Below are 255,086 nucleotides of genomic sequence, written 5' to 3' on the forward strand. Positions count from 1 at the left end.
GTAGATTAGGTAAGACATTAATACAAATCTAAAATGCATGTACACATTAATGTGAAATATAAAGCAAAAGGGTCCACTGGGAAAGTGGAATGAAAAATAATAGCTCAGGCTTGTGTTGTGGAGAAACACTATTAATTGTGTTTTACAACAAAACCACATAGGGGGTATCCTATTATCAGCCAAAGTATGTATGGCAACATCATCTTCATTACACATTCCAAGGGATTTCAGGGGCACATGCTTGATACAGGTTAAAAACTAAGAATTTCAGCCCCAGATGTGCCTATGGGGCCTCAGCTTTAGATGTTACTGCACTAAGTAATGCAAAGAGTAAAACTTTGATACATACATGAGTAGCCCTAAAATAAGCACCATATCCCTGTAATTAAGACATTTATTTTTAATGTAAGGGAGTTATGTATATCTGTCTCTCCTCTGTGTTGTTCTGTGCAAGGAGAGGGAGGAGTCCCAACCTCTGTGAGCTAACAGGAAGGAAGTGGGAGAGAGGAAGTGCTGGGAGAGAGCAGTCTATCCTGACCCTGGATGGAGGCACGCCAAATCATAATGTACATGCTCTCCCCTTTAGCAGAGACACAGGACCTGTAGAGCCACAAAGAAGAAAAACACCAGTATTTATCTATATAATATCTCTATATATTATGTTGTGTACAATAGAATAGGGTTAACAAACGCCTCCTTTAAGCAAAAAAGAGGAACCTTATAACAGAAGATGCCAATTATTTGACTGAATTTATAAAGTATATAAATGAAGGACTAGCACAAAACAACACAGTGCTATTTACGTTTGTCTTTAAAATGTAATAAAAATAAATGTATTTTTGCTCTTGTGCTATCGATCAGATTACTAGTTGGTAGGCAAAATCACAACATACTGGGTGTTGGTATCTGAATTAGGCAAATACATAGTGATCAATATGGGTTAGGGAGGTGTTGACAACCTGCTGTGTTGCTGGGTACAATGCTGATCCAGTGCCGCTCATGCCTTCCACCTGTTTAGATGCTAAAAAAACCCAGAAACAGGTGTGTGGTTGTATGCTAAGTGAAAAACTGCCTCTGTGAACCTAGATAGTTTAAGACAGTATAAGACCTTTTACACTGACACTACAGATAATAATATTCCACTGCAATTTAAGATACAATAAAAAGATGTCCCTAAGTCACTGAAGAAGAGCCTGTGGGCCCAAACCAACAAGTGGGGACAGCCTGAAGATAAAGTGGAATGAAATTTGCGTGTTATGTGTGATATTTTAGGTTATATGGAAGGGTGAGCTATGAGGATGATATTTAAAATAATTGACCTTTATAGTATAAGCATAGGGGGTCTGATTCATTGTTCAGTACTGCACAAAGGGGGCCTGAAGTCAAAGCTCTGCACTATAGCAAATCAGGACTTTACAAGTACAGGTATAGGACCATTAACCTAAATGCTTGGGACCTGGGGCTTCTGGATGAGGGATATTTCTGTAATTTGAAACAAAATGTAAACATTAAATAAACCCAATAGGATTATTTTGCTTCCAGTAAGGCTAGGGACTTGACTTGGGATCAAGTACAATGCAATTTATTATTACAGAGAAAAAAGGAAATATGTTTTAAAATGTTGATATATTTGTTTAAAATGGAGTCTGTAGGAGACAACCGTCCCATAATTCAGATTCAGAGATTTCTGCATAATGGGTTTACCGATAACGGATTCCATATACTTATATACCTTATGTCTGTGCTTAATGCTTTGTGGCACACTCATTATATTAAAGTCTATCTATTGTGCAAGAACTTAGACATTTTAAAGGCAAACCTGAAGACATTGCTTTGTCATATAATTTTTTTAGATTATGATCTACATATTATTCATTTTTTGTTCTATTGCTTGGGCATGATGTCTTGGTTACAAACATTTTCATTTGATCATAATATATTTTAAATATGGTATTGCAAGACTCGTTTGTTATATTTAAATATGTGCTAACATGATAACACAAATAAGCTGTATATTGGACATTCGTCTATATGCTAACATAGTTATTGGCTGCAACAAAACTCTACATTTTCAAACAGACTATAAAATATTATAAAAAAGATTATAAAAAGTGCTCTTCAGTGTAAGTAACTTTTATAAATGGTTGTCAAAATAACAAGACAGCCCTTCTTGTGTGGTCATTTCTAAACAACTGGCATATGTGGTCTTAATCATTTTTGTATCTAGTCTATTTATGCTGCTCAGTATTCATCAACAAATAATGCTTGAGACTTCCCGTGAGATGATAAGAATAGCTCCTACAAATATTTGTAGGAAAATATAGCAGATCAAAAGCAAAATATGTGTTTATGCTGCTCTGAAAAAGTTAAATTATTTCCATAGGTCTTCAACTGGAATGCAAACATATAAATAGCATAAGACACAACACGAATTGAAAGTAAACTTTCTCCAAAGCAGGAACTGTTCACATGGTGCCCCTGTTATCTGAATATGTCATCTCCTCATGTGCAAAGAGCATATATGTTTCCCATATTTATAGTCCGATCATGCTTAAAGGGGATCCCCAACCCCAATACTATTCCATAATGAAAGAAAACTTGCCGAGAGCATTCTTGGCATTTTTACATTGTGGATATTTAGTTGTATGAACTTTAAAAAAACATGAATGTAAAATAGTAAATAGGTCCATTAGTGTTAAACACAAAAAGCTACAGTGTTGAGGAGCTTAGAGGAAGATACAGTCAAACAGACCAGATCATCCCCAGTACTAGAAGATTGGTGTAAAATCATCAGGCTCAATTGTAACCCAAGAGCAGCCAATGGCCAGGACAGGAGGAAAACAGCCAAGACAGACTTGTAAAAAAAATTGGAGGAGATCAAATATAGGACTGGCAAAAAGTCACAGTACATCAGTCAGGATCAGGAACAGAAACAAGATTTAAGTCAAGAAAAAAAACAGGTAATGGTTAGCAGAAAAAACAGCCATTTTAAAAAGTACCCAAGTATTATATTGGCTTATTCAGCTGTTGTTTCAATTTAATATATTTAGAATTATACATTACATAATGAAAACAATAAAAATGTTATGGAATATCCCTAACAAGGATGAAAGAAACATGTATAATACAATAATACAATAAAATGAGTATTTTCATCAATGATAAATAAATGTATTGGACCTACACTAGACTAGATAATACATAAAAATATATGATGGGATCTGCAGACGTGTGTTTGCGTAAATTATGAAGGTTTAAGGTTTTGAGGTTAATGTTTTGCTACTGTTTACAAGTTCCGTATTTGACGTTTAATTCACGTTTAGTTTTGTGTTGATATATGATTCTATGTCTCATTGAAAAAATAATCTGTTGATATATGATTCTATTTCTCAGTGAAAAAAAAAATAGTTTTTTGATGTTTAACATTTAGGGCATCTTGGGAAGTGGTTTTATTGAGCTTTTTGATAGGAGCCGCTATGAACAAGTCAAGCTGCACTTGAATTCCTAGTGAATGCTTTAATAAAATGAAGAATATTCCAATAAAAATATAAAGGTTAGCATTTATAACATCATAGTTGATATGGAAGTGTATATGCCAGAAACCATCAAGAAATCTCCCCAAATGCGTCCCTACCACCCCTGACCAAATTCACAGACACGTTTTAAAGAAACAAAAGAGAGGTGTCAAAATGTGCCAAACAGGGGCGTAACTACAGAGGAAACCGATTCTCAGCTGCAGGGGGGCCCTGGAGTGTAGAGGGCCCAGTAAGGCCCTAATTAATGAGCAATTTCCATATATCTGGGTAGAATAAATTGAATTTGCAGTGGGGCCCAGTATCATATAGTTACTCCACTGGTGCCAAATGAAACTGGTGCTGCTATGAACATTTTGCCTCAGTGTTGATATGATTCATTTGATCAGATTCAGTTGATCAGATTTTCAGATTCTGATCCTGTGATGTGATGTTTATCTAGAATATCTAGAGCAAATCTAGAATTCATGAATCATGAATCCAGAAATAAGCTTGCAAGTACCAGCAAACACATTCCTTGATGCCACCATATAAAGTGATAATGACTTTTTCAGAAACGGCACAGTTTTACATAAATATAATCATACATTTTTGGATTTGTACAACTGTATTTGTACAGTTGTGTTATAATGGAATCGTATTAGTATACATAACGGACACTTACATTTTACACAAGGATGTTTAATCCTCCCTTGCGCTAGTGGGCCAGCAGTATAATTTGGCTTGTGACCCCGACACCAGCTGCCAGCACTTAACTTTGTTTTTTCACCAGATAACACCAGTTGCCCAATCGAACCACTGGGGTCTATGAAGTCTGTCTTGATGTAGAATTGGGTAAAGAACAGTGACATAATCAGGATAACATCTCGGTTTATTGATGATCTGCTTGGCTTAGTCATAATTTACTCGTGATTCACACAAATGTTAAAAAACTCAGCGTTTGCTTGTCCCTGATGGTTGGAAGACTGCAGATCAACTCCCTGGTCCAGGTGCAGTGATAAAATGCTTGCACTTTATTAAAAATGTAGTGGGAAATTCTGCTTTAATTCTCTTTTTGGGAGAATCTGAATACACTCACCACCTGAAAGCAATTACATTGCACATTTATCAGGACAATTTTACAATGTTAGCTTTATTGTCATATAAAGTGGTTGGGACATTCTGAACTACGGCCAAAATACAGAGTAATAATTGCTCTTGGTCATAAGCTTGAAGACGTACGATGATTACATTCTCTTGCAAAGTGACTTGGGAAGATACAATACATTCCAAAACGCTGAAGTTCTAGAAGCAGTAGTTATTAACAAACAACTGCACCACGAAAATTTATTTGGCTCTTTTTTTTTGGTGGTTAACGTTTCATATATGGTAACTAAAGCTGTTTGTTATATAATAAGAGGATGAGGTATGTGCTATTTTGTGTTGTACCCATCACATGTTCCAGACTTTCAAAGGTTTGTATCACCATGGCAGAAAGGTCATATACAGTGATGGTAATAATGGTTCAGTGTCTCTGTTGTTGGTGCAAATCTCCTGTTTTCCAAAGATATAATGAACTAAGCACTGATCCCTTAGGGTTACAGCAGTCTGCAGCTCTGTTGGCTAACTTCATAGTGTTGGACCTAATATATAGAAATTTGGGCTACCAACAATAATACTGGGTAATCTTAAATTAACCTTCATTAAAGCACTAAAAAGAAGTTTCCAGATGACCAGATCAGTATAAAGAACTTATATTATAGTATAGTATTACTGGTATAGGATCAGTGGTCCAGAAACCCATAATCCGGAAAGCTCTGAATTATTGTAAGGCCATCTCCCATAGACTCCATTATTATTTTAAAACGATTCCCCTTTTCTCTGTACTAATTAAACAGTACAGTAGTTGATCCCAATTAAGATATAATTAATCCTTATTGGAGGCAAAACAATCCTCTTGGATGTAATTCATATTTAAATGATTTTTTAGTAGACTTAAGATATGGTGATCCAAATTATGGAAAGATCCCTAACCCAGAAAACCCCAGGTTCCAAGCATTTTGGACAACAGGTCCCCATACCTGTTTATGGCAATTTCAGACACCAGCTACATGTAGCCAAAGTTCTCCCTTCAACTTCAACTGCCTCAATTGTCTGCAATACTTGGGGTAAGGTCTTTAGTTACAGCATTTTGATGTCCTCAGCAAATAGCTCAGAAGGTACTCTTGTAGAAGTATGGGTGCAATTGCTTGTCAGGCAATTGTCCATTAGAAATATGGCAGTCTGCTTTTTCATGCATCAATTGACTATCAAGCAAGTTGTTAATCACCAAAGGCAACAAAACACTGAAAATCTTTCCACAGGGTTGCCATCAGGATTTGTGAGGCCCCATATGACAAAATTTTCTGAGCACGCCACTAGTAAAAAAACAAAAAAACATTGGTGGCCAACTCCCCCAAAAAGTTAAAAACAAAGTTGGTGGCCAGGGCCCCTCTACAAGTGAAAGAAACTTTTTTTTAAAAAAACTTTGGTGGCCAGGGTCCCCCATAAAGTAAAAAAAAAACATTAGTGGCCAGGGGTTTATAAAAAAAACACCATTGGTGTTCAGTGGAACCTACTTTTCAAGTTTTCTCGGCTCCTTTTATCGGCTTTGGCTCCTACTTAGGCGCAGCTTCAGCACCTTCTTCGGAGACTCAAGGGGGGCTCGGGTAATCCATGAAGCACAGCATGGCCAGGCCCCACTTAATGTGACCAGGCCCAGGATGATGGTCCCCCCAGTGCCCCCCCCCCCGATGGCAGCCCTGTCTTTTCATGTTCCATTTGTGATGCACATGCAGAGATTTAGCACCTCCTTGATTCAGAGGCACATTAACACTAGGCAAGATGGTACCAAAATTGTCCTGAAAATAGAACAAATTAATGTCCAAATGAATGAAAAAATGTAAGTCCATATTCATTTCACGAAGATCAAATCAAGATTTGTCTGTATCATTTTTTATGTGTACTGATCAATCCTTGAGTCTGTTCTCAGTGCAAAAGTACAGAAAGTTCAACTCTTCCAATTAATGAGAATTATTGTTGTTTTTATGCACATTTGCAAGCATTTGCCTGCTGAACTCCTTTTGAATGTGGCCACTGGAGAGAACAGTTAGAAAGATTAAAGTGAATACCTGAGATAAAATATAAAGTCTGGGGTAAATACAATTGAAGCCAGTAGTTAGCCAGATTTTTCAGTCTGAACAGAGCTAAGTATACCTAGTCTAAATTTTTCAATCAGTGTAAAAGATTCATGTGTCTTATACTAGAGACAACTATCTGGTCAACCCAAGCCAGTAACTGTGGCATTAAATGGTGATGCAATGACCTTTATTTATGAAAGTCTGGGTGCAAAATAGCAGCCCCTGGAACTTGATACAGTTCAAGTTCTTGCACCTAGCCCGTCTCAAACGGTATCTGCACTGGTTCAGATTAAAAATCCAATGCACTCTGCCCCATTTCTGTAAAAAGGCATGTGCAGTAACTTTTAAAGCAGGTCATCACGTGGCCAAGGCGAGTAGTGCTTGGCACTAAGGAACATAAATCCCACTGTGCAACACACTTCCAAGAACTGAACAATGTACCAGCAGCTTGGCATGTTGTATTGGACGCTTAATATAACTGGCGTCTGTGTGGTATAACTGACCTTTACACTGGGCAGCATAATAGAGCTACAGATACAAATACAGTGGATAGATACTGGGCTACATGAGCAATGTCCTCCTGGTGGTTACCAAGTAAAGTAACTGCCATGTGTCTATAGTTCTTACTAGTACTTATTTGCTTTTCAGCCTGTCATGCCATTCAGTCTTCCAGCAGGCTTCAAACATTTCACCATGGCGTTTTTCATGTATTTGGATGTTGTTATGAACTGGGTGCCAACTATTACAAAGGCAGGTGTCCCTACAGTTCCGAGAAAGTCAAAGCTGCAAAACCTACATGATATTTAAACAGTTTTATAACAGCGCTAATGTGAGTCACCAAACACTCCGAAACCAGGCAGCTATTATGCAGAATATCGTAATCAAACTTATTTTGCTTAACATATTCTCAGAGTGAATAACTTGGAAAGGGAGCAAGACAAACTTGTGCTCAGATTTCTGTGATTTTCTTTTCATGCAAACTCAGAACTGGATGTGAAATACATTTTTGAATTTCTGCGAGAGCATTGCTATTAAAATGGTGCAGGTTTCGCTATCACTGGTTGTAACCTTTTCATACAGACACAGATACATATCCTATCTCTGTGATTCACCAATGTGATGAGTGCAGCTAAGCCAGGTGAGAAATATCTCCAGTTTTGTGACTTCCATGGAAAGGATGGGATTTGACCATAAGATTGTGAAACTGTTTTGTATTCAGGAATCTTACAGAGAATGCAACAGACTGGTGGTATACAATAATTGGTCCAATGGCCAAATGCTCGGCCATTTAAATGATCAAACTGGACAAAGGTGAGTTTGCTGGGTAACATGACCAAATAGACAGCTTGTTACATTTAAATCTGGCTGAAGATGTCTCTTACAAAGGTAGACAATTTCAATTTGTAGACTTTAATTCAATTTGTAGACAAATTGTGTGTAATCTTAGTAAGAATTCACAGGGTCCCATATTACTAAGATAGCAGAGCCCTCCCCCCAGATAAAAACCTATTGGTCAACTGTCAAGAAGTAGAATGGGGCTAGTGATGTGTGGGTCGGGTTTTACCTGCACCCAAATCGAACCTGCACCCAAATCGAACCTGCCCTCCTCCACCCTCACCTGCCCTCGCCCGATTTCCGGGGCCTTTTATAGACCTGTGCCGCCCCGCCAATGACATCCCAAAAGTGGCGTGGGGAGCAAGCTATAAAAGTGGAAGTCGGCAGTGTAAGGTGGCAAATGGGATGCGAGGTCAGCCCCAAAACGCCCGACACGTGGGTATTGGGCCGGCCCGCACATCATTCAATGGGCCCCCTGATAAATAATAATCGTCCTGGGCATGCACGACCATGGCCCTTTTTCTCCCAGTCAAACACCATCATGCTGAAACTCCACCCACAATTGTACTTTTATGATCCTCTGCTATGGAACCCCTGACCTCAGTGCCCTCTGCACCAGGCCGGGAATGGCAATCTGTGTGTTCTGGCAAATGTCAGAAGGGATGCTGTAAAATGTCATAGAAAGTCACTATTTAGTGGACTGGTGGGAGCTGATTGGGCCTCTGTTTACTTGAAATTTCAGGGCCTATTTTGGCTCCCAGTCCAGACCTGCTCTGCACCCCCTTGAAGGCAGCCCTGCTTATGGATTCCAACATAGGCATGACTTGAATCAAGCTTGTGTTGCATGATGGGTATACCACAAAGGTATTTACCATACAGATCAGTTGTCAGTGGAACAAACCACAAGTATATACATTTTTGGATGGAGAGACTGAAGGCCATTTTCCATTTCTCCTTGTGACTCTACAGCATCCTAGACTTTATTCAAGCCATGATGCACACCGAAATATCCATTTTGCATCTAAACTGACTTGTAATTGCAATCTCCCCATTTGTCCAATGGGATCAAAATGTCACCAAAGGTAGACTGGCAACACTCCAGCTTGTGTAATCAGCTTAAAGGGGTAGTTCACCTTTAAATTAACTTTTAATATGATGTAGAGACTGATATTCTGAGACAATTTGCAATAGGTTTACATTTTTTAGCATTTTTGTTTTTTTATTCAGCTTTTGTTTAAGCAGCTCTCCAGTTTGTTATTTCAGCAATATTGTTGCTAGGGTCCCCATTACCCTAGCAACCATGCATTGATTTGAATAAGAGACTGGAATATGAATAGGAGAGGGCCTGAATAAAAGGATGAGCAATAAAAATTTAAGATAACAATACATTTCTAGCCTCACAGAGCATTTGTTTTTTTAGATAGGGTCAGTTACTTCCATTTGAAAGCTGGCAAGAGCCAGAAGAAGGCAAATAATTCCAAAAATATATTTAAAAAAATGAAGGCCAGTTGAAAAGTTGCTTATAATTAGCCATTCTATGACATACATAAAATGTAACTTAAAGGTGAACCTCTTTTAAAGTGTACCTAAAGTCATATGTAAATTAACGTTCTCTTCTGAGCACCATTTTAGTTGTTTTATTCACCTAATAGCAAGCTTTTAGCTTAGCAGCTCTCTCTCAACATTGGTGTGCCAAGGACCCAAAAGGGAATATAGTCTCAGTCTGCAGGTCATTATAGTTGAAATATAAATTAGCATAATTTATCTTGATGAAACTTTGATTTAGTGGCACTTCCTAGTCAATAAAGTTGTGGTTAGTGATTCATGCTTGTTGCCATGGCAACAACAATGGCATTTAGCATTATGATGTCATAATCAATCTAGCATTATGTCACAATGATCACAGCTGATTTGATCTAGTTTCATCCACATCAGTGCCAGTTGCTGTTTAGTCACTGATTAGTTCACATCGTTGACTATTTGGTGCTAATCAGCAATTTCATCAATAGAACAATTTCATCAATCACAACCAACTATATTTGTAAGGATATTACATATTTTAATATTTAATGCCATTAAATTTAAAATGTTAATTAGTATAATTTATCTTGATAAAACTAAGATCAACCATTGAAAGAATTTAACAGAACCATAATTACAGTATAAATGTTTTTGTTTCCATTTAGGAATAGCAACAATGTTTAAAAGACTCAGAAAACGATTTAGAAACACCTTAACATGCAATGGAAAGGTAAGGCTGAAACGTTTCTCTTTAATAGTCACTGAAAAGTACTGGATGAGCTGCTAAGGTTCTATTCTATGTCATAGAAAGGGATAGTTATGTGTTTAATTAAATAGGAGGTAAATACGTTTTTTTCTTTTCTGTAAGATAGCAACATTTGTACACTGCCAATATCTTGGTAGAGTAGCTCTCCAACCATAGTCAACAATTGAGAAATTCATCATTATGTTGGCTTTGAAAAAGCCAACATCTTGATCTACTATTTCAGCTCGTTCTTCTTCTTCTTATTATTAGCGCCCCCCGGTATTCTAAACGCTACTCCTCCTACAGTTTTAGGGGTACAAGCGCCAAACTTTCCACACCTATTCGCCTTATAGCAAAGTACGTTGCTTGTGCTTTAGTAAGCGATCCCACCCACTGCGCCCGTGCGGCGGACCACCGAAGACGCCTTTTTTCGTATTGACTTTGACAGGGAAAATTTTCAAATCGCTGCCGCTCGTACAGTTTTGAAGCGACACTCCCCAAACTCGGACCGCATATTGTTGGTGCCACCCCGAATAAAAATATGTATTTTTGGGGGGCACCCCAAAGTGGGCGGAGCTACCAACAGCCAATGAAATTTTAGCAATTTTCTAAACGCTACTCCTCCCAGAGTTTTAGGAGTACAATTATGAAACTTTGCTCACTTGTTGGGCTCATACCCGAATAGCTTGCTTGTGGTCTGTTAAGCAATCCCACCCTCCGTGACCCTGTGGCGGCCCCCCAAAGACCCCATTTTTTCCCGTAGACTTTCATTGGGAAATTTGAAACTTTTGCCACTCTTACAGCATTAAAGTTACACTCACCAAACTTGGGTCACTTAGTCATGGGGTCAACCTGAAAAGTTCTGTCACATTTTGGGGACTCCAAAAAGTGGGCGGAGCAACAAACAGCCAATCAGATTTCCCCTATTGACTTCAATGAGAAAATGTCAAACACTGTCATTCCCACAGCGTTAAAGCCAGAGACCCCAAACTTGGCACCATGGGTCACTGGGGTTAGAATTTGGAAAAGTGGGCGGAGTCTACCACAGCCAATCAAATATTAGCCATTTGTTTCAATGGGAAAAGTTAAAACTGTCGCCGCTCTTAGATTGTTCATGGGAGGGTCCTCAAACTTGGCACAGTTGGTCCCTGGAGGACCGGGATCAAAATCTGGAAAAGTGGGTGGAGCCAAAAACAACCAATCAGATTTATTTGATGATTTCAATGGGAAAAATTAAAATTGCTGCCATTTGCACATTATTGCTGTCATGGACCTCGAATATCACAAATGTGCTCACTGGGTGTTTGCACTTCAAAGTTAGGAAAAGTGGGTGGAGCTACCAACAACCAATCAAATGTCATTCATTGATTTTCAAGAGAAAAACATAAAACTGCTGCCATTTTTACAGGTTTAATGTCATGATTCCGAAACCTTAAAGTGTTAGTCACTTGGTGACTCTGGTTCAGAATTAGGAAAAAAAAGGGGGCGGGGCAACAACAGCCAATCGGACTTCAGCCATTGACCTTAATGAAAAACGCCAAATTGCTGCTATTATTATGGCGTCCATGCCAAGTGTCCCAAACTCAGCACAATTACTCACTGGGTGACTGTGGTCGAAATTTAGGAAAAGTGGGCGGAGCCAATAACAGCCAATCAGATTTTACCTATTGACTTCAATGTAAAAGTTTCAAATACTGCCATTCTCACAATTTTAAAGCCAGAGGCCCCAAACTTGGTACAGACCATGACTGGGTGACTGGGGTTAAAATTCGGAAAACTGGGTGGAGCTTAAAACAGCCAATCAAATGTTACCTATTGCTAATCAATGTCAATATATAAGTTGCTGCCATTCTTTCACAGTTAATGGCAGGGACATCAAACTTGGCACAGTCGGTCACAGGGGGACTGGGATTCAAATTTTAAAAGTGGGTGGAGCCAAAAACAGCCAATCAGGTTTTTTGGATTGATTTTAATGGTACAATTTGATCTGCTTCAATTTTCACCGTTTTAAACCAGATTCTACCAACTTTGTGTACTCTCTATGCACCAGGGGCGACTGGCCCCAACACCTCTTGCGTTTCAAAGCCAACATCTTGTGGTTTCTTCAGAAACGACACCATCTAGTTATTATTATTATTAGCGCCCCCCGGTTTTCTAAACGCTACTTCTCCTACAGTTTTAGTGGTACAAGCGCCAAACTTTCCACACCTATTCGCCTTATAGCAAAGTACGTTGCTTGTGCTTTAATAAGCGATCCCACCCACTGCGCCCGTGCGGCGGACCACCGAAGACGCCGTTTTTCGTATTGACTTTGACAGGGAAAATTTTCAAATCGCTGCCGCTCGTACAGTTTTGAAGCGACACTCCCCAAACTCGGACCGCATATTGTTGGTGCCACCCCGAATAAAAATATGTATTTTGGGGGGGCACCCCAAAGTGGGCGGAGCTACCAACAGCCAATGAAATTTTAGCAATTTTCTAAACGCTACTCCTCCCAGAGTTTTAGGAGTACAATTATGAAACTTTGCTCACTTGTTGGGCTCATACCCGAATAGGTTGCTTGTGCTCTGTTAAGCAATCCCACCCTCCGTGACCCTGTGGCAGCCCCCCAAAGACCCCATTTTTTCCCATAGACTTTCATTGGGAAATTTGAAACTTTTGCCACTCGTACAGCATTAAAGTTACACTCACCAAACTTGGGTCACTTAGTCATGGGGTCAACCTGAAAAGTTCTGTCACATTTTGGGGACTCCAAAAAGTGGGCGGAGAAACAAACAGCCAATCAGATTTTCCCTATTGACTTCAATGAGAAAATGTCAAACACTGTCATTCCTACAGTGTTAAAGCCAGAGACCCAAAACTTGGCACCATGGGTCACTGGGGTTAAAATTTTGAAAAGTGGCCGGAGTCTACCACAGCCAATCAAATATTAGCCATTTGTTTCAATGGGAAAAGTTAAAACTGTCGCCGCTCTTAGATTGTTCATGGGAGGGTCCTCAAACTTGGCACAGTTGGTCCCTGGAGGACTGGGATCAAAATCTGGAAAAGTGGGTGGAGCCAAAAACAACCAATCAGATTTCTTTGATGATTTCAATGGGAAAAATTAAAATTGCTGCCATTTGCACTTTATTGATGTCATGGACCTCGAATATCACAAATGTGCTCACTGGTTGTTTGCACTTCAAAGTTAGGAAAAGTGGGTGGAGCCACCAACAACCAATCAAATGTCATCCATTGATTTTCAATAGAAAAACATAAAATTGCTGCCATTTTTACATGTTAAATGTCATGATTCCGAAACCTTAAAGTGTTAGTCACTTGGTGACTCTGGTTCAGAATTAGGAAAAAAAGGGGGCGGGGCAACAACAGCCAATCGGATTTCAGCTATTGACCTTAATGAAAAACGCCAAATTGCTGCTATTATTATGGCGTCCATGCCAAGTGTCCCAAACTCAGCACAATTACTCACTGGGTGACTGTGGTCGAAATTTAGGAAAAGTGGGCGGAGCCAATAACAGCCAATCAGATTTTACCTATTGACTTCAATGTAAAAGTTTCAAATACTACCATTCTCACAGTTTTAAAGCCAGAGGCCCCAAACTTGGTACAGACCATGACTGGGTGACTGGGGTTAAAATTCGGAAAACTGGGTGGAGCTTAAAACAGCCAATCAAATGTTACCTATTGCTAATCAATGTCAATATATAAGTTGCTGCCATTCTTTCACAGTTAATGGCAGGGACATCAAACTTGGCACAGTCGGTCACAGGGGGACTGGGATTCAAATTTTAAAAGTGGGTGGAGCCAAAAACAGCCAATCAGGTTTTTGGATTGATTTTAATGGTACAATTTGGTCTGCTTCAATTTTCACCATTTTAAACCAGATTCTACCAACTTTGTGTACTCTCTATGCACCAGGGGCGACTGGCCCCAACACCTCTTGCGTTTCAAAGCCAACAATCTTGTGGTTTCTTCAGAAACGACACCATCTAGTTAAAAATGCAGTTCTAAGAGCATAGTACATTGATTATTTTTTGAAGATTTGAAGATTTTAATACTTGGATGCTTAATAAATATATTTTATATTTATATAGAAATCTAGATGCGGCACAATTGAAAGTGAACCCATCGATAGATCCATTGATTCTACAGATCTTACAAGTAAACTGCATAAAGAACACATACAGAATGCAGAAAATAAACCGAGACAGAGAGAAGTAAGTATAATAAGGGAAGCTCTAGTGAATGACGCCAGAAATGAAGCCAAAATATTTGGAACACAGCAGAAACTGAGAATGCAAGAGAAAGAAAAATGGAAAATTCCAGAAAAGGAAATCCAAAACGAAGGCAAGAAAGAGAGAATGCAACGGTGCTTGAGAAATATGCTAATTAAGGAACAGGTACAAAGTTTTGAGAAGCAAGCCCAAGAGAAAGCTACTGAACAGATAGAGAAGCACAAAATGAACAATGTGCTACTTACGGAGAGAATTAAAATTCTAGAGAAAGAAACCCAAGAGGAAGCCTTGAGACAGATGCTGAAGCATAAAACAGACAATGTGCTTCTTTTGGAAAAAATTCAAATTCTAAAGAAAGATTCCAATAAGAAAGTCAATGAATGTATAAAGAAACGCAATATGCCATTTAATGAAAGAATGAATATACTAAAGGAAGAAGCCCAGAAAAAGAAGGTTAGTTTTATGCTTTGAAGCTTCATGCCAAATTATAAGTCATGTTCATATTAATACAGTTTGTATTAAAATCTTCCCATTAAATACTTTTTTTACAGTTTGAAACCATAACCAAACAAGAAAATGAATTATTTGGTATGAAAAAAGAGATAGAACTTAGTGAAGTGAAAGAGATTGAAAAAAGAAAATCTCTAGAGGAAGAAGGCCAGAAAAAGAAGGTACGTTTTATGCTTTGGAAGCCTTATCACAAATTATAAGTCCTATTCATAGAATTAAAGTAGCAGATATGTTGTCTTTATGTGTATTATGTCAATTTAACTCTTAGAGTTCCTCCAGTTTTCATTATACTGCGGTTTGTATTAACATTTTCCCATTGAATACTTTATTCACAGGGTGAAATCACAACCAACCAAGAAAATGAATTCTTCAGACAGGAAAAAGAGAAGGAACGAAGTGAAGTAAAAGAGATTGGAGAAGGAACATCTCTAGAGGAAGAAGCCCCAATGTTTTCATGTACAGTGTTTTTATTATTTCTTTTTAAGTTTTCCTATTATTCAGTTTACTCTACAGTAGTAGCAATGCAACCTATTTAGTACAGTCACATTCTGTGACATTGCTGAAATAAAAATCTGAATACTTTCTAGTGCAAAATAAAAGTTTTGTATTTAAACCTCAATTTCTTATTTTGTTTTCAGGTCGTTCCAATCTGTCATCTGAGTATTTTTCTGCTAAGGAGTACCTGGTGAGTTTTGTGTCTGGGGAGTCAACTTTAAGCTGTTTTTACGCAGGAGGATTTATTTATTTATATGGGGGATTAGGGAAATCTTACAGATAATTTTAAAGTAAATACACATCTACATGTAATTCAATATACCATATACACATATATATTAAGTGTGCTGGGATTATTCTAATTTCAATCTAAAATATATATTTAATTTAATTTTATTTTCTCTAAGAATGTTTATATTGTTTGCTTTTAACATTTATTTTCTATAGGACTCTTGGAGCAGGTCGGCTTCTCCCATATGTTCTGCAGAGGCAGGTGGAAAGGGAATAGTCAGCAAAAAGACTGAGGCAGACAAACAGGATATAAGTAAAAGCCTCAAAAAAGAGATTGAAAAGGCAGAAGGCATAGGTAGGGAGAGAGTAGCTTTGATCTCTTAAGGGACAGTTTTTGAAAATACTTGGGGCAGATTTATCAAACTGTGAGATTAGCGCCACTCACCACAAAAAAACACACACTTTCTATTTATTCCTATGGAATTTTAAGAATGGGTGAAAGTTTGCGTTCACCATTTGATAAATACACTTCTGTCCCTATAGTGTGTACAGCTTTATAAACAAGCATGATCACAATTCCCAGTTAGATAATTGCAATAAAGATATATGTTAAATCTATCCATTGTATATATAAACATCCTAGACATAACAATTAATTACTATCATTGTATGGCGAGTGAGGGTATAGAATTTTCCTTTTCCTGATGGTCTCACCAGCCAGGTGGTCACCTAGAGTACCCATATCAACTAACTATGGCTTAACAAATATTCTGTAATGGTTCTGAATAAGAGGCCATTGTTATAATGTCACCCAAATCAGCAAGTTTAGGTCTTTATTTATACACACGTAAAGCCGCAATCACTCGGATCTGAACTAACATTTGTATTCTTTTTAATCAGGAACATCAAAGAAAAAGAATTATTTCCATGATATTATAGAAAGAATTGATAGTGCCCTGAACCAGACAGAGGTTAACGCAAGGTAATTACACAAAATATGTTTGTTGCTCTGTTTGTTGTGCCTTAGGGGCGATTTGGGGAGATTTAGTTGCTTGGCGACTAATCGCCTAGTCTTTGCAGCGACCAATCTCCCCAAATGCCTTGCCTCGCACCGGCGCTAAAATTATAAATTATCTGCGGCATGGCACACGCGTCGATTCATATTCCGAAGTCGCCCGAAGTTGCCGCGCGAAAACGAAGCGATGCATGTACCATGCCGCAGGCGATTTTTCATTTTAGCTACCGCAAGAAAGAGGTAAGGCATTTGGGGAGATTGGTCGCCGCAAAGACGAGGCGATTAGTCGCCAGGCAACTAAATCTCCCCAAATCGCCCAGTGTGACCTTACCCTTAAGAATGGCAAATTGCATGAGATCTTACTCCTATATGTTTTATTACAAACCCCTACTTAGGTTTGGATATCCTGTAATGTATATTGTTGTCCATGATAACACTGACACACACATGTGCCACAGGTTTAACTAAATATATTTATTTAACTTCAGGCTTGTGCAAGGAACCCCACCATCTATTGACGATTTCCAGCTTCAATCGGTTCTTGGCGAGGGTTCATTTGGAAAAGTGAGTAATCCTGTCTCTATATAAAATTATTATTTTTATGACATAGGCATTTAATACTTAAACCATATGGCTAGGATCATAGGGGAGTTGGACACCATGACAAAGTGTTGGGTTCCTCTATTGCTGCAGGTTGTTAAGGCCAAAGAGGTCTCTGCTCACTCTGCAGTCTGGCCTAAGCATCTGTAATATGTATTTTCACACTACTGATACATGGATATAGCTGTAGCACCAAACATGTTTTGTATTTTACTCAATGTTACTTTCTTATTTCAGGTCTTTCGGGCACAACACAGAAGAACAGGAAAGCTTGTCGCGCTTAAAGCAATAGAAAAGCATGATTTCAACAGCTTTGATACATTTAGTAGGTATGTAGATTATTTAACACCCACTAAATCAATTCTATGTGTATAACATGTTAATTTGTGTGTAATTGTCAATGTTTTTATTCCCCCAGTCTTGTCCTGGAGCAGCGTATACTCCTGCAAGCGAGGAAGGAAAGTTGCCATTTCCTCATTGGACTCGTTGCCTCCTTCCAGACAGAGCATCATATGTGCTTTGCTATGGACTGTGCAGAAGGAGGGGATTTGGACTCCCTGTTGGGTAAAGAAAGATTATCACTGGAGACAACAACGTAAGTACTACTGAGCTTTTAGGGAGGTGCCCATGGGTGACGCCCCCACCAATGACCATAAAATATAGCATTACTATGGGGGTAATTAATAGATTCAATGTTGGCTTCTTTATCAATATGGGAGAAGTCCCAATGATTTTTTGATGTGCACTGGGTTTAGGGCCATACCCGAAGTTTTTTGAGTTTTTAAGATGAAAAAAAATCATATGGAAAAAGTCAGAAAAATGAGTGAAAATTAGATTTTTTTTTTTTCCTCGCAAAGCAAATTTTCAGGAAAATGTAATTATAAATAAGCATAAAAAAACAGAGCGGATTTGATCGGAGTTTGTAGCAGAAAATATTGAGATAAATTCGGACTTTGATAAATAACCCCCATAGATTGATGCAAAATGAATATAACTATTATTTTTTTTATCTTTGCAGATTTTATTCGGCCTGCATTGTGCTTGGCCTGAAGTTCTTACACGAACACAACATTGCCCATTTGTAAGTATCAATGAATATTACAGAGAGACATAGAGCCTTAGTCCAAGAAATTGCTACATTATTTAGATAATAAACATATATATATTTGTTTTAATGAGTTAAACAGTATATTATAATGTTTTTTCTGTTTTAATGCAGGGATTTAAAGCCAGAAAATATCCTGTTAGATCGTGACGGATATGCAAAAATTGCAGACTATGGGCTTAGCAAAGAAGGTAATATAACAAGTGCAGTGCACAGCAGCAACACTACTCAGTCAATTAATACAATCTTTTTATAGATAAATGATTTAACCTATTGTTCTCATTGTACTTTAGGAATGACCTTTGATACTGTAGCCTACGGCGACTGTGGTACTCTCTATTACTCGGCCCCAGAAATACTTAGAGAAGAAAGCTACAAAAGATCAGCAGACTGGTGGTCACTGGGCATTATCATTTATAAAATGCTTCATGGAAGGGTAAGTATCCATTCAAAATAAGAAATTAGGTAATCGCCTAAGACAAAGCGTCATTATATCTGTTTCTACAACATACTTGTACTTTCATTTGTATTATTGGGTAGACCTCCGATTTCTAACCAAAACTTTTTGTTTTGACAGTTGCCATTTGCAGCAAAGTGTATATATGACATTATACGACTGATTACCAGCTCAGAGCCGACCTATTCTGAAGAACTAACTGTGGAATCCCATAGTATTTTAGTAAATGTAAGTTTCATCACCATATACTGTAACATGGCATATGCATTTGTACTTTGAAATTTGGTTTATTCATTGCATTACTCTTCTTTTCCCCTGTATAACATTCACATGCTACAGTATTAGCACTGACCACAACAACCACCATTTTTTATGACTGACTTTATGCATTTTTTTAAGGTGATTTCTTAAAAATATATACCATTTTAGCATTCAGGTCACTTCTGGATGAGGGGCAATGACCTTACTTACCAGTAAATAGAGTAACAAGTTTGATAAGAAAAACATAAAACCGCAATTGAGCTCCTTAGCCCAAATTAAAATAAACGTTAGCGGAGACATTATTGTAGCATGTCATAATCAATAGTCTACTAATACTTATTTTAGATGAATCTCCTAGATAACCCTGTTTCATACTTAAATACCATTGATATTGGTATATTGTGCTGTACTATAAGCTTCTGTTTGTGTAACAACAATTTGTTTTGCAGCTCTTGAAGAAAAATCCAAATGATCGCCTTGGAGCTGGTGAATATGGTACTGAGGATGTAATGAACAGTACTTTCTTCAAGGTATGTCATTTAGGCATCTTTTATGGCAGCCATTTTTGTAATGATTATGATGGGTGCATCTGTTTAATCGTTAGCTCATACCTGGTAGAGGTATAGGATATTTTATTCTGAATGCTCAGAATATATATAAGGGATCTGACGCAGGCGATTTTTTCATTTTTAGCAGGCAGAAGGCAGTTCGGGGGGATTGACGCCCTGAAGAAGAGGCGATTGGTTGCCAGGCGACTAAATCTCCCCGAATCTGCCCGTGTGCTAAAGCCCTTAGTCTACTTAACTTCTTTAAACATAATATAAACTCAATAGGATTGTTTTGCCGCCAATAAACAAGGCATTGTTTTATCAATACAGAGAAATTGTAACTGTTTTTAAAAATGTATTTAATGGACTCTATAGGGGATGCCTTCCCTTAATTCCTAGCTTTTTGGATAACACATTTCTGTATACCGGCCCAGTTACCTGTATATGCATATCTACATACTCTAATTAGACTAATAAAATATAATTGTATTTCTCCTGTTTTACAGGAAATTGACTGGAAGGCGCTTATGAGAAAACAAATCCAGGCCCCACATATTCCTGAAGAGAAGATGACTGAATTTGCAGACCAATCTGAATCCCTTAAATTGAAAGTGAATATAATACCAGAACCACTGTGGGAAGACGCTAAAATGGCCTTAAATGAGCTTGAATATGCTGCAAGTTCATAAGATGCTGAAATGGAAGAGTATGAAGCTTAGACAAGATGAATCGCCTTGATATAAAGGATTTGTTTTAAAAATTTTAAATATTAAATACAAATAAACATTTATAATAATATAACTATTGTGCATTGCCGTCTATATACATTCAAGGATATGTCTATAACTTTCTTTAAATAAAAACAATATTTATAAATATCTCTACAATAGCAATATTAGAGCTCAGCAATATATTATGGGATAACAGGATCCATGGGGCAGATTCACTAAAGGACGAAGTGGCTAACCCTAGCGACAATTTGCTAGCATTACCATCTGCAGGGACATCGCCTATTCACTAACAGGCGCAGGCCTCAATTCGCTAACGAAAGAGACCGTCGCTAGCGTTCGTTCCCCATAAAAACCTATTGGTAAACTGTCAAGAAGTAGAATGGGGCTAGTGATGTGCGGGTCGGGTTTTACCAGCACCCAAGCTGAACCTGCCCTCCCTGCACCCTCGCCCGATTTCCGGGTTCCTTTCATAGACCTGTGCCGCCCGCCAATAACATCCCAAAAGGGCCGTGGTGAGCAAGCTATAAAAGTAGAAGTCAGCAGTGTAAGGTGGCAAATGGGATGCGAGGTCAGCCCCAACCCACCCGACCCATGGGTATTGGGCCGGCCCGCACATCATTAAATGGGCCCCAATAAATAATAAACGTCCTGGGCATGCATGACCATGGCCCTTTTTCCCCCAATCAAACACCATCATGCTGAAACTCCACCCACAATTGTACTTTTATGATCCTCTGCTATGGAACCCCTGACCTCAGTGCCCTCTGCACCAGGCCGGGAATGGCAATCTGTGTGTTCTGGCAAATGTCAGAAGGGATGCTGTAAATTGCCATAGAAAATCACTATTTAGTGGGCTGGTGGGAGCTGATTGGGACTTGAAATTCCAGGGCGTATTTTGGCTCCCAGTCCAGACCTGCTCTGCACCCCCTTGAAGGCAGCCCTGCTTATGGATTCCAACATAGGCATGACTTGAATCAAGCTTGTGTTGCATGATGGGTATACCACAAAGGTATTTACCATACAGATCAGCTGTCAGTGGAACAAACCACAAGTATATACATTTTTGGATGGAGAGTCTGAAGGCCATTTTCCATTTCTCCTTGTGACTCTACAGCATCCTAGACTTCATTCAAGCCATGATGCACACCGAAATTTCCGTTTTGCATCTAAACTGACTTGTAATTGCAATCTCCCCATTTGTCCAATGTGATCAAAATGTCACCAAAGGTAGACTGGCAACACTCCAGCTTGTTTAATCAGCTTAAAGGGGTAGTTCACCTTTAAATTAACTTTTAATATGATGTAGAGACTGATATTCTGAGACAATTTGCAATAGGTTTACATTTCTTAGCATTTTTTGTTTTTTATTCAGCTTTTTTTTAAGCAGCTCTCCGGTTGGTTGTTTCAGCAATATTGTTGCTAGGGTCCCCATTACCCTAGCAACCATGCATTGATTTGAATAAGAGACTGGAATATGAATAGGAGAGGGCCTGAATAAAAAGATGAGTAATAAACATTTGCAATAACAATACATTTCTAGCCTCACAGAGCATTTGTTTTTTTAGATAGGGTCAGTGACTTCCATTTGCAAGCTGGAAAGAGCCAGAAGAAGGCAAATAATTCAAAAAATATATTTAAAAAAATGAAGGCCAGTTGAAAAGTTGCTTATAATTAGCCATCCATGACATACATAAAATGTAACTTAAAGGTGAACCTCTTTTAAAGTGTACCTAAAGTCATATGTAAATTAATTTTCTCTTCTGAGCACCATTTTAGTTGTTTTATTCACCTAATAGCAAGCTTTTAGCTTAGCAGCTCTCTCTCAACATTGGTGTGCCAAGGACCCAAAAGGGAATATAGTCTCAGTCTGCAGGTCATTATACTTGAAATGTAAATTAGTATAATTGATCTTGATGAAACTTTGATTTAGTGGCACTTCCTAGTCAATAAAGTTGTGGTTAGTGATTCATGCTTGTTGCCATGGCAACAACAATGGCATTGCGATGTCATAATCAATTTAGCATTATGATGTCATAATCAATTTAGCATTGTGATGTCATAATCAATTTAGCATTATGATGTCATAATCAATTTAGCATTGTGATGTCATAATCAATTTAGCATTATGTCACAATGATCACAGCTGATTTGATCTAGTTTCATCCACATCAGTGTCAGTTGCTGTTTAGTCACTGATTAGTTCACATCGTCGACTATTTGGTGCTAATCAGCAATTTCATCAATAGAACAATTTCATCAATCACAACCAACTATATTTGTAAGGATATTACATATTTTAATATTTAATGCCATTAAATTTAAATTGTTAATTAGAATAATTTATCTTGATAAAACTGTGATTCACTAGTCAATAGACAAGCTGTTTAGCTATAGGCCAGTTCACTTTGAGACTCTTTGGTAATATCCATTAATTTTATATTTATAACATCTGTTACACTTTTATTATTTAAAATGTATGTTCAGTTTGAAAACATGGAAGAAATGTCATAAACAACTATCAAAGAATTGAAAAGAATTTAACAGAACCATAATTACAGTATAAATATTTTTGTTTCAATTTAGGAATAGCAACAATGTTTAAAAGACTCAGAAAACGATTTAGAAACACCTTAACATGCAATGGAAAGGTAAGGCTGAAACTTTCTCTTTAATAGTCATTGAAAAGTACTGGATGAGCTGCTAAGGTTCTATTCTATGTCATAGAAAGGGATAGTTATGTGTTTAATTAAATAGGAGGTAAATACGTTTTTTTCTTTTCTGTAAGATAGCAACATTTGTACACTGCCAATATCTTGGTAGAGTAGCTCTCCAACCATAGTCAACAATTGAGAAATTCATCATTAAAAATGCAGTTCTAAGAGCATAGTACATTGATTATTTTTTGAAGATTTGAAGATTTTAATACTTGGATGCTTAATAAATATATTTTATATTTATATAGAAATCTAGATGCGGCACAATTGAAAGTGAACCCATCGATAGATCCATTGATTCTACAGATCTTACAAGTAAACTGCATAAAGAACACATACAGAATGCAGAAAATAAACCGAGACAGAGAGAAGTAAGTATAATAAGGGAAGCTCTAGTGAATGACGCCAGAAATGAAGCCAAAATATTTGGAACACAGCAGAAACTGAGAATGCTAGAGAAAGAAAAATGGAAAATTCCAGAAAAGGAAATCCAAAACGAAGGCAAGAAAGAGAGAATGCAACGGTGCTTGAGAAATATGCTAATTAAGGAACAGGTACAAAGTTTTGAGAAGCAAGCCCAAGAGAAAGCTACTGAACAGATAGAGAAGAACAAAATGAACAATGTGCTACTTACGGAGAGAATTAAAATTCTAGAGAAAGAAACCCAAGAGGAAGCCTTGAGACAGATGCTGAAGCATAAAACAGACAATGTGCTTCTTTTGGAAAAAATTCAAATTCTAAAGAAAGAATCCAATAAGAAAGTCAATGAATGTATAAAGAAACGCAATATGCCATTTAATGAAAGAATGAATATACTAAAGGAAGAAGCCCAGAAAAAGAAGGTTAGTTTTATGCTTTGAAGCTTCATGCCAAATTATAAGTCATGTTCATATTAATACAGTTTGTATTAAAATCTTCCCATTAAATACTTTTTTTACAGTTTGAAACCATAACCAAACAAGAAAATGAATTATTTGGTATGAAAAAAGAGATAGAACTTAGTGAAGTGAAAGAGATTGAAAAAAGAAAATCTCTAGAGGAAGAAGGCCAGAAAAAGAAGGTATGTTTTATGCTTTGGAAGCCTTATCACAAATTATAAGTCCTATTCATAGAATTAAAGTAGCAGATATGTTGGCTTTATGTGTATTATGTCAATTTTACTCTTAGTATAACAACAGTTCCTCCAGTTTTCATTATACTGCGGTTTGTATTAACATTTTCCCATTGAATACTTTATTCACAGGGTGAAATCACAACCAACCAAGAAAATGAATTCTTCAGACAGGAAAAAGAGAAGGAACGAAGTGAAGTAAAAGAGATTGGAGAAGGAACATTTCTAGAGGAAGAAGCCCCAATGTTTTCATGTACAGTGTTTTTATTATTTCTTTTTAAGTTTTCCTATTATTCAGTTTACTCTACAGTAGTAGCAATGCAACCTATTTAGTACAGTCCCATTCTGTGACATTGCTGAAATAAAAATCTGAATACTTTCTAGTGCAAAATAAATGTATTGTATTTAAACCTCAATTTCTTATTTTGTTTTCAGGTCGTTCCAAGCTGTCGTCTGAGTATTTTTCTGCTACGGAGTACCTGGTGAGTTTTGTGTCTGGGGAGTCAACTTTAAGCTGTTTTCACCCAGGAGGATTTATTTATTTATATGGGGGATTAGGGAAATCTTACAGATAATTTTAAAGTAAATACACATCTGCATGTAATTCAATATACCATATACTCATATATATTTAGTGTGCTGGGGCTGGGATTATTCCAATTTCAATCTATGTTTGTATGTTACACAGTAAAAATATATTTAATTTAATTTTATTTTCTATAAGAATGTTAATATTGTTTGCTTTTAACATTTATTTTCTATAGGACTCTTGGAGCAGGTCGGCTTCTCCCATATGTTCTGCAGAGGCAGGTGGAAAGGGAATAGTCAGCAAAAAGACTGAGGCAGACAAACAGGATATAAGTAAAAGCCTCAAAAAAGAGATTGAAAAGGCAGAATGCATAGGTAGGGAGAGAGTAGCTTTGATCTGTTAAGGGACAGTTTTTGAAAATATTTGGGGCAGATTTATCAAACTGTGAGATTAGCGCCACTCACCACAAAAAAACACACACTTTCTATTTATTCCTATGGAATTTTAAGAATGGGTGAAAGTTTGCGTTCACCATTTGATAAATACACTTCTGTCCCTATAGTGTGTACAGCTTTATAAACAAGCATGATCACAATTCCCAGTTAGAAAATTGCACTAAAGATATATGTTAAATCTATCCATTGTATATATAAACATCCTAGACATAACAATTAATTACTATCATTGTATGGCGAGTGAGGGTATAGAATTTTCCTTTTCCTGATGGTCTCACCAGCCAGGTGGTCACCTAGAGTACCCATATCAACTATTATGGCTTAACAAATATTCTGTAATGGTTCTGAATAAGAGGCCATTGTTTTAATGTCACCCAAATCAGCAAGTTTAGGTCTTTATTTATACACACGTAAAGCCGCAATCACTCGGATCTGAACTAACATTTGTATTCTTTTTAATCAGGAACATCAAAGAGAAAGAATTATTTCCATGATATTATAGAAAGAATTGATAGTGCCCTGAACCAGACAGAGGTTAACGCAAGGTAATTACACAAAAGATGTTTGTTGCTCTGTTTGTTGTGCCTTAGGGGCGATTTGGGGAGATTTAGTTGCCTGGCAACTAATCGCCTAGTCTTTGCGGCGACCAATCTCCCCAAATGCCTTGCCTCGCACTGGCAAAATAAAAAATTGTCTGCGGCATGGCACACGCGCCGATTTGTATTCCGAAGTTGCCGTGCGAATACGAAGCGATTCATGTACCATGCCTCAGGCGATTTTTCATTTTAGCCGGCGCAAGAAAGAGGTAAGGCATTTGGGGAGATTGGTCGCCGCAAAGACGAGGCGATTAGTCGCCAGGCAACTAAATCTCCCCAAATCGCCCAGTGTGACCTTACCCTTAAGAATGGTAAGTTGCATGAGATCTTGCTCATATATGTTTTATTACAAACCCCTACTTAGGTTTGTATATCCTGTAATGTATATTGTTGTCCATGATAACACTGACACACACATGAGCCACAGGTTTAACTAAATATATTTATTTAACTTCAGGTTTGTGCAAGGAACCCCACCATCTATTGACGATTTCCAGCTTCAATCGGTTCTTGGCGAGGGTTCATTTGGAAAAGTGAGTAATCCTGTCTCTATATAAAATTATTATTTTTATGACATAGGCATTTAATACTTAAACCATATGACTAGGATCATAGGGGAGTTGGACACCATGACAAAGTATTGGGTTCCTCTATTGCTGCAGGTTGTTAAGGCCAAAGAGGTCTCTGGTCACTCTGCAGTCTGGCCTAAGCATCTGTAATATGTATTTTCACACTACTGATACATGGATATAGCTGTAGCACAGGCCCGGACTGGCAATCTGTGGGTTCTGGCAAATGCCAGAGGGGCTGCTATAAGGTGCCATAGAAAGTCAGTATTTAGTGGGCTGGTGGGGCCTTTTTGGGCCTCTTTGTGGGCTGATTGGGCCTCTGTGTACCTGAAATGCCAGGGCCTATTTTAATTCTCAGTCCGGACCTGCTGTAGCACCAAACATGTTTTGTATTTTACTCAATGTTACTTTCTTATTTCAGGTCTTTCGGGCACAACACAGAACAACAGGAAAGCTTGTCGCGCTTAAAGCAATAGAAAAGCATGATTTCAACAGCTTTGATACATTTAGTAGGTATGTAGATTATTTAACACCCACTAAATCAATTCTATGTGTATAACATGTTAATTTGTGTGTAATTGTCAATGTTTTTTTTCCCCCAGTCTTGTCCTGGAGCAGCGTATACTCCTGCAAGCGAGGAAGGAAAGTTGCCATTTCCTCATTGGACTCGTTGCCTCCTTCCAGACAGAGCATCATATGTGCTTTGCTATGGACTGTGCAGAAGGAGGGGATTTGGACTCCCTGTTGGCTAAAGAAAGATTATCACTGGAGACAACAACGTAAGTACTACTGAGCTTTTAGGGAGGTGCCCATGGGTGACACCCCCACCAATGACCATAAAATATAGCATTACTATGGGGGTAATTAATAGATTCAATGTTGGCTTATTTATCAATATGGGAGAAGTCCCAATGATTTTTTGATGTGCACTGGGTTTAGGGCCATACCCGAAGTTTTTTGAGTTTTTAAGATGAAAAAAATCATATGGAAAAAGTCAGAAAAATTAGTGAAAATTAGATTTTTTTTTTTTTCCTCGCAAAGCAAATTTTCAGGAAAATGTAATTATAAATAAGCATAAAAAAACAGAGCGGATTTGATCGGAGTTTGTAGCAGAAAATATTGAGATAAATTCGGACTTTGATAAATAACCCCCATAGATTGATACAAAATGAATATAACTATTATTTTTTTTATCTTTGCAGATTTTATTCGGCCTGCATTGTGCTTGGCCTGAAGTTCTTACATGAACACAACATTGCCCATTTGTAAGTATCAATGGATATTACAGAGAGACATAGAGCCTTAGTCCAAGAAATTGCTACATTATTTAGATAATAAACATATATATATTTGTTTTAATGAGTTAAACGGTATACTATAATGTTTTTTCTGTTTTAATGCAGGGATTTAAAGCCAGAAAATATCCTGTTAGATCGTGACGGATATGCAAAAATTGCAGACTATGGGCTCAGCAAAGAAGGTAATATAACAAGTGCAGTGCACAGCAGCAACACTACTCAGTCAATTAATACAATCTTTTTATAGATAAATGATTTAACCTATTGTTCTCATTGTACTTTAGGAATGACCTTTGATACTGTAGCCTACGGAGACTGTGGTACTCTCTATTACTCGGCCCCAGAAATACTTAGAGAAGAAAGCTACAAAAGATCAGCAGACTGGTGGTCACTGGGCATTATCATTTATAAAATGCTTCATGGAAGGGTAAGTATCCATTCAAAACAAGAAATTAGGTAATCACCTAAGACAAAGCGTCATTATATCTGTTTCTACAACATACTTGTACTTTCATTTGTATTATTGGGTAGACCTCCGATTTCTAACCAAAACTTTTTGTTTTGACAGTTGCCATTTGCAGCAAAGTGTATATATGACATTATACGACTGATTACCAGCTCAGAGCCGACCTATTCTGAAGAACTAACTGTGGAATCCCATAGTATTTTAGTAAATGTAAGTTTCATCACCATATACTGTAACATGGCATATGCATTTGTACTTTGAAATTTGGTTTATTCATTGCATTACTCTTCTTTTCCCCTGTATAACATTCACATGCTACAGTATTAGCACTGACCACAACAACCACCATTTTTTATGACTGACTTTATGCATTTTTTTAAGGTGATTTCTTAAAAATATATACTATTTTAGCATTCAGGTCACTTCTGGATGAGGGGCAATGACCTTACTTACCAGTAAATAGAGTAACAAATTTGATAAGAAAAACCGCAATTGAGCTCATTAACCCCAATTAAAATAAACGTTAGCGGAGACATTATTGTAGCATGTCATAATCAATAGTCTACTAATACTTATTTTAGATGAATCTCCTAGATAACCCTGTTTCATACTTAAATACCATTGATATTGGTATATTGTGCTGTACTATAAGCTTCTGTTTGTGTAACAACAATTTGTTTTGCAGCTCTTGAAGAAAAATCCAAATGATCGCCTTGGAGCTGGTGAATATGGTACTGAGGATGTAATGAACAGTACTTTCTTCAAGGTATGTCATTTAGGCATCTTTTATGGCAGCCATTTTTGTAATGATTATGGTGGGTGCATCTGTTTAATTATTAGCTCATACCTGGTAGAGGTGTAGGATATTTTATCCTGAATGAAAAATCGCCTGCAGCAATGCACTAGCGGCGCTTCGATTTCCAAGGTCGCCCAAAGTTGTCTCACAAGGAAACTTCGGGCGACTGTGGAAATCGAGTGCATTGCTGTAGCGATTTTTCATTTTAGCAAGTGGAAGGCAGTTCGGGGAGATTGATGCCCCGAAGAAGAGGTGATTATTTGCCAGCCGAATAAATCTCCCCGAATCTGCCCAGGTGCTAAAGCCCTTAGTCTACTAAACGTCTTTAAACATAATATAAACTCAATAGGATTGTTTTGCCACCAATAAACAAATCTGAATCTGAATGCCTTCACTTAATTCCGAGTTTTTTTGGATAATACATATCTGTATACAGGCCCAGTTACCTGTATATGCATATCTACATAGTTAATTAGACTAATAAAATATAATTGTATTTCTCCTGTTTTATAGGAAATGGACTGGGAGGCTCTTATGAGAAAACAAATCCAGGCCCCACATATTCCTGAAGAGAAGATGACTGAATTTACAGACCAATCTGAATCCCTTAAATTGAAAGTGAATATAATACCAGAACCACTGTGGGAAGACGCTAAAATGGCCTTAAATGAGCTTGAATATGCTGCAAGTTCATAAGATGCTGAAATGGAAGAGTATAAAGCTTAGACAAGATGAATCGCCTTAATATAAAGGATTTGTTTTAAAAAATTGTATAATAATATTAAATACAAATAAACATTTATAATAATACAACTAGTGTGCATTGCCTTTTATATACATTCAAGGATATCTCTACAACGTTCTTTAAAAAGAACAATATATATAAATATGCAATGAAAACATGCATCTCTGCAATAGCAATATTAGAGCTCAGCAATATATTATGGGATAACAGGATCCATGGGGCAGATTCACTAAAGGACGAAGTGGCTAAACCTAGTGACAATTCGCTAGCGTTACCATCTGCAGGGACATCGCCTATTCACTAACAGGCGCAGGCGTAAATTTGCTCACGAAATAGACCGTTGCTAGAGTTCGTTCCCCATAATAACCTATTGGTCAACTGTCAAGAAGAAGAATGGGGCTAGTGATGTGCGGTTTGGATTTTACCCACACCCAAGCCGAACCTGCCCTTGCCCGATTTCTGGGTTCCTTTTATAGACCTGTGCCGCCCCGCCAATGACATCCCAAAAGGGCCGTGGTGAGCAAGCTATAAAAGTGGAAGTCGGCAGTGTAAGGTGGCAAATAGGATGCGAGGTCAGCCCCAACCCACCCGACCCGCACGGCGTGGGTATTGGGCCGGCCCGCACATCATTAAATGGGGCCCCGATAAATAATAATCGTCCTGGGCATGCATGACCATGGCCCTTTTTCTCCCAGTCAAACACTATCATGCTGAAACTCCACCCACAATTGTACTTTTATGATCCTCTGCTATGGAACCCCTGACCTCAGTACCCTCTGCACCAGGCCGGGAATGGCAATCTGTGTGTTCTGGCAAATGTCAGAAGGGATGCTGTAAAATGTCATAGAAAATCACTATTTAGTGGACTGGTGGGAGCTGATTGGGCCTCTGTTTACTTGAAATTCCAGGGCCTATTTTGGCTCCCAGTCCAGACCTGCTCTGCACCCCCTTGAAGGCAGCCCTGCTTATGGATTCCAACATAGGCATGACTTGAATCAAGCTTGTGTTGCATGATGGGTATACCACAAAGGTATTTACCATACAGATCAGTTGTCAGTGGAACAAACCACAAGTATATACATTTTTGGATGGAGAGACTGAAGGCCATTTTCCATTTCTCCTTGTGACTCTACAGTATACTAGACTTTATTCAAGCCATAATGCACACCGAAATATCCGTTTTGCATCTGAACTGACTTGTAATTGCAATCTCCCCATTTGTCCAATGAGATCAAAATGTCACCAAAGGTAGACTGGCAACACTCCAGCTTGTGTAATCAGCTTAAAGGGGTAGTTCACCTTTAAATTAACTTTTAATATGATGTAGAGACTGATATTCTGAGACAATTTGCAATAGGTTTACATTTTTTAGCATTTTTGTTTTTTTATTCAGCTTTTGTTTAAGCAGCTCTCCAGTTTGTTATTTCAGCAATATTGTTGCTAGGGTCCCCATTACCCTAGCAACCATGCATTGATTTGAATAAGAGACTGGAATATGAATAGGAGAGGGCCTGAATAAAAGGATGAGCAATAAAAATTTACAATAACAATACATTTCTAGCCTCACAGAGCGTTTGTTTTTTTAGATAGGGTCAGTTACTTCCATTTGAAAGCTGGCAAGAGCCAGAAGAAGGCAAATAATTCAAAAAATATATTTAAAAAAATGAAGGCCAGTTGAAAAGTTGCTTATAATTAGCCATTCTATGACATACATAAAATGTAACTTAAAGGTGAACCTCTTTTAAAGTGTACCTAAAGTCATATGTAAATTAACGTTCTCTTCTGAGCACCATTTTAGTTGTTTTATTCACCTAATAGCAAGCTTTTAGCTTAGCAGCTCTCTCTCAACATTGGTGTGCCAAGGACCCAAAAGGGAATATAGTCTCAGTCTGCAGGTCATTATACTTGAAATATAAATTAGCATAATTTATCTTGATGAAACTTTGATTTAGTGGCACTTCCTAGTCAATAAAGTTGTGGTTAGTGATTCATGCTTGTTGCCATGGCAACAACAATGGCATTTAGCATTATGATGTCATAATCAATGTAGCATTATGATGTCATAATCAATTTAGCATTGTGATGTCATAATCAATTTAGCATTATGATGTCATAATCTATTTAGCATTGTGATGTCATGATCAATCTAGCATTATGTCACAATGATCACAGCTGATTTGATCTAGTTTAATCCACATCAGTGCCAGTTGCTGTTTAGTCACTGATTAGTTCACATCGTTGACTATTTGGTGCTAATCAACAATTTCATCAATAGAACAATTTCATCAATCACAACCAACTATATTTGTAAGGATATTACATATTTTAATATTTAATGCCATTAAATTTAAAATGTTAATTAGTATAATTTATCTTGATAAAACTAAGATCAACCATTGAAAGAATTTAACAGAACCATAATTACAGTATAAATATTTTTGTTTCCATTTAGGAATAGCAACAATGTTTAAAAGACTCAGAAAACGATTTAGAAACACCTTAACATGCAATGGAAAGGTAAGGCTGAAACTTTTCTCTTTAATAGTCATTGAAAAGTACTGGATGAGCTGCTAAGGTTCTATTCTATGTCATAGAAAGGGATAGTTATGTGTTTAATTAAATAGGAGGTAAATAAGTTTTTTTCTTTTCTGTAAGATAGCAACATTTGTACACTGCCAATATCTTGGTAGAGTAGCTCTCCAACCATAGTCAACAATTGAGAAATTCATCATTAAAAATGCAGTTCTAAGAGCATAGTACATTGATTATTTTTTGAAGATTTGAAGATTTTAATACTTGGATGCTTAATAAATATATTTTATATTTATATAGAAATCTAGATGCGGCACAATTGAAAGTGAACCCATCGATAGATCCATTGATTCTACAGATCTTACAAGTAAACTGCATAAAGAACACATACAGAATGCAGAAAATAAACCGAGACAGAGAGAAGTAAGTATAATAAGGGAAGCTCTAGTGAATGACGCCATAAATGAAGCCAAAATATTTGGAACACAGCAGAAACTGAGAATGCTAGAGAAAGAAAAATGGAAAATTCCAGAAAAGGAAATCCAAAACGAAGGCGAGAAAGAGAGAATGCAACGGTGCTTGAGAAATATGCTAATTAAGGAACAGGTACAAAGTTTTGAGAAGCAAGCCCAAGAGAAAGCTACTGAACAGATAGAGAAGCACAAAATGAACAATGTGCTACTTACGGAGAGAATTAAAATTCTAGAGAAAGAAACCCAAGAGGAAGCCTTGAGACAGATGCTGAAGCATAAAACAGACAATGTGCTTCTTTTGGAAAAAATTCAAATTCTGAAGAAAGAATCCAATAAGAAAGTCAATGAATATATAAAGAAACGCAATATGCCATTTAATGAAAGAATGAATATACTAAAGGAAGAAGCCCAGAAAAAGAAGGTTAGTTTTATGCTTTGAAGATTCATACCAAATTATAAGTCATGTTCATATTAATACAATTTGTATTAAAATCTTCCCATTAAATACTTTTTTTACAGTTTGAAACCATAACCAAACAAGAAAATGAATTATTTGGTCTGAAAAAAGAGAAAGAACTTAGTGAAGTGAAAGAGATTGAAAAAAGAAAATCTCTAGAGGAAGAAGGCCAGAAAAAGAAGGTACGTTTTATGCTTTGGAAGCCTTATCACAAATTATAAGTCCTATTCATAGAATTTAAAGTAGCAGATATGTTGGCTTTATGTGTATTATGTCAATTTTACTCTTAGTATAACAACAGTTCCTCCAGTTTTCATTATACTGCTGTTTGTATTAACATTTTCCCATTGAATACTTTATTCACAGGGTGAAATCATAACCAACCAAGAAAATGAATTCTTCAGACAGGAAAAAGAGAAGGAACGAAGTGAAGTAAAAGAGATTGGAGAAGGAACATCTCTAGAGGAAGAAGCCCCAATGTTTTCATGTACAGTGTTTTTATTATTTCTTTTTGAGTTTTCTTCCTATTATTCAGTTTACTCTACAGTAGTAGCAATGCAACCTATTTAGTACAGTCACATTCTGTGACATTGCTGAAATAAAAATCTGAATACTTTCTAGTGCAAAATAAAAGTTTTGTATTTAAACCTCAATTTCTTATTTTGTTTTCAGGTCGTTCCAAGCTGTCGTCTGAGTATTTTTCTGCTACGGAGTACCTGGTGAGTTTTGTGTCTGGGGAGTCAACTTTAAGCTGTTTTCACCCAGGAGGATTTATTTATTTATATGGGGGATTAGGGAAATCTTACAGATAATTTTAAAGTAAATACACATCTGCATGTAATTCAATATACCATATACTCATATATATTTAGTGTGCTGGGATTATTCCAATTTCAATCTATGTTTCTATGTTACACAGTAAAAATATATTTAATTTAATTTTATTTTCTATAAGAATGTTAATATTGTTTGCTTTTAACATTTATTTTCTATAGGACTCTTGGAGCAGGTCGGCTTCTCCCATATGTTCTGCAGAGGCAGGTGGAAAGGGAATAGTCAGCAAAAAGACTGAGGCAGACAAACAGGATATAAGTAAAAGCCTCAGAAAAGAGATTGAAAAGGCAGAATGCATAGGTAGGGAGAGAGTAGCTTTGATCTCTTAAGGGACAGTTTTTGAAAATACTTGGGGCAGATTTATCAAACTGTGAGATTAGCGCCACTCACCACAAAAAAACACACACTTTCTATTTATTCCTATGGAATTTTAAGAATGGGTGAAAGTTTGCGTTCACCATTTGATAAATACACTTCTGTCCAGGGTCGGACTGGGGGGCCCGGGGCCCCCTACAGGCCCCCCGTCCCCCTGCTGTAGCGCACAGTGCGGCGCTGTGCGCCATCCCCTTGGCGCGCATGCGCACATGGTGCCCGGCGCATATGCGCACAAGACGCGTTGGGAAGATCGCTTTTAAAAAAGAAAACAAAACAAAAAACGAGCAACAGGAGATGGGGGTCTGGCCCGGCGGGGGCCCATGTGGGTCGGGGCCCACCGGGTTTTTTCCCGGTGTCCCGCCGGGCCAGTCCAACACTGCTTCTGTCCCTATAGTGTGTACAGCTTTATAAACAAGCATGATCACAATTCCCAGTTAGATAATTGCAATAAAGATATATATGTTAAATCTATCCATTGTATATATAAACATCCTAGACATAACAATTAATTACTATCATTGTATGGCGAGTGAGGGTATAGAATTTTCCTTTTCCTGATGGTCTCACCAGCCAGGTGGTCACCTAGAGTACCCATATCAACTATTATGGCTTAACAAATATTCTGTAATGGTTCTGAATAAGAGGCCATTGTTATAATGTCACCCAAATCAGCAAGTTTAGGTCTTTATTTATACACACGTAAAGCCGCAATCACTCGGATCTGAACTAACATTTGTATTCTTTTTAATCAGGAACATCAAAGAAAAAGAATTATTTCCATGATATTATAGAAAGAATTGATAATGCCCTGAACCAGACAGAGGTTAACGCAAGGTAATTACACAAAATATGTTTGTTGCTCTGTTTGTTGTGCCTTAGGGGCGATTTGGGGAGATTTAGTTAGTTGGCAACTAATCGCCTAGTCTTTGCAGCGACCAATCTCCCCAAATGCCTTGCCTCGCACCGGCGCTAAAATAAAAAATTATCTGCGGCATGGCACACGCGTCGATTCATATTCCGAAGTCGCCCGAAGTTGCCGCGCGAAAACGAAGCGATGCATGTACCATGCCGCAGGCGATTTTTCATTTTAGCTACCGCAAGAAAGAGGTAAGGCATTTGGGGAGATTGGTCGCCGCAAAGACGAGGCGATTAGTCGCCAGGCAACTAAATCTCCCCAAATCGCCCAGTGTGACCTTACCCTTAAGAATGGCAAGTTGCATGAGATCTTGCTCATATATGTTTTATTACAAACCCCTACTTAGGTTTGTATATCCTGTAATGTATATTGTTGTCCATGATAACACTGACACACACATGTGCCACAGGTTTAACTAAATATATTTATTTAACTTCAGGTTTGTGCAAGGAACCCAACCATCTATTGACGATTTCCAGCTTCAATCGGTTCTTGGCGAGGGTTCATTTGGAAAAGTGAGTAATCCTGTCTCTATATAAAATTATTATTTTTATGACATAGGCATTTAATACTTAAACCATATGACTAGGATCATAGGGGAGTTGGACACTATGACAAAGTGTTGGGTTCCTCTATTGCTGCAGGTTGTTAAGGCCAAAGAAGTCTCTGGTCACTCTGCAGTCTGGCCTAAGCATCTGTAATATGTATTATCACACTACTGATACATGGATATCGTTGTAGCTCCAAACATGTTTTGTATTTTACTCAATGTTACTTTCTTATTTCAGGTCTTTCAGGCACAACACAGAAGAACAGGAAAGCTTGTCGCGCTTAAAGCAATAGAAAAGCATGATTTCAACAGCTTTGATACATTTAGTAGGTATGTAGATTATTTAACACCCACTAAATCAATTCTATATGTATAACATGTTAATTTGTGTGTAATCGTCAATGTTTTTATTCCCCCAGTCTTGTCCTGGAGCAGCGTATACTCCTGCAAGCGAGGAAGGAAAGTTGCCATTTCCTCATTGGACTCGTTGCCTCCTTCCAGACAGAGCATCATATGTGCTTTGCTATGGACTGTGCAGAAGGAGGGGATTTGGACTCCCTGTTGGGTAAAGAAAGATTATCACTGGAGACAACAACGTAAGTACTACTGAGCTTTTAGGGAGGTGCCCATGGGTGACGCCCCCACCAATGACCATAAAATATAGCATTACTATGGGGGTAATTAATAGATTCAATGTTGGCTTCTTTATCAATATGGGAGAAGTCCCAATGATTTTTTGATGTGCACTGGGTTTAGGGCCATACCCGAAATTTTTTGAGTTTTTAAGATTAAAAAAATCATATGGAAAAAGTCAGAAAAATCGGTGAAAATTAGATTTTTTTTTTTTTCCTCGCAAAGCAAATTTTCAGGAAAATGTAATTATAAATAAGCATAAAAAAACAGAGCGGATTTGATCGGAGTTTGTAGCAGAAAATATTGAGATAAATTCGGACTTTGATAAATAACCCCCATAGATTGATGCAAAATGAATATAACTATTATTTTTTTTATCTTTGCAGATTTTATTCGGCCTGCATTGTGCTTGGCCTGAAGTTCTTACACGAACACAACATTGCCCATTTGTAAGTATCAATGAATATTACAGAGAGACATAGAGCCTTAGTCCAAGAAATTGCTACATTATTTAGATAATAAACATATATATATTTGTTTTAATGAGTTAAACAGTATACTATAATGTATTTTCTGTTTTAATGCAGGGATTTAAAGCCAGAAAATATCCTGTTAGATCGTGACGGATATGCAAAAATTGCAGACTATGGGCTCAGCAAAGAAGGTAATATAACAAGTGCAGTGCACAGCAGCAACACTACTCAGTCAATTAATACAATCTTTTAATAGATAAATGATTTAACCTATTGTTCTCATTGTACTTTAGGAATGACCTTTGATACTGTAGCCTACGGCGACTGTGGTACTCTCTATTACTCGGCCCCAGAAATACTTAGAGAAGAAAGCTACAAAAGATCAGCAGACTGGTGGTCACTGGGCATTATCATTTATAAAATGCTTCATGGAAGGGTAAGTATCCATTCAAAATAAGAAATTAGGTAATCACCTAAGACAAAGCTTCATTATATCTGTTTTTTATTATTGGGTAGACCTCCGATTTCTAACCAAAACTTTTTGTTTTGACAGTTGCCATTTGCAGCAAAGTGTATATATGACATTATACGACTGATTACCAGCTCAGAGCCGACCTATTCTGAAGAACTAACTGTGGAATCCCATAGTATTTTAGTAAATGTGAGTTTCATCACCATATACTGTAACATGGCATATGCATTTGTACTTTGAAATTTGGTTTATTCATTGCATTACTCTTCTTTTCCCCTGTATAACATTCACATGCTACAGTATTAGCACTGACCACAACAACCACCATTTTTTATGGCTGACTTTATGCATTTTTTTTAAGGTGATTTCTTAAAAATATATACTATTTTACCATTCAGGTAACTTCTGGATGAGGGGCAATGACCTTACTTACCAGTAAATAGAGTAACAAGTTTTATAAGAAAAACATAAAACCGCAATTGAGCTCATTAGCCCCAATTAAAATAAACGTTAGCGGAGACATTATTGTAGCATGTCATAATCAATAGTCTACTAATACTTATTTTAGATGAATCTCCTAGATAACCCTGTTTCATACTTAAATACCATTGATATTGGTATATTGTGCTGTACTATAAGCTTCTGTTTGTGTAACAACAATTTGTTTTGCAGCTCTTGAAGAAAAATCCAAATGATCGCCTTGGAGCTGGTGAATATGGTACTGAGGATGTAATGAACAGTACTTTCTTCAAGGTATGTCATTTAGGCATCTTTTATGGCAGCCATTTTTGTAATGATTATGGTGGGTGCATCTGTTTAATCATTAGCTCATACCTGGTAGAGGTATAGGATATTTTATTCTGAATGCTCAGACTATATATAAGGGATCTGACGCAGGAGATTTTTTCATTTTAGCAGGCAGAAGGCAGTTCGGGGAGATTGTCAACCCGAAGAAGAGGCGATTAGTTGCCAGGCGACTAAATCTCCCCGAATCTGCCCTTGTGCTAAAGCTTAAATTCTTTAAACATAATATAAACTCAATAGGATTGTTATGCCACCAATAAACAAGTCATTGTTTTACCACTATAGAGAAATTGTAACTGTTTTTAAAAATTTATTTAATGGACTCTATAGGGGATGCCTTCCCTTAATTCCGAGCTTTTTGGATAACACATTTCTGTATACTGGCCCAGTTACCTGTATATGCATATCTACATACTCTAATTAGACTAATAAAATATTATTGTATTTCTCCTGTTTTATAGGAAATGGACTGGGAGGCGCTTATGAGAAAACAAATCCAGGCCCCACATATTCCTGAAGAGAAGATGACTGAATTTGCAGACCAATCTGAATCCCTTAAATTGAAAGTGAATATAATACCAGAACCACTGTGGGAAGACGCTAAAATGGCCTTAAATGAGCTTGAATATGCTGCAAGTTCATAAGATGCTGAAATGGAAGAGTATAAAGCTTAGACAAGATGAATCGCCTTCATATAAAGGATTTGTTTTAAAAAACTGTATAATAATATTAAATACAAATAAACATTTATAATAATACAACTAGTGTGCATTGCCTTTTATATACATTCAAGGATACCTCTATAACTTTCTTTAAAAAGAACAATATATATAAATATCTCTACAATAGCAATATTAGAGCTCAGCAATATATTGTGGGATAACAGGAGCCATTGGGCAGATTCACTAAAGGACGAAGTGGCTAAACCTAGCGACAAAGCAGATAGCGTTACCATCTGCAGGGACATCGCCTATTCACTAACAGGCGCAGGCGTCAATTCGCTAACGAAAGAGACTCTATCAGCAGGTAGCTTTTCGCTCTGGCGAAAGGTTGTTACTCCACAAATTCAGTAAAGTGCGGATTTTACTGAACGTTACCTCTTTTGCCAGATTTGACTTCACCACCTCAGACCAAGTGTAGTGCTTAAAAGAAGCTAGATCAAAAAATGCTGGCGACTTTTCCTTTTTTTGGGTAACTGGTTTTCTCCAGATATTTCATAAGATGGAGCATTCATTTTACAGTGGGCTCATGTGTAGGGCATTATATTAATTCTCTTGTCTTAATGAAGGTTCCCTGGATATTTTTAATAAAAAGTGGTAACTTCAAGCATTTGCACTAACATTTATAATAAAGACCTCCATACAACTTTAAATTACCCGCCCTATGCAAATTGACCTAAGAGCAAGATCACTAGTGAATTTTCTCAAGGCACAAACGAACACAAGTGCACCTTCGATTTGAAATGCTCGCACTGCTGAAGTAACACTAGGGAAAAGTCGCCAGCGTTCGGTGCACAGGATGAAACTTCGCAAATTAGTGAATTGGTGTAGTCTTAGCACATTTGAGCCTGTCGAAGTGGTGTGAGGTGTGCAAACCTGAGGCTGGTGAAAATTTTCCCGTTAGTGAATCTACCCCATAGTCTGGTTTTAACATTAAGAAAGAGGTTGTATAAAAGCTAAGGCAACCAGTAAAAATTAACAAATAATGAAATAATTTTATAGGCACATGCTGTATATTTTACTCATAATAGTATGAGACATTAAACAGGACTAGACAGCAGGGCAGTCTAATATTAAGGGGTATATTTATCAAGGGACGAATTTCAAATTTGAAAAACATAGAAATTCGAATTCAAAAAGACCAACCGAAATTATTAGCCGAATAAGTCAGTTTTCAATCGAATAGTTCGTATTTGGCCAAATTCGAATTGTCCGAATCAAAGTAATAACGCATTTGATCAAATTCAAATCGAAACTTCGATTATCAAAGTCCACCAGTTGTCTTCAGATAGGTTCTAGGAGGTCCCCATAGGCTAAAACAGCAATTCGGCCGGTTTTAGATGGCGAATGGTTGAAGTCTAATTTTTAAAGAGACAGTTCAGTTTTTTCAAATTCGAATCGAATTTGGACTATTCCCTTGTCAAAGTTATCACCATAAACTTCTAATTAAAACCCAGAATATACACAGTATATATTACCCATTAAAACATGGGGCCAGGGTATGTGCAATGGTTAATACTCTCTTTGTTGTGTATTTGACCAAATCTGTGACTAGTCGAGGCCAATTAATCAATGGTTGTATTTTAATGGTTTTAGAGGTTTTTGAAACTAAACTCACTTTCTCTAAAACCATGAATGTCATAACATTTATTAAAAGATCTGAATTAAAAAAATAATGAAAGTAAAAACAATGAATGGTCTGAAAAAAGAAATACAAATACCTCTAAAGCCTCTCAAAATGTAAATTTTTTGGACAATTTCTAGTGGAAAAAAAAAATCCAAAAACCTCTAAAAGTCCAAATTGATGTAAAACAATACAATAGGATCAGCGCAGCACCCATGGACTTTTATAGGACCTCGAAAACGTTTGTTTCGTTCATAAAAATAAATTAAATTGTAAGTAAATAAGCCCCTAATGAGGTTGAACAAAACTCACAGGAACTCACTAAATCCAATGATTTGTGGACATCTCACAAAACACAGGGGGCTGAAAAACCCATTAAGGGTCTGGCCACACGAGTAGATTCAGGGAGTCACCCCAGCGACAAATCTCCTCTTCTTCGGGGGCGACAATCTCCCTGAACTGCCTTCCTCCTGCCCACAGCTAAAATAAAAATCGCCTGCGGCAATACACATGCGGCACTTCGTTTTCCAAAGTTGTCTCACGAGGAAACTTCGGGCGACTTCGGAAAACAAAGTGCCGACTGTGCGTGTTTCCTTTTAGCCAGTGGAGGGCAGGGGGAAGGCAGTTCGGGGAGATTGTCGCCCCAAAGAATCTGCTCTTGTGGCCAGACCCTAAATAGCAGAGATTTTGATTTATTACACAGATACATAATTTAAATCTGAACAGCTTGAATTTTTTTCCAAGGTTCTTCTTTCTGTTAGTAAGTTATTAGTAATGGCAGATATTTGTTTAAGTATTGCTAAACCTGTAGCCGGTCAACTGTTGTGGTACAACTATTAGCAGCTAACAATGGTCAAAAGTTGCTGGGGTTGCCAAGAACGGACACAAAAGACGGTCCTGCTCTATATAAATGACGTAGCCCCACAGTCTGTTTCATTCCAGGTCTCGTCAATACTAAAGCCAGTCATTTTACAAATGGCTGTGCCCCTACTGATGAGGGATGCTTCTGGATTAGACCCAATCCTAGCCTGTATTTGGTCATAGAACTGATAAGTGGAGCATTCAGTATATGGCTAAATCCAAAAAGGATGGGTTCAGTTGCACCCTAACATACACCCCCCCTCCAGCTTCAAGGCCCTGATGCCCCCTGCCATATCCGATTATGCTGAAACCCTGCCCATGATATACCCAAACCCCATCCACAGTTCTGCAACCTTTATGGTCCAGGAATTGCACTTTCATGTCTCTTGGGGGCCTCTCTGCCATGGGGCCCCAACCAGCCTGTCTAGTTGTACCTTTTCTGTGCCCCCTCATTCTTTGTTTCAAGATGATTCTCTCTATCTTCAAAATCTTTTCCCCTATATATCCACTTGACGATTAACTCTTCTTCTTAAGAGCAAATGTTCCTCATATGCTTTCACTGTCTCCTTTGCTCTTTCTGCCTGCACTCTTCCTTACCTGATATCACTAGTATTGTCAGCAGCTTGTTACCGTGTTACATATAAAATAAGAAAATGCCATGATGCCTACGGAGAGTCCGTCTCTATTTATAATGTAGGGATGCAGGATTCAGCCTTTTTCAGCAGGATCCTGGATTGCCCGGCTGAACCGAATCCGAAACCCAATTTGCATATGCAAATTATGTGCGGGGAGGGAAATCGTATTGCAATCACAAGGAAGTAAAAAATGTTTCCCCCTTCCCACCCCTACATTACATATGCAAATTAGGATTCGGTCGAATCTTTCATGAAGGATTCGGGGGTTTAGTGAATTCGGTGCATCCCTATAATGTAGTATTAACTTCTTTTCAAAATAAAAAAAAGGCAAAATTGTCTTTACTGCAGAGCTGAGTTCAAATATTTGAACACCGTTATATCAAATGCTGTTAATGAAAAAAAAACTCAGTTTAATATATACGATTTTAGCATATACAGATGTCTTTCTGTGCATTCCAGTATAATGATTAATGGGCAACTGTTTTACTGTGCTCCACTCAACTTTTACACTGTAATTGGGTTCACATCTGAAGCCTATACTGGTAAATAAGACTCAGTTAAACGTACTGAAGTTCACAGTGGACATTTTTATTGCCTTTCCTGTAGCGGTGACACAGTCCTGTATTGGTTTCTCTGCTGTGGCATCTGGGAAAGCTATTCTACAGAAATGATGCCACGAATCCGCAGTGAATTGTATGAAGTGTGGTTAATGGGTCTTTTTCTAGGAACTTCTTGTATTTCTTATATTAATGCAGATAGATCTCATTTAGAGGCTTTCTACAGTACTTGGGTACTAAATGGAATTACATTTATCTGTCTATCTTTGGGAGGTTTTGTCATGAAGCCAGATATTGAGTAATGTCTCACAAAGACAGGACAGGATACCAGTGGCTGCTGCAGGAATTAAAGGATTTCCTTTTGTCATAGTGAGGTCATGGGCAGAGGGCAAAACGTGGACACAGACAGCACATTTTCAGTGGATAGGGCTCCCGTTTGCTAACAAGAAGTAGATCCTGTGCACTTGCTCTTCGCAATAAAATAAAGCAAATTAAGATATTTTAACTTCCAGTTGGCTGCCTTATTGGACACCATTGTATGCAAGAAAGGTATGTGGGAATGTGACAACATTGAGTTGGCCAGTACTCCTGTATAAACTAAAAGCAAAAAGTGATAGAAAGCAAAAAGCTGGTTTGTTGATAAAATCAAGGGTTTTAATTGGTTGTCATGAGTTCCAAAACCTGGGGCAAAGTATATGCATATAATAACATTGCCCTTAACATTACCAATAATCGCAGGAAAGATTGTAATTGTGATGTCTATGGTCATCTATAGATTGTATAGGGTCAGAGGGCTCACCAGATTAGAACTTGGTTTCAGTTTAAGTATATAGATTTCTAAAATCTGACCTGTGCTTTTTCTAATAAATGATACAGGGTTTCTTGAAAAACTTAAGATGATTTACCTGCTTAAACGGTTAATTTCACTGTGTTTTCTCATTGTATGCAGAGGTGATATTTATTATACCCTGTACTATAACCCAACATTTTTTTTTCTTTACCCTAAGCCACATTCAATTGCAAAAAAGAGTTGGGGTGCAACACAAGCACGAAAAAGTTCCTGGGGTTGCCAAATAAGGGCTGTGATTGGCTATTTGGTAGCCTCTATTTGCTAGGGATGCACCGAATCCACTATTTAGGATTCGGCCGAACCCCCGAATCCTTTGTGAAAGATTTGGCAGAACCGAATCCAAATTTGCATATGCAAATTAGGGGTGGGAAGGTGTAAACATTTTTTACTTCCTTGTTTTGTGACAAAAAGTCACGTGATTTTCCTCCCGCTCCTAATTTGCATATGCAAATTAGGATTCAGGAATCCTGGCTGAATCCCGAACCGAATCCTAGATCCCTACTATTTGCACTGGCAGTCTAAGGGAGGCTCTGTTTGGTAGTACATCTGGTTTCATGCAACCAAAATTTCACACCAAGCCAAGAATTCAAAAATTAGAACCTGCTTTGAGGTCACTCGGAGAAACAGCCAAGCGATTGTTGAGCAACATGTTGCTTGTGAGCCATTGATTGGGGATCACTGCTCTATACAGTAATAGGGATCTTGGGTAAATAGTCTGCAGACAGCAGCGTAACTAGAGGGAGGCGGGCCCTCATGCGGGACGCGCAGCCGGGCCCCGTCCCCTCCGTACACCCGGAAACGGCTGCGTTTACAGCTGCATTTACCTAAAAACACAGTGGTGCGCAAGCTGCCGGGGGGGCCCTGAGGGGGTGCGGGCCCTGGCCCAATCGCACCCCCTGCTCCCCCGGTAGTTACGCCACTGTCTGCAGACCTGATTCTGGTCTCCAAAGGTTGCTATTTATTCCTTTGATTTGTGAATCAGAGTATAATAACTGGATATACACAGCATGATGTCATTTTACCAGTCCATGATCAGACATCCCAGGACTCCCAGCAACCAGAGTAAACTAGTTTGACAAGCCTTACAATATTCCAAAACAAGAGTATGAAATGGTTTATAATACATTTCCACATTGTATGCACTGCTGTTTCATACAATAATAAAAAAACACGTAATTTTTGCTGTATTTCCAGCAAATGAACAAAATAATGTAATCAGACATGCCTCTCATATTCTTTCTATTTCAGTCAAAGTAAAGTGCCCTAAAGGCAAAGAGTCGTAAGATAGGCTGCTTCACTGACCTGTTTTTTTATAATGCGGAGAGCTGTGCCTCAACTAGTGTGTAGCATTACAATAAACATATCTTTTAATACTAGAAACAACAGAAATATAAAAGTATGTGGCGTGGCTGACTTCCAAATATAGTGATAAATGGCAAAAGTGCAGTTACCAATATCAACCAACGAGTTAATGGTCTTGAAGAGACCTGGGATTTTTATCTGCAAGGCTTAGGACCTGGGTTTCCATATAAGGGCAGGGCAGATTCGGGGAGATTTAGTCGCCTGCCGACTAATCGCCTCTTCTTCGGGGCGACAATCTCCCTGAACTGCCTGCCCCCAGCCTTCCACCTGCTATAATGAGAAAACGCCAGCGCAATGGCACTCGCGGCTCTTTGATTTCCTAAGTCGCCCAAAGTTGCATAATGGCTTTATACAATGAATATACAAATTACATTCAGAAAAAACAACTGATAACCGATGCAAGAGGTACTGCCCAAAAGAGCTTCCAATATCCTACTGGTGACTTAAAGGGCCATTTACAAGTGCACTATTGGGTGCAATTTGCTGTGTTTTTTTTTTTTCACCATAATTGCAGTCTCACGTAAATTTGTGTCTCCCACAGTTCTGCCTGATGTGTCAAATCGAATACACTTGACGTTGCACATTTTTATAAATAAGACACCAGTTGTGGCCACAATTGTGTAATTTTCAGTTGTTTTGAGTGTGGTTTTTTTGGCACAATTCATTTGCACCTATTGATGCAGCCCCCAATTGGAACCTGGGAATTAGCACTACATTTAAGGTAGCTGTAGCTCTAGGGTCCCCTTGCATCAACAGCTTCTCAGTACAACAAAAAAGCTGCAACTATACAGAAGTATGTGGCACGAGTACCATCAAATGTGCAACAGTTGCATCCATTATTTTTTACTTGTGGCTGCCTTCGTCCATTACCTCTTATGCTGGTTTAAGGCAGTCCTAAAGAAAAACGCTGAACAAATTCTAATAGCACAATAATATTATGTATAATGCAACTTTGTTTCAGATCCAATCCATCATCGAATGTCAGTGGATGTGATTTCTCCTTACAGATGCCTACCTTCTGACCCAATTCTATGCAAGCTGTTGCTATCCTTGCACTTGCATGCATAAAACAGATGTTCGTGAGGTCTTAGGTTGAGTTTCAATAGAGAAACATCGTTCCCTCAGTAGCACCCTACTCTCCCCAAACATAGCAGAGACACAGGACTACTGTAAAATGCCATTGTAATCAAACAAACCACAGCGATTTTTTAGTTGACAGAAGATGTAATGTGAAATGTGATGCACTTTCTCCCTTTTCCCCATAATAATATCACAATTCAACAAAATATTTAGTTTATTAAAATCTTACAAATGCTTGGCATATGTGTAAATGAGGGGCTTATTCTGATGACAAGAAGAATCAGATTAGAGGCAACTGACTATAATTGCTATGAACCTGTCCCTGATACCTCCTGCAGGGTTACTGTAACAAAAATATACACATTTTGAACGTGCAGCCCTTTCTCACTACAAATAGAATACATGGTTCACGATGTAAGCGAACTGGGCTGGATTTCGAGACGTGGTGCCCCAAGGTCGCATGGTCCCAACGCCGGCCGCCACTTTCAGTGCACGCTCCCCTCCTCCCAAGGATGCATGGTCCTAGTGCCAGCTCCATATCGCATGCACCCTCCCCGTGCCCGCGAGCGTGCTATCAAGCACAGAAGCACTGGGGAGCTTTGAGTCCCCAATACTCCTTACTGATGTGGCTAGGCGGCATGCCGCCCCTAAAATGTTGCCATAAGAGAAGCTTTCTCCTTCCTACTTCATTCTTCTTTACGGCATGACCACTAAATTACCTGACTTCTTTCAGCGATGCTTTTTATGTTTGAGGGCTACCTGCCCAGACAAACTCATCTCCATCTGCTAAACAAATTGTCTGTTTTATGCTCTTGCCAAATGCTAAGGCTACATCATATCATATATATTTATAATCATTATTCATTATTCTTTAGTATTTTAGTGTCAAGCTCATTCGGCATGAACCCTGACTAAATACAATAAGGGGCAGCTATGTCTGCATCTAGGGTACAATATGATCCTAAAACCTGCACTAAACCATTTTTTCAGTGATTTGTTGGGTAAAAGCCCTTCACTGAGATGTGGTGATTAATTTGTGCTTAGCTCCAATACTCTTGTACCTGCAATTAATGTCTGGCCTCATGCTGCTGGCCTAGAACCAATAGACTTGTGTTTTGAGGTCCCTAGCCTTAGCTCTGTGCTACAGGTGTAAGCTACATGCTCTTGCCTTTCTTATACAGAAGAGCTACCACTAAAACCCTTATTCCAGGCTTTCCAAATTGGGCTTGGCTGCTCTGCCTTTTCAAACAGGTGCAGAATATTGTAAGAGACCTCCCCGTGCCTTGCTTTTAAAAATCCCTTCCCTGCACCATTGACAGGTCTCATTTATGAAATTCCTAGATGTTACATCGTTCCTGTTCAGTTGTTTTGCATGAAAGTCTTTGCTCCTGTTTCCCATTTTTGATTTTCTTGTGCTCTTCTCCATCTGACCCATAGTTACCTCTGTGATTTTAACATTTGTCTGGCTTTTGGCTATTCCATTGCCTCATCCATGATGCTGCTATGTAAACAGCAACCAAATAACCATGGTTTAGTGTTGGTGACAGAGGGTTGTTAGAGGTTGGATAGCACACCATGCTGGGATTTTTGAGTGCCCCCTAAATTATGGATTTACCCATGGGAAGCTGTAACGATAAAACAATTTTGTTTAATGATTCAGTAACTTGGTTGCTGGCTAAAACAACAAAATGCTTCATGACATCACTTATAACAAGGTTGCAGCATCACTGTACAGGTGGGAACTTTTATCCAGAATTTTAGGGATCTTGGGGTTTCAAAAACAAGGTACAGAGATTATTACAGAGAAAAAAAGAGTTATTTATATATGGGAGATGGCCTTCCCATAATTAAAATCTTTCTGGATAACAGGTTTCCAGATAACAAATCCCATAGCTGTACAGGGGCTGTTGTGGGACAGAATCTCCATGTTATTGCTGTTCAGCTTCTGTGGTACCTAGGGCCGGAATTTTTCTGGCCTACATGGTGGAGGGCCGAAAATGGAAGCCAGTGTTAGCCACTTCCTGTTTTTAAACCTATTTTAAACCTGTTTTAAACCACACCCATGTTACCACAAGATTATGTCCACGTTAATTGTGGTAGCACACCACAAAAACAAATAGTTGGTACTCACTGCCTATGTGGCCTCGCCACAAATCTGGGCCTGTTGGTATTGTTATGTAACCATGCAATGAATTTCACATTTTTTCAAAATATTCTTATATCTATGTCCTGTTATATTTTTCAACAAACTGGACCCCATCACCAATCCTTGGCCAATCCCTTAAGGGATACTGTCATGGGAAAAAAAATTTTTTTCAAAATGAATCAGTTAATAGTGCTACTCCAGCAGATTTCTGCACTGAAATCCATTTCTCAAAAGAGCAAACAGATTTGTTTATATTCAATTTTGAAATCTGACATGGGGCTAGACATTTTGTCAATTTCCCAGCTGCCCCTGGTCATGTGACTTGTGCCTGCACTTCAGGAGAGAAATGCTTTCTGGCAGGCTGCTGTTTTTCCTTCTCAATGTAACTGAATGTGTCTCAGTGAGACATGGGTTTTCACTATTGAGTGTTGTTCTTAGATCTACCAGGCAGTTATTATCTTGTGTTAGGGAGCTGTTATCTGGTTACTTTCCCATTGTTCTTTTGTTTGGCTGCTGGGGGGAAAAGGGAGGGGGGTGATATCACTCCAACTTGCAGTACAGCAGTAAAGAGTGATTGAAGTTTATCAGAGCACAAGTCACATGACCAGGGGCAGCTGGGAAATTGACAAAATGTCTAGCCCCATGTCAGATTTCAAAATTGAATATAAAAAAATCTGTTTGCTCTTTTGAGAAATGGATTTCAGTGCAGAATTCTGCTGGAGCAGCACTGTTAACTGATTAATTTTGAAAAAATTTTTTTTTCCCATGACAGTATCCCTTTATGTTTTTTTATGTATGGGAGGTTAAAAGAGTTATGTGCCTAGGTCGGGTGGGTGTTACGACACTGAGCACAGCTGTGGTCACACATCAATGGCCACTGTAGAAGAGGAGGATGTGAGGAGACAACATTGCTTATTTCCAATGCAAATGCAGTGTGCAAAGTTTAGAACAAGTCAACAAGTGGGCATTTTTATATAATCTGACAACTGTGTGGGCCGTTGTGCCTTTACTGTAGGTGCAGACCTCTGCGCTCAGTTTGAGGGGATAAAAAATATTGGTAACTGACATTAGTCCTTAGCACCAAGGTTTTCTTGAAATTACAAAAACTAAGCTCAAAGTGTCTGGATTTGCTGTAGAAGATCTTTTCATAAACACAGAAATAGAACACAGGTGCTTGAAATGTTTAAATTCAAGAATTGCAATCTTCTTATCTATCTGAAAAATTATTGTCCAGCAAGAGTTTTAATTAAAGTTTAGTTTCTATAGATACTGCTGTGACAGCTGTTGCTGCAGGGAAAGTGGCCAAGATCAGCGCCAAAGACTGGAATCGTCATCTGTGGAGGGTCCATCTCAGATTGTATGAGTGTCCGCAAGCTTGTCTGACACACTCCAGCCTACAATCATGCAGCAGCTCAGTCAACATCTCCACCAAAGGCGCTGGATGGCCCTTATCAATGGCCATTTAGTTGATCTGAGGCGGTTGTTTGGAAAAAATTAATAAAACTAATAAATCTCGATGCGTTTCGCGAATTCACAATTTTTTCGATATAAACCCCAGAAAACTTCGAACTTTTCAACAAAAAAAACACTCTGAAAACTCAAACAATTTGTGAAAAAACGCAGAAATTATCATAGGATGTCGAGAACACTCCAATAAATCTCTAAATTAGCGATATTGACAAAATAACAATTTTTTTCTGACGAACCCCCTTAAAGTTTATATCAGAAGTCCTAATACTAATAGGAATTTTTTCCAACAGTAATCAAAAAGTGCATATAACACTTTCACAGTATTAACAGAAATGTGTACAGATGTTTCAAATCACTGAAATCCCAGTGCTGATAATCATTATTTGCTATAACCCTGTGAGGCCTGTGCGGGTTCCAGTGCTCGGATTGGCTACAACATTTTCATTTGCGGATGCCGAGATATAAACGTGATTAAAACTGGTGCACAAATATACCACATATGCAAATATACCACATATGAGACATGGAATATTATATGGAATCTTCAACATCAAAAACCTTATTTTAATATTTCACTTGAAGCTGTAACAAAAACACATGCTGCAATATTGGTTTTCAGCTTATGTAAAAAAAAAGTTCCCCCAGTTTTAGTGGACTGTTTTATGAATGAATCAGCCAGGCAGAAGGTTTTAAAAGCACCAAGCAAAACTATAACACATTAACAGCACTGTCCTGTCCTGATCCAGCCGTCTTAAACAGTTAATGAGATTAGACTGGCACCACCTGCCCTTCCCTAACAATGCTGTAAAGCTGGCGATAAACACGCAGATATAGCCTTATATTGGATGAACAATCGTGCAGTGAAATCTATCATCTAACCTGTATGGTCGACTAAACGACCGATCGCCATGGCACGAAAAATGTCGGGACGATCCACATGGTCTGAAAATCGAAGTTGTAATCGAAGTTGTAAGATTCGTACAACTTTATCTTTGCATCTATTATAGCAAACTTATGTGCGGAGGCAAGTAAATACTTGGATTTTATACCCTGATCCGGTCTCCTGTTCTTCTTGAAAGCTCTTTCATGGACACACAAAGTACCGTATATACTCGCGTATAAGCCGAGTTTTTCAGCACCCAAAATGTGCTGAAAAACTCGACCTCGGCTTATACGCGGGTCATACGCCAATCCCTCACCGGATCCCTCACCTCCCTCTCCCATATATACTCCGTATATACGCCAATCCCTCACCGGATCCCTCACCTCCCTCTCCCATAGCGCATCAGGACTCTGTGACGATCGCCGCCCGGAGCAGGTCCAGGAGCTCCGGGCGGCGCGTCCTTCCCTGCCGGCGTCCTTCCAAAATGGCGGCGCCCATGGCCGCCACGTGGGTAGAGGCGCCGGCGCCGCTACCCACGTGGCGGCCATGGGCGCCGCCATTTTGGGAGCGACGCCGGCAGGGAAGGACGTGCCGCCCGGAGCTCCTGGACCTGCTCCGGGCGGCGATCGTGACAGTCAGTCACAGAGTCCTGATGCGCTATGGGAGAGGGAGGTGAGGGATCCGGTGAGGGATTGGCGTATATACGGAGTATATACGGTATTTGAAAGAAAATAACCCCTACTTTCAGCACCTGGGTGTGTCATTAGTAACTCCTCACTTCATTGATATTCATAGGCTCACAAAATGGGGTGTGGGGACCAGGGCCCTTTTGTATAAAGTGTTGTGTTATTTCCCAGCACCCACTGCTAGCCCTGTATTCTATATGGATTATCTTCTCCCTACAGGAACCAGCATGGCAGCACCAACTGCTAAACAGGGGCTTATTTATAATAATGGGATTATTGGACCCCCTTCCCCCATCCAGGCCATATTCTCCTAGAAGAGTTTGTGACCAAAATAAGCAGAGGAATTTCAAAGCTCTTGCTGCGGACTGTAAACATTTACATGTGTCCTGCACACTGTTGGGGCCGCAGAAGGAGCCTCGTATGTAGTTGCTGCATCTTTCCATCTCTCTGCCCCTGGTTGAGTTATAAGTTATTTTACTGTGACTGGTGTGCTTACAATTTTTTTTTTTTAAACTGTGGGCAGGCCTACCTTTCATTGTTATTCAGTGGGTGCAGGTACAGATTGATTTTCAATCAGCCCCTAGGCTTATACACGAGTCAATAAATTTTTCCAGTTTTCTTAGGTAAATTAGGTACCTCGGCTTATACACGGGTCGGCTTATACACGAGTATATACGGTAAGATTTCATTTAACATAAAGGATCTTTTGTGCACTTAAAGATAGAAAAGAGTTTGTTTAGTTATTTGGGCAACATTAAAACTAGGGGCAAAGACTCAATACTTCATTGTCGGAATATTTATTAGCATGCTTAGATTTATATATTTCCATTTATCTGCATACAGTAACTTTTATTCAGAGTAGGATCCCTAGCAAATGTTACTGTAAAACAGAGTCATTTTGGGTATTCACAGATCGCATGCAGCGACAGACTGGGTAATTGGGGCCAACCAGGGCTGAATCAACAAAAGACCTCCTCACAGCCAACAGGGCCCTGTTCCCGATGTTCAACCCCCCCCTCCCTGTAGGGGGATCGGCCCAGTCTTACCCTGATCACATGGATCAGTGGTTGGCAATTCAGTGAAAAGACTAGCAAACTGACCAACCTCGACTAAAGATTTTAAAAAAGCATGACTGTCCCCTTATTTACTAAAAAACCTAAATATTAAAAGCACGAACAAATAAAAGCACACGACAATGAAAACCCCAAAATCCTCGTTTTCGTAAGAATTTTCGTGCGATTACAAGTGAAAAAACCCTGAAAAACTTCTAATTAAATAAAAACTTTACAATTTGATAAGGACACTTTCCATTGAATTCTAGAATGGAAACAAAAAAAACAAAAAACAGGAATGTTAATAAATCGACCCCTAAGTGTTAGCTAACATTTATTCTCCAATAAACAATCATGTATTGGTGAGCCTTCTTCTTATACTGATTCCTTGTAAATAAACAATATAAATGAACACACTACTTAGGCAACAATCTTTCAGTTTAAACTTAAGACATCTGCATCTAAGACTAGCTACTAGTGAGCCCAGGTGGCCATATTTCTTGTCCTTCCTCTTTGAACACTGAGTTTTAACACAACTATCACACATAACATACAATGTACACAAACTTTATATTTTGCATGGGAAAAATAAACCAGACACCTGCCTATCCAACATCTCATTCCTAACCAAGGGCTCTATTTATCATATTGTGTAAAAAGTGAAGTGAAACATTACCAATAATGTTACTAATAGCAACCAATCAGATCTTAGCTTTTGTTTTCTAACTGTTGAAATCTAATTGCTGATTGGTTGCTCTGGACAACATCACTGGCAATGTTTCACTCTGCTTTTTACACAGCATGATAAATAGACCCCCAAGTATATTAATACCAAGTTGGTGCACCATTTCCTGCTACCTCTACTATTCCAGGAAGGCTTTCTCATAGATGTTGGAACACCGTTGATGGGATTTGCTTTGATTAAGCTACAAGAGGTTGGGCATTGATGTTGGGGATCAGGCCTAGATCACTGTCGGCTTCCCAATTCATCCCACGGTTGTTCAGTTGAGTTGTGATCAAGGCTCTATACATGCCGGCCATGTTCTTTCAGTTCCCTTTCAGCAAACCCATTCTGTACAGACCTGGCTTTATGCATGGGCATTATTGTGCTGAAACTGGAGTGTTACTCAAAATGTTGCTGCAAAGTAGAAAGCTCAGATTTGTCAAGCATGTATGATATAGTGTGTGTGGGGGGGTCTATACCTCGAACCTGAAAATAGCTTGAATCCGAAAAAACTCTAGCTAAAACCTGTATAGGTCCAGTAGAAGTCAATGGCAGAGGTCTCTTCAACCATTTGAAGATGTTTGAAGCCTTTATGATGTTCAGGTTTTTTTCAGTGCATTTTACTTGAAAATTTGATTAATTTGAGCAATACACGTTTTTCTTCGCTGAAAACTCGAATGATTAGGGTTTTCGGGTTCTTCACCCACGAATTCACTGATTCAGGTGTTTTGCATTCAAGTTTTTTCTTAAATCATAATAAAACATTTGAGTACATTCAAGGTAAAAAAAAAAACCTCACAAACCTCTAAAACTCAACCTTTGATAAATAACCCTCTAATAATCAAAATCAATAAATAGAAGGAAGATCCACATAATTGTGGCAATATGTTGTACTTCCATAGTTAAATTTGTTTAATGAACAGCTGGTAGTTCATTGTGCATCTCCTCTGTGTTCAATAGGAAAGTGGCAGTAACCAGTTACGTGTAAGTCGATGTTGCTAGCTCACCAGTGTCTCAGAAGGCAGTGTGCTTGGCATATTGTAAATACTGTACTGATGCTGCAAAATTTATGGGCAAGGGCTCTGTTATATACTTTGGAGATGTTGTAGCAGTACTATCCAGATGTGTTCATATAATAGGCACCATTCTACATGCTCATGGGCCAGATTGTAAGATAATCATGATGTCACTCAATGAGGTCATCTGAACTGTTGAGCAGTCTGGGTTGCCATAAAAGTCTCTCTGAGGGAAATACCTGGCCCATGGGAATCCCATTGTTCAGCCCTGTTATAGCACAGTAAAGTCATATACTTTCTTTGACATTGAGGGGGTTATTTATAAAGGTTCTTGTTGTGTTTTCCACGAAAATTCGATTTTTTTGGTCAAAAAATAATTTTATGGTTAAAAAAAACCCCTCAAATTTAGAAGTTTTTTTTTTTAAAAAAAACTAAAATCTTTAGAGATTTATTATACCCTAATGCTGGAAATAGTTTTAACCTGAAAACACACCATCTAAAACGAGGTCCGTTGACCATTTGAAGATGGTAGATCTAAGTGCCATGAGTGGGCCATGACTTTTAATTATCACCCCAAAATACACTTATGGGGCTACGGACTACTTACTGCACTTCCTATGTAAGGAATAGAGATGCAAACTGCAGCAATTCCCACTTTTCTTTGAAAATAGCACAGCCATACAAATGCTTAAAACGCTTTACTTCTGAAAAGTCTGAGGATACTGTATGGCAGTTCAAAGCAGCAAATTATTTATGTACAAGCTGTTAAAGGGATACTGTCATGGGAAAAACATTTTTTTCACTAGTTAATAGTGCTGATCAAGCAGAATTCTGCACTGAAATCCATTTCTCAAAAGAGCAAACAGATTTTTTTAAGATTTAATTTTGAAATCTGATATGGGGCTAGACATATTGTCAGTTTCCCAGCTGCCCCAGTCATGTGACTTTGCTTTGATAAACTTCAGTCACTCTTGTTGAAGTTGAAGTGATATCATCCCCTCCCCCTCCCCAGCAGCCTAACAATAGAACAATGGGAAGGTAACCAGATAGCAGCTCCCTAACACAAGATAACAGCTGCCTGGTAGATCCAAAAACAGCACTCAATAGTAAAATCCAGGTCCCACTGCAACACATTTAGTTACATTGAGTAGGAGAAACAACAGCCTGCCAAAAAGCAGTTCCATCCTAAAGTGCTGGCTCTTTCTGAAAGCACATGACCAGGCAAAATGACTGCATAACAAAGTCACTACAAAGGCGAGAATTTTCTCCTTTTTTGTACATTAGTACTGTAGAAAATGTTGCTACTTTCTAAACTATAATGACAGTCATTTACTTTCCGCTGCAACGGTCAAACCGTAATTGTTTAAAATGAAAGGATCCAAAAAAACCACCACGTATAAATATTATGTTTTGTCTCCTGTGTCTAGACAATCTCATTACATTGTTTAGTTAGATTTTCATTGCACATCTGGAAATGTTTGCAAACAGTTTAAAAGGTTATACTTCCCTTTCCCTTACTATACACAGCACAGGAAAATATTTGTCTTTGCCAATGTCGGTCTAAAAGGATACCACTATCCCTAAATCTTGAAACTTTTGTTTTCATTCTCATGCACTTCTGAACACTTTTCTCTTAATAAATGTATCTAGATTTCATAAATTCAGACATGGCATAGGCATATTGCTTGCCATGTTTATCCCTATCACTAATAAACAATACATTGTAAGCTGCATATATCCATATTGGTGGAAAAGTAATCCTATTAGACTTAATTAAAGGACAAGGAAAGCCCTATGCACTGAGGGGTGTTAAAATGTTAGGCAGCTTTCCCCCAGTGAACAGAATCCAACATTTTTCAGGGGAAAGATATCAATGCGTGACCAACATGTAAGGTATATGTTCCATGATGTACCCCCTATGGTAAAATACAAGGGTATTGTCAGGGTTGGACTGGCCAGTCAGGACACCGGGAAAAAACCCGGTGGGTCCCGGTCCTCATGGGACCCCGCCGGGCCAGACCCCCTCTCCCGATCTTCTGGCCCTACAAAAAAATAAAGATTTAGCGCATGTGCACGATGTGGCTCCTTTTGGGGGCCCTGGACAGGAGTCCCGGTGGCCACGGGCCCCCCTCCCCTTTAAGTTGGGTTGAAAAAAGACCAAGTCCATCAAGTTCAATCCCTCCAAATGAAAACAAGAGTACACACATACACTCACATAAACTATATATACCAATATCTATACTAATAGATTTTAGTATCACAATAGCCTATGATATTATATCTGTCCAAGAAATCATCCAAGCCCCTCTTAAAAGCATTAACAGAATCAGCCATCACAACATCAGACAGGGTATTCCACAACCTCACTGTGAAGAACCACCTATTCTGCTTCAAATGAAAGTTCTTTTTCTTTAGTCCAGTTCTTGCCAAACTGGCGGCCTGCATCTGACCCTTTACCTCCCCCCTTGTGTTCCCCCCACATGGCTGCTGTGACTGCTTACCTTGTGTTAGCTTTAAAAGGGATCAGTTCTGAGCATTGTACAATCAAATGCGGGCGATGCTCAACTATAACTCACTATAACTCGTGTTGTAGCATTGCGTGCAAAGGGCCAACACCCTTTCTCAAGCCTTGAGAAAGGGCGTTGGCCCGAAACGTTGCCTAGTTTGTTGGCACAATAAACCACTTTCACAGGATTCGGAGTGGTGCAGCATGTGTTTCTTGGAGCATTGTGTCACTGTAGTGGTCCTGATAGGCTTCCCTATCTCCTGCCTGCCCTATGTTCCCTGTGTGTGTCCTACTCTGCACACCCTATACTCCTTATGTCATACCCTTCCTGCCCTATGCTCCCTGTGTGTGCCATACTCTGTCTGCCCTATGTTCCCTGTGTGTGTCCTACTCTGCACGTCCTATGCTCCTTACGTCATACCCTGCCTGCCCTATACTCCCTGTGTGTGCCATACTCTGATTGCCCTTCGCTACCCGTGGGACGTGAGCCTGGTAGGGGTTTGATCTAGGGGTTTGTTTGCGTTAGGAAATTGTTAATAGGGGCCCTAATGTGTTTAATTATGTGCTGGGGGTGCTGTTGCCCACAGGGGAGTTGGAGGCACCATATTTTTCAAATATGAGCGATATCCCTGCAGTAAGCACCACCCATTTAGTTTTTTGGTGTGCTACCACCATTAATGTGGACACGATCTTGTGGAAAAGTTCTTGTGGTAACATGGGTGTGGTTTAAAAACAGGGAGTGGTCAACAATGGATTCCATTATCGGCTCATCACCACATAGGCCAGAAAAATTCCAGCCCTCAGTACCACAGAAGTTGGACAGCACTGCTCTAGTCTAAAGAGGTGGCCTCTGGTGCGGTTATCCTCTTTATGGAAAAAAAAGTCCTCCTGCTATTTGTCTATAATGTCCTCTAATGTACTTATAAAGTGTAATCATGTTCTCTCATAAGGTTGCCACCTTTTTTGCCGGTGGAGACCAGGTAGGGGGCAGGGCAGTGATGTGGCAGAGGGCGAGCCATGACATCAGGGGGCATGGCTATGATGTGGGCGATCGCTGCGTCAATCCTAATTTGGAACAACCCAAAAACAACCCAAACTTGACAGTCTTCCATCTGTGTAATCAGTTTAGTTGCACGTCTCTGAAACCTCTCCAGCTCAATTATATCTTAGAGCCCAAAATTACCAAAAGTAAAGTTTAGTGCAGGAAAGTGACAAGGTAGAAGCAAATAAATACTAAGGGGCAGATTTATCAAAGGTCGAGGTGAATTTTGAATTGAAAAAATTAGAATTTCAAGCTATTTTTGTACTTCAACTAGGAAATAGTCCAAAAAATTTGAAAATTCAAATATCGAAATTTATCAACCATTCGCCATCTAAAACCTGATAAATCACTGTTTTAGCCTATGGGGGACCTCCTAGAACCCATTTGGAGTCAAGTGGTGGACTTTGAAAAATCAAAGTTTTTTTAGGGAAAAACTTTGAGTCGAATTCGATCGAATGCGCTTGTCCTTCGATTTGAATGATTCGAATTCAACCGAATATGGACCTATTCGATTGAAAACCTATTCGACCCCACAAAAACTTTGACTTAATTTCGGTTGGTCTTTTTGAATTCGAATTTTGCAGTTTTTTCAGTTGAAATTCGACCCTTGATAAATATGCCCCTAAATGTAATCACTGAGCAGAGGCAGGGTAATGGCTAATAAAGTAATCAAGACAGGGATTGTTGGGGCTTGGTAAGTATCTGCAGTAACTGGGGAGGACAGCAAATTTTAAATTTCCAGTCTGTGACCCTCCTGCAGTTTTTTTAGCATATACTGGAAGCAAATGGTAGGTTTTAGTATTAGTAAATATATTTCTATTAAAGGAAAACTATACCCCCAAAATAAACACTTAAGCAACAGATAGTTTATATCATATTTAGTGACATTTTAAAGAATCTTACCAAACTGAAATATATATTTATGTAAATATTGTCCTTTTACATCTCTTGCCTTGAACCATCATTTAGTGATGGTCTGTGTGATGCCTCAGAGATCACCTGACCAGAAATACTGCAGCTGTAACTGTAACAGGAAGAAGTGTGGAAGCAAAAGACGGAACCTCTGTTAATTGGCTCATGTGACCTAACAAGTATGGTTTGTTTGTGTGCACCGTGAATTGTATGATCCCAGGGGGCGGCCCTTATTTTTTAAAATGGCAATTTTCTATTTAGGATTACCCAATGGCACATACTACAAGAAAAGTATATTATTATGAAAATGGTTTATTTACATGTAGCAGGGTTTTACACATGAGCTGTTTTATGCAATATCTTTTTATAGAGACCTACTTTGTTTGGGGGTATAGTTTTCCTTTAATATTACATGAAAGTAATGATTTAATGACAAGTCAAGCAGTCCTGCCCATGCCAGTACAGTGCCTGGCAGCTTCAACTCCCATGGTTGTGGGGTAATTTTTTTGTTTTCATAACAGACTGAGGATAAAAAAATTTTTTTACATAGCATAAAAACCTGTCTCTGTTGCCATGTTATATACATATGTTATAAATATTCAGTGGCCAGGAAGAAGGCAGTTTCACACAGACTGAATGAGAGGACACTTTTGTGGTGGGGTATCAGCTTTGGGGAAAAATCCACCTTTGTTAAAGTTACTTTTCTGAGAGCTCCTGGCTGGACTGGCACGTTTCTCAATCAGCCAGTGCCCGGTGCATGCTGGGCAATGTAGTTTTCCTGTCACTTGTTTCCTACTGACAATAGAAATGTAAAACTACAATACTGCAACGGGACGGGGCGGTGCATAAAGAATGTTTCTATTCAGCTCCTCTCATCAGTGTTGCCAGTTGTAATTTTCAAAACCAGCCAAAGTCAGCTACAAAACCAGCCCAAAACTAGCCAAGAGGCACTTCAAAAGTAGCCCAAAAATAGCACAATATGCGCAGTGAAAAGGTCTAAAAAATAAACGAATATATGTGAAAATACGCCTTTTTAACATTTTCACTGTTTTGCATATTTTTCCAAAAAGCAAAACGGGACAGAGTCGCCCGTCACCAGGGGCGTAACTACAGAACAGGGCCCAGTAGGTATAGGGGCGAGAATGCTTAAATTGTTAAACAAAAACTACATTACCCAACATGAATTGGGAGACACAGGCTTGGCACATTGGTTTCCAAAGTACAAACCAGCCTAAGGCCCAAAAAGTAGCCCAAATGCGTACCTTGGCTAGTTTGTACTTTCAAAACCCATCTGGGCTTTAAATTAGTAGCCCAATTTGGCTGCCAACCTGGCAACGCTGCCTCTCATTTCCAATATGTGAGCACTGCGGTACAACCTGATTCCAACTGCAATTGGTATGGAATTGTATTGCTCATTTTTAATATGATGGGGGTGCTGGCATGTGTTTCTGTGGTTAAAAATAAGAGACTGGGATATAATAAAAGAGGCCTGAACAGTGCAATCGATTTCTTGGATACCTGGATTTTCTATTAAAACCTTTGTTTCCTGGCCAAATATTTAGTACAGGTATGGGAGCTGTTATCCATAATGTTTCCGGATAACAGATCTTTCCATAATGGATCTTCATACCTTAAGTATACTCGAAAATCATATATTAAATAAACCCAAAAATCAGTTTTTGCTTCCAATAAGGATTAATTATATATTAGTTGGGATCAAGTACAAGGTACTGTTTTATTACTAAAATGAAATAATTTTTAAAATTTTGGATTATTTCATTATAATGGAGTCTATGGGAGATGGCCATTCCGTAATTCAGAGCTTACTGGATAACGGGTTTCCGGATAACAGATACCTGTAAAACAATATGCAGGTGACTGCTGGGTAATGTAGTTTCACTGTAAGCTGGGGGCTGGCAGCGCATGTGGAAGTAAAACTACAATAACTGATATAAAATGGGCACAGAGGGTGGATCACATAAATCATGCAATGGATACAGAATGTTTTAGTGGTGGGTGACATTGGAGCAAGTGCACTGGGCATGGTCAGTGATTCTGCGCTTGAGACTAGACAGCTAAGAGGGGGTGTATTTTCACATACTGTATATTCTTTTATATATTTTTATTTTTTGGTCAATTTTGAGCTACTTTTGAAATGGCTTTTGGGTAACGTAGAACTCCCAGCATATTGGTCCTGGAACTTTTAATTGGAAATGTGCTTAGTCAGTGAAACATGGTTTGAAGTTCCCAGTTGTAAATGATTGCAGAGTGGTGTTGGGAGTTGCAGGAGATTATGATGTACCATGTGACCTGTGCTGTATGCTGCCTAGAGAAGTGCAGCCATTCATTAGATTTATGAGGAGCGCATTGCCCCATGCAGGATTGCTGTTCCTTTACAGTGTCTGACTGGGACACCAAGGGCCCACCCAAAAACCTTAGACCAAGGACCCACCAAAGAACCATAGACCAGGGGCCCACTCTCAGTACTATTATTATTCTTCTTCTCCTCACTCAACCTCTAGTCTCCTATTCTCTATTCTTTACATACTATTATCTATTATTCCAGCTATTTACCCTCTTTGTTCTCAAAGAAATATGAAATGGCCATGAAATAGGTCACATGTTTAGCAGCATTAGGGCCCACTGACACCTGGGCCCACTGGGAGTTTTCCTGGTATCCCGATGTTTCTTTAAAAAAAACAAAAAAACGCTGTATGACAGATATCACACACAGAATTAGCAGCTGCAGCAGGAAAAAAAATATCAAAGAAATGCAGAGATTTGTAATTTCTTACATCTCTCCCCCAAATACATTTGCATGACTCAATGCAACATAAAACCGAAAAGGAACACAATGTGTCCTTTAACTGTGGATTAAACCATTTTTTGCCTGCAGTGGCAATGTAACTAAACTTTCATGGGAACTTTTTACTTTGCATGAAAATGCTGGAAAAACTGAACTTTTGGGATGTGTGTAGTCTTTCAGAATACCACCAATATGACACGCACTGTAGATATGTGTTGGTCCAGAAGGATTTAAACACATGAAAGCCACAGCAACAGTGGGGTATAAGATTCTTTCTCCACGGAATTTGTTAATGAGGAAAAAAAAAATCATTTTGTTTATTTGTATGAGTCTTGGGACATGGCCCCTTGTACAGTATCGGTCTGTTTGGCCTATCACTTGAATACAGGGTCGGCTCGGATATGGCCACTTTTTAGTCTATTCCATGCTAGGGGAGCAGGCCACTAGCTTGTCATTCAGTGGGCTCATGGTATAAAGGAGCCCTGTCTTTACCCAGGCAGTAGTGATGTGTGGGTTGTCAAAAAGTTTACCCATACCTAACCCACCCTCTCCCAACCTGCACCCTGCCTAGAGCTGCCAGTATTTATATGTCTGCAGCTGACCCACCTATCTATGATGTCACCAAAGGGGGCAGGGCAAAGCAGGTGTGAGTATATATATATATATATATATATATATATATATATATATATATATATATATATATATATATATATATATATATATATATATATATATATATATATATACCGATTGCTGGAGGAAAGAATGGGGAATACTGACCACTCAAGGTGGGCTGAGGACAGGGTTTGGCCTGCATCTGCCCACGATCTACAAAGGGAGTGTGGTATTTGCTGGATGTTGATTGTTTTGGGCCAGCCCACAGATAACTACCAGGTAGTAAGTACAGGACTGCCTTGCACCTGCCAGTGCTACAAGCAGGGAAATGCAAAAAAACTGACAGTTTTGTTTGAGAAAGCCCAATGAATCATAATGACCCTTCAAACTGGATTTTATAGCAATGTACCTGTAGTTTTTCTGGTAACCTTACTCTCTGTGTAATGTCCAATCAGACACAAGTATTAACATGATTATTGGCGCAAGTACATCATACACAAGAATAGACTGGCACGATTTCTCATGTGAAATTCACAACAAATTACCATCAATAGGAAATATATAGTTAAATGGCAACTCTGCAGGTCATACACGCCTGAATGTATTATGCTTTGATGCAGTCATATAATATAGAGAAAGTGACAACAGCCCAGGAAAAATCTGTACCAAATATTTTCTAGTGGTTACAAGGTATTAAGAAATGAATCAGTGAAAATAGGATGGACACCTTCTTCAACCATAACAGACACTGAAATTCATATCAATAAAAATTAAATTAGGACAAAATTAGTGATATGGTTCATCTTATTCACCTGATAAAAGGATTTGTAATTCTGGGCAATTTAGCTTTTGGTTAAACATGGATGCCTAATAGGCCATCTAGCACCACTCAGGTTAGTTTCTAGATCTTTGGTATGATAATATTGTTAATAGTTGCCTTCAAAGGGGCAAGTGATATAGAGGTGGCAGTTATACAGAAAGTGCCTTTCATTTTACATGCCCCTAAAAATCACTTACAATTGCAAATATGCAACCAAACATAAATTATTGGACCAATTTGTCTCAGTTCCAGTTTGGACCAAACATACTGTACAGTAACTTGAATTGCAGAAATAGCCATTGTTGCCTATGAAGGCACATCTATCTATTATCTATCATCTATCTATCTATCTATCTATCTATCTATCTATCTATCTATCTATCTATCTATCTATCTATCTATCATATATCAATCCTATATCTATCTATTATCTATCATCTATCTCTCTATCTATCTATTTATCTATTTATCTATCTATCTATCATATATCAATCCTATATCTATCTATTATCTATCATCTATCTATCTAGCAGAAAATGTTTATGTCCAAAAGGGTGTACCCTCTGCACCCATCTGTATGTAAGGAAAGTGTTTCCTGTTTGCATGTATAATTTACATGTTATATTTACACTTGTTTTTTCTGTTTATGCCTTGACTTTCACTTCATTTTTCTATAAATGTTCTGTAAAATAAGGACATGGGCTATTCAGTTATTTTGCACAGAGAGTTCTTTTCATCTACTTTTGTGTGTTTGTGTGCCTGGGAGCACCTGTCATTGCTCATCCAAAAACTCTAATGAAACACTGACCTCTTCTGCTCATGTTTTCAAAGAAAATCCTGGAATGCTCACTGGTCTTTGCAAAATGCTTATTTCTGAACAAAGTATCTTCCCAGATGTGGGGGGTAAAACCAAAAAAAACATATGCAACGTGTGTGGTTTTCTAAACCCATGGTTATATAATATAATATCCTTGAAATAGGAAAAGGTAAATAATGTATACCTGGCAATCATGGGCTTACTCATTTCATAATCAAATGGCACAAGAATTCATGCAAGCACATACAATGCAGTGTCAACCTGATACATGAGGCCCCAGAATATAGTTTCAGTGCCAGTCATGTCAATTGTCTCCATTTGGTAACATATTAAAATAGGGCCAACTCTCTATATAATAGGCCTGAATACCCCACAGTGTAAACAAGGTCTCAGTTCAATAGAGACTCCAACAGAGAACAGGGGATATAAATATTAAAAGTGCCATTCCCATTTATAACACACCAAAAAACACAACAGAATGAATACAGTGCCAATAACAGTGGTGTCAGTTCCATTAATAATGCCCCTAGTAAGCATGGTTGAATAGATACACAGTGCCAGTTGTAAATACACAGTACCAGTTGTAAATACACAGTGCCAGTTGTAAATACACAGTACCAGTTGTAAATACACAGTGCCAGTTGTAAATACACAGTGCCAGTTGTAAATACACAGTACCAGTTATAAATACACAGTGCCAGTTTTAAATACACAGTACCGGTTGTAAAAAATAGCTCAGATCACATGGGAGAGTAAATAGGGTGCATATATATATACACACTCATACACACACACATATATATATATACACACTCATACACACACATATATACACACGCTCATACACACACACATATATATACACACACTCATCCACATATATATATATATATATATACACACACTCATACACACACATATATATATATATATATATACACACACACACATATATATATATACACACTCATACACACACATATATATACACACTCATACACACACACATATATATATATATATATACACACACTCATACACACACATATATATACACACTCATACACACACACATATATATATATATATACACACACTCATACACACACATATATATATATATATATATATATATAATTATATATATATATATATATACACTCATACACACACACACACACACATATATATAGACACACACACACATATATATATATATATATATATATATATATATATATATACACACACACTCATATATACACAGTCTTGATAAAGGTCTTAGAGAAAGACCAAAACGTTGGCCGGTTCCTGTTTTAAACTTATTTAATAAACATGAAGTTTTAATTGAAAAATCCTGGTGTGCACCTTTTTCAGTGGAATATGGATATATACACACTCATACACACACACACATATACAGTATATATAGGCTTACAAAGGCACTGCAACAAAAGCAAATGTAACAGACGCACTTACACAAGAGAAATGATGCCAGTGCTTAGCAAACACAATAATACACAATTCATTAGACAACAACACAAAGATCTGGGTCAGGTCCAGACACACAAATGCAGACTCAGATACACTAAGTAAAACACACATGTACATGTCAGACATACACATACACAAGACATTAGAAGATTAGGACAAATCTGGAGCTTTCACTGACAATACACTTTAGTACTATTACCTTATTCAAAGCCAGTTGCTGCTGCCTGCACAAACTGCTCATCTTCCCCTCAGTCTAAATCCCGGTAGAGCTGCACAGGGATTGGCTAGGCTGCACAGTGAATCCTTCCAGTCTATCCAATCATGTACAGTTGCACGGCGATTGGCTAGACTGCAGAGTCAATCCCTCTAACCTATCCAATCAGTGTTCAGCTGTACCGGGACCTAGACATTGAGTGTCTACAGGCAATTGCTTGAAACAGCTTTAATTCAGGCCAGAAACTCCAAGGGGAGGCAAGTGCCCTCCCTTGCCACTATTTGCGGACGCTCGTGCTGCCATTGAATAAAATTAATTTATTTTAAAAATCTTGCAGTTTGGGAAGCATTATATGGAGCATGTTACTTAATGCAAATGGAGATGGGTCACCTTTAAATTAGCTTTTAGTGCAATGTAGATATTCATGTTGTAAGACTATTTTCAATTGGTTTTTGCATTATTTCATTTTTTGTTCATCAGCTCTGCAGTGTGGAATTTCTGCAGCTATCTAGTTGCTAGGGTTCAGTTTACCTAGCAACCAGGAAAGAGGGACTGTAAGATGATTAGGGCAAGGCTGGAACAGAAAGATAATTTATAAGAGCAATAGTTTTTTGCCTGCTAGGGTCAGTGATCCCCCATCTGGAAAAAATGCAGAAGAAGGAGACAAATTACAACAAACTAAAAGCTTATGTTTCCTCTCATGTCCTGGTTCATATGCTTAAAATGATAGAATGGAAGGGTCCACCATACCCAGAGATATCTGATCCAGGGGATTTTCTGGCTAATATGTATGTAGACTTTTCTCTATGATATAGGTATATCGACACAAGGGTTGAACTTGATGGATTGTTGTCTTTTTCAAGCCACACCAGCTATGTAACTATTTCAGGAGCTCATAGAAGAATTCCCGCTGCAGCACTCTGAAATGGTGAAGATCTGAATTTATTAGTGCCAAAGACAAGGCAACGTTTCGGGCTCCTGCCATTTCTCAAGCCTACATACTTGTGCAATACACCCACTTAAATAGTGTAGCATAAGGAGGAGCATATATCGGCTCCACCCATTCTCCTATGGGTACAACTCCCACAATCCTCAGTGAACCATTATCACAAGTGTCAATTACATACATCAAGAGCTCATATCACTGGTCTGTTGTGATGGCACAAAAGAAGTCTCATGTTTGGCATTTTTAGTAACATTTATAGACCTGCTAAAAGCGACTGTAACATGGTTTAGTGAAAAGAGCATGTCGCCTGTAGTCAAATGCTTCACTGAGTACGGTGGCAGAAAATAGTGCATGTTGTGTTTATATTAATGTCCACCATGATAACTGATACTTATATAGTATTGTATTAGTATTGTATAGTATTGTATTAGTATCACTGCCAATGAATTGAAAGGAATGCTCTTGGAATATTGCTGATCTACAGGTTTGAGTTTTCTTTCTGAAATTCAAAAATCAGAGCAAACACGACAGTTTCATTACTGTTTATGAAATTTTACAGCAAATTCAAGATAGAATTTCAGAACTTAATAACGACTAGCCATTTTCCTTCAAAATATCCAGGATTCAAATTCCTCCCCTGTAACTAAAACAAAATAAAATTCCTCCCTGTGTACCACCCAAGGATGCAGACTTTGCATTGAATTGTTGTCCAGCGGTGAGAGGAATAAGTTGTGTGTTTGGAAAACGACATTGGATGAAGCGAGACAGCCATAACCAGATGCTAAAACTACTTATAGATGAAGCATGGATGATATTTTGGCAATGATAAAGTACTTTATATTAGAATAATGTATTCTGTAACATCCAAACCAACAGAAGTACAAGACCACTGACCAATGTAACATATATACGGTATGTAGGGAATCCGTGCAAAACCATTGCACTTATCCCTGTAAGGGCAGAGAGCCTGTGTCTGTGTGCTCTAAGCTGTTACCTAGCAACCAGCTATTCAGTGCAGTAGGAAGTGACACAGCAGCTAAGGAGTGGCTGGCAGGAAAAGGAAGTCACAGAGACTGGCAAAAGAAGAAAGCCTGGCATAGAGAGGCGCATGGTGAACAGAGAAAGAGGCCAGAGAGCTGCTGGTGGGGCCAGAGAGCTGAGAGGCTGCACCAAAGGCATTCATTTGGATCGGGCTGGCACAGGGAAGCCACATACTGTGCCTGGAAAGACAGAGTGTTATAGGAATACAGACTGGAGGAACAAACAGCAGGAGATTCCTATCTGAGCATCCAAAGGGGTTGGTAATCGCACTGTATGCCTGAATGGGCTGGATTCACCTAAAGAGAGCTCTGAAGAGGATTTGTGAGTATCCTGTTTAAAGGGACAGTACCCTAAAGAGTGCTGAAGATAAACAGACTGTGCATTAAAGGACATTACCTTTTTTCTTAGTTAGCTAGACAGATTGTGCTAGCAAGTTAGTTAGGGAGGCCCTATTGCCACGGTTAGGAGTGCTGCATGTATTAGGTGCCCATTTATTTTATATAAACCGTTATTTAGTTTAACCAATAGTGTGTGTGTGTTATTACTGTATTCCTAGTGGGGCCAACCGTAGGTGCATCCCCGAATCCCACTAGGTGGAGGCACTGCGCTAGTAAGTACCAGGTACCCAGTCTCTCCCAATACCACTGCGGAGTGGCTCAGGTTTGTCCGGTGTCATCAGGTTTGCGCCACACGTGGAGTGTAACACAGACAAAGGGGTGTCAAAAGGGTTACATATATATTTAGTTATCCTCTTAGTGTAAGTTGTTTAACGTCAGTTGCCTTTGGATTTCAAGGATTATCATATATGTAAGTGTTTTTTATGATGTATATTCATGTATAATTATAACAAAGTTGAAGGCATAATGTTTTCTCACAGGCAATGATTTTGCTACCCTGCCTGGTAGCACACATGGCTTCAGAAAACATTACCAGCCTTTAAAGGGGACCTGGCACCCAGACATAAAAAGCTGTACAATAAAAGTCATTTTTAAATTAAACATGAAATCCAAATTCTTTATTACAGCATTCATAGCTGTTGTAAACGCAATTAAAATTCTTAGCTGTCAATCAATGATTGCCTGCCCCTCCTCTATGCCTTAGGCAGTTACTTTCACTTTCCATTCTGCACTTCCTAGATGTCACTGCTCTCCCCATATTCCCCCTCTCTCTCTTTACCATTTAATTGTGTAGCCAGGGCATGGGGTGGTACATCAGGTCTCCCATTCTGGTGCACAAACAAGATTTTGAGATGATGCAAGGCTTGCGCTTAATAACAGTGTCATCAAAATGGCTCCTGCCTGCTTCCTATAATTAATTTCCAGACTGAAGGAAACAAGATACAAATAATTTATACAGTGTAATTAAAGTTCATTTTGCTTGATTGATGTGATAAAATAGGATTTGAAATATTTTTTTGGGTGACGGGTCCCCTTTAAAGGCTCGAGCAAATATGAAACCAAGTGATCACTGAAGGTGATGATGACTGTATTTAATGAAAAGGTCACGCTTATGCGACTTTATCAGTTACATATCTAAATGATTGTGGATTTCACCTTGAAGGTCAGGTGTAGCTATTATCCTTCCTAACCCACTAGTGATCCCAAAGTGGCAAAATAAAGGCTTTAAGCTGCATTTTATATTGCCGAATTTTATTTTCTGTTGGTTATGATGTAGTGGCTAAGTGAAAGGGAGAGTAATGTGCAGCCCTCTGATGTGCATGAAGCGAAATGGATGTAAGTGAAGTGAAATGAGGTCAGAGGTGCCTCCTTAGTAAAAGAACTTATTACAGATGACAGAACAATGAGATGTGACATAATAGCAAAGCAAGTAAAAATCCAATTTTTCAGGGAAATGGCCTTACTGGAGCCATTATTTTCTTTTGAAGACCTTTGGCACAAGGGTAATTTTTAGCCGCAGCAGGGTTGTAGCAGAGAATTAATGGCAGTCATAGCACCAACATCATCTGCCACTGCTTCTTATAGCATAACATCCACATAACACCACAACATCTTATAGCATAACATCCACATAACACCACAACATCTTATAGCATAACATCCACATAACACCACAACATCTTATAGCATAACTTAACACTTATAACACCCAACTTGCTACATGTGCCATAGACGGAAAATATTCTGTTTGTAAACAGTAACCCAACCCTACTACTGATGCTTGTGTTCAGAATCTTGGCTGAATGATTGGATTTAATGATCTGATGTATCCATTTGCTAATTGATTAAAAGTTATGTGGTTTGACCAATGAAGGTGTCCATACACATGCCGGCCTTAGAGATACAGTATAAGACCATGATCATCCATGAAAATGACCAAAGACCATTGTTCTTTTATTTAGCCAGCGGCTGCAGCTCCAATCACCTCATCTGTAATTGCCCAATTTATGCACTTCTCAAGAAGTCTATTGATGCTGGCCACAATTCCCCTGAGGTTCTAAACACACTCAGTCAGACAGTATTGGGGTTTGTGTTTTTACATTTTTACCTTGCATCCCCAAAAGCATAGATGATGCACAGTAGTTTGTTATCAAATGTCCTTTTTTATTAAAGGCAACCTGCGCAAACAGGGGCCAGGAATAAAGGGAGATCAAAGTATTGCCTCCCATTAAGCAATGCCTTTTACATACTTGTACTGTGTTGTTGGGGGGGGAAGGGCTAATGTTACATGGGGTTGATTCTCTAGGGATTCTCCAGGGCTCATTCTCGACCTGAGCAGGCCCGGGGCGAGGCCACATAGGCCCGGGGCTAGGGCGGCACATTTTTCAGGGCGGCATGCCACCCAGCCACTCTATGGGGAGCACTAGGGACGCGCTGTTCGCCAGTACTCTTGCGCCTGCATGAGGTAGTGCGGGCGGGCAGCAAATCCAGCGCTGAACCTGAGTTTATGTGCAGTGCCCTTGTACTGGGTGCATGTGTCACTCTTACTCTATACCAGGGGTCCATAACTTTTTGCTGATATTTTGGGTCTTGGGGACCCCCAAGTTGTTTGTGTAATGATTTAACAACTTTATCCTGCAGTTACTTAGTGTTATTATTGAGGGATAATGATAGAAGGCCTGGGGTTAATACAGGCCATGAATTATTCTATTAATATGATCTATGGCAGTCACTGACACGCACTGATGAAACACTGGCAGGCGTTGCGCTCTTAACTCAGCAACAGATGAGGTGTTTCCATTGCAGTGTTTTCTTAACAGAAAATGTGGTCATAAGAGCACCTGGAGTTGCCATTGATTTGTATTTCTTACCATTATTGTCAGAATGAAATAAATGGCTAATGGAATAACCACGCAAATTAGCATTTTCTGCACAGACAAGAGCATATCCAAATGGGCCCCATGTGCCGTTGGAAACAGAAAAGTTGAGCAGGTAGTCATAAGCCATCCGCTCTTTAACCGAAGTCCCAACCCACCAGCAAAAGTTGTGTGGGGACCAACCTGAACCTGCCGACCTATGGGTTTCAGGCCGGCCCACACATCAATAGCACTCGACCCTAACCCAAAAATATGTAAAAAAAACAATACGAAAAGATAGTCCTTTAGATTAGTTAACCCTTGTCAATCCTTTTCCAGTCTCTCAGCTGTACATAAAAAAAATCTCAGCGAATCAGGGCCTATGGCAACAGAGAAAACAGACAACAGAACAAAACTATTTTTTCAGATGACACCATGATGGGGCACATTTACTATGGGTCGAATATCGAGGGTTAATTAACCCTCGATATTCGACCATCAAAGTTAAATCCTTCGACTTCGAATTTTAATCCATCGATCAAACGATTTTTCTTCGATCAGAAATTGCTAGGAAAGCCTATGGGGACCTTCCCCATAGGCTAACATTGGTGCTCGGTAGGTTTTAGGTGGCGAAGTAGGTGGTCGAAGTTTTTTTTAAAGAGACAGTACTTCGACTATGGAATGTTCGAATAATGGAACGATTTTTAGTTTGAATCGTTCGATTCGAAGTCGTAGTCGAAGTAGCCAATTCGGTGGTCGAAGTAGCCAAAAAAATAATTCGAAATTTAAAGTATTTTTCATTCTAATCCTCCACTCGAGCTAAGTAAATGTGCCCACATGTGTTGGAAAAATAGAAAAACGTTCTCGTGTTAGTTCCCTGCTAAACCTTAAAGGAACAGTAACATCAAAAAATGAAAGTGTTTTTAAGTAATGAATAAATAATATAGTGCTGTCCTGCACTGGTAAAACTGGGGTGTTTGCTTCTGAAAGACTTATATAGTCCATATAAACAAGCTGCTGTGTAGCCATGGGGGCAGCCATTCAAGCACAAGACAAATAGTGGATAACAGATAAGCTATGTAGCATTGCATTGTATACTACAGAGATTATCTATTATCAGCTGTGTAACCTGTCCCTTTTCTATTTTTTCAGCTTTAAATGGCTGCCCCCACAGCTACACGACAGATTGTTTATACAAACTGTTGTAGGCCAACAGTGCAATATATTTTAATTAATTTAATACGCTTTCATTTGTTGGTGTTACTGTTCTTTTAACCTGCATCCAAACCTAAACCACAAAACCTTAGCATTCATCTGACCCTAACCTGTAAAACCTTAACCTGACCCTAAACAGCAAAACCTTAACCGGCACCCAAACCTAACCCACAAAGCCTTGACTTGGACCTAACCCACAAACCTTTACCTGAACTCGACCCGAACCAGCAAAACATATAAAGCAATATAAAAATATAAAACAAAAATGATAGTAAAATTTACTTTTTTTCAAATTGTGTATGGATTTTCAACAGTTTTTTTTGTTCATAAAAAAATATGATATGTTCTAGAACAACACAGATGTAGGTTCCCCTTTAAGACACTAAAAGATAATGAAAGGTGAGGAAGAGCAGGCCATGGCTTGATATGAGATGCTGTGTCAGTTCCAGGAAGGGCAGAATGCATGCAGAAATGCTGACCCAGATCAGTGGTGTGTGAAGGAGGTCAAATGATGTGGGAAGACAGCTGTCAACTGACTGTGCCTTTGAAAAAGAGAGAGACGCAGCTTTTCCTAGGAAAGCCCAAGACATGCTTGTTGTGTATATAGTGGCTAAGCGATCCTGGTATTTCCTGCCATGCTCTGTACTACTGCACTTTGCGGTATATTCTGGAACCCCCGCCCCAATTGCATTTCATAAACATTGTATTCCATTATAAACAAAAACACTGGAGCTGGAGCGGCTGATAGATGTCTTCTTCATACTTGGTCTAACTATGTCCATGCGGCTGTCAGTGGGGATTGGAATTATTTATGGATGGAATTCAAGGGGTTCTGCTATTTTTAGAGACTGCAGCACTTTGCACTTCATCATTTATTGATCTCTGTTTTTATACAGTAATCCAGACTCATAGACTGAATATTTGTATGGGTTGGGGCAGCAATGGGGAGATATGAAATGTAATTAATAGTAAATTTTATTTAATCACTAATGGACAAACACCAAGGGGCAGATTTATTAAGGTTCTAATTGTAAATTAGAATTTTCGTGTTGGATTTTTGGTCAAATCTTACAAATTTGAGTTGGCAATAATTCAAATTTGAGATTTATCATAGCTTGATCCTGGGAATAACTCAAATTCGACTATTCGCCACCTAAAACGTGCTGAGTTCATGGAGAAGTCAATGGCAGAGCTCCATTCAAAGATGTTAATAGCCTTCCTGACATTTGAGTTTCTTTCGGGGAAAAACTTGATTCAAGTTTTCCGGTCGAGAATATTCATTTGAGTTTTTTTTTCTTAAATAACCTTCCATCCCAATTGTGAGTATATTTGAATTTATTAGAGTTAAAAAAATTCACATGAATTCGAAATTTGACCTTTGATAAATGTACTGGATCCATTGTGTGTAGAAGGCATGTGTATCCACCGCGTTTATTAGTTATTTACCATTTGGAGATGCCATGGTAATGAAATATACTGAATATTTATGGCTTATAAGTGTCTGAAGATTCTGTATTGCTGATTAGATGAGTCGGAACTAGGGTTGCCACCTTTTCTGGAAATAAAATAACGGCCTTCCTGAATATTTTTTTTTTTTCCCTATTAATAACATTGGGATCAACTATCATTTTTACTGGCCAGGCTAGTAAAAAAACGGCCAGGTGGCAACCCTAGGTGCACACAGAGAAACTGCAAAGCATTTTTTATTCAAAATGGGACATTTTAATTCAAAACAAAGGGGCGTTGGAAATGTTCATCAGTTTAGGGGGGCTGCAGTGAGTTGTAACTGAAGGTAAAAGAGGGATCTTTCAGATATATTGCATGTATTATATTGCTAATCTCTTGAATTTCCAGCAGGAGCCCCTTTGCTGTTCACTCCAGCTTAAAGGGTTAGTTTACTGTTCCTATTGCTGATATTGTGATGGAGACGCTGATATTAAATGACAATGTGCAACTGTGTTGTGAGGTTGTGGTTTTTAGATCATTTAGTTTTATGTTCAGCAGCTATTTGGTTGCTAGGGTCCAGTTTGCCCTAGCAACCAGGCAGTGGTTTGAATGGAAAACAGGAAGATGAAAACCCCCTTAGTATTCCCAATACTGACATTTTTCATTCCCTTTGAATGGAATTTACCTTAAAATCCCCCAATGTTAATATGGAGGCATTTGGCTGAGTTTGCCCCAGTGCCTGATATTTCCAATCTTCTTTTTCTTATGTGGCGATGTCATTGCTCTTTTCCCGTATTCCAGAAGGAAGATTACTGGTGGTTCTTGGCTTTCTGATATCAATTTAACAGCTACTGAGCAAACATGAAAACAGGTTCGGAATGCAGCGTTTACAGATCTGCAGAATGTGGGCTGTGCCTGCAGACATTTAAAGGAAAACTATACCCCCAAAATGAATACTTAAGCAACAGATAGTTTATATCAAATTGAATGACATATTAAAGAATCTTACCAAACTGGAATATATATTTACATAAATATTGCCCTTTTACATCTCTTGCCTTGAACCACCATTTCGTGACTCTATCTGTGCTGCCTCAGAGATCACCTGACCAGAAATACTACAACTCTAACTGTAACAGGAAGAAGTGAAGAAGCAAAAGGCAGAACTCTGTCTGTTAATTGGCTCATGTGACCTAACATGTGGTTTGTATGTGAGTACAGTGAATCCTACGATCCCAGGGGGTGGCCCTTATTTTTTAAAATGGCAGTTTTTTATTTATGATTACCCAATGGCACATACTACTAAAAAAGTATATTATTATGATAATGGTTCATTTACATGAAGCAGGGTTTTACACAAGCTGTTTTACTCATTATCTTTTAATAGAGACCTACATTGTTTGGGGGTGTAGTTTTACTTTAATAGTAAGCTACAGTACATACATTCCAATAACATTTTGTGTACCCTATAAAAAACGCTCAGGTAATAGCAAAAATACAATTGCATGCCCAGGCTTTGTCCATTACATGACCTAGGACCATCACCATTAATAGTACTGAGGCTCACATTAGGCAGAAGGATCTGCGCCCAAGCTGTACCCCATCTTCTCACTACTTTTGTTGGTGCCTCTAGTTCCAAGACAGGGAATCTTCAGCAGCAGTGGAGGAGTGTACTTCCCCAGTCTGACCCACACCCAAACCTGCAGTGGTTGGCCAAATTTCACCCTGAACCCACCCAACTGGTCTACTGTGGGTGACAGATCTCCAAAAAAAATGACTTGTAGTGGGATAAGACCGCTGCAAGTAATACATTACTTTCGGCAATCTGGGTAAATTGCGGGAAAATGTGAAATGAGGTGATTTGTTGCCCTGCGATAGTACAGATCAGTAGGTACAGATAGTACAGATCAGTTCCCCAAGATGAAAGATAACAGAGAGCCCAATAAGGAGCAACAATCAAGATACATTTTTATTACCTTTAACACTTTTAACTAGGGATGCACCGAATCCACTATTTTGAATTCGGCCGAACCCCCGAATCCTCTGAGTTTAACCTCTGAGTCCTGCTTCCTAAATCAGTTCATCTAGCTCAGCAGTCTGTTCTAATTAAAGAGTTTTAACAGCCATATGGAGGGTCACATCTAGGCCCTGGACCTCCACTTGGAAAGCCCTGATATAGGTAAACTGACAATTAAGTAGAATTTTGGAAAATTTACCATATCTTTGCCAGCAATCACAATAGTGAAGCTGGTGGAAACTTTGGGCTTTTTAGTTGAAACTGCAAATATATATTAGTAAATTGCAGATAAATCAGCCCTATAGATTTGTGGCGTAACTATGGATGAAGCAGACCGGCGACTTTGGGAGAGCCTGCGGATACAGGGGTCACACATATATACCTGCACACATGTGATAGGTACCATGCAATATTGTGCAGGGGGGGCTGGAATCTGACATCATTATCTGCATAAACAATTAAAATGTAGATTTATTGAGTGACCTTCTCAGATGTAGAAGTGTTGCTTTTTCCAGAGACTGTGCAGTGATTGTTCAGTCATTGTCCCACATCAAGCACAGCACGTTACAGAGCTCTGACAGCACTAATGATGTGTCTCACGTAAGATTAAATGCGTCTGCAATGTGCTGTGTGGTAGTCTATGGGCAGAAGCCGTCTGATGGAATCCGGCCTTCCTTGCCTGGGAAGCCCTAATGGAACATTTGAGAAAAGCCAGGAGGGCGCCTTTCTGCTTATGGTCAATCACAGGTAAACGCTCTTCCAAAATACAGTAGTTAAAGAATGATTTTATAGCATATTAAATGCACAGCAGCTGCATAAGCGCTACATTGCAATGTGTACATATTGGAACTGGAGACTAATGACAACAGCAGAGAGCTGTAATATTTTCCCCGTTTCTATAGTTACAAACATCATTTCTTGGGGTAAAACAAAGCTTTTTTGCTTATGGGTAGTGATGAGTGAGAGGTTCATGGGTAATACTGATGGCTAGTGATAAGCCAAATTTAGCTGCAGCTTATAGATTAATGGGTGAAACAATTTGTCTAGCATCAAAAAAAATTGTCACCCTTAGACTAGTGCATTTTGCCAAATTTTTGCAGTTTCGCAAATTTTTGGCAAAACGGGTCAGATTCACCCCTCACTACTAGTGGGCGGGGGGGTTATTTTTCTTTGGAAAAGCGTATGCTGGTAGGCAAAAAGCCATAGAAGCACGACAGGCTATTGTTTGTCCTGCAAAATCTCCATGTAGCATTTAATAAGCATGTTCCCCTCTGTGTGACTAGTTCTATAGGCAGTGGCATGATGAGACTCACACAAATAAATAAGTTGACTAATATAGTTTTATTGTACACTTTGAACATTGTATTTCTTCATACTATAGCTAAAAATTGGGATAAAGTCATAAAAAGTCTCACGTTTGCCCACATCCAGTAACTAGGGTTACCACCTTTCAATAAAATTTGTACCGGCCAGTGCTGGGGGCGGTAAAAAGGGCGGGAATTGATGGCAAAGGGGTGGAGTGTGACGTCAAAGGGGCGGGGCGTCAAAGGGGGCAGGGTCACAGAATGCGATAGGCAAGGTGCCGAAAAAATTAAGTTTTGAGTAGGGATGCACCGAATCCAGGATTCGGTTCGGGATTCGGCCGAATCCTTCTGCCTGGCTGATCCGGATCCTAATTTGCATATGCAAATTAGGGGTGGGGAGGGAAATTGCGTGACTTTTCGTCACAAAACAAGGAGGGTACATTTTTCCCACCCCTAATTTGCATATGCAAATTAGGGTTCGGATTCGGTTCGGTATTCGGCCGAATCTTTCACAAAGGATTCGGGGGTTCGACCGAATCCAAAATAGTGGATTCGGTGCATCCCTAGTTTTGAGCAGATTGGGCCGGGCCAAGGGCTTTATTTAGGGATATTACAAATTTAACGGCAGCTACATTGCCGGTAAATTTGTAATACTGGGCCCCGGCCTTGGCCGGCCAGGTGACAACCCTACCAGTAACCCACGTTAGAGTCCTGCTCAGAACCAATTTGTTAAACCCATCCCGCACCTGGACCGCAAGTACCTTATCCATAACCCGATCCGCTGGCCATCAAGAAACAGAAAGTGCTCTCATTGTAAACCGGAATTTACATCACTAGAAGTTGGTGTGATCAGAAGAAAAGGAGTAAAACAGGAAGTGCTGTCATTGTAACCGGAAGTGACATCACTGGAAGTAGGTGTGATCAGAAAAAAAGGTAAAAGTAAAACTTGTGACCCGCAAACCCAGTGAACCTCTGACCCACGTCTATATCCGCTCCAGAAACCTCTACCTGCAACCGCAGGTTTTTACGGGTAACCCACGGGTACCTGCCCCGCTGCAGGACTCTAACCCACGTGTCTTATAGAAATATCACTTTACCGTTACTTGTCGGTTAACAATGTAATTCTCTTTATTGATTGCTTTCCAATTTACCCAATTGACCGTATCAGTCGTCCCTTCTGTGTTCTAGACAAGATAACATCGGGAATAAAATGATATATTCATAGGTATTCTATCGTCTGAATCAGCAATTACTATGTAAACAAGTTTGGCCTCATTAGAGATTGTGCTGTGATTTATTAAGACTGTACAGTGTGAGATAAGAACTTAAAGGATAGAAATCCAATTCAGGGAATCTGTCATCTAATCCGATACCTGCTGAAGGCTGACATCAGACGCACATGTGCAGTGGTTTCACTCCTTCTCATATATAGTATATAACCATCACTTGTGAAAATTGAAACTTGCATTGTGGGTAGTGATGGGCGAATTTGTTGTGTTTCGAATAATGTTGACATGCGCGGGTTTTGACACAAGCGAGTTTTCTGATGCGTGTCCAAATTTTTTTGACGCTGGCAAATTTTTTCAAATGTATTCGTCGGAAATTTGCAGCGAATTTGTGCCTGCCGAATTTATTCACCCATCACTAATTGTGGGACTTTCTGCTGAGTAAACCAAAGGGTGAGTCTGAGAGACTCTTAAAGGGGTTGTTCACCTTTACATTAACTTTTAGGCGCGCATTTACTTAGGGTCGAATATCAAGGGTTAACTAACCCTCGATATTCGAATATAGAAGTCAAAGGATTTACTGCATTTGCTTCGTTCGTACAATTGAAGGAAAAATCATTCGATCGAACGATTAAGTCCATCGATCGAATGATTTTCCTTAGATCAAAAAAAGCTTGGAAAGCCTATGCGGACCTTCCCCATAGGCTAACATTGAAGCTCGGTAGGTTTTAGGTGGCAAAGTAGGTGGTTGAAGTTTTTTTAAAGAGACAGTACTTCGACTATCGAATGGTCGAATAGTCAAAAGATTTTTAGTTTGAATCGTTTGATTCGAAGTCGTAGTCGAAGGTCAAAGTAGCCAATTCGATTGTCGAAGTAGCCAAAAAAATACTTTGAAATTTGAAGTATTTTTTATTCGATTCCTTCACTCGAGCTAAGGAAATGTGCCCCTGAGTATTGGTGTAGAGAGTGATATTCTGAGACAATTTGCAATTGGTTTTTATTTTTTATTATTTGTGGTTTATGAGTTATTTAGCTTTTTATTCCACAGCTCTCCAGTTTGCAATTTAAGCAATCTGGTTGCTAGGGTCTACATTACCCTAGCAACCATGCATTGATTTAAATAAGAGACTGGAATATGAGTAGGAGAGGCCTGTATAGAAAGAAGAGTAATAAAAAGTAGCATATTTGTAGCTTTACAGACCATTTTTTTTAAGGGACCCCCATTTGAAAGCTTGAAAGAATCCCAAGAAAAAAAAGATAAAGACCAATTGAAAAGTTGCTTAGAATTGGCCATTCTATGACATACTCAAAGTTAACCATCACTTTAAGATTTATAAACAACCGTATCTGTTGCCGAGGGTGGTTGGAATGTCTGTCTGTCTGTCTGTAAAGCAAATAGGACTTTTTCTGCCTTTTATTTCTCGCTTCTGTTTGGCTCTCTGCACAAGTCATAGTATATGGGGGGATTGGGGTAGATCATGGTATTTAGAGATATTTTATTTAATGGGTTAACACTAACAACTGGAGAGATCAGTTGGTCCTGTCCGGGTGGATGTAATTATTACATTATACAAGTAATGGGAACCCATTATCCAGAAAGCTCTGAATTACAGGAAGGCCATCTCCCATAGACTCAATTTGAATGAAATAATTCAAATTTTTAAAAATGATTTCATTTTTCTCTGTAATAATAAAACAGTACCTTGCATTTGTTGAGATAATTAATCCATATTTAATTTAGTTTCATTTTGTGGTCACAGCCTCATTGCACCCCCACTTAATATTTTTTACAATTAGTGGTGAGCACAACTTTCCCTTGTTTGTTATAGTTATACAGGAGCAGTGACCAGCTCCATGTTGTAGCTCCCACCCTTCCCAGCTATAGTCAGGTGATCCCACTGGTGTCTAATAAAAGGGCAGCCAAGTTTGGGAGTTTTACTTTGAAAGCAGCTAGTAAGTTGCAGGTAAAACTTAGTCCCTTTGTAAAATGTATAATGAAGCAATAGAATTCTTAATGAATCAGATGAAAATTAAGCGTAGGACTGGCCAGATATGGGATGACTTTGACGTAGTTGGCCAGTTTAAATATATTGCAATATATGGACAAACAATCCCTGTGTTGTTTAAAGGGTAAGGCATTTTTAGTAGCTTAAAGTGGACCTGTCAACCAGACACAAAAATCTGTATAATAAAAGTCCTTTTCAAATTAAACATGAAATCCAATTTCTATTTTTTTTTTTTATTAAAGGATTCATAGCTGTTGTAAACTCATTTAGAAAATCTCAGCTGTCAATCAAATATTGTCTGTCTGCCCTCGGCATAGAGGCGGGGCAAACAATTACTTTCACTTTCCATTCAGCACTTCCTAGATATCACTGCTCCCCCCCCCTTTCCCAGTTCTCTTTACCATTTAATTGTGTAACCAGGGCATGGGGATGGACATCAGGTCCCCCATTCTGGTGCACAAACAAGATTCTGAGATGATACAAGACTTATCTTAATAACAATGTCTACAAAATGACGCCTGCCTGCCTGCTATAATTATGAATTCCCAGACTGAAGGAAACACTATTCAAATATTTTATATTGTGTAATTGAAATTCATTTTGCTTGACTAATGTGATAAAATAGGATTTTTGAATCATTTTTTTGGGTGACGGGTCCCCTTTAAGGCACAACATTTCTAAATATCTTAAATATATTGATAATAGTTGCGTGCAGAAGACTCTTGTATTTGTCCATATATATATATATATATATATATATATATATATATATATATATATATATATATATATATATATATATGGACAAATACAAGAGTCTTCTGCACGCAAAATAGACGTAATACCGATGTAACGCTTTTGTATCCTAATAAATCTTTTGGAGAAAAGAAGATTCGGTGTGCGTGCTACCTTCTGTTCCTGTGCATTGTTCAACTACAGCACAGTACCCGACACTAATCAACTGCCAGGTAGCGTGTGCGGATATTGGAGACAGAAATATATATAAATATATATATATATATATATTTATTTATTTATTTTTACTGAGCCCAGAAATTAATCAGGGAGGGGAAAATGTTGGCTTTGTATTTCAGTCCATAGGCTGCTGACTATCTGGTCAGATCTAGAGTTATACCAATTATTAGCAGGGCTACAACTGTGGGTAGGCAGAGGGGGCACATGCCCAGGCTTTATAGGGTTACAGGGCACAGACCTCTTTTTCTGAGAGTCTGGAGCACATAATCCCTCTGCTTGTCAATACACTGGGGGGGGGGATTTGGTGTATCAGGGGCAGTGCCGTATCACCCCCACCCTCTGACGTGAGTGCGTATGAGCTTCAACTACGGAGATACGGAACACCATGGGGCAGTGAGGGGACATGGGCCCAGACTAGGGGCAGGCAACATAGTGTTCCGGCCCTGGAATTCATTTTATAGAAAATATGTAATATTTATATAACACTAGGGTAAATATTAGGGAGCTGCAACTCTCACAAGCACCTTGAGAACATACAATTTCCATGCAAAATAGGGCCCTCCTCAGAATCCAATTCAGTCTGCAAGGCGGTGTGAGACCAAGTTGGTTGGTTGCAGGCGATGTATTCTAGATTTCACCCCTGCACGCGGATAAAGGTGGACACACAATCACACTGCACCTGCACCCAGGACAAAACGACATGTCTGCACAGGCTCCATGTGTAGTTCTATTCCACATGCACCTCGGATCTCCTACTGTGCTTACTCAATTGAAAGTTAATTGCTCTTTAACTGGTACTTAACTCAATCTTTTTCATGTTACTCTAACTTCAACCCCCAGGTTATCTCAGCTGGATATTGACAGCCATCTGGCGCAGTGCCTGTCTGAAACAACGGTCAATGTGATGTGCTAAAGACCTTCATTCAGAGAAGAAGAATAACGGTTCTTTTCTCTATCCAAGTTGGTTGCAATGGCAGGAGCTCTCGTTCCAGCAGATTCTATGGCTTTACAGTACTTTGGGTCAATGCTGTACAACATGGAGCAGGTATCTTTGTGCAGGTGTGAGGCTGGACTTTGTTACATGAGGATGTCATACAAGCTGGGACCATGAAAATCCTTTTGTGGCCAACATCTGGCCCTTGTGCCTTTAGCTTGACAGCCCGGTAGTCCAAAAGGAACTAAACCAAGCTGTAATGTGCTCATAAAAGCTAATACAACTGCAAGCGTATGGGAGGGTTACATCAATGCCAGTGTTTATTGTAGGGATGCACCAAATCCAGGATTCGGTTCGGGATTTGGGCAGGATTCAGCCTTTTTCAGCAGGACTCGGCCAAATCCTTCTGCCCGGCCGATCCGAATCCTAATTCCCCAGGGAGGGAAATCGGGAATTACAAGGAAGTAAAAAATGTTTTCCTCTTTCCACCGCTAATTTGCATGTGAATTCGGTATTCAGTGGAATCTTTTGCGAAGGATTCGGGGGTTTGCCCGAATCCAAAATAGTGGATTCAGTGCATCCCTAGTTTATTGGGAACAACATGGCAATTTTGGGCCTAAGTGGTAGGGCTTTAGTAGCTTCTATTCCCAGTAAACACTGACATTACTTTAATCTGTTGTGTAAATGTTCCTTTATAAAGTATATGTGCTGCTCTATGAGGTGCTAGAGAACTGCACATTGGACTCTATTAATGTTAAAGGAAAACTATACCCTCGAAATGAATACTTAAGCAACAGATAGTTTATATTAAGTGGCATATTAAAGAATCTTACCAAACTGGAATATATATTTAAGTTTATTGCCCTTTTACATCTCTTGCCTAGAACCACCATTCCGTGATGGTCTCTGTGCTGCCTCAGAGATCACCTGACCAGAAATACTTCAACTCTAACTGTAACAGAAAGAAGTGTGGAAGCAAAATGACAGAACTCTGTCTGTTAATTGGTTCATGTGACCTAAGAAGTATAGTTTGTTTGTTATGTTTGTGTGCACCGTGAATTGTACAATCCCAGGGGGCGGCCCTTATTTTTTAAAATGGCAGTTTTCTATTTATGATTACCCAATGGCACATACTACTAAAAAGGAAATTATTATGAAAATGGTTTATTTACATGAAGCAGGATTTTACATATGAGCTCTTTTATGCAATATCTTTTTATAGAGACCTACATTGTTTGGGGGTATAGTTTTCCTTTAATTTATGAAATAGATCTGTTCAGACAAACAAGACTAAAGACCCATTACATTTAATTTTATCTTTCATAGAAAGCTATGTACAATATACTGTAACAATCTAATGCATGGGCAGTTTTCATGCTAATAAAATGATTCTAGTTGGAGGTTGGGGGATAGTCCATCTGTTCCAGGACTGAATACACAGATCTCATTCCTCACAACGGCTGTCAATCCTGTGATGTGGAATCACCCACTCCTGTATTGGATCATGAGAACTGCTCCAAGTGTTCCAATATATACATTATATATTTATTCTGCAGAATGCTTTACCTGAGTAAACGGCTGTTTGTTTAGGATAGCAGTTGCCATATTAGCTTGGTGTAACTTCACTTCCTGTCTGAGTCTCTCCCTGCTCACTCATAGCACTGGGCTCAGATTACAGCAGGGAGGGGGAGAGAGGAGCAAACTGAGCATGCTCAAGCCCTAGCCCTGGAGGGTTAAGATAAAAACAGGAAGTCTGATACAGAAGCCCATGCGTACACAATAGAAAAAGAAATGTGGGCGTTTCTTTTGACAGAGAACTCAGAGCAGCACTACTTTGAGGGTTTACTGGTGTATATTTATATAGATCTTTCTGATAAAGCTTACTTACGTTTAACCTTTACTTCTCCTTTAAAGCAATAGTACACTTATAACTGACCAATACTTTGTTTTAAAAAGGTTTAATCTGAATAAACACACATACAGATAAATACGGCTCCCTGTTAAGACTAACCTGAGCCAATAAACTACTTGTTTTTTTTTTTTTTTAAGAAAAAGTCCTTGTAAAGCCTACATATGAACAGGGTTTATTTTCCCTTTATCAGTTTTGCATTGTCCATTAGCGGATGATCATTGCATCTTCACCCTCAGAGCGGCTGTTTAGAACAGAAATCCCGTACTGGTGGAACATTAGGAAAGTTAGGCAAGGCAGCAGAAATAAAAACCTGTTTTTTTTTTGGTAAAGTCTTTAATGTGCAAGAATATAAATGATCTTAATTGTTATGCATTAGTAGAACCATCCTCTGCACAATTAACTTGGTCAGCAAGATCGGAAAGTTACAAAACTACAAGAACATATTTTACTGTTTTACAATCATTCATTTCGCTAGAATGTTCATTTACTATTCCAAATAATAATAATAAGAAGAAGACAAGGAAATAAGATTCAAAGTCATAGTGTTCATATATTAACCCCCTTCTGCCCCAAAACCATACAATTAATTACAGCCTTCATTTTCTTATATAAAACAGATACAGGTATGGGATCCGTGATCCGGAAACTCGTTATCCAGAAAGTTCAGAATTACGGAAAGGCCATCTTCCATAGACTCCATTTTATCCAAATAATCCAAATCTTTAAAAAACTATTTCCTTTTTCTCTGTAATAATAAAACAGTACATTGTACTTGATCCCAACGAAGATATAATTAATCCTTAACTGGAGGCAAAACCAGCCTATTGGGTTTATTACACGACTTCCTAGTAGACTTAAGGTATGAAGATCCAAATTCCGGAAAGATCCATTATCCGGAAACCCCCAGGTCCCGAGCATTCTGGATCACAGGTCCCATACCTATACTTTTATATATAATATATATATATGTGTAAAGAAAAAAAATTCTTCATTGTGAACAAAACCATTTGGCAACACAGGAACGTTTGTAATGCCGTAAATATAGAAAATCAAGTGTTTGTTAAACTATGAGCAGATAAACATATTATTCTCCCTCTCCTGCCAAACCCGGGCCCCGATACCCCCTTCTGTACAGTTACCTCCCTGATGCAGTAGAGTTTGGTCTCACAAAACGTGGCCAATCCTGGATGATATGAGCTTGTACTGAGATACGACATTTAAGCGATCACTACAAAGGAATCCCAGGCTGTATAAAGTGCAATCCATTTGAACTCTGTGATCCCAGCACCAGGCACATGATGCCCATGAGAAGAAGGTGCTGACATGACAGAATACTTTGAACAGTAATGCTGAAGGAAGAATCATTCATTTGGGGAAACATAAGGGACGAATTTATTAAAAATGGCGGCAACTAAATTAGGCATAATCGCGATTGCACTCCATTGCAATTACCATCACAAATTTCCAATCACGGGGATTCAAAGTGGGGGTTTCGTAAAGGAGAAGGAATAGCATTTTACAATTGGGGATGTCAAAAGTTAGGAACCCCGAGTGACTACTTACCCGACACCCCGGGCGGGCGCTCCTATCAGCAGAAAACCGCACCGGCCTGGGGTTCTTCTAGCGACTACCATGAAGAGATCCTCTTCCTGCATCTTCGGGTCTTCTCACAGTTGCACATGCGCTGTAGACTGGAAAGCCAGACTTTAACGAAAAAGCCGGTTATTTCACTCTACTGCGCATGCAGGGAAATTTGAAAAACGATGAGGCAGGAAGAGGATCTCTCAGTGGTGTAAAAATAGTCACTTGGGAGTGCCTAATATTTGGCACCCCAATTGTAAAATGCGATTCCTTCTCCTTTAAGAAAAAAAAAGTAATTAAAAAAAAAAAGTAAAAATCAATTGACCACATCCAAAAATGTTGAATGTCCGCTGATCTCCATGGCATGGTGGTAGAGCTAATGAGATAAAGCATCATTTTGAGTTTGTTGTTTTATAAATCACAATTTGCCATTAGCTCCCAGTTGCCTGTAAAATATCCGTATCTCTGAGCGCGAGCATTAATAAATGTGCCTCTTAGGCTATATTGGCACACTTTAGGGAGGTTATTTATCAAAATCTGAATTTATCGCATTACTTTCTGAAAAATACTCTGACCAAATCCGCACAGGTTATGTCCTCTTATTAATCGCTACATTTTCCTGAAAAATTCCAGTGCAGGAAAAAACTCGAAAAAATCTCACAAAAATTCAAAACGTATGAATTTTAAAGATTTACCGCACGAAAACTCCAGATTTTTGCTTGAAAAATCACAATCTTCAGATTTTTGCACGAAACCCAGCCCAGATCAGGATATCTTCTCCCATTGACTTATATACAACCTCTGCAGGTCTGAGAAACCAGATTTTCAGATTCAGACTTTTTCTATCCTCTGGGTGTAATAAATCACAAAAAATGTAAGGTTTTTTTTTTTTTTTCACAAAAAAAAAAGTGATATTATAGTCAGAAAACTCAATTTTTTTCTAGTTTTTGGCATTCGGACTTTAATAAATAACCCCTGAAAGTGTTTCCTCCAGCTTCCCTCAGCTGTGCAGCCCGTTTCTATACACATTTCATTGCACTGTTCCTGTCTGCCAAGGCATGGAAAATAAATAATCATTTCTATATAAATTAAGTATTAGTCGTCGTTCGGAGAGCTGAAGTGATGGGATAAAGGGATGCTGGGCAGGCTGTAAACTAGAAGCTGCATAGAATGGACTGTTAATATGTACTGGAGTAGTAAATCAAGTATCTTACATCCATATCATGACCAAAATGGTTCAAGTGATCGTATATTCACAGTCCCACCCCCCCAAACAAAGAGAGGGGTGGAGGTTGACCCGGAAACTGCCTTCATTACTGTTCTGCAGCTTCTGCCGCATTATATAACATGGAAATACTGGAAAGTACAAAACAAATATGCTGAAGAGGATGTGCTTGGTGTGAGACGCATAGGGCTTCTATGGCTGAATATTGTTTGCAATGGAACACTGAGTTGCGGCTCATCGTCGCACGCTACAAACTAAGAATTAGGCACATTGCAATCTTGATTTTCCGAAAGCCAATTGTTTGGTTTTTTTTTTTCATCCCAACAACTTGTTTTAGTTGCTTATTGCTGAACCCAATTTGTTATTTTTTAAGTGCAATATTGCTGATTTAGACTCTCCAAATGTGATTAATATTGACTTGCTCCACATATATTCTGTACCTGGGACCTTCTCCAGTGCAAATATTTTATATAGCGTTCCCATTACATCAAGTCTATAAACTGCATAAATCTTAGAGCCCCCATCCCACAGTGATGACGGGAGGAGAAGACTTTGGGTCCATCATTGCAGCTTTCTTGCCCCGACTCTTCATCTGGTTCTGGAGCACATTTGTTTATCAGAAATTTGTTTATTGGATTGCCTGAAATGAAGAGTTCCTCCACACACAACCTCACAGCTAAATGAATTGGCAGATACTGGGGAACTTTCATGAGGCACAAGAAAATGGATCTACTGTGTAACGTAGCCAGAGATATCGGTGTTGGAATAGGATGGCAGCTACAGCCCAGAGACACTTCTCCTTCATTATGGAATTTCAGCAGCAGCAGCAAATCTTGTAGAACTGGCCTTTTATTCACAACCCTGCATTAGTTTCCAGCCTTGCATGCATATACTGAAGTTAAGGATACAAGTTCGGGATCAATCGTATAAATTGTCTATAGAGAGATTCCAGTCCTTCATACGGTCTCCTCCGAAGAAAGCAACAATGGGTTAATGTATTCAAAGCCTTCAAACTCAGATTGGTCTATTCGTTTTATTGTTTCTCTGCAAAAGAAGAATAAAAAAAAAACAAAAAAAAAAACAATCAACAATGGACGGTAAATTGTTAGAGATCAGTGAGTGTTTATTGAATAGGGTTATTTTGTTCTGTGACCAACAGGTGTCACTGCAATCTAAGAGCATATGTAAATATTATTATCTAAGGCAGGGGACCCCCTGGGAGCAATGCTGTGATTGGCTGTTTGGTAGCCCCATGTAGAGCGCCAGCTGCTGGAGGCTCTGGAATTTTGAAATAAGCACCTGCTTTGAGGTTATGAGAAGTGACCTGTTGCCTGCAGGCCTCTGGTTGGGGATCACTGAGCTGAGGTGTTTTCATTCCTGCTGCATACCTCCCAACATTTTTGAAATAGAAAGAGGGATAAAAAGATTTGCCACGTGGAGCCCAGATATTTTTTACTACGCCCATTTTTGTGGCCACACCCCCTAATTTCCTTGTCCATTTTACAAAATTTGGCAGGTTATGAAAGTTTGAACACAACTATGTGGTTTTCATGTGTTATTACAGTTTTGCTAATGAAGGTGAATTGCCCTTTTAGATGCAAATCAGTTTTCCCCAAGAGACCTGCTTATCTTAAATTGTTACAAAAGTATTTAAGTATCTATTCTGGGCTCTCAGCCAAAAGCCAATAACGTTGTATCTTTGTCTGGCTGTTCCTAGCAGGAGATCAAAGAGAAAGTCGGGAAATTTCAGTAACAAACAAGGGAATACGGGTTGAGCTGTCAAAATCAGGACTGCCCCTCGAAAAACGGGACAGTTGGGAGGTATCCTGCTGGTCCAATCAATACAATGGGAGTAAAAATAAAAAACAGATGCATACATGATAATATGCTGCGGTATAAGTCTGTGTAGGTCTGTATAAGTCTGTGTAGGTCTGTATAAGTCTGTGTAGGTCTGTATAAGTCTGTGTAGGTCTGTAGGTCTGTATAAGTCTGTGTAGGTCTGTATAAGTCTGTAGGTCTGTATAAGTCTGTGTAGGTCTGTATAAGTCTGTAGGTCTGTATAAGTCTGTGTAGGTCTGTATAAGTCTGTAGGTCTGTATAAGTCTGTGTAGGTCTGTATAAGTCTGTAGGTCTGTATAAGTCTGTAGGTCTGTATAAGTCTGTAGGTCTGTATAAGTCTGTAGGTCTGTAGGTCTGTAGGTCTGTATAAGTCTGTGTAGGTCTGTATAAGTCTGTGTAGGTCTGTATAAGTCTGTAGGTCTGTAGGTCTGTAGGTCTGTATAAGTCTGTGTAGGTCTGTATAAGTCTGTGTAGGTCTGTATAAGTCTGTAGGTCTGTATGTCTGTATAAGTCTGTGTAGGTCTGTATAAGTCTGTGTAGGTCTGTATAAGTCTGTGTAGGTCTGTATAAGTCTGTGTAGGTCTGTATAAGTCTGTGTAGGTCTGTATAAGTCTGTAGGTCTGTATAAGTCTGTAGGTCTGTATAAGTCTGTGTAGGTCTGTATAAGTCTGTGTAGGTCTGTATAAGTCTGTAGGTCTGTATAAGTCTGTAGGTCTGTATAAGTCTGTAGGTCTGTATAAGTCTGTAGGTCTGTATAAGTCTGTATAAGTCTGTAGGTCTGTATAAGTCTGTGTAGGTCTGTATAAGTCTGTAGGTCTGTATAAGTCTGTAGGTCTGTATAAGTCTGTAGGTCTGTATAAGTCTGTGTAGGTCTGTATAAGTCTGTAGGTCTGTATAAGTCTGTAGGTCTGTATAAGTCTGTAGGTCTGTATAAGTCTGTAGGTCTGTATAAGTCTGTATAAGTCTGTGTAGGTCTGTGTAAGTCTGTGTAGGTCTGTATAAGTCTGTGTAGGTCTGTATAAGTCTGTAGGTCTGTATAAGTCTGTAGGTCTGTATAAGTCTGTAGGTCTGTATAAGTCTGTGTAGGTCTGTATAAGTCTGTAGGTCTGTATAAGTCTGTAGGTCTGTATAAGTCTGTGTAGGTCTGTATAAGTCTGTAGGTCTGTATAAGTCTGTAGGTCTGTATAAGTCTGTAGGTCTGTATAAGTCTGTAGGTCTGTATAAGTCTGTATAAGTCTGTGTAGGTCTGTGTAAGTCTGTGTAAGTCTGTGTAGGTCTGTATAAGTCTGTGTAGGTCTGTGTAAGTCTGTGTAAGTCTGTGTAGGTCTGTATAAGTCTGTGTAGGTCTGTGTAAAGCTCCCCATAGACGCGACGATTCTTCTTGCCGAACGACCGATTTTAGGGAAGTCCGACCAATCCTTCGAAATTATCGTGCGGTTAGTGGTATTCGAACGATCGTACATCTTACGATTATACGGCCGACATCTGTCAGGAAATTGATCGGCCAGGTCAAAAAATCTTTGTCGGTCCCAGTGCAATCTATCTATGTTTGCAGGGCCAAGCAGGCAGCTCCCCTTTGTTTTCCTGGCAAATTGGTCTTTTTAGTTGATGGTCAATTCGTACTATCGTTCCGAGAAGATCGTGGTCTCACGATCAGGATCTGATCTTTTAAAAATCTTTACATCTATGGCCAGCTTAAGTCTGTGTAGGTCTGTATAAGTCTGTATATGTGTTAATCATAATGTCAGCCGACACTGCCTCTATTAGCTGTGCCACTACAGATGGTTTAGCATTGTACTGTACATGCACACAAGCCATAAAGCAACATACTCATCATCGGGGGTAAACTGCACGGGCTCACTGGTGAACTGAGTGTCGAAGTTTTCCAGCCCATAATCATCAGTTATCTGAGGTTTGAACGGAGGGACGACTTGCTTCTTCTCCAGCTACCAAGAAAGAAGAAATAAATAGTGAAACATATGTTCCAGTCTGTGACACCAGATCATGTGCCAGACGGTTGGGACAAACGGATGCAGAAAGTGGAAATGATGGAAACAAGTGGCTCAGGACTGGAGATTTCTACTCCACTGCAGCATGGAGCAACAATGACAACTAGAGTGGTGTAACAGGACAATTTATCCATAAAGGGAAAATTAAATACTTCATTTAACACTAACGTGTGCACTTTTTGGTGTAAAATAAAGACGTTTTATCGGGGCCCCAAGGCTGAATCAGGACTCCTATAGTCAGGAACAGAGAAGGGAGGAGGAACATTGGAGCAATTACAAAACATGAACATTTCCTATTACAATTGAGTAAAGCACAATCCATGGTAACTGGTCTTTATCAATGAACTGGAACACTTTCCCCCATGTAATAAACGTCACTAAGTTTGCCCGGGAGCAGTCACCCATAGCAACTAACAAGATCTTACCTTTTAAACAGGGGGCCAGTAAATACTAACTGCTGATTGGTTGCTATGGGTAATTGCTCTGGGGCAAACTTAGTGCCTTTTCTTACATAACCCGGTTTGTGTACTGGCACATGGGGAGATTTGTTGCCGGCCTTTAAATGGCAGATGAGAAAACATACACATTGCTTCATTCACCAGTTCCCTCTCCCAAGGTGGTGCAGATTTAAACATGGCACGCGGCTCCCTGTGTGTCAGTACCTATACCCTGAGAGAACATTGACAGAACTAACAAGATACAGAACAAAATACCTAATAGAAAAGAATCCTGGGCTCTTCACCCAGAGTATTACCCCTTTCCATGTGCTACACAATACTCCGTAAGGTAAGTCCAGATAACCAGTAATACAGCAATCACTATATATTTATCTGCACATTTGGGACTCTACTTCAGGAACAGAAATGCCCTTGCAAATCCAAAATACAGTATTTTCCTTAAAACAAGAGCAGTTCTAAGCAGTAGTCATAGGGACCTGTCCTATACATTGTACGTACAGTAATGTGGCTCCCAAAGGGGGGAACAGCCGGGGGCATTGCATCTGTGTTTGTCCTGTAGTGCAATTTAGGAGGTTCCATGAATTAGCAATGGCAGTGGCTTCATTCTGCCCCGTGGGCTTGTGCTCGTGGGAGAACAATGGGAAATACAGACAAATAGATCTTCATGAGTTTCCTCTGCTAGGAGTGTCCCTTGGGTGCAGAGCCACAGGGCAGAATGAAAGAATGATTATATGTAAGGCATGATGATGATGATAGCGCAGGTGTAAGTGTACGTGGGTATGTACTGAACTCTGCAGTTAGTGGCCATAGACTGATTAACATGGTGCTCCCTGCACTTACTGTACCACTCCAACTCTTACATTAGCCTCTCTCTCTATTATCATAATACCACTTACCAATAAGATAACATTATACCAAGATCCACACTTATTATACTTTATATTAGATGTGACCTTACATATATTATTACATACTCGACACACACACACAAAAGGATAACTGTACATGCCTCGTACACTGAATTGTATTACACAGAATTGCCATATAAAATGCTAACTCTTGTTATTCTAGTCGACAAATGGATTTTTGATACTTCAGACCAGATATAAGGCGCCTTCACAATACAATCAGAGATGCACATTCAACGCACAGAATCACTACAAACAAATGCAATAAGTGAGTTTGTTCATCAATTGACTTGGAACAGTGTGTTTGGGCCCAGAGCACACAATGTACGAATGCTGGAAACTGACAGTTGCGCCACACATACCAGTAAGTGCTTCTCAGCTGCCCTACAGTTTCTCACTCTCAATAGAATGGCCTTCTGCTGGGAGTTACCCAAAATAACTACTGACCAACAATCAGTGCCGGATTTCCCTTGGCAGTGCATTGAGGCCGCTTGGTCCTAGCGCCTGCCAGCTGTATCTCGTGCACACCCCGCCCCCCCCAGTGAGTGCATGTGCTGGAGCACCAGGGACCTGTGCATCTGACACAAAACAACTGTTATTATCCTTTTTTTTATAGGGTTCCAGCTGAAAGAGACTCCGTTTCAGTCCATGCCCCAGTGTTGCTTACAAGCTGCATTAACAGGTTATCACTGCCCAACTCATCTCCCACAGCCAAGAAATGACAAAGCAAATGCTGGTGCTGAATTTGTCTCTCTTGGGCCTGTCCCTGTGTGTGCTTCTCCATACTCTCTATACTCACAGTGATGCCTTCACATCTAATACACCAAGGCATGCTGGGTAATTCCAAGCAACCGCTTGCCAGACCAAATGCTGGGAATCTGCCACTATTCCCTTGTACTGTGTAACCCGTAGTGTAGGGGCCCCCAAACTTTTTTTTACCCATTAGCCACATGTAAATATAAAAAAAGTTGAGGAGCAACATAAGCATGAAAAAAATCCTAGGGGCTGCTCAATAAGGACTATAATTGGCTATTAGTGGCGCCTATGTGGACTGGCAGCCTGCAGGAGACTCTGTTTGGCAGTACAGCTGGTTTTTATACAACCAAAACTTGCCTCCAAACCAGGAATTCAAAAATAAGCTCCTGCCTTGAGGCCACTGGGAGCAACATCCAAGTGGTTGGGAATCACTACCTTAGTGATACAATCCCTTTAGCGGCTTCTCCTTACTAGACTATTCCTGTTTGCTGACCATCTGCCCAAGCAACATACACTCATATCAATCTCCCAGAACTGAATTTAGGTTTTGGCCACTCCTACACAGGGCCGCTATCAGGGGGGCACAGGGGGTACTGCTGTACCGGGCCCGGGCCTGCAAGGGGGCCCGGCATGTGCGCATGCATAGCATGTATATGTAGATGTACTCGCTCCGCCCTCTACACGTCATCGCTTTTGCGCAAGCGTGCTAGGTGCCCAGGTGAGTCGCTTGGGGGCGGAAAAAGTTGGCTACGGAGGCCAGCGGAGTACCGGCTTGAAGAGGAGGAGGAGGCTCGGGGGTGGTGGCCGTTGCCGACATTGCCGTATCCCCGCGCTGACATGTCCTCCTCCGGCACAATGCCGCTGTTTCTTCTGCCTCTTCCTCTGCGGCAGTGGGGATCTTGTCGGCCGCTACAGGTAAAACCAAGACCAAAAAGAAGCACTTCGTGCAGCAGAAAGTAAAGGTGTTCCGGCCCAGCGACCTGCTCATCAGTGCGTTCATATGGGGAGTGAACCATTTGGTAAGAGCGGGAGTGTACTCAGGCAAACTCTTGCTCAAGTCATAGTCAAGTAGCCAAAGACCAATGGCACAGCAGAGATATGAGCAGTGTGCACTGCTGCCAACATTACCTACACTTCCTATGGGGCCCACAGCCATATAACCCCTTTAGAATAAGTATAGGCTAGGCTTAATTGGTATTTAGATAAAGGGGATGTAAACCCAAAGTTACAGTGTTGTCTGATGGAAAATAAAATAAATTTAAAGGGAATGTCAACCCAGAAAGAAAATCTAGTTCTAAGCAACTTTGCAATATACATTCATTGTGCGCGATGTCACTTCCGTTTGTTTCCTCGGCCTCCCTACCTCTCACCCCCTCAGGGTGAAAAGCCATAACATGTAAGGGGGGCCCTGGCTCCAATGTTTTTTTTAAAAATATTCTCTGGGGCCCCAATTTTTTTTAACATGTAAGGGGGGCCCTGGCACCAATGTTTTGTTTTTTTTAAAAAAATGTATGGGGGGCCCTGTCGCCAATTTTTTTTCCTTTAACTTATAGGGTACCCTGACCACCAATTTTTTTTGAAAAAATTTTTTTTATGGGGAACCCTGGAGCCACAGTTTCTTTTAACTTACAAGGGGGCCCTAACCATCAATAGCTTTTTATAACTTGTGTGTGGGGGGGGGTTTACCTTTTTTAGAGCTGATGCCTGTGTGGTCTTTTAACTGTGGTGTGGAGTGGGCGTGATCTGGGGTGGGTGGGGTTTATGGGGGAGTGGGCCCAGGGGGCCCTGAAAATTTTGTTATATGGGGCCCAGAGATTTCTAATGGCGGCCCTGCTCCTACATCATGCCACACCCTTACATTTCCATCTAGCATGCAGTCACACCCATTACTTCCAAGCCACACCCCTTACTCAGAGAGACTTAAACAATACAGGAAGTTAGACATGTCTGTATTCAGCATGGTGATGAACCTTGTCCTGTTGTTGCCCAAACTACAGATGGATGATGGAGGGCACACTGGCAACCATAAATCTGTAAAGCTAAAGGAAACACAGTAGTGTCTCATTATGGAGACTGGCAGCACTGAATACAGATAAAGTGATGCCAACAGCACAGAAATCTTTGTCATCTTTGCAAACCTCCCCCACCCCAAAAAAATCTGGACTGTACCACTTTAGTCAGCAGGACTGTGTGTTATTAGTAAGCCATCACACAAACATGTATAGCCACCCCCCCCACACACACACAAATACACACACACACATACACACACACACATACACACACACACACATACTTTGACTACAGAGTTAGGAAAACGCATAACTAGTAAATGGCATTTTAACAAACACCAACAATTTCCTCCCAATTGAGCTAATAAATTGCTTTATAGGAAAGGAAACAGTGTGTTTTGCAAAACAAGAAGGTCAAATGAATAATAATAAAAAAGATTACTCATCTAAAGAACCAGCAAAAATATTCCACTTTAACAAAACTCAACTATAAATGCACATGGGGTGGGGGGGGTTATTTGTTTAATTACTGATAGAATTTATGTTGGGAGAGTAGTGTGTGCAACATCATGTTTCCCTCCCATTGTTAGCAGCGGGTTTGGAGCTATGAGCCTATCACATGTATTTAGGTGCCAGTTATAATGTGAAGACCTATGTCTGAAAATAAATATTATAGTGAAAATATATAGATATAGATATATATAGATGTATATAGATAGATATATATATATATATAGGCTTATGCTTGGAATTGTGCAAGGTTGTGGCCCAATAGCCCCTGGGGCCAATACTAATATATAATAACGCACATTGAATCAATCTGTTTAAAATGAAACTTGCAATATAAACATAATCAGTGGCGTATTTGGGGCTGCTGCCTCAATGCCACACTCTGTTCTACTCCAGCTTTAACCTTTAGCAGCGGAGCAGGTCGGTGGGCACGATGCTAATGCATAGAGCACTATTGCACTCGCTTCACTAGCATTTCCAGAAATTTGGCTTTTAGGTTAAATGGATACTGTATTGGGAAAACATGTTGTTTTCAAAATGCATCAGTTAATAGTGCTGCTCCAGTAGACTTCAGCACTGAAACCTGTTTCTCAAAAGTGCAAATAATTTTTTTTTATTTAATTTTGAAATCCAACATGGGGCTAGACATTTTGTCAGTTTCCCAGCTGCCCCCAGTCATGTGACTTGTGCTCTGAAAAACTTCAGTCACTTCAATCTCCCCACACGTGACAAATATATGTGGGGTATCTCTGCCCCGAGTCAGTCACTAAGAAGAACGCAATCAACACAACAACCATTTCAGCAGCACACTCCGGAACCACCTTGAAGAACGACTTCCAGATAGGGTTGTCAGCTTTTCTGGCCTTCCTATATATTGTTCTTTTTTCACTAATAATAACATTGGGATCAACCAACATTTTTACCGGCCAGACCGGTAAAATACCGTCCAGGTGGCAACCCTACTTCCAGATCACCGGTAAAATCTGACAATCTTTATTTTCATTTGCACATCTGATTCACAAACATAGAGTCCGAGGTCGGACGCGTTTCGTGGCTACGCACTTCCTCAGAGACCAGAAGCAGCTCCCTAACACAAGACTACAGCTGCCTGGTAGATCTAAGAACAACACTCAATAGTAAAATCCAGGTCCCACTGCGACACATTCAGCTACGTTGAGAAGGAGAAACAACAGCCTGCCAGAAAGCAGTTCCATCCTAAAGTGCTGGCTCTTTCTGAAAGCACATGACCAGGCAAAATGACCAAAGATGGCTGCCTACACACCAATATTACAACCAAAAAAATATATATACGTTTTGGTTTATGAATGAAATTTTATATTGTAGAGTGAATTATTTGCAGTGTAAATATTGTAATTTAGAAATAAAAATTACACCTTAAAAATCATGACAGAATCCCTTTAAGCCTTTTCTGGAATTGGAATAATGCTTTTCTTGCCTTACACATTAACTGGACTGAGGTTTCTTTTGCTGCCTTCTGCATAACTATAAATGGTTGTGACTCTAAGGCTGGACACATTAGGCATGTTTTTTTTTTCTTCCAAAACTGAATTGATAATTCATTAGCTGCACAATTAAGGGAAATAAATTCAATGCACAAAAAAATGATGATTACACTTGTTACCATAATCATCCAAGGAACATTTCATATGTGTGTCATAATTAGGAATTATGGATATTATTATATAAGAATTATGGATATTATTATAATGAAGATACTATAGATGAAAATATTTTTACAAACAAAAGTACAAAAATTATTTTTTCATCTTTGAGCAACGGGCTATATAAAAACACAAAAGGGCCACTAGATGTCAGTATATAATCATTAGTTTGGATTACGCTGGTTAAAATGAGGCCGTGAAGAATGTAAAAGCAGTGCAAATATATACATATAGTACCCCCAAGCTTTCAGCATTTGTCTTCCATGATACAAAACACTTCGGCCTATATGATATAATAGGTCATCCAGTCCCTTCTAAAATGGAACTTTCCCGGGCACACAGCAGTGCCAATTATAATGTGGGGCTGTAAAGATTTTGTTGCCAATTAAATATAATGGCACATTTCAATGTGACAAGTAGTCACCAGGTCAGGATTAAGAGTAACAATGTGTCAGTTGCTATGGCAGCCTCTCTGCCCAAGTGTTTTATCCATATATTCTGGTATACAAGGTGCCCACACGGACTTATCCAGCTTATTTAGTCTCGACCAGTCTCTTACTCTTATGCATAAATAAATATCTGTTAGAAACATTTATGACAAATCCTGAAAAATGAAAGTACTTTTATTCAATAAAGACAAGATTCTGCTGCCCCCTACTGACCATCGTAGAGAACTTGGATTTGATCTTGCCATGTGTTTGGTACATCTGTACATTGGATTGGGATAAAGTAGCCCATGGGCAGGTCAATTGCACCCATATGGGCAGATAATATAAAGCCAGACATAGGGGAGAAGTGTGTATATATGCAGTGATGCACTAGCAGTGGATTAAGTTTACTATGCCGTCATCACACTCACAACAGAGCACAGAATGCAGTGGATTTTCAGCATAGAAACCTTTCATTTGCAGCTTGCTTTGTATAACTTAGCTTGAAGGGGCAGCAGTTATTGCCCTGATTATGGGTCAGAGGACACAACACAAAAAAACGAGAAACAAACAAAAAATATTTCTAACATTTTTAGTTGATGTGCCTTTGTACATACAGTTAATGCATTTCTAGATGCACTTCCCTATTGCCTATAGGCACCCCAAGTGATCGTATTTACTTACCCGACACCCCAGGCCGGTGCTCCTATCAGCAGAAAACTGCACCGGCCTGGGGGTTCTTCAATCGAGCATCACTGAGTAATCGGCTTCCTTCTTCTTTCTTCAAATTTCCCATGGCAGATGCATGTGCAGTAGAATGAAATAGCTGACTTCTTTGTTAAAGTTCGGCTTTTCTCTCTACTGTGCATGCACAGCCCTGGGAAGAAAAAAGAAGCCAGAAGACAATCGCTCCGTGGTGCCCAAAAATAAGAGGGAAATTGGTTGTACATTGGACAATGGAATGTTATAAACATCTGAGAGTAAAGGTGGCCATAGACGAACAGATAATAACATACAAAAACATTTTCATCGATATTCAGTGCATGTATGGTGGGAAAAGAGCTGACCGATATCGGCAGGAGACTTGTATATCGGTTGGCTCGGAAGGCACCCAAACATCAGCCATTGTTAGTGCTGAATCATAAGATACAGGTAGAATTCTATTGTTTCTACCTTTATACGATTCAGCTCTACACGTGTGTATTGAAACGAGCGATCTTTCTTGGAAAGATCTTTTCCAAGAAAGATTATGTTACGTCTATGGCCACCTTTAGATACCACCATGTCTAAGCATTGGTTCCCAAAGTGTAAAGGCCCTGTCTTAAGAGTATTTGATGTAAATGGAAACTCTAGGTGCAATCATGGGCTTCCTTCCCAGAATTCTTTCTGCATCGGTTCTACATGCAGGGCAAGGGAGAGCCCATTGTTTATCTGGATACACTTCTCTACAATTGATGAAAGCTGCAAAAGTGTCCAACCTGATCACCAATCTGAGGTGCAATATCATCATCCAAAAATGCAGTATTAGCAAAACCCCAATTTTACATTTTCCTGGAATAGACGCCATTTTTTTCACAGCCTTATACATTCAAGTGGTGTTTTTAATTTGTTCAGGATTTTAATTTTCCCCGAAGTTACTCCGTTTTGATGACAACCCCTGGGAAACACAACATTGGGGTCCTACTGTATATTATTTGTGTGTGCATATATCTATGTATATATTTTAATAAGGAATCCCTTGTTTAATTAAAACAACTCATACATTATTTAACTGAAATCAACACAATTCTTTGACAGCAGAACATGATAGAAGCGAGAGGAAAAATAATCATTCTTACCATATCCCAGTCTATGCTGCGGAAAAAGGTATGTGACTTAATATCAGAGAATCCAGTTTGAGGCTGGCACCCGAGTCTTTCTTTTGGATCCTTTAAATGCATTTAGAAAGGTTTGTTAGAATTGTTATAAACCTAGCATCTGCCCTTTAATTTAGCAAATAGAGCTGAAATCAGTGGGCAACCAGTGGCAAAGGCTATAATTACAAATGACAAAATAATTAAGTGTAATATGTACAAATATGACCAATCCTTTCTTTCTTCTGTGTGCATGAATCTGGACAGCTAGTCGGAATGCAGCCTTTTCCAATGTTCCCTCAAAAACTCTGCATGAAGTTCATTTTCTCCAACCGTCTCATTATTATTATGGGAATGAGTTTTAAAGGTCTGTGTTCTTACATTTATATAATGATAAAAGTTACCTTTCTGATTTAATTTGGATTCTGCCCAGGCGTGGGCAGGAGCAATTTATAACCACTGCAGGTCGAGCATATGTGTCTGCATATGGTTATTGGCTGCCTGCTCACCTGCATCTGTTGTGCTAGACTTCACTTTAAAGTAGGGATGCACCGAATCCATTATTTTGGATCCTTAGCGAAAGATTCGGCTGAATACCGAACCAAAGCCTAATTTGCATATGCAAATTAGGGGTGGGAAGGCGAAAATGTTTTTTACTTCCTTGTTTTGTGACAAATTTCCCTCCCCGTCCCTAATTTGCATATTTGGTTCAGCCAGGCAGAAGAATTTGTTCAAATCAAATCCTGCTGAAAAAGGCAGAATCCTGGCCAGCGACATTTTGTGCATACTGCTACTGAAAAATGCCTTACCCTTGAAACAAAACAGGGAGCGTTTGTCCATATATTGCAATATATTTAAGCTGGCCAACTACGTCAAAGTCATCCCATATCTGGCCAGTCCTACGCTCTATTTTCATCTGTCTTAAGTATATATATTTTTTTTAACAATTCGTTTATTGAAACAAACATACATTCAGTTATCACGACTGTAGTAGATACAATGTTTGTTCCTGTTAATATACATTACATGTAAGTAGTTCAGTTTTAACAATAAAACTTAAACAGATAACAATAACATGGTGTCTTTGTCGTTCTTCAGATTCTTGTCTTAGTCATGACTTTGCATCACTATTATTATGTTCCCTATGTTTTCCTCGTCATATTGAGTAACAAATATTACAATACAGTTCTATCCCGATACATCTGGTAAACCACAGTGCATCCACAGCAATACACAGAGTTGCCATAGGTTCTCAATTTAACACAGTATAAAGACATTGACCTTTACCCATCCCCCGTTTCCCACACATTATCGTCCCCTATGCATTGTAAGTGATAAACCCCTCAAAGTAGTAGTGAACCAATCGATAATCCCCTTACACTCGCACATCCCACTAGAATAACATGTATATATAAAGGATAGCATGAACTCAGCGTGAGCAGTCAGAGAGTCAAGGAGGATCTAGGTCAGGGTCCTCCTCAAGCCACAAGCCCCATATCTTATTAAATTTCTCAGGGCAACCCCTTTTCATGTATGCAAGTTTGTACAATGGTAGGGAGTGTTCCACCAATTGTTCCCAGTCGTTAACATTGGGGCCATCTTCAGACTTCCATTTAATTGCAATCGATTTTTTTGCATACATACAGAGTACAGATAGTAAGGTGCGATGCGCCCTCCTCGGGGACACGTCGTCCATCTGACTTAATAAAAGTACTCTGGGTTCTAACGGTACGAAAAGGTCGGTTTTAGCCACAATAAGCTGCACGACCGCCCTCCAAAATGATTTAATGACAGGGCAATCCCACACCATATGAAAAAAGTCCGCCGGGGAGTGTCGACATCTGGGGCACTCTGAGCTAATGGCCGGATTCATTTTATGCAGCCTTTGTGGGGTAAAGTAAACTCTATGTAGGTAGTTAATTTGTGTCATTCTGTCTTTACTACTGATTACTCCTTCGAAGATGGAACTCAGTGATTCTTCCCAGTGTTCCTGCGTGAGTTCAGGGATGTCCTGCTGCCACTTGGTCCACAATCTATTGAGAGGGGTACCCTTAACAGTCTGTAGTTGTGAATAAAAATATGATAGAGGCTTGCCTAACACCTGTTTATGTACCCCTACCTGTAAGCTATTTAGCGTGGTGTCTACCGTGTCCCCCTTAAACTGAGTCACAAACGCGTGTCTCAATTGCAAATATCTGAAAAGCATATTATTTGGCAAAGTATAAGTTTCTTTTAGGGCCTGAAAACCAATGAGTTTACCCTCCTCTGTGATATCTGATATATATTTTATGTTATATCTCGCCCAGAGCTGAGGGTCAGGGATCAACTCTAACTGCTTCAGATAGGGGTTACACCACAGCGGGGCAAAGCCGGAGCATTGAGAGTGTAGCTTAGGGTAATATTGATTAACCAAACGCCAGGCCTTAAGTGTCTCTTTCATCAGAAGGGAGACCGTAACATTATAAGTAGCACCCCGATAAGGTAGATTTTTTAGACCTTCAAAGGACCCTGCCAATTGAGCTTCAAGAAGTACAGACGCATTGGTGTCATCAGAGTTGGCCCAATTCCTCACAAATACCAACTGAGATGCCAAATAATAAAAGAAAAGGTTAGGGGCCGCCAAACCTCCCTGCTGAGTCGGGAGTTGTAAGGTGGTGAGAGCTAGTCTAGGGGTAGCATTATTCCAGTACATCATAAGTGCAAGGCTTTTGAGTTTAGAGAAGATCATATGAGGAATCATTATTGGGGATTGTCTAAAGATATAAGTTAATTTCGGTAGTATCACCATTTTAAAGAGGTTTATCCTACCGATTAAAGATAGAGGCAAAGTAGCCCATGCAGTTCTTTTCTGTTCCATATATCGTATTTGAGGCAGAATATTAAGTTCTATGTATTTATTTAGATCAGCATGGATCCAAATCCCCAAATATTTGAAGGTGGTCACCCAATTAAGTCCCAAAGTCCTCTGAGGATTATCCGGTGGAAGAGTATCTATAGGAAAGAGAACCGACTTGGACCAGTTTATCCTGAGTCCAGAATAATTAGTGTGATCATTTATAATGTTTAGAGCTTGCGTCAGTGCCAGGTGTGAGTTAGGCAGGTATAGTAAAGTATCATCAGCATACATTGAAATGACCTCAGTTAGGTTCCCAATCCTAAGCCCTTCAATGTCCCGGGAGGCCCTGATGCGACAGGCCATGGGCTCCATGGCCAGTGCAAACAAAAAAGGGGAAAGGGGGCAGCCCTGCCTGGTTCCTCTGAGGATTGGAAATGGGGTGGATAATTTGTTGTTTGTACGGATTTTCGCTACAGGCAGCTCATATATTGCTCTTATCCAGTTAATGTACGATGGGGGTATACCTACTCTGTTCAACGTGGCCCATAAATACTCCCACTCGACTGAGTCAAAAGCCTTTTCGTTATCCAAAGAGGCAACCAGTCTACCACCTGGATTATCGTGTGTAATAGAAATATTCGTGAACAATCTCCTAATGTTTATATCCGTGGAGCGACCAGGCATAAAACCTGTCTGGTCCGGAGAGATTAAGTGAGAGAGTAAGGGCGCTAGACGGGATGCTAGGACTTTGGCTAATATTTTTGCATCAGCATTAATGAGTGCTATGGGCCGGTACGAACTACATTCTAGCGGGTCCTTACCTGATTTTAATAGTAAAATTATTAAAGATTCTCTCATCGAGGTTGGCAATAGCGACCCTTTTTGTACCCCATTATACAAGTCTGTCAGGAGAGGTGCAAGTAACTTAACATGTTGCCTGTACCACTCCATTGGTAAACCATCGGCACCTGGAGTTTTCCCTGATGGGAATGAAGCTATCGCAGCCTCAACTTCCGATTGTGTGATATTCTCAGCCAGTGCTACAGAGAGGTGTGGTGCCAGTTTTGGGATATTTATGTCACGTAGATAGTCCCTTATTTCTCCCGGGGTAGTGCATATTTTGGGGCTGTACAAGTCAGAATAGAAACTCACAAACCTCTGATTTATTTCATCTAGTGAGGATACCACTGTGCCATCTAATAACCTTACTGCAGGGATAGCCATGCTAGTCGTCTCCTCCCTTGCTAGCATTGCCAGTATCTTCCCGTTTTTGTCCCCATGTTCAAAAATTGCCTTTCTGATAGAGTATATGCTTTTTAGTAAGCTCTACTTGGGCTAGTTTCAAGGCACTTTGACTAGCTTGCCAGCTCTGGAATGAATGGGTTGTGGGACATTTGATATATGCCTCTTCCTCCACCTGTGCTGCTATCGTCTTTTGGGCTATGTCCGCTTGCGCCAGTTTCGTTAAAGCTGCAATATTACAGATAAACTCCCCCCTGACATAGGCTTTGAGTGCATCCCACTTTACATGTAAGGGATGTCTTAAGTATATTGATAATCGGTGGAGATGAAAAGCCATATTTTGATTACTTTATATATCTTTTAATGATGCACATACTTTTTGATGCAGTAAGATTTTCAACGCTTTCCCATGCACTTACTAAATACATCAATAATTCAAAATAGCAACAAAGAAAACCCCCAAAAACTCAAGGTGAGTCAGTGGTTTTTCTTTCTCTCCCTGTTGCTATATGATTATATCCAAGACACCAGGTTTCAAGATAATACCTAACAGCAAGTAAGGTGGACTGACACTGTACCAGCTTTAATGCACCTAAAAAGAACATTCAGGAAAATGAGGATATGGTGTGGAAGGACTTAAGGCAAAAACAACCTTGTTTATTGAGTGGGACAGTTTTATTGCAACAAGAAAGGACTGTCCTATAGGTGTTCTTCAATCAGTGGTAATGCAAAACCTGTGTGTGTATTCGGGTGGTGCTTAATCTGTAAACCTTGCTGAAAACCTTGGTTTCAGTAATCCGTATATAGTAGAAAATCAGATGGTACACACTCTGGCAAATGTGCAAAAAAATTGTAGTCTATTGAGATCCACACACGACGTTTCAGAGGTACAACCTCCTTTTTCCTCCTGAGAGCACTTGAGAAAGGAGGTTGTACCTCCGAAATGTCGTGTGTGGGTCTCAATAAACTACAAGTTTTTTGCACATTTGCCAGAGTGTGTACCATCTGATTTTCTACTATATACTGTCCTATAGGTGTCTATACTGAATGCAGAACACCATACTCTACCTTATGATATTTATTTTAAGAGATCATTTATTATCAGGGTAGCTGATATATACTTATGTTCCCAACAAATCTATCATTTTGGAATGACATTGCCTTTAGATGGATTTTTGAATCTAAACGAATACATACCTTGTTTAAAAATCCCTTTAAGACATGGGAAGCTTTCACAGAGAGGAACCTTGGAATCCGAATTGGCTTTTCAAGAATAACTGGGTAAAGATGGAAAAATAGCAATTTAGCCGGTTGCAAAATCTGTTCTTTAAAAACCATCACAGTGGTATCATTGTGTAATTCAAATATATATATATATTCCTTCTTCTAAATCAAGCCTCTAGGAAATAGAAGATTGTGATGCAGGTAACAAATATTGGCTAAACCCCTGCTTTGCTATACATTTGTGCTTCTTGACTTTTCCCCGTTTACTTTCTATCTATTGCTTTTTTTCCGAGATTTGAATGAAAATCTGTGCTACTGAGAGGAACCAGCCTTGGCTGTAAGTGATGAATCCCTTCCCAGGAGACAGATCTCCCCACTGGTGTGAAGCTTCCTTCTGCATTAAGCTGCAAGGGGGTTAAAGGAGGTCCTTGTGATATTCATCCTTAGTTTGTAAAATGTATTGTTAGCCCGTGCCAATCAATACAATATCTTTAACTCACTGAGTAACATGCCTGTCTGATTAACCAGTTACACAAGTAACAGATTACTATCCAGTACAATGAAGTACAATAAAGAAGAAGGCAGCAAATCCATGACATATATTCACAACACAAAGCATTGTATTGCACAGAGCATGGATTGACTACTATTCCCATTACAGTTTTTTCTCCAAGCATCACCAAACATGACCAAAACATTAGAACAAAGCGTGACCAAAGCATGGCAACCACTAGGCACTTAATAAATTGCAGTTTCATTTTTAAGAGCGTGATCTGCTGTAATATTTATATACATATAAAACATACATACATACATACATACATACATACATACATACATACATACAAATAGTGACAAGACTGATCACAAACCTTGGAAAAGATAATCTTCTGTGTTCAAATCTGGATTGTCTGTAATTATGTCAAAAGGAGACCTCCCAGCCATCATCTCAAACATGAGCACCCCCAGAGCCCACCAATCCACACTGAACCCTGACAAAAAGAATGAAAATATATTCGCAAAATTAATATTTGTTTCAAATAAGTATCTGGTAAAAACCCATCTGAATGACTTCTGACTGCTGAAGACAATCACAAGAGGCTCACCACTATTAGATATTCCAGATCAGAGCTTATTTAATGCCTAATTCTCATTATATATAATATATATAAATTATAAAGTTTTATAATATATAGAGGGTTATTTTTTACCAAACAGAACATTTATTTAAACATGCAAGTTGAGGACGTAGCTTATAGGCCGAAATAGAACGGACTTTCCGTGTATATTTGCAATTAAAACATTGAGTGATTTTTTAATGTTCAAATTCAAAATTTTGCTACAATTGCATTTTTTTTAGCTTAAACACTTGAATTCGAATTATACTTTCGAAAAACCAGACTCAAGGTATTTGAGTTATTTTTCTCAATTTTATTCAATCAATTTTTCATATTCAGATTGTTTTTGAAGGGGTTGTTCACCTTTAAATTAACGTTTAGTATGATGTAGGGAGTGCTTCTCAGATCGTTTGCAACTGGTCTTTTTTTTTTTTTTGCGGATTTTGAATTATTGCGTTTTTGTTCAGCAGCTCTTCAGTTTGGCAGCTATCTGGTTGCTAGGGTCCAATATAACCTAGCAACCAAGCTGTGGTTTGAAAAAATAAACATGAATAGGATCAGAGAAGGGCCTAAATAGAAAGATAAGTAATAAAAACGTATTAAAAACAATAAAATTGTAGCCTCACTGGGCAATAGTTTTTGACTGCTAGGGTCAGTGAACCTGATTTGTAAGGTGGAAAGAATCAGACGAAGAAGGCAAATAACTATTTGACCATTTGAAAAGTTGCTAAGAGGCCATTCTATAACCCCAAGGTGAACCACTCCTTTAATCAATTTTTAAAAATTGAAAACATAATTATCTTGCTTACCATATTCTTCTCCCCGTAGTATCTCTGGAGCAATGTAATTTGGAGTGCCACAGAATGTACTAGTGGTGTCTCCTGGCCCTAGCCCCTCCTGTAAGAGAAAGAAAATCCTATAGTAAATTAAACACATTTTCTCCAACAGAACTCTAAAAATTCTACAGAAGACATTTTTATGATCATACATAAGAGCACCAAGAAGGCAAGAGATGGGCACCTTGCCCAGCATGCCTCAGTTCAAACAATGGATAAGAACTAGTGTCTCCAGCTAAAAAACAAGATCCCAGACAGCAATATCAAATGCTGAGCCAACATCTCCTGCTACTGTCAATTTATGTAAAAATGAACACAACAGACAAATACAAATGAGGGCAACCTCATTATTCTTATGGGGAAAATATATCAGATTCACATCATTTCTGTAACTTCAATAGCCTCACTTTATAAACATGTATACACTTTCAATTGCAATCATAATGCAAATTCCAGGAACAATACAGACCCTGTGGAAGAAACATTCGTCCACATCCTAAGTATATAGTGTTCTCTGGTGAATTAGGCTGCATGCAGTTGGACAAATGTTTGGCCTCCTTACCTTACACATGCCATAATCTGTTAGCTTGATATGACCTTCAGCATCTAGAAGAACATTGTCTAACTTTAGATCCCTGTAGATGATTCCCCTTTCATGCAGGAAATTCAAAGCAATACAGATCTCAGCAGCATAAAACCTTAAAAAAGGAAATCCATATTACTATTAAAGCAATGGTTATAAACTGTACACACACAGTGCAAGGACCAATAATGCCATCTAGTTTGTAAAAAATACATAAATACTTAAATTTTGTACTTTGTTACTGGCAGCATATGTCCTACTTTTTATGAGATATGATATATTTTATATGATTTTATTCCATGGTTCTGAAAAGAGACATAAATTACATTTGATCCCAATCTATCTTCCTGTGTAAGGGGCAGGGCACACAGGCAGATTCAGGGAGATTATTCGCCCGGCGACAAATCTCCTCTTCTACTGGGCGACTAATCTCCCTGAACTGCGATTTACATTTTAATCAGCGGGATGGCAACTTTGTGCGACTTCGGAAAAAGAATCGCGACAAGTGCCATCACGCCGTTGATTTACATTTTAGCTGGTGGGAAAACAGTTCAGGGAGATTAGTCGCCCCGTAGAAGAGGAGATTTGTGGCCGGCAACTAATCTCCCTGAATCTGCCTGTGTGCCCTGACCCTAAGAACTAAAACCATTGTATACTTGAAATACAATAGAATGCATGTGCATAGTGGAGCAAATTTTGACCACATCCACAACAAGTTCACCCAGGCAGGACCACAATCTTTCTGAGGCTGGTGGAAATCAAGGTGCATTTTTTATGGGGTTGTTCACCTTTGAGTTAACTTTTAATATTATGTAGAGAGTGATATTCTAAGACTGTGCTGTCCAACTTCTGTGGTACAGAGGGTCGGAAATTTTCTGGTCTACATGCTGGAATGCGGATAATGGAAGCCAGTGTTAGCCACTCCCTGTTTTAGTCCACACCCACTTTAAACCACAAGACCAAGTCCACATTACTAGCACACCAAAAAACCAAATGGTTGGTGCTCACTGCAGGAATATCATTCATATGTGAAGTTAAGTCATATTAAGACATACCCTTAAATCCATATACCTCCTCCTCCACTGTGGATAACACAGTACCCCAACACATGATTAAACACCTTAAGGGCCCCTATTAATAACTTTCAAATGCTAACAAACCCCCAGAACAAATACCAGGCTTATGTTCCACAGGCAGAGCAGGGCACACACAGAGAACATAGAGAAGGCAGAGTATGGCACATACTGGCAGAGAATGGCACACCCAAGGACAATAGGGCAGGCAGTATGGAAAGCATTTTAGGACATCATCAGGAGAACACACACTCCTGCATGCTCTCTCCTAAAGAAGTATGCAGACTCTTCTCTTATTATACTCACTTATCCGAAGAAACTGCAGTCACACCACGGTGCTGCCCACATTATTTGCAATCTCCTCCCTCGTGGCTCATTCCTCAGCCCTCCCTCCTTTGTACTCAGACATCCCTCCTTTGTACTCAGACCTCCCTCCTCAGTCCTCAGACCTCCCTCCTCAGTCCTCAGACTTCCCTCCTCAGTCCTCAGACTTCCCTCCTCAGTCCTCATTACAAAAGCCCTCTGTACTCAGCCCTCCCTCCTCAGCTCTCAGCCCTCCCTCCTCAGCCCTCTTGTAAGCCAGGCTGATAGCTTTACAGATCCCCATTTGAAAGCTGGAAGAGTCAGAAGAAGAAGGCAAATAACTAAAAAAAGATAAATATATAATGAAGACCAATTAAAAAGTTGCAGTAGGAACTGACCATACTATAACATACCGAAAGTTAACTTAAAGGTGAACCACCACTTTAAACATAACTGGTAAAATTGGACAAGAGAAACCCAATATACAATATATTTGTAATATACACTCTGGAGCTCTGTTATCTGTATAATTGCAATAGGTTTGTAGCTTTGTGCCCTATCAGGGAGGTGGGAAGTGGGTCCAAGACAATTATACATTTTATTAGGGATGGGGATATTTCTATTAATATAAGTGATATAAAATGTCAAATCCATTCCAGCATGTTCCTTTCTTTAAAACGATTTAGTTATCACACACATACCTGGCGTGCTCCTCCGGAAGTTTTCTTTGTCGTTGCATATGAAACATGAGGTCACCTCCATTCACATATTCTATAACCAAAAACAGCCTTAAAGTAGAAGAAAAAAAAAAAAGCATTTACCGGTGTGTCTCACTCACATGTAATACAGCTTTAGTGGGAAATGTCACAGCTTTCCATTTTTAAATATATTCATTCTCTCTTCATGCCGGTGTCAGAGTCAGATTTGGATTGACAGAAAGACAGCTCAAATGCATAGTTTAGTCAAAGGGAGAACAAACCAATGGTGTATTAGAACTGTCATTCAAAACTCTGGCTCCTGCATGAATGAGCGAGGCTACTGAGATGGGGAGAGTGGAGATGACCATGATTATTTCAGAAACGGTACCAGATTTTTAAATTATGCTTCAAAAGTTTTTTTTTATTTTGTGAGATGAAGCCTATATTAAATTTTCATGAGAGTTCTCCTTGTCAAAAGTTGTTTTGACATTGTTGAATCAAGACATCTTTGAAGGTGTCGCGAGATAAACTAGAAAGTTAGTTCCCATTATACAGTAGCTGAAATTGAAAAGGACATATGTGCTAGTTCAACTTTTACACAAGTAAATCGTACCTATCCTTAAAAAAGCTTCATGGAACAAGAATGGGCACAACGAATACAGGCATAACTTCTCCATCACGTCCAACTGTTGTGTTGTTTTTAAACCGCTACTTATCCCTGAATACATCTTAGTAAAACAATAGCTAGCAGCAGGTATAATAAAAGTGCTTACCGGCTCGGCGTCTGAAAGCAGGAGTGAAGGCCTACTAAAAATGGGTTACTGGATGCTTGTTCAAATACATGCTTCTCTGTCTGCACCCAATCTATGTCCTAAAAACAATGGCAGTTGTATTAAGAACAGGTTAACTGTGTTATATATCTATATATATATATATATATATATATATATATATATATATATATATATATATATATATATATATATATATATATATATATATATATATATATATATATATATATATATATATATATATATATATATATATATTGAAGGCAACACTACATTCAGACAGAGAGGGTAACACAAGCATGTAGGAGTTTTTAACACAATCATCGTTTGGAAGAACATGGTCACAGAAGCTTTTAGGCTAGGGCCAAATGGGGCAGAAATCAGCCTGTTGAAATTCGATTTCAGCCCCCAACCTCTAGCAGAATCCTCTTCTGTGTCTGTTCCAGAGTGTAAAAGAAAACGGATCCGCACACACACCGATTAGTGCAGTTGGGGATTATCCCCTTTTATTCAGCCACCAAACATCAATGTTTCGGGGGGAACACCCACCCTTCCAGAGTGAACACACTGAGCGGATTTTGAAGAAATGTGAGACTTTGCATTTTAAGCCAAAATCTGCAGAGTGTGTTTGCGCTTTCAGACGAAACACAGAGGAGGATTCTGCTAGTGATTTTGGATTTCAGCAGGCTGATTTCTGCCCTGTTTGACCCTAGCCTTAGAGTGCATTCTCCTTATTTGCAATCAGTGCCAGGGAGCGAGGAAGCAAAAGTGAAGTGAAGATGGCGGCTGCCCACTCCACTGAGTGTAGAGCCATTTTGGGGAGCAAGTTTGCAGTGGCTAGGGAGGTGGGACTGTGGCCCTATGTTGACTGAGTTTAGTTCTCCTTTAAAGGAGTATGAAAGGCTAAAAATAAGTAAGCTTAGGAAGTGATGTCAACCCAAGCTAATATGGCAGTTGCTATCCTAGCCAAACAGTGAGAGATTCTAGAGCATTTTACTCAGGTATGGTAAAGCATTTTGCAGAATAAATGTAGTTTAATACCTTGCACTATTGTGGCTAATCTATTGGTTTATTAATCCTAAAGCATGATTCTAAAATAATACATTCAATCTCAGGATTCCTGAAACAAACAAAATTCCCATGTTTTTTATGGTCTGCGTTTAGAACCACAGAACTGGTTTTGCGTAAAAAGGTTTCTCTAGCTCAGATTTTATTTCACAACGAATACATATTTTACACATCTATGTGGTTTTCAGATTCAGGTTTAAGAAAAATGCAGTTATTGTTACAAATATCTGTAAATATAATATTTGTTAAAGTAAGCATATATCGGAGCAATCATATTAACATGGTATTCATACTGATTTTTGAGACATTTCTGGAGGACCCAACAAGTACAAATAAAATAAAAGTATTTTAATGGTAGCCCTGACTAGAATATTGTTTTATTATGTCCTACGTGACACATGTCCATATGTAAGAAATAGTGTGCATAAAAGCAGGCAGCTAGTGGAATTAATGAGATAGAAGAAAAGGACATAAGATAAATTGCTGTAATTAATGAAACACTAAGCACACATTATGTCATCTGGCTGGAAGACTAGGGATTGCCTGGACAGTTTTGATGCCTGTAATGTAGATTAGCCACTTATCACATTGTCAGACACTCGCTGCAGCTTATTAAGATTAAGTTCGTTCCCATAATGACAAACTGTAATTCACACAGGTTCTTTACACAATGCATGCTCTTCTAATGGCAAACAGTACACTCAAAAATCTATAAAAGGCTCTTCAGCAAGAGCAAGTAAATGGGTGCCATTAAAGAGCAGTGACAAAACCATAAAAAGAGAGATATCTTTGTATCACACCAGGGCTCGCACGTACCTCGTCATCGTGTACAAGCTCTTTCTTCACTACTTTCATAGCATAAGTCTGGTCGTTCTTTTTTAAGCGCACCAGAAGTACTTTGGCATAGCTTCCCCTTCCAATCACCCTTATAAGTTCGAAGTCTTGAAGTCCTAATTCTTGGGAGATTTTGATCCCGTCCAATCCATCAATGACCGGCTTAAGATCCTAAAACAATGATAAAGAAATTGCAGCATGTTGGAAAGTGGTTGATGCTTGTGGGTATTGTTTTGCAGCTCTGCCATATGTAGATTCAGCTAACCAATCAAACTGGGCACATATGGACAGATACATCTAACCAGAAGCCCGTTTCTGTCTATGCAACAAAGCAAGGAGACTTCCAGTCAGGACCTGCACAAAATTGAGACAATTATTTCGAACTGTCGGCAAAACAGCAGAAATAATATTACAAAGCAAGTTATTAGTCAAAGAGAGTACATGGCTGCACGGTTAGATCTGTTTTCAAGACCAGATGTGTGTTAATTGCATGACCGCCCCCCAATGTTTCATTTCTATTATTTTTTTCCATAATTACGTAGATAGGTAAGAGGGCTGGCTAACTAAGCACAGAGCGTTCCTCATATGCTTACAGATATCTATCCACATACTTGGGGGCTGTCAAGCATTTATTGCAATATTTACGATCAACATCAATAGAGCAGCTTCCACTAGCAGGAATCCGCAGTCTTTTTTTTTTTTTTTTTTATAATATCCAGTATTACAGAAATTTCTATCAAAGAACACAGTATGATGATGTCATACAGGCGCAGATCGAAAAAAAGATGCCCAGTTTACCCATTAAGAAATGCCCTCGAATAATAGTCTATTCCTCCGATTGATTGGGGAAATTAACACTCAGACTACTTGTTTCTTTACAGATAAAACCAGATCCTAAAAATTGTAGTGGAAATCTGGGGGAGGGTGTTATAAGACCCTATAGTATAGGATTGTGCATTGGAAAAAATAATTACTTTGTTAGCTATACAGTAAAACAAACAGATGCAGATATTCTGCACAGAGAGCTCTGATATTCTGCATAAAGGTTTAACCGCAGAATTTGACATTTTGGTTACACGAAAGATGTTTTTGAAACATTTTGTGCTCTCTCACTTTAGGGACATTTTCTGAAGGGAAACCTTTAGTTTACCTAGTCTCCAGCTTTCAAATGGGGGTCACTGACCCCAAACAGATGCTTTGTAAAAGCTACACATTTATTGCTATTGCTACTTTTTATTAATTGTCTTTCTATTTAGGCCCTCTTCTATTCATATTCCAGCCTCTTATGCAACTCAATGGTTGCTAGGGTAATTTGGAGCCTAGAAAGCCGATTGCTAAAATTGCAAACTGGAGAGCTGCTGAATACAAAGCTAAAAAACTAAAACAAAAAGCAAAAAATTGCAAATTGTCTCAGAATATTATACTCTACCTCATACTAAAAGTGAATCTAAAGGCGAACTCCTCTTCCAATAGCAGGAGAGCTTCCATATTGCTTCTACTGCCCATTAACAATAAAATAAAAATACAAAGACCTGAGCAGTTAGCAATGTATGAATCATCAATGCTTGTATGGACCTAACAAGCCCTATTGGGTATCACAGCCAGCCATTAGGCCTCACCTATTGGAAAAACCCCACCAAAACACAAGTGTTTGCAAAAATAACTAATTTATATCATTATATGAGCATATGTAATGCAATCCCTGGGCACTCTTCAGTGAGTCAGTTTGCGCCTACGTAAACCACACAAGTTGTCTCACCCTTCTGACTCATACCAACAAGTGAGAATCCAATAGATGGAAAGATATCTACTATGCACATTTTATGTATTATTCCTGATTTTTAGTGTTTTATTGTACATGCCATATAAGAGGTATATTTTAGTGATGGATTGTATATTAAGGATATCACCTTAGCCCGCCCTCCTCTGCACAAAAATGTACAAAAGTGTTACACATATTATGAGGGAGGAGCTATGGGGCTATGGAGCGTGGCAACATCTCTGCTTTTTGGAATGAAATGATGTTTTATTGTATAATGTGCACCAAATAAAGTGTGGAACAGCTATGCGTTTAATTATGTTGTAACACTGCGGACAACTATATTCTATAACATTTATAGATACTGCTATGTGAAGAGATGATTTTTTTTAAAGTAGCATGATAATGTTCACTAACATTTGTACATATAGGAGTAAAAGGAATATATAGGAACACATACTCCATTAATAAGATGGGTCTCTATTTAATTATTTCCCCTATTTATTTAGGGTGAAATATATAATACTGCCATCATGTCTTTATATTAGAGATGCAGAGAATCTTTCGTGAAGGATTCAGCCGAATCCAAAATAATGGATTCTGTGCATCCCTACTTTAAATACAGGGGCAATTCAGGTCGATGCCAACACCCGCACTTACATTTTTCGTGTTGGCTGATTGCTAGTGCAGAGAGAGCAGCAATGTTACTAAAAAAGCAGAAATTCTGATTTAATCAGAATTTCAGCTCTTTAGGTTACCAAGAATGGCTTTTTGCTGTGTCCCTGGTAACTTGTGGACTCACCTCATTGCAGCCGCGACCCCTGCTTATATGAACAGTATTACCATAAAGCACCTGGTCAGAAACCACCATTAAAGCTCATTTACATACTGTAAAAAGTGGCCTTTGGTGGGCATAAATGTCATAAACAAGAAGGTAATTGCTTGCACAGCTATGAAATCATTTATTAGTTTTGAGACTAGGGGGGGGGGCATTTACCAATTTTGGGAATACCTGTTTATCAGTCTTATAAAAGGCTCCAAATATGATAAACATGGTACACTGAATTGGGAGTCCCCTCCGGATCACCAGAGGCTCTGTTTAAAGCATCGCTCCAAGATGATGTGACTTTGCTTCTAGAAATGTGTATTGTCTGACAGTGAAATTGTCTCTCTCTTTTCTATCAACAACCAGGAGCCGTATCTCTCCTGCAAAAGGAATTTATCATCCAAACCCAATTTGTGCTGAAATAACCTAAACAATAAAGTCATTTAAATAAAGGAAGGGAGGTCATTACTTAGGTATAAAATCTTTCAATGTCCTGTAAATTCAGCCGATACAAATGTTGCTATCTTTAGACTCTCACCTCAGATCCATCTTTACGATTCTCATGTTTTCTTGGAGGGATAATTGAAACTAGGAAAGAAAAAGAAAAATTGAATAAATTTGCTTTCATAATACAGACTGGTACTATTATAGAGCCAAATGTAACAATTTTGCCAGTTTTGACTTAAGGTCAAACGTGAAAACCTGATTTTTTTTTTTCCTGGGAACACATTTAGGGTAATGTCCCACAGGGAGATTTTGTTGCCTGAGATAAACTGGGCTACAAATCTCCTGAAAATGCTTCTTCACCAGCAGTAATTAAAATTGCCGGTGGTAAAACCTTCATGACGCAAAGTGAAAGTTACCTGTGAAGAAACATTTTCTGAGATTTGTTGACCGCAGTAGCTTCAATTTCTCGTGGGTGACAAAATCTCCCCGTCGGACATTGCTCTTTGATATAAAGTGTAAGGTTATTTGCCTTATGTGGTATATTTCAGTGTGCTCCACCTCATGGTACACACACAAGGACAGAGCTGGACGCTGAATACAGTGTTGGCCTCCACCCTTGCAAGCACAGGCCCAAAGATAACCAAAATGCAAACACAGTGCATACCCACCCCAAGTTAAGACACTTGTAGGCACAAAACCATAAACCCATAGCACAAGCAATGTTATACAGTTAAATTGGGTTTAAAAAACAGACAATGGTCCATCAAGTTCAACTCCTTCATGTTATACCCCAGCATCACTACAATTATGTGTGTGTTTTTACAAAGAGAGTAATAAAGTTAAACATTCACTTATATGCCCAAAACTAAATGTAGCCTGGAAGGTTACTGTAACCCTGGATATTTTGTCCGTCCAAGGTTCTGATCATCATGGTGCTTTCCTAAAAGGAGAACTAAACCATAAAAATTAATATGGCGGCAAATACAATATTTTATAGAATAAACTTATTGCGCCAGCCTAAAGTTTCAGCTTGTCAATAGCAGCAATGATCCAGGACTTCAAACTTGTCACAAGGGGTCACCATCTTGGAAAGTGTCTGCGACACTCACATGCTCAGTGGGCTCTGAGCAGCTGTTGAGAAGCTAAGCTTAGGGGTCGTCATCCCCTAAAATGATGTTGACCTGTAATATAAGCTGATGTTTTATTAAATTCTTATGCTAATTGCACTGGTTTCTGTGCTGCCATGTAGTAATTATCTGTATTAATTACTAATCAGCCTTATATTGTGACATTTATATTCTATGTGTACTGTATATTTTGAGTCGGTCCCTAAGCTCAGTAAGTGACAGCAACACAGAGCATGTGCAGTGAATCAGCAGAAAATAAGATGGGGAGCTACCGGGGCATCTTTGGAGATACAGATGTGTGTTTGCTTTGGGCTGGTATAGAAGCCCAAATCATAATGTACAATATTTTTAGCCTACTTCTTTAGTTAGGCTTTAGTTCTCCTTTAAGAACACCCCCTTTTCTACAATCATCTCCCATTCACATGAATGGAATTGCACTACCAACAGCAGATACTGCCGCTGTCACGTAAAGATAACTCTTGAAAGCCAAAGCCAAGTGATCACCACCTGACAGCCATAGGCAGAACATTTCCCATTTATTTGAATGGCCAATTACTGCAGACCGAGAAAACAGAGCATGTGGAATGGGAATTTTATTTATAGATCTAGTGAAGGAAGAGCAACATCAAAAAGTTACTGTTGCTTATTATTCCAAATAACATGCTGCTGATCTATGCCATCACTTGTTATATTTGCCGACAGCAGGGATTTCAATAACGGGCATGCTTCCTCAGACTATCATGCCTCTGTACAAACAAATGCTCCACCTAATACTATGGTGCTCAAAACATTTGAGGTTTTTTTTTCCAAAATGGGAACTACATTATAAACAAGTAACAGAGCATTTGCTGACAGTACCTATAGCAAGTTCATGAATTTTTAATATTAAAGGAGAAGGTGCACTTGGGGGTATTGACTTACCTGAAACCCCGGGCTGGTGCTACTATCAGCAGAAAACTGCACCGGCCGGGGTTATACCAGTGAGCACCACGTAGCGATCCTCTTCCATCTTCCTCTTTCTTCGCAGGGCAGCACATGCCAACTAAAAAGTCGGCTATTTCGCTCAACTGCACATGCGTCTGCCCCCGAAAATTTGAAGAAAGAAGAAGCCGGAAGAGAAGTTGTCCGTGGTGCTCACTGGAATATCCCCAGGCCGGGACAGTTTTCCGATGATAGGAGCACCGGCCCAGGGTTTCAGGTAAGTCAATACAATCACTTGGGGGTGCCTAACATTTGGCACCCCAAGTGCAAGATGACTTTCCTTCTCCTTTAAGGGGAACATCTATGGCTTCTTTTTTGGTATCTAATTAAGTATTGGAACAGATGAACGTTGTCTGATTGGAGTTCACAAGTTTTTTATACTGCACATCAGTTGTTACAGCAGTGCAGAGCAAACAGTTGTGCAACAAGTTCTCAGTTCCCAAATGATCATTCTGCAAAATTCAGCCCTGAAAATAAGCATGTGGAAGGCAGATGAAGTCTCTGGCATTGTATGTTCTGTTGCACCTTGTAGATTTTGTATCCATGCAATCAACCTACTTTCATCAATTTCTTCAGAGGGAGGATCAACTTCGTCGCTTTTGTCATCTACTTGCGGATCCTGGAAAGGCATGACCAAATCCTGTTATAAACATACACAAGCTGGGGGTTAAATTTCCAGACAATCATGAGATTCTCCTACTCCCTAAATCGAGTGCTTTAAAGCGAGAAGTAATTGTGCGTGTAGCAGTGTGACAGTCTGCCCCTATCAATGAAAAGCACAAAACATATCTTTCAATCTTTTCGGAGAGGGAGATATAACCAGAGTTGTGCGTGCCCTGCATCCTAAACACCTTTTTGTCCGTTAAGAGGACTCATCAAGATGCTTGGTACACAGATTACTGATAAAGCCCATCTTAATTAATATGCACTTTTAACCCTTCAGAACCAGAGGGTAGGAAAGCTATTGAGCAGGACAAAGTCAGCTGGTTTGGAATACTGCCAAACTGGTATATTTAGTATGATGGCTGTAATGTTGTGCTCACGGTGAACAGTAATGTCCACGTAAATACAGCAGTGTGCAGCACTAATGGTAACTGACCTACAATTTAGTCAGCAAATAAGACATTTAACACTTGCATGCTCTCTTGGTGTAAGATAAACAGGAGTCAGATAAACCCTAGAGACAATGCTGTCCATATACTATGAGGTCCCTGCCCAGAAAAGCTTACTATTTATCTACGTTCAGGAGTGTGTTAGCTTGATACTAGATTATCGTATTCTTCTGTCTCCTTAAAGGGGTTGTTCACCTTTTGATTAACTTTAGCATGTGACTTTTTTTGTAGCAAAATATATTAGAGCAGGGGCACTGAAGTGAATGGACGTTTTTTCACTGCAGATTTTTGATGCAGTTTCACAGAAAAATCTGCCGATTGCGAAATATGGTCCTTTGCCATGAATCTATGCATGGCGAAAAAATTTGCTTATCACTAATTATAAAAATTTCCAAACCAGCAAAAGGACATTTAATTAGTAATTAATAAGTCAATGCTTTATAATTAGGGCATTGTATGAGAAACACTTATTTGTAATATATTAAAGAAAAATGCTTGCACAACTGTACGAGTGTAACAACTTTATTCATTTATGTTATCTACCCCCCCCCCAAATAAAGTATTAGGATGAATAAAAACTAGCATCCCTCCAGAAGTCTAGGATTGTTACAATGCTGGAAAATGAAACTCAGCAATGATTGGTGGAAGTTTCTTTTACTTGCATCAAAAAATAACAGATAGGAAAATGCTTAAAAAAACGTTAACCAGTGTATGGTAGGGTTCTTTGATTGCAAGCTCTAAAGTAAATGACAAGCAATCTCTGTAAAATAGAAAAACACTGGCACTCAAGGAAACTTCAATGCAGGGTTACCCCCTTGCTGGTTTATTAAGGGGTAACCCTGCATTGAAGTTTCCTTGAGTGCCAATGTTTTTCTATTTTGAGGATTCACTGGAGGATGCCGTACTCCTAACACTGTGCACCAGGTGTTCTCATTATAATAAGTTTCAGGAGTGTGCTCTGCCTCACCTTCCTTCACTTAAGCAATCTCTGTAAAGCACTGTGCTCCCTATGGTTCAGGTTAGTACAGCAGGGTAATGTCAGAGACTGAGAGGGAGCTGGGCAGTGAGCAAATACATGCTATAACTTTGATTGGCTATTGGGACCCCATCTGCACAGTGCATCCACTTGATGATTGATGTAACACCCTTTGATTGAATGATTTAGAACAGGAGTGACCAATCTTTACTAATATGAGCAGGGTCGGACTGGGAGGCCCGGGGTCCACAAGAGCAGGGGACCCACTGGGTTTTTCCCGGTGTCCCGTTGGCCCAGTCCGAACCTAAATGTGAGGTCTGCTTTTAGTAATGTTGTCCCATTATGATCTACATCAATAAAAGCATTGTTAGCATTCTGTTCCATGGAAAATATTACTTAAATAGTATATTGATTTATGAGAGAATTTATATTGCTTTATTTAACAAAACTATTTCTTTTGTAACCTTAATATAATAAATATCTGAATGAAAAGCATGAAATAGGAGGGTGATTTAGACAAGCTGTTTGTTAACAGTCTCTTGAGATCTACTGATAGATCTACCTTTTGGGCACCCCTGATTTAGAATGTACTGACTGCACTGAACAGATCATTTAAACCTATGTCCAGATATGTTAAAATTAAAAGTGGCCAGAAAAAGCACAATTAAGCATTTTCCTAACCAAAATCTTCTCCATATGAGCATTCATGGCACTTAAAACATACAAGAGGCGGCAATGGGAGTGTGACATGGCCCTAAGTGTAGGACTACAGGCGTCATGTCAGATGCGACAGAAATAAGGTAAGTAATAGCATTGTCTGATGGTGTCACAGCGTTGATCCACTGCGTCTGCATCTGACAGTCGTGTCGCGTCGGATCAACGCTGCAACACCATCCGACATTTCCATTTCTTATTTCTGTCGCATCCAACGTGACGCCTGCGTTTTTGCACAGCGCGTCAGATCACGTGAAAATCGTCCATGTAGTCCTACCCTAAAACCACAGTGACAGTCTCATAGTCACTAATGGACTGAAGCAGAATATAAGGTTTCATTTGTTGTATCCAGTTAGAAAACTTTGCAAAAAAATCAACCTATTGTGACCATTTAAAACTTGGGGTGGGGCATAAAGCAACAAGAAAAGGTAACATCACTAATTGCTTCCACTTCCCACAATTAATTAAGAGTACCAGCCATGCATCTAAGAATGTATGTTACTCAAATAGCCGTGGATTACAATAGAAAGATATTTGTAAAAATCAATATCCTATTTAAAAGATGATGCGCACTGTACTAGCAAGATGCTCTAAATATATATTCCATTACAACAACTGAACTAAAATGACTTTAGATCGATCTACTTATTATAAACACCGGCTTTAAAAAGGGAGTGCTAAATAGCTGATATTTTTAAACAGTTTTCTGCTGCCCTTATGATGACAATAAGGTCTGTATCCCAGCACTTGCCTAAAAGTGTGTCTGTGACCCACCATATGTTTTTGGCCATTGTTGTTAAGACCGCTGTTTGCTATAAATTAATGTAAAATGCTGCATAACTTTATTACTCACCTAAAGGGGTGGTTCACCTTTAAGTTAACTTTTTGTATGCTATAGAATGCCCTATTCCTGGCAATGTTTTTTTTTTAAATTTTTTTATTATTATTTCCATTCTTCTGCCTCATTCCAGCTTTTAACTGGCCCCAGCAGCCACAAACTATCTGTAAGTCTACAATTGTATTGTAAATGTTCCTTTTTTTACATATGTTTCTCTGCAGGCCCTCTCCTATTCATATTCACGTAACTCATTCAAATAACTGCCTAGGATAAATAAGACCCTAGCAGCCTTATAGCTGTTGAATTAGCAAACTAAGGAGCTGCCAAACAAAAACCCAAATGAGAAATCATAAAAAATAAACAAAGACCAACTGCAAATTGTCTCAGCATATCAGTGTCTACATCATACTAAAAGTAAATTTAAAGGTGAACTACTCACTTAAAACATTTAACGTACTCAACTCTCTCTTTTAAGGGGTGGTTCACTTTATTTCCACATTTTGTAGTATGTACCAGCATCTCTGCTTCACGTTGAGTTTAGGAAAGGACTGTGCGCTTATTAAAGGAACAGTAACACCAAAAACAAATGACAAATATGTTTTAAAGGGGTTTCTCTTTAAAGGAGAACTAAACCCCCTGTACCAAAAGCCCCCTAAACGGCCTGCCATTGCCCCCCTCCCGCCCCGCGCATTAGTAAAAAAACTGACCCTAAAATGCAGAGTAGCGCAGCGGAGCTCCAGTGCACCAACTTCCGCAGCTAAATTTTCTTTCGGGGCTCTATGTTGACACGAGGCCTGCAAGAGCGTGCGCAGTTGGGCCAAGTCATGAATCGGCTTTAACTGTGCATGCTCAAATTGTCGTTGACCCTTGAAAGAATACAAAGCGGCAAAAGATGGTGCCAGGGAGCTCCGCTGCTCTGCATTTTAGGGTCAGATTTTTTTTTTTTAAGGGTTGCTTTTTTTACTAATGCACAGTGCGGGGAGGGAGAGGGGGGCAATGGCAGGCAGTTTAGGGGGGCTTTTGGCATGGGGGTTTAGTTCTCCTTTAAAGACTTTAAAGAGAAACCCCTTTAAAACTTATTTGTCATAAAAATGTGCAGCTATAGCAAGTTGAGAAAAATCAGGAGACTTCTCATAATCAGCCTGAGAGACAGTGTGAAACTATAGGGACAAATAAAGAACAACATTTTAGAAGACTGCCACCCATGAAGATTTGACCTAGAATGGAGTCCTTAAAGTAGTGTGTGCTTTCTTTTAAATATATGAAATATTGGAGTATGCACTAAAATCAGTTTATTTCAACTTACCATATGCTTTTTACAGGTCAGCGGGACTAATATATGACAGCGTTTATGGACAAGCAGTTTGCAGTTGATACACTTGTAGCCTTGCCTTCCAAGACCCCATATCCTTTCACTGCACTGGCCACAGTAGGCTTTCTGAAAATACATCATATAATACCATTATATTTCGGATACTCCATTCTGATATCTAAAGGTTATTTTGTTGCTTAGATGTTAACATAAAGGGTTTTTACAAGAATCTGAGTGGGGAAATGATAAGCCAATCCACAATTAACAGCGTAAAATGAAAATGTCAATTGTGAAACGTTAGATGTTGTAGAAGAGAAAAGTGGAATAGAAAATGCCCCTTGGCAGCTCTTTCATAGCTGGCACAACAATCAGACTTTCCTTACAATGGCAGAGTAGAAGGCAGAAAAGAAAGAATGCTGCTCTTGGTCTGTGGCCTAATGGCTATACAATTCTAGTAGCAGTCACCTAAGGTTATGTACTTATGTGCAATGGCCACATTTACCACATAACCATGACCATAAAAAAATAAGGCCCTGCAATATTATACAAGGCCTGAACCACAGAATGTAGCTGACTAAAGAAGCACACATTTTACAAAGAAATAAAAATGGAAACATACTAAAATAAAATGTGACTTCTGTGCAAGTTACACAATGGTTCTACATAAAGCAATGATCAAGCCCACCCTCTGCACCTCATGCTGTATCTCACACAGTAGAAATGCAGTGAATCAAGGCATACAGAGGGAAAAGGCAGACAGGAATATAGTGATTACGTTTCTGTGTCAATTCATTGCTGAGTTCATGCAATTACAGGATACACAATGGAGACTAGGGATGCTGAAAGCAGCCTTTTCATGCTTTACTCACTCTGTTAAAGCGTTTGGCTTGAAAGAGATGTCCATTCACTCGGTACAGTTTCCTCCATCTTCTGGCCCCTCGACGGTAGATTGATTCTAGGAAAAAGATAAACGTGTAAAGAAGCAGCATACTAAGCCAGCACTGCCAGGCACACAACAGCAAGCTGCCTACAACTGAGAAAACAATTCAGCTTTTTTATAAACAATCAATGGCGAGTGCTGATGCTCGAAAGATCACTCCTGACAATAAGAGCAGAGCTTCCCATGACAGATTTCAGATGAGGAGCTTTCTGCAGCCGCTTTCTTTCTTCCAACATCCGTTGCCTCCTACCACAATTACACCCTCACATGACTGTACTCTAGTCACTGAGCTTCCCCACACGCCACTTGCTGGCTGACAAACAGGTGAATCTGGGCAGGATTTAGCTACACACAATCCGGTTATTACTCTTGCATGGGAAATCTGACTGCTCACATTGGCGCCATAGAAGTCTGTTCCACTGGACTACCAATTGTGCAAGAAGCCTGAAATTGTTCATACAAATTGCAAAATATAAGAAGAAACCCTAAATAACTGTTTTTACACTCATTCCTATATGGCGGCTTTTTTTTCCCCTGAGTTCCACCGCATGGGAAGAAGAGTTGACAGAGGCCATTCTTTTCTATGGTGCCTTTACCCACTGTGCTGAACTGCACCATCAAATACAGGTGGAAAGGTGAAATAACTGGTGGGTGCCAAATGTTAGACCTGTAAGGGTGGTGCCACACAGGGAGATTTAGTCGACTGGGGTTTTCAGAAGTTGCCCAAACAAAGGCATGCTTGTGCCATCCCTCCGGCGATTCACATTCTTGCCAGTGGGAACACATTTCGAGTAACTTAGTTGGCCGCAGTAGCAAAGATTTATCGCAGGCAAATAAATCGTCCCGTGTGCCACCACCATTACCCTGGGCCAGTGCTCCGGTTAAAAGAAAACTACACCTACCCAGGTACTTCCCAGCGAGCTCCATGGAGCGATCTTCTTCTTTCTTCAACAGCCCTGGCCCGATGCATGTGCAGCAGAGTGAAAAGGCCAGCTTTTTTTGCTTTTCTTCTACTATGCTTGAGCTTCCAAGAGGGGAAAAAGCAGTAAGAAGATTGCTCCATGGTGCTTGTTCCGAAATACCCTGGGGTGGTGCATTTTTCTGCTAACAGGAGCACCAGCCCAGGGTATCAGGTAAGGGTAAGTCCACACAGGGCGTTCTGGGGTGACTTCGGAAGACGAATTGCCGCGTGTGATTAGTACCGGCGTTTTTTTTTTTTCATTTAAGCCGGCACATATTCAGTAAAGTCGTTTGGGGAGATTGGTCGCACAAAAACGAGGTGATTAGTCGCCAGGCGACCAAATCTCCCCAAAACGCCCTGTGTGGCCTGACCCTACGATTATAATCCGTGGGGAAGTTTAACATTTGGCACCCCACAGTGATTAAAGTGACTCTTTCAAGCACAAGGCTGCCCACACCATTAGGATCATTTGTTGACAATGGGTAAATTTGCACCTGGGCAGTAACCCATTGCAACTAATCAATTTTGCATTCATTATTTTAGATGCAGCTGGCTGGACAAAGCTTATCAATGATTGGCTTCCATGGGTCACTGCCCAGGTCAAAATCTGCCCAATGGTAGTAAATGATCCCCATAGTCCAGTACAAATAGCCAACCTAATAAAACTGGATCTCCTGTACATTATCTCTACTCAATGGTAGTAAATAAGCCTCAAAGTCCAGTATAAATAGCCAGTCTAAAATAACTGGATCTCCTGTACATTATCCACTACATGTATATACCCAGAAAGCTCTACATTATGTAAAGGTCATATCCCAACCAGTCCATTTTATGTAAACAACATGTTTTCAATTATCTTTTTTCCCTCTGTAAAAATAATTCAGTACTTTGTACTTGAGGGTAACTAACCTTCATATATTCATATTGGTGGCACAGCAATTCTACTGGGTTTATTTAATGCATGGTGATGCAAATTTCAGAAAATCCCAGGCGTTTTGTATAATAGATGCCATACCATTATAATAATTAACTCACTACTTTAGAGAACATAGCCAAGATGGCCGAATTTTTTTTTTTTTACATTTTATGTTTAGGATGTTAATTTCTTTCTAAGAACAAATCAGAATATAAATATATAAGGTTTCATGTGCAGAATGACCAGTTCCTGCATGTTTTATTGAATGTTTATAAACATATATGTGCACTGAAGTTTTAAATGCACACAGAGACACAGGGCAGCTTAAAGAGGATTTTTTCTTTATGTTGTTCTGAGGTTATGTCCTAATGTATGTCGAACACTGAAGAACAGCAGAAACTACTAATAGAGGAATGTGATGGTTTCTGCTGTTTTACTTTACTAAAATCTGATGAATTACTGTTTAAGTCAATGGGAGAGGTGCAGGGATCAATTTGGAGATGTTTGCAGTCTTCCTGAGAAAAAACTCGAATTGAGTTTGATCGAATTCGAATCAAATTCAATTCAGATTTTTGGGTAGTTTAAATTTGTTAGAGTCTATATAATTCGATTTTATTAATAAATTTCCACTAGTCAAAGGAGTTTTTGAGAGTTTTAAAAAATGTACCTGTTAACCCTGGGAACCTGGGGGTTTCCAGATAAGGGGTCTTTCTGTAATTTGGATCAAGTTACTGTTTTATTATTATAGAGAAAAGGGAAAATGTGAATTATTTGTTTAAAAAGGAGTCTATCTGATCCTATACTAGTCTAGCTGCCTAATCATTATCCCTACACCTTTCCAATACACAAGAGTGAGCAAGTAGTTAGAGCACCAGTAAGTGTACCACTAAAGTAATTCTACTTAAGGCTTTGCTGTTTAATAGCCTGGGTACTGTATATGGAACAAGTAATGGTAATCAAATCCTTATATATAGTGTGTATGCTTTCATAGAGACACAAGTATCATATTTTAGGAGCCATAGTGAACATTTGCAAATAGATAATGTGACATAGGAGTGCTTTTTAATCTGCTATGTATCACTAAGAATGGCTTTTATGAAACAATGTTGCTCAAGGTTAAATGAATACAATAACAGTATGTATCTGCTCTTCTCTAAAGAAGCACATCGATATGGGAGTGTAAAAAATTCATGTTTCTTATCCATCTTCCCCGAAATGGAAAAAAAGACCAAACCATCTGTATAGTGTATATAAAAAGATAATAAAAAATGTCTCTAGAAGCAGCACAAGCATAATGCAAATTAACCAGGTATAAGGTAATTAACAGGTGGTTATGAAACATGCATTGACAGCCTACACGTGGTTTAATAAGAAACCTAAACACGAGCTATCCTTATAGTCAATATGAGTCTCTGCTGAAGTGATCTGGAACAAGCACTGAGCCGCGGTATCACCAATATTGCTTTTTCACAGTGCATGGAATATTTAAAACAAAGAGAAGAAATCCAAATGCAGACTGTTAATTAAATATATATGCAGGTATTTACAAGATCCACAAAAGAAAACACCGTTATTGGTGACATTATTGGCAAACCAAATTGTATCACAGAAAACACTTACACAAGCTTTGAGTGGAGTATAATTCTAATTTAAAGGATCAGCAATGATATATGCACAAAGGAAGCTACGGTGTATCTGAAACATATGCAACTCACATACATGCAACTACTTTAATCCAGATTCTCTCTTGGCAAAATATTAGCCTGTGCATGTTCACCTTCACTCTGGATTAATCAAAAAGAGTCATATTAGGAGCCCCATGTCCTGCGTAATAACACCACCACACAAGGTATTATAAATATTTTTTCAATCACATAAAATAATGACATAGTAATTACACAATGCAATTAGAACACACAAAATTGAATCAAAGTATTTTGCCTTAAAAATAATTATTATTTCATGGCAAAACAGATGTATTCGAGCAGGGTTAGAACAGTATATTTAATGAAGTGCCTTGAACAGAAGTGTCGGACTGGGTGCTAGGACCACCCCCACCTCCAAGGGCCCTGACCTTAGTGGGCCCTTTGCCCTTTCTGAAACACAGAACATTTACTCTGTTGTACCTTTCCAGGTTCAGCTTGGGTTTCATTTATTCCCAGCAGTGAGAAAGATAGGAAATAGTTATGGTGGCCATACATGGGCAGATCACTCATTCAAAAAAGTTTCCGCAATATCCCTACATTGAGTGGGCAATACCGGGCTGATCAAATACAAACCAATCTGATCCTCGATCCAACAGGATTTTTAAACCTGCCTGGTTGACATCTGGCAGATTTTCAGCTCAGATATTGGTTGGGAAAGCCCGTCAGAGGGCTCCATACACTGGCTAGTAAGCTACTGACTTGTTCTGCCAACAGCTTTTATCAGCCCTGTGTATGGCCACCTTTACTGGCCATAGATGTAAAGATTTTTAAAAGATCTTTTTGTTATCGTGAGATCAAGATTTTTTTTTTTGAAACAATCGTTTGAATGTATGATTTGTCCATCAACTAAAAAGACCATTTCAAGTGATCTTGTCTAGTTGAAGCCAGGAAAACTGAGGGTAGCTGCCTGCTTGGCCCTGCAAACATAAATAGATTTCACTGTGACCGTTGAAAGTTTTTTAACCTGGCCGATCAATTTTCTGACAGATGTCGGACAAAAAATCGTTAGATGCACGATCGTTAGATTCCCACTAACCTCACGATAATTAGAAGGATTGGTTGGATTGCACTAAAATTGGTCATTCACCAAAGAAAAATCTTTGCGTCTATGGGGACCTTAGGAATCTGTCATGGGGACAGGGAATTGACAGAGGCCAAATTTACAGACACTAATAAGCAGATAATTAGGGCTGGCAGGGGGAGTTTCTTAGAATGAATTTGCACAGTAGAAATGGGAGAGCAAAAGCGAATAGATCCCTCAACCAACCATACAGTTTGACCTGTAAACAGCACAGATATTGTAATGTTCTGCTTGCACACTGTCTGTCTATGCTGTCTTTGGCAGTCTGTCTGCATCCACTGTATTGCTCTGTGCTCTCCCTCAGCTTGTACTAGCAATAAAGAAACAAACGGAGCACACGGCTGCCCACACATAATAAGTCCTGGATGTATCTTTTTGGAAGGAATTGCAGTGCTGTGTATAAAATGTTTTTCCACAGACTTTAGTGAACTGGCATCTGGAGGGTAAAAAACAGTGCCTTTTGGGCTATAGTTATCTCACAATTATTTACTTTTTAATACAGGTATAGGATCTGTTATTCAGAAACCAGTTATCCAGAAGGTTTATGGGTAAGGCTGTCTCCCATAGACTTCAATTTAAAATAATTCCAATTTTAAAAAATGATTTCCATTTTCTCTGTAGTAATAATAAAACAATACCTTGTTCTTGATCCCAACTAAGATATAATTAACCTTTAATGGAGGCAAAACAATATTATTGGGTCTATTTAATGTTTAAATTTTTTTTAGCACAGCTAAAGTATGGAGATCCAAATTAAGGAAAGAAAAACCCAGGTTCCACGCATTCTGGATAACAGTTCTCATACCTGTAAAACTTTTAACAATGAGCTTCACACGAATGGGCATAACAGAAAAGGTTTTAAAGGAGAAGGAAAGGTTAATACTAATTAAAGGAATTGTTCAGTGTAAAAATAAAAACTGGGTAAATAGATAGGCTGTGCAAAATAAAAAATGTTTCTAATATAGTTAGTTAGCCAAAAATGTAATGTATAAAGGCTGGAGTGATTTGACGTATAACATTTCAGTCAGTACAATACTTCCTGCTTTTCAGCTCTCTTGGTTTACACTGACTGGTTACCCTGGCTACCAGACAGTAACCAATCAGAGACTTGAGGGGGGGCCACATGGGTCATATCTGTTGCTTTTGAATCTGAGCTGAATGCTGAGGGTCAATTACAAACTCACTGAACAGAAATGTACCATGTGGCTCCCCTTCAAGTCGCTGACTAACTCAGAGTTATAGAGCTGAAAAGCAGGAAGTTGGATTCTGGCTGTTTTATTAGACGTCTGTGCACTCCAGCCTTTATATATTACATTTTTGGCTAACTAATTATATTAGAAACAGTTTTTATTTTGCACAGCCTATCCATTTACCCAGTTTTTATTTTCACACTGAACTATTCCTTTAAGCCTTATCAGAAAGGTCCATCTAAATATACCAGTAAACCCCCAAAGTAGTGCTGCTCTGAGTCCCCTGTCAAAAGAAACACCACATTTCTTTCCTTCTATTGTGTACACATGGACTTCTGTATCAGACTTCCTGCCTTCAGCTTAAACCTCATTGCCCTGGGCAAGAGCATGCTCAGTTTGCTCCTCTCCCCCCACCCCTCCCTTCTCTACTGTAATCTGAGCCCAGAGCAGGGAGAGACTCAGGCAGGAAGTGATGTCACACCACATTAATACTGCAGCTCCTATTCTAAACAAACAGAGTTTCTAGAGCAGTGATCCCCAACCAGTAGCTCGTGAGCAACAGGTTGCTCTCCAACCGCTTGAAAGTTGCTCCCGGTGGCTTCAAAGCAGGTGATTATTTCTGAATTCCAGGCTTGAGGGCAAGTTTTAGTTGTATAAAAACCATGTTTACTACCAAACAGAGCCTCAATGTAGGTTGTCAATACAAATAAGGGCTACCAAATTGCCAATCACAGCCCTTATTTGGCACATTTTTCATGCTAGTGTTGTTCCCCAACTCCTTTTTCTTCTAAATGTTGCTCACAGGTTCAAAAGTTTGGGAATCCCTGTTCTAGAGCTTTTAACTCAGGTATGGTAAAACATTCTACAGAATAAATATAGCATTCTAGCTTGCACTATTGCAGCTAATCTATTGGCAATAAAATGCCTCTGTAGCTTTCCTTCTCCTTTAAGGTTCCACCTGGTAGGCCCTTGATATCAGGTTCCCTGGTGGGGCCTTGGTGTCCCTGTCCAACCCTGTGAGTTTCCAGTGTCTCGAAAAAGTTTTTGTTTTTGTTTAATAATTGCAAATACAGCTGCAATTATTACTATATTAAAAAGCTAACATATTCTAAAGAGTTTTACATAAGGGCACATAATAAATGACATATCTAAGGTGTATTAAGATTTAGAGGTTTATTCTAAGTCACACAACAAATATTTAAAAGGGTTGTTCACTTTTGAGTTAATTTTTAGTATGATGTAGGGAGTGATATTCTGAGATAATTTTATTGATGCACAGAATCCAGTATTTTGGATGTGGCCAAACCCCCGAATACTTTGCAAGAGATTCGGCCGAATACCGAACCCGAATTTGCATATGCAAATTAGGGGTGGGAAGGGGAAAACATTTTTTACTTCCTTGTTTTGTGACAAAAAGTCACGTGATTTTCCTCCCTGCCCCTAATTTACATATGCAAATTAGGATTCAGATTCGGTTCGGCCGGGAAGAAGGATTCGGCCGAATCCAAATCCTGCTGAAAAAGGCCGAATCCTGTCCGAATCCCCAACCAAATCCTGGATTCGGTGCATCCCTAGAAAATTTGCAATTGATTTTTATTTTTATTATTTGTGTTTTTTGTGTCATTTAGCTTTTATTCAGCAGAATACTGTGTCTGGGGCAATAACACTTTAAAAGCAGTTATTGTAACATGTTAAACAATGTTTGTGCTGTTTGTTTGCAAACAGCACAAACATTGTTTAACATGTTACAATAACTGCTTTTAAAGTGTTATTGCCTCAGACACAGTGTTCTAGACACTATGGAAGACTTATGTCATCTTGTTTTCCTATTAGAAGATTCCTGAAAGGAGTGTCGCAAGATAGGAAAGTACAGCCAATAAGTGAGTAGTTAACTTCTGTCATATAATTTAACAGTTGCTCTCTAGGGAACATTACCAGATATTTGCAAACAGGAAATCAATAAGTAAATGAACTGCACTGCAGCAGTCGCTTATGATAATTGTATGTGTCTTGCATCACCATAAAGCACTTTTCATTGAGGTTTGATTGAAAACATATATTTAGATATGCATACAGGAAATGGCTGCAGTTAGATAAAATTGCTTGCCCATAAAAGTGATGCTGAACGGTGTGATTTTATTTTACAGCACTTACATTAGCCAAAAACACCCTAAAGTAATCTAGAGGAGGAAGAGGAATGTGCAAATGCTCACGGGATACGTGGAGGTTTCTCTGCTGGCACTTTTGCATCTCCCTACACTAAGATGAATGATTAAAACCATGTACAGGCATGGGATCCCTTATTCAGAAAGCCCTGAATTACAGAAAGGCAATCTCCCATAGACTCCATTTTATACAATTTTTGAAAAATGATTTCGATTTTCTCTGTAATAATAAAACAGTACTTGTACTTGATCCAAACTAAGATATAAATAAACCTTATTGGAAGCAAACCAAATGTTTATATATTTTTCTCAGTAATTTCTCATAATTTTACTTAAGGTATGAAGATCCAAATGATAGAAAAATCCAGAAAACCTCAAGTCCCGGGGCATTCTGGATAACAGATACCATACCTCTATTAGCTTGTGGGTAGCTCTTATGCTTTAACCACTTGAACCCATGATGTGCTTCCATAATGGAAATCTGCCTCATACTAGTGACAGAAAACCTCATTACAATGGATAACCCATTCCAGTAGCTTCATCATATTTTAAAAGATCATACTCCTCCATTTATTTAATACTAATTGTGCTCATTTCTTTTTTGTTCCTTGTCCATGCAAAACAACATGTGAATGCCATTATTTTATTCAAAATGGCACCTGTCTACAGCATATAAAAGGAGGAGTCAGCAGTGGTCCATTAGATACATTCATTATGACAAATTTACTAACCTTACTGCTTTGTTCAATGTTTTGTCTCAAACCCTCCACAGTCCACACTGCCAGTAATGTGTACATGATGTGTAAGAAGCTCATTTATCAAAGGTCGAATTTTGAATTCATGTGAGTTTTTAAAAACTCCCCTAAACTCCCATTAAATTGAATTTCGACAGATCAAAAAAAATTGTATTAAAAAAATTGAATTTTTTAAACTTGGGTGAATGTGATCGACCCGAAAACTCGAGTTGAATTTGATTTGAATTTTAAAAACTCGATTACAGTATTTTCTCCAAAAAAAAAAAAATCTTAAATGTCAGGAAGGCTGCCAACAACTCAAACGTCTCCCATTGACAAACAGCAATTCGGCAGGTTTTAGGTGGCGAATAGTCGATTTAGAGTATGATAAATCTCGAAAATCAAATTTTTTTTAAAAACTTGAATAGAATTTGAATAACTCCCTAGTCGAATTTGACAGTTTTAACCATAAAAAAAAATTTTGAATTCTCAATTCGAACCTTGATAAAGCAGCCCCTAAGTGTCTTTGCTCCAATAATCCAGTCGACAGGATTGCTTGAATTTAGTAGCCACCCTTGCAAAAGCATTGACTATATTACTTTTGTGGCATACCTAATAGTATTCTCTATGCCCTAAAGCTCTATGTTAGACAATATTTATCAGTCCAGCAGACATCATGTGCATTTTTAAATATAGTATATTAACATTTTTAGGACAGTGCCTTTTTCTTACCAACCTGCCTTACAGATCATTATCATTCACTTTTCTTCATTGATAATTTAAATTGATGCATTTTTACTTCTCCTCAGCCAACAAAGTATATATGCTCCAACATATTGTACAGAGCTTTACAAAGATTGTTCATCATATTCATCAGTCACCTGTCCCCGAGGAGCTTACAGTCTAAGGTCCCTTTCACATTCACAAATTCTACTCTTTGCCTCTCAGTAGTTTCCCTACAAAAAGGCATCTTCTTCTCTTCTACACAAAAGCAGTGTGCATAGTGTTATTTTGAGTCTCACAATATTGTGTTTTCCCCATAATTCCAGCATAAGGGAGGTCTCACTGTGGTAATGCCCCTGGCACAATTGTGGGTAATGCACTAAAATACATGCACTTCAATGTATAATAGAGGCAACTGCCATGAAATATTTTAAGCTGGGATGTTGTCACTTCCAGTGCTCTGTATTGAAAATATGTTCGACTCCTAACACAAGGTTTTGTGTTATAGACCTGCTATTCAGAATGTTTGGGACCTGGGCTCTTCAGAGTAATTCCATAATTTGGATTGTTATACCCAGGGTCAGACTGGACCGGTGGGACACCGGGAAAAGACACGGTGGGCCCCCTGCTTGTGGGCCCTGCCAGCCCAGATCCGCACCTTCTCCCTTTGTCAGGCAGTTGCGGCAAAAACATTGCTTGCATGAATGCATGCGTCGCAGCACACCTGCGCACCAGATCAACAAGGGAGGATGGAGGGGGGCCCTTGGACAGCAGCCCCGATGGGCCCCCTATTCCAACCCTGTCTACTAAAAAATCACGTAAACATGTAATAAACCCAATAGGCTGGTTTTGTTTCCAATAAGCATTAATTATATCTTCGTTTGGATGAAGCGCAAGGTAATATTTTATTATTATAGAGAACAGGGAAATCATTTTTAAAATTGTGGATTATTTGGATAAAATGGCGTCTATGGGAGATGGCCTTCCTGTAATTCAAAGTTTTCTGGTAATGGGTTTTCAGATAACAGATCCCATACCTGTACTGTATATATACAAAACAACAGTTGCTAGAACAGTCCTAGTCTTACAGTCAGGTAGTATTAAAATAATTTCTACCCTAGCTTTATTAGGAACCGTAATGGACCATCTCATCATCTATATGATTCATGGCTAAGAGATACCAGCATGTAGTAACAGAACCTATAATTTCTTTAAAATAGAACAAAGTCTTGCCCATGTCAGAAAAAGTGTCTTCCAATAATGACTTCTCATTTTATCTACATGATTCACACCTGCCCCTCTGATCCACACTGTATGTGCAATACACATTTAGGAACATTAATCACATTAAAGGGAGTATTGATGATTCTTGCTAGATAGCTATTAATAGACTGGCCACACTGGATTTAAATGTTCTTGTTTCCATAGCAATGTGGCGTCATCCCAGCTTGCCTGGTGTGGAAATGTATTTATCTCTTCTGTCTGGTATGATCTACTTATTTTCTCTTACTAAGCCCGGAGGCCCATCATAAAGACCAGCTTTCCATACTAAACACATTTAAAATCACTTTGGTACGTCTTCCTAAGCAAAAAGAGTCTTCTCATGCTCTGGGCATCTTGTTAAAACAGAAGGAAGAATAGATGGTGCAAAATACAGGTGAATAATTCAAAGATCCAATTTCTTGGGTGAACTTATACAAAGGCCAAATCATAACCTTGATATCAATCCAATCGAGAAACTCTGACATGGTTTTAAAAAGGCGATGGACAACTATTATCTGACTAACCTGAACCTGAATCAAATCTGCTTGGTGCAAACTTTGGTCATAGTCTGTAAACTTTTGCAAAACAGCACTAAAACTTTCTGCCAATGCATGTTCTCATCCTATCCTACTTAGAATAGTGTAACCTGCTGGGTCTCCCTAACTCCCATCAATCCCCACTACAGTCTGTATTAAAGAGACAGTATACACCCATTTTAACATTGGCTTAATTAATAGAGCTTGTGCAGAACATACTTTTTGCCTATTGTTTTAATTAAGAAATATCGATGGTTTCTGTTATACTTGGCACTAAACAAGAGTTTTAAACCAGTACCTTCTCTCACTTCTAGTCCTAAAGAACTTCAAAGGAGTTGGTAGAACTAATTACCTGTCCACTGAGAAACCCCTTATAATAAGCTGCTCAAATGCTGCTTTAAGGGTCAGGGAACACAGGCAGATTCGTGGAGAATAGTCGCTCAGCAACAAATCTCCTGTACTTCGGGGGGACTAATCTCCCTGAACTGCCTCCCCTGCCTTCCCGTCGGCTAAAATGTAAATCGCCGGCGGGATGGCACTCGGAACGGTTCATTTTCCCGAAGTTCCTACTTCGGACGACTTCGGAAATCGAATCGCTCTGAGTTCCATCCCGCTGGCGATTTACATTTTAGCCGACGGGAAGGCAGGAGAGGCAGTTCAGGAAAATGAGTCACCCCGAAGTAGAGGAGATTTGTCGCCTATTCTCTTTGTGCGCCCTGACCCTTAAGAAAAGGGATTGGTTTGCTTGTTTAAAGGTAGATAGGGAGCTCCGAGCAAATTGCCCTGTTTATAAAGACAGGGGGAGGTGAATTCGGTGAACATAGCCCAACTTTCGAATTAGAGCTCAGTAATGGCAGAACTAGGACACTATTCCTCTTTACATGAAAACAATAGGCAAAATGTAATAATATTGCATGATCTCATTGTTAGCAAAGGTGTTTTTAGGCATACTGTCCCTTTAAATTCTTGGCTCACTGGATTCTCTGATAAACACAAACTTCCGCAGACTGATGGAACTTTAAATGTATAATTCATGTAGTGATTTTTACACCCTAAAGAGGTGGTTCAACTTTAACTTTTAGTATGTTATAGAATGGCTAATTCTAAGCAACTTTTCAATTGAAAAGCAATTTCAATTTGTCTCAGAATATCACTCTCCACTTCATACTAAAAGTTAATTTAAAGGTGAACAACCCCTTTGAAGCATAGGCAAAAACAATTTATCTTGCCTGCACCATTTTTACATTACATAGCAGGCCAGAAAACAGAACTAAGAAGCTCAAGAAAACGTGCTTTCCTCCTGCTAAAATCACATGCAGTTATACAGTATTCCACGCATAATTATAAATTTAGCAACAATCAAGTCATAGAGTAAGAAATGGAGCACTCGTGAATATATCAGCCAACAATATAAGAAGAATTAAAGGACCAGTAACCTTAAAAAAAAATGTTTAAAAATCTGTTAGTGCACAACAAAAAATAAACACCAAGACAAATGAAACTTTTAAAAAGCAAAGCCTTTATTAAGAAATAACTTACAGAAAATCCACTTCCTGTCCTCTTCAGAAACGGCGAAAAGGCGACCATCCACACTGCATCGATCGATTTCTCCTCCCTGGCTCCTCACTGACGTCCAGCAGCAGCAGTGTCTCTCCTTCCCCGTGCATCGGCTTCCCTCCTCCGCTCTCCTCATCTCCCTGGTGGGTGCATTCCAGAGCTGGCTATAGATCACGAGCGCATATGTCTCTACTGGCAGCAGTGTGCGCAGCTTCCCAGCGGCAGCTCCTTGTCAGCGCTGGGGAAGAGGACAGAGGGGAGGGCTGGGGCCGGCACGAGCATATGTGTCTCTACTGCCAGCACTGTGCGCAGCTTCCCCAGCGACGGCTCCTCGTCAGAGCTGGGGAAGAGGCAGCGCCGATCCGCGCCTTTATGCCGCCTGAGGCGGCCTTTCGTTGCCGCCCCGACCCCTCCTCCCGGCGCTCACATTTTCTGCGCAGGAGGGGGTCGGGGCGCTGCACGACGCTAGTGCAGAGAGCGCAATTGCGCTCTCTGCACTAGAAGAGCCGAATTTCCGGGTTGAAAACCGGAAATTCGGCTCTTAGTTACCAGGAGCGGCATTTTTGCCGCCCCTGGTAACCAGGGGGGCGCTGCCGCCTGAGGCGAGTGTCTCAACTCGCCTCATTGGTGGAGCGCCCCTGGGAAGAGGACAGAGGGGAGGGCCGGGGCCGGCTGGGGATTTCCCTTGTGCCTTCAGAGACTCTGTTTACGCATATTGCTGCCCCTAAGCAGACAGCCATGCTCCTGCACAACAGCGACCCTTCCTTTCTCCTGCACAACAGCGAACCCACGGAAGCCAGGGTGTCTTCTTTCTTCATTGAGAATCTGCTGGGCCCCGAATCAAGGAGGAGAAGAAGCCAAATGCTGTCACTAGCCAGCCAGGGAGGAGAAATCGAATGCTGCAGGATGGATGGTTGCCTTTTCTGAAGAGGACAGGAAGTGGACTTTCTGTAAGTTATTTTTTAATAAAGGCTTTGCTATTTTAAAATTTAATTTGTGTTGGTGTTTTTTTTTTGTTGTATATTAACGAATTTTCAAAATAAATTTTTTTATGTTACTGGTCCTTTAATCACCCAGTTTACAATGTATTAACACTGCAATTTGCCTTTTTATTCATTTCAGGGATGATGCGAGACAATATCTTTTTAGTTTCAGTTGAATATTGTATTATCCACAAAAGATCTGGCTAAATGCCAATGCCATTCATTTTTCAGCAATAAAGAATTTGAAGTTGCTCAGTGCTTTAACTCAATGCCACATGTTATGTGACTTTACGGGTTTGGATAAGACTGCAGAAAAACAAGGACATATGGAAATCAAGAAGCCTTGGACTAGGGAAGTACACTCCTCTACTGCTCCCAAACATGAGCGGCTCATTTATAAACACTGGGCAAATTTGCTCCTGGGCAGCAACCCATGGCAACCAAACAGATGATTGCTTTCAGTGTCCAACCTGTAGCTGAGTGAAAAAAAGCTAATCACTGATTGGTTGCTATGGGTTACTGACCCCCATTTTATCCAGGGTCACACACAGAAGTAGCATACAGGGGGTATATTTATCAAAGAGTGAAGTTAGAGATCACCACAGTCTGATAAAAGTGAAATACCGCCTTTCTCCATTAATTTCAATGGGATTTTTAAAGGCGTATTAATCAAAGGGTTTAAGTTAAAGTTCACCCTTTGATAAAAACGCCTTTAAAAATCCCATAGAAATGAACGGAGAGAGGCAGTATTTCACTCCAGCGAACTGTGGTGATCTCTAACTTCACTCTTTGATAAATATACCCTAGAGTCCTACAAGGCAACATTTTACGGGTTAGGGTTGTTGCAGGTTTTGCAGTTTAGGGTTGGGCGCGGGTTACGTTTTTCCTGACCCCCACATCACTATGGGACTTCTCAACACAACGTCCAATGCTTTTGTTTCTACCCAGCGCCTACTTATTAAAGTCAACAAGACAGGAGAGAATTGGATGGGTTAAAAAGCCAGACTGAGTGAAGAATGGAAAGATGAGGAGGGACTGGATGGCGATAGCTTTAACTGCAACTGGTAAATTTTACAACCCTTGTATTATAGAAATTACAATTTTTTGGTGGTCTTTAACTGCAAATAAATGATATCGTTTTCCATGTGCATTTTCCATACACATATGCAGTCGGATGAGAGTTTATCCAATATGATTTGTTCTAGGGATACATTAATCTAATTTATAGACTTTATACAATATTTATTATCCCCCAGTAAAATGCCAGCAAATAAGTCTAAAAACTGAAGACATATGTAGGTAAAGAAATGCAATATTTGGAAATCACAAGCACCATTTAACATATGTAATTCAGAAACCATAAAACTGCCACTACCTTCAAGTTATTATGTTATAGAATGGCCAGTTCTAAGGGTAAGGCCAGACGAGGAGATTCGGGGAGATTTTGTCGCCTGGCGATAAGTCGCCAGGCGAAAAAATCTCCCCGAATCTCCTCGTCTGGCCTTACCCTAAGCTACTTTTTACTAAGCAACTTTTCAAATGGGCTTCATTATTTGTTTTTTGTAGTTTTTTTTAAATTATTATTTGCCTTCTTCTGATTCCAGCTTTCAATTTCAATCAATCACTTATTCAAATAATAACATGGTTACTAGGGTTATTTGAATTCCAACAACCAGAAATTGCAAACTGGAGAGCTGCTGAATTTAAAGCCAAATAACACAAAAACTACAAGTAATAAAAAATAAACACAGATTGCCTCAGAATATTACTTTCTACATCAAACTAAAAGTGAACTCAAAGGTGAAACCCGCCTTTAAGCCACACACCAGAGATTGAAAACTATAAAATTCTAAAAGACAAAGGACTTACTCATACCATATCCTGCACAAAGGGTGGGAAATTTGGGGATTTTGGGGATTTTCCCGATTCCCACTACAGAGTATCTTTAGGTTATAAAATCCACCTTATTCTCCAGACATATGGCAAAACAGGTAAATGCACATTTATCGGACATATAAAATAAATACTAAATAGTGATGTGCGGGTCGGGTAAAATCTGGCCAACACCCGACCCTAACCTGCCCACCCTCAGCCTGCTCCCGACTTCCTTTTATAGAGTCGTGCCCGCCCCCACCGATGATGTCACAGAAGGGGCGGGGCGTGCAAGTGCGCGTCTTTAAAAAAGTAAGCCGAAATTCGGAAGCCGGCAGGTGGCGGGGTGAGCAGGAGAAAGAGCTCAATCCGGACCCGTCCGCCACCCGGAAGGAAGGAAATACTTCAACAGCATATTGTGGCTATAAACACATTAATATAATTAGCAGTTTTAAAATTGCCTCATTTTGAGCAATGAGATGAAAGCAGACAGACAACAGGGAGAAAGTTGGCCTGACCTCAATAAACACCCTTGAAATATGTTCTAATCAATCTCAAAGAATAAATCATAAAAATTGGCAAAATACTAACAAATAAGAAAATCCTTAATCATTTATTCTTATTAATATTTCCTCTGTGTGAGCTTTTCTCTAGTTCCAAGAGATAATGATAGCTCTCATGCTGTGCAGGCTGGGTATGAATACAGCTGTGGATCTGTTAGAAGCACTTCACAGAAAGCCGAGCCCAGTAAGCCATGGTTGGGTTTCATTCTGCATAAAACATTGATTTTTCACCTAACCATGTATCAGCAACAGGTGTGCCTGCTCGGTGTGGTTGATGATCTAGTTCTGCTAAGAAAAGACATTATTTTGATCAGGTTGGTACTTTTCTACACTGCCAAAAATGAATAGAATTCAAATGGATGAGCCCAGTGGCCCAAACAGTGCAGCAGTGATTTAACCTTAAAGGGGTGGTTCAATGCTAAGCAACTTTTCAATTAGTCTTCATAATTTGTTTTTTATTTTTATTTTTTTAAATTATTTGCCCTTTTCTTCTTAATCTATTTAGCTTTCAAATGGGGGTCTCACTGATCCTCTGTAAAGCTACAAATGTATTGTTATTGCTACACTCATCTTTATATTCGGGCCCTCTCCTATTCATATTCCAGTCTAGTATTCAAATCAAAGCATGGTTGCTAGGGTAATTTGGACCCTGGCACCAGATTGCTGAAATTGCCAACTGGAGAGCTGCTGAATATAAAGTTTAATAATTCAGAAAAAGTGGTGTTAAGAGTTATGCCACTGCTTTTCAGCAAGTGAAAATACAGCATTATTGAAAATAGTTCTTACTACAAAGTTGGTCTAGGGACTGGCCATGAGAGCCAGGAGTCATTTTTTCCCCTTTAAATTAGAGATGCTTCAGAAGAGTTTTTTTTTTTTCTTTCATTTGGATCAACTAGCAAATAAAACCCCTCAATCTGCTATATTGATAAGATCCTGTATGCCTCCTGGAAGCCACAATGTGCTAGCTTGTGTACAAGAGCATTCCAAGGACAATGGCAACCATCTATTAATTACAAAAGTGCCATAATTAGATAGGGAACAGGAAGAGCTAATTCTGAAAGACTAATTATTTTGAACAAATTTTTTTTTTAAATTAACTCTGATCATTAAAGAGCAATCCCTCAACCCTCCCCACCCAAAAAACAAAGAGAAGCAAAGCATATAAATGGTCTTTTCAGACACTATACAAATAGGTACTCAAAAACAGACATTTTTTCTTTACTGTGGAATGGTGGACTCCACAGTAAAATGACAAGTAGCAGCATAGTCCAGCAGCCTATGGGTGTCACATTCTCCCATTTAGTTACTCATTCTTGCATACAGCCAATGCTCTTGGCTGCACCACAGACTGGGACCAAAGGCAATAAATAATGAATAAAGTACCCCCTATTCTCCGAGGTGACTTCTTTGCAACGGGGGGAATTTTATTTGTTATAATACACAAGTTTTAGTGAGTCATGTGACAGAAATGACATCACTAAGCTCCGATTATAACATGACATCACTAAGCACCATTTATAAGGATATAATTTACAGGATATTATAAATATCTTGTGTCTTATATATAGGGATGCACCGAATTCACTATTTGGGATTCGGCCGAATCCTTGGCGAAAGATTTGGCCGAATACCGAACCCTAATTTGCATATGCATATCGGGAAAGGAAAAAGTGGAAAAAATTCTTCTTTTGTGACGAAAAATCACATGATTTCCCTACTTGTCCCTGATTTACATATGCAAATTAGGATTTGGTTCAGCCAGGCACAAGGATACGGCCGAATCCAAATCCTGCTGAAAAAGGCCGAATCCTGGCCGAATTCCGAACTGAATCCTGGATTCGGTGCATCCCTACTTTATACAAGCCCTAATTTCCAGACCCCCTGGCCCAAAAAAAGAAATATTTTGTTGTTTTTAGGGATGCACCGAATCCATGATTCGGTTCGGGATTCGGCCTTTTTCAGCAGGATTCAGCCGAATCCTTGTACCCGGCCGAACCAAATCCAAATCCTAATTTGCATATGCAAATTAGGAGCAGGGAGGGAAATCGCGTGACTTTTTGTCAAAAAACAAGGAAGTAAAAAATGTTTTCCCCTTCCCACCCCTAATTTGCATATTCAACCGAATCCTTCGTGGAGGATTCGGGGGTTCGGCCGAATCCAAAATAGTGGATTCGGTGCATCCCTAGTTGTTTTATTTCTATAAGGCAGTTGAATGATTGGGGCTTGACTCCCACAAAGAGAAAATAAACAGATGCCTATATTAGTAATGAGTTAATTGGACAGTACCATTTCCCTGAAAACTCAGAGAACAACATCTCTGGCACATCTTCCTTTCTTTGGAAAACACGGATATATAGGAAGGATTAGAATAATCTTCCACTCTCTTACATTTTTAATTCTCTCAGACACAGAGCTATAATCAGCGACAGTCAACCAATATCAATAATGTAGTAAAAACCTGCTATGTAGTTAACTATTAAAAAAGAAAAATAGTATAAAAAAAAAGATGTAAAAACAATTCAGCAGCACAGATATCGGAAGGAGCCAAGTCTAATGTTGCTCTGCCTTGAGACACTTGGGTGCAGATGAGCCACAGCATTGTCACAGTAGATTACATTTATGTTGCCCACAGCAACAGTGGGCAGCTCTCTTGATTTAGACATGTCAAAATAGAATACAGTTTGATGCAAATGCCGAATGCCATGAAATAAAACACTGCTACAGCATGTAAAACATTAACCAACATGAGTACTACTAGTCTGATTCTGAGGATTACATTTAGAGAACACGCACAGGTAGTGGATCTGTTATCCGGGAAACCCTTCATCCAAAAAGGTCAGAAATGAAGGTCAGAAATTGCAGCACTTATAGAGCTCATTTAAAGGAGAACTAACCCCTAAAAATGAATATGGCTAAAACTGCCATGTTTTATTTACTGAACTTATTGCACCAGCCTAAAGTTTCAGCTTCTCAATAGCGGCAATGATCCAGGACTTCAAACTTGTCACATGGGGTCACCATCTTAGAAAGTGTCTGCGACACATGCTCAGTGGGCTCTGAGCAGCTGTTGAGAAGCTAAGCTTAGGGGCCGTCACAAATTATCAAGCAGAAAATGAGGTTGGCCTGTAATATAAGCTACAAGGCTGATTATTAAATTCTGATGCTAATTGCATTGGTTTCTGTGCTGTCATGCAGTAATTATCTGTATTAATTACGCCTTATACAGTGACATTTATATTCTATGTGTACTCTATATTGTGAGTCAGTCAGCAGCACAGAGCATGTGCAGTGAATCCGTTAGGCACCCCCAAGTGATTGTATTGACTTACCTGAAACCCCGGCCGGTGCTCCTATCAGCAGAAAACTGCACCGACCTGGGTTATACGAGTGAGCACCACGGAGCGATCTTCTTCTGTCTTCCTCCTTCTTCATGCGACTGTGCATGCGCAGTAGAATGAAAAGCTGAACTTTAACTAAAAAGTCGGCTATTTCGTTCTACAGCGCATGCGTCTGCCCCGGGAAATTTGAAGAAAGAAGACGGAAGTGGATCGCTCCGTGGTGCTCACCGGGGTTTCAGGTAAGTCAATACAATCACTTGGGAGTGCCTAACATTTGGCACCCCCAAGTGCACCAAGCCTTTCCTCCTCCTTTAAAAGAAGCAACTTTCCATGCTCCATGATAAATCTGGTGTTTGTACTACTCTAAGTGAGAAAACAAAGGGGTTGATCTAGGACTTCTAGGTACAGTAACAGTGACTCAAGTTTAACATTGCACACGCCACAATTTGCATTGTCACAATTTATAACAAGTCAAACATAATCTTCAGTCACACCCAGGGGGTAAGGAAGCTAATTGCAATTTTCTTTTTTATACTTTAAAAAGCTACAATCATAATTGATCTAACGATTTGAAAAAGCATGGAAAGCATGCAATTCACAACCATCATAAAAATCTTAATTTTAATTGCAATGGTCTAAATAGAGATTTGCTGTGATTATGCAAGATTTGCTTTTGCATTTTTGTGATTTAGAAGAAATACGGTCCTAAGCGTTATTCTCAAGGTATGGAGTCATGGGGATGGCACTTCTGCATTAGTTAGAGAAGCAGACTGACCTGTCAGGATTGCTTTAAAGTACCATTCATCTTCCATTGTTCCTATAATTATCCTTATTTCCCTTTTCTCCTCATGTCAATGGCAATCTCCTCTTTTCTACCTATTCTTTTCTGAATGTTCTTACTATTCCTGGAAATAATTTATATTAATTTATATGACTGCTGTCACTAATGCCACAATTTTCTAGGTCATTTTACTATATTTTCAATCACACACATGCAAAACCTACTCTTGCTGCTTCATTGTAGTGATATCTCTGCATCCCTCTTTCACCTTTAGCAGCTTCATAGAACTCAGTGATAGCCCTTCACTAGATTCAGCATATATTACAATGGAAACATCAAGTGTTTTGATCACAGTACAAGGAGGATTCAGATACACAGCACAATCATCATTTACAACTGGGGGTTGCTTTTGAAAAGGTCAGACATTTACTGAATCTGAACTTTTCTGTTGTACAAGCAACATATATATAGATTTTGCTAGTGCTGCTTTTCATTGAAACACAAAACATGCATGCAGTAGCAGCAGGGATGTGTTGAAGATAAATAAAATATATTATAGGGCCATATCTGTCTGTTTTAAAATCTACACATATTCAAAAAAACATAATAACAAATATTATATTAATTATAGAGCCAGTATTGATTTTGTTAATGCTTCTACACTTATTTAATGTCTTACCCAGAAAGCTCTAAATTATGGGCAGGCCATTTCCCATACAGCCCATTTTATTTCAATAATTAGCATTTTTACAATGATTTCTTTTTCCTCTGTAATAATAAAAACAGTACCTTGAACTTCATTCCAACTAAGATATCATTAATTCATATTTGTAAGAAAAAAAATCTGATTATTTATGGTTCAGAGACTTAGAATTAGACTTAAAAGGGTGGTTCGCTTTTTAGTTAACTTTTAGTATGTTATAAAATAGTTAATTATAAGCAAAACCAATTGCAAATTGTCTCAGAATATCACTCTCTACAACATACTAAAAAATAACTCAGAGGTGAACAACCCTTTTAAAGGTATGGTGATCCAAATTACAGAAAGATCATTTTCTGAAAAACTTACAGTCCCAAGTATTCTGGATAATAAGTGCCATATAAGTGTAATATACTGTACTAAGCAGTTGGGCCAATACAATTCTACAGTTGCAAATTAGAACAACCAATAAGTCAGAACTACTCAATACGGAGTCATTCACCAGACCAAAACTACACAGGCCTGCACTTTAAAACAAAATCTGAATAATTGGCCTGCATGTGTGACCAGTTAGCACCACCATCTTAACGGCTTTTTATACTGGCTGGCCCTCCCTTTCCTCAAAGGTGATCAGTGGGTGATTAATGCCAGGGTGAAAATTTTACTGTAGCTGAAGGGGGTTCAAATATACAATTGTAGGATGCCAAGATTACATGCACACCATGGTGCAAACCCTTGATTGCCCCAGAGCATTACTCCTCTGTATCAGCCACCCACCAATCCCTTAAATACCACTCACAATCTCCCAGTGACTTTTAAAGACAGAACAGTGTAAATATAAAACACACACACTTAACACAGACCTACATGCATACATAAATCAATCAGAAACAAATATGTTAAGAAATCCACAACAATTTGCAACTGCTATTAAAAGTTGTCTGTCTATTTCTACTCTCTGCTGGTTCTGACTGTAAATAATGCAGTAGAATAAAAGACCATCAATTAACTAGCTCATTAATGAACCAATGACACTGTGGGACCTGGAGTCTTGGCTGGAGGAGAGATTATCATTAAAATGTATAAAAAGACCAATATATTCTGCATGTATGGGTGTATACATTAAACATACAAGAAAACACACAAACCCTACAAATTAATACAAAAGTAAAGCGGACCCTGTCTGGTGAATGACTCCGTATTTTGAAATCTGACATGGGGCTAGACATTATATCAATTTCCCAGCTGCCCCTGGTCATGTGACTTGTGCCTGCACTTTAGGAGAGAAATGCTTTCTGGCAGGCTGCTGTTTTTCCTTCTCAATGTAACTGAATGTGTCTCAGTGAGACATGGGTTTTTACTATTTAGTGTTGTTCTTAGATCTACCAGGCAGCTGTTATTTTGTGTTAAGCTGGCCATAGACGCAAAGATCCGATCGTACGAATCAACGTACGATTGGACTTTCCCATCTCCCGACCCTCCACTAACCATTCAGATCAAAGTCTTTACCATTCCGATCAAATAAGAACAGATCACCCAATGTTCTGCCCCTGACAGCAATCATACGATACTTATGTCTGACAACACTAGTGACAGTCTCCCTCTGAAAATCGTACGATCAGCAATACACGCAGAGATATTATCGGCAGGCGACAGAAATTTTCTAACCTGTCCGATCGACCAAACGACCGATCTCTGACGGACGAAAAATGTCGGGACTCTCCACACACGGTCCGAAAATCGTACGAATCCACGATTCGTACGATCGGATCTTTGCGTCTATGGCCAGCTTTAGGGAGCTGCTATCTGGTTACCTTCCCATTGTTCTTTTGTTTGGCTGCTGGGGGGGAAAAGGGAGGGGTGATATCACTCCAATTTGCAGTACAGCAGTAAAGAGTGATTGAAGTTTATCAGAGCACAAGTCACATGACTTGGGCAGCTGGGAAATTGACAATATGTCTAGCCCCATGTCAGATTTCAAAATTGAATATAAAAAAATCTGTTTGCTCTTTGAGAAATGGATTTCAGCGCAAAATTCTGCTGGAGCAACACTATTAACTGATTCATTTTGAAAAAACCTGAAGATTGTTTAATAAATGCAAGTACATTTTCTTACATTCTGTTTTTTGGGCAGAGATCTCCATTCATAAGTTAGATACTAACTTAACAAGCAAAAGAACACAGACAATTTTCCATAAATGAAATGCAAATCCAAAGGTAGAAAGCAGGGGACCAATGGCCACAAATAGTTTTATTGGATTCAAATCATAGACTAAGCCTTTGATTATGTCAATTGTATATGCCAGTTTTATATGCCAGTACAATCATACAGCAGAATATAAGCTTTTTATTTCCACTGTAGGGTGAGTGTCTGTCCTGTTAAACTGGAATGCTGGTGCATCTTTATCAGCTGCAATGTAAAAAAAAAAATTCATCTAGAATCAAATACAAATTAAAGGCATGAAAGAGTTTAAAATCAATAGAATGGGACACAATTTGCAGCAGCAAAGCCCAGCCACTAGAATTGTCACTTGTGCAATAAAACAGATGCTCACCAGTGTTGGTATGACAGAAATTGTATGAACCGGCCAGACTCTCACGCATTTGTCTAAAGGTGGCCACACACACATATATCAAATGAAACAAAGCTTTGTACCATATTCGGTGCATTTATGGCTGCTATGCATGCATGTTAATCGGGGAAACACAAACAATGAAGGTTTAAAGACTGGCCATGCGCCCCCCCCACCCCAAAGATTTGTCAGTCCTTTGTCATGTCAGGACCATAACTGCCAATGCTGGTGCTACCTTCAGAATCCGGCAAAATGCCATCCTTATATTTAGCAAATTATACATGCTAACACGGAGCAGAAGGTGTATCTGGTATTAATTCACATTACACATATTAAAACAATTACTCATATTCTCATCATAAATTTAAAACAGCGTTGCATCCCAACCAACTTTTTCCTTTATGGAACGTCACTATAATTTAATTAGCAAGTGCCTGTGGGTGTTGGTGTACTACATAATATCCGGCTTCTGTATTTAGTTAATTATAGTTTATCTACTGCCAGTCCATTAAATAGGGCAATCTACCTATTCAGAAACAGGATTTATCTTCCAGTTAGTTACTTAAAGGAAAACTATACCCCCTGAACAATGTAGGTCTTTATGAAAAGACCTACATTTAAACATAAAACAACTCATGTGTAAAACCCTGCTTCATGTTAATAAACAATTTTCATGATAATATACTTTTTTAGTAGTATGTGCCATTGGGTGATCATAAATATTGAATATTGCTACTTTAAAAAATAAGGGCCGCCCCCTGGGATCGTAGGATTCACTGTGCACACAAACATACCATCAAACTATACTTGTTGGGTCACATGAGCCAATTAACAGACAGAGTTCTGTCTTTTGCTTCAACACTTCTTCCTGTTACAGTTAGAGCTGCAGTATATCTGGTAAGGTGATCTCTGAGGCAGCACACAGACCATCACAAAATGGTGGTTCAAGGTAAGAGATGAAGAAGGGCAATATTTACTTAAATATATATTCTAGTTTGGTAAAAGTCTTTAATATGTCACTTAATATAATATAAACTATCCATTGCTTAAATATTGATGTTGGGGGTAAAGTTTTCCTTTAAGCTGGTCCAAGAGAAGCATATTATATAAACTGGCCTTTTTTTTTTATATATATATATATAACCGTGACCGTGTGCATTTCTTTAATGCATGCTTAATACAGTATATATGGGTCCCTTTCATGGTGAGCATTTTAGAATGTGCTTCCTGCACAGGAATCAATAGCATTGTGTAAGTATCTAAAGACTCTGGAACAGTTCCATAGCTAGGCAGGCAGTAGGGGAAAGCTCTGCCTTCTAAAAGCCTAATTTCAAAAGAGCTAGCTGCAGGGGAAGCATATATGAGGATTACTGCTGCCATTCAGCACTAACAGAATTAAGTCAGAAGGTTGGCTGCTATCAGCGAGAGCTGACCCATGCAGCCTATAAAGCCCTGGAAATTTCATGGTGCCACTCAACAAACATAAGAATTTAATTATACATAAATACTATAGTAAAAATATTTACAGTGGAGTTTTAAAATCCGCTAAACATCAAATATGCCATAAAATATATTTTATTATTTAACCGATGTATACAGGCATTTGTACATGGAATGTTAGTGAAAATGGCCAATTATGTGTTTTCCCTCACAGGAAAGAGAAATGAAATAAATGATGTATTCAAACTGAAGATCCAAATTCAAATCTAACAATATTTGAATTCCAAACCAAATCCTGTATGTCATGCATCGTATATTTTGGGTGGGTGAGGGTTTTTTTTGGTAAATGGTTTGTTTCTCCTTTAATGGACCCTTATCAAGAGATCTGTTAATCAGACTGAAACGTCGATCTTAAATAAATACATTGAGTTTTGAAGTCCTGAGAGTGCTGGTCCTTTTCATACGTGCTATTGATTAACTATTTCACAGCACCTGAGCAGTTTAAATTGATTGGTGTGTGCTTCTCACACTATGCTATATTATATATAGTATTGAATAGCTTGCCCCCTGTTGTAAAATAATGATATTATATGTCATAGAGGAGTTCCGTGACCATATAAAAGTACGAGGCAAAGTGCTTTTATGCAAGTCATGGAGCTCTAAGGTGACTTCTAATATATTTATATTTTACAACAGGAGGTATTTGATTTATTATAATACACACGTCATGTGACAGCAATTACTAATCACTAAGCACTGATTATAACTGATGACATCACTAAGCACCATTTATAAGAATATCATTTACAGGATATTCATGGCTCGTGTATAAAAGAAAAATGTAGTTGGGTTCAGAAAACCTAAGTTAACATTTTTGTAAGTTATTCCTTGTTGAATTGGTTACTATGAAAACAATGTCAACAGTGGAGGAGCAGAGTGTTTTTATTTTTATAGGCCAGAGCAGAAGGATTCTAGGGAGTTCAGCCTAGGGCCACTATAAATTAATTTTTACTTGTCTAATGAATTTGCCTAAAAGATATATTAAAAGTGTACGGTTTAATTTTCATGTGATTTATTTTTTCCCCTTTCCATCAAGACATTAGTGGCTTAGTATGCAGTTTCAGTCTTGCCTATGTGACCACTGTCTCACTGTAAAGGCACACTGTTAAAGAACTAAACCCCCCACAATGTTAAGTCCCCACTGGCCCCCCTCCCTGCCTCCCCTCTGCACAGTTTTACCCCAGAATTCTGTCCCCTCTTGAAATAATGACCGCACATGCAGAGTGAGCGCAGCGGAGCTCAGGAGCGCCATCTTCTTCTCTTCGGTAATCTTCGTGAAGTGAGAGGTGTAATGGCGCATGAACAGTTGGAGCAATCTTCCGGTTTGCGAAAACTGCACATGCGCCGAAAGAGACGGTAATTGCCAAAGGGGAGGAATAAGAAACGGAGATTACCGAAGAGAAGAAGATGGCGCCTGTGAGCTCCGCTGCACTCACTCTGCATGTACAGTCACTATTTTAAGAGGGGACAGAATTCTGGGGTAAGAAAGTGTAGGGGGAGGCAGAGAGGGGGGGCCAATGGGGACATAACATCGCAAAGGGTTTAGTTCTCCTTTAATGTCATTGTGGATATGACTAGAGGACTAGGGGGCATGTTTACTAACATTGGAGATAAATATCTGGAGAGATTTCTGGAGATGTTGCCCATAGCCAATCAGATCTTTGTTTTTGTTTTCTAACTTATTGGTGGCTGTTTAAATCTAACTGCTGATTGGTCCAATTAGACATCTCCAGAAATCTCCTCAGATATGTATCTCCAATGTTAGTAAACATGCCGCTCAGGCTATAAATGCCACTCGCCATATAAGGTACGACTTCCTTGCTTTTCTTATAGTCTGTACCTTGAGAAAAATTAATTGGGAAATACCATAAGTCTATTCCATTATAGCCATTAATAATAGTCCATTATATATAACACCAGTGAAGCACAATATGAATCCCTCAAAATGGCAAAAATAAGCATTATCCACTATGTAGAGAATATAAACACGGGTGACTGTTGACCTTGACCCTGGTGCGTCGGTTTCTTCGGTTTCTTCCTTGTTGTGTACCTCCACCAAGGTACAGTTCAATCTGGAACAATCTAATAGCGTAAACAAGGAAAAACCTGGGAGGCAGAAGGTATCTGCTCAAGTGATTTTATTGGTATTTAACACTACATGTTTCGAGCCTCCTGCCTCTTTGTCAAGTGTCCAGGAGGCTCGAAACATGTAGTGTTAAATACCAATAAAATCACTTGAGCAGATACCTTCTGCCTCCCAGGTTTTTCCTTGTTTACGCTATTAGATATGTAGAGAATATGTCAGTATCGCAATATTAAATATGCACCATTTAAAGTAAATACAAATCTTGCCAATAGCTGGCTACATTAGGCAAAATTTCTACTACTGAGCTTCATTCAGTCTCTGGGCACAAGAATAGGTCTATTCTGCGTATAGCCCAGCAATTCAGTTTCTTTATTATTTGTTCCATAGAGAGCAAAACTGCACATAAGTGAAGCTTGTATTTGACTTCCAGCATAGTTACAACTGGCTATTTCCGTAATAGGGCATCTGGCCTTGCTTCCTTTACAGATTTAATCATACAGAAACTATTTCCGAACTTCCCATGGATCAAGAAAAAAAATACAGTATGTATTCCAAAAGGAAAAAAAATCAAACATATTAGTGCTAGCACTAGAAGTTGTTTGAGTTTTGCACAATTATTTACTGCATAGAATTGCCTTGTGTTTGAGAGCCACCAGAATGTCTGTTCAACACCACCAGCTCAAATAGACAGTCTTTTATTACTATTGGTTAAAAAATTATATTACTATTACCTATGTTGTAAAGTACTGCACGTGTTGATCCTTGATAAATATACAACAGCAAATGCATGAACTGCTGCTTTGTTTTCAGGAGTTGAGCAATCAGTTGCATTTAAAAATAAACGACTATGTAAGAAACAAGTGAATGGAAAAAGAGTATCCCAGATATATAGATTGTCTAGGCAGATCTTAATCCAGAAAATCTACAATCAATGGCAACAAGGCAGACTATCAGCAATCTTAATGTTGATTTATACCTCAGAACAGTTCTATTTTGTTAAAGGACAACCAGAAAAAAAGGAGGGACTTGCAGGGAAAGATAAGAGTTTTGTCCAAACTGTGTGATGCTTGTCCTATATTTTCCCAAATTTCAAATCATTAAAGTTAAAGTACCTTTAAATTGTAATACATCAGGCTATAGGACAAAAAAAACCTCATTTAACATGTCCTGCCAACAAAACCCAAACCCTAAAACGGAACAATGCCGAAGCTTCCCTAGAAAAATATAAGCACATTTTACACTCATTTTAAAATATATTTTGATTTAAAAAAATGTATACCGTATATACTCGAGTATAAGCCGTCCCGAGTATAAGCCGAGGTACCTAATTTTACCTCCAAAAACTGGGAAAGCTTATTGACTCGAGTATAAGCCTAGGGTGAGAAATGCAGCAACCTCTGGTAAGTTTCAATCAAAAAATTGAGGGTTTCTGCTTCCATTGGAGGTGCCGGCGTCTCGTTTTTGGATGCCGGCGACCATTCTTGGATGCCGGCGAATATTCTTGGAGACTATTCTTGGACGCCGGCGACTATTCTTGGAAGCCGGCGACTATTCTTAGGCGCCGGCGACCGTTATTGCGCTTGACCCGAGTATAAGCCGAGGTAGAGTTTTTCAGCATATTTTGGGGGCTGAAAAACTCGGCTTATACTCGAGTATATACGGTAGCTAACATTTTGTCTTTTTATAAACAGCTGTGGCGCAAGAAAGGCACTGCATATTCATGCCACATTTTAGCTGAGATTAACAGAATAAGATAGGAAAATAAATTAAAGGATAGTAATCGCTATACAGGTATGGGATCCATTATCCGGAAACCCGCTACCCAGAAACCTTAAGGAAAGGTCGTCTCCCATAGACTCCATTATAAACAAATAATTACATTTTTTTTTAATTATTTCCTCTCTCTCTTTAATAATAAAACAGTACCTTGTACTTAATCCAAATTAAGATATAATGGGGCAGATTTACTAAAGAGCAAAGCGGCCATCACTAGTGACAATTAGGGTTGCCACCTGGCCGGTATTATACCGGCCTGGTCGGTAAGAATTGTGGTTGATCCCAATGTTATTAATAGGAAAAAAAGATAATTCTATAGAAAGGCTGGTATTTTTTTTCCAGAAAAGGTGGCAACCTTAGTGACAATTCCCCATAAATCCCATCCGCAGGGACATCGCCAATTTACTAACAGGCGTAGAGGACAATTCAATAACGAAAGACATTTGCTAGGGTACGTTCGCACCCTATCGCCAGGCGACTTTTCACTCCGGCGAACGGTCGTTACACCGCAAATTCACTGAATTGCGAATTTTACTGAACGTTACCTCTTTCGCCAGAGTTTCCTTTGCCACCTTAGACCTGGCGAACTGATAATATGAAACTACATTTTCCTCAATCTTATGTCAGTTCTATCATATCCTGTATGCCGGAAATTCATAAAAGTTGTAAAAAAAACTTTTACACACACATTTTAGTGAATTCTCGTATTGGTAATGCACTTGCAGCTGGCGAAGTGGCGCAAAGTGTGGGGTAAATTCACCCTTTCATGAATTTGCCCCAATGAATCCTTATTGAAAGTAAAACCAGCCTATTGGATTTAGTGAATGTTTACATGATTTTCTAGTAGATTCAAGATCTGAAGATCTAAATTACAGAAAGATCCATTATCCGGAAAACCCCAGGTCCCGAGCTTTCTGGAGAACATGCCCCATATCTGTAATTACAAAGTCTGTAAAAGTCTTGTTTAATCTTATAAGGGAAGAGGCACATCAATGATAATTCATATAGCTCGACTTTTTCAAATTGAAATGGTGCGCCCCGGCAACTGCACATTATTTTTCGGTGCCAAAGGATGATACTGAATTACAGTGGGTGATTTAGAGGCTGCCAAGTGAACTCTCAATCAACAAGGGGAATTTGCACTAAACTTGGAACAGAAAGGCTTTTCTTTGTCTGCAGTCAGATGACTTGAGCATGGAGAAGAGACCCAGTGCAGGGGAAATGTTGATCAGTCAGATATGCACAGGATAGGTGCAAAGGGAACAATGTTCCTGTAATAGCTATAGTACACAATAGTATTCAGGTTGTGCAGGAATGTGGTGGATATTGTATCAGTTGATGAGATAAAAATAATTTTGGATCTAATAATCTTCTATGGCACGCAGCACACCACAACAGTGATGTGCGGGTCGGGCTTTTACCGACCCACACCCGTCTGTAACCCAACCTCCCAACACCCGCGGGTCTCTTTTATAGACCCGCGCCGACCCACCCCCCGATGATGTCATAAAAGGGGTGGGACGAGAGGTGCGCTGGTATCAGGTCGGCCTACACATCACTTCACCACAACTCTGCCCAAGTACATGATACAAAATGTATTAAAAAATATTGGCTACAATGCAGTCTGCGTCATTCAACGGCATCTCACTGACACAGTTCAAGGTCTTAAAATGTAACCCTGGCACAAGGGTAACTAGTAGAGGAAACTTAGCTGTGTCGGAGGCGCCAATGAAGCAGGATGCCGGGGAAACCAAGCTTGGTATAAAACATAGAATCTTTATTAGTCCTGGTTAAAACACAAAGTAGAAGGGCGGGCAGGGGAACCAGCTTTACGCGTTTCGTGACCATATGAGATTCAAATTCAATGCTTATGCATTGTATGCATAAGCAATGTTTTATAATTTACTCGCCCCATGTAATGATATAAATGGATGTTTGCCTCCAGTGATACATGAATTATTCACCACAGACCTGAAAACAGCATATGTATGTATAATAGGTCACTGCAAAATGCCACATGCAAAGCTACACATGTGGCAGCTCTCATAGCATAAAATGTTCAGTGCACAAAATAACTTAGTAATATATCTTAAAAACTCTGCGTGCCATGGGGGGTGAAGATGTAGCCGAGTTATAAATGTATATGGTAATGCCATTGTCGGTATACATTGTTGCTACTCCTTCAGCTACAATTCACCGCATATATTTGCATTATTCAAGAAGATATAAGATAGGTGCCTAAAATCTGCAGGAAACTCACAGTTCAGTCAATTGTAAATAATGTATTCTGGAGAGCAGAGGACATGAGAAAAGCAGGATGCACTTGGGAAATGTCAGAATTCACTGGAATCACAATTAGATCTGACTCACTGTTGAATCATAGTTAGATCTTACAGCCTGTCCCACAAGAGACAAACTGTGTATGGAGCAAAAAGAATTTTGAACTAGTCTACTGCTAGCTTTAATATGTAAATTAGATGCGATTTTGATGAAGGTCTAATTTCACGCAGCAAACTGATGCAGCAAATGGGTTTACAGCCTTCATTGCTAGGCATAACCCTAGTAAAGTATTTATTAGGGATGCACCAAATCCACTTATTTGGATTCGGCCGAATCCTTTGTGAAATATCCGTCCGAATCCCCAAATCCTTTGTGAAAGATTCGGCCGAATACCGAAACAAATCCTAATTCGCATATACAAATTAGGGACAGGAAAGAAAAAAGTGTGGGGGGGTATTTTTTTTACTGCCATGTTTTGTGACAAGTCATGTAATTTTCCTTCCCGCCCCTAATTTGCGTCTGCAAATCAGGATTCAGTTCTGCCTGGCACAAGGATTCGGTCAAATCCCAATCCTGCTGAAAAAGGCCGAATACTGGATTTGGTGCATCCCTAGTATTTATTGAAATGCAAATTGACAATGAGGCACATAGTTATATAGTTAAGTTGGGTTGAAAAAAGACCATCAAGTTCAACCCCCTCAAAATGAAACCCAGCGCACACCCACTGAAACTATATATACGTATGCCAATATCTAGATTGATTGTAGATTTTAGTATCACTATAGCTTTGGATATTATGCTTGTCCAGAAAATCATCTACGCCCCTCTTAAAGGTGTTAACAGAATCAGCCATCACAACATCATGAGGCATTCCACAACCTCACTGGCCTCACTGTGAAGAACCACCTACGTGGCTTCAAATGAAAGTTCTTTTCCTCTAGTCTAAAGGGATCGTCTCTGGTGAAGTGATCCATTATATGGAAAAACAGATTTCCTGCTAGCGGTCTATAATGCCCTCTAATTTACTTTTTTTTACCATTTTTTGGGACCCGTACCCGACCCGTACCCGCAACCCGGACCCGCATTCTTACCCGCTTGGAACTGCTACCCGACCCGACCCGCAAGTACCTTATCCGCAACCCAGACCCGCTTATCATCAAGAATTGGGAAGTGCCGTCATTGTAAACCGGAAGTGACAACATCGGAAGTTGCCGTGACCAGTAAAAAGGAGTAAATATCGATATTGAGGAGACCCGCGGCCCACAAACCCGTAGAACCACGTCTTATGGGTACTCGCCCTGCTGCAGGACTAACACTGTGCATGTGCTGGCTTAGGGCCACCATAGAAGAAAGAAGATCATTCTGTGTGCTCAATATTCATTATTATTACAAATCTGTTCGAACATCCGTAAAGATTTTGACATTCAAAGGGAAAAGCTGTACAACCCAACAGGCACCATTAGCACCATAATGTTTATGCCCCAAGCTATGAAAAGGAAGACAGTAGAGGGGCCGACATATCAGCTGAATCTAGGTGAAGAATCAAAATTATATTAATTTAAAGGAGAAGAAATGGCATGCTGCACAAATGCCAAATGTTAGGCACCCCCAAGTGATTGGATTGACTTATATGAAACCACGGTCTGATGCTCCTTTCGGCAGAAAACTGCACCGGCCCGGGGTTATACCAGTGAGCACCACAGAGCGATCCACTTCTGGCTTCTTCTTTCTTCAAATTTCCCGGGGCAAACGCATGCGCAGTTGAACGAAATAGCCGACTTTTTAGTTAAAGGTCGGCTTTTCGTTCTACTGCACATGCACAGCCGCACAAAGGAAAAAGGAAGAGGATCACTCCGTGGTGCTCACTGGTATAACCCCGGGCCGGTGCAGTTTTCTGCTGATAGGAGCATCAGACCGGGGTTTCAGGTAAGTCAATACAATCAATCTGGGGTGCCTAACATTTGGCACCCCCAAGTGCACAAAGCCGTTCCTTCTCCTTTAAAGGGGATCCGTCACCCAAAAAAATTATTTAAAATCCTATTGTATCACATTAGTCAAGCAAAATTAACTTTAATTACACTTTATAAATTAATTGAATCTTGTTTCCTTCAGTCTGGGAATTCAAAATGATAGCAAACAGGCAGCAGCCAATTTGTGGACACTGTTTTTAAGGAAAGCCTTGCATAATCTCAGAATCTTGTTTGTGCACCAGAATGGGGGACCCGATGCTACAGAATGGGGGCCCTGTCTACACAATTAAATGGTAAAGAGAATGGGGGATGTGGAGAGAGCGGTAACATCTAGGAAGTGCTGAATGGAAAGTTAAAGTAATTGTCTGCCCCACCTCTATGCCCAGGGCATAGAGGAGGGGCAGACAATATTTGATTGACAGCTGAGATTTTGATATGAGCTTACAACCGCTATGAATGCTTTAATAAAAAATAGAAATTGGATTTCATGTTTAATTTGAAAAGGACTTTAAATATACAGATTTTTGTGTCTGGGTGACAGGTCCACTTTAAGGGACTTTCTTGATAGGAATGCGACAAATACATTTAAAAAACACCAGAGCACTCAAGATACACTAAGACTTGGCTGTACCTCATAAGAAAGATTTTAGATAATCAAAGCAATAATGCTATTTGATTTCAGGTATAACTATAGACCTGTAAATATCAAGGTTAACAACCTTAGACTAAAGCAGTGCCCCCTGCTGTTTGGAGGTTAACCCTCACAGCTGTCTTCACTGAGAAAACATACAGTATATTACGTTTACAGTAATTTGGGGGGCCACACTCCTACTGCTTAAAACTTTGTTGTTCTAGCGAGTAGCTTGAAACAAAACACTAGACATCAGTCCTATAAAATCTGAAAGTTCGGAGCACTATTTAATTCATCTCAAAATAAGCATTTTTGAATGCATGAAGCACAGCAAATTCAGCAGGGTCCAGATTTATTCTGGGCAAGCTGTACTTTTCCACACTTCTCCGACTCTCGATACAAGGACATAGTGGATGAACGTCAAAGAGCCAAACCAAAATCATGCAATGCTGCAAGGCAAGACTAGCTTTAATACAGTACCATGCCAAAGGGTTTTGTACCAGCTATACAATGTTGCTATTTGTTAACCAGACTGTGCACATTCCAACTAAAAGAGAAAATTGAGGTTTTACAAAAAGCATAAGCACAATCTTCAAGTTGTTTCTATTTGAGTATATAAAGACAGAGTTCTGCAACAGAATTTCAGTAGATGAATACAGACAGCACAATTAAAATATACTCTGTACTTGAATTACTTTTCAGACGCAATAAGTAAGAACAAAAGAGAGATTACCTTAATGGCCTTGACTTATTCTGTTCCCTTCCTCTAATTTTATCAATTCAGCTTTAGTTAGGACACTAGCTACAGTATATTGAAAAAAAAAGTACACCTGTACAGCCTTGGAAACATTTTTACAAAGCCCATTAAATGATTGCCCCATTGCGATCTTTGTATTCCTTCACATCAATCGGTTAGTTCTCTGGCTGTAGTTCAGGGCAGGGCTAGAAATGGGTAGACATTTTTTTCTGGATGGCATATTCCCCATATTCTACATTCCATAATGGCCTACACAGCTCCATGACTTTATGCTGCACATATGAACAGAGGGAATGTTATGGGCAGGCTATTGTCAAAATAATGCAATGACAGATTCACTCTGCAGTGACAGCTCTCCTCTGAAATGCATAAAGATCCAAAGTTTGCTACAGCTCTAGTCACCTAAGGCAACCAATGAGCAGGATGCATTCACTTGTCAGCTGTTTAAAAACAAACATCTTCTTGGTTGATGTAGATGAATGCACCTGGGCAGACATTTATTACATATTGCACAAAGTCTACATGGATAGTGGTTAAAATCGAAATTAAACGGCAGCCTAGAAACTCAACTATTGTGAAACGTATGTTTCCAATATCAATATTTTTTATTGTAGAGGGAAATAAACACTTTCTTGATTTAGTACAAGGAGATACCTACCATATAATATCAGGTGTCTGAACATCAAGGATGTTGAAGTTCTAGATGTTCAGCAAGCTATTCAGTGAGGACAACCAGACATAGCAATAAAAGATTGTTTCCACAAACCGTGTTCTTAAAATGCAGAAAATTATACAAATTAAAGAGGCACAAGGGGTGAAAAGAATGAGATGACAAAGGCCATCACTTATCCCGAAAAAAGTTTGAGATTTTTTTTTAAGACAAAAATGAAAGTTTTGCCTGAAAATACCCTTGAAAGCTCAGATTTTTGTAGTAAAAAAAATCAACTTGACCTTTAATAAATAACCTCCCAAATGTCTACCTGCATTCTGGTTTCTAAGGGTATCTTTTTATATGTTCTCGGACTATCAGGAACCTTCTCTTCCAATATTATCCTATTGGGAGCCTTCAAATTCTTGTTTTGTTTTTTTTTATTTTAAAGCACAGCACTCTGATCCAGTTATGATCATTTTCTCCATTAGCCAAAAGTTGTCTCTTCATGATTCTCCCAAGACAATAGCAGTCTATAAAAAGCAGATACATTTTTCAAACTCAACATGGAGTTTTTTTTTTCTGCACCTTAAAGATACATCAGACCCTCTCCAGGCTAGGAAACTTAGCTAATATCAAGAGTTTCTTCCTATTTTATCTGTAAGAATGGATGACAGCGAGTTAGCTAAAAACCCTTCTGATATTGTTGCTCAATTCCAAAAGTTCCTTTACTCAGCATAAATGTAGCATTGATAAGGATGGGTTTGTTTGGAAGATATTGAATTAAGTAAATTGAATTTGGAGGAAAACTCTTAATTCTCCTATTATTATTTAAGAAATACAGCTAGCAAGTGAAAAACTCTTGCCCAGGGCCAGTAGGTTTTATTAGTATTGATGCTAGATATTCATAACGCATTCTATAGTCTCTTTAAATATATCACTGGACCTTTTTTAGATGCTTTTAGTTTACTCTATAGAAATCCAAGGGCGTCCTTTATTACCTTTATTATTCTCCCTTGCTTTGGAACCAGTAGAAAAATGAATCCGTAACAATAAGGAAAAGATTCACCGTGCTGATTAATAAAATATTTATGCAGACAATATAAACTCGACCTTACTAAAGCCCAATTTATTTAATATCTTAGACAAATTTCAAGTGATTTTTATGTTACTAAAGTGGAAGCATATTCTATTAATATTCCCAACCCTCCGTTGAAGTTGTTTGAATTAGATGTTTTTTTCCATTGGAGAAAACGCTCAGTGGATTACTTAGGAGTCAAAGTAACTAAATCATATGTAACATTATATAAAACAAATGTTCCATCTTTCATTAACAGGCTATATAGATTTTTTTTTATAAGATTTAAAGACTGGTCTAAATATGCGATCTCGGCTAGTCCATTTTGCAGCAGTTTTCATTTTATAATTCCCAGTTGCTATATTATTTCAAATTATTTTTTGAACTATGCTGTGACAACCCTACCAAACAAACATTTAAAGTTTATTAATCAGCTAACTGAATTGAATTACTTGCCTCTGTGCATATACTGTATGAAAGTTTGGGACTCGGATGTACATTCCCCTATTTGTTGTCCTCGATCTGTACAATTTCCCCCAATAAAGTATTATATTGGTGAAATCTTACTCTAGTACGTAGACATGATTTAGATTCTATATCCCCAACCCTAACTTGCTTCAATGTATGTTCCATGTACAGTGGCAGTGTTCAATAGTCCATAACTTTTGGGTAGAAATTTTTCATATCCAACTTATATTTAATTTATCCAATTAAACATAAATCACTGCAGTCTTCTTTGGAATCTGCCTTATTATCTCTGCCTTATACTGGACTACTGATTCAATAAGTGACTAAGCCCTCTATAAAATTTGAAGAACTTTATATATGCATTTGTGCACATGGAATCCACCAATGGCTACACGGTACAAGACTAAGAGAGTTCTAAAGAATAGCTAGCGAACATCTAATGAAAAAAAAATATTTTTATGTTTAGGTAGATGCACTTATCTTTTATATTTGTACTGTTAACCCACCTACATATATTTTACAATTTAACATTTTAAAATATTGATACTTAAAGGGATACTGACATGGGAAAAAATGCTTTGTTTTTTCAAAATGCATCAGTTAACACTGCTTCAGCAGAATTCTGCATTGAAATCTGTTTCTCAAAAGAGCAAACAGATTTTTTTTTATACTTAATTTTGAAATCTGACCTGGGACTAAACATATTGTCAGTTTCCCAGCTGCCCCTAGTCATGTGACTTGTGCTCTGATAAACTTCAATCACTCTTTACTGCTGTACTGCAAGATGAAGTGATATCACCCCCTCCTCCCCCAGGAGCCCAATAACAGAACAGTGGAAAGGTAACCAGATAGCAGCTGCCTAACACAAGATAACAGCTGCCTGGTAGATCTAAGAACAGCTCTCAATAGTAAAATCCAGGTCCCACTGCGACACATTCGGTTACATTGAGTAGGAGAAACAACAGCCTGCCAGAAAGCAGTTCCATCCTAAAGTGCTGGCTCTTTCTGAAAGCACATGACCAGGCAAAATTACCTAAGATGGCTGCCTACACACCAATATTACAACTAAAAAAATACACTTGTTGGTTCGGGAATTACATTTTATATTGTAGAGTGAATTATTTGCAGTGTAAACAGTATAATTTAGAAATAAAAACTACATCATAAAAATCAAGACAGAATCCCTTTAATAAAATCAACCTATAGCGCTACAAAATGTTCATTTGAGGACAGGTTAAAAAACGACTGATATTATGAAAGCACATGAGCAAAGAGGACACTCTTCTGAGAAATCATCATTTATTAAAGCAGCAGTGGTAGACACAGTAAGAGGATTATTGATATAAGGATGCATATTTGTCTCACTATCATACTTTGCATACATAAGTAAACCTCTTTCTACTGCTATCCAATGGGGAATGAACATAATACAATGTTAGAGAAAATGCAATCTATTTATAAGAGCGGGTTATCTTCCATTTATGTTTCCATTAAAGACAATATATGCATTAAATACAGTCATAGGTTAATTGGCAAAGAACAATATTTCTCTGCGCAATTGCATTGATTCATACACACTGGTATATGTCTCAACAAAGGTATCTCCATAGAAAAGCAAACTTGATGCTCATTAAAGGGGTTGTTAACCTTTAAATTCAGTTTTAGTATGATGTAGAGGGTGATTTTCTGAGACACTTTGCAACTGGTTTTCATTTTTTATTATTTGTAGTTTTTGAGTTATTTAGCTTTTTATTCAGCAACTCTCCAGTTTGTAATGTCAGTAATGTCATCTGGTTGCTAGAGTTCAAATAACACTAGCAACAATGCACTGATTTGAATCAGAGACTGGAAAAGGAAAAGGAGAGTGCATTAATCGAAATATTACCAATATGATTTCTTTGTATAGTATGTGATTTGTCTACCCCATGTAAACGTTTATATATATATTGTACTTTTAAGAACTGTACAGCGCTGCAGCTCCTTAATAGTGCTTTACAAATAAACTTATACATACATACATAACAAATGAAAAGTAATAACAATACATTTTTAACCTTATAGAGCATTTGTTTTTAGGTGAGGTCAGTGACCCCCATTTGCTGGAAGGAGTCAGAAGAAAAAGGCAAATAATTAAAAAAAAATTATAAAAAAATAAAGACCAATTGAAAAGTTGCTTAGCATTAGAAATTCTATAACATATTAAAATTTAACTTAAAGGTGAACCACCCTGCTGGCACTGTTACTTTTTATACTATAACTAATTAAAAAATATAAGTAGAAGGAATATTCTATCCACCCAATCAGCAATTAACAAAGATATGGCACAGATGTTCAGTGAACGTGAGAATGTTGTGATCTGTGCCAAAAAAGAAGGGTGTTTCAGGCACATTGAGGAGCACAAGGCAGGATTACCAGTGAAAAAAAGTGAGAATGTGGGGCATTGTGGATTGTTTGCAAAGGGAACATGGTTCATTACTAAAGGCAATGGGATAAAACAATAAGCAAGCTTCGAAGACTTAATTAAAGAATAATCATGCAACGTAGCAATGAAGTGAGAAAAGTCGGTAGAGGGCTTTGCAGTGAAAAAAAAATCACTACTGTAAACTGCAGGTAGTGTTTTTGAATATTACATCCAGATGCATTGCTAACTGTTGAAATGTTTAAAGGACCTACTCCATTTAACAAAATTAGTAAAATATAAGCCATGTCTACTTAGATGGTTTAAAGGGGACTTGTCTTACAGACATAAAAAGCTGTACAATAAAGGCCTTTTCAAATTGGACATGAAACCCACATTTTTTTTTATTAACATCCATATCTGTTTTGAGTTTATGTAAAAGTCTCATCTGTCAATTTTAGGCATAGAGGCTGGGCAGACAATTACTTTCACTTTCCGATCTGCATTCTTGGATGTCACTGTTCTCTACCCATTCCCTCTCCATCTAATTGTGTAGCCAGTGCATGGGTATCAGGTCCCCCATTCTGACACATAAAACAAGATTTTGTGATGATACAAAGCTTGCCTTAATAACAGTGTCTACAAAATGGTACATGCCTGCTTGCTGTGATTGTGAATTCCAAGACTAAAAAAAACAAACAAAATGTAAATGAAGTTTATTTTGCTTAAGAAACATCATAAAATAGGATTTGGAATGATTTGGCAGGTTCCCTTTAAGAGACCTATGAAGGAACTTAAGTCCAGTGTATAAAGGGATTAATAAACCATATGGCATTTTTGGTCAGGTAACTTTCTACTAAATATTAAATGGCTGCAGAATAATTTCTCTAAATGTAAATGTAGAGTCTACTGAGACACGATCTGGTCTACTAAGAAAATAGTATACTACACTACACCAGTATAATGCTGCGGCTAATTATTCTCTGAAACTGAAAATTCCCTCAGACCATGGCCCTCATGTGAGTGTATTGGTATAAAAATGACAGTGTCTCAGAAGTTCTAGAATACCTTGCCCTAAGTACAAAATAAGCTAAGAAGAATGGAGAGCTCAGAATATCTTTTAAAAGATTACCATTCACAGAAGTAGAAAAAAAAAGCCCATTAAATTGGTTGTTCACCTTCCAACACTTCTTTCAGTTCTGTTGGTATCAGATAGTTCGGCAGAAATAAAGATTTTTTTTCAATCACTTTATATATAGACTGCTTTTCTAATACTGAAATGTAGCATTTAATTTTTTTGCACCTTCATAGTCTTTCGCATATAGCTGGGGGGGTTGCCAACTCTATAAACCATTCTAAATTGATACATTAGTTAATACATTAGCTAATACATTTCTTATCTTTGGCCTTGCTGAGTTTCATTAAAGTCAGATGTTAAAATTGATAGAATAGCTTCTAATTAGAGATGTGCGGGTCACGCATTGACTCGCATCCGACCCTAACCTGCCCCACTTGGCCTGCCTGCATCCGACTTCCGCGTTGCTTTTATAGACCGCCCAGCCAATGATGTCACAAAAGGGGCGGGGGAGCAGGTGCAGCGTCTATAAAAGACAAAACCGGAAGCTGACATTTGACGGTGAGAGCAGGAGAAGAGCTGCTCAACCAGCACCCGCCTGCCACCCGCAAGGAAGAGTGTGAGGTCAGCCCGAACCCACCCGACCCACGGGTCCCACAGGTATCAGGCCGGCCCGCACATCACTACTGTTAATATTCCACAGATGCTGCTGAGAGATGTATCAACCAATGTAGCAATTTGTAAGTTCAGAATCTGCACCTGAATTACTGTGCTGTCCAGCAGCATTCCTAGAGGGGGGCGGGCCCTGGTGCGTGATGCGCAGCCGGGCCCCGCGCCCCCCTCCGTACGGCGCGCTGCCAGGTTGATTTCAGTGGCGTGCGGCGCTGCCGGGGGGCCCTGAGGGGGTGCGGGCCCTGGCCTGCTCGCACCCCCTGCTCCCCCGGTAGTTCCGACACTGGTGCTGTCCGACTGAAACACCAGAGACACGAGCATTAAAATTTAAACTTAAATTTTGGGAAAAAATGGTAAAAAAAAAAACGCAAAGCAATTGAAAAAAAGTTTTTGGAAGGTGAACAACACCTTTAAAAGATAAGGAGAGTTGAATACTATATATTTCATTATACTGGCTTGGGAACTTCAGACGTTATGTACACCGAACAAATAAAAATAACCAAACCAAAATGCTTTATACCCAACACCCCAGAGGCGACGATGCTACAAAATAGTAAAATGAAACAGCATTACGGGTTATAAAGAATTTCGTACAGTTTTATGCACATACTTGTTTGCCAAGAGAAACCATAGGAGTGCTGGGCATGCAGATATTTGAATTCACATTACACACAGTATAGGGAGTATTGCTATAAATAAAATAGCTGCATACTGAGATTCAGTTCTAATCCTCTCTGATTAGCAGTTTCAAAACAGAATTAGAATCACCCACTGCCAGCCAAACCCGAATATGCCATTAATCAATTAAACACCATCTATAGAGAGGGAAGATGCTCACATCTTTGCTCACATATTAAACTAAGCCAATGTACTCCACGTACCTTTTAAGTAAGAAAAGGTAACCCATATCAGGAGTCATTTTCTAAGCACATTTTTTCACAAACAGTATAATTTAGTACAAGCATTGGAATACATACAATTGAACATCTTGCATTACATAATAACAAGCAATCCCATTCTGCAATTCAATCAATGAAAGAAATCTGAAACTAAACAGGAATCTGAATTAAGGAACACTAAATGTTTACAGGAAACCTTTTAAAAAAAGGATACACACCCTAAGCCCTGGCTTACACATGGACCAGAATGCTAACTCATTATATCGAACCTCTTTCCGCTCACTTTTTTTCATTTGCAGCAATGCAGACGATAATCTTAGTTTGTGGGACATGCATAAGTCGCCGAAGCATGTATATTAAGGAGAGGGGGGTAAGCAAGAGAGTAGGTCATTTGCATGTCTTGTGCCAACAGAAAAGACCCCAGTAATGATCTCTGCCAGCTCCAGTGAACAAGGCCTTTATAACATACCGTCAGATTTCTTGGGATACATTCCTTGCTTTCACAGTCCTCATCGGCAGCATCCCTTTTCCATAGTGACTTGTACCTTCCTCAGAATCCCAGCAGAAAAGACCCCCTTTTGTGGCAGATGCCTTTCCCAGCCTTTTGACTCCCTTCAGTGGTAATTCAGAAACATCCCCGCGCACGATAAAGGCACAAACAATATCTGCATGTGTCGGAACAATCTATGGTTGCAAAGCAGAGCTGAAGGCAGAGCAGCTTGAGAAGCGGAATGCTGACTACTCTGCATCACACTTGCACACACTCACACCACTGCATCAGCAGCCTGTCCACACCAGCCATTAAAGGCATGTCTAAGCTGCAAACACATATTACTCACTAGATAGAATTCTCTATAGCATCCAGATCACAGTGATTATTTATGTCTTAGGCTGAAGGACGAATAAAAGAGAACATTATCCTCCCTCTCTCTCTCTCTCTCTCTCTGTGTGTCTACTTTTATGACTGATGTTTCTGTTTCACTGCCACTAGACATCAAGGACAATCGCTAGGATAAGGCTGGATATTAGGATCGAAAGGAGAAAGAACGAAAAGAGACTAAATATAAGGCTGGATGTGCTGCTCACCCCCTTCCCATTTCTCTGCCTCGTGTATCCAGGCACGGGTGGTACCGACTCCCGGGAGAGTCTGTATCAAACAGCTGAGGCATAGGGGAAAACATGGCATGGATGCCAAAACACAGAATCAGGCACCACAACACATTCAGACACAACAAAAATACCAACTTTGCTATGTCCACGCGTGAATACAATAGGAACTAGCGATTTATAAATATAAGACAATGCTACTCCCAGGATATGTCTGAAGCTGGAAACAGTTTAATATTTATGGTTAACCCCCCCATGCAGAAACACTGACATCACAGGCAGAGTTTAGTATCAGATCATATGAAAGGAGCATGTGCAGCAGGAATGACAAATGACTTGACATTTGATTTAGGGCACGGCAACCACTGTATTTGTAATAGGAAAGGGGGGGGAACCCAACCAAGTGGTATCAACACTGACAACTCCTGAATGATCCAGGCTTGGAAGCGTTAACCAGCTGGCAACCCTTACAATTAACTCCATAATTACCAGACAGGTCTCCAACACGGACTTCTATATAATGCTGCAGTTTATACAAACAACACACGAGGGAAATAAAATGTAAATAAATAAATAAATCAAGGGTTAAACATATGGGGAAAGAAATAACGGATCACCTTTAAAGGGGTGCATCTATCCCAAAGTAACAGCTGGTGCATTGTTTGAGCATTGCCGCTGGTCTCTGAATTAACCCCCCTTTCGAAGACAGTCACAGCTCCCCACCTATTTCCTCCCCCTCTCTGACTGAAGGTAAAGGACAGGCTGTGCTGAGACGACAAAAGGCTTTCTCTGTGCACCAGGAACTACAGAGAGGGAGATGCTCAGAGGCAGTGGGCGGGTTGCTCCAATACAAGCTCTATTACTGTCTGCAGGACCCTGACACACACACAGCAACACAGAGCCCAAGGAGCCTCCCATATAGGAAAACATTATTGCACCGCTATGAGAAACACTTTCAGCTCCTGTAAATAGTAAAATACATGGAACGAGTGACATAATGGGGGAAAATCTAAACACTGAGAGCCTTTCACTAGCTGCACAGTTGAACTATTTGTTTGTGATAGGGAGACTGAGTATTTCTAGGATTACAGCATTTGGTTTGGAAACCCAGCAATGCTGCCAAATGATGGTCACCCAAAAAAATCTGTATAACTGTGCAAAATGAATGATGGATGGATATATAGATGATTGATAGACAGATAGAGATAAAGAGAGAGAGCGAGAGAGATAAAGAGAGAGAGCGAGAGAGATAAAGAGAGAGAGCGAGAGAGATAAAGAGAGAGAGCGAGAGAGATAAAGAGAGAGAGCGAGAGAGATAAAGAGAGAGAGCGAGAGAGATAAAGAGAGAGAGCGAGAGAGAGCGATAGAGCGCTAGAGAGAGAGCGCTAGAGAGAGAGCGCTAGAGAGAGAGCTAGGGAGAGAGAGCGCTAGGGAGAGAGAGCGCTAGGGAGAGAGAGCTATGGAGAGAGCTATGGAGAGAGCTATGGAGATAGAGATAGATGACAGAGAGATAGATCGATCAATCGGTAGATAGATAGGTAGAGATAGGTAGATAGATAGGTAGATAGATAGGTAGATAGATAGGTAGATAGATAGGTAGAGAGATTAGAGAGAGAGAGAGAGAGAGAGAGAGAGAGAGAGAGAGAGAGAGAGAGAGAGAGAGAGAGAGAGAGAGAGAGATTGATTTTTTTCTGGTCCCATGAAAAACATAAAATGGGGGTTCTACTGTATGTAATGAATTAAATCATAGTTTCATCATCACTTATTCTTATTAATATTATTATTAATAAACACATTTTTAAGTGCCAACATGTTGTTCATTTGCAAACTTCAAAACTCCCAAATCACCCGACATGAAAACCTGCCAATGCTAATAATAAGGTGATTTTTACAAGTGGCAATTTTGATGAAACTGCCGTGTTCCATTTTACTAAAGGGAAGGACATTGTCTGTTTTTGCAGCATTCTGGATAACAGATTTCTAGATGATCAATTACACATTAAATGCAATATATAGGTTTTCACTACAATACAGGCAATTTACAATGCCAGAGACGTAACTAGAGGGGGGGCGGGCCCTGGCACGGGACGTACAGCCGGGCCCCGCCCCCCTCCGTACCGCCGCATTTACGGACACATTTCCCTTAGAAGAGAGTGGCGTGCGAGCTGCCGGGGGGTCCTGAGGGGGTGCAGGCCCTGGCCCAATCGCACCCCCGGTAGTTACGCCACTGTACAATGCCCCACGCAGTATGCAAGCTAATCTCCCTGATTTTATACCATTTTTTCTGGTCCCCCGAAAGAAGCAAAATGGGGGTTCTACTGTAATCAGATCTTTGTTACACACACAAAAAAAAAAAAAAGAGAACCAAAAGTTTTTAGGTACATCAAAGAAAGCTCAATTTTCCTATCTGAACTGCGTCTGGTGTTCAGACTACCTATGATGCCAAAGGAGTGCTTTCTATTCATCAATGCCCTTGTGGCGTGGTATGTATATATAATCATACCACACCACAAGGTCATTGATGAATAGAGACATACACACACATGTATGACAGACATGCAGGAAAATTAACCTTAAAATGAACATAAAAGGAAACATTCATAATTTCACAAATGGCACAGAGACAAATACCATGGTTTCTTGCCATTTTGAAGTAAAACAGTTATCAGCAACTCAAATGCATAGGGTTATTGTAGTTCATTAAACAAACAGTAAACTATAGTGGTATAAATGTCAAGCCTTTTAATGGCTAACTATATAGAAATATTGTAAAGCAAGCTTTCAGCTGTCTTTTGTTTTTGGAGTTTTTTAATTGTTGTTTTTTTTAAACTCCCATTAAAGGGGTTGTTCACCTTCAATGTACAAATCTTATGAAACCACTAACAATGCTCTCAATGTGTTAGAAAAACCATTTTCCATAACAAAAAGTAAAAATGCCATTGTAAAAGCTAATTTTTATACCTATTAACTCAGTCCTTCTCCTGTCTCTCTGACCAGTTTTCTGAAGTGATGGGAGTGGCCTATTTTGAACCTGACACACCAAGAACTTCCTATATGATGACATCATCATGCCCAGGCTTTGCCCTTACTTGTTTCCTATTGGATGTTGATACTGCCCTCCTCCTAGTAATTTATTGGGTGCTTGTGAACTGTAACCAGTCACATAATTTGAATGGTCATTGGTTGATTACTCAATTGTAATGGCAGAGGTTAACAGACGCAGCATATAAACAAACCTGCCTTGTAACAAACAATCACACAGCCATGCAGACAAATGCTGCAGAAAAGGAAGGCGCAACATTGTTCTCCCAATTCTGGCCCTCTCCTTCTGCCTAGACTAAAACTGAATGGAGTGCCAAAGGGCTGCAACCTCTGGGAATAAATACTGGCTTTTCTATATTTTTATCTTTTAATACCTTTAAAGGAAAACTATACCCCCAAAATGAATACTTAAGCAACAGATAGTTTATATCAAATTGAATGACATATTAAAGAATCTTACCAAACTGGAATATATATTTACATAAATATTGCCCTTTTACATCTCTTGCCTTGAACCACCATTTCGTGACTCTATCTGTGCTGCCTCAGAGATCACCTGACCAGAAATACTACAACTCTAACTGTAACAGGAAGAGGTGAGGAAGCAAAAGGCACAACTCTGTCTGTTAATTGGCTCATGTGACCTTACATGTGGTTTGTATGTGTGCACAGTGAATCGTACGATCTCAGGGGGCGGCCCTTATTTTTTAAAATGGCAATTTTCTATTTATGATTACCCAATGGCACATACTACTAAAAAAGTATATTATTATGATAATGGTTAATTTACATGTAGCAGGGTTTTACACATGAGCTGTTTTACTCAGTATCTTTTAATAGAGACCTACACTGTCTGGGGGGTATAGTTTTCCTTTAAGCATAATGTCAGTTATTTACAAAATTGCAACAAAAACCAGCACTGACTTGCTTAGAAACGTATGTAACTTACACATCTAGCAGGGACAGTAGGGCTGCCACCTCACCCTTTTAAAACCAAACACATATGAAATCCACAGGCTGCATGGCTAATTATCAACTCATTTAGATGCTGCAGACTGAACTGATTTCTGTGCAGCCATGTAACATGCATCTAAATGAGTTGATAATTAGCCATGCAGCCTGTGGATTTCATATGTGTTTGGTTTTAAAAGGGTGAGGTGGAAACCCTAAGTGATTTTGTGCGCTCTCCCGGGGGCGGGGGCAGTAATTTACCTAGGAAAACTATACCTTTTTTAAGTGTTTAAGTGTTCCACTTCTGGAACAAGATTTAGAGCTCTAAATACCAAAAAATTAAAAAGTTATATTTTTCATGATATAGGGATCTATACCAGAAAAATATTTTACTTTATGCACAAAAATTCAACTCATTTGGAAAGCCTCAAGCTCATACAAATAATCAGCTGCTGAATAATGATTTTTTATGAGGTAAATACACAAAATAATACATGCCCCCCCCCCCAAATAATATATTTCTGGAAAGTACAAGCGTCATCTCCCATAGTATCCATTTTAAAAATGATTTCTTTTTTCTGTGTAATAATAAAATAGTCGCTTGTACTTGAGCCCAACTAAGATATAATTAATCTTTATTGGAAGCAAAACCAGCCTATTGGGTTTATTTAATGATTACATGATTTTCTAGTAGACTTAAGGTATGAAGATCCAAATTATGGAAAGATCCATTATCCGTAAAACTTCAGGTTCCAAGCACCTCGATCCCCCCCATCTGCACAGTTGAAGTCTCTGCAGCACACAGCCCACACTCCCCCTCCCTCTCACAAACTTGTAACAGTTTCTCTTCAGTACCTGAATGCTGCTCAAATTCCCCAGCACAGCCCAGCACAGGAAGCAGTGGCAGATTGACAGCAGACATAGCCAATAGGAGTTAAGTTAGCTGCCAGTACAATGTGTGATGTCATATAAGGAAGAGGAAGTGAACACTGTAGTGTTTTTGGGGGTCAGTGACCCCCTCCCAGCACAGGGTCTGTGTGGAACTGAAGGATTAGTACAGGGACACATCTGAGGTGAATATCTCTTGAACTGTACTTTTTCTGTGAACTATTTCTATGGAAAAGTTTGTTCTATTCATGTGAACTGTTAGATTTGTCATTTTGTTACAAAGGTGAACAACCCCTTTAATGAAAAAGGTAAAGATGTTTATCTTCTTACTACATTTTGCAGCATCTGTATCCAAATTTTTTTCCCAATTAGTGACCCTTTCTCAATTAGAATTCAAACATCGCATACAGACGTTGAACAATGAAGTGAGGAAAACAAGAATTTGCACATTATACATTAATCTTCTGACTGCCAACAATGTATATGCTACGGTGTTGTCAAGTGACAGCCTGCCAATGACCTAGTGTATCGAAATCTGACCTGCACTTCTTTTCATACAATCATTAGTGTTGCAGCGGCTGCCTTGCTGGGCATCATTATACAATACATGCATTAAAATAGGAACAGCACTAACTTCTGGAACTTTGCCTTTTATTAAGCCACAGAGTGACCCTCACAAGTTTGATGCACAAGTCAATCAGTGGCTTAATAAAAGGCAAAGTTCCCGGTTGTTAAAAGCGAGTGCTGTTCCGATTATTCCTGCACTTTGCCAGAAAAGTAGCACATTTCCGGGTTCAAGATTACACTGTGGGAAAATCATGTTGCCTAGCAACACACTTTTCACAAAGAGCCTTTAACCAAGCAAAGCTCTGGCAGTTGCTGATTTACATTGCACACAGCATGAAAACTAAAGTATGTACAGAGAAAAAAAAGTTATCTGATTATTTGTTACAAAAAAATTAAATCTTCATAAGCCAAATAAACAATATGAATGTATATATAAAATTACTTACTGTCTTCTCCAGGGCAAGGCATGCCTGGCTTCTCTGGAATACTGGGAAACACTAAATAAAAGAAGAAATGATTATTACATGCACTTAAATAAATGGCAGTGAAAAATGTAAATGTTAAACTATTCCATGGCCTGTTTAAAAAAAAAGTCTTGTGAGCTGGGAAAGTGGCCATTGCTGGCTGTGCATACCTAATAAGACTTGAGTTTGTACCATGCTAAATACAAACTTGGGACAAGAACAAGAATAAACGTTTCACTGCTCATGAACACTGTAGCTGGGAAACCATGTCAAGTCTGGTTGGTATATGCTACCTTAAGATTTATTTTCCTTTTTTTAAATTAAAAGGAGAGACCTTTGCATTTAAAGGGATACTGTCATGGGGGAAACTTGTTTTTTTTTCCAAAACATGGTTAATAGTGCTGCTCCAGCAGAATTCTGCACTGAAATTCAATTCTCAAAAGAGCAAACAGATTTTTTTTTAATTCAATTTTTCATATCTGACATGGGGGCTAGACATATTGTCAGTTTCCCAGCTGCCCCCAGTCATGTGACTTGGGACATGAACTATTTTCTGGGAGGCTGTTATCTCTCCTACTTAATGTAACTGAATCAGTCTCAGTGGGACTTGTCTTTTACTATTGAGTGATGTTCTTAGATCTACCAGGGAGCTGTTATCTTGTGACAGGGAGCTGCTATCTGGTTACTTTCACATTGTTCTGTTGTTAGTGTGCTGGGGGGTGGGTATATATAACTGCAACTTGCAGTACAGTAGTAAAGAGTTTATCAGAGCACAGGTCACATGACTGGGGGCAGCTGGGAAACTGACAATATGTCTAGCCCCATGTCAGATTTCAAAATTGAATATAGAAAAATCTGTTTGCTCTTTTGAAAAATAGATTTCAGTGCTGAATTCTGCTGGAGCAGCACTATTAACTGATGTGTTTTGAAAAAAAACATGTTTTCCCATGATAGTATCTCTGCCATTCTAAACAACTTTGTGAATTTGTTATTTCAATTGTGCTATTTCTCAGTCACGATGGACTACCCTGTATGTATTGTCGGTATATCAACATCTGATAACAGGAATAAAAATAACATATACATAGATCAGTGGACAGGGCATGTGATCATAAGTTTCTAAATAAACACAAATATATTCATGGATACAATTGTGATATATAATATAAGTATTGACTACATGCAAGCAAAAATGCAAAAGCACCCGGAAATGGCCACATACTGGGGGTCATTTATAAACGTTGGGCAAATTTGCACCTGGGCAGTAACCCATGACAATCAGACACTTGCTTTTACTGTCCAACTTACAGCTGGCTGAAAGAAGCTAACCACTTATTGGTTGCTATGGGTTACTGCCCAGGTGAAAATTTGCCCAGTGTTTATAAATGAGCCCCACTGACTTATACAGTGTACTAAAATTGCATGAACAAGCTACAGCAAGCACAATTTGGGCAATAGTTATCTGGACTTCAATTTGGGGATTTGGAGGAAAACTTGAAGCCCAAAAACAGAGCTTAAAGAAAAAGTAACACCAAAAAATGTAAGTGTTTTATGAAAATATAAAGTACTGTTGCCCTGGTACAATTGGCATGTTTTCTTCAGAAAGACCATTATAGTTTATATAAATAAGCTGCTGTGTAGCCATTGGGGTAGCCATTTAAAGGAGAAAAGGCTCAGGTTACACAGCAGATAAGCTCTGTAGAAGTGCAATGGGATTCTGCAGAATGTATTGGTTATCTACTGTGTATCCTGTGCTTGAATGGCTGCCCCCATGGCTACATACCAGCTTGTTCATAGAAACTTTAGTTGTGTTTCTGAAGCAAACACACCAATTGTACCAGTGGAGGAACAGTACATTATATTGTCGTTCCTTTAAAACACTTTCATTTTTTGGTGTTACTGTTCCTTTAAAACCACCCCTCGTGCCATTACCCTTACAAACATAGATCACTTTCCTTTGCTATGGATGAGAAGCACTACAGTTCGCATTTAATTGGTGATCACAGTCACCTCCCCTATGTCAATGTAAGGTGATTAACAGCAGATATCAAAAAGTTTGTTTGCCTCTATAAGAAGCAGTAATCAAAACATATTATGTGACACAGCCCTTAAAACCACAAATAATTAAAAAAAAACAAACAAACAATGTTCCCCTTTAAATGGACATTGACACAAATTCTCCCGAATCTCAATATTTCAGCAGTGTCATTCTCTGAAATTGATATCCTAGGCAAACAAGGCACTTTCTATTGCAAAGAACTAAATTTTTTGGGTATACAGCACCATAACCTTCTTACAGAACAGAACATAATTCCTATTAGCATTCCTTTTGTGAAAAGCACCTAATAACAGGTATCTAATGTTTACCATGGATGCTGAGGCCTTCTTCCTTGTATATGGAATATAAACGAAAAGCTTCTTCCAGCTCCATTTGGGAAGAAATAGTACATGGATCCCCTGATAAAAAATAAAATAGAAAACAATGCAATTACAATTCAAATAAGGTAAAATAAGACAAATCATAAAAGTGCTATCCAGGGCTGGAATTAACACCAGGGCGCCCACCAGTTTAAATCCCCCCATACAATACAGCCAGCTGTAGAAAAGTGTTGTTCAATCCTGCACATGTTAGAAGGAAGCAGCCATCCCAAATCCAGCCATGACAAAAATAGAGCAATGAAAGCCAACTAAGCAAAATTAACTTCTGTTCTCTTCCTTACTACTAAGCGCTGGGCCTGCTTTTTTAACAGGAGTGAACTGAATTACAGTTTAGATTTGAGTGCCAAATAATTAGGAAAAGCCTGCCTATCCAGCACCATGAAGGTTGTCAAAGTGCACAAAAAGGAGTCCAAGGCTGCAGTCATTGTGGAGTCTAATGCTTGGCATCAATGTTCCAATTGATGATGTGGGGTCAGTCTGCTAACTAATGGTTAGAAACACTGTATCCGCTATGCTGACCAGACTAAGATAGTACAAAACCGCCAGAAAGTGTGACACACTCTCACCAAAAGCCTTGTATTAGCAGTCTAAACAGTGGACCTCCAAGCAACCACGAAAAGTATGAAATGTATGTAAATTGCAGTTTTTAGGAGGAGCACCTGGAGTAAGTTTACATGAAAGTTTCTGTTTGTGTTTATAACCCCATTATGTTACAATCATCTACTGCAGCATCAGTTGGTGAGCTGAGTGTGTTAGATAGCTAGTGATTTTTTTGAAGGCTAGAGTAAACCTGCATTCTGATTTTAACAACATGACACACCTATAGGAGCTAGCAACCCTGAAGTAGCTCTAAAAAAAAAAAAAATCCAAATCCCCCCCCCCTTTTTTTTTTTTTTTTTTAAACAATCAAAATTGTCCTGTAAAATTTTATAGGAAAATTTTGTTTGCATGTGTGCAATTAAAGCCTGAAGAATAGGACATCCTAGCTGCAGGAACCAATTTTATGGAAAAGGTTAAAAATGTAGGATTATAAGTGCTTCTTCGGATTTAGACTAGGGATGCACCGAATCCCCGAAACCTTCGCGAAAGATTCGGCCGAATACCAACCCCTAATTTGCATATGCAAATTAGGGGTGGGAAGGGGAAAACATTTTTTGCTTCCTTGTTTTGTGACAAAAAGTTATGCAATTCCCTCCCGTCCCTAATTTGCATATGTAAATTAGGATTCGGTTCATCCAGGCAGAAGCATTTGGCTGAATCCGAATCCTGCTGAAAAAGGCCGAATCCTGGCCGAATCCAGGATTTAATTTAGACACTATATTAGTCTTTAAAAGGGTTGTTCACCTTCCAAACAGCAGCCCTGTGAGGAGTCACAGACTCTGTAATCTGTTCTAATTTGATATATTACTTGATATTATAAATCTTATCATTGACCCTGCTAAGCAAAATCTCCACGTTTCATTAAAGGAGTCATTTTATGTAAAAAAAACAAGAATGTACCAGTGCATTTTACTAATTTAGATATAGAAGGAAAGTAGTGTTTCTGGTTAGTTTATTGTAAATTTCAGCTAGGATGACCTGATAGGGAACTGAAGCCTGTCTTTGCTTCTGTGACTGCAGGGCTGTGATTGGCTGTCCCCCTCCTACTGGGCTTCTGGCTGGGACCAATAGGACACACCCACCCCTCATTTAAAATATGGACAGGTATAATTTATACACCAAGATTCCACAGATGCTGCGGAGAAATGTATCAAGTAAAAGAAGTAAATAGTAACAGTTTCAAGTCTTCATTGGATTACTGAGCTGCCAGACAAACACCAGAGAGAAAGGAATGTTAAAAGTTTAAACTTCAATTTTAGAAAAATGGTCAAAAATAAGAAAAGAAAAAAAAAACACAATGGCTGAAATAGTCTTCACTTCTGAAGTACTAGATAAAAAGACAAGCAGAAAAAAAGTGTTTGGAAGGTAAACGCCCATTTAATGTAATGGGGTTATGGGTCAGCTGCTATTTATTATTTCCACTTGAGGCGTGAGAATCATTTATCTTAGAAAACATCTTAGTCATCTCTGAAATGAAGGACATTACTGTGCCATCCTACTTGATCCTACTCACTGTCAGTTTAAATGGAAAAGAAATGGGTCAGCTCTCATGTGGTTGCTTAACATTCTCTGTAGCAAACCAAAAAAACATATATAGCTATATATCTATATATATCTATATATATTGCAGATGGATGACCACACCATAAAACAGAATATATTTTGCCTGTTTTAAAGAGCCACTCCTGTGTTACAAAACAAGAGGGAAAACCTCAAGGTGTCAGTTTTTTCACACTGCTACTTAAACTAATGTTGCCAGAATTTCAAATTGAAATCCGGGAATACAAGAAGTGGGTGTGTAGCATGCGATGTGGGGGGGGGGGAGTGTAGGTTATGCCCACTTTTCACTACTCATTTAAAACCACTTGTTATTTTTTTCCCTTTCATCTCTTAATCCTCCTAGGGTGATGGCACATGGGGAGATTTGTCACCCGCCAAAATTTGTTAACACAGGAAACAAAACTCCTAAAATGCCACCCCCTTCGCAAACCTTATAATCGTTGCAAGATTATTATAATTATATTAATCGCTGCAATAGATTACTCTGAGAAAAAGTCAATTACTTGCAGTGAAGGGGATGGCATTTTAGGGAGATGTGTCACACATTGTTACCACAGCCATCAAATCTCCCCATGTGTGGTCACCCTTTAAATTATGTGCATTATTTGCCCAGAGATGGCGAATTTTTCAGTCTTCATATGGTAAGTTACCCTTCTATAATACACAAAAGCCATGAATATCTTTTAAATTATATCCTTATAAACGGTTAGTTCTGATGTCATCAGTTATAAACGGTGAGTTCTGATGTCATTTCTGTCACATGACTCACTAAAACTTGTGTATTATAATAAAGTAGCCCCAGTTGCAAAATATGAGGATATTAGAAGTTACCTCAGAGTTCCATGACCTGTATAAAAACACTCGGCCTTCGGCATGAAACTCCTCGGTAATTTATAATATCCTTATAATTTACAAGAGGGGGTACTTTATTCACTATATTATAAATGTGTAGATTAAACACAAAGACATTATTGGAGGGGGGGGGTGTATTTCTAGGGGGTTTTCACCAGGGACCAATGCCATGATAGGGGACTGTCCATGGGAAACCAGGACTAATAAGAACCTTAGTTTAAACAAACAGCTAATGTACTTGAATTGTAAAATAGGTATTTTCTTGGTATTTTACAGAATATTATGAATAAAAACTAGATAAAAATAATATGCTGAAATGCAGGGGTGATCCTCAACCACACTACTGCCCAGCTTTCCTGCTGCTGACCCCCCCCCCCACCCGCAATCAAAGCACCCCTACTGAAATGAACTAAAACAAGAATTTGTTTCCCACAACTAAAGAGTTTTTCTGTGATATTTAATTTTTCTATATATCTTACAATTAACTAATTAAAGAAGAATATCTAGATGTGTGGAAACCATAATTACCCATTCAATGAGCAAAACTTTTAAAAAATGCATTGTATTGGGCTGTAGTGAAATCTCAGCAGCACTAGACTCAGTTCCATTCAGCTGCTGTTATGTATATATGCTCTGGCCCAATGAAAATTTTTAACAAATAAAAGGAAGGGGACGAGGGCAGCTGGCCTAGGGACGTCTGCTATGTAAATCCAGCCCTGTATATTCTGGGACTTGAGGTCTCTCTCTGCTTTTAGAGAATCTGTGTACCTAAGTAAAGTCCCTATGGAAGGACTTTAAGCCCCAGAGTATTTCACTTCACAATGGAAGGGTTGCATTATACCAGGAGCCCAAGGGATACTGGGAAAAGTCTCTTTTAGTTGAATGCAAGCACTTCCTGCATTTGTAAATGCAGATTTTATTTGGTGATGCTACTTTTAGACACACGCCCACGTCAAATAATCTGTGTATCGTTGTTTTATCTTCAATCAGTTAAGTCCTAAAAAAATATATTTATATTTATTTGTGGAATTCACTGTGCTAATTTAAAAAAAAAAAAAAAAAAGGGTGCTCAATCTTCCCTGTAAAATAAATATATTTGATTTGTTTTAATTTCATGCTGTATCAATCAATTATACTTATCCCAAGATTGGCCAGGGTAAAGAACCTTGCCACACAAGCACTTTAGGTAAAAAAAAAAATACAAAAAAAAGAAAAAGAGAGAGATCCATAGAAGTGATACCATGGCCAAAGATCAGACAGAAGCAGAAACACAGGAAAAAAGAGCACAGGTAGCACAGACAGCACAAATTTGAGATTAAATTAAATGGCAGAATGATAACCAAGAGACATTGAATAAAGCTAAAAACATAGACATGGTAACAATGGACGAGCTAAATCAGGCACAAGCTATAAAAATATATATCTTCATATGAAACTTTCTTGTGGAACATGAACCTACTCCTAATCAAATAGATATAACAAATGTTACAAGAGCTATCCAGAGTTATTCTTGGAATGTCATTTCTTCCCAGAAGGAACAAAACAAAAAGCACGTATTACTTATTATATCTGACAGGAGTAGCACACTTGAATTCTACCTATTGCACAAAAACATTTTACTACACTTGCGATCACACGCACTAGCTTTATTATAGAGTTTTACCCATAACACAGAAATAGTCAGATGCCTGTCAGATTCGTCCTCTGCATGCTGAGTCAAGATAAAATCTGATCGTGTCTGACCCATTTTTTTTCTTACTGAAATACACTGAGGGGCATATTTATTACGTGGTGTAAAAAAGCTGGGATAATACACTAAACATCACCAGGCTTCGCTGTGTAAAAATAGTTTTCCATGTTTTTTCTTCCACCGGAAGCAATATTGAATAACGGCAGCAAATCTAGTGTTCATATGGCATAAAATAAAACTCAACTTAATAGATTGGCCAATTTATTTGACACAGATTTTTACACTGTTTTCTTCTGCAAATTTCGTTTTACACAGCATAATAATTAAGCCCCTGAATGTCGGATGTAGATGTATGAAAACACACCATCCAACTTTATCTGATCTGACTTTACATTACAGCTATAGGGGTATCCGATTTCGTAAGCTCCTACAAAATCTTGTGGTGTTGCGTGGCAAAATCAGATAAAATCTGACCCACAAAATCTGATCAAAATCTCCCATGTAGTTTATCCCTTACTAACAAGGACTGGAAAGGTGACTTTATCATGGAGTATATATTCTACCAGAAAACAGGCTTGGCTGAGCCTCTAGGGCTGCAACTACATGAGGGAATTGGCACAGGTCATTTCCCATTATATTTAATGAGACATGCCACAAGCATAAACGTATCCAATTGCTAGACATTAACATTTTAGGTGTGCCATATACACAGTAATTGGTGGTGTTAAAGGCACTCCAACTATGTATTAAAATTGATAAATTAAATAACACAAACATTAGATTGTAGCATAGCTATATCATATTAGTGACCAGACCTGCTGCCTGGGGAAAACCAGCTCTCTGGCATGCTCTATCCAAACAGCATGTCCCAAGTCTATTTCACTTCTTCGTAATTAGATTTAGATCCATGGCCTAATTAGAAGCAATTTTACACATGCACTATTTTTTTTCTTGGTGGGCTAAAACATTGAATTAAATTACATCATGAGCCTACGTCCCTATACTTCACCAGAAACACACACAGAAAATAATTCTGTTTCTGCATGAAAGGATCCAATCAACCAAGTCTGTTAATTCTTAAGAACTTCATCCTGGTAAATCTTATTTTATCAGTATTTTTTACATGTACTCCATGTAGATAAGAGTGCATTGTAAAGTCTGCAAGCCTCAAGTATTTTAATGAATGAATCCCCAAAGGATTGAGTATGTTTATTGTTCAGATTGTGTTTATTGTTTTGGTTCCCAGGAACTGAAACGTGTTGTGCCAATAAATGCAGTTTACACATTAAACACTCAGTGAATTTGATTTTCGCCACACCGCAATTAAAATATCTATGCATTGCCAAACAGTCCATTTTATGGGAGTGTATTTGTTTATTTAAATATGTATTGCCTTTAATGATGGCATGCTAGATTTTATTGCACTTGTATGGATACAATGGCCTAGACCAGTGCTGTCCCGCAGGCCACTTCCGGCCTTCACTGTGTATTCCATACTCTGTCTGCCCTGCCTTTGTGTACCCTTCTCTGCAGGGCCAGAACTAGGGGTAGGCAGAGTAGGCACGTGCCTAGGGCGCAAATCTGGGGGGCGCCAGGCACGTACCTCCTCTGTCGCCTACCCCCAGACCGGTGCCTGACTCTCTGTGTTTTTTCCATCTTCTTGTGCTTCTGCGCATGCATGCGCACGTTCACGGCAATTCACGCATGCGCAGGATCGCAAAAAGACGAAAAACCACATCTTTCTTGCGCATGTGCACACGAGCGCCGCCTTGCGCACTCGGGCTACGCCAGTGCAGCATATGCCGGTTTGCCTTGGGCGCCTGATCGGCACGGCTCGGCCCTACTTCTCTGCCTGCCCTTTGTTCACTGTTTGTGTGCCATACTCTTCCTGCCCTGTGCTCCCTGTGTGTGCCATACTCTGCCTGCCATATGCTCCGTGTGTGTACCATACTCTGCCTGCCCTATGCTCCCTGTGTGTGTCATACTCTGCCTGCCCTGTGCTCCCTGTGTGTGCCAGACTCCACTTGCCCTGTGCTCAGTGTGTCTGCCATCCTCTGCCTGCAATATGTCCCCTGTGTGTACAATACTCTGCCTGACCTTCTTGTCTGTGTGTGCCATACTCTGTCTGTGCGATGTGAGTCTGGTGGGGGTTTGTTAGCATTTGGAAATTAGGGGGACCCCAATGTGTTTAATCATGTGCTGGGGGTTGCTATGCTATCCACATGGAAGGAGGAGGCATATGGATTTAAAGGAGAAGGAATGGCTAAAACTAAGTAATAATAAAGAATTATAAATAAATTAGTGTTATAGCTTGCACTATTGCACCGAATCTATTGGCAATGAATTGCTTTGGTGGCTTTCCTTCTCATTTAAGGGTATGTCTTAATATGACATAATAAACTTGTTTCACATATGAGTGATATCCCTGCAGTAAGAACCAACCATTTGTTGTTGTTTTTTTTGTGTGCTACCACCATTAATGTGGACATGGTCTTAAAAGTTTTGGTGGTAACATGGGTGTGGTTTAAAATGGGTGTGATTTAAAAACAGGGAGTGGTAAACACTGGCTTCCATTATCGGCTATCCACCACGTAGGCTAGAAAAATTCCGGCCTCTGGTACAACAGACATTGGACAGCACTGGCCTAGACCAAGAGATATTTAGCTTGGATTGTTGCACTGGACTTACCAGGAGACCCAGGTTTAGCAGGGACAGGTTTTCCTTATACATAGGAAGAACATAATTAAATATTGGCAGCCCAAAAAAAAAAAAAAAAAAAAAAAAAAAACACGTTCTCACTGGCACTCTGAGGTTATATATACTCGACACTTCCGCTCATATATATAGTTTCAAAGTAAATTCAACAGCACCAATACAAGAAATTAAATTTCCAAAGCAAAAGGGGAATGTATTTAATGTCAAACAGACCAATGCAGAAGAAAAAGAATGTACACCAATGTTTAAATATGATCTACTACCTTCATCATCAATCCATTTCAATGTGATGGGCTGCCTCTGGTTTAAGTAGCACATTTCTCTCACTTCTTCGCATAGTTGTTCATAATTCATCCCTGCTTCCAGTCGAGTAATCAGTATGTCTCTGTGAAACACAAACACAAAAAACATGTAATTGATTAAGACATTTATAAGTTGGAGGTTGGACACATGGAGCTCAAGGACTGATATAACTGCCTTGTGTGTATTCACTCTGCAACTTCCAATGTCAATGTATTACTCAAATAAAGCATTGTCCTTACAAGTGATTTAAGGGTAAGGGCACACCTGGAGATTTGGGGAGATTAAGTCGCCTGGCGACTAACCGCCTTTTCCTCGTGAGGCAACTTTGTGCGACTTCGGAAAACGAAGCACCGCGTGTGACATGCCACAGGCATTTTTTCATTATAGCCGGTGGAAGACGGGGGGAAGCCGCTCGGGGAGATTAGTCTCCCCAAAGAAGAGGCGATTAGTCGCAAGGCGACTAATTCTCCCCGAATCGACACGTGTGCCCTTACCCTAATGTGGATTAATGTGCTATATAAACATAAATAAACATAATACAAGTGTCACTTAACAGGTCCATTTTAGGTAAAATATTTGAAGAAAAAAAAAAAAACAATAATAAGAATACAAATTCAAGTATTTTACTGATGAAGATCTCAAAAGCTAATGGAACGTTGTTGAGTAAAAACAGTGATAACTTTGCAAAAATCCTAGTCAATGGTCCATGATCAACAGGCACAATAAACGACAGCACCTCTACAACCTGTACTAAGAAGTTGAAGTACAATAATAATATAGACAGAGCTTAGGTGGGTAGAATAGCAGGCCCTTCTCCATGTGAAGTAGTGTGACAGGAATACAGATATGTAGGGAGCACTACTTCTCGTGAGCGGATATAGATCATGGTGCTATTCCTAGATGTGTGGAGACGTCATCATATAGCCACATTGTGCTCTGCTGTAAATCTGCAGGAAGACATTGCATCTGGTGGACAGTTGGCTCAAAGAGCCACTGAGAAGAGAAAGCATTTTGTGCATATGATGCAGAGCAACAGAGGCAGCCCTGTATTTAGGTCCTGCGCCATCCTGGGCATTGGACATAAGCATGGCCTCAATCTGCAGAAGTGACATCACGCAAACAATGGCACATGACGTCACTTCTGTCACATCTGACATAACGCCTGGTAACCCCTCACTCACAAGCTCTGCCACCAAATTTGAATAGTAAATATCTGGCAGCAGATGGGCAGCTTTTTCTGACATTTCTGTAAAGTAAATACTGTACTGTACCCTGTGCTACTGATTAATGAAGACAAGGAGCTCAGGCCAATGTCATAGGTAAGAGACTAGAAGCAATTTGGGGTGCCCAGCAACTTAGCACCTTTGGTAGTTTTACTTTTTATTTATCCTTTTAAGCAATATGGACACATTCCCATAAAAATAGGAACCCAAAATCCCCCCCTAGCCTAGCAATACTTGTGTTTTTACTTTGAGCCACCATTGCGTGATGGCCTGTGTGACCCCCCTGACCAGACATAATGCAGCTCTAACTGTAACCATAAATGCAGGAGCAAAAGAGTTCTGAATTGTATGATTCCAGAGGGCAGCCCTTAGTACTTAAAATGGCAATTTTTTATTTAGCATTACCCGATAGTACATACAACTAAATAAGTATATATTTATGAAAACGGTTTATTTAGATAAAGCAGGGTTTTACATATGAACTGTTTTATGCAATATATTTTTAGAGACTTGCATTGTTCAGGGGTATAGTTTTCCTTTAAGGGCCTGTCCGATTGTGTCACAGCCGCACAATTCCGCAAGGTGGTGGCACATGTTGCTACTTGGGGAGATTAGGCGCCAAGCGACAAATAGCCACTTCTTCAGGCGACTGATCTCCCAAAATGCCTTCCCGCCGGATAGAATGTAAATCGCAGGCGGCATGGCACTCTGATCGCTTCGGCTTTCTGAAGTTGCCATCTGAAGTTTCCTTGTGAGGCTACTTCAGAAAACGAAGCAATCCCAATGCCATCCCGCTGCCAATTTACATTCTAGCCGGCGGGAAGGCATTTCGGGAGAGGTCGCCCGAAGAAGAGGCGATTTGTCGCTGGGCAACTAATCTCCCCAAGTAACCACATGTGCCACAACTCTAAAGTAGTACTTCCATTAGTAATCAGCCTATGGAAATATTGCTCTGGCCCCAACCCAACATGATCAACGGAAACAGCTCCCTTTCCTCTTCATGTAAAGCAGGTACCCAGTGGGTAAGGGGTGGCATGGGGTCATTTTTGGATCAAAAGATATTGATGCTTCCATTCGCCAGTTACTGAGACATTCCTATAGAACAGTGTCAGTACTGCTTTATACTATAACACTGCAGTGCAAAACAACATGTGAGGGGGCTGACTGATAATAGAAGATGTGGGATATGGTTCCTAACTGTTGCAATCCTGTACCCCAGTGTTGGTACTACAATCCAGTGCAATTAAATTCAAACTCTTTGCTGGGTTCTTTGTTAAATGAGAACAAACTCCCCCCTAAGGAGAAAACCCCATTCACTAACCTTGATTCGCCCCACTCCCTGCTTCCTCCCCGTATAGTCCATTATTTAAAAAAAAAAAAAAAAATTCCCTAAATGTCATACTGACTTATCCATGCAGAGTAGAGCAGCGGAGCTAATGGGTGCAATCTTCAGTATCTTCTGATCCTCTTCTTCTTTTCTGCAATTTACAAAGCTTTCCTGTGCATGTGCAGTAAGCGCAAATAGCAGACTGGCTCCAACTGGGTATACCAGTAAAAGCTTAGTGTCAGCAGTCTTTTACTGAAGGAATCCGAAGATACCAAAGATGGTGCCCATAAGCTCTGTTGTGCTACGGAGAATGGGCTCTCTCTTTTGGAGGGGTTTAGTTCTCCTTTAAGGTTTATGTTTTAAAACGTTTAAAAGTCAATGAAAAACAAAAGCAGTCACAAGAAAAACAGCACTGCATACAGTGGTTTAGGCCAGGGTGCCTTGCTCCATCAAACTTGAAGGCTACAGTTTACAAAAACAATTCCACGTTTTTGCATTTTGTGACAATAGGCTCTTTCCCATTTCAGCACAATAATTCCACATGCACAAAAGCAAGTTCCGTACAGAATGGGTTTACTGAGAGTGGATGGACTTGTCTGGCCTTCACAGAGCCCCATCCTCTCGGCCCAACCAAAAACTATTGTTAGGAACTAAAGTTCTAATGAGATGGGCCTAATTCCCCACATCAGTGTCCAGCCTCATTAGTGCTCTTGTGGCTGTATGGGGGCAAATGTCAACCAACACTGTTTGAACATCTAATGAGTGGACTTCATAGGGGCTGTTATATTAATATTCATGCTTGGGAATGGATAAAAATAATATGCTACACGTATGCCATATTAACTATACAAGATGTTATGTGGTGTGCCACATATGTGTAAAATACTAGTGTGGTGTATTTCATTTTTTTTTTCTTTAAAAGTGATGCCGTTATTAAGGCAAGCATGACCATCAGAAGTTGCATCATGTCATTTTCTTGCTTAGTAATTATTGCCAATGGTCCAATGAATGTGTAAATCTTCTGTATACATCTAAAACAATCTGCCAGAGTCCAGTTTCAAGCTAAACAAAAGACAAAACCTATCCAGAATGCAAGGCAAGGCTTAATAGAAAATGCATTTGGCTTTGGACCATTTATTTTTACAACATTTAAGGTGTGTCATAAAGGCTAGTGGAAATACCCAACAACAAAAGGTAAGAATGAGCATATTGCTTTAGCTCCAGAGACTATTTTTTTTTTTTTTTTTTGAACAGTGATTAAAAAGACCGCAAGGGCAGAAACAAAGAAGTCATCAAATTAATGGTGCAATATAGCACTAAAATCGAAAGAACAAAGAACACAGTAAACCCACACAACCCAGTTACTGCCGATCATTCCATGGGTTACAGAATATGCTGTTGCAATTACCCTTTATGAAAAATGCATTGTGCAGCAGATTTCATACTTTTTTCTGTTTAATTGGTCTGGTATAACCTAACTAAAATAAACAACATACTGCCCAAGCCTAGGCCCAGACAGGGCAGAAATCAGCCTGCCGAAATACGCAGGCTGATTTCAGCCCCTGACCGCTAGCGGAATCTTTTTATCTGCTCGCGTCTGGAAGCCTTGTTTCGGCATTTCGCAGGAGCAGATACAAGGATTCTGGACCGAGCATACAAGAAGATTCTTCTAGCAGTCGGGGGCTGATATCAGCCTGCCCTGTCTGGCCCTAGCCTAAGGGCAGGACTACATGGCAAAATCACAGGCGTCACAAGGTAAGTAATTCAATTGTCGCATCATGTAGCAGCATTGATGCAGCACGACTGTCGGATGCAGATGATGCACGCTGCGTCTGCATCCGACAGTCGTGTTGCGTCAATAATGCGACACGATCCGACACTGCCATTACTTACCTTGTTTCCGTCGCATCCGACGTGACGCCTGCGATTTTCGGATCGCGGCTGAATCGGCCATGTAGTCCTGCCCTAATATATTATTTTTATTTATTTTTCTATTGGCCTCCCCTGTTCATATTCAGTGCATGGTTGCTAGGGTCATTCGGACCAGAGTGCTGAAGCTGCAAACTGGAGCACTGCTGAAAAAAGCTAAATAACTGAAAAACCACAAATAATATAAAATGAAAACCAATTGCATATTGTCTAAGAATATCACTCTCTACATTATACTAAGGGGCATATTTATCAAGGGTCGAAGTGAATTCGAGGGAATTTTAGAAGTAAAAAAATTCGAAATTCAAAGTAATTTTTTGGATACTTCGACCATCGAATAGGATACTACGACTTAGAATTTACTTAGAATTCGATTTGAAGTAAAATAGTTCGAATATTCGATAATCAAAGTACTGTCTCTTTAAAAAAAACTTTGACTTCAATACTCCGCCAAATTAAACCTGCCGAAGTGCTATGTTAGCCTATGGGGACCTTCTACAACATTTTTCGAAGTCTCTAGAGGTCGAAGGAAAATCCTTCGATCAATCTCTGGAATCGTTAGATTCGGACGATTTAATCGTACAATCAAACTATTTTACTTCAATCGTTCGATTGCCAAATTCGGTGAAAAATCCTACAACTTCGATATTCGGTATTTTTTACTTAGAAATTCGACCCTTGATAAATCTGGTTAATCTAAGGGTGAACAACCCCTTTAAAATGTGTCAACGGGAAAGCAGAATTAAGTTCACCAAATACTGTACATTATTGCACAACATATAGGAAACTTTCAAAGAGCTACATGATGGTGCTAAAGGGCATATTTACGAAAGGTCAAGATGTGCTCCATTTGTTTAAACTGCACTAAACTGTGACTTATTTTGCATCGGTACATATTTCCCTGGAGGAAATATTAACTCCCTTAATAAATACAAGCATCACATATGGGTGTACTGTGCACTCTGCATTGGAATGATGTTTACGATTATTATTTTAAAGTTACTTTAAACTACTGCAAATGTGTACAGTAATAGTTTTATCAGGAAGGGAGCAAGTTATTTTTTTTAAATAAGTATTAATATCACTTTTGGAGATAATTTCCTCCCCACATTAACTATAAACACATCTGTGAATTGGAAGTTATTATATCCCAAATATAAACATTCACAATTTTAGGTGCTAAACAAGTAGCAATATTTACCGCTCTTTATTGATTCTAAGTCAAGTTAATGCTGGTTACATAATCAGCCGTATTCTTTAATATCAAAATTAACATCCAGATGCAAAAGCATCTATATAAAAGTATAAGTTGATCACTCTAGAAAACAGTCCATATGTACTGATCTGCCCATTCAGGTCACAGGCCTCTCACTCACAGAAAGTGGAGTCTACACGACAAATCAATGTGTTACATGACTCACCAAAATGTGTGTTGTAAAATGTGAGGGTATTAGAAGTGATCTCTTGGCCTTCGGTCTCATAATTGTATATGGTCATGTGACCATATATTTTACAACAGGTATTACATGATTCTTTGTCTAATATACCCCCTACAAAAGGAGTTCTGTAATTACAAAAAGGCAGCAGTGCACAGGTCAAATGCTTTTATACATGGCATATTGCTCCAAACGATTTGTTATAATTACCAAAGAGCACAGCTGGAAATCATAGCCCAATGACAGCCAGAGGGCTACTTCATGTGCTTGTGGACACCACAGATAACCAAAAAAGGACTTTAATATGTCCAGGCCTTCAGCTCTCTAACCATTTCCATCAGATGGATTTTATTTAGGAGTCTGAACTGAAAACTCTCATATGTGGCACACACATTGTCACTAACAATTATATGCATTTATGGGCTTGCATGAACTGCCACTGCCCACTGTCAGATTTAGACTCTGAAGGCACTTATTGTTCCTCTTCACAGGTTTAATGCGGTACCTACATAAATTGCATTACTAATAAATAGCGGTGTTAAAGGACAAGGAAACCCAAACATGATATTTTGATCTCAACATTGATCTCAAGGAAACAGCAGAATTCACAATGCCACTATTAATAATAGTCCTATAATTAATAAGAATAGCATTTACTCTGCCTATGACAGCCTATTGTGCCTTCCATCCATTGCCAGCATCTACCATAGGAAGAATGTTTTTTTTTTCCATTGAAAATATATATATATATTTTTTTTTAACAGCGACAGTTCTTGCATGGAAAACCAAAGCAGTCAAAATGCCACCGTCGTTGTAAGGAGGATAAGCAGGTGTGTGGAAAAACAAAGTTAAACACACTAGGCATGAGTTAGGCAGATTGTTGGACTAATGTCAAATGTATCCTAATTAGCACCCAATGTCTTCTGTAATTCAAGTGAATGTACACAGCTTCTTCAATGAAAGCAAGCATGGAGTGGGGGTACATGGAATTGCTCAGCTAGTTGAAGCTTTATGTGCTCTATAGGTTTAAATGGGGGGGGTCAAGAGAGCCAAACATCGTTTTGGCTGGAAAGGCCTTCTGCCTAGTGGATCAACCACAGAGCACAAAAGCTGGCACAGAACACCCAGATGTAAACCTAATTATTTCTCAATTGCAGCTCATTTAAAAAATAAAATCATGAATTCAGTGTGAGGGTAATACTTTCTGTATAAGCACTTTCAATTTATTAGCCTATAAGTATAATTTTGCAATTTACATTTCACTATCTCTGTAAATTTGCATTTGTAAAGACAGTCATTTAACTTGGAGTAGTCTATCTATAGACATCAAAATATTATTCCTCGAGTGGTTACAACTAGAGGGCAAGGCTGCTGCTGAAGCCAATGAAGGTCCCAGTAAATAAAGCAATATTAAAGCAAGTGTTACAAGAAAGGCTATGTAGAGATAAGACTGGAATTTAGAAAAACTCAGCCCTTAACATGCTTTGAGCTCAAACACTCTGTCAACAGCCCAGGGCCATATGAAGTCTAAAGGCATATCCAGCACCAGAACAAAGTTGTTCTATACACACACAATCAAATGTTATTTACTATAAGGGGTATAACATGCCAGTTTAAAAACTGTATATCAGTTGCAGACATTTATCTACGCCAATACACAAGTTATTTTTATGAGAGAACAAAATGTCAAACAATGTAAATAATTATATACTTATTAACTTATTGCAGTGTTATTTTTACTAAGTTTCCTGGATATTAGAATTAGCTAACATTTTGAATAAAACGAAGTATAAATCAGTTTTCTCACTTCTTATTCCACATTCTCACTTCTAATTTAAGAGGTGCAACAGCATAGTGAATCAGATGAAATTAAGGATATAAATAAGTAAAGAGGAATTACCCATTTTTCAGCAAATCTTTATCACTCTCAATTAAATCAAAAAACAAGAATCTTTAGCCAACAGTGCTTTAAATGCAAGTCTTTCAGATAAGAGAATAGGTTCGTAGCACGTCTTGGGAGGAACACATGTGGAGTTTATTTTTTAAAAAACTGGGCAAATTTGCACCTGGCCAGTAACCCAGCGCAGCCAATCAGGGGTCTGCTTTCATTGCTCAACTTGCATGTGGCTGAAAAAAAGCCAGTCACTGACTGGGAGAATACAGCATACCAGAGCAGTTTTTACAATCAAACCTTTCTAAGGTAGTATCCTTTTTAAGTTAGCTAAAAACCACAATGCATGTTTCTTTCTGGTCTGGCTCATAAATATTCATATGCACAACATACATACACAGTTTTCTGAATTAGGTTTGACGTTTTCATAGTTAAAGTACAAATCAAGAGAATTTTTTCTAAATTGAAAATGGTCAAGTTTGGGAAGCCTCACGCAATACGGATATCTGGTGGGCACCTTGATAAAACAGAATGAAGGGTGGAGGGTACAAGAAAAATGGAAACACTACAAGAGTCAGTCTACAAAAAAAAAAAAAAAAACCCAGGAAACTCATCTTTAGGTTAAGGGCACACCGGCTGATTCGGGGAGATTAGTCGACCCAGCGACAAATCTCTTCTTCGGGGCAACAATCTCCCCGAATTGCCTCCCCCTTAATTCCCGCCGGCTAGAATGCAAAATCGCCAACGGGATGGCACTCGCAGCGCTTCGTTTTCCGAAGTTGCCTCACGAGGCATCCCACTTGTGACTTTTCATTCTAGCTGGCAGCAAGGCAGGGGGAAGGCAGTTCGGGGAGATTGTCGCCCCGAAGAAGACTAATCTCCCGAATCTGCCCGTGTGCCCTTACCCTTAAGCAGGACAATGATCCCAAATGCAAAGTAATAGAGTGGCTCAACAAGAATATCAGTGTCCTAGAATTGTCCAGTCAAAGCTTTGATCTTAGTTAGCCCTGATTGAACTGCATATTGCAGCTAAAATTAAACAGACATGACATGAAAAACAATCAATATTACAAACCACAAGACTTGGTTTGCGCACAAATATTGAGAGCCTAACAGTGTAGTATTTGGTTGAACCTCTAGGAACATGATCAAGTGTCACAAAAGTGTGCTCAGAAAAGCACTAAGCATTTACTAGGGACTCTATCCTGCCACTGGGGAAAGGCTGAGCTGGCAATGTAATCTGAAATATCAACTTGTTTTAATAATGAAGATCTTCTCATTGACATGTAATGTTTGTTTTTTGAGTGATTTTACCCTACTTTACAATCATATGAAGCCTCTCCAATTTGCCTCACATGGGGAAAATAATACTTCTCTTCCGGATCTTTATTTGAAAACTCACATCTGCTGGAAGGATCTTCTGGTGCATAGCACAACAGAGAGTTGTATGGTTATCAGATCATTCCTACTTACTTATAAACAATCCTTATAAGTGAAGTCTTCTGTACTCTTTATCAGCAGCTTTGTTGCTCCTCTGTGGACTCTCTATTTTATTATTAGTTGGGGCCATACCAGTTATTGGTAAAGGGGCCATACCAGTTATTTGTAAAGGTACAATACAATACCTTGCTGTCCCATCCTGTTGCTTACTTGCATCTCATGTATAAGGGATATTTTACCCCAAGGTCCATCCCCAAGTATTTGCTCCTCAAATATTTGCATAAGGGCAGGGCCGGATTTACATAGCAGGTGCCCCTAGGCCTGCTGCCAATCGTCGCTCATGTCCCCTCCCCTTTATTCATGCATGTCTACAAATTTTCTTTATTGGGTCTGGAGCACTGGGGATTGGCACAGGAATTTTTTAAAAAAGAAAAACTGTTGTATTTCCTGCACATCCCCAGTGTTCCTGAACCCATGTGGATGTGTTTGGGCGGCATGCTGCCCTCTAAAATCCTGCTGCCCTCTGCCTGGGCCTTGGTGGCCTTTCCACAAATACGGCCTAAATAAGGGTACTGGCACATAGTGAGATTTGTCGCCCAGATAAATCTTCGCTACCTCGGGAGACCAATCTCCTTCAAATGCTTTCCAACCCGCAACAATGTAAAACACCATAGGGGAACACATGCGGGACACTTCGTTTTTTTTTTTTTTAAAGTCGGCCAAAGATGCCTCACAAGGAAATTCCGAGCAACTTTGGAAACACAAAGCACCAGATAAGAGAAGAAAAGTAACTCCCTAAAAATGTCAGGCACCCCCTAATGATATTAAACACTTACCTGATACCCCAGGCCAGTACTCCTGTTAGCATAGCCGAAAACTGAACCAGTCTGGGGGTTTTTTTAGCAGTCAGCACGGAGCAATAATCTTTTTCCCCCCATCTTCCTTTCTTCAATGCTTCAGAACAACACATAGCAGTAGAGTATGACTCACTGTGCATGCACACCTGCGTTTTCTGCTAACAGGAGCACCAACTCAGAGTAGGTGATTTATACTTCCTTCTCCTTTAAATTTGCATTGTCAGTGGGGGTCATTTATCAAGACTGGAGAAATTTGCCCATGGGCAGTAACCCATGGCAACCAATCAGATTGCTGCATTCATTGTTCTACTTGCAGCTGGCTTTAAAAAGCTAATCACCGATTGGTTGCTATAGGTAACTGCCCATGGGCTAATTTGCCCAGTGTTGATAAATGAGCCCCAGTGAGTTTTTTTTCAGCGACTGACAACATTGTTTGAGCTGACCCATGTGTATATTTACAGTCGGTCTCTAAACCTATATTGTACACATCTAAAATATAACTCCTTGAATATAGTGCCCAGGCTGTATCCGAACACTGTTTCATGAAATTTTATGAATTTTTATCCACCTAAGAAATAATTCCAAATCCCTGATCTGTTGTATTAGTTGAGCAAAATAAACTGTGTTTACATATAAACGGTTACATATAATCTTGTTTATTTCAGTCTTAAAATACTATCACAGCAAACAGGCAGACCCCATGTCACAGACACTGTTATTAAGGCAAGATTAACATCATCCAGGTGCCGGAAATGGGTTGATACGCAGGCAAAGGCCACAAAATTAAAAGTACAGTAGAACCCCAATATTACATCCCCTGATTTTAAGTTTTCCCTCATTTTTCATTGTTGTTTAGTGGCCCCTCCTATATATTATACATTTCCCTGATTTTAAACCATTTTTTTCTGGTCCCCTGAATAAAGTAAAAGTAGCGTTCTACTGTAGTAAGGAGAGAGGGGATATGTGGGAAGTGCAGAATGGAAAATGAAAATGATTGCTATGCCTGAGGAATAGATATGGGAAAAGCAATATATGATGCACAGCTGATATATAATAGGTTTCATAACAGGTATGGATATTTTAATTGGAAAAAAAGAATTCGGGTTTTATATTTAAATTGAAAACATTCATTGTACAGCTATTTATGTATGGGTAAGCCCATGTTAAAAGTTAAAACTAGATAAAACATTTAGCAACAAATATATGGCATAAACAAGTATAATAAATTATCCCTGCAGAGGAGCTTAGCCATGCCAGGGCATCACATTGACTTCACAATTTGCATTCACGTGTAATCCTTGTTTCGTAATGTGATAATTAGGCTTTTTTAGACCTTTGGAATTATTTTTGATGCAAAGCTATAAATATAGCAAGGAGACAAAGCTTCTGACACATTCTTTTGTGATGTGTGTGCATGTCACCGATTCTCTCACACCTTCAGCTGAATTCCTGAGCTGATCACTGGAGCATGCAAAGCAGGGTGGAGAAACTATAGCTATCATATAGACAACATGCACATGTGATTTTGTATAATGATATTCATGTGCATCTTAAGTTTTTAACAAATAATGGCAAAATTGAACAAAAGAGATTTTTTAAAACTAGGGAGGCACCGAATCCAGGATTCGGTTCAGGATACGGCCTCTCAGCAGGATTCGGCTTCAGCCTGGTCGAAACTTATCCTAATTTGCATGTAGAAGTTAGGGGCAGGAAGGGACAACACATAACTTTTTGTCACAAAACAAAGAAGTAAAAAATGTTTTTTCCACTTCCCTCCTTAATTTGCATACGCAAATTAGGACTTGGACTCGGTTCAGTATTCGCCCGAATCCCAAAAAGTGGATTCAGTCCAAAAACAAGCCTTTGGAATCCAACAGTATTGGGGGCAAATTTACTAAAGAACAAAGTGACCAAGGCGGGCGAAAATTCACCAGCGTGATGTCATTTCGGTACTTTGCCGATTTACTAACGGACGCAGGCGTAACTTTGCTAGACTCTAGCAGTACTTCGTTCCGCAACGCCTTGTTAAATTTGCACTCTGGCGAATGGACGTAATTATGCAAATTCACTAAGATGAGGATTTTACTGAACGTTACCTCTTGCACCAGACTTGCCTTCACCACCTCAGACCAGGCGAAGTGCAATTGAGTAGATAGGAGTTCCTAAAAAAATAGTTGAAAATTGTGCCAAAAAACACTAGCGTCTTTTCCTTTTTTTCAGGGTGATAGGCTAAAAAAGTGTGTTCATTTTTTTGGGGGTAACTGGCCTCCCCCCACATAAACTACACACTGAGCTCATGTCTAGGGCAATATAACAGCTTTATTTTATTTCATTAAGGTTTCCAGGGCTTGTGTAGTTTAATGTATTTGCTGCAACATATATGTCCATTAAACTTTAACTTCCCGCTGTATGCAAATTAGGCAACGCTAGCGCAACTTCGCTTCACGCAGTAATGCTAGATAAACTTCGCCAGCGTTCGGCGCCCTGGACGCAACTTCGGATTTCAGTGAATTGGCGTTGTCCTGGCAATCTACGCCTGCCGAAGTGTTGCGCTGTGAGCGAATCCATCGCTGGCAAATTTTCGGAGGTTAGTGTATTTGCCCCTTTGTGTTAAAGCTTCCCAGGATGCTTAGACTGTACACCCTCAGTAAGCTGAAGGCACCCCTTTAGCACATTCCTACCATCAAACTGGCGTTTATCCCTTTTCTATTACATAAAGAACATACAAATATTATGATGCATATTATATAAAAGGTCCTAGTGTTGCTTCCTATTCATCTGAAATGTTTTTTACAAGTACATTAGAGGACATTATAGACAAATAGCAGGGGACCTTTTTACCCATAAAGTGGATCACCGTACCAGAGGCCACCTCTTTAGGCTAGAAGAAAAGAACTTTCATTTGAAGCAATGTAGGGATGATTTTTTGTACAGACATAATATCAAAGGCTATTGTGATACTAAACTCTATAGTTATTATAGATATGGGTTTATATAATTTATGTGGAAGTAGGGATGGGTGTGTGTATGGATGCTGGGTTTTCATTTGGAGGGGTTGAACTTGATGGACTTTGTCTTTTTTCAACCCAATTTAACTATATAACTATGTAAATTTAACTATGTAACTATGTTTTACATACTATTTGCATATTAGATCTTCAACACGACACCCCACCAATCAGTTCAAAAAAATATTCACATGGTGCCACAATTTTAGCACAAATTTCTTTAACACAAGACAAATGGTTCACACACAAAAACTAAATATTTTTTTTCTTTTTGTGGCAATAATTAACTGGAATCCAAGATACATTTGCTAATGTGGACCTGCTGTTTGCTTCAATATATTGCCCAACAACCAAAGTAAAGATGTATCAAAGTAATTAAAATATAATATACTGTTTCCCTGCACTGGTACAACTGGTGTGTTTGCTTCAGAAAGACTACTATAGTTTATATAAACAAGCTGCTGTGTAGCTATGGGGGCATAGCAGCTCCCATAGTAGATAAAAGATACAACACCATTGTATTGGACAGGGTTTATTTGTAATGCGCTATGTAACCTGTAACTTTTCTAGAACAAATTAATACACTAACCCTCATATGTAATAAAATGCAGATGTAGTAAACCATAGCATCCAATAAGATGTTTGGTTTTTAAAAGGTGACCAGTAAATGTTACCATCTGATTGTTATAGATAAGATCTGTATCAAATGTTATATAGGAATAGGACCTTAAATGACATACCCCCCCCCCCAAAGGGTCCTAAATCCTCAGAGTAATGGGTTTCCCTAATGCCCTATTAATTACACTGGAAAAGGATTTATTATCCGGAATGCGTGGGACCTGGGTTTTTCTGGAAAAGGGATCTTTCTGTAACTTGGATCTCCATAGCTTAAAGCTGGCCAAAGATACAAAGATAAAGTCAAACGAACATTCGTTTCGTAACAATTTTCAGACTTTGTGTGGGATCGTCCCGACATTTTTCGTACCATGCGAATGGGTCATTTAGTCGATCGGACAGGTTAAAAGATTTCTGCCAGCTAACAATAATATATGTCTAAAATTGTTTTTTTTAACTACTTTATTTAATCTGAAAGGTTAGTTGTAGGTCAGGATATTACACGTCGGACATAAGGATAAATCTGCATTTCTATGGGCAGCTTTAGTCTTCTAAAAATCATTTAAACATGATATGATATTGGCTCTTATGCCACCAATATGGATTCATGCAGCTTAGTTTTCATCACATACAAGATACTGTTTTATTATTGTAAAGAAAAAGCATAATTTAAAAAAATTGTTTTGAAAAAAAATTATTTGCTGAAATGGACTCTTTAAAGAGATGGCTTCTTGTAATTTGGAGCTGTCTGGATAAAGTGTATCCAGATAAGCGATACTATATTGTACTATCTTGTTAAAAATATATTCTGATTCAAAGAGTATAACATTCAATTTTTTGTGCTTTATAATACAATAACTAGGCAAGTGCAGCAAGAACCTGATAAAGGTAAGACTTACAAAACAAATCACACACGATCTTAACACACCTACACAGTCATACACCCTTGACCTTTAACCTAAGATAAATGATTGCCTTGATGCAGCAAGAATAAAGGAGGAATGGTTGCATTTCACTGTACTTCAATGGCTAATGAAATCGCAATGTGAACGCATTCCTGTAAAAGCCAGGATGACATTCTTGCAGGATCAGACATTCCTAGCAGCTCCACCTGTACTCCCAGCAATTTTTAAGAGCCAGGCATCCAGCCAGTCATTTCCGTTTCCCTAGCATTATTCAACAGGCCTGCCAGGAGCAACCCAGTAATCCACCTGAGTAAGGCAGGTTTGTCAAGAAAATACATTACTTATAATATTATTAGACAGGTTGGTTAAGCAACACAATACTATTTTTAAAGTTAAAGGAGAACTTAATAAGCATTTAATATTAGTTTTATCTCATGAGAAAAATCAGATTTTAGCTCTTGTAGAGCCACAGATTGCCGAGAAGGGGATACTGAAAATGAACAACTTATTCCAGAAATGGTACAACATTTATTTAATAATATTTATAAAGTTCCTTATTTTCATGAGAAATAGTTCAACTAAATTGCCATTACATCAATAGTTCCCCTTTAATAATCAGTGGTGGATACTCATTAACTGGGCACATTAGTGAAAAACTGGTAAAAGTCCTCATAAAATTAAAAGGGAAAGCTTTAAAAACTAGAACTTCAATTCCCAAAGTGTATTGTTCACATTGGGCTAATGTAAAAAAAAAAAAAAAAAGTAAAAGGTTTGGGACCTGTTCTCTGGAAACCTGTTATCCAGAAAGCTCTGAATTACAGAAAGGCCGTCTCCCATGGACTATCATAATCAGATAATCCAGATTTTTAAAAACGATTTCCTTTTTCTCTGTGGTAATAAAACAGGAACTTGTACTTGATCCCAACTAAGATATAATTTAATCCTTACTGGAATCAAACCCAGACTATTGGGTTTATTTAATGTTTATATGATTTACTAGTAGAGTTAAGGTATGAAGATCCAAATTATGGAAAGACCCATTATCCAGAAAACCCCTGGTCCCGACCATTCTGGATAACAGGTCCCATACATGTATAACACAATCTGAACTGTAAAACAAATTAAATACATTACACAGACCATAGCATATTTGTATACAAATTTATACTTCACATGACACTTTAAAACATGTTTTTTTATTTTCAAGCAATTCACAAACACACACTAACTAGTCTGCAAGAAAGAAATAAGCAACTAATAAAGCAGTAATTAGGTCTATAAAAAGCCAAAAATGAACTGTAATGTTTCCATTTTTAAAATGAAACATGTATTTGTCAACTGTTCTTATTAAGGAATGAATTAAAAAAAGCATTTGTGTACAAGGACAGCTGTATGTCTGATACAATGATACACTGGGTCTTTTATACTCTTGCTTCGGGGTCTACAGAAAGTCAAAAGGACTCAATGGAAATGAATTACAGGTTTATTAAAAACAATAAAATAACTGCAAAGTATTTTAGATGATGGGGAGAAAAAAAAATACATTTCCACATACTGTAGTCTATGGTTAACAAGGAATGTCAATTTACATATACTTAAAATGGGCTACTGAAGTTATAGAATCAGACAAAAAAAACAAAACAAAAAAAAAAACTGCTAGAACCATGTAAAAGTGTAGAAGCCCTTTGTCCACATGTACGGTAGGTTCTTATCTGCATGAGGTCTTGTTCCAGCACCCTGGCAAAGCCCATTACATTATCTGCATGCCGAAAGCATGCTAATAAGACTTTCTAAGCGCTTTTTGTACTTCTTTTGTTTTCATGATATTAGCCGCATTAAACACGGCTAATACAAGGATGTTCAACACCAACTCGGCCAGGGTTGCACTGGTCAGTGCCAATGTCAGAAAAAGTAAAGATCTTTTTTAAAATGAATGCAAATTGCAAACATATTGGGGCACATTTACTTAGCTCGAGTGAAGGAATAGAATAAAAAAAACATCGAATTTCAAATGATTTTTTTGGCTACTTCAAATCGAACTAAAAATCGTTTGACTATTCGACCATTCGATAGTCGAAGTAGTCTCTTTTAAAAAAACTTCAACCCCCTACTTCGCTACCTAAAACCTACCGAGGTGCAATGTTAGCCTATGGGGAAGGTCCCCAGAAAGATGAGTAATAAAAAGTAACAATTACAATACATTTGTGGCCTTACAGAGCATTTGTTTTTCGATGAGGTCAGTGACCCCCATTTGAAAGCTGAAAAGAATCAGAAGAAGAAGGGAAATCATTCGAAAACTATAAAAATGAAATAATGAAGACCAATTGAAAAGCTGCTTAGAACTGGCCATTCTATAACATACTAACAGTTAATTTGAAGGTGAACCATCCCTTTAAGTTACACCACTCTTCCCCCTACATTGATTTTCTGGGTGCTGGCATGCCCAGTCCCCTCCCCAGGTAAAGTCATACACAAGCATAGCAAGATCCTGCATACATTTTTCGGGTATAAAAATTTTTTTTCAATGTTTCGAGTTTTTTTTTCAGGTTTCTTAACTCAAATTCACTGATTTGAGTTTTTTCTTAAATTAGAAACCATTCGAGTTGTGAGTTCATTCCAGGTCTAAAAAAAGCTCACAAAGCTCTAAAATTCGACAGGTTGACAGATAACCCCCAAAAAGTTGCATAATAAAAATATTTTGTCAATTAAATATGAAACCCACTTTTTTTAATTAAAACATGCATGCCTGTTATATAGGTATTCACAAATCTCGGCTGTCAATCATATATTGCCTGCCACACCTCTATGCCTCAGGCTTCTCTTTGCCCCCCCCCCCCATACATCTCCTCCTTTCTCTTATACTGTAACCAGTGCATGGAAATGGCATCAGGTCCCCCATTCTGGAGCATAAACAAGATTTTGGCATTAAAGGGCAAGTAACCCCCCACAATAAAATGTATTTCAAAGTAAAATGCATGTGGTTATAGCCTTTGAGTACATAAAGAATAAGTTGCTTTAACACATTTCCCCCCTTTTGAAATTTCCCCGGATTTGAATCCTGGTACTTTGAAAAAATGTAAAATTGGGGTCCCTGTTTCAGGCACCTGACCCAAAGGTTCAGAATTCCTGCCTTAAAACAAATTATGCCGATGTTTGGTGGGTCAGTTACAAAATTAACTGTTTGGTTACTCACCCTTTGTAGTGTGCCTTAATTTTGATGTCCTTTGATAAATCCATTTTTGACCCCATTTTGCTTGGCATGATATTCAGCTACTTCCGTGTAAATTTCTTTAAGGCATACAGCACATCAGCGACCATTCAAGACAGCTCTGCTGTTATAGCAACACTTGTTTTGACAGACACCGCACTCTCTACCTGTGAAAAGGACAAATAATGCATCAAAATAAGCATTCAAATACTCTGAATGACAGAAAAGGCCAACATTATACAATTCAGTACAGTATCTGATCAAAGCATTATATATATATATATATATATATATATATATATATATATATATATATATACACACACACACACATACATATACCAACTGCAAACATTTGTGGTACATTAGCTGATATCACACAATGCAAGTTAATCTATCTGGAGAACCTTGGGATTCGCTGTTCCATAACCATCTAGATTGTGTCCTCTGATCGCTTATTATTGTTTAAGAATCCAAATCATTTACGGTGAATCACACATTAATGTGCAGCCAGCCTTGTGCTGAAAAAAAGAACCATGTAAACCAACAACAAAAGCACAGACAGCATCCTGCATGACAAACCTGTATGAATAAAATCCAGCAGAATGGATGAACTACCTGCACATTAGATCTATGGGCTTGACACCAGTTAATTAAATAAGAGACGCACATTCTTTGCAGGTTTGTCAGGACTGAGAGGAGAAGAAAACAAACCGACACAGATATCTGATAGGTTGTGCTTGTGAAAGGGTAGCTACAACGTTGAAATAGAGAATCAATACGCCAAAGTGCAGTGAATAGTGCTGAGAATTTTCTCCACATATAAGCAGCTGCATTGCTGGATACTCACAATTCCAGTGTATCAATTAGACATACTGTACATCTATATTATTAAAGAGAGATGGAGAGGAGACACTGCAGATGAGGGGTCCTTACAACTCCCATAGTCCTCTCATATTAAGAGCTGGTGCAGCAATGCAATAAACAGTACAAGTAGGCAGGCATCTCGCTTATTTCCAGAATACTTATATTAATGGTGGAGAAAACTTTAAGGGCTAGTCCACACGGGGAGATAGCCCTGCGTTTGCAGTCGCGGCGACAAAGCGCCGCGCCAGTCGCCGCGACCGGCGCAGGCGACAGTTTTGTATGGGCGCCTATGTAAAAACGCCTGTGCTAACCACACGAGGCGATGCGCTTTTCAACAGTCGCCTGAAAATGCCTCGCCAGGCTTTTTCAGGCGACTGTTGAAAAGCGCATCGCCTCGTGTGGTTAGCACAGGCGTTTTTACATAGGCGCCCATACAAAACTGTCGCCTGCGCCGGTCGCGGCGACTGGCGCGGCGCTTTGTCGCCGCGACCGCAAACGCAAGGCTATCTCCCCGTGTGAAATAGCCCTAAAATGCAGCAGTAAAGCGAGCACCCCATGTGCCATCAGCTTGAAGTTTATCAGCAGTTAAAAAAAAAAAAAGTAATTAAAATTCTTTACTATATAATCCATTTACCTATGGATTATATGAACATAACCTTTGAAAAAATGCCCTGAAAAGAATTTTTAATGTCAGTACCTTTCTTGGAAAACATCACAGTAATAAAACAACAATGATCGCTTCCTGTTAGGGTAAGGCCAGACGAGGAGATTCGGGAGGTTTTGTCGCCTGGCGACTTATCGCGACTTTTGCGCGACTATCTCCCCGAACTGCCTCAGCGTTTTTTCCCCATAGGCTACAGCGCAAAATGCAAAATCGCCTGCGCTAATGCACACGCGGCGATGCGTTTTCAATAGTCGCCCTTACTGTTTGCTGAGAAATGGATTTCAGTTCAGAATTCTGCTGGAGCAGCACTATTAACTGATGCATTTTGAAAAAAAAAGTTTTCCCATGACAGTATCCCTTTAAGGGGGAACTACCCCTTTAAAGAATATTCAGTTCAAATAAATTCCTTATCACAAGATAAGACAAAAAAATGCTTCCTCTTTGCCAGCCAAGGAGTGTTCTAGTAAATGGTACTGGGTGTTAACCGCAGAAAATAAATAGTCGTCAAACAATTATGAAGAACCGATTTGATTCTTCCACCACACACACACCTGACATGCCTCCTATGCTGACACATAAACTCACAATTAAAAAATACTTTGGAATGACAGTTATCATTATGTGCCAGGCTCAAAAACATGCATGCATGGCTCATTGGAAAACTATTCATAGATGTAAAAAGAACACTTAGATACCCGTCATATGCAATGCATTCATCTGCATAGCATTATTAATTATACATCCGGAGCTCAAAGGGATTATTACAACCATCTAATATTTATATGAATTTATATATGCATAATTTGCAAATCGCCTTACGCTGTTTATAATGTTTGAATTTTTTTGAGCTATAAATACTTGGAAATTCGACCATCGAATTGAAATACTTTGAATTCAAACTTTTTTCATCGAATTTGGGTATTCTGCGTTTCGAAGTAAAACCCTTCGGTTGAATGATTAAATCCTTCGATTCAAACGATTTTATCGTACGATCGACCGATTTTACATAGAAAAATGCTGTTGAAGGTCCCCATAGGCTAACATAGCACTTCGGCAGGTTTAATTTGGCGAAGCATTGAAGTCGAAGTTTTTCTAAAGAAAAAGTACTTCGATTATCGAATGGTCGAATCGAATTCAAAGTAAATTCGAAGTTGTAGTATCCTATTCGATGGTCAAAGTATCCAAAAAAATTACTTCGGATTTCTAATTTTTTTACTTCGAAAATTCCCTCCGATTCACTTCGACCCTTGATAAATCTGCCCCTTAGACATGAAAAGGCAGCCTGCCAATTGCCTAATAAGTGATGAGGAAGGGAACAGAGACATCGTACATGAGTAGCTAGGCAATCTGTAGCCTGTTATTAATCAGTACCCCAACCAGTTACACCGCATTCACATTCAACAACAACAGTGACTACTGCATATCTGATTTACTGTGAACAAGTGCTTCAGACATCATGATAAGCCAGTGAACTGCTTTTGGGGTGAAAATCACAAAATCCTTGAGGCATATGTGGACTTATTATTCATTCTCGGTCTCACAATAGTGGTCACTTATAATTTTGCAGTGACCGGGCACACAGCAGCGCCCCTGAGGGCAACATCTCAGTAACCATTGTAGAACCTGATCTACCCTCTTTAACCAGGTTAAATCATCAGCAGAGGAAGCCAGCGCTGGAGCTGAACTACAACTCCCAACGTCCTTTGCTGCTTTCCTCCTTTTTTTGAAAGAGCAGTAAGAAAGGCCAGCAGAACATTATATCAGGTTAAAGCAGAAAAAGAAGTTAAAAAGGGAGTCATTTGGAGGATATTTGTCAAAGTATGAGATTAGAGCTCATCACAGACAAAATTCCCCACTTTCTGTTCCATTCTATGGGATTTTTAGTCTAACTTTCAACCACTGATAACTACACTTTTAAAAAAAATCCAATAGGAAAGAAAAGAAAGTGGTTAAAGTTGTGTCTGTGCTGCTGATATAGGAAGGCAACGTGGTGCCCCCCAGATAGTTTTATATATGCACAACTCTCAGAAACCAGAGCTCACACAGTTCTATTACTTCAGCACTAGCCGGGGGTCACCTGATCTACACAAATCCAGGAGTCAGCTGACCCCTTACCTGCTGCTGCGCGAACTAATGAGACTTACTTTGTGCTCGGCTCCTGCGCTGAAGCCGATCACCTACTCCCGGCCGTAACGCCAGTCTATATCCCCACGGAGGCCGAACATTACCGAGCGAGTAAAAGGAGGAGGCGTAACTGAGCGGCGGATACGAGAGGGTTCATAGGTACCAGAGCGTCTAACCCTGTCACAGTCAGAGCTAAAACTCCCAGCATCCCCGTGACACCTGCGCACACTGACCCGCCTTCTTCCCGGCGCTACAACCAGTCGCCTGTCAGCGGAAAGTAAAAACTCCCCGGGTCCAACTGAAGAGTGTCACTGTGTGACGTATGTATGGAAGCCGCTTACCCTCCTCCTCTTTCTTTCGACGTCACGGACACCTGAAGCGCTGTGCGGGTTTAGCAGCTGGTCTTGTCTTCTAATCTCTCACTATCCAAGAAAAGAGTTGTGCCTGCAGCCCCATAGGCACGGAGCAGAGCAAGGGCAGCAGCTGATGATGTCACGGAGGAGGCGGGCCTTTCATTGGCTCCCTCCCTACTACAACTGCCGGTAGATCCCGGGCTAAACTGAAGCCCAGAGCAGCTGCTCCCTCCCTTCACTCATTAACCCCTGCTCCTTCCACAAGCACCACAGCAGCTCCCTCTCCCCCCCTCTCACAGTGTTCAGGCAGAACTTGTGGCCCTACAGCTGACACCAAGGAGATTACACCTGCAGCCAGTCATATTGCTGGAAAGGGGAGGAGGAAGCCTGTAAGCCTGTAATTGACTAATAAGATGGATTGTAGGGAGCTGTCACTGCTCTGAAGGAATGTGTTTGCTTCATGCTGTGTCATACAGTGCAGGGCTGATTGTGGAATTCACTTGTTAATAATAATAATAATAATGCATTACGTGAGCATGTACAGTAGGGATGCACCGAATCCACTTTTTTGGATTCGGCCGAACCCGCGAATCCTTCTTGAAAGATTCGGCCGAATACCGAATCCTAATTTGCATATGCAAATTAGGGATGGGAAGGGGAAAACATTTTTTACTTCCTTGTTTTGTGACAAAAAGTTATGCGATTTCCCTCCCCGCCCCTTCGGTTCGGCCAGGCAGAAGGATTTGGCCGAATCCAAATCCTGCTGAAAAAGGCCGAATCCCGAACTGAATCCTGGATTCGGTGCATCCCTAATGTACAGTAGGGAACACTAGTATGAAAGTATGTGTGTGTGTGACCATTAGTAATATAATAATGGAACGGAAGCCACAGACATGCCAGTTATGTACAGCAAAACTCTTGTCAATTCTAATGATTCCAATTGATTTCTGAAACCGCTAAATAGTCATGTAATCATTTTTACAGTTGCATAGCTCCCAACATTTTGGAAATAAAAAGAGGGGGTAAAAAAGTGTTTTAAAGTTTTGGTTTTTTTTTACCATGCCCATTTATGAAAGTTTCAACATATTTTTGTGGTTTCTTTATTATTATTATACTGTTATTAGTTTTGCTAATGAAGATGAATTGCGCTTTAAAGGAGAATTCAACTGTTAACTAAAAAAAACCCTACCCCCCCTATTCTACCTAGACCCCCCTCCCTCCTTCCCCCAGCCTAGCTGCCCCCGCGGGAAATGCCCCAAACTTTTTACTTACCCCTCTGTGCAGATTCAGGTATCACAGTTTACAGCAGCCATCTTCCGGTTCTTTGGTAATCTGAGACTAAGACCGGCAAAGCGGCCCATGCCTAGTTAGAGCAATTTCCCGGTTTGCGACAATTGCGCATGAGCCGAAATGGACAGAAATTGCAGAAGCACCGGAAGAAGACACAAAGACCCAGAAGATGGCTGCAATGAACTGCGATCCCTGAATCTGCACCGATGGGTAAGTAAAAAGTTAGGGGCATTTCCCCGGGGAAGCAGCTAGGCTGGGGGGGGGGTCTACATAGGGTAGGGTTTTTTAGTTAACGGTTAAATTCTCCTTTAAGCTGTGAGTCTAAGTTTTCCCAAGAGACCTATTTATCTAAATTGTTACAATTGCTTATTTGCTTATTTCAAAACTGTTACACAAATATCTTAGTTGCACCTGGTGGCTGTTCTGGCTCTGGGCCAATTAAGTTAGAAACTTTGTATCTTTTTTTGGTTGTTCCGTGCAGAGAAAGTCGGGATATTTCAGTACAAATGCAGGACTGAGGGTTGAGCTGTCGAAAACGGGACACTTGGGAGGTATGCAGTTGGCCACTGGCACTAATAATAATGGTTATAATATGGTTCCAGATACCATGTAAAATCACTCAAAACACTGGTGGGTTTGAAAGACTTCACAAAGATCCAAACTGACCACTCGGGAACATTAGAGGAATTATACAAAAGCGGGATTTCCATGATCCTATTTCCTTTGGCATGTGGGCTCGTAGTCTAACGCAATTATTATAAACACTAGACATTAAGCCCGTTAAATTAACGGGCGCTAGAACATATGTGTCAGACGGTCCGTGGGGCACATGCGCAGTAGCGCAATCCCACGGACACAGGGACTGGACGCAGAGACACTTCAACTTTATTATATAGGAAATAGGATAGAGAAGTCAGTTCTGCATTTATTATCTACGTCATATCCTACAAGCCAATGTCACACATATGTCATTTCTTTATTGTGTAAATTCTCTAGCCCCTACAACTAAATGGGGAAAATGTAAACGGTAAAACTTGAATTTTTAGAAGGAAACACAAATTGTAATTTGTAGAGATTTATTATACCCCAAAACTGCTATATATCTGAATCCGAAATTACTCGATCTCAAACCTGTCGAGGTCATGTAGAAGTCAATGGCAGATGTCCCTGAAGATGTTTCTTAACATCGTGATCTGTGTTGGTTTTCGGCTGATAATTGGATAAATACGAGTTGTTACGGTGACAATTCGAGTTGAGTATTCGGAGAGTCAATTCTAAAAATTTGGACATGGACAATTCGAATTGACACACAAATTTGTCACAACGTTTTTGACTTTTGATGGTTTTTGAGTTGACGTTTTCAAGAAGAATTATTGATAAATGAGTTAAATTCGGGGATGGGAGTTAGATCGACTTTGTTTTAAAAAAAAAAAAAAAAAAAAGAGATAAGTAAGTGTTCTAGTAATTACCCCTTAAAGATATGAAGATCCAACTTACGGAAAGATCCACTATCCAGAAAATCCCAGGTCCCGAGCATTCTGGGTAACAGGTTCCATACCTGTACTGATTTCAATAGTGTGTATTTTCCATTTATAGTTTTAAAATAGTGTCTTTTTATAACAATATTTCTGTGTGAGCCCTGTTTTATTGGAATTCTTTTACAGAGTTCTAAAATATTTTTGTTCATATTTTTTGGCCATAGGAGCTCCCACTGTATTCACAGTGTTGTCAGAAAATTGTCATTATTGATTAGTTCATGTGCCAGAGTTTGGGATATTGAACACATTTCTATGTGCATAAGCCATGCCTGCAACTACATCTTGAACATCTTTGTACTTTATTCAACAAAGTTGCTCATCTCACAATCATTTATTATATGAACATATTTGGATGTACACAGTAACGTAACTAGAGGGGGCGGGCCCTGGCGCAGGAACGTGCAGCCGGGCCCCCCGCCCCCCTCCGTACACCCGGAACGGCATGGGATTCATTAGGCGCAAGCTGCCGGGGGGGGGCCTGAGGGGGTGCGGGCCCTGGCCCAATCGCACCCCCTGTTCCCCTGGTAGTTACAATGTAATTTCTCCTACCGCACACCTGTAGTTCACCAATCCTGCAACTGGTGGTGCGTTTCTTCCGTTGACTCGGCCGGGCCCCTTAGCAACGAATGTGTATAGAAACCAGATACGCACACACACTGGTTAATGCAGTCGGGGAGTGTCCCCTTTTATTCAGCCACCAAACATTCAACGTTTCGGGGCGGAAACGTTGAATATTTGGTGGCTGAATAAAAGGGGACACTCCCCGAATGCATTAACCAGTGTGTGTGCGGATCCGTTTTCTATACACATTCCCCCGGTAGTTACGCCACTGGATGTACATCTGTCAGAATAAACATATGAGGTCCCAAAGGGGTGTTTGAGCTGCAGACACATCACTATCATTGGGTCCATCTGCACTGGAATATTAATAAGAGAAGCCTGAATAGAAAGATGAGTAACAGAAAGTAGCAATAACAATAAATGTGTAGCTTTGCAGAGCATTTGTTTTTTTTAGATTAGTGACCCCCATTTGAATGCTGGAAAGAGTCAGAAGAAGAAAACAAATAATTCAAAAACTATAAAAGATAAATAATGGAGACCACTTGAAAAGATGAAAGTTAGAATTGACCATTCTATAACATACTGAAAGTTGACTTAGAGATAAACACCCCTTTAATGGTAAAAAAAAATCTACTCTTTGATGTCATGGTAGCATGAAATGCAATTCTCAATTAATAATCAAGTTTAGTAGACTGAAACACCAAAGGTGCATCCATTTAAAGCACACCACTGATTGGTGCAGAGAAATTGAGAGAATTATCAAGGATGCTCAGGTTATCCTTTACAAGAGTTATTTACACATGAATTTGTAATTGAACTTGTCTTAATAGTCCTGGTTATTTATAAAAAATCAGCACAAAAGGTAGGTCTTTGTATTTAACATGGGGAAATATTTAGTAATTTCTAATTGTTTATTGTTTTATTATTCTGGGAATGAGGCCACTTCATGAAAAGAATGTGTTCAAAGTACGGTTTACTTGACATCAGTTAACCTTTCTTATCTCAGTGTTTATGGTAGTGGTTTTCAAGGAGGTATGCAATTTCTGGTTTTCTGCAATTTTTGTCTAGCTCCATTTTTTTTTTGCACAAAAACAATCCCATCTGCTTATGTCCTTCAATGCATTATTTAGGTGTAATAATTCTAATAAAAGCTCGTCTGTGCTTTTCCATTTCTCTCCCATTTCCCTCTTCATTTAGTCAATCTTTCACTCTTAGACATTCGCACAAGCAGTAAGGAAATTGCTGAGCATATAAAACTATAACTTCCCTGAGCGTTGCCAGGAGATTCGCTGCCATTATCATGTATTAATGAACTGTAATTTCAGGAGCAGCATTATGGAAGCCAAATAGCTATTTGGGTTATGAAAAGCAGCTTGCAAAATTTCCATCCAAGAATTGAGCAACTGCTAAAAAATGACTAAAATTTTTAAATTCAAAAAGAAAAAATACATGATAGCCACTTGGCAGATGGAGGAATGGGAAAGGTAGCAAATATTCAGTGGTCCCTGTGCTTTTATTAATTATACAGCTAAAGAGGGAAGCAAGCCTATGAGACACATAATAAGGTAATGGGATCATAGGAAATGGATTTTGTCATCTGGGGTAGGTGTGAAAGCCATCTGCAAAGTCTTAAAATGGGCATAAAATTAAGCACACATTGATGCTATTCAGAAATACGTCCCTATATGCTACTTTGCAATGAGCACCAATGCAGCTTTCCATCCTACTCCAGGGTTCCCTTAAAGGAGTAGTTCACCTTTGAGGTAACTTTTAGTATGTTATAGAATGTCCAATTCCTAGCAAATTTGCAATTGGTCTTCATTATTTATGTTATACTTATTTGAGTCTAAAAAAAAAATCTCTGCAAGGCACCACATTTATTGTTATTGCTACTTTGTATTCCCCATCTTTTTATTCAGTCCTGTCTTATTCACATTCCGTTTCTCTTTTTCAAAACAGTGCATGGTTGCTAGGGGAAATTGTCCCTAGCAACTGAACTTGCAAGCTGGAGAGCTGCTGAATAAAAAGCTAAATAACTCAAAAACCACAAATAATAAAAAATGAAAACCAAATGCAAATTGTCACACTCTACGTCATACTAATAGGAAATTCAAAGGTGAACAACCCTTTAAGTGGGTTGCATCAACAGCAACAACTACTTGATTTGAATGCTAATGCCAATCAAATACAGTGCAGGAGAATAAAACGCGTTTCGCAATTTGCAATGGATTTCCTAAAATTAATGATCTTTTTTTATGTTTCCAAACTTCCAAATTACATATTGTACATATATTTACCAATACAAGCGATAAAGGGCACCCTCCTCTATAGAGCTTACAATCTAAAAGACAGAACTTACAGTCTAAAAGTTGCAATAGATGAAATTTAGTCATCTACTATTCTGTGAAAAAATTCTGCATTTTATGTTAAAAATATGATGAATTTGCGAAGCATAAGAGGTACTATATAGGTTTTTAAAATTGACTAAATCCTGATTGAACCATAATAAATCCGAATCAAATCAGATCAATTTATAAAAAAACATTCTGAATAAATAAAAATCAATATATATATTTATCAAATTCGTAGCCGTTTTTAATTACGTATCCCAGAGAACAAATCCTGAAGTCCCAGGCAACATTAGATATAAGCATTGATCAATATTTATCAAATTGATAGACCAGTCGGACCGAGTCCATCAAAGTTTGCATGTCTGAGAATCCTGCTGGAAAACAAAGTGACTGCAGTGACAACATCACCGTTGGACTGGAGGGGTCCAACTGCCACATCAGAGGCCTGCAAACCCCCCAGGGCAGAGGCGCCCCACCCCAGGCAAATCCCCCTCTGCTTTACCCCCCGCATGCGTTTACTTTCTTTGCACACCAATTCGCACTGTGTTTGGGTGTGGGGTATCAGGAAGGAAGCAGTGCTACCAACCATGCAGGAGTTGATCTGGACCGGTAGGGCCCACGAGGGCTGGGGGCCCAGTCCAACTCTGTGTGAAATGACATGGTTATTTTACTACCACTACTCATAATAGTAGGATGCTTGTGGTGCTGGCCAATGCTCTGTGATTGGCAGTTGCAGGATAAATCTGTTCCTGCTATGGAATTTTGAACAACTATCTAGCATGCTTGGCATGTTGTGAAAGTTCAGATACAGTAGGGCAGATTATCTGCATTTTTGATTTGTTATCACCTACTATCATTGCTCAGCTGTCACTTAATGCCTCTGTGTTTACATTTAAGGACCTGTACTGTACTGTTACCTTTAAAGGGGATGTTCGTGTTTAAATAAACTTTTAGTATGATAGAGATAGTCTTACTATCAATTATTTCTTAATCAGTCATGTTTTATTTTTATATATTAGCATAGTGTTTAGTCTTTGTATTCTGCTTCTTTCTGGCCTGCAGCTGAAAATGTAATCTAGCTGTCTGTGTCACTGACCCCAGCAACTATAAAAACAGACTGTGAGCTTTTATATTTTATGAAATAAAATAATTTATAAATAACATTTCCACTGCTGTGGGGACAAGCCAAGAGTATGTAAGAAGGGAATCCCCAGTTATTTATCTTGCAGATATTCTAGTTCTAAGTTCACAGCAAAAGGATGCACTGTACTACCACGGTAACATCTGAAGCTCAGTTTAACCAACCAAATGTGGCCTATGAGAGAAATTTAGCATAAGCATTCACTGGAGCAATCAAGTGTGGCTATAATATGGTAGAAGCAACAGGGAACTATGAATATCACCTTTGTTACTCTCCTTTGGTCCCACAAAGTATCTGGCAGGACAGGTATGGGACCTGTTATCCAGAATGCTCGAGACCTGGTATTTTCCGGATTTTCCCAGTTGGCTGTGTTTGCTTCCAAAATTGATTAATGATATGTTAGTTTGCATCAAGTTTAAGGTACTTTTTTATTATTACAGAGAAAAAGGAAATCATAGGAGACAGCGTTTCTGAGATTCTAAGCATTTCTGGATAACGGGATTCTGGATAATGAATGCCATACCTGTATTTATCTAAAAGACAGATCATGGCAGCTTTTCTGAAGATCTAGTTATGACATCATTACTATAGTCAGTGCCATAAATAGGTCTCCTTTACATTTGAAGAATAATATATTAAAATCATTTACTGAAACTGCTTATTACTGAAACTGCTTATCGGTTAGAGCCCTACTGGTACCTAAATACTTTCAGTCATACTTGAAAATTATATTTTGTGAAAAAGCTATACACCTACTGTTGCCATTCTGAACTGAATAAACATCTAACATATACCAGTATCCGATTAGATATTTACTACCTTGGCTCAGACACCTTCAAAAGGAGAACATGACTGATTTATTGCAGCAGCCCCACCTCTTATCTTCTAAGGCCTCTTTTTGGTGTTGGCTGGGGAACACAAAACATTAGCAGAAAGTGGGGTATCATCATCTCTCAAATAAGATAATACTACAGGAAATTCAGGAATCAATCTAATTGACTGGCTTCTGCTACATAGTTCCTTTAAGTCTGAACCAACAGTACAGAGAATAGAAAGGGACAGACAAATACTGTTTTTAATAGCATTAACATATACAAATACCTCTAAAGCCATTAAAAATTTCAAAATGATTTATATTGGGAAGTACCTTAAAATCCTGGGTAAACATGTTTGGGTAAGTTCCTCTTTAAGATTCTACATCATTTGAAATATCAGGGACATATAAATTCAATCAATGCAGCTCTTCTAGCCAAAGATTTTAAAGGCAATTTTCACATGGTCTGGCAAACTTAGACTGAAATGACTACGCTTTCTGTAGGTAAATCTGTACTCTGAGGGCAATGTTACAAAGACTTCCTTTTTTTGACATTATTTATCACATTGCCGAATATTTGCAGTGCAATTGCCTCAGATTTGCATCAACTCAATTTCATGAATTCTGACGCATCAGCTGCAATTGCATCAGATCCATAGTCATATCGCGGCTGCAGTTACGCCGGATTACACTGCATTGTGGGTAAAAAAATGGCAGAATTGTCTTGACACACTTGTGCTCATAAATGAGCCCTACTGAAAAGACTTCCCTATGCACACATTTAAAAACATTTGGCAGGCAGCATATGTACCTACAAACGAACCTCCCGCCTTGCACATATTACAAATTCTGTTTTTCTGGGCAAAGCAAAAGTATGAAAGTTGTGGGTATGCACAAAGCATGGGGTTGGCATAAAGGAATCAAAGTCAAGTGCTGGGAAGTGAATACTGTTAAGACATATAAAAAGTGGTTCAAGGTAAATGAGGTTGAGTGAACTCAAAACTCAGCCTACAATTCAGCTGTAAAGAATTAAATGATAAACAAGAATCTAACATGTCGCTTTACTCATATTTACAGTTCTTATATTTTATTTAAAATCACCAAAAACATCACCACCATATTATTGTTTTCAATTAGTCAGTCCATCTTATAAACCAAAAAAATGTATTTGATTATTTAACTTCACTGGCTTAGTAAAGGCCCATGTGTTCTTCAGAAGAGTCAGAAGTTCTGCATCCTTGTCAGTTTTTTCTTTGGCCATATATTCTTTCAGCGATTCCCATGTGAGTGTTAGATCAGCTCAGTTTCACTTATTTTATTGTTAGTGGTCAAGGACCTGTTCTGTATTTTACTTCTCATGGCCTCACAGTCTCTTCTTATTCATTTTTTTCTTCTGGTTCCATCAAAGAAACTGTTCAGATCTAGACCCTAGATTTTGTTCTGGATATTTGGGTAGTGCTGCAGCATTATGTAATATTTATTATAAACTATAACTAGACTATGTTAAAGCAATCAAACTCAACAATTAAAACATTTAAATTGCCATTTAGATCCAAACAGAGCTCTAGGGAGAACACAAGCAGGTGTATGGATAATATAGATCAACTGTCCAACTGAAGGCCCTTGGACCTGATATGGCCCTCCAGTCTGCTCATGGGCTCCATAGACTTCACTGTATGACATCATGATTTTGATTCAATTGCTGACTTTAATTTATTAATAGGGAATAATTAAAGTCATTAGTAAGTTACATGACCATGTAGGGACATAATTACAAATGCTACACATTTTGATGAAGGTCGTCAAACTCCATGGCGTTTTCTAATATTTTTATATTTTAAAACATATTATTCACGAATTTCAATGAGTTGTGAAACACCTGAGTACCATTTAAAAGGGTACATTTTACTGGTTATGCATGGCTTTAGTGTATTATACCTTATGAACTATAGGAATGTATGACAGTTCAAATGCACCAGAGACCTAGAGCAAAATATAAAAAATTGTGTAGTGTTATATGTGTACAATTCTGCCTCAGCAGAAAAGAAAGATATGAAGGTGATGTTGGCATTGCACCTGAGGAAGGGGTTATGCCCCGAAAGCTTGTGCTTTGAATTTCTGCAAATAAATATGACCAAGGCTTAACTGCCGAACATAACTGGTATGCTTCCTCCCTATACGAATTCTGGATGTTGGCATTGGCACCTTTGGTCTGGGACAGAAAATAAAAAAAATGGTACATTATTTCTAGCCTAAACCATAAGACTTTAAAAATACATTTTGTATATTGTGTATACATGTATTATGATCACGTTAGGTGGAAAAACAGCTACAATCTTTTGTCTTTGTCATTTTTCATATACTGTGAGTCATGGCTATAACACTTGATTCAAAACCATTGTGGTTCTGGGCACACAGTCAGTTCCCTGTCAATGAGATCTAAAGGCAGATTAATGATTGTAAAATGTTTCAAATACTATTCAGGGCACAGTTCAGTTTTTCAACATTAATCTAAAGTACATGCAATGACATCATTTGGCTATATTGTGTGTTTCTTTGATTCAGCTGACAGTTTTGTCCCACATTATACATTTCTTTCTCTGGAACTTGCTTTTTGACATACAAAACCTGAACTGAAACGAGGAAATTATGTCTAGACACTGCAAAATAACAAGACCTAGAAACTGTATTTAGTGTTCTGTTTTTTTCTTGCATTATTCTCAAGAGATCATTTTGGTTGAATTAACTAACAAATACTACTAATAGGCTCTAGTGAGCCATCACTGTCCTCATAATATGTCCTGTCAATTATGTTGTTTTAAATAATTCATGCCAAACTGGAAGTGAATAATGACAACAAATTACACCATGGCATCATAAAAGATCATATACTGTATTGCATCATCTATGACATTACAGGTGACATTGGCAAACTCAAAGCATCACTGTTGTCTTCTTCTTTCAGCATTTTATTTCAGTAACATCTCAAATTTGTTGAATTGACATAATATATGTAATCTATAACATCCATAATGTTTCACACTATCACCCAAACGGCACTTGCCAAGACATCATAAATGACAACAGCATATTACAGAAATAATATTTCTCTTGATATCATCATGTGTGAGAATAACACAATCATAGATATCACATAACATGTAACATTTTCTCTCATGTTACATATTTGATGATTGTCAGTAAAGGTGGTTTTTAAAATTTTATATTTAGTTAGCCTATGTATTGAATAAAACATAAATAATCATGATAATATATTGCAGTTAAATTATTTTCATCATATCCCTGGCAGCAGATTTAGAAATGTTTTATAAGGAGAGACCTAAACATCCATTAATGAGAAAGGTAAGTATCAACAAGTATCCTTTATCCCAGGGGTGTCCAAACTACGGCCCGCGGCCAAATGCGGCCCGCAATCCATTTTTAATTGGCCCGCAGCAGGTAATCCGGGTAATCCAAGAACCCGGATCTTCACATCGCGCACCGGGATTTGCCGCTCCGCACTGAGCTCATGGAGGCGGTGACTGAATAGTGAGCAGCACGGGGCACGGGGGTCGGGTCGGGGGAGGCAGTGGGGTCGGTTAGGGACGGGGGGGGGCAAGGGACAGGGCCTGCAAGAGATCTGCATTGTCATTTGGGCCTGATGCTGTTGGGGAGCTCCCATTACTCAGCAAGTCTCCTTCTCCTTCTGCCACTGAGCTCCCAGCATCCCCTGCGCTCTGGATGATTATTACACAAGCCATTGGGCTCCAGGCAGGGGGTGCTGGGAGTTGTGTCTGATGTCAGCTGCTGTAGAAACTCTTCTCTGATGGGAATGATGTATAATCTGTGCAGTGCTGGGAAATATGTCAGAGCTATAGAAACAAAGGATAATAATACAGTAAAAATGTCATGTGACTCCAAATAGATAGGGCCTAAATCACTAGTTACCCTACCTCGGAAGGGATATTAGTGTCAAGCTGAATGGTCGGCCCCTGCACATTTTCACCTCACCAAATCTGGCCCTCTTTGCAAAAAGTTTGGACACCCCTGCTTTATCCTATCATCTTTAATTCATTTACATGTCTTCATAAATGCTTTTTAACCAATTATTTGTAGTAAAGCTGATTTTCAGACTTAAAATGGGTTTCCTAAAACAAAGTTTTACATTGTTATAATAATTATTATTTATGAATCACTAATTAAACCAAAGGCGCAATATACATGGGTTGTGAAACACAGGGCTTGTATTGCAAAGCTGTTACAGCCTTTTTAGTTTCAAAACTGTTTACAATACCTCTGTCTATCCCCCTTAATTAGTGGTTTATAGAGGTATAATGTAATCAGTAGTCCCTCACTTACCCTAATTTCTAATAAATAAACATATTCTAATTTCTAAACAAATAAACTCTTGTTTGTTTTAAAATAGTGCAAATGTAATTTTATGTTTTTACAAGTTTATATAGCAAATATGCATCCATTTTATTTTTCTCTGTTTATATTGTTTTTTCTTTCTCATTTTTCTGCTAAGTATTATTAACGTTATATTCCTATGGTCCTATGGTATTACTTTATGTAAAGGTCAGGAAAGTTTTAACAAATTGATGCATTTATCAAATTAACTTTGTTAATTCCTCAGTATCTGTTTGGAGGATTTGAGCAGTCAAATGCAATTTTATTCTATGGGGAAATAGTGCACAGTCTGCTCATAACTTGTCTGAATCCTGACCTAGAAATAGAGGATTCTGACAATTATATTTTAGTCTTGGATGAGTGCTTTTAGCATGGAAAATAAATTGTTACATATGAAAGGCTCTGTATTAAGTTCCACCCTTTAAAGGGGACCTGTCACCCTAAGAAACAATTCCATATTTTATTTTATGATGTGAGTCAAGCAAAATAAACTTACACAATATAAATGATTTCAATCTTGTTTCTTTTAGTCTTGGAAATCACAATCACAGCAAACAGGAAATAGCCATTTTGTGAACACTGTTATTAAAGGAGAAGGAAAGGTTAAAACTAAGTAAGCCTTATCAGAAAGGTCCATCTAAATATACCAGTAAACCCCCAAAGTAGTGCTGCTCTGAGTCCCCTGTCAAAAGAAACACTGCATTTCTTACCTTCTATTGTGTACTCATGGGCTTCTGTATCAGACTTCCTGCCTTCAACTTATACCTCATTGCCCTGGGCAAGAGCATGCTCAGTTTGCTCCTCTTCCCCCACCCCCTCCCTTCTCTTCTGTAATCTGAGCCCAGAGCAGGGAGAGACTCAGGCAGGAAGTGATGTCACACCACGTTAATACTGCAGCTCCTATCCTAAACAAACAGAGAGTTTCTAGAGCTTTTTACTCAGGTATGGAAAAGCATTCTACAGAATAAATATAGCATTCTATCTTGCACTATTGTGGCTAATCTATTGGCAATAAAATGCCTCCGTAGCTTTCCTTCTCCTTTAAGGCCAGATTTAGTTCACCCCAAAATCTAATTTATGTGCCAGAAGGGGGAACCTGATGCCCATGCACTGGCTACACAATTATATGGTGAGTTGAGAGGGGGATATAGGGAGGACAGTGACTCTAGGAAGCGCAGAATGGAAAGTAAAAGTAATTGCCTGCCCCACCTCTATGCCTAAGGCATAAAGGAGGGGCAATCAATATATGATTGATAGTTGAGAGTTTTAAACAAATAACCAGTATGGATGTTTAAAAAAAATAATTTGGGTTTCATGTTTAATTTTAAGAGGACTTTTGTTTATATCTGGGTGACAGGTCCCCTTTAAATTGCATATATTATTAGTGTACTGTGCTAAAAAACAGTACTGTATGTTGTGATAAAAAATATATTTATTTATTCTTACGAGACTTTTCAGAACACTGTATTACAATAATCCTATATATTTCTATTATCACCGTCAGAATGTTTTTACAGATGAAAAAGATCATCATTTCATTAAGCACTTGCTCTTTAATCATCACATAAAGGCGAAAAATAAGGAAGGGCCCATCCTGCATAACCATTGCTATTAACAGACTCCATACCTCACTTGTACAGCAAGTTGGGCCGCAGTTACCAGAAGACGTTTCATCATTATCTGTTGAATCTGAAGACTGGGTCTGAGTGAGCACTAAAGTGAACTGCAAGAGTGCCCAGCTAAAGATAGCTAGCCCTATGATGTTTACCATTCTGCAGGTTTCTACCTGTGGTTCCTTGATTAAATTTAAAATATCCAGTATGTCTGCTCCTAAGGCAATGTAGATAAGCAGTAACTGTGAAAGTTGGCTTCTGTCCATCTCCCCCTTGGGCATGATCCAGCGTCCCATAACTATAACTAATATCATGACCTGTTCCAGAGTTTTCAGCCAAGGCGTGTACTTGATGAAGGTTGCAGCATCCTAGAAAACCAAAGCACTGTTAGCATTTTCTACAGATTGCTTAATTCATCACTCTGAAGGACGAGAGTTCTGGCACAAATCACCTGTCGCCTGCTGATTATTATTTGTGTTTTCATTATTGCTGAATTAGGGTACGTGTGTGCAAGCAGGATTGAGATTTTTTTAATATTTCTTTTTATTTCAGTAAGGAAGTGGTCATAGTGCAAGCAAAATTGTTGAAGCATATTAACAAGAGCAAGTTTATGCATAACATCTTTTATGTTACAGTATAAGGGTTCCCTTTTCATGCATAAGAGGACTGTGGCGATCTCTAACTTCACTCTTTGATAAATATACCCCATAGTGTTCAATCAAACCGAATCATCATGACTATAAGTTTTAGTAACTGAATGTGACAAATTTCTTGTTCACAGCTGTTGTTTTTTTTTCTTAATTTAAACAGGCAAGCTAGGGTTCGGTTTTCTGTAGGAAAAATTATAAATTCAGTGCATCTGTAGTTTTGGATGGTGATATTTGGTAAGCTGTTTACAACTAGTGTGCTAGGGCACCATGTGGTAGTTAATTTTATATCAGTGGCCCACACAATGAAAGAAATTTGTTTTGGTAGAGAAATGTGCTCTTTTGTGTCCAATTGAAAGCACTACTATCCATTTCTTGAAATGCATATGAGTAGCACATGGGCCAAATAATTATATCTTATTTAAAGTTAGCCTTTAAGGTTGACTCATATGTGATCAGGCTTGTCAGTTGACTTAATAGTCCACTCTAAGCAATCACCCCCATCGCCAAAAAGAAGGCCCCACATACAGAGAATTGTGCTATTTTGGTCCACAAACAACCAAACTGCACTGTGTGGGCAACTCTGATTGGTAAGTAGCCTCCCCTTTCCATCTCTTTGCCAAGTACGGAGAAAATTTTGAATGTATAGTAGTGAATGTAGAATATGATCAATAAAAAACCAAAATTTTTTTGTTTAAATATACTTTAGGGAAAGAGAAAAGTCTGCCAAATTTAGCTTGATTAGATACAAAGTTGTATCCACCAAGCAATGGAAATAATTCATTTTCAAATTCTGTGTCATCAAAGTAAGCAAGAGAGTAGATAATAAAAGCCTTCTCTTCTGAATCAAGTGCTGCTGCACCATTTGATGTAGAGGGGGGCTCACTGATAGCTTCAAGGTTCTCACAGCGCCCTGTGTCAATACTGTAGGTGCACCACATTTGCGGCTACAGAATTGGGAAAATGTCACTCTCACAATAAACACTCGAAATTATGCCAACTGTATCGGAAAACCTTTAGAATAATTGCATCCCATGCACATCAAAGTGGGAGCGCAATTGAGCTCACCGTTGCTCTTTGCTAATTAGACTTGCGGTCTTACAAGACCCCATAAAGTGTTATTTCTATCCTAGCTGAACTTCTGGCTGCAACTAGTTGGAAAGTGCTACTCCTACTAATAATCAATACATCTGTTGTTCAATAAGATTAATATGCATTAACCTTTGATTTAAACATCACCCAGATATGACTGACACCTTGTTTTACTTGGCTGAAGGAACTCTACAAATTATTAGTAAAGATAAAGAAGACCTTTATAAGAATTATTCTTTATCTTTGCTTTATTTGGCTCGGCTGAAGTAAAACTGGTATCAGAATACTAAGGGGTTTAAGTTATCTATGGAGAGTTTGCACAAGCAACAATATAACAACTTCCATCAAGTAGTATTAAAGGAAACAGGCTAAGAATAACTAATCCATGCAAACAATAAGCTATCAAACTGTCCATCTGAAGATAAACAGAATTAGATGAACTCAAACTAACAGAGTGTATTAGAGAAAACAGTGTGACAGTCTTTATTGGAGTGGAAAAATGCATAATTCAGATGCATATACCCAATGTACAAACTCGTGATACCTGGACCTCAACTGCCTTTGTGCCCCTTGTGGTTACAAGGTCAGATACAATTGTATATTGCCACAACTACCAGGTCAAGTTTGCATTAAGTCTGTTTTTTTATTCTATGTGGTTGCTTGTGAATGATTTTGGAGTAAATCTGCATATCACATAAAGCATCTAGTCAAGCTAATGAGCACCACTGCATGCACCACTCAGAGGCTGTGAAGGAATAATCAGACACTGGAAAGTGGAAAACACCAGCATTTGCTAACCTACCGGTACAATCTGTTGCATGCAGAGGTGCTCATTAGCTTGGCTGCTCTGGGGTAATAATTCACTGGGTGGTACCTTACAAATTGGCAACCCCTCCAATTTGACTTTACTTGCCCTTACAACAATAATAATGGTACAGGAACCCTTATCTATTTAGCCTCTTAGTTGTCATAGAAATAGGAAATAGCCATGAAATAGGCCAAAAGTTTAGCAGCATGAGGGCCCACTGACACCTGGGCCCACCGGGGGTGTTTCCTGGTATCCCGGTGAACCAGTCCAACACTGACACCTTGTACTTAATGGTAACTAAGCTGCATTAAAGGGGTGATTCATCTTTAAGTTAACTTTAGTATGTTATAGAATGCCCTATCCAAAGCAACTTTTCAACTGGTAGTCATTTTGTATTTTATAGTTTTTAAATTATATGCCTTCTTCTTCTGACACTTTACAGATTTCAAATGGGGGTCACTGACCCCATCTAAAAATAAATTGTTATTGCTACTTTTTATTACTCATCTTTCTATTTAGGCCCTCTCCTATTCATATTCCAGTCTCTTTTTCAAATCAATGCATGGTTGCTAGGGTAATCTGGACTCTAAAAAACATTGCTGAAATTGCAAACTGGAGAACTGCTGAATAAAAAGCTAGGTATCTCAAAAACCACAAATAAAAAATGAAAAACAATGGCAAATTGTCTCAGGATATCACTCTTTACATCATAATAAAAGTTAATCTAAAGGCAAACAATCCCTTTAATCAATATTGGTGGCAAAACTATCCTATTTGGTTTATTAAATGTTTATATGATTATTAGCACACTAAGGCTGGTGGGGAGATTAGTCATCCAGTGACTAATCTCCTCTTCTTCGGGTGACTAATCTCCCCGAAATGCCTTCCCGCCGGCAAGAATGTAAATCGCCGGCAGGATGGCACACAGATCGCTTAGTTTTCTGAAGTTGCCGTACGAGGAAACGTGGAAAACCGAAGAGATCCAAGTGCCATCCTGCTGGCGATTCACATTCTAGCTGACGGGAAGATTAGTTGCCCGAAGAAGAGGAGATTTGTCGCTGGGGACTATTCTTCCTGAATAGCCAAGTGCTCCACTACCCTTAAACAGTGATTAATGCAAAATGTCAATCCTGCTGTAAAACCACACAAGTTGTGGTAATATAGACCTCACTGCTGATAATGAAACCACTTGATGTTGTTCCTGTTATTGTTTAAATTGAAAAGTTCTTCTTTTTATGAATTGAAATAATCTTTAGCACTTATAATGGAACATACCGTTGGCAACTGCTCAGTTGTCTGTGTTGAGTTACTCATTATGATTCTGTATTGCAGAAAGTCAAGTTCCAACAGAAATATAGATGGTATGGTTGCTGTCAAATATAGAAACACCATTGGAGAAAACCTAAACAGGACACAACGGGATGTCAGATATATCATCAAGTAATTAATTAAGCTAAAAGTAAGGCAGGATATTAAACTTAAACAACTTTGAAATGCAGTAAATGTCAATCATAACCTATTTATCTGTTTCTCGTTTACCTGTAAAATTAACACAAAGACTGCCAGCCTACCAGAGTGTTCTGGTTAGAGGAAACTTTATTTGGATGTGTGAATATGCATATCATAGGTGTTCTCATGAAATCTAGATACAGGCTCCTCCCCCATCTCTGCTTGCTGATAAACTCTGGATTATTTCTCCTTGTGATATGTTGTGCACCCAAAACCCTGTGTTTGGTGGGTTTAGGCCAATATTCTAGCATAGGGGTAGTTCACAGACCAAATTAGCCACAAGGCCTCACTTGTAACCATCTTTACCTCCCCAGCCCTCTCCCACTTTTCCATGAATTCCTCTCTAATGTCATTAGAGGGGTATGGTAAGCACAAGTTCTGAAGCCCCCCTTGGGCTGAGTTAGAGAATTTCCAACCCTTGCACAATGTCCCATAAACCCAGTGCCTGGCTATAAACTTAAAGTACATATAATCTCTTTCTGGGGATTGGTGATCTTATTTAAATACTGTAAACATCAAAACAAAATCTCAGCTATCATTAACACAACTAATCAGAATAATCACATAATAGCTTTTAATTATAATTACCTGGCAATTAAGGTGTTTTTGCCTATTATTTTTTTTAACTGAAAACTACCCAAATATTGGTGATTCCCCTTGTTTATGGAATTGATTGACAGTGCACTCCTATATTTCTCTCCAGTGCTCAGATTCTCACAGGGATATAATCCAATGTTGCAAACTTTGTAAGAATTAAAAAACAGCAGCACTATTCGGATTTCCCTGTTGCTTTAATTACTTCAATAGTGTGTTTTTTAACAAAAAATAAAAGGAATGGGGTTGTACTCTTTAAGGAAATCTGAATAATTACACTGTTTTTTTATCTTGCAAAGTTTCCTCCTTGTGTGTTGCCTTCAATTCTTGGAAGTTATTGTGGTTTGCACTGGGTTTAGCCCAATAATCCGATATTTTCAGGGTTTTTGGGCAAAACCCCCCAAAAAGTGAGCTATTCTGGAAAAAAGTCCAAAAAAACCCTCATACGATTAGTTTGTATCGCTCATTTTATCCTGATCTGATTTATTCAAGTTATTTTATTAATAAATAAGGCAAAATCGGGGAAGGGAGTTTGGTCGAGCTTTTGTTATTGAAATTATGAGATAAATTTGGATTTTAGTAAATAACCCCCTAAATGTTAAGATCTATAGTGGTTTATTTTCTCACAATAAATTGCTACTACATGGGTAGTGAGATGAGTAACTTCTGAATTTGTGGCCATTTGTTATTCATACAAATGGTTAGAGGACGACAAGGTGCTCCCCATGACTAAGCACCCTGAAGGGCGTGAAACGCGTAGGGTGGATGGAGATGAAGCTTTATTTTTAATTTTTCTACCAATAAATTTATCTTTTAACTGAGCATCTTTGGTCTTGTGGATCCGTTTGAGTGCCGGTCAGCCCTGCTTCTTTATCTTCATTTGTTATTCATACACAGCTGGTATGGGCAGAATCAAACTTACATTGCTTGTTCCTAGTAGTTATGTAAAACAGTTGTTTCCTCTAAATGACTGCGCTTCTTACCATTTCCATTCCCCTTTTTCAGTTGCAGCCAATGTCACTACCAGCTCCAAGCACAGAAGAAGAAGACCAATGAGTAGAATCCAGTAAAGTTTATCATTCTTCATTTCTACCACAATCCATACCAAAAGAGCCCCGTGTGCTGTGAACAAAATGCGGCTGATGATGGCCCATAGAATGATCTTTGGTGAAGTAATCATAGTGGTTATTTAATGGTTATTTAATGCCCTGTAGAAAAGACAGCAAAATGATACGTACCATTCTCTATTATTTTGGAAAGTAACAAGGTTACATTGCTTGTGAAAAAAACAAAACATATATTTACTCACACACACTTTACCTTGGAAATGTACTTAACTGCCTTTAACTCTGAAAACAATTTCTTACTATATAACAACCCATCATTCGCAATAATAATCCTTTAATGCAGTGATCCCCAACCAGTGGCTTGTGAGCAACAATGTAGTTCACCAACCCCTTGGATGTTGCTCCCAGTAGTCCCTGCCCCAAAGCAGGTGATTATTTTTGAATTCCTGGCTTGGAGGCAAGTTTTGGTTGTATAAAAACCAGATGTCCTTCCAAATAAAGCCTCCTGCAGGCTTCCACTCCACATTGGAGCTACAAAATAACCAATCACAGCCTTTATTTGGCATTGTCAGGGGCTATTTTTATGCTTGTGTTGCTCCCCAACTCATCTTACATTTGAATATGGTTCATGGGTAAAAAAGATTGGTTACTCCTGCTTTAATCAGGCCTGCATTTGTGGAAAGGCCAACTAGGCCTAGGCCTAGGGCAGCAGGATTTTAAGGGGGTGGCATGCTGCCCAGCCACACCCACATTGGTTCAAAAACACTGGGGATGCGCTGGAGATATAATCATTTTTTAAATTTCCCATGTGCCAATCCCCATTGATTTGCACAAATAAAGGGGGGGGCAGGGTGACGAACGGCAGTGGGCCTAGGGGCACCCACTATGTAAATCTGGCCTTGGCTTTAAAGGAATTGTTCAGTGTAAAAATAAAAACTGGGTAAATAGCTTGGCTGTGCAAAATAAAACATGTCAGTCAGAACACCACTTCCTGCTTTTCAGCTCTTGGTTTACACTGACTGGTTACCCTGGCTACCAGGCAGTAACCAATCAGAGACTTGAGGGGGGCCACATGGGTCATATCTGTTGTGTTTGAATCTGAGCTGAATGCTGAGGATCAATTGCAAACTCACTGAACAGAAATGTACCATGTGGCCCCCCTTCAAGTCGCTGACTAGTTCAGAGTTATAGAGCTGAAAAGCAGGAAGTTGGATTGTGGCTGTTTTATTAGACATCTGTTCACACCAGCCTTTATACATTACATTTTTGGCTAACTAACTATATTAGAAACATTTTTTATTTTGCACAGCCTATCTATTTACACAGTTTTTATTTTCACACTGAACTGTTCCTTTAATGCAAAAACATAAGTGATCCACAAGGAGAAAACACACTTATTACAACATATGGATGTTGCTGGGCTGAATTTCATTGAACTGATTTCAACATGTGCCATTTGAAAGAATTACTAGTGGGTCATTCTATATGGATTTTCAATACCATGATATTTTACAAGCTCTGGTAACCTTATTTTAATCCAATTTGCAGTATAAGGTTGTGGAAAGCTACAATATTGGTCTAAGGGTATACATGCATTGATCCTTCTGTATTATAAATCAGTACTTGTGACAGAGAAATCAAATTACAGTACAAATAACTGAGCTGAATGAAATCACAATACTGTTTTAATATAATAATCTTTGTTTGTGTTTTGTCCATTTTAAATAATACAGCATACTGGATCATTACCCAATGGGTGACTTGAAGCAGTAGATGGGGCAGCCTGAAGGACAATTAGGGTGAGATTTAAAGTGTATAATTACGCCAGGATTACTGCAGCATAAGTATCAGTTACAATATTGTTTGCATAGCAAGATCAGCTACCCTCAATACCTAGAATAATATCTGGTTAATTGGTACACTGATGTTTCTTTGTAAACTTGTTGCGAGCTAAGAGAGGCCAAGCCTAAAGTTTAGTTAGCATTTTATTTGCTACCCTGGGTACCCCTGAAACGATAGCAGAGTACCCAGGGTAGGATATATACACAACGTTCTAACTAAACCACCCTAGGAACACCAGTCCCTCTTAACTGCCTTCCAAGGCCCCCCCTCTCTTTCCCTGCACAGTGTATTAGTCAGAAAAATGCCCCTATTTAAAAACCTGAGCCTAAAATGCAGAGCAGCGCATTGAAGTTTCCTGTTGTCTTCCTCCCATTGGCATCTTCTTCGAGTCTCTTCGCCTACACAAAGCCTCAGGAGCATGCTCATTTGAAGCCGATTCCTGACTAGCCCCAGCTGCACATGCTCCTGCAGACTTAGCGTTGGCAAGGAGACCTGAAGAAGATGCGAATGGGAAGAAGATGGCTCCAGGGAGCTCCACTGCACTGCTCTGCATTTTAGGCTCAAGTTTTTAATCAGGGGCAACTTTCTGCCTAATACACTGTACGGGGAGGAAGAGTTGGGGAGCATAGAAGGGAGCTAAGGGGGACTAATGTTCCAAGGGGTTTTAGTTCTCCTTTAACAATGCTGCTAGGCTTTCAGTTTTCCTAGCAGTTGGTCAGTGGCTTTAATAGCAAATTAAAATATGAATTGAGGGAGGTCTAAATAGAAAGATACCTGAGTAAAATAGTAATACCAATTAAAATCAAGCTTTCTAGTTGCTAAGGTTAGAATCCTCAATACCTGACAGCATTCTAAATTCCAGACTAAAGCCACTGAAAGTCAAACAGTTGAAAACTGAAGTCTCATTGCAAACTATGTCATATTATATGATGTACTGTAATGTACTGCAGTTTTAGCTGTTGGAGAAGTTTGTAGTCCTCGTACAGGAAAATAGTCAGATGCTGTCTGTTCCTGTTCTAGACTTTTACTGCCCCATGCACACAATTGTATAGCTTATATTCATAGGGCAGCTGAAATAAGAAATTGTCTATAATACAGTATATGGGACAATAAACCCTAACACTTTCAATTATAAGGAGTCTTGAAGTCCCCCGATATTTTTACATTAAATATTTACACAGGTCATGGTGACTTCTATTATTCTATTTACTTTTTTCAGTAATATATGCATTGTTACTGATAAAACATGGTGGTAGCTTTGGACAATGTAATTACAATATTAATTAGTAAGAACAGTCTCTGTTTGAAGTTCCATGAACTGAATAAATTCAATTAGCCTGTGACCTCAAGTTTCCATATTTCTACATTTATCTTGATTAGTGCTGTTCCATATAACACATGACTGCTGTGACAACTAATAAAACGGAACAGTATTGTCACAATGCTTGGGTAACTACATTTTTAGCTCCCCCAAACTTTTTTCAAACGTATGATGAATAAGGGCTTTTTTTGCCCAGGCACAATCATTATGTACACTAATGGGCACAAAAACTTACACACAGTACAGATAATTCTTAAATTATTTAGTACATGCAACTTGGGGTGCATGATTCACCTTAGAAAAAAATATTTTGTGCCTGCTATTTTCACCTTGCCCTAAATAAGCCATACAGTCTATCTAGGTAAAGGATAAAATGACACAAATAAAATAAATCATAAAATTCAGCAACATGTGCACATATGTAAATCATTGCTGAGATTGCCATGTCATCTCAGATAAACAAAATATGCAAAAATATTTCTATATGTAATTTTAGCAAGTAATCAGTCTTGAATACATATAAAGTTTCTAATTTTTAGCTAATTCAACTAACCACATTCTAGTGAAATTGAAATGTTTATTTAAAACAAGAACGAATTCTTTATAAGACGAAGGGGCCCATTTACTTAGTTTGAGTGAAGGAATAGAGGAAAAAAAACGTCCAATTTCGAATGTTTTTTTTGGCTACTTTGACCATTGAATGGGCTTCTTCGACCTTTGACTACGACTTCGACTTCTAATCGAACGATTCAAACTAAAAATAGTTCAACTATTCGACAATTCGATAGTCGAAGTACTGTCTAGCGATCGTAGGAAATGCGCTAAATCCTTTGACTTCGATATTCGAAGTCGAAGGATTTAAACTCGGCAGTCGAATATCGAGGGTTAATTAACCCTCGATATTCGACCATAAGTAAATTTGTCCCTACAAGTTGACTATGAGATTGTTCTGCTTGCTTTTTTCATCATATTTTTCTTAAAATTCAAAGTAAAACTGGAAGTTATTTCAACCACTGTTTTTGTGTTGTAAGGGAAATATACTGTAGGAGAATATTTTATTAATGACACGACATTTTAATTTAGTCTTTAGTCAATTAGTATTACTATTAGTATTCTGATGCGGTCACATGACACCCCAGAGAGTCTCACAAATACCAATTGACCCCCCGTTTATCAAACTTTCCTGACTGTAAGGAATATTTTTAATAAATTGGCACATATATAAAAATATATCAATTTATCAGAACTTTCTTGCTTGTTTGGGAAGGTAAATACCACTTTGTTAAATGAAGAGCTACTATAACCCATTCTAATCCCATCCTTAACCCATTCTAATGCCATCGTTAGTTCTTGGTAAAAAAAATATCATCCAATGTTGTTTTTTTTTTTGGATACTCCTACTTCTGAATCTGATCTAAGTTGCAGGATATGCAAACCTGATGCATCAATTAAGTTGTCCATGTTACTATTCAACTATTTACTTCACTTTTTGTTGATTCAACCAGAATATTTCAGTTTTTTCCAACCCATTTGAAAAGAAGACAGGTGTAGGCAAGAAATGAAGAGGGGTTTTGTTCAGTGGATACCAATGAACTCCCTCAGTTCTCAGCAATGACCAGTGACATTCAGCCAAACTCTTTGCAAATTGGTGCAGCTTTTAAGGGGAAAACCTCGCCTAGTAATCATTCTAAATTAGGTAAATACTTAAATTATTTTGTGGTTTAAACATAATGTAAGGTGGTTGTTGATGACATAGTTGCATCATAGCTGAGTTTACCATTGTCTTAAATAATTTCTGCCTAACATTTAGGGGCCTAGTTACTAACATTTAAATTTCTATTTGTTTTGAAATCAGATCTTTTCTCTAAAAATGGCTGCTTTTTTATTTCTCTAAAAATTTGAGATTTAGTAAGTATAAAAACCATGAAAAACTCTCATTTAAAACTTATGCAAGTAAAAGCTGTCTCGTTCCAACAGAAGTCAATGGGAGCTGCACTATACTTTTTTTTAGCCATTAGGAGGTTTTACTGGTTTTTATATTTCTTATGTCTTTGATCAGCTTTTTTTTGTTGGATGTTTGTGCTTTTTATATCCAGATCTTTTAATAAATAACACAGCATTTGAGTTTTAGAGAAAGTGAGTTTATTTGTGGTTTCAAAAACCTCAAAAAACATTAAAATAAGAATGTTGATAAAATGGCCTCTCGGAGGAAAGAAAACACTCTGAAACTGTCTCCAGTTTATCTCAAAAGGTACGGGAGAAATACCTCAATGATCTAAAATCAGAACATTGTACTACATGCATGGGATCTATTAACGAGAATGCTTGGGAAATAAGATTTTCCCAGACAGAGTAGGCAGGTGCCTTGGGTGCAACTGAGAGCAGGTGCAATTTGACTAAATTGGAAAACTGGAAAAATGAGGTTCAGTGTTCAGGGTTATGAACTTTGGTAGAAATAATATAAACGAGAGTTATACACTAAATGGTAGTGTATTGGGAATTTCCATAATCAAGAAGGATCTGGAGATTTGTGTGGATAAGCTTTGTAACTCTAGGCTGTGTCATTTAGTGGCTACTAAAGCAGATGAAGTGCTGTCTTACCTTAAAAAGGGCATTAACTCAAGGGATGAAAACATAATTTTGCCTCTTTGTAGGTCCCTGGTAAGGCCTCACCTGGAGTATACAGTTCCGTTTTGGGCTCCAGTCCTTAAGAAGAATATTAAAGAGCTGGAGAGAGTGCAGAGACGTGCAACTAAACTGGCAAAAGTGATGGAAGATTTAAATTATGAGGGGAGACTGTCAGGGTTGGGGTTGTTTTCTGTGGAGAAATGGTGCTTATGAGGGGACATGATTACCCTATCCAAGTACATTAAAGGACATTATAGCCGGGTAGTGGGGGAACTTTTTTTCCCATAGAAAAGAACAAAGCACCAGAGCATTAGACTTGAGGAACTGAACTTTCATTTGAAACACCGTAGGTGGTTATTCACAGTGAGGACAGTGAAGTTGTGGAATGCACTGCCAGATGATACTGAGGGACTGGTTCTGTTAATGTCTTTAAGAGGGGCTTGGAAATTTTCTTAAACAAGCATAATATTCAAGGCTATTGTGATCTTAAGATCCACAGCTATTTAGTAAATATATCTGTATACTGTATATAGTTTATGTATGTGAGTGTATAGATAGGTCTGTATAAGTGTGTATATATGTGCAATGGGGTCTGTTTGGAGGGGATGAACTTGACGGACTTTGTCCTTTTTTTCAACCCAACTTATGTAACTATATAAGATAGGGACCTGGCAGTGTGCAGGTAGGTGGTGAAGAATGGGGGGGGGGGTGGCAGTGAGCCTTGGACATCTGTGTTGCTTGGCCCATTCTGGTGTTACCAATTCTTTTGAATGGGAGGCAGGGGCAGGCCCTTCTTCCTATAGTGGTCCAAATGCAATGTATGCCTTAGCCCTCAACGTCTCAAAATCATTTTATACCTTTTTTCCTTATGTTTCTTAAAGCACTTTTTCTATGGATCCCAATTAATAAATGTTAGAGAATTTTTACTCATTATTCTACTGTCGTTCTTTACTTTCCATCCACTATTGCCAATAGACTGTATTAAATAGTCATTTATATCCACCAATGAGAGATCTGAATTCTTTTGGTTGCTATAGTTTGCGCATGTCTCCTAGTAATTACCTGATTACCAGCAATGAAATAATTAAACAGCTTCCATCAACTGGCGATTAGGCCCATATGCTGTATTAAATAATATTAAAAAAGAAAATATTATTTCATTTAGTGCATGGGCCTAAATACTATGTAACTTTTTGATATTCCAAAAAATATTGTGAATAAACACAGCAATATCCAAGAAAAGAATGTTGAATTCCACACCGCTGCTAAAAAATGATTTGTGTCTCTAGGTTGTGTGCATTCAGATGGTTAAGATAAATGATTTTATTATCGTAATCACCTTTACTGGGACACTAACAAACATATAATACATTGCAATCCCCTGTATGAACGCAACATGAGCAATATGTAATATATTTGCTAAATGGTATATTGAACTCATCACTGCTGTTGATCTCTTCATCTCTTATTGATAGAATACCTTTACCACAATAACATAATGCCTACACACTAATGTACATAATAATAATAATAATAATAATAATAATGTACATAAGATCAATTAACTTCACAATAAAATATTAATTTTATTGTCAAAAGGTTTCTCTAAATGGTGACAGACAGTATGCACACAAGATAGAGTTCAATGGAATTATGACCCCCAACTGAGAATCATACCAGGTGCCATGGTGTCCTATCAGGCCTAGAGTTTGAGGAGAGGGGATTCTGGCAATTATTTGAGGCTTGGACACAATCTAGTGAAGTGAAAATGAGTTATAATCTTGAAAATTCAGGTGTGTATGTCACCTTAAGGGTTTCCCCGTGAGTGCCATCCCGTTGGCGATTTTTCATTATAGCCGGCGGGAAGGCAGTTCGGGGAGATTGTCGCCCGAAGAAAAGGTGATTTATCGCCGGGGTGACCAATGTGTGTGCCCTTACCCTAACATTCCTGGGATTTGATTTCTAAAAACTCCCATAAAATTGAAATTGGACCCTTGATAAATATGCCCCTATTTGTGTCGAAATCTGATTTGTTTTACCCATCTACAGTACTTTAATTTTTCCCTTCATATGCGCATCCAGTTAAAGGGGTTGTTCATGTTTAAACTAACTGTCAGTATGTAGAGAGTGGTATTCTGAGACAATTTGCAATTGATTTTCATTTTTTATTATTTGTGGGTTTTGAGTTATTTAGTCTCTTATTCAGCAGCTCTCCAGGTTGCAATGTCAGCAGTCTGGTTGCTAGGGTAATTTGGACCCTAGCAACCAGATTGCTGAAATTGCAACCTTGCATTGATTCAAATAAGAAACTGGAAGATAAATAGGAGAGGGTCTGAATAGAAAGATGAGTAATAAAAAGTAGCAATAACAAAACATTTCTAGCTTGACAGAGCAATGATGCCAATTTGAAAGCTTGAAAGAGTTAGAATAAAACGGCAAATAATACAATAACTAAACAAAAATGAAGACCAATTGAAAAGTTGATTAGATTTGGCCATTCTATAACATACAAAATGTTAACTTAAAGGTGAACCACTCCTTTAAATAAATCTAGGACAATACATTGTTTTGATTTAAATATTATTTGTATTATTATGTTGCAAACATACCTATGTATGTATTTTATGGTAGACATTGTAGTTAAAAACGGAACTCAGCTACCAAAACCCCATAAATTGTCTACTGACTGTCTATGATTCAGTTAAATCTAGGAAAATACTTAACTGATTTAATTTAAATATTATTTGATTAAATATTATTAATATTATATTATTCGGGATATCCCCAGAAAGCTTGTGCTGTTTTTTTTTCTGCTGCAATAAATGGATTGAAAAGGCATTGACCATAGGTGTAATCCTTCGATACAAAGTCACTGGATATTAATATGTTGCAGACATACCCATGTACAGTATCTATTTCAAGGTAGCTGTAGGGGTAAAAAAGGAACCCAGCTACAAAAACCCCATAAATTGTCTTACTTTAACAATGTTATTATTCTTGAAGTCTTGTATTATTTTGAAGTCAAGCCACAATAATGACATACCTTTTTGCAATTCTTGCAGAAATGTTCATTTACAGCTTGTTCATTCTAGTCTGTGAAGATAACTCATAGAGACAAGAGAAGAGAAGCTGATTTGGTTTGGTGGATACTCACTGACTTTCCTCAGCTCTGACAAGTGACCAGTGACATAGATCCACACCCTTCAGACAACTGATAAGGCAGAGCACTAGTGCATCCCTGTAATTAGCTATAATTAGGAAAATACTGGTCAAATGTTATGTTTTAGATAAAACATAAAGCCACTGGCCTAACTGATATTGCTATTGAAAGACTAATAGGAGGGTTAGGGCAAGATATTGTTTTAGAACCACATCTATGTAGCTAGTTATTCAGTGTTTGGATGATGTTAGAAATTTGAACTATCTCATAATGAAACCAAAATAGCATTACTCTTAATGGCAAGTATGACATCTTTGCAAGAAAGTTGGCTCTCGCACACCTTAACTTAAATAAAGTCACAGATACCTGGTGCATTGAGGTAGATGTTCGGCCACCTCACAGATGCTCATAAAAGAAAATTCTAGAGGCACACATGACTAATTGCAAGCAAAATTGTCTTGCGTGTTTAATTCAGAGTTGCGTGTTTTTGGTACCTTTCTACCCCATGCTAATCATTTTGCAGTTGTTACCCCAAGTTTTTAAAAAGGAGAAAGAAAGCTCCAATCGATAGGGGGGTGCCAATTTTTAGGGCACCCCCCAAGGATGGTAATGACTTACCTGAAAACTGCACTGGCCACACACAGAACAAGATGGTGGGCAAATAACAGAAACAGCTGACCATATGTAGGGCCCTCGGCCATTCATTCTGGGCAACAATATCTGATCAGGTAGAATCAGTGTCAGTCATCAAGACTAATGCTCATCTTAGGAGCAGACCCCCATATGTGCGTAATTAGTACATGACCCACCAGATTCAAACATAGGCCTTACCACTGCATAGTTTGGCTCTGGGGCTGAATGTTCAGATCACAACTGGGTGTGGGCAGATTGTATTTTCTGCACAGAGCAGTTGTACTATGGTTTAACTATGGTAAAGCTATTATAAACATACAGGGATCTAAAACTAATCCGTTCCAAAGCAGTTAAAAAATATGAAGACTGTTCCATTCCAAATATAACAGTGAATCATTCACCAACAAATCTTTAAAAGCACTTAAAAGTAGAAAAACACGCTAAGAACAAATTCCCCGGGATTATGAAAAGCTGGGGTAAGCAAACTTGAGCATCATCTGATTGTTGTGTACAATTACTCCTAACTGTGCACTTAAAGGCTTATTCTATGAGATAGGAGTTATTGTGCCGTTGAGCTTGAGTGGGAACACTTTGTTATATAAGACATAATGTTTATCACAAAGGCAACATCTGGGAACTAAAAGCAAACAGAAAACAGCATCTCAAGCAATACTTGGGGCTCATTACATGCTCTCACTTTTTATCCATCTAGAATAAATCTTTTTGCAATGTCAATGTTTTGCAGCTGCTTAAGCCAAATTGTTTCCTTTTGTGTTTACTTCCCATAGGAACAGACAGGGTGCAACTGAGACACTTTATTGCTTCATTTTGTGTAAGCTACCCAGTATATAATATTGACGGCTACAAAGGCTGCTGGGAAAACAGCCCTGGAATAAACATCAATTGTATCTGCCTCAATAGGCCTCAGTAATGATTTCAATCGGCTTTGCTTCCCGTGTTTAGATTCATGGCAGATCTGTAGTTTTTCTTTTCCAGTTCCTTCTAATCTGGCTTCATTTTGGGTAGCAAAGGGGTGTTTGTTGATAAGGTTTAAACACTGATCCATTCCTAATATTGAAAGGGAAAGTAAAACAATGGCATGTTGTCCTTCATTCATTGGTACCTGCAACAAAATAAAACAAAGGCATAAAAACTCTCTTGGTTATAAAGCAGATATGAGTAAGTTTGATCATTCTTTTTATGATAAAATCAAATATGGTTTTTGATCTCTAAATAAAGTATACAAGGGGTCATTTACCACTCACCCTAGCAGAATGCAAAGTCCAATAAAAAGATGCAAGTTGCCATGTTTGCATTCTTTGCACTCTGTCCTATGGGTGAGCACCGACACGTGCAGGTTTCTCCAGAAAGGTGTTCAAGGACCAGCACTTTCTGCATGAATACAGAGCTGCCTTTCAGGCAGGGGCGGCCCCCTCCCAGTACTAACTTGTGAGCCGGACGTGCAAGTGCTGGCATTAGCTGCAGAGCACTGCAAATCCTTGGATGCAAGTGATTATTGAATAAGCCCTATGTTTTACCACTTTGTGCCCCTTAGTGTTCTAGCACTAGCGTCCAGGGTCATCTTATTTTGCCACGACAATGTATGCTACTAAGCTCTCTATGTAAAATACTTTGGTAGACACAACATGGTGTGTGGCATGTGTTTTATATAACAGAGTTGAAGGCAATATGGACCATTTCCTTCTTAAACCCTGAACATGTAAAACACATGTAAGGCTATTTCAGCAGGACTATTCCCAAATACATATTAACGCCTAAAGATTTCTCCACTTAGGATAAAATGTTATTTCCAGTTGTCATTGAGCCTGATAGTAATGCCCCAAGTGATTAAAATCAGTTTTATACAGTTTTTTAAAAAATATGGATGCAAAACTAGACAGTTATACTATATAATTAGATATCTAACTGACCAATAGAATAGAAAAAAAATCAACCAAAATAAAATACATGTTACAATTCTTATGAGCACTAATGTACAGAGTAAGAACTACAGAGGTACTACTTGCAAGGCTATTGTCATTTATTCTAACCTGTTTGTTCTTCTTGCTGGCTTTAGTCTTCACTTTCTCCTTTTTTATGTAGTCTGCACTGTAGTGAGCAAAAGCATATTCCACCAGGGCAGCAAATACAAATACATAGCATATCAGGAAGTAGACATCCAGAGCTTTAACGGCAGATGCCCTTGGCAAAGAGGATCGAGCACTAACCATCAGAGTTGTCATGGTGAGTACAGTAGTGATACCTGTTAAACAAGGAATCTGACCTAAGTACCAAGATAACAAGGTCATGTTAATTGGTGATGTGTGGACAGCCCTGAAACCCGTGGGTCAGGCAGGTTCAGGGCCAACTTCCACACACAGTTTTCGGGTTGCGGGCAGGCTCAGGTTGAACTGTTCGTTCCACTATCCCTGGCGTGACCTTCCTGTGCCAGCTCCTTTTTCAGCAAAACCAATTTATGGGCACAGGCCTATAAATATAATTGGCAGGCAGGTTTGGGCCGGGTGCATCTTTTAGTCTACCCGAACATCACTAATGTTAATCCCTACTTTATTTGGCAAACAAAGCACACATTATATGACAAGCAACCCACTGACCACTACTAAACAGGTAGTGCTGTTGCTGCAACCGGAAGTGACATCATCAGAAGTGGGCTGGGCAGAAAAAGTTTTAAAACCATTTTAAAGGAGTAAAATATAGATAATATAATACAAGAAATTGAGGTTAGACCTGCAACCGGACCCACAACCTGTGTCCCACAGTCCTGCATCTATACCCACAGACAAAAATCCTACTCTCAACCTGCAGGTTACCCACTTTTTTGTGGCTAATCCACCAGTACCCAACCCACTGAGGGACACTATCTTGCATTACTATCCAGTGTGGGGTCATGCCTTCTAGCTACTATTTGCCTTAAAATTTGCAACCTTATCATTTTCATTAATGAAAAAATCTCCATTGCAAGTTCTCACACCCATAGGATTATGTTAAGCATCTTACCTAAGGAAACTCTGGCAGGAACAGCCGCCTGGCTGATCCAGAAGGAAACCCATGACATGGCAACTAGTAGGATGGAAGGTACATAGGATTCTATAATGTAAACACCTCTATTTCTTCTTAGATGGAAATGTAGGCTCAGTCTGGGAAACTCACCAGCTGCAGGACAAAACAAGTCATGCCAACAGAAATGTGTAATGTTTTTTAAAGTTAAACACACTAAACATCTATTAGGTGCAAAATGAAGACCTCAAATGACTTTGGATAGAAAGAAACTAGCAGCAGGCCAAAACAATCATAACATTAGAATATAGACACATAGGCAATTGAATCATTATACCACATGCATGTATAAATGGAGCCTGTTTGCTTAGACTTCACCATAACAGACTCTAAGATTTTATAGAAATATGAAGAACTGTGGGTGACTTATTTAGTCTTTGATTTTCCACTTCAAAATAAGCTTTAATAAATAATGCAAAGACTTGGAGGGTGTTTTGTTTTAGAGTGGGGTGATTTATGATGCTTACATGATGTTTAGTATAAATGCAGCAGATATTTACTGCTTAAAATCTCATCAATTTTCTTAAAAGAAAAAAACCCACTGCTCTACTGTGAAAACTGGCTGGCAAAATCACTATTTAGCCAACACAAAAAAAGAGACACAAGGAAAACATTGCAGGGATCATATACAACAAAAGCCTAAGACACACATGCTAGAGCAAAGATCGCACCCCTAAATTCTCATTTAACTTGTGTCTGGGCCATTGCTGTGTTTTACACTTCAGGCTGGACTGACCTGCGCAAGTTACTAAGAGTGAGATAATCACAGGGCTCCTTATCTCCATGAGCTCACCAGTACTCCCTAACCTGCCCAACCAACTATGTTTTCATTATAGGCAACTTTTTAAAACATGGCAGGAGGAAGCGATTTCAAGACCGAAACAGAATATACCAAAAACAAAGAGACTGCAACTGTGTAAAGCAAGAGGTTATGACGGCATATTGAGGTATGTGGTGAAATCTAAGAATTAAATAATTAAGAAAAGTGGATTCAGAGGGTGTGAGTAGATTTTGTTCTAGAAGCAATACTGAAGCTATAATTTACCTTATTTACTAAGGCAGAGTGCTTATTGAAGCTAGGGAGCACTGGGGGGGGGGGTACAATGCAGTGGGAAGCCCTAGCTTTACCTATAACAGGCTTTAACTACAGGGTTCGCTTGTCCTTGACAGTGATGTGGCATCAGCCTGCACCACACAATGGGGAATATGTATAAAAGAATGAAACTAGAGCTTGCCACAGTTTGCTATTTGCATTAGACATTTTAAAAGCATATTTATCAAAGGGTGAATCTGTTCCCTAAAATTGGCTGAATTTGGAGTCCACATTTGGACTGTGGTAAGCTCTATAAATATAGCATTAAAGTATATAGATTCACACTGGGACTTTAAAAGAAAGTGAAAAAATCGAAAAAATGTTTCGGTCACTTTATGAGACCTTTCTCAAGACACAAACATTTGTTTTGAGAATGGTCTCATAGAGAGACCAAAACTTTGACATTTTGATTTGTTTTCACTTTATTTTAAAGTCCCAGTGTGCATCTATATACTATAATGTTGTTGCATTAATAAATAGATAGCACCTGGGTATTTACCTACCATTCTCTGGGCCACTCTCTCTCTTTTTTTTTTGGCATATATTTTCTTTGGATGAGCAATAAGAGTTCAGTTTTGCCCCTTAAGACTTGTGCTGTGCCTTTGCCATTGATAAGTGATCCCTAATGCAATTGGTAGGTTGCGAATCAGAGATGATGTACCAACTAGGTTAGTGTTTGTTTGACCTTAGATATGGTATGTTCTTCCTATTCAAGATACTGTATAAAACTATCTTTTCCACTTTGTATTTCTCTACATGCCTACACTCTTCTTAATCCTTTTCCTTCCACTCTAACTTGCCTGTTAAGGTGTATGATGTACTAATTCCCGTAACCGTTCAGGCATAAGGTACCAGAGTACTGTCTTGTCTTCTTCTTAATAAGCAGGGGCGTGTATATATTAAGGCACCAGAGGGCCTTTGCCTAGGGCGGCAGGTTTTGGGGGGTGGCCCTCGGGTGCCTATAAATGTATTTTTTAAATTAAAAAAATCGCACAGCCTCTTCCACGGATTTCCACAGGAAATCTGGTGAAAGAGCTGGGGGCCAGGCTGATTGGCATCACTTCTGCAACGACCGCACATGTGACATCACGCGCAAAACGTGCTGGCTTCCTGCGCGTCACATAGGGGGTGTGTTTAGGTCCGATGCCTAGGGCAGCATCGGACCGAAATACAATCCTGTTATAAGCTATCTGATGTATTTCCTTCAGTTCACTTCCCTGTGATTGTCAAGATAAATTCAGATAAATTCATCCAGTTTTCTATTTGCCACCTAAATCCAGAAGTAGAAATAAAACTGCCAAGTTCATCTAACTTAACAGTAAATTCAATAAGTTGCCATTGGAGATACATAGCTACACATAGAATTTCAAGATCTTATTACCTGATTTCAAAATCATCTCATTTTTTGTGAATCTGTAGTTAGTAACTGTAAACTGTGCCAGCTCAATTTTATCCAACCCGTGATTCTTTTCTTGGTTTTCTGACCATCGGTACAGAATATCTTCTGAAGAATAGCCATCTGTATAGTAAAACAATGGTTAGGAGAAGCATTTCAAGCTAGGGAAAAAAAGACATTTTTTAAAATTGAAAACTCACTCTATTATTAGTAGGGATGCACCGACTCCAGCAGGATTCGGTTTTGGCCGAATCCTTGTGCCTGGCCGAACCAAATCCGAATCTTAATTTGCATATGTAAATTAGGGGCGAGTAGGCAAATCACGTGATTTTTCATCACAAAAGAAGAATTTTTTCCACTTTTTTCTTTCCTGCCCCTAATTTGAATATGCAAATTAGGATTCAGATTCGGTTCGGTTTTCGGACAAATCTTTCACCAAGGATTCGGGGATTCAGCCAAATCCCAAATAGCAGATTTGGTGCATCCCTAATTATTAGAAATGACACTGATGATTCATAAAGAATAAAAAAAAAATTATAAATAGACTTATTTTCATGATATATATATATATATATATCAGAGCAGAGCTCCGGGATTAATAGGGAGCGATTTGCACTACACAACCTGAGTAATGAGTTAAGTGTCAATCGTGTGAATATGTTAATGTTATAATGTTTCTGCACATAATTAGTTAATAAATTATTGTGCAGTGCTGCATTCGAGATCCCAATGTTTCTCATTGAATGAACTTAAGGCCGATTCTACATTGGATCAATTTATTATTATTATTATTATTATTATTATTTGTTATATATCTGAGAACTGAATAAACTCAATGCGGCACTTGATTAGTGTATTGGCAAAAATTCCTCATTTAAAATTTGGATGCCTCTGATATTTAATTTACCAAATGTTTAATTTTTGAAATGTTTAATCTATGAAGTTCTTAAATTATGTAATGTGATCATTTTAATAACTTAAAGAATTTAAATATCCCTTAACATACATTTTTTATACATATACGTTATATACATATTACGGATATATTTAAATTTTCCCTTCTGTTCATATTTATTTCTTTAATAACGATGTCCATTTTACAATGTAAATTACATACTATGTATATTTCATTATTTATATAAGAATGATGTTAGAACCACAGACATCTTATTTATGTACCATAGGGTTTTTATTGAGATTTATTTTTACGTCATTTCCTCTTTGGAGGTTTAAAAATGAGTAACTGTTTAGTTTGAATTCGTGCCTATGACTACGTATCTTTGGATACGAAATGCGTCAGGACATTTTGTTTTAACCTTGGAATAAAGATTAAATTTTTTACATCTAGGGGCCCATTTAATGCTTAGCTCGAGTGAAGGAATAGAAGAAAAAATACTTTGAATTTCGAATGGTGGAATATGACTACTTCGACCATCGAATTGGCTACTTCGACTACTACTACGACTTCGAATCGAACGATTCGAACTAAAAATCGTTCGACTATTCGACCATTCGATAGTCGAAGTACTGTCTCTTTAAAAAATTCTTTGACCCCCTAGTTCGCCATCTAAAACCTACCGATGCCAATGTTAGCCTATGGGGAAGGTCCCCATAGGCTTCCTAACAATTTTCTGATCGAAGGAATATCCTTCAATCGATGGATTAAAATCCTTAGATCGTTCGATCGTAGGAATAGCGCTAAATCATTCGACTTCGATATTCGAAGTCGAAGGATTTCAATTGTTAATTAGCCCTCGATATTCGACCCTAGGTAAATCTGCCCCCTGGTGTGTCGCAGGAGTGCGTGCCTCTTTAAACAACTTCCTTGTATTCACCCCAAGCTACAGGTTCGGGGCGCTGCACCCAGGCCATCCCCTTTATCATCGTTGAGTGTGAGCATCTCAATATATTGACTGAACCATTTTGTTTGAATTCAACAGTTTATATGCTGCACCCTTAAGAGATGGACTTGGGGCTTTGCACCCAGGTCAACCTGATTATCGGATGAGCCTTTGATTGTTTGGTTTTTAATTGCCACATTAGAAAATGTATTTGCTGGATAGATAGAGCAGTGAGTTTTTTGCCGTATCTATAAACATAAGAAGAAACCTGTCCAACTATGACAGAGCCAAAGGCCTCTAAGTTTTTAAATGACTTTGCTAATATGAATTCTGCTAATAATATACAAAATATATAAATTAATATTAAAAGGACTGTTCACTTTTAAATAGAGTGATAGTCTGAGAAAATGTGCTGTTGGTTTTCATTTTTTTATTATTTTTGCTTTTGAGTTATTTTGCTTTTTGTTCAGCAGCTCTCCTGTCTGCAGTTTCAGCAATGTGGGTGCTAGGATCTAAATTACCCTAGCAAAAAGCATTGATTTGATTAGGAGACTGGAATATAAATAGGAGAGGGCCTGAATAGTAAGATGAATAATACAAAGTAGCAACAACAATAAATGTGTAGCCTTACAACGTATTTGCTTTTAGATGGGATCAGTGACGCCCATATGGAAACTAGAAAGAGTCAGAAGGAAAAGGCAAATAATTCAACTATAACGAAGAAAAAATGAAGACCAATTAAAAAGTTGTTTAGAATTAGTCATTCTATAACATACTAGAAGTTAACATTAAGGTGAACCACAGCTTTAAGGAGTTTGCTAACATATGTGTTTTGATAACATGCTTTGTACATTATTCATTTTTTGTAACAATAAGACTAATAATGCAGTATTCTGTTGCAATAGTTGCAAAACACATTATATTAGCCTACACTGGCATGCATTTGATACAGTGCAGGTCTGGACTGGCAAATTGTAGATTCTGGCAAGTCACTATTTATTAGGCCAGTGGGGGGGGGGGGTTAGGCCTCTGTGTACTTGAAATTCCAAGGCTTATTTAAAATCCCAGACCTGATACGGTACCTCCATGTTTAGGGTGTAGCATTCAAACACTTACAACTTTCTAGTTCCAGCATACATTCTTGTTCATCCATGGGATACTTCGTTAGATCCATGTCACAGGACACTGTTGATGTGATTCTGTAAAGGACAGAGCCTGGCTAGTAACATGCCCATTCAATAATATAAAATTGCCAATACATTTCCAGCTTTAGCAAACACATTCAAATTGGTGTGTCTTTAATACATGTTCAATCCAGGTGTGCAGTAGATTCAGCTTCAAACACAAGCATTAGGGGAATGCTTTTAAAAATAAAACAAATACTTATGTACAAACACTCAAGATTGTTCCTGAAACACATTTTTTAAGCACAAACCTATTCAATGGTGTGGCCACAGTTGTTTGTTTAAAGGCAGTTATTTGTCAAATGAATGATTTCTTAAAGGGGACACATAAGTTAAATAATAACAATATAACATTTCTGCTGAGTACTATTATTAATACTTTTGCAATTTATATTTGTTTGTTTTTTAGACTTCATGATATTAGCAGTTCTGCAATACTAATAATATAGTATATTATAGGGAGTTATTCTTCCACTGTATAGAGCACTGGGAAGGCCCCCATCTAGAATATGCGGTACAGTTTTGGTCTCCAGTGCTCAAATGAGACATTATTGAATTAGAGAGGGTACAGAGAAGGGCAACTAAGGTGGTAAAAGGTATTGAAAATTTCAGCTATGAGGAAAGACTGGCCAAGCTCGGAGATGAGGCACTTAAGGGGTGCTATGATAACTATGTATAAATATATAAGGGGATCATATAATAATCTCTCTAATGCTTTATTTACCAGTAGGTCTTTCCAGCTGACACAAGCTCAACCTTTCTGATTAGAAGAAAGGAGGTTCCACGTAAATATTTAGAAAGTTTTTTTTACAGTGAGAGCTGTGAAGATGTAGAATTCTCTCCCTGAATCAGTTGTACTGGCTGATACATTAGATAGCTTTAAGAAGGTAAGGGTGGCTTTTTAGCAAGCGAGGGAAAGTTATGAAAAAAAGCTTGTAGTACAAGTTGATCCAGGGACTGGTCCGATTGCCATCTTGGAGTCAGGAAGGAACTTTTTCTCCTCTTAGGCAAATTGGAGTTTGTTGCCTTCGTCTGCAATTTGGAATCTAATCATCTTACTGCCCTGGCTGTGTTTAAAACCCAGCGGGTGAGGCTCAGTCTTGTGTTTATGCAAAGAAAATAAACATTTTATGATGATCCTGAGCTTCCTTCCCAGAATTCCCCATCTTTTCCTACTGCAATCAGCTCTATATTAGTGAGGGAAGCTGCAGCTCTCCTCTACTATTTCACATTAAGTTATGATTTACCCTATAAGTTCCCATTACGCATTTTAATATTTCAACAGCATAGCTTGCTTTTATGTTTTCCATTGTCGTAAATAAATTGGAGAATTATCCTCCCCAAGTGCAGTAAATGTAAACAAGTTGGTCAGAGAAAGAGAAATTGCAAGACAGCTACTTTGAATACATATCTTGAGCAAGACATGACTGCCATTGTGTATCCAGAAAGAAAATGAAAGTAATCCAGGGTGAACACCAGGAAATTCACTCCCCTATGCAAGCAAAAAAACCAAAATATAACTTTTTCAACTGAATCCCCAAAAATAGGCTACTGTCACGAATTACAGGCTGTGTGCAAGCAAACCAGTTATCATTAAATTATCATTTTAAAACAGTCAGAGCTTTTAGGGAGTTGAGGGGTTGTGAGTAAAACTTTATACCCTTTTGGGCAGAGATTATTCTCTCTTTTGCCACAAAAGAAAGAATCTAATGTAAAGGCTCCAAAAACAGATGTAGGGACTGTAATTCAACAACAGTCTTTATTAATACAACATAACACCATTAATCTAGATTATTCTTATCCTTTACTCTGATGCATGAAGATTTAAATTCTATTTTTGGATATGTTGTAATGATAATTGCCTTCCTGGGTGTGAGCAGTGCAGAATTACTATTATTACTCCTGAGTAATGCAGCTCTGTGCGCCACATGAACCTGAAGTTTATATGCTAACTCTTATTTTCACCCACGCCTAATTGCTAAACCTGTTATTACCAAATGTTTCAGCCTAATAGTCATTAAATACTCCACGACTACTTTTAGAGCCTGTAGGCCTTTGTGGCCACAGAGATATGCTACCAAAAATAATCAATAAATACAACATATTGCCATTATATAAATAGATCATACCTGCTGCTGTATAAGATGACACCATCTGGCTGCAGACGGATTAACTTGTTTTCCACAGTGACATCATGAAACCAGGCAGATTTGGCATTTACAATAAAAGTATCAGGAAGCCAAAGTTTCTCAACAAATCTGCTGTCCAGGCCAAGAGTCTTGTTGGTATGATTGTAAGAGAGTCTTTCATCTCGCCAGCTTTGATGGAGGAAAACTGTCATGGTGTACTCCTAAATCACAAAAAGATCAATCTTAGATACAACTGGTTTTACTTTACCACCAGATGAGGTGTTAAAACAGTTATATTTCTCCAGGATCGGAATGGGCCAGCAGATACCTGAAAAAACCTGTTGGGAATGTCAGACCAGACTCGTTCCCCCACCAGCCTGAAAATATTGCTCCCTGATTGCCCCCCTGCCCGATTGATAGAATATATCCTGAAAAAGCAGGTACTTGCTGGAGGGGCGGAGGAGAGTTGTGTCTGGAGCAGGGGCCATAGAGTTGGTGGAGGGGGAATAAGGGGGCCTGGGGCAGGTGTGTGCAGGCCCTTGCCCGCGCCCGAACCCCCCCCCATACAGTCTGACACTGTATTTCTCTGTAATGTCTCATTTGGCTTTTGGGGTTTGAAATTTCTTGGAGCAAATAGCAAGTGACACTAGGGTGCCCATTCACTAAGTTTGAGTGAAGGAATAGAAGAAAAAAAGCTTCGAATTTCGAAGTGTTTTTTTGGCTACTTCGACCATCGAATGGGCTACTTCGACCTTCAACTACGACTTCGAATCGAACGATTCGAACTAAAAATTGTTTGAACGTTTCGACCATTCAATAGTCGAAGTACTGTCTCTTTAAGAAAAAACTTCGACCCCCTAGTTCGCCACCTAAAAGCTACCGAAGTCCATGTTAGCCATAGGCTTTCCAAGTTTTCTCTGATCGAAGGATAATCCTTCGATCGATGGATTAAAATCCTTCAAATCGTTCGATCCGATCAAACGAATTGCGCAAAATCCTTCGACTTCGATATTCGAAGTCGAAGGATTTTAATTTGCCAGTCGAATATTGAGGGTTAATTAACCCTCAATATTCGACCCTTAATACATCTGCCCCTTGAAGAATACAGAGAGATACTATGATAGCCCAAGCAGTATCAGAGTGTTTAAATAGTTAGCAGGTACCTAAACATTATTAATCTCTCACTGGAATTCAACCAACACCCATAGTGGGTACTCTAGAATTCAACCTGAACCCTAAGGTTCAGATTTATCAAGGGTCGAAGTGAATTCGAGGGAATTTTCGAAGTGAAAAAATTTGAAATTCAAAGTAATTTTTGGGATACTTCGACCATCGAATCAGATACTACGACTTTGAAGTAAAATAGTTTGAATATTCGACCATTCGATAATCTAAGTACTATCTCTTTAAAAAAACTTTGACTTCGATACTTCGCCAAATTAAACCTGCCGAAGTGCTATGTTAGCCTATGGGGACCTTCTACTGCATTTTCTACGTTTTTTAAAGTCGAAGTAAAGATCATACGTTAAAATCGTTCGAATCGTTCGAATCGTTCGATTCAAAGTATTTAATCGAACGATTTCGACCGCAGAATACACAAATTCGATGAAAAAAGTTCAAATTCGATATTCGAATTCAAAGTATTTTAATTTGATGGTCGAATTTCGAAGTATTTTTTACTTTGAAATTCGACCCTTGATAAATCTGCCCCATAATGTGCACTCTAGAGTTCAACCTAACCCTATAACGGGCACTCTGGAATTCAACCTAAACCCATAATGGGAACTCTGGAATTCAACCTAAACCCATAGCGGACACTGGATGCATTTCTTGAAAATGAACATTGTACTGGTGATGCATTAATCATATGTGCATAATACATATGTTATCATGTCATATATATGATGGACCGTTAAAAAAAATGGATCTAAAAAAATAAATGTCCCAGCCATTTAAACAGCATCTTGATTCTGATTTCAATAGGAATTGTAAATATAACCCCCCCCCCAAAAGTAATTGCAGGATAATTTTAATAAACACGTTGGTTTTTATCTTTGTGGGGAGAAGAATGGAACAGATCACAAGCCATGGTTCATTTTAATATTTTGATACACTGCTTTTATAAATGTACTCCTCACACTGTGAGTGCACAAAAAAAACAATGAAACATAAATGTTGCATGGGGGTACTGGATATAACATCTAAAGTTTTGTATGTAGGTCTTTACTTTGTGTTGTACTAGTGACATTTCGGGTGAATATTACTGCAGTGTAATTGTTTACACCATACCATTTAGGGTGACATGAATTGCTGCCCGTATATCTTTGAATACGTTGCTCTATCCTTGCTGGGAACATATTATTTGTTAGTACTGTAAGTAAAGCTTCATAGCTGCATTTGCAGAGAAGCAGCAGGAATAAGTAGACAGTTACCATGTTTACTTCTGATATGTGATCAATGCTTGTGACTTCAACATCTACAGCAACAATCACAGGGGCACCTGCCGAGAGAAAAAAGAAGAAATTATAAAAAAGGATTAAAAAAACATACAAATTAAGAAAATGTGTATTGTTAGATACAAAGCTCTATGCCAGGCATGTCCAAAGTGCGGCCCGGGGGCCAATTGCGGCCCTTTTTCAAATTTACACCGGCCCTCAGCCTCCATCATGAAATGAATAATAATAAGCCCCCCCCCCAGCACAGTGTGATCAGGAATCCCATAGCAGTAATATTAAGGCACACTGATGTGCAAGTACAGTAAACTAAAGAAGTATGTGAGAGCGGTGCGTCACTATGTGCCAGTACGTGTCTATTGCTAACACCTTCAGCACACAGGCAGCAGTATAGACCAAGTGGCAGATCATTTCACTAATGTGCCCAAATATTACTGCTATGGTTACTCGATTCCTGTAATTTAATGTCAATGGTTCAAAGAATGTCAGGCTGAATGGTCGGCCCCACACATTTTCATCTCACCAAATCTGGCCCTCATTGCAAAAAGTTTGGGCACCCCTGCTCTATGCTCATGTTGTATGGGTAGTTCTACAAGCATTCTTTATGACAGGCAGGGTGCAGGGGCTGATTGGAGCACACTAAGTAAGAAATCTCTGCAGGGAGCAAATTTTAAGGAACATTGTTTTCACATTATACTGTGTAATGGGTAATTTATGAAGTGCAACAGTGCAAAAAGAAATAGTGTGCAGAGCCCTATGGATGCCCACATGAATACAGTACTGCCTGCATTCAACAGCACTGTATTCATAAGCTGAAGGGGGAGACAGGCCAACCTCTCCTTCCCTAACTTCTGCATAATTCAAGCACCCTGTACTTACTGGCTATCCTGTTGCAAGAGGGATGGACAGAACTGGTCTGGGTCCACCAACACTGCATTCTTTACCTCACGCGGATTGCTGCCTGTCACGATCGCCACCCGGAGCATGTCCTGGAGCTCCGGGAGGCGTGTCCTCCCCTGCCGGCGTCGCTCCCAAAATGGCGGCGCCCATGGCCGCCATGAGGGTAGCGGCGCCGGCGCGATGACGTCAGCGCGTCGACGTCGGCGCAAGGACGCCGATGACGTCACTATGGCGCCAAATTCAAATATAAAAGCCATACCAAGACGCCAGAATGGCGCCCAAGTATAGGATTCATTCCTGTGTGTTTCCTGGGTTTCCTGTCTGCTTTTCTGAAGACTTATCTTGTTCCTGTTTGTTGCTGACCTCTTGCCTGGACTTTTGGACTTTGCTGATATTCTGCCTGCCCTTGAACCCTTGCCTGGACTTTGGTTATTCTTCTGGTTACCCCTTGTTGGACACCGCGATCTTGACTCCCTTGTGGGCTTCCTCCTTGATCCTGACAACCTCCCTGGTGGGAGCATCCCGGCTCCCTGACACTGCCAGACCCTGGACAAAATGAGCACTACGGCATTTGTGCTTTTGGGCACCTTGGTGCTATTGCACTTCTGAGCAGAGTCTTTGTAAATTACCCCTATTAAATTATATATATGATCCACAGAAAAAGAATAATGTGAAGATGTAAATTTGCCAGTATCACTTTAAGAGTATTCTGGCAAAAAAAAATTCCACTTCTGTACAGTACCTCCAATTCGAGGTCGAAAATTTCTTGCATATCCTTTCATCAAGTCATCCAAGTTAGGCACCCAGGATATTTCAATGTTTGATCCAATATATTCTCCAATATCTTCAGAATGGCTGTTAAAAAAGAAATGACAACATAAATAATGCTCACCCTTTATATATGTCTGTAGCCAGTATAGGAGTCTGCAGCCAGAATAACATTGTTTAGTACAGGATCTGCATTCACTGTTTGCATAAAACACAAATTATTTATGCAGCTTCCCATTTATACTAAGTAACAGACATAGGTGCATTAAAATATACTTTTCTTATATAGTATATTTAGTCTTTGTAAGTATCAGTTCCATCTACTCCAAAAATAGTACTTCCGTATCTATCTTTGTTTTCAATTTCCACCTTACTACCGCCCCACTTATCTATGCCTAATGAGAATATTGATGTTTCCATGAACATTCTGCATCTTTGGATTAATGCCTTAAAATGTATCAATGCATCCCTTCTAAAAATCCAGTATATTTTAATCTGTAGTTGTACATAAAGGCAAACAAGGGACAATTTGTATCTGCCCATGTCCTCTCTAACTGAGACAGTAATAGGTATATAGAAGAAAGCATGTAAACACATTTATTTTGCAATATGTGCCCACCTTACCATTGCTCAACTTATTGTTTCATAATGGCTGGCAATCTTAATATAAAAACAGAAAAGCAAATGGTTACTCAGGAATCAAAGGACTGTAGCTCATTAAAGGTGACAGATGGCAGTTGCAAGCCAAATAAAATGATGAACAATTTGTGTTATTTTGGCACAACGTATGACCTTGAGACCTACGTGAGTTGCACAAACTGGTACAAAAAGCATAGTAGTTCTGATCATTGGTTGTCAAAGGATATCACTTAAGAGTGTGCAAATGATAGATGAACGTTATTATTTTCCTTTATTAAGCTTCCACATATTTCACAGTACAGGTATGGGATCCGTTATCCAGAAACCCATTATCCAGAAAGTTCCAAATTATAGGAAGGCCATCTCCCATAGATTAAATTTTAATCAAATAACTAAAATTTTTAAAATTATTTCCTTTTTCTCTGTAATAATAACACAGTACCTTGTACTTGATCCTAACTAAGATATAATTAATCCTTATTGGAAGCAAAACAATCTTATTTGGTCTATTCAATGTTTAGGGCAGAGACACACGTGGAGATTCGGGGAGATTTAGTCTCCCGGCGACAAATCGCCTCTTCTTCAAATGTGCGTATTTATTGGCACCTGTGTCACTTTATCATTTCACTGTTTTAAAGAGTGGAATATTATTCTTTCCTTATGAGGAATCCTTGCTCTCCGATGCTTATTGCATGTGGAAAGAAAGGATTCTGACAATTTTCTGTGCTGGAAATCTCCAGTAATGTTTACAACAATTATAACAAATAATTTAAAAATATATACTTTAATAGTAAGGTAAGGACAAAGTTAAAAATCCTCTCTAGTTCTGAGTTGCTTTTGCAGTACTTTATCTGTTTGTATTGTGCCACTCAATTACATGATTAAACAATAACACAGAAGAACAGAAAGGTATTTGCAACTCTAAGGATCACATAATGATTATTAACTAGAAGCATTTTCTGTCTTTGCTATATGTATTAATATAGTACATCATCTGTAACAGTATTCAAAGTATACTGTATTATTTGAATAGTAATTATAAATGAAGAATATATATATATATATATATATATATATATATATATATATATATTTATATTCAGTTTCTATCTGTGCTTACTTTTTTAATATGACTGATATTATATGTAAAAGGCAAATAAGCAGAAGTCAGCTAGTTACACCTTTAGCACTGCTTTTAACAAAAAAAAAAAAAAATTACCTGAAACATAAAGGCATCTGGATGCATGTCATGGAAATGACCAGTACAGTCCATCTAAGACTTCCCATGTCTGTCCAAGTTAGTGGATAATAAGAAATTACAGCATTGCTGCAATGCTACCTGCTCCACAATGCTGTAGTTGTTGAACTGCCAGATTAGTAGATCCACACCTAGAAGAACAGATGCACTGTGCCAACCGAGAGTGCCAACTGCTAAGCTGGAAACAACTACGGTAAGCCCAGTACTATTTCTGCTAATGTTTTATCAATGCCTCACTGACCTAATGCCTGGACATAGAGAGTGTACATTATTTTATCAGTGTTGTGCAATGCTTCCTACAAATTAGGCTAAAAACAGATAAACTATAAAACAAGTTCATGGCATTCAGTAGGCGCAACACAACTGTAAAGTACATTCATGTTAGATTAGTTAAATGACAAGTAAAAAATATATAATAAATGGTTTAGTCTAAAGTACAGCTCTTATACTTAAACATACTTCCTAGTATAGTTATGGGACCTGTTATCCAGAATGCGTGGAACCTTGTGCTTTCCAGAGCAGAACCTGTGTCAGTCTGCCTGTGATTTGAGACTGGGACGGCGGTTCACCTTCCAGCAGGACAATGACCCGAAGCATACTGCTAAAGCAACACTCGAGTGGTTTAAGGGGAAACATTTAAATGTGTTGGAATGGCCTAGTCAAAGTCCAAACCTCAATCCAGTTGAGAATCTGTGGTCAGTATTGAAGATTGCTGTTCACAAGCAAAAAAGATCCAACATGAAGGAGCTGGAGCATTTTGCCTTGAGGAATGGGCAAAAATCCTAGTGGCAAGATGTGGCAAGCTCATAGAGACTTATCCAAAGTGACTTGCAGCTGTAATTGCTGCAAAAGGTGGCTCTTCAAAGTACTGACTTTAGGGGGGTGAACAGTTATGCACGCTGAAGATTGCTGTTATTTTGTCTTATTTGTTGTTTGTGTTGTTTGTCCTCTAGGCCTGTTAGTAAATTGGTGATTGGGGATTTCAGGCGAGTTTTCGCTAGGGACGGTCACTTCGCCCTTTAGTAAAGCTGCCCCGTGGAGTGGATTCTGCTGTCAAAACACACACTTGTGCACCTAGTCTGATGCAGTGGCTCCAGAAAGCTAATATGAGCGTAGGGGCTGATTACACGTGGTGCGACAGTAACCTAAACCACCATGTAACTATAGTGACCATTTACCATAGTTCGTTAAACTCCCATTTATGCTGCAATTTTTCATCTTCAAAATTAATGCAGCGTCTGTGTTCATTAAAGTGCAATTCATTTGTCTTGCGATATTCTGCTGTAATTTATGTACAGTACATATAAGTATAATAATTAATTTAGGTGAGTTGTGAGTATTTTGGTGGCAATTTACGTCAAATTATGTATATTTTTTGCCAAAAAAGTCTAACTTTTACAAACGACAGCACTAATTTAGAGATTTTAATATCAATAAATTGGACTGCTAAAGTAATTTCTACCATTTTATTAATGTAGTATTGAATTCATTGTGGGCAATTATTTAATCAGTTATCAATTATTTTTATTTTTTACTATTGCCAGTTTATTCACTAATAATGTTAGCAATGTTAGCCCCCAACTAGACGCATTAATGGACACTGGTCATGCTTAAAAATTCTCACTTGCAAGACAGTTTTGCCTTTTATATTTCACATAACAACACTATTTTAGCACTAGACTTTTGTAAGTATGTGTGTGCCAAAAATACAGAATTAGAAAAGTAATTGCAGTTTAGTAAACTAGCTCCGGTGACTTTTGCCATTTTACTGCAATCTATTTACTGTATATGTGACATTTGCTGCGGTTAATCATTTAATTAAAGAATACTAAAAAAACTGTACTGGCTTTCTTGTCAAGTGAACATTCTGGTAATGTAACATACACGACCCAATGGGAAACATATTATTGTAAGGGTCTGAGGAGTATTGTAATAAATGTCAAAGTCACAGAAACATATGGACTGAGAATTAGCGTTACAGTTTGAAGCCAAACTCCCCAAGAGGAAGAACAGATTGTACATGTTGTTTGGCTTATGTGTGTTTAATTAGCTTTTTTTTTATTTATTTATTTTTAGAAATTTGGTTGTACACACAAGCCAGTGCTGTCGGGGAGATAAGAAAAGCCAAATATATTGAGTTTTAATGACTTATAAATGTACTCCCTTTTTATCAGTGATTTCTCTTAAAATGTTAGGGCATAATTGTGAATAACGGGCTAGGAGAAACCTAAAAAAGTTGTCCAAATCTCATTAACATGCAGCTGCTTGTTAAGGGATTATAACCCAATAGGAGGACTAAGGACAGTAATAAAGAAGATTGATGTCACCCAGACTAAAATGACTATTGAGGCAGTGACATCTAGAGACCATGGTGGAAAAGAAATGGAAATAATTTTACATTTTCCTCTTAAAGGACATGTAAACCCCCCACATGTAAACCCCCCACAAAAATGTAATCAGTGAAGAGCATCTTTGAAATCTTTAGATAACTGCCACTCTGGTTGTTAAAGGAACAGTTCAGTGTGAAAATAAAACTGTGTAAATAAATAGGCTGTGCAAAATAAAAAATGTTTCTAATATAGTTAGTTAGCCATAAATGTAATGTATAAAGGCTGGAGTGATTTGATGTATAATATAATAGCCAGAACACAACTTCCTGCTTTTCAGCTCTATAACTCTGAATTAGTCAGCGACTTGAAGGGGGCCACATAGTACATATCTGTTCAGGGAGTTTGTAATTGATGCTCAGCATGCAGCTCAGATTCAAAAGCAACAGATATGACCCATGTGCCCCCCCCCTCAAGTCTTTGATCGGTTACTGCCTGTAACTAGGGTAACCAGTCAGTGTAAACCAAGAGAGCTGAAAAGCAGGAAGTAGTGTTCTGGCTATTTTGTTACACACACAGTCACTCCAGCCTTTATACATTACATTTTTGCCTATCTATATTAGAAACATTTTTTTATTTTGCACAGCCTATCTATTTACCCAGTTTTTATTTTTACACTAAACAAATCCTTTAAAAGCTTAACAGTAAGGCTGCAGCACCCCCTTAATCACTCAGAATTCCTTCTCCTCCTCTAACCCACTATGCCCCCTCCCTCAGGAATTTACTTTGGCTGTTGGCTAATGAGCATGCTCAGTTCTTCTCAGCTCAGATTACTAAATGCACCCTCCAGTCTAATAGCCAATGAAGAGATAGCATTGCTGGTTTCCATATAAACTTTAGCTGTCTGATCTTATATTTTTCTCCCTACCACCTCTCCTGAGCTCAGCTTAACCATTACAGTGCTCAACCTCAGCAGAACTTTTTTTTATCACAGTACGTTGTACCTCTGTAAACCTGCATTCTGCATTGCATTAACTTTACAGCTTACATGTCCTGTTTTCAGATGTCAATGTGTCAGAGGGAGAAATGGGCTCCAGGTAAAAGCTGCTATTTTTTTTAGGAATATTTAATTTTAGGAGGGGGTATATGCAGTACAAATGATGTGGCTTGGATGGGGAAGATATGCCCAACTTATATACATGGGCAAGTACTTTGTGGATGAGAGCTATAGGGTCGAAGAGTATGTCCCTTAGTGCTCACTTCTGCCTAGGGAAATTGCTGTGCCCTGCACTTGGCTCCAGGATCTGGTGTGAGGGGCAGAGAACAGCATTAAATGCCAGCCCTGTCCCTTTTTGCCCTTGTTGCAGCCTCTCCCAAGTGAAAGCCACTTCTTTTTAGTATTTTATCTTTTAAAACATTTTTAGCCATACCCCATTATAATTTTTAGCACATTTTCATTAACCAGTAGGTCCAAGACAAAGTAACATTTGTATTTGTGTATTTGTACACTAGAATTTTTTTGGGAGTTAAAAAATCTGCAATTTCTTTTCACTTGCCTCCTATATGCATGAAGCCAAGGAAAGGCAGTTGGCTGTGTACCTTGCCAATGTTTATTGCTGGCTACTGAGCATTTTACTGTCACTTTTCAAGTTAAATGACTGCAGGGATACTGATAGTATGAGTAATGGCACCAAGTAACATAGCCAGAAGGGATGGCAGTCTGGCAGAAGAAAATTTCAAAGTTAAACTACTCAGTCTTCTTTATTAACAGTTGCATTTGCTAGTTCAGTGTACAAAATATGCAGTGTGTCACAAGACCAAAACTTAATTTTATGATACTGATCTAAATACAAATTAGCAAAGTATTTTAATAAATAGATTTAAAAAATGTGTGCATTTCTTTTTATTGTTACCATACTCTGTCTTTGTTTCATGGCATAAAATATGCACTGTGACATTGATCTAAATAAAAATTACCTAGGTACTATAATAAAAAAAATATAGTACTCTGTGTACTTTCTGCTATTCTTTTATGGTTCTTGCCTTTAGACTGACCATGGACTTAAAAATCTGCTAATTTTGGTAGTACACCAAACAAAGGTGTCTTTGCTCAGTATGGCCCCCAGGTACTGTACTAAATCAGACAAATGAACCACATCTGAAGTTGATGTCTGCAGGGCCGGATTTACATAGCGGGCGCCCCTAGGCCCACTGCCGTTTGTCCCCCCTGTCCCCTACCCTTTATTCATGCAAATTTTCATGGCGATTGTATCTCCTTCGCATCCCCAGTGTTTTTGAACCAATGTGGGTGTGGTTGGGCAGCATGCCGCCCCCCTAAAATCCTGCCACCCTAGGCCCGGGCCTAGGTGGCCTTCCCACAAATCCGGGCCTGGATGTCTGGTGTCTAACCTACCCAAAGTTTCAGTGAAGGTGCACTTTAACTTTATTTTCTGCTCGGCTTGTCTACTGCTTCTGGGTATCTAGCACTTTTTCAGTAGAGTAACACATGCCCATATTATTTTTGCCCATGGTGAAGTTTAAAAATTTGTATGTGCCCAGGTTGTTACCTTCTGCTTTAATTATTACCACATCTGTCTTACAACCCACACTGCCTCACACCACTCCTTGCAAGCCTGAGCTAGATGTGCGCTGTATGGTCTCTTCCTTGCCCACTTTAATGTCCATTAAATAAAGGTTATTGATGAATACACATGATAAAGGACCTTCATTTATTTGAACTGAAGAAACAAAGCGAATGTGACTTTTGCAAGTTTAGGACTTCCTTAAAAGCTTTTATTTGTACCTCTGGCAAGGTTAACATTTTGCAGTGTCTATCCTAATAGAATGTGTGCCAAAGTTGAAGCCCCACTTTCTCTGTAGTTGTTTATTTGGATAAAGGCATTGAATTCTAATGAACCCAGAATGATCCTGAGGACAGAGAGTGCAGACATTATTGCTACTGAGCACAACACTGCCTTTATAAGTATCCATAAACTTATCATTTGCTGGTCTATCATTGAATTATAGACGCAGATTACTTGACTATACGACTATACGATATGTTTACCTGGTATGTCTTTCTAGAAGGTCTGAGTTGATAGAATGCATGGAGAGCACAACCAGCACATCCAACCATAGGGCACCACACAAAGCAAAGAGAAAATATGTTCTAAACAGAGCTTCTGTGGATAAGGATGTTTTCATATGCCTTTGATACTCTGTAGTTGGAAATCTGTTATTCCTTGGACAACCCTGACCTACCCTTAAAGTGGTGGTTCACCTTTAAGTTAACTTTTAGTATGTTAGAAAATAGCTGAAGTTGAAGGAACCTTTCCATTGGTCTTAATTATTTATAGTTTTTTAATTATTTATTTGCCTTCTTAATATAACCCTTTCCAACTTTCAAATAGGGGTCACTGACCCCACCTAAAAACAAATGCTCTGTAAGGCTACAAATTTATCGTTATTGCTACTTTTTATTACTCATCTTTCTATTCAGGCCCTCTCCTATTCATATTTCAGTCTCTTATTCAAATCCATGCATGGTTGCTAGGGTAACTTGGACCTTCGCAAGTAGCAACTAGATTGCTAAAATTGCAAACTGCAGAGCCTCTGAATAAAAAGTTAAATAACTAAAAAACTACAAATAATAATAAATGAAAACCAATTGCAAATTGTCTCAGAATATCACTCTCTACATCATACTAAAAGTTAATTCAAAGGTGAACAACCCTTCTTGTTCCCTG

General features: G+C 38.8%; 3 protein-coding genes across 8 annotated transcripts; all 3 read right to left on the minus strand.

The window, feature by feature from the left end:
• Nucleotides 1-85,367: 85,367 nt before the first annotated feature.
• On the minus strand, nucleotides 85,368-203,610 carry prkcz.L (protein kinase C zeta L homeolog). 6 transcript variants are annotated; one of them, XM_018226006.2, is made up of 19 exons: nucleotides 203,244-203,610; nucleotides 199,233-199,414; nucleotides 181,369-181,490; nucleotides 173,617-173,706; nucleotides 171,232-171,282; nucleotides 122,279-122,364; nucleotides 121,404-121,535; nucleotides 117,016-117,097; nucleotides 114,441-114,490; nucleotides 111,300-111,488; nucleotides 109,395-109,492; nucleotides 108,625-108,711; nucleotides 106,527-106,662; nucleotides 105,938-106,025; nucleotides 104,883-105,002; nucleotides 103,984-104,063; nucleotides 98,694-98,783; nucleotides 89,923-90,038; nucleotides 85,368-87,297 (listed from the first exon to the last, which is right to left on the minus strand). In XM_018226006.2, the coding sequence occupies exons 2-19, from the start codon at nucleotides 199,298-199,300 to the stop codon at nucleotides 87,210-87,212; spliced, it is 1,773 nt and encodes a 590-aa protein (XP_018081495.1). In that variant the 5' UTR covers nucleotides 199,301-199,414; nucleotides 203,244-203,610; the 3' UTR covers nucleotides 85,368-87,209. The 6 variants fall into 6 exon arrangements, with proteins under 6 accessions (XP_018081495.1, XP_018081496.1, XP_018081494.1 ...); XM_018226007.2 differs by having other exon boundaries at nucleotides 117,016-117,076; nucleotides 202,923-203,610; XM_018226005.2 differs by having other exon boundaries at nucleotides 202,923-203,610.
• A 13,122-nt stretch (nucleotides 203,611-216,732) lies between these two features.
• LOC108696542 (transmembrane protein 26) lies at nucleotides 216,733-222,998 on the minus strand. Its single transcript, XM_018226008.2, has 3 exons — nucleotides 222,607-222,998; nucleotides 220,796-220,922; nucleotides 216,733-217,341 (listed from the first exon to the last, which is right to left on the minus strand). Exons 1-3 carry the CDS (start codon nucleotides 222,801-222,803, stop codon nucleotides 216,793-216,795), a joined length of 873 nt encoding a protein of 290 aa, XP_018081497.1. The 5' UTR covers nucleotides 222,804-222,998; the 3' UTR covers nucleotides 216,733-216,792.
• Nucleotides 222,999-231,040: 8,042 nt separating this feature from the next.
• Nucleotides 231,041-249,128, minus strand: gabrd.L (gamma-aminobutyric acid (GABA) A receptor, delta L homeolog). The gene is made up of 9 exons (XM_018226009.2): nucleotides 248,975-249,128; nucleotides 247,091-247,203; nucleotides 245,428-245,495; nucleotides 242,996-243,216; nucleotides 240,799-240,881; nucleotides 237,827-237,964; nucleotides 235,293-235,448; nucleotides 234,326-234,537; nucleotides 231,041-233,397 (listed from the first exon to the last, which is right to left on the minus strand). Exons 1-9 carry the CDS (start codon nucleotides 249,040-249,042, stop codon nucleotides 233,098-233,100), a joined length of 1,359 nt encoding a protein of 452 aa, XP_018081498.2. The 5' UTR covers nucleotides 249,043-249,128; the 3' UTR covers nucleotides 231,041-233,097.
• Nucleotides 249,129-255,086: the final 5,958 nt, after the last annotated feature.

The sequence above is a fragment of the Xenopus laevis genome, chromosome 7L (assembly GCF_017654675.1).
Source record: "Xenopus laevis strain J_2021 chromosome 7L, Xenopus_laevis_v10.1, whole genome shotgun sequence".
Classification (NCBI taxonomy): domain Eukaryota; kingdom Metazoa; phylum Chordata; class Amphibia; order Anura; family Pipidae; genus Xenopus; species Xenopus laevis.

Excerpts from the sequence above, each read along its gene's own strand:
- prkcz.L (XM_018226006.2), bottom strand. The coding sequence starts at position 199,300 with ATGCCAAGCAAAATGGGGTCAAAAATGGATTTATCAAAGGACATCAAA. Across the intron at positions 122,365-171,231 it reads GCCTTGCCCTGGAGAAGACA|AATCAATCTACCGTCGAGGG; the intron begins GTAAGTAATTTT and ends TCTTTTTCCTAG. Across the intron at positions 109,493-111,299 it reads AGCTTGTACACGATGACGAG|GACATAGATTGGGTGCAGAC; the intron begins GTACGTGCGAGC and ends CATTGTTTTTAG.
- LOC108696542 (XM_018226008.2), bottom strand. The coding sequence starts at position 222,803 with ATGATTACTTCACCAAAGATCATTCTATGGGCCATCATCAGCCGCATT. Across the intron at positions 220,923-222,606 it reads GAAAAAGGGGAATGGAAATG|GTTTTCTCCAATGGTGTTTC; the intron begins GTAAGAAGCGCA and ends TGTCCTGTTTAG. Across the intron at positions 217,342-220,795 it reads CAACTGAGCAGTTGCCAACG|GATGCTGCAACCTTCATCAA; the intron begins GTATGTTCCATT and ends TTGGTTTTCTAG.
- gabrd.L (XM_018226009.2), bottom strand. The coding sequence starts at position 249,042 with ATGGGAAGTCTTAGATGGACTGTACTGGTCATTTCCATGACATGCATC. Across the intron at positions 245,496-247,090 it reads TTTTCGACCTCGAATTGGAG|GTGCCCCTGTGATTGTTGCT; the intron begins GTACTGTACAGA and ends TTCTCTCGGCAG. Across the intron at positions 240,882-242,995 it reads GTCATCTTATACAGCAGCAG|AATCACATCAACAGTGTCCT; the intron begins GTATGATCTATT and ends TGTCCTTTACAG.